Source organism: Zootoca vivipara, chromosome 6 (assembly GCF_963506605.1).
Source record: "Zootoca vivipara chromosome 6, rZooViv1.1, whole genome shotgun sequence".
Classification (NCBI taxonomy): domain Eukaryota; kingdom Metazoa; phylum Chordata; class Lepidosauria; order Squamata; family Lacertidae; genus Zootoca; species Zootoca vivipara.
The window spans coordinates 88141696-88384718 of NC_083281.1; the positions used below are offsets into that span (position 1 = coordinate 88141696).

Genomic DNA, 243023 nt, shown 5'->3' on the forward strand with positions numbered 1-243023 from the left:
ATTGAACTCAAAACAGAAAAGGAATCAGGTGTACCATGTTTTGGCAAAACAAAGATTGGACATAATATGCTTACAGGAGACACATGTCACAAGAGCTCATCGAAGAATTCTACAAAATAAAAAATTGGGAGAAGAATTTATCTCATCAGATGAAGTCAAGAAGCGAGGAGTAGTGATCTATGCAAAAGAGAAGTTAAGCCCTAAATTAATATTTAAAGATGAAGAGGGAAGATATGTTGCAATTGAAATAACACCGCAAGGCGAAAAAAAATTAATTCTGGGAATTTATGCACCAAATGAAGGAAAATCGGATTTAAAAAAAAAAAAAAACTGCATGAGAAACTCTTGGACTATTTGGATTACAAACTATGTTTGTTGGGAGACTTGAATGGAGTGGTCTCAACACTAATGGACAGATCACAAAGACAAAAATGCACCAAAGAAGAAATTCAAAATCGAAAGTACATTCCTTTAGCATGAATTTCTGTGGCCCAATTCTTATTAATTTAGCTGTTCAGATTTTTTATTTTCGGTACTCTCGGTACAGTCCCTTTTAGTTCCAAAATTAGGAAAAAAACAATCGCTGTTGCCTGGCAGGATCGCAGCTTCGTGCCTCCGAGATAGCTTTGTTCCGATGCACCGCATTTTGCTGCTACCCCCTGCTCTCTCGGCGCCCCAAAAACTAGGCAACCGATGGAGGGGGGGAGCACGCTCCTGGCGTCTGCCGGATCCATGCCCCCTAAATGTTCAATTAGGGTTTTTTTCTGGGTGGTTGCTGCACTGTAGCGGTCCCCCCTTGCCTCGAAGGCACCATGTCCTCATCAGCTGAGGAGAACAGCGCCTGCCATCGCCTCATGATCGGCTGGAAGTCCATTATTGAACTTTTTAAAGGGAAGTCAACAAAGTTGTTGAGCTTTTTGGGGGTGAGCCAGTGATCTACCAGTGATCTACCACAAACATCAAGTGATTTACTGCTAAATCACGATCTACCTGTTGGACGTGCCTATTCTAAATGAATGTATGGTCTCTAAGGAAATGGAGGACAGAGATTTTCAGTTTGTGTCCCAACCTACCTCATCTGTGCTTTCCTGATCAACACAAAAACATGAGTGGGTCTGATCCACTCCTCACATTTGGACGTTCCTGTTTCTCTTTTCTCATGGACAGGGAATTGATTTCGACGAGGATCAAATATCGGAAATCAGCCTAGAAGATGGGGAGGATCTTCCTCCAAGGTAATGCTATGCTAAACCCCCTCCCCCATAATCAATTGCTTTCAAAAGCCCCCCCCCCCGGCCAATTCTATGGTGGTGGTGCTTGGGGTCTTTGGAGGAGGGGCAATAAAACCTTTTTAGACAAGTGCTACTCCTCTCTCCTCTCAGCATCCCAACCACAGGTTCTCCGGATGCGGCTGATGTTCCTCCTGAAAGCTTCAGCGAGGACCAGCTGAAGGCCAGACTTACGGATGTCGTCACCACGATGAAGAGTGGGAAGAAGATGGTCCGAAGGGAGGCGCTCCGAGATCTTTCCGCCCTCCTGCAGAAGATCCAGGAATATGTGAGTTTCTGAAAGGAAGCATTGCAACCATGCAGGGCTGTCAAGGCCTTCAGGCTGCCCCTTCTAGCCCCACCCTTCTCTTATCAGTTCCTTCTCTGGGTTTCTTCTCAGCCATCGGTAGTGCTTCCTGCATCCTCCCTTGGCCAACTGGTGGCTATTTCCTGCCTGTGTGCCTTGGATCCAGACCCGGAGTGCAGGCAGCGGGCAGCAGAGGCCCTCTGCCATCTTCTGCCCATCCTGCGGCATAAAGAGGGTAAGACTGAAAGAATGCATCCCAGAATGGGGTGGGGTGAGCAAGACCCCAACTAACCCTTTGGCTTTCCTTTGCAGAGACGCTGGCATGAACATCAAGGAACCAAACACTCATCACCAGAGCTCAGAAGTTCCTCAATTCCACCGGAGGACCGGTTCCTGAAATGTTCGTCAATGACTGCTACTCTCTTGCCAGGATAAGTCGCTGTCACACAAGGCATAGCAGTCTCTCAAGCCACATGTTCTGGGTTCCGCAGAGAAAGCTTTCTGCTCCCCAGCCCTGCCCTGTGGGCACCTCTGACCTTCCTCTCTTGCTTCAGGTCTTTGGCGCCTTTCTCCCTGCGGAGCAACTCTTGGAAGCCATGTGCTTCCTGGCCAGCAACCTGGTTCTTGAGAGCAGATTCAACCCCTTAGACATCTCCCACCTACTGCAAGAGTTCATCAAGCAGTTTAGCGGCAAAGCAGTGGAGGTAAGGTGTCTGCAAAGGTAGGAGAGAAGAAGAATCTCCACCTTGATGTAGGGGAGGCAACCTCATGCCATTGAGTGGCCAGGACACATGTTTGTTGGGAGGGGCCTGGCAATGTCAGGACAAGAAGCTCAGCCAAGGGTCCTGAGAAACATGGGTTCAGGAATGGGGAATCCTCCTTCTGGGAGCAGCCTGGCAAGCTTCTTCTCTTGGCGCACAATGGAAAGGGAACTGGTTCCCTGGAGCTGCCTGGCTCCAATACTCCCAAGGACCCTGAGTGGTACCTTTGAAGGAAGATGGCTGTGGTGGCACAGGTCAAGGGTCCCTCTTTCTATGAGGGATGGAGGGATCCGCCTGCAGGCAGCCCCGCTTCCTTGTACTCTCCCAGCAACCTTCTCTTTTTCTCTGACAGGTGGAGGTGCTGCTGGAGGCCTTCTATAAGATCACCCAGGGGCCTACAGTGGAGGGCAGAAACATGGCCATCTTTGCTATCTCCGCCTTGACACACCAGCATCTGAAGAAAGTGGTTGGATATCTCCTCCAGTTTCCCTTCAGGTATGGAGCCCTCCAGGTTCTACTGGGCTAAGGGAAAGGTTGGCAAGCTGCAGGGCTTGCTCAGAAAGCCCTTCCTGCCATTTCCTCTCTCTGGGGCATGGCAGCTAGCAGAACACTTGAATCTGATCATTGCTCTTGTTTTTGCATTCACAGAGACTGTGAGAGAGTATGGAAGGAGGTTTTGACATTGGCCGACCAAGAACAACTGCTCCATCTCATGGCCGAGCAGCTTTACCAAAGCCCCTTGGCGGAATCTTCCACCCAAGTGGTAAGGACGAACCACCTGCTTTCTGGCTTCCTTCTTCCCAGGGGAATATTGAGGGGTTCCTGTATTCTGCAGAAAAGCAGGGAAAGTGACTTGCACCTCTCTCTCTTCCAGCAGCATCTCACCAGCCTGTTGCACGCCATCCTCAGGATGGAGGAATACAAGGCAGCTGTGCGCCATAACTTCCCGCAGCTGCTGATCGCTCTCCTGGGGATGGTTGTCAACTTCCACTATGACCAGGAATTCCTTGGGTGAGTAGCGTGTTGCAAAGGGGCCAATGGAGTCCTTTTCCCTTCAACCTCGGGGGGTTTCCAGTCCAACCTGGTTTTCTAAGGGAGGCTCTCCTTCAGGCGGCTGCTGGTGAGGAAGGATGGAGAAGGAATTTGAGTGGGTGGCAATGACCCTCCTGGTAAAACTGGCCTTGCTTTTGTTACAGAGGGGCTAAGGAAGTACTCCACCTCCTTCTTGGCATGGTGAGGTAAGAGGAAGAACCTTCCCCAATGGTCTGGCAAACAGAGCTGAAGGCATGGGATTGGACTGTGCCCCTGTTTGCTTCCTGCGGTGTCTTTCCGTTCCTTACCCAGACCTGGTTCTCCATTTCAGAGCTGTCGGAAAGCGACGTTGGTGGATCCATCCCATGGTGGAAAATATCACCGCTGCTCTCGGGGACCAGGAGTTTGCCGGAATGCCAGAAGTAGCGGCAGCTATCTACATCGAGGTGAGGGGGACTGACGCGGGAGGAAATGGGTGCAGCAAGGAGGCCCTGGCTTGGTTTCTGCCGAGTGTTGGGCTTTGTGTTCTTCGGCTCCCTTTGTGTCCTTGGTTCCCCAACCAGCCTCCATTAGAATCTGAACCTTGCAGCTGCCTTTACCTTCCATATTCTGTGGCTTTCCTCAAGGCTTCTTTGAGCCGAAGGACTGTTGCCTGTTTTAGTGCTCCTCAGAGTAGACCCAGTGGATTTGATGTACGTGACGAACTTTGGTCCATTCCCTTCAGTGGCTTTGCTCTGTGCAGAACTACAGGTGGTGGATAAAAGGAGAACCTGCCTCAACCTCTCATCACTGAAGACTTTCTTTCTCTTTGGGCCTCTTTAGCTGCTCAGCTGCCGTCTGCAGGTCCCCTGTCAGGATACATTGGAGCAGCTCCACACCTGGCTGTCACATGACCACCTGCAAGTCCAGAAGCTCAGCGCCCGAGGGATATCCCTGATTCTGGACTCTGACATGGCAAGTGATGCTCAGAGGGGTGAGGGGGGTACAGATCCCCTTTCTAATCATGGCCCAGCACTCTTTTGCTGGCAGAATCCTGAAGGGCCTGTGAAACAAAAAAGTGTGGAGCATAACAGACCTTTGAAATGATTCTCTCTTTTGTGTAGGACCCTTCGCTTCTGCGGCTGTCGCTGCCGAATTTCTTCCCTGATGCAGAGGCTGATGTCTTCCCAGAGATCTTAGAGCTGGTAGACCAAGCCTACATGAAGATGCTGGCGGCAACCTACTGTGGTATGGCTGCACATGTGAGTATTAGGGAACATCAGAGAGTATTAGGGAACATCACACAGGGTGGAGGAGGAATGCTTTGGAAGAGGAAGGGTGGTGTTTAGCCTGGCATGCAGCGGAGAGGAAACTGATCAGATGAGAAACACAAACACTGATCTTTTCTGCCTACAGGAGCAAGCCTCCGTCCGGGCAGAAGCCATCCAATATCTGGGTGCTGCTTCGGGGCTGGGCAAAAGACCAAAGGCTTCCCATAACAACAACTAAAGAAGAAGCCATTAATGAACTGGTCGTCGTCCTCATTCACCTCGAAGACGAGGATGAGGTGGCCAAGGTGAGGGCCAAGGAAATGGACTCATGCAGTAGGAGGGAGGGATTGTTCTCAGAAGCTTCCAGGATATATTTTTTTTACGGCAATTTGTAACCCTCTTCTCTTCTTGTGTTGCAGGCCGCAAGGAGGGCTCTTTCCCATCTAGCCCCACAAGTCAATTGGTCGGCGCATCCCAACAAATTTAGCTTCCACTTTGTTCTCCACCAGGCTGCCAAGCATCTGGTAAGGTCCCTCTGCTTCGTTGCCAGCTTTGCCCAGGGATGTCTTTGGGGGTGACAGGCTCTTCTCCCACACTCTCAAGCCTCTCTGATGCCACCTCTCCTTTGTCTTTGCCAACAGAGCAAGACCTTCAGCAAGAACATCCTTCGGAGTGCTGCCTTGGCATGTACGAAGCCATCTGCCAACAGGCTGCCAGCAGTCTCCAGGGTAGCAGCTCTGCTTCTGGGTAAGTTAAGCAACGTCCTTCCCTGGTAGGGATGGACAGAAACGTTTTGGTAACAATGGCAGGGAGGATGGGCATGTCCCCAGGCCACCTGCTAGGTAGGGCTCCATCTGCACCCAGATCTTGCTCTGAGTGCTCCCGAGAGGGTGGAGGCATCAGAGCATACCTGTCTTCCTGCAGAGCTGCCTCTGTCTCCACTTGCTTTGCACCGAGATGATGTCCCTTTTCTTGCCCTGTCTCTCTCTAGGTCATCTGGCTTTCCAGGATGCCGATTTCATCCACAGTCAAGACATGGCATCCTACAGCACATGTGAGACATACGGAGTGCTGGGAGGGATGCTTCTGCTGACAAAGGGCTTCAGGGGAAGGCAGGTTCCCAGGTGTATGTGCAGACAGAGGTGCCACAAGATGAACATGCAAAGAGGATTGGAATGTGACTTCATTGCTCTCTCTCACACACACAAATATTCCCGTCCCACACCCTGGTCCTGGGAGGAGCTCTGGTGGGGTGCATTGCAAGTTTTTGCCTTGTGAAAAGCTGATTCCTCCTCCCCAAGGGGAACAATCACTGTTTGTGTCCTGGTTGGGGTGGATACCCTGTGGACTCCTGCATCCGCCCCTACAAACAGCGCACCTCCCCTGGCCCGATTGCTGGGGCCACCTGACGGCTGTCTTAATATTTTTGATGGATGGCTCTTTTCCTGTGCATCTCCGCCTTGCTCAACCTTTCTCCCTTGCCACTCAGGGCTGGAAGAGATGCAGCAGCACGAGGAAGAAGGGCTCAGGCGGACAGGGAGGAGCTGCCTGAACATCATGCAGCGGGCCTATAAACATCGGCAGAAAGGCAGGGTCCGGCGCCTTGTGAGGAGGCTGCTCTGCTGTATTCACAGGGAACCTTACCCGCAGGACTTCCTGAGCTGCATGCCAGGTGTGAGGCATCTGGTGGGCTATTTGGACATCTGGTGGGCTGTTTGGAGGTGACATTTCTCAAGGAGCCCCTTTCTCCTCCTGACAGAACATCCGCAGTAGCGCCAGGCCAAGGCAACGTGAACATCAGAGTTGTGCTGCAGAGATACCATCTTCTGCTCTCCCTGGGATCCAGCCTGGATCAGCGCCAGGAACATCAAGGCCATCAGGATCGACCAAGACGAGTGGTGCTGCCCTCATGGCCCTCCTTACATAGTGGTAGGAAACCTTTTGTTGTTGTTGTCTTTTTTGTTGATGTTGGTTTTGATTGTTGATTGTTGATTTTATTGATTGATTTTGAATCTCAGGGTGGTTCACAACAGCAAGTTACAGTATACGAAGCACAAAATACATAATAAGAATAATCACTGCGCTAAAATCATCATAAAAATATCGGAACATAATATATATTAAAATAATAAAAACATAGTACTGTTAAAAATAGCCACAAGACTAATGTATGCACACTAATAAACAATACAGAAGCCTTTAAACAACCCTCCAGCCACCAAATTTAAAGCTCCATCTTTGTTAAAATAGTCATGTTAACACAAGGGGGCTGGCCCACAATCTGCTCTCGCCCCCTAAGTGTCGCCCCCAAAGGGAAAATCTTTCCTTTGTTGTTTTCCCTTTGTTGGGGGTCCCGCCCCCAAGATAGGCAGGCTTTATGGAGCTCCCCCATCGCTGGTGTACGCCCAGGGTCCAGTTCCTTGCAAGCTTCTCTGCCGTCCTCTTTTGTGGGGAGGCAGGCAACCCCCCAGCAGCAACTTTCTCCCATTTCTTTGTTTATTCACCAAGAGCGGGGATTGTTTGGGGAGGGGCAATAAAAGGGTCTAACCAAACAGCACCCACCCTAGTGAAAACCCCATCCGTGTTAAAACAGTCATGTTAACACAAGGGGGCTGGCCCACGATCTGGTCGCACCCCCTAAGTGCCGCCCGCAAAGGGACGATCTTTCCTTCGTTGTTAGGGGTCCCACCCCAGGATAGGCAGGCTTTATGGAGCTCCCCCAGTCACTGGGTCTGGTTCCTTGCTGGACTCTCTGCCGTCCTCTCGAGTGGGTGGGTAGGCAACTTTCTTCCATTTCTTGTTAGAAAACGCCTCCTCCTTTTTAAATTCTTTATTCACCAACAGCAGGGATTGTTGGGGTGGGGCAATAAAAGGGTCTAACATTCATGAGATTTAACACCCTTTCTAACAGAATCTGTTTTCTCTCTTTCCTAAATGGAACAAAACCACGATGGGAAACGGCGGCCTATCTGCTGGAGCCTGGGAGGAGACGTCCGGAGAAGAGAAGACCACCGCAAGATGTCATCAGCCGCGAAAGAAGCCGCCCTGAAGACGACACCTGCAACATCGACCCTCCACCTGGCAGTGAATTTCAGGACTGGACACTTTCTATTGACTCTTTCGGGACTTAAAACAGCAAGCAGGACTTTCTTTAGTAAGATAGGTTGAAATGGATGTATAGAATAGGATAGGCAAAACAGGGAGCATTCAAGGGTAGTTAACAGTATACTAGATAGGAGGGAAATTCGGACAGGTTTTATGGTATTTTTTTTGTAAATTTTTGATGTAAACAGGATGGTGCCCTCCCTCTTTGCAGCATGAGCTGGGGAGTTGCTCATGCAGCGCTGTCTCGAGAATAAACAACTTGTGGTGTTGCCTGATCTTAGTGTCAATATTCCCTTCTTCTCAAAGCAATTGGCTACCTCTGGGGAAGATTCCTGGGGCAAATTTATCCAACAGGGGACATTGAATCCCTTGGTGAGTGTTTGAGATGCAAAAGCTACCCCAAATTTGCATATAACGGTCATCAGCAGTGTGGGATGCAAGAAGGAATGGAGTGTTGCTAAATGGCCAATAGGTCCTGGAAAGGAGAACAGGACCAAAATGGCTGTCATCATGGTGGTCGTTTGATTTGGGGAATTGTTCACTGTTTCCCTCACGAATTTCCAGTATTCTCTTTTTTTCTGATTTTCCCTTTTACAATGCTGTGATTTTATTGCTATTTTGCTTTCTTCCTTTCAATCCCTTCAAAGGGAGCCAGGGATTTCTGAGGAAACCGCAATGCATTGTGGAGATGATTGGTCCTCCCAGTGAAAGGGACGCGACTGCGCACGCGCGGAAAATTAACGGCTTTCCATCTCGTTTCTGTGTCTTTTCCTTCGTTGTTGTTTTCTAAAAAGCCGCTCCCCTGCTCCTCGTGGCTACGTCACTGCCAGTTACCACGAGGTGGGTTGGGGGAGAGAAACCCCGCCTCGAAAAGTGGATGGAGCCAAGAAAAGGAAGCGATGGGGGAGGAGCAAGAGGGAGATCGATCATCGGCAGCCTCCGAAAGTAACCCCGTCCCCAACCGACGTAGCCAATCCCCGCGAAACTACGCCGCTCTTTCCCCATTCGTTGCGGCGTTGCGATGCGGTCGCGTCTGCGTCTGACGTCACAGCCCAGCGCCGAGGCGCGGCTAACAGCTTCCCCAGCATCCCGCCCTGCTTTGGGCCCTTCGTGTCGCTCAGGGAGAAGCCGGTTCCACTTCCTGGGGCGTCCAGTCCGCTTCCGCTTCCTGTTCGCCCTCCCTCCCTATCTCTTGCCTCTCTTTCCCCCCCCTTTCTCAGGGGTCGTGGCGCCGCGCCTGGGATGGCTCCTCGGCTGCAACTGGAGAAGGCGGCCTGGCGCTGGACGGAGACGGTGCCCCCCGAGGCCGTGACCCAGGAGCACATCGAGGCGGCCTACCGTGTCTGCCTGGAGCCCTGTCAGCGCGGAGCCTGCAGGTAAGCCTCAGGGGCCGGCAGGCTGGGCTTGGGCTAGGGCCCCGGGGGAACCACAGGGCGGCGTCGGCGTCGCCCTGGAAAGCAACCTTTTGTACTGCAAGTCAATGGCAGGGCACCTGCACTGCATGCAGGAGCCCCCAGGTTCAATACCCGCTGGCCGTATCTCTAGGTAAGACTAAAAAGAGGCTCCCTGACTAAAACCCTGGAGAGCCACTGCTGCCAGTCAGTGTAGGCAGTATTGAGGTAGGTGGACCAACGTGGCAACTCGAGAGAAGGCAGCTCCCTATGGCACACAAGCCCCACTTGTTCTCCCCCCCCACCGGTTTTAATTGTTTTTATTAAATTTATTAGTTGTTTCTTTTGCCGTGGCTACTCAAAGCAACTCACTGGGTATTCTGGAAGTTTTTAGGAAGGGCCGCGCAGCTCAGTGGTGGAACACCTGCTTTACACGTAGAAAGTTCTGGGTTCAGTTGCCACCCCAGTAGAATGTGGGAAAAGACGCTCTGTCTGAAACCCTGGGGAGCCATTGCAGCCAGTCACAGTAGGCAATACTGAGCTGTATAGTTCTCATTTCATGCTTCTTCAATGTCAGGGACCCTCACTGAGATTGTTGGTGTGTGAGGAACCCCAACAGTGTACATTTTCTGAACTCTTTTCTCTCCTCTAAACCCTCCTTTCCCCTGTTTTCAACTGTGAACTCAAGGGTTTGTTTTTTGTGTGAGAGTATGTGCACCATATAATTAAAAGCAGATGATCTATTAAGCATCAGGGTTAGATGGGAATGGAAGGAGGTACAGTTACACATGGTTTGTCTTTAACTTTCATTCTAATTTAAATCAAAAGGACAGGTCAGATGTTTATGGAAGGTTGTTAGGGGCTTGTTTGCCCGTAAACCTCTCTTTTGCCTGATACAAGTTAAGTGGTTTCATCTGAAACTGATATACTTGCAACTTCTGTGTTATTTAATACAGTGTGGTATAGTACTATGTCAAACTAAGACCTGAGGGATCAGGGTTCAAATCCCCACTCAGTCATGAAGCTCACCAGGTGGCCTTGGGGGCCAGTCCGTTCCTTTCAGCTTAACTTACCTCACAGGGTTGTTGTGGGGACTAAAGAAGATAGAACCATTTAAACCACTTTGAGTTCTCTGGAAAAAAGACATGATAGAAATGCAATTCTGGTTTTCAGCAAAAGCAGCACAGAAACTGACAGCTAGACAATGTGGGGAATGTGCAGAAGTTTCCCTTTTTGTTGAAATTTGTAGGGGGAAGGAGGAAACCTGTCAGGGAGCATCATCAACACTGGCACACTATCTGCAGTTACTTCAGGATTCCTCTGTGGTTGGTGGGGCTCATGAGCTGCACTTGCAACTAATTGCTGGAGAGGTGTGCTGGAAGTCACACAGGTGGCATCAGGACATAAGTGGTCTCGGTTGGCTTTAGATGATAGCGATGTGATGAGGTCAGGATATTGGATTCAGATCCTGCTGCTTTTTGCTTTTGCAGGCGAAACTGCCGAGGGAACCCAAACTGCCTGGTAGGAATTGGTGAGCACATCTGGCTGGGGGAGATAGATGAAAACACCTTTCACAATATTGACGATCCAAATTTCGAGAGGAGAAAAAAGGTAACACTACTATGGTCTCCTGGCACCCCAGGGTTCATATGCTGGCCCTGAAGCCTGTGTGAAGGAGGATTATTTTCCCTAAGATGCATCCTCAACTTGATTCTGGTTTATAGAATTGGAAGGCTTGAAATTTTCTTTGTGGTCCTGGCTGTTGTGTCAGAACTGATAGAGGTTTCTGAGTGGTAGCTGTAAAGTTCCTTTGCCAGTTCTGTGACAGTAGCTGTCAATAAGAGGGACCCAAGTACTGCAAGCAGAGCTTTATATGACTGTTTCATCTCAGTCTATTCTGTTGCAGAGGAAAATACCCTTGGATGAGCCCTCCCATGTACAGTACCAGAAAGCTTGTAAAAATATTTTTTTATTTGTTCCTCATTAGTTTTTTTTATAGCTACATTATTTGGATTTTATTGATTTTTCTTTTATTCTGCTATGTTTGTTTAAATGTCTCGGGCATTTTATGGAAAGTCAGGGGAGAAACATGTTAAAAATGTAATAGTTAAATAAAGAAGAACAATGAACCTCCCTGTAAACCAAGGTTGGGCAGGCTGTAGTAGTTGGACTCCCAACTCCAGTCATCTCTGACTATTGGCTATGTTACTGCTGCTGTTGGGGGACTACAGATGCTCCCCATTCCTGCTGTGAAGTCCTACAAATTCAACCCCCCAAACCAAGAACTATTACACAGGTCAAGTGCACTAAAGGCAGGATATATTGTCTTGAAAGGACCTCCCTCCCATCATCTTCTGGAGGCTCTTTGTTAACGTTGTGGAGGTAACCACTTGGTGGTTTGCCTGCTGGGCCCCGTCCAGATGTTTCGGACCACAACTCCCATTAACTCCAGCCAGTGTTGGCTGTGTGATGCTGGGACTGGCGGCACTTGGAGACCAAAACATCTGGAGGGCACCAGGTTGGCAAAGGGCTGCCCTTGTGACCTGCTTGGTCATACCTCTGTTGTGTGTTTCCCCTTCCCCTCACAGAATGCCTTTGTGGGCCTCACAAACCTGGGTGCCACCTGCTACGTCAACACTTTTCTGCAGATGTGGTTCTTGAATTTGGAGCTCCGCCAGGCGCTCTACTTGTGTCCAATTGCCCGTCCTGAGTACGTGACAGCAGAGGGCACCGTATCAAACAAAGGTAAGTTGGTCAGACTTTTCCCACTGCTCACTAGCACATGGGCAGGTGCTTTTGATTTGCTCTGACAAGGCTCCGTCTTCTTAGAGGTTGCTACTGTGTCCTGATGTTTCATCTCCTTATTTTGTGGTCCTATTATTCTAGCAGCACTGCCTGGGCACTTGTTCCCATTTTACAGATAAGGGATAGAGTTTGAGAGAGGAGAGTTTTGCTGGAGGTCATGCTGTACATCCTGAGCAGAGGCAGTGAATCAGCCTCTAGAGACCACAGTAGATTCTCATGGGCACCAGGGTATCTAAACAGAAGCAGAGTCACAAACAAACCTCGACAGAAAGGAAATCTAAATGAAGAGGAAACCTTCCCTTTCTGAAAGGGTTTGGTTTTTTAAATTGTTATTCAGAATGGCACATCTTGTTAGGTTTTCAGTTGCCAGCAGATGATATGCTGTGTATATCCGTCTCAATGTGGCAAAGGGGAGCAGGGGGAGGGAGAGGTCTTTTCTAACGGAGTGTGTGCAGAGGGGGGGGGTTGACCATTGTCAATATGAGTATATGCGTCATGGTGGGTAAATCTCCCTCTGAAGGAATCCTCTTGCCTTTTGATAGATTATGAGCCTCAGACCATTTGTGAGCACCTCCAGTACTTGTTTGCTTTGCTGCAGAACAGCAAGAGGCGCTATATCGATCCATCAGGGTTTGTTAAAGCGCTGGGTTTGGACACAGGTCAGCAACAGGTAACGTTCGGGTGCGTGCGTGTGAGTGCGTGTTTTTGCCTTGCTCTTTCTGCGGAAGCAGCTGCACATCAGTCCGCTTGCCCTCTGTAATGCTAAGCCACAGTTCCCTAAGCTGAGGTGAACCAGGGATGTTTTGCCACCGGAGAGGATGGCCCTATCCCATGTTTAATTTCCTTGTACATGGCTGAGGTGCAGTGCCATCGCCGAATCGATACAATGAGGGGTGGTGGTGGTTGCTTTGCCTCCTCTTTAAAAGAGCTATACCCTATAACAAAAGAGCTAAGCACCCTCTTCATTTATTTTGTTTGTTTGTTGATTTACCCATGTTATCAATGCTGCCTTTGCAACTGTACTGTTCTCCTAGGATGCTCAGGAGTTTTCCAAGCTGTTCATGTCCCTGTTGGAGGATACCCTAACCTCACAGAAAAACCCAGATGTGCGAGACATTGTCCAGAAGCAGTTTTGTGGAGAGTATGCCTATGTCACAGTGTAAGTTTCTCCTCCTCTTAGTCTTTTGTTGCTTTATAGCTTTGTGTATTCCCAATTCAAAGTGCTGATTTTGACCGAATAAATTCTTGTGTTGCTTAGGACCCCAATACCTCAAGGACCATCTCCCCACATATGAACCAACCAAGACCCCACTATCGTCTTCCTAGGCTCTTCTCCATGTGGCCCCTCCATGGGAGGTCCAGAGGGGGGCAACATGAGATCAGGTCTTTTTCAGTGGTGGCTCCCCATTTGTAGAATGCTTTCCCCAGGGAAGCTCGCCTGGCACCACCGTTTTAGGCTCCATGCAAAAACATTCCTTTTTAATCAGGCCTTTGGGTTTTAACAATATATATGGCAGGCCATATATATTGTTAAAACCCAAAGGCCTGATTAAAAAGGAATGTTTTTGCATTGTTTTTGTTTTAAATGTTGGTTTTAATGTTTGTGTGTGTGTTTGGCTTTTGCTTATAATACTGTAAGTTTATTTGAGCTGCCATGAGAGAACAGTGACCAATAAATTTAATAAATAATTATATCCGTGATTTCTGAAGAAGCAATTCTTCTTGAGGTAATCTTCAGTGGTGTTTTTTTCCTCTTCCCCAGCTGCAACCAGTGTGGCAGAGAGTCCAAACTTATATCAAAATTTTATGAGCTTGAGTTGAACATCCAGGGCCACAAGCAACTGTCGGACTGCATCACAGAGTTTCTGAAGGTATCAACTCTTCCTTGGGAGTTTTCTCCTTGTCACTTTCATCCTCCAGCCTATTATGGCTTGAGGCCAATTTCCTTTCGGTTCTCTTTGCTTTATCTCAAACTTAGTTTGGGTGGGATCTGAATAGAGGAGATTGGTCCTAGTTGGCCCTAATTTCTGCATGTGTCATTAAATTTGTTGGTCCTTCGGGGATTTTTGTGCCTATGGAGCTTTTATAAAAATTAATTCCAACAGGCTGCCTAGAAGGATAATCTTAAGTGTGGTGCCTGTCAAATTATTATTATTATTATTATTAATAAACTGATGTTTATTTTTTGTTTGAGGGTTTTTTAAATATATAAAAAGTTTATTTCATGAAATTTATACATTGCTTGGTTATTTTTAAAAAGCCTCAAAGTTGTATGCAAAGAGTATAAATTGATTAGGAATTTTCTGAAAAAGAAGATAAGAAGGGTCCTGCTTTGTTTATTCTCCCGAGATATAGGTTTGGTTTCAGCTTCTGTGTATCAAGCGGCAGTCCCCAAATTCCGGTCTCCTGCTGTAGAGGCTGTTTCCAGAATGGCACTGAAGGAAGACCCATAGGCAACATTGACACTCTTTCCATGCATGGATTCAGGAGCTAAAGAGTGGATTTGATGCCAAAGGGTCTGTTCCCACCTCGGTGAAATTCTAGCCTGCCTCAGAGGCATCCAGGTGACTTTTGCTCCATTTGTCTCTTGCTTGGCTAGGAAGAAAAGTTGGAAGGGGACAACCGCTACTTCTGTGAGACCTGCCAGAGCAAGCAGAACGCCACCCGCAGGATCCGTCTCCTCAGCCTCCCATGCACCCTCAACCTGCAGCTCATGCGCTTCGTGTTTGACAGGCAAGCATCTCTTCTTGTTCCAGTACCCCAGGGTTGGGAGCCTTTGGAGCTGCTGTGGTCAGATCCCTCCGTACTGGAAGGAGGCTGGCTTATGCTTACACACACACACACACACCAATTTATTTTATTTCACAAAATACAACAAGCATTTCAGAGCAATTTACATAAAGAGATAAAACAAATGAAATTACCAGTAAGAAAAATGTTATCAGTAAGAAAAATAACAAGGAAAATAGCAAGGGATTAAAATTTGCACCAGCTTTGTAAACATCTGGTTAGGCTTGCCTAAACAAAAATGGTTCCCGCAGTTGCTGAAAAGAGTACAGAAAAGGCTCCAGCCTGCTGTCAGTATAGGTGCTGCCACACGAAAAGATTGATTTCTTACCAATGGAATGGATATTAAGCGGCGCCTGTAACAGTGCCGCAGATCGAACTGAACGGGACGAGATCAGTGGATTTGTAGCTGGTTGATTGACTTAACCCGAAGACTACTCCCTAACGGTTCCTCGTCATCCTGGGGAAAGGTGACAAGTAGGGTGCTGCGAGTGTGTTGGGAGTTGCCCAACTCGGCTTTACCGTTTGCTCTTTCTTCTCTTGCTTCCTTAGGCAAACAGGCCACAAGAAGAAGCTGAACGCCTACATCGAGTTCTCAGAATTGCTGGACATGGAGCCCTACATGGAAGACAAAGGTGAGGTTATGATCTTATGTAGCCAAGTGGCAGCTTGTGATTGGGCATGAAGGGGTGGCAGTCGGGGCTGGTCCATTAAGGCAAACAGGGCACTGCCCCAGCAGTCTCACTGCCCTTCACCAGACCCTGCCTTGGCTGCCTTCTTACTTACAAGCAGCCCAGGTATGTGGCACTTGCTGTCAGCTTCCTCAGCCTCAGTGTTTCCCCATGTAGAACTCAAAAAGGAGGAGGGCAGAGGCAAAAGTAGTTCACTCCGGCACCACCATGCTGTTGAGCTCCCTGCTTTTCTATCCTGCCAATCCCAATGTACACCAGCCACGGCCCATGGGGGACAAAAAAGCCGATCTCTGCCTCCCTAAATATTACAATGACGAAGCGGGTAACGGCATAAACGCTGCAGGGGCTATTCTGTCTGCCATCCCTATGCATTGCAGGCGGTTGGACTAGATGACCCGTGGGTCCCTTCTAACACTACAGTTCTCTGATTCTGTGATCCACCTTCCAGCCAGCATCTTTGTCTATGAGCTCAGTGCTGTCCTCATCCACCGTGGCGTGAGTGCCTACTCCGGCCACTACATTGCCCACGTCAAGGACCCCCAGACGGGAGAGTGGTACCGGTTCAATGATGAAGAGATAGAGAAGATGGAGGGCAAGAAACTGCAGCTGGGGGCAGAAGAAGACCTAGGTAAGACCTCACCAAAAACACACAGAGGAGGCTCTGGCTCCTATAAGCAGTTAGGAGTCAAACCATTTGGAGCAGCCATGGTGGGAAGACACCCTCTTGTCCCTCCAAGTGTCCAAATCTGGCACTGTTGCCCTGACTGCCTCTATGTCAGGCATGTCCAACAGGTAGATCGTGATCTACCGGTAGATCACTGGACGTTTGCGGTAGATCACTGGTAGATCATTGACTCCCCCCAAAGAAGCTGAACAACTGTGGCTCCCCTAAAAAAAGGTCAACATTTTACCTCCTCCCTGAAAATGGGCCTTCGTCCTTCCTAAAAAAAGCTCATCAACAACTTTGATCTGAACACCCAAAAAGGGGGTAGATCACTGCCAGTTTTTAACTCTATGAGTAGATCGCAGTCTCTTGGGAGTTGGCCACCCCTGCTCTATGTTTTCAGGCTCGGTTCACCAAATTCCAGATTCAATCAATAAAGCACAGGACCTTGATGTCTGTGTCCTGGCTTGCATTTGCCTGGGTCCTGCGTTCATCGCCTGAGGCGCTTCTCCAAGCGTGGTTTGGAGGGTGTCAGCAAGGGACAGGGCCTTTTTAGTTACGGGCCCCTCTTTTGGTCTTTGGAATGCTCTCCCTAGTAAGGCCTGCCTTGTGCCCTCATTAATGTGATTTCAGCATATCTGCGCTCTGAGGTATTTGAGGGAACGTGATTATGTTTCTGTGTTATATCTTCTTTGGATATTATTTAATTAGACCCGATGGTCATTTTTAATGCCTAGAGGAATTTTTTATTAGACGAAGGATTTAATGACTCCCCAAGGCCAGGGAATTGAGAGAATCATAGCTCAGCACCATTCTAGAGGGCCACAGGATAGAGAAGACTGCCTGTCTCTGTCCTGTGAGCACTCCTGGATTGACACCCTTCGGATGTTGCTGAATTACAACTTGCATTATTCCTAGCTGTGCCGGCCAGGGCTGATGGGAGTTGTAGTTTCAGCAACATCCAAAGGGCCAAAAGCTGGATATGCCTGGTGTATTGGGACCAGCAAAGGGTTAACTACTCAGTTGCCGTTTCCACCAGCAATAAAACCTCTTGTGCCTTGGCATAATTATCCCCAGAAGAAATGGCTCCATTAACATGTTTACGCAACCCACGTTTGGCGAGGCTTGTGTGTGCTAAGGGGTGTGTATCTGATAGCTCCAAATTGCTGGCTCTCGTGAGGCCCTTTGGAAGTAACCACTTTCAGTCTTGGCTCCTTGCTCTGGGCTGTCTTCCTTCCTCATGTGCTTGGCAGGTGATGTGAATGGGACATCCCTTAAATAGTAAGTAGAAGTAAACATGCTAATGGGGGGCACATTGGGGACCCACCCAAATAAATTTGGCACTCTGGCAAAGCTGCACAAGTGGGGTGGGAGGGTCTGGCCAAAGGTTAGCTGCATTGAACCTGGCAGATGAAGCACTCTGGATGGGGTGAGATGCAGGGCAATGCCTCACTAGGGCGGAACGCTCAGCAACCCAGGACCCACCACTGAAAAGGCCCCATCACAGTGAGTTGAGAGGGAAGAGCCAGGGAGAAGAGCATTCCAGGTTCTGCTTCCTTGACAGGAGAGAGAGAGAGAGCAGGTGTCTCAGGGCTTCTCTTGTGCTTGGCTTCTCTCTCCCCACTAGAGCCTCCTAAATCTCAGACTCGGAAGCTCAAATGCGGGAAGGGGGTTTACCGCTCTCGGAACGCCTACATGCTGGTGTACAGGCTGCAGACACGGGAGAAATCGCTGAGTGTGGAAATTCCAGGTAAGGAGTTTTGTGTGAAAAGGGCTGTTATGAAACAATTTCTTGGGTCTGTATATAGTGGACGTTGCAGTAAGTAATGGCAAATGTCCTCTGCACATGGTTCTCCCCCAAGAGATGTTTTATATTGGTTGGGGAGGTGGCAAGTCTGCTTGGTGGTTTCATCAGAAACCTTACATGAGCTTAATCCTCCTTTGGCGGAGACCTGTAAATTACTCTCAAGAAAATGTTGGCTCAGGGGCTTCTCAGGTGGGGCCTTATTACATCCACTAATGGGGGCAAATTGCCTCTGAATGCCATTTGCACCTCCAGGTATAGGGCAGTGTATAAAATGAATAAATATAATAAATATAATAATAATAATAATAATAATAATAATAGAAATAATAGTAGAAATAATAGTAGAAATAATAAAAGAATAATACAGTAATAGAAATAACAACAACAACAACAATAATAATATAATATTGTGTTGGCCACTGCGCCAACAGGATGGTGGACTAGGTGGGTCCATTTTGGCTTGCTCCAGTTGCGGCCAGACTCTTCTGATACTCTTATTTTGGGGGTCTCCAAGCCCATATACACCCACTTGACTCCCTCGGTCGGCAGAACGGGTACTACTGCAGGTGCAACGTCATACCTGTTCTCCATTTATAAGAACTCAATATTATTATTATTTTTAAATATTTTATTGGTTTTACATAATACAAAAAAAAAAAGATAGAGAAAAACAACAACATACAAATACATATCATATTTCCCATCTTCCCCTGCTCTCCCAGGAGCCCCCTCCTCCCACAAGAGAATCCCCTGAGAGGTAGGCAGTCGAAGATGGTTCCTTTTATAATTAAATCTCTTCCCCCTTCCCCCTTCCAGTGTCTCCCCCTGCCACTGAGAGACTCCAGGAAAGTGAGGAGAGGGTCAGGCTGGTAACAACAACCACAAAAAAAAGAAAAAAGGAAAAAGGAAAAAAAACACACCAAGAAAGAACAATAAAAATAAAAATAAAAACAAAACCAAAAACAAAACCAAGACATTTAACATCAAAAATTTAAACCTTATCTATTTTCCTAGACATTGTCCTTTGGGCTTCCCCAAACCCCTCCCTTTATTGATTTTCATTTGCCAAATCCACCTTAACAGTTCTCATTTTTTACAAATCAATTTAATCTCGTTTAATTATACTTATCTAATTAGCTATTTACTCAAATTACCTATAAATTTTTATATTTCTATATCTCTTTCCATCCCCCCCTTCCCCCCCCACCCCAGAGCACTCCCTGCCACCGAGAACTTCCAGGGCGCAAAGGACAAGCAGGGGATGGTTCTTTTCCAGCTGGATCTCCCCCTCCCCCTGTCCTCCCCACTCCAACAGTCCCCCCCTGCCACCAGGGAACCCCAGAATGGAGACGACCACAGGGGAGGGCTAGAACATCCAGCTATCCTCCAATTCACTTTTTACCAGCTATACTAATAATCTCATTTCTAATCTAAAAAAAAAACCACTTCACTTCACAAATCTACTTTCCATCCCTTGCCTAAATTTTCCTGCAAGAACTTTCATAGTTTTATAATTTCTATATCTTATTCTCTTACTCCATTTTATATCTTTTCTTTCTAATTTAAACTATTCCCCCCCCTGTTCACAGCACATCCCTTCTCAGTTCAGCAGATTCCAAAATCCGTAACCAGTTTCAAACACCATTTTAGCCCACCTAAACTTAAATCCTTCCATTTACCCCACTCCCTTTCTGCAATATTTTACATGACCCAATTTTCCATTCCCTCCCTGTTGCCCTCTTCTCATTTGAAAGTTCCACTCAGTAAATTTAATCTCCTCCCCTCTTCTTTGTTCCTTATGGGAATTCAGAAATCCGAACATAGTTTGTGTTCCCCTTTCCATAGGGGGGCTATTTCTCTGGTACCCTTGCTCAGAAACCTTTTCCTCATTGACAACTTCCTCCTGTTCTTCTTTATTGCCTTCATCTGATATTTTTTGTCCTTTGTCCCCTTGGTGAAGTTGCTTCATCTCTCTTAATTGCAGATTGTCCTTATGCATTTCGATTGTAAGTTCCCATAAGAGTTTCAGAGTTTTTTGTTTGAATTCAGCTGAATAATCACATGTTGACATTTTGTACTCCTCTCAAGGACACAGTGTTGTTCCAAAGCACAGGAAGTGGTTACAATTCTTCATTCCATCGCCATTTTTCCCAGGCTGGTTACAGTATGTCCACCCATTAAACACGAAAAAAAAAAAACAGATACTTATTTCCAATTTATAATTATCCAGAGGGGATTTTCGTAAGTAAATCTTTAAATTGTCAGCATCACTTCAACTCTCCCTCCATTCACGAGTCTTGCTAAAACTGTCAGGGCTGCTGGTTCCAGCGGCAGGAATAGGTTCTCCTCTCTTATCCAAATTTGCAGGGGTTTTAATATATATCACAGTCCCCCCTTAGCCCTGCCACTAAAAGGGATCAATACAGTTCTTGTAGTTGCATAGCACATCGAATCCAAAATTATCCTGGCATCGGGTAAATCCTTTAACTGCTTCCTCCTTCAATCAAGAGAGAGAGGTTGGCTTCCGTTCTTTAAACCTCAATCCCGTTCCAATTCTTTCAATCCAATTAAAAATTAAGTCTTTTACTCACAGTCTCTTAAATTTCGAATCTTTCTTTGGAAGTATTCAGCGCTCTCCGCCTCCGGCACGGAGCTTCTCCTTGCGAGGGCAACGATAGCGCTCAAAGATGGCCCCCACGACTTCAACCCTTCTCGCTCCGGGGCTCTTATTAGAGCTTACCAGAGAGTTGGGGAGTCCAAAATGGGGCTCTGCTGAGCAAATTCGTCCCCGGGACGCTCTTCCCAGGGCTCTTTTGGGGCGCAGCGTCGCTCTCGCTGCTTTCCCCCCCCCCCCTCGCAAAGACGGGTGTCTCGCAGCTCGAGACAAACCCCGCCGATCGGCGCTGGCGCTGAACCGGAAGCCCCAAGAACTCAATATTTTAGTGTGGGAGCACATGGAACTCCCTGCCTATTGATATCGAGGAGCTGCCTTCACTGTACTATTTTGGCATCTGCAAAAAGCACTTTTGTTTAGAGAAAGCCTACCCAGAAGTTTAGAAAGCTGGTACAGGCTTTAATCTGTTTTTATTCTATAGTTCTGTGAACGTTTGTTCAAAAGTCTTCTGTTACTGTTGTTAATCCTTATTTATAGTTTGATTTTTTAAAAAATCTGTTTTGTTAAACTGTTTTGTTGGTTTCTTTTGCAATCAAGCAACATATGAATTTGATGAAATAAGATGTTTCTCCTGGGGTTAAGGGATGCCTGTGGAATGACTCTCAGTCAGGGCCTTTAGTGGTGTAGCAAAGGGCTTCTTCCTCTTTCTTTTGTGTTCTCAGTCCTAATTCTGTTGCTTGCCCCCCTCCCCCCAATTGGCCAGCTTTTTTGCAAGAGCTCGTAGAGAGGGACAACAGCAAGTTTGAGGAGTGGTGCACAGAGATGGCCGAGATGCGCAAACAGAGTGTGGCCAGGGGCAAGATCAAGCACGAGGAGGTGAAGGAGCTCTACCAGAAGTTGCCTGCCAAAGCTGGTCTGTAAGATCTTTTATTTGTCTTTTAAAAAATACATATTTCCAGTACTGCATGTTAAGGATAAGACTGTTGTAGGCGAGGTTTGGAGAGCAGGGTGGAGAGTAAGCATCCTGCGGCCCCGCCAAAGAGCCTTTCATCCCTGCCCCCCCACTCACACAGTGCAAGCAGAAATCAGTGGAAGCTTTGCAAGAATTTTCTTCCCAAATTCACATCAGCTGTGCTCTCTCTCTCTCAGGCATGTCTGAAAACATTTTAAAACAATTGGGCATCTAAACATGTGAAAGCATTTAAAATGTCTTGCATTCCCCCCGCCCCCAGTGTTTGGATCTCTAATGAAGCCTTGCTAATTGGAAATATTTCTATTATTTTTTATCAAATCCTGTGGCGTCTAGTTCCGGCCTGGAAAATGAAAGTTTGTTTCTGCATCTCTTGGTAAAGATAATCACTGCTGGCAACACGTAGAAGCAGTTGGCCAGCTGCCTTAGTCTTAAGTCCCAAGAGGAAATATTGGAACAACGTGTTGCATGGACATTGGGTGCCAGCCAAGTTTCCTTTTGGGGTTTTCCGGATAGTCTAATGTACAACTTAACTGTTGCTGGGCCCCAAGATATTTGTCTACCTGTTCTTCCGTCAACCTAGGGTGTTTTATGATCTGCAGTGACTTAATATTGTTCAGAAACATGGCCACTGCTCTGTTTACTGAAGTTTTTGCTGCTCTGGGCTGCTTTATCAGGAAGGGCAGGATGTAAAATAACTAAATAATTTTAGATTCAGGTGTTGGTCTGACGCAGTCGAAATAAATAAATAAAAAATAAAAAAATTGTCCAGTAGCACCTTACAGACCAACTAAGTTTGTTCTGGGTACAAGCTTTCGTGTGCATGCCACACGTCTTCAGATAATTTTACTTTATTGAGAGCCAGTGTGGTGTAGTGGTTAGAGTGTCAGAGTAGGACCTGGGAGAGACCAGGGTTCAAATCCCCGCCTCCTTCAGCCATGAAGCTCACTGGGTGCCTCTCAGCCCAGCCCTACCTTGAAGGGTTGTTGTGGGGAGAAAACGGAGAGGGGGAGAACTGTGTATTGCCACCTTGAGCTTCTGGGAGAGAAAGGTAGGCTATAAATGAAATGAGATAAATAATGACATGTGGCAGAATGAACTGTTCCAATGTGGGCAAGGCTGGGGTGCTGTTGGTGTCCTTTAACACTTCCCTTGTGCAAACGACTCTTAAAAAAACACAAACCAGAACCAAGTATATTAGAAAGAGTGTGTCTAGCCCAGGCATCCCCAAACTTCGGCCCTCCAGATGTTTTGGACTACAATTCCCATCATCCCTGACCACTGGTCCTGTTAGCTAGGGATCATGGGAGTTGTAGGCCAAAACATCTGGAGGGCCGCAGTTTGGGGATGCCTGGTCTAGCCCAACCTTCACTGTAATTGCACTAGTTTCCCACCTGCATGGTGTTACCTTACATTAAGGGAGCAGTCACACGCATGGCTTGCTCCTTCATGCATCCGTGGGCTGAGGTTGTTCATCCTCATTTTGGCTCAGTGCAGAGGAGAAAGTGAGCAGCTGAGGTGTGGGTGGGGAAGGCCGATGGAGCTTCTGTTTTGCTCTGGGAGTATGTGAGAGAGTGAGAGAGAGAGAGAGAGAGAGAACACACATCACCATGCAGCTACATTTTCAGTGCTCTAAGCCCCTTTCTTGGTTTACCCCACAAATAGCTGGAGGGCCTTCTGAGGGTGGGGTGCTGGAGTTATTTTCTGAAGTTCAGGTTGTTGTTATGCTTTCACAGTTAGCCCTAAGCAGAGTAGGCCCGTAGAAATTAACTGACAAGGCTAACTTGGGTCCACTAATTTCCAGAGCTGCCTGGTTGGTGCTGAGCCGCAATGTGGCCTTTTTAGTGGTGGTTCCCCAATTGTGCAACTCCCTCCCTAGCAAGGTGTGCCTGCTTCCTTCATTACTCCCTTCCAGGAGGAATTTTAAAACACTCCTGTTTACCCAGGTGTGTTCCGTGGCTGCATAATACTATTCCAGGCAACCCTAGGATCATTGGATGGAAGCATGTTCTTAACTGTTTCAAATTGCTTTTAGGATTTTTTAAAAACTAACTTTTTATAGATGTTATCTGTAATAGATTTTATGTTTTATTGTGTTTTCAAAGTGCTTGCTTCCCTTTTGTTTCAAGTGGTACATCTGTTTTCCACCCTAGACTACTTAGGGAGAGGGGGAGGGATATAAGTTAATAGACTCATAGAATTGTACAGTTGGAAAGGGACCCCAAGAGTCATCTAGTCCAACCCCCTCCAATGCAGGAATCACAACTATAAATTATTTCAACGGATCTACTCTTGAGTAGGGCAGACTTGGATACAACCCAGGTTGTTTGTTTCTTGCCAAGTTGAAGATTAGATTGTTTAGATTTTGAGTTTTGCTGGCCAGGGGGTGGAATGTATGATCACGAAGCCTCACCGGTCAAGGCAGACACTTTGGTGAGCCCAAGCAAACAGGGCTTGTGGTGCTGATGCCCCACCCCAGCCCTCCTGTCCTCCTCCTCCTCCTTCCAGGCTTCCCCTATGACTTCGTGTCTCTTGAATGGCTGCAGCAGTGGCTGGATGAGTCGACTCCCCCCAAGCCCATTGATAACACGGCCTTCCTGTGCTCTCACGGAAAGTTGCACCCGGACAAAATACCCACCGTCAAACGGGTCTCTGAGTATGTCGCTGACTACTTCTACAAGAGATATGGAGGAGGACCCAGGCTGACAGGTAAGCCAAGCCCCAGAAGGGAGCATGTTCCAGGAGCGCTTAGCTCAGGGGTCAGCAAACATTTTCAGCAGGGGGCCGGTCCACTGCCCCTCAGACCTTGTGGGGGGCCAGACTATATTGGGGGGAGGCGAACGAATTCCTATGCCCCACAAATAACCCAGAGATGCATTTTAAATAAAAGGACACATTCTACTCATGTAAAAACACCAGGCAGGCCCCACAAATAACCCAGAGATGCATTTTAAATAAAGGACACATTCTACTCATGCAAAAACACCAGGCAAGCCCCACAAATAACCCAGAGATGCATTTTAAATAAAAGGACACATTCTACTCATGTAAAAACACCAGGCAAGCCCCACAAATAACCCAGAGATGCATTTTAAATAAAAGGACACATTCTACTCATGTAAAAACACCAGGCAAGCCCCACAAATAACCCAGAGATGCATTTTAAATAAAAGGACACATTCTACTCATGTAAAAACACCAGGCAAGCCCCACAAATAACCCAGAGATGCATTTTAAATAAAAGGACACATTCTACCCATGTAAAAACACCAGGCAAGCCCCACAAATAACCCAGAGATGCATTTTAAATAAAAGGACACATTCTACTCATGTAAAAAACATGCTGATTCCCGGATCATCTGAGGGCCAGAATGAGAAGGCGATTGGGCCGGATCCGGCCCCTGGGCCTTAGTTTGCGTACCCATGGCTTAGCTCCTTGCAACCTTTGCCTCCTGCTTCATCTTGTGATGGTTGGACCACCCTGCCTTGTTAGAGGAGGTACAAGTCACGATGACTCTGCTCTGTCTTCATGGTTGGAGGCAGTAAATGCATCTCAGTGCCAGTTGCTGGAAGTTGCAGGAGGGGAGAATTGTTCTGCTTGCAGGTCTCCAATAAATGAGCACCTGGTTGAGAATAAGAGACTGGACTGGATGGGCCATTGGCTTCATCCAGCAGGGCTCTTACGCTCTTACTAGAGTTCCATAACCTTTGTTTGTATCCCACCATTTTCTCCAGGGAGCTCAAGGTGGCATTTAATCTCCACAACAGCCCTGTGAGGTAGGTTAGGCTGAGAGGCAGTGACTGGCCCCAAAGCTCACCCAGCAAGTTTCATGGTTGAAGGGGCGGGATTTGAACCCTCTCCTCTAAGGTCCTCCCATTCCCACAATTGAACCACTCCACACTCCACCGGCTGTTGCAATTTTCTTAGCTTAGCAGGCAGCTCCCAAGGAGCCCAGTGTTTCCTGGAAAGGACATGTGAGCAACGGGAGCCACTCGTTCGTTATGGAATCTGTAAGAGGAAGGGAGTACAGGGAGCAGCTCATCGACTAGTAGTCATGAGAGTGCAGACTCGGCAGAGGCAAGGCAGGAAATAGGAAGAGGGGACCAGGGCTCTGACAGCCTGGGAGAGCCTGAGCCCCACAGCCAGGAACGGAGGGAGAAGAGCAGGGGGGAAAGGGAAAACATGGAGCGCAGACCTTTACCCCCGGTTCCGGAATTAAGGAAAAGACGGAAAGGGAGGAGACTGTCCGCCCCGCGCCTTTTATGTTGGAAAAGGGGGCGCAGGGGGGCAGTGCCGGATTCTGCACCGGACTGAGAAGACATGTTTCCTGACACCACGTTACACTGTACATAGAGCGCACCAATAAAGATTGTTTAAAGACAAGCAGGTGCCGAGTCGTTACTCTAGAGTAGCCGCAACAACCCTTGACAGAATCTATCCTGTGGCTGGGGCAAAACAACAGTGTTTAAATAGGGCAATTAAACCAAGCAATTGGGGGTGTGTGATAAAATGTGCATACTATTTAGAAAGAGAGGAGGTGAAATGGACGGGTTAACAACAAAAACCACACACCCTTGAAACCTCCTCCTCTTGATACTGCCTTCCAAGTGGCAGAGTGCCAGCAAAATCTTATTTTGCAGCACATGTGTTAACCTCCAAACGCCAACGCCACGCTTTCTTCTGGTCCCATGCCTTTCTGCAGCTGGGAGAGCTCTTTGCTGCCCTGGCTGGTAAGCTCACCTTCCTCTCAATTATGCCTCTCCCCCTCCCAAGTTCGTGCCAGCTGCCAGCTTCCGTTCTCAGGGCTGAATCTCGAGATGAAAGCTGTTAAACCCAAGAGAAGCTGATTCGCAGAGGCTGAGAGTGAAGCCGACACTCTCAGACTGAGGTTTCCACTTTCCATAAAGCGCTTAGCTATCCCTCTCCCCCAGACAGGAATGTCTTTAATTGCCACTTAGTTATAATAGCATTTATAAGCTGCCAGCTCGTTTTTTTAAAAAATTGCATGTGTTAAAGCATCTCAAAGAGTTCTGTCCAGCGTTAGTCCTACTTTATGTAGAGCCACTGACATTAATGGCTACAGCTAAGTTAGGTGCATTCATTTCGATAGGTTTGCCTGGAGTAAAACTTAATTGGAGGTGCCCCAGAGATACAGAACAAATGACCCACGTAGAATCAGACTAACTCACTAATCACACTTGGCAACATATGCTTTGCAGCAAATGTCAAAATATCGATACGGTAGAGGTGCTTGCCTACAATGTTCCCAAGCGCTGGTGCCGCTGCGCTGAAAACCTTAGTTTGGGTAGTCATAAACAAAGTTCTCCTCTGTGGGATGTGGAAGGGGCACTGGTAGCTGTGAAGGGCCACAGCTCAGTGGTGGAGCATCTGCCGGGCAAGCAAAAGGCCCATGTTCAATCCCCATCTCTTGGTAGGGCTGGGAGAGACACTCTGCCAAAAGTCCTAGAGAGCCACTGCTGCCAGTCAGTGTAAACAGTACTGAACTAGATGGAGCAATGGTCTGGTTTGGTATAGGGCAGCTTCCTATGTCTCCCGTCCTACAGGCAGGAGAAAGGGTAACTGCTTGTCACAATCAGGGAAGTTTAAAGTGTCTGATGAACATGGCCCGGTGGCAGCCTAAAGAGGGGAAAGGAAGCTGGATGAAGCAGGTCTTTGGGTTTGGAGTGGAGGAGGCTGCGTCATATCAGCTGCTTTAGATCTAAGCCCTGCCCTATGGAAGGACACTTTGTCCAGAATGCACAGCTAGGGATATTGTACTGAGGATGATGGCGGTCTTTTCACTCGTCTCTTCCTCTTCAGTCAAAGCACTCTGCAGGGACTGTGTGGTGGAGAGGTGCCGTGTCCTGCGGCTGAAGAACCAGCTGAACGAGGACTACAAAACTGTCTCCAACTTGCTGAAGGTGACCGTCAAAGGGTAAGCAAGTCCCCTTTTCAAGTTTGCAGAGAGTGGCTGTCAGTGGGGGCGTGGCTTACTTTGCCGGAGACATTTTTGTAAAGAGAGCAAGTGGCTTTGAAATCAATAGCTGCATTTTATTGAAAAGCATTTCTAAGCTGTTTAATTTCTGGAGGGAATTATATGTCTTTGCAAAACCTCTGAAGCAACTAATAGATAATTTCTTCATGTGCAAGATTTGAACTCCAGTCCTTCCCAGTGGTGGTTTGGCATTCGAGCCATTGGTTCCATGCCAGACACACAGCCACAGAACCAGAAAGTCAAGTTATGATAAGTGGAATAAAAATGAAAGATGAGTTTGACTCGGTATGGCCTTGATTTATAGCGTTTGTTAACAATAGTACAGTAAACTCCCTTCCATCTCAGTCACAATGGGCACTGGATGGGAGCTCAATCTGTATTGTAAAAGATTTCCTAAGTCTGTTTTGGCGTCACATGGGTGACTGCATATGTGCTTGAACACTTTGTGCTTGGTAATTGTTTTAATTTTTTCAATGAAGTTTGTACTAAAGAAAAATAAACAGATCTGCACAGTGAGTTGCCTCTTTGTCTCCTTTCAGGAACGACGGGTTTTGGGTTGGGAAATCGTCATTGCGGAGTTGGCGCCAGCTGGCCCTGGAGCAGCTGGATGACCCAGACGAGGATGCCGATCAGAGCAACGGCAGGATGAACGGTGATGCCAAAAGCAAAGGTAGCCTCCTGTCTCTGCCTCCCCACTTCCCCTTATACATACACACACGTCTTTGCAGCCTCCCTGCCTAGCATTGGGGCAAAGTCCTGCCTGCCTTCCCATCGCAATGGGATGATGGCTGGACTCGGATGCTGTTAAATCCCGAGGAAAGGGTTTGCCTGAAGGGCCTCAGCGCACAATGGGCTCCACAGCTGATCCTGTACCCTTGAGCTGGTGAAATTTGGAATGTGGAACCCCTCAAAGACGAAGCATTATTATTATTGGTAGAGCATGAAACTCTAAATCACAGGGTCATGGGTTCAAGCCCCATTTTGGGTGGAAGATTCCTGAGCTACAGAGAGTTGGACTTAGATGATCCTCGTGGTCCTTTCCAACTTTGTAATTCTATGAATTATTATTTACACTAGGCCCACAAGTTAACACATATTCTTATTTTATTGCAACTTTGGGCAGATTGCAAATAAATAAATAGAAAGTGGAGACCCTTGCTTACTGGGCTCTGGAAGCTCTTGCGAGATCTTGCAGAGCCACCCCCCAAAGGATTTTCCTTTGCAAGAAGCAGCTTTTCAAGTCCTGCACCTTGCTTTACAGGGCTCTTGGACAATCGCACAAGGCCCTGCGATATGTTCCGGCAATATCTTGCAGAACAGTTAAGAAACCTCGCAAGATCTGAGGCCGCAGGGGCGGTTCCAGGGGTCATTCTGACTTTGCCTAATTTTTCCTTTGAGCACAGATCCCTAGAATGAAACCCCAGTGTAAGCTGTAGGCCTACTGTATTTATTTTATTGCATTTATATCCCACCCTTTTCTGTGAGGAGCTTCAAGGTGCCATACATGGTTCTCCCCACGCTGTCCTCATTTTATCCTCCCAGCAGCCCTGGGAGGTAAGTTAGGCTGAGTGGCAGCAAATGGCTCAAGGTCCCGCCCAGTGAGTTCCATGGCCAAGTTATGGATTTAAGTGTGGTCTCTCCCCTGGTCATAGTCCCAACACTCTAAGCATTGTTGTCCAGCAATTAGTTTTACTTAGTGCTTCCCCCCCTTTCTATGTGACAGAAGAGTTAAGATCAGCCTTTGAGAGAGGACTTTATTTTATTTTTCTCTCTTTGTTTTCATTTAGATCAGCCTTAAATAAATAAAAAAATCTACCTTTGAGAGAGGACTCTGTATATATTTTTTTCCTTCCTTCCTTTCGTCCCTCCTCTTTTTAATTTTTATTCAGTTTGGTTTTTTACAATGAAAAAGTTTCAGTAAAAATTTTATGGAAAGAAACAAAAACAAACTACGGTTCTTAGGCATGGCCTAAATAGGATTGTAAAGTCAGTTCCTTGATCGGTCCTCTGATGCGTATATCAAATCTCTTCACCTCTTTCACCAGACTGATAACAAACAAGTTGGTCCTCAGCATCACAAGTACACTCTAAAAGACACAGCACAAAAGGAGAAAGGGACAGGGAGGGAAAAGGGGAAATGCGCGAACCAGCGGCACCAAAACGGCGGTTCTTAAAATGACCAGCTGGAGTAGAGACAGTTCAGAGACAGGAGCAGTTGAGTGGCCAACCTGTGTCTTGGGAGTTGTGTGGCAAGTGCCTCTAAATGCCAGGAAGCAAACCCTGTTCACCTGATTCCATTCCTTGCACCTGAGGAGGCCGTTGGGAACACACAGTAATATAAACCTCAGCATCTCCTGTGGCTTGTTGTTGTTAATTAAATTTATATATTGCCCTTCATCTGAAGATCACAGGGCGATTTACAACATAAAAACACAAAATGCATAAGAATAATAAAAAACAGTAAAAAAACAAACCCAGCAATAAAAGGCCTTCAAACAGCCCGAAGGCATGTTTGAAGAGGGATGTTTTCACCTGGAAACTAAATATCTGTAATGAAGGAGGCAGGCAAACCTCTCTAGGAAAAGCATCCCACAAATGGAGCCATTGCAGAAGAGGCCTGTTTTTTCCCCCTTCTGTTCTCACTCTGTGGCATCCTCTCCTTGCTTTCCAGATGAATCTGTCTCCGAGAAGCGGGAGGAAGAAGACCTGAAGTTCAACGAGGACATCATCTGCCCCCATGGTGAGGGGTGGGGCCGGGGCTGCTTTTCCAATGTCTGTTTGACTAACTGATTCCATTTCTGTACTGCCCTTACTCTGATGGGAGCGCAGAGCAGTGGACAGCATGAAAATGCAATAAAAAAAACCCCACTTCTAAAATAAAAAATACAAAGCATGTTCCAGCTGCTGAAATTTCAGCAAACATATATGCCCCACTATGTACTGTATTTATTTCCTACCTTTCCTCGTTCTCCAGCCACCTCTTTGCAATGTTCTCATCACAACAGCCCTGCAAGGCAGGCGTGGTTGAAAGAAAGAGACTGCCCCAAGGAAACACAGTGAGCTTTCCTACGGCTAGGTGCAAACTTGAACCTTAGGCCCTTCCCTATTTCTAGCCCCACTGCTTGAACCGCTACACCCTACTTAGTCCAATACAACAACAGTTTCCAGCGGGGTAGGAAATCTCCAGGGCTTTCCTATAAGGGTAAAACAGGCCTCCCTAAAATACCCATGTGTTTCAGCAGGGTGGGGAGTGAGTGAGCCGATTCTTAGTGTTCAGAAAGGAGTGCAAGGACTTCCAGTTTGCATCCTGGGCTGCCCCCTCCCCCTGACACCAGGAATGCAGAAACCTGGATTCTACTGATAAGACCCAGATCGGATTAGACAGGTTCAAGGCCATGATGGCTCACCTCTGCTACCTTCGTTGGAGGCAGCAGTGCTCCTGTTGCTGTAGACCGCAGGAGGGGAGAGTGCTATTGCGCTCCAGTCTTGTGAGCTGGTTTCCCCGCAGGCAACTGGTTGGCCACTGCGAGAACAGGATGCTGGACTAGATGGGCCACTGGCCGGATCCAGAAGGCTCATGTTCTTTTGAGAGAAGGTGCTGCCCCCCAAGGATGCTAGCACCCAGGGAGGTTCGTGAGTGCCCAGGCCATTTTCTGTGGCTCTAAAATGAGAGAATCTCACACACAAAGGCCTCCTACTCCCTTACCGCTTTTATAGCTGGGTTGTGTTGAACAAGACATAACCTCAGTGCGAGTGTTTGTTCTGGAGGATACCCTTCAGAAAGGTAATTTGCTTAAGAAGTCAAGGCGCATGTGCTTGCCTCCGCATATGCCATTGCTTCTGGCAATTAGCGAACCCTAAGGAAGCCCTTAGTGTGCTCCTCTCCTGGATCTCAAGCAATTGCAGGTTCAGCGACTGCGTTGGCTCCCGTTTCCTGATGCTTAGGTCGCCCCTGGAGCAGGAGGTAAAACAAAAGCATATTCTCCTCCTCCGCCTTAATTGCCAGCTACGTCTCCCTAATTGCCCTGTAACCTTAGAGACTGCACAGAAAGGAGCTGTGCTGGAAAGTGGAAGGCCTTCTTGAGATGATGCGGCTCCTTACCAAGCACGTAGCAAATTATTAATGTGCAATGGGCCTTTTTTTTTTGCAGGCTCCCTGCTCTGCAACGGAGGCAGGAATAGGTGTGCTCTGCAAGGAGTCCTCAGTCCTGGGGGGCAGGAAGAGGGGGAGGCTGGTCCTGGCTTGCATCCAGCGGCTTCATGTGGTGGTTCCTTCCTCTGTGAGCCTCGGATGCTGATGTGTTTTCTGGTTAGAATAAGAGCAGGGTGGCAAGGGATACCTAGGAATAGGCTGGATCAGGCCAAAGGGGGGGGCATCTAGTCCAGCATCCTGTTCTCACGCAGTGGCCAAACAAATGCCCATTCTGGGAAGCTTACAAGCAGGACCCCTGAGCCACAAGAGCAACTCTCCCCTCCTGTGTGGTTTCCAGGAGCTGGCATTCAGAAGCATTGATGCCTCTGGCTGCAATGGGCAGAGCATAGCCCAGGCACCCCCAAACTCCCCTCCATATGTTTTGGGACTACAACTCCCATCATCCCTGACCAGTAGTCCTGTTAGCTAGGGATGATGGGAGTTGTAGTCCCAAAACATATGGAGGGCCCATTTGGGGATGGTTGGCAGCCATTGATAGCCCTATCCTCCATGAATTTGCCCGATCCTCTGATTTATAAGCCATCCAAGTTGGTGGCCATCATGGCATCTTGCGGCAGTGAGTTCCATAGTGAACTTACTTGGTGTGTGAGAAGGCCTTCCTTTCATCTGTCTTGAATGTCCTAAATCCCAACTTTGTTAGATGGCCCCGGCTTTCTGCTTTAGCGCTACTTTCCCTTAAAAACCACAAGGAGCAGCCTTATACTGAATCAGACCATTGGCCCATCTTAGCCGACTGTTGTCTACACAGACCGGCAGCAGCTTCTCATGGGTTTCAGGCAGGAAAGCTTTCCAAAGGAAGATTACAGTCCCCTGTGGTACTGAGAAAGGACTGGTTCTTAAAGGAGCAAAACAAGCTTTCTTTGTCTGTGCCAGTGTTCTCCAAACTTGGGTCTCCAGCTGTTTTTGGACAGCAGCTCCCCTCAGCCCCAGCTATCAGGGATGATGGGAATTGTAGTCTGGAAACAACTGGAAATCTGGGTTGGGAAACATTTGTCTACACTGACAGATAGCAGCTTCTCCAGGTTTTCAGACAGGGAATCTTTCTCAGGCCACCTGGAGTTGCTGCCATTGGGGATTGAACGTGGGGCCTTCTGCTCTCCTACTTGAACCCATGGTCCTTCTCCACAGAATGTTCCTCTCCTGCCCCACAACTATTCCTCCTCCTGGCAGACTTGTCAAAAAACGTGTGGGGAAGGGTTAATGCTTTGAAAACTGGTCTTCAGGGTGCTTGGTCTTTGAATGGAGCAATTTGGACCTGAAGTGTTCTCACCCACCCACCCCGGGATTTCCTGCCAGTTCCATGAGCCAGGAAGCATGCACCCGAAAGCTGCTCTAAAGGGAACCTCACAATTGTTCCAAAATAAAAAGCAACGTCCATTGGGGGACCATTTGGCTCCTTCGGACTCCCGTTTGGCGGCTGACTCAGGGGAGTTTAAAAGGGGGGGGGTTGAATTGAAATGTGCCTCTTTTTGCTCGAGTCAACTGCATTTCTCTGGCGGTTTTCTCCCCTCCCGCAGGCAACCTGTGCATATCGGAGAACGAGAGGAGGGTGGTCTCCGGAGAGGCCTGGGAGAAGCTGCAGCGCTACTTCCGGAATGCTCCTGAGTTCCCAAACAGCAAAGACTCCTGTTCTCAGTGCAAGGTGGCAGACTCCTCTTCGTTGGAGGTTTTTAAGGAGAGGCTGGACGGCCGGCCACCTGCCATGGATGCTTTAGTTGAGAGTCCAGCATTGCAGGGGGTTGGACTAGATGACCCTGGGGTCCCTGCCAACTTCACAATTCTGTGATTCTATAAGGTGTCTGGTTTCCTTTCCCCCGCCTCAGACAGAGTGTGATCTGTGTCTGAGAATGCCCCAGAAACCCAAACACTGGGACATTTTGCAGGCAAATGGGCCCTGGGGTGTGTGTGAGAGAGAGAGTGAGTGACAATGCCTGCAAGACAGTGCTGGGTCTGTTTGTGCTATGTAGGAAGCAGCCCTAACCAGACTCATTGGTTCATCTACCTCAGTATTGTCAACACTCACTGGCAGTATCCGGGGCTTTCGTCCCTGGAGATGCCAGGGACTGAACCTCAGGCCATCTGCAAGTGCTCTGCCACTAAACTATGGTGCTTAGAAATAAAGCAAGTGCTGATTTAGATGTGAGCATAAGAAACTAACTTAAACTGAGTCATTGACTCAACCTAGCTGAATATTTCCTAAGACTGCTCCAGAATCGCAGACACCGTTGCCACAACCCTTGACTTCAAAGCAGCGCTTCCCAAAGTGGGTAGTACCACCTCTTTGGGGGTGCTGGGATTTTCTAGGGGGTCAGCGAGAGGCAAGGGCGCAGCAAGGATATGTTGGCTATGAATATGACTATTGGACTGGTATCTCTGGAGCAAGTCCATCAGTTTTGTTGATTTCCTTAAACGAAATAGTTTTAACTGGATTTTGAAAGAATGTGCAATTACAGTAATTGTTCCTTAGCGGGTCGTGGCAACTGCTGTTCTGAGTAATGACTTTTTATAGGGTAGGTAGCACTGGGGATGAGTTTATGGAACTAGGGACCCCCCCCAAAAAAAGTTTGGGAGTCAATGATGTAAAGCAAAAACATAGCTCCCCCCCCTTTTTTTCGATCAGGATGGAGAGTGACTCCCATGTGTGTTTTTCTGCAGATTCTGGAACGGGAAGGGGAAGAGAATGAGGCCCTCCACAAAATGATGGCTGGCGAGCAGAAGGCATCTCTCCCAAACCTCTTCCAGGACAAAAACCGGCCTTGCCTCAGCAGCTGGCCAGAGGTAGGAAGACCAGGAATTCATGGTAGCAGGGTGGGGTGCTTGTGTGTCTCAAAATGAGTGCTCATAGTTGCAGGGGCAGAGGTTACTTATGGACGCCTTCTTGTCAATGTATGTGTGTACACATGTATATAGGGATGTGGGTAGCGCTGTGGTGTAAACCACTGAGCCGAGGGCTTGCCGATCGGAAGGTCAGCGGTTCGAATCCCCGCGACGGGGTGAGCTCCCATTGTTCGGTCCCAGCTTCTGCCAACCTAGCAGTTCGAAACCTAGCAGTTCAAAGTGCAAGTAGATAAATAGGTACCGCTCTGGTGGGAAGGTGAACGGCGTTTCCGTGCGCTGCTCTGGATTTGCCAGAAGCAGCTTAGTCATGCTGGCCACATGACCCGGAAAAACTGTCTGCGGACAAACGTCTGCTCCCTCGGCCAGTACTGTAAAGCGAGATGAGTGCCGCAACCCCTGAGTCGTTTGAGACTGGACTTAACTGTCAGGGGCCCTTTACCATTTACACACATATATATGTTGTATGTAGACTGCTTCATCATCAAAAGTCTCTTAAGTGCTTTCATGATGGCGACTGATAGATGATGGATTGTTTCTGTCGCCAGCCATACTCAGAGCAGACATATCAGCCCAGTCCTGTGGAACTCTCTGGCTCTAGAGAATCCAGCGGGTGCCTTCTGCCTCCTGTGTCCACTTTTAAACACCTGCTGAAACCACTTCTATCCTGCCAGGCCAATGCAGGCAATTAAGAAGTCATCCTTCCATAATGGTTAACTGAGTTCTGTTTTATAACGTGGTTTTTTTATTGTATGGTTTTGTTTTGTTTTTGTGCTGAAAGCCAAAAGCCAAACTACAGGCCGTGGTTACAAGTGATTGTTTACATCCTACTCAGGAAGTCTGATCAGTGATGCTTGGCTTTTTCTGAAAACTTTCCTCTGGGCAGCAACTTTTAACCAATGGTTTCGTGGGCAGAACTTTAAATCGGCGGGGGAAAGGCTGCTAGTGGAAGCAGCCCTTAAGTCTTCCTCTTTTCATGCACTCCACATAATGTTCTGCGGGGGAACAAGGAACTCTCTGAAAGTCTGAATTTCACAAAAGTTGGCAAACTGTCTTTCAGGAGGTAGATGAGCTGTACGTCGTCTCAAAGTTCTTCATGGAAGAATGGAGGAAATTCGTGAGGTGAGAAGGCAAAGGGAGAGTGAGTCTGGCTGCTGCCCTGGACCAAAGGCCCACATGGCCAGCCAGGTGCCATTATGACTAGTGGGTGAAACAGCTTCTGTTTCATAGCCCTGGATCTCCCTTCCTAGTCCTTGAAAACAGAGGCCTTCTGCATGCAAACAGGGGCTCTGCCACTAAGCTTAGAGACCCTTCCCCCTTTTATTAGAGTTGGAAGGCTACTCTGCTTCCACCTGACATGTTCTCCCTCTTTCTGGCCTGGTTAAAATAAATTGAAAGCAGCAAACCTACTTTCTTGCTTGTCAGAATGGCTTTTGATATGCAATGCCTGCCATCTCTGCCTCTTCTTCTGACCTTCAACCAGGCGGCCTACACGTTGCAGCCCCGTCTCCTCGGTCGGGAACCGGGATCTTCTCTGTCCACATGGCGGCCTGATGTTCACGTTTGCCTCCATGACCAAAGACGATTCTAAACTGTGAGTTGCTTCCGTTCAGTAGTTGCATCTTTTTCAGTTTTTTTTTTTTTTTGCGGGGGTGCAGGAAGCTGACATCTCTACCGAGTCACATCCCTTGGCCTGTCTAGCTTGGTATTCTCTGCACTGGCAGGCAGGGTTATCCAGGGTCTAAGGCAGGGACTTTCCTCCCCCAGCCCCTACATGCAGATGCTGCGTGGAATAGAACCTGGGACCTGCGAGGCAGGTTCTCTGCCGCCGATCTTAAGAACAAAGCAAGTTTCTAGTCCTTGTGATTCTGAATAAATTTAAATAGCAAGCAGCCACCTCTGGAATGAAGGCTCACGTGAGCAAGCAGCTTGCATTCATTCAACCAACTGGGGTGGTGTATGCTGAGGCTTTTCAAAAGCACTTCTTTAACTGGGATCCCCTTCTCTGCTGCTTTCAATGCACGTGGTCTGGAGTGTTGCGGGAAGAGGGAGGCCGCCCTCCCATTTCCAAGTTAGGCAGCATGTTCTCCTTCTTTGCACAGTATAGCTCTGATATGGCCCAGCGAGTGGGAGAAGATCCAAAAGCTGTTCGTGGTGGACTATGCCATTCGAGTCATCCGGAGGCAGCCCACGGACGCCAGCCCCGAAGCACCGCTCTTCATCACCGAACCTGGTGAGTAAGCAAGCAAGTTTCCTCTGTCTCCCCCACCTCCAAAAAGAAATCACTGGCTTGTGCAAACTCCACACTACGTTCTGCTCTCCCCACTCGGTGCTGGCATTTGCTTCTTTCTGCAGGTGGCTGCAAGCTCAGGTATTCCACTTTTATTTTTAGATGACCTGCAGACATGCCCGACTGCCTGGGCTGTGTTCCATGCTGAGGTTTTGCACAAGACTATTAACTTGCATTATGTGAGCGTTGGGCCAAAAATTATTTCAGGCAGCTGCTGTGCTTCAAAGATGACAGCTTCTCCCACCTAACCCCTGCGCTTTGGAGATGGAACAAAGACTTTTCTGTAGAGCCAGAGTATATATATTTTGCGGCTGGTTCCTATTTCGCATATAAGCTGCAAGCGGGGGTTTTTTTGGTAAAATTTCTAGCAGCTTTAGAATTTTATTTTTCATAGTGATTTTTCATTGAGCTTTGGGTGTGACTGAAAATACAAAAAGTATAATTAAAAGCAAATTCAGAATTGATGAAATACAGGATGGCAAGACACCATAAAGGGATTTCTGTACGTACCCAAAACCCATTTCAGATTTGAACCAGGTATATTATAATATGCTGGTTTCCTGTTATTGCAGCTATTTCGTTATTGGTTGTTTTTCTGCTTCCTTTATTAAAGGAATCAAATGGTAATGGATGATAATAATATGAATATGAATTTATAAAATCCAGAATATACTGTATGCTGTAGGATTTTGGCATTGCTCTGTGTTGTAAGCTATATTGAGGTAGCATTATTATCAACTCACGATGGAGTAGAAGGTTCTTAGGCTATGAAGGACTTGCTCACAAATTTATTGACACCTACACGAATTATGATAACCAGGAAGTGGAAGGGCAAGCTGAATATAAAATAGATGAATGGTATAAAGAGGTGTGGGATGTAGCTATTAATGATAAATTAGCATGTGCCATTAAGGTAAGATGGGGAATATGCAGGAGAAATTATGGAAGGTGTTTGTACTGTTAAAATGGAAAGGGGTCAAACCATGGTGTTGAAATTTTGGGAGGTTGGATAGTTACAATGGAATGGTCTCGGTGGTGGGGTGCACATTTTTATTCTTATTTATTTATGGTTATTACTTTATCAAAAGAAAAATAAAAGGAATTACATGAAGAAGAAATGAACATAACCTCTGAAAGATCTGTACTCTTTTTTTGTAAGTAAATAAAGGCTTATGGTTTTTCTTGGGTTAGTGACATTACCCAAAGTGCTTGGTCTTTGTAGAAACAGACCCCGCTGGTAGTTCATCAGCCTTTCTCCTTTCTTTGCTCCCTGACTTTTCAGAGCTGTGCTCAGAATGCAGAGAAGGGCTCTTGTGCCAGCAGCAGAGGGACCTGAGGGAGTATGCCCAGGCCACCATCTACGTGCGGAAAGTGGTGGACAACAAAAAGGTAGAGAGGCTCTGTCCACCAGACCCCTGCGTATTCTCCTGTGTGCTTTCTCTCTCTCTTTGCTTTCTAGTCAGTTCTGGCCTAATCCTCCCCTCCTTCTCTGACTTCAAAGAATCATAGAGTTGGAAGGGACCACAAGGATCCTCTAGTCTAGTCCAACCCCCTGACCCCCTGCAATGCAGAAACCTGAGATTAAGAGTCTCATGCATTACCAACTGAGATATCCCAGCCTTCATTGAGTTCTCTGTTACAGTGCAATCCTGTCAGGGCCACCAGCCTAAGGACTTCAAGAACTTCTTAGGTGAAACGTTGGGGAGGGACTGTTGAGCTGCAATGGAACCTCCATGGCCAATGGCAATATATCTCTGAACAGCTGAGCAGGGGAGCAGGGGGAAGGAAACGAAAGGTGCTTGTCAATATTGTGTGCTTCCCTGGTTGGAGATGGAGTCTCTAAGGTATAGGAACGTGGGAAGAGTTTTCTCTGGGGCCTTCTGCACGCAAAGCAGCTGCTCCTTCTCTCATAAACAAAGCCAGATTTCTAGTCCTCATGGTTCTGAGTAAAGGCCTGGTTTGAATAGGAAATTTCCTTATACCTTATGCTGAACCAGATCGTTGGGGTCATCTAGGTCATCATTGTCTACACTGACTGGCAGCAATGACTCCGGGGTCTTTCCCAGCCTCAGTGGGAGATTGAGATTAGAGATTGAACCTGGGACACTGAGCCTCAACCGTTTCCCAGCTTTATATGGTCCTGGGGGGAACTTCAGGGAGCTGCGGAAAGATGCCCACCCACCCCAGGAATTCATGATGGCTCTCCTCTGCTGACATATGTCCTGGTGTTTCCGCCAGGGTGCTGGGAACCAGCTGATCACAGCAGAATATTAAGTCCTAGTGTGGGAAGGTCACAAGATCCTGTTGAGCAGGTTTCTGGAGAGGCTGCATGCAGGATCCTCTTCCTCTGCAGCTGCTGCTGCTGTTGCAAAAGTCGTAAGGGCAGAGGGGTTTATTTGTGTCGGGGAACAGAGCATGTTGAAGGGCAGACTGCATCACCTTGGCCAGCATAACGGAATGGCTGCAATTGGGCTGGTTCTTGCCAAGGGTTGCTCTTGGCAGGGAAGATCCGATCTAGGCTTCCGTGCCGTTTGTGTCCTCTATTTTTGACACCTGGGGAGTGGCGAGAGAATTGAAAGACAGCGTCAGTGGACGCAATGGAGGGGAATAGCAAAGCAGTCAATTTGGGTAAACAGGCCATTGCTGGTGCACCTGTGGGGCTTTGGTGTTGCAAGATCTTATCTCAAAGCAAGTCCCCAAAGCTGATTAGGCTTCAAATTCTGTAGTCAAATACATACATCCTTTCTATTTCATTCAGACACACACACAGAGAGAGAGACTCAGACATATACTCAAATACACACACAGATTTCTCCCTGCCCAATCTCGAGGTAGAGACCAGCATCTACCAGCAGCCTTATGACACAACTCGCATGTTTTTGAGCCTTCTGTGGCTGCGGTGACCTCCTGACAACCTCTGACTTTGGGTGCCTTTTCCTTTTTTCTAAAGACGACTCACAGGTGTGCTGTTATCCTTTCCTTTGTTTCCCCCCTGCGTCTGATGTCATATCCAGGTCATGAAGGACGCCGCCCCAGATCTGAACATGAGCAGCTCCGAGGCAGAGGAGGAGCGAGAGGAGGCCCGTCTGGAAGGGGAACAGGATCCAGATTTTAACCAGGTATGTCCTTGGTCACCATTTTTTTGTTTTGAGATCATTTGTTTCTCCTCCTCTCCTCCTCCTCTTCCTGGGCCTCTGTGGATTGTGAACTCGCTCCTCATCTCTGCACCCTGGAACCGCTGAAAGCCAAGTGGTCAAAGCACACGATTTGAGGCCAGACTTAAAAGCCTGTGCTTAAGCTGCGGAACTCTCTCCCACAGGAGGCAGGGATGACCACCAACTTACGTGGCTTTAAAGAGAATTGGCTCTGCCCTGCCTCCACAGTCAAACCAGTTGCTGGAAACCACAGGATGGGAGAGGGCTCTTGTGCTTGGGTCCTGCTTCCCAGCTTCCCATAATGGGCACCTGGTTGGCAACTGTGAGAACAGGAGGCTGGACTAGCTGGGTCCGCTTTGTCCGGATCCAGCCGCAGGGCTCTTCAGTTCTTAAAAATGTGTGGCCAATTCTGGCTGGCTGAAGTCCGACAGAATCCCAAGGGTGAAACGCACAGGTTCCCCAGGTCTGGTATTGCAGTTCATTAGAGCCTCTTAGATAGGAACATGGGGGGGGTAGGGATTTTGTTTGCTAAGTCAAGAAACAAACCTGCCCCTCTGGCAGACGAGTCCAATGAGCCGCCTTCCTGCTTCCAGGCCAACAGCAACACGAAACGGCAAAAAATGGCGCACCCAAACTACATAGTTTACCAAAAGCAGGGGATCCGCCGGAGCACGCGGCACAGGAAGGTCCGCGGGGAGAAAGCCCTCCTGGTGTCGGCGAACCAGACGTTGAAAGACCTGAAAATTCAGGTGAGGCGGACTTTGCCCTGAGCCCTGGAGGTGGCTTGCCTGAGTCCTGGCGGTCGGTGTGGGGAGGCCTCCTTCCTCCCCCAAAGCTGTACTTGGGAATCTGTAGAATCATAGAACTGTAGAGTTGGAAGTGACCCCCAAGGGTCATCTCGTCCAACCCCCTGCAATGCAGGAATCCCAGCTAAAGCATCCCTGAAGAGAGAAAGGGTGATGCTCACCTTGCTGGTTCTCTGATCACTCTCTTAAGATCAGTGATCTTATTTTAAGATATTGTATCCTTCCCCCTTTGGATGTGGGTTGGGGCTGAAAGGGGCAAGAGAGGGAGAGAAGCGGAGGAAGCAGCATGCCTCAACTTTTTGCCGTGAGGAGAAGCACTTGGGTGTTGTATTTCTTAAAAGCCACCTGTGTTTGTTTTGCTGCCCGCAACGGTTGCGCATCCTGCACCTCATTTTGGCACACAGATCATGCACGCCTTCTCCGTTGCTCCTTTCGACCAGAACCTGTCGATTGATGGGGCGATCCTCACCGACGACTCGGCAACGCTTGGCAGCCTCGGAGTCACTCCGGAGTCCGTTGTTTTATTAAAGGTAAGCCAGGAGAGTGGCTTGCCAGTAGGTGTGGCTCTCCTTCCACCCAAGATATTTGTAGCAAGGCCAGTGGTTGTGTGCTGCAATGCAGTCTGGCTCTCTCTGTGCCAAAATTTCCAGCCTACCTACTTTTCACCAGGAAGTTCAGGGGCAGGGACCATATCAATGGCTACTATCCACAATAGCAATGCTCTGTCTCAACTGTCGGAGGCAGCAGTGCTTCAGAATATTAGTTACTGGGAATCACAGGAGGAGAGAGTTTCTGTTGCACTCGGGTTCTGCTTATATGGTTCCCATTGGGGCATCTGGTTGGCCATTGAGAGAACAGGAGACTGGGCAAAATGGACAATTGGCTTCATCCAGCAGGATTGTTTGTATGCTTTCATGTTGGCTGAGCAGGGGCTGATGGGACCAACAACACTTTGGGGGTCACCCCTTCCTGCATTCATCCATCCATCCCTGACTGGTCATAGTGCCTGCCTGAGCCCTTATTTTGGCCGGGGTTCAGATTCCCCCCTTCCCCTGCAAAAAGGAAGCCAAGAACACACTACCTTAACTCGTCATCCCCGCCGCCCGCCCCGGTCTGTAACTCATTTGGATCTTTGGGCTGCCTTGATCTCCTTCAACTTCAAGGCAAAAAAACAATGGTTGAAGAAGAGCCACTGAAAGTAAGTGCTGGTTTTGACTTCTGGGAGGAAAAGATGGCTGGCTGGTGGTCAACTTCTGCAACTCCCTTTGACAGAGATAATAAGCGGACCAGCCCCTTTCCTGTCTGAAGCTTTTGCAGACACTTTTGTAAAAAAAAGTCCATAGGGATCAGCTACCCTAAAGCCCTCATTGCCACAGCTGTGAACAGTTCAGGCCAGGTTCCCAAAAGGGGACAAACCATCATGTTTTTTTGTTTTTATTCTGGATCTGGAGTGTTTGGCCTGGAAATATCGTCTGGTGACATGGAGCAGGAGGCCTTGTCTCTCTTTTGAAAGCACATCAGCCAAATCGGCTTAACAGGGCTCCTCTTCTCATGTCTCCCCTTTTCCCTTCTTCCGACAGGCAGATGAACCAATTGTGGACTATGCAGCAATAGATGATGTTATGCAAGGTAAGGAGAAGTTTGCACACACACGCTTCTCTGGAATAATCCCTGGTTCTTCCTGTCCGGTCATTTTTACCTCTTGGAGCGGGGAGGCAGGAGGTGGTAACTGGAGCAAAGGGTCCAGTCTGAGGCTGACTCACATAGTTGTCAGGGGGTGGGGGTGGGAACGAGACCCTGGCTGCCGCCCCCCACCCACCTCCAAGTGCCAGGGAAAGCTGCCAAGAAGGCTTTGTTGAAGCTTGTGGGGAGCTGTAGCTCAGTAGAGCATCTGCTTGGCATGTCGAAGTACCCAGCATTCAGTCAGCATCTCCAGTTGGGACTGAGTCTCGCTGCCTGAAAAACTGGAGAGCCACTGTAAGCAGTATTGAACTAGAAGGGCCAAGGGTCTAACTCTGTACAAGGCAGCTTCCTCTGACCCTAACCTCCACACCTCAGAATGTGCCTTGACCTGCTTGCTTTCCTTTGCAGTCTGTATGCCCGAAGAGGGATTTAAAGGTAGGCTTTGTTTTCTCTTCCCTCCAGCCTTATTTTTACCTGCCACCAGGTTTTGCTCTCTTCTAAGCTTTCCCCCCCCCCAACCCTCCCCCTTCCATTTACTCTCCAGGTACCGGTCTCCTTGGACACTAATGTTTTTTCGACAACTGCGCCAGCAGCAGAAGTAACTGGGGTGTACGGAGATGAGTTTGGGCTCTGGCTGGGCATTCCAAGAAAGGTGGACTTCAAAAAGACCAGCCAGCCGTCTAGCCCCCTTCCTGGAGGTGGGACTCCATTCTGAAGGGCCTTGGGCCCCCACACACACTTGTGCTGCAGGAGAGAGAGAGAGAAAGAGCTGTTCTTCCAAGGAGAGCTTCCGGCGGCCTAGCGTTGAGCAGTTTCAAGGCTGCACCTCTCCGTTTCCCCCCTGCAGATGAAGAAGGGCCAGCTTGCTGCAGCACCAGACCTTCCCCACCTCCCCTCCTGCGACCTTCATTTCTGGATCTGCTCTTTCAGCGAGGCAGGTGTTCGGCTCCCTGGCAGAGGTCTTTTGGGAACTTGCAGGGTTTTCTGTTTCCAGTAGCCCTTGGCTTCCTCTGGCACTTTGTAGATAAGCCCCCCCAGGATTGAACAGCCTGCAAAATCCCTTCCTAAAAGCCTGAGGTTTTTGGGGTGGGAATGGGGAGAGAGGCACTTATTCAGTCTGTTATCAAAAAAAACAATGCCCTCCTGTTTTGTTTTGTTTTGCTTTTGTTTAAGACTTCACTTCCAACATATTAAGATGGGCCCCTGATAATTAATCATAGTGAATTATTCTCGGGAATAACTTGATTTATTTTGGACCACTTTCTCTGGTGGAAGGAAGCTCCAGTTTTCAGCCCTGTAGACTTCATGCCAGCTTGACCCAGTTGCCCAGGGGCTCAAGTGAGACTTTGGTGCGGGTGGAGGCAGAGTCTCCCCCCCCCCAAACTTGCCTGCCTTTTTTTTCAGGGTGGGGGGCAATGCACAAACACTTCCTTAGACCTTCTGACACATATCCAAAAGGGCTTTGAAAAATGATGGTGGTCCTGCACAACCGTTGGGGGAGCTTTAGCATTTCGAAAGGGTGTAGCAAGTTCATTTTCCCTTTTGTAACAGAGAGCTGCAAATTTGGCGGTCCTACTATGCTATCTCAATTTGCTGTTCCGGGGAAGGCAGGAGAGGGAGCCTGCAGAATTGGCAAGGTTTTCCAGCTTGGGGCCTATGGGAGTGGGGGGCGTTGAGGTTAGCTCTGGGTCTACCTTCGTGCTGGCTTTGGATCCAGTGAACAGCCCTGGGTCTTTCTTTTTAAGAGGCAAAACGTGGCGCTGAACAATCTTATTCTTTCCCAAGGTAAAGAGTTAACAGTAATAATTCAGTCTGCCGTTGTGAGTGCTTTATAGAGCAGCCTGCCTTTCTCCCCATCTCTATCTCCATCTCCTCCTCCTCCTTCCTTTCAGAAGCCAGGCCCAGAAGTGGTCTTAATTGTTCTAGATGGAAAGCAGCGATGCATGGACATCTAGCCCCTGGGAGTTCTGATATTTTTATTTTCCACTTACTTCCCTCACCACCTACCCACCCCCCCTTTCTGGGTTTCGTAATATTTCCTTGATGGGGGGGCGGGGCGGAGTGTGTCTTAATTCACAAGGAAGACCGATCGACCATGCTGTGTGCTTGTATATATGTGTGCATACTGAGTGAGTGAGAGAGAGAGAGAGATGGAGAATGACACACGAGTGATGCCTAAATTGTACCAAACCACCATTTCTGCCGGTCGCAGCTGAACAGGGGAAATGGGCTCAAGCCTCACTCCTCATGCTTGGGAGGGCCCTCTTCTTCGTCCACACTTGCAACATGTTTTTGGACTAGTTTTCAGAGCCTTATTAAAAGTGTGTCCACATGGTCAGTCTTACCTTATTTGTACTGTATTGCATATAAAGCGTGTGTGTTTTTTCCACTTGCTTGCTTGAGGTATTTTCTTTTATAGATTCCTTATCAACCAGTCATGACAACTTCTTTCTGTTTTTCTTTTAAAATTGAGGTTTAAGAGCCACACACACACACACACACACACACTGTTGATTGTGCTGGCTTGACTCGTATCTCACGTGAAGACACACCGGTGATGCTTAAGGTGAAGCTACAACTTCCCTGCTTGGTTTTTTCCCATTGTCATTGAATGCATTTATTACACACACACACACACACACACTACCAGAGGATTTATGAGGTAGCCTCAGGCATTGCTCGCTGACAGAATTTAGCACACTTAAGTTGTGGTTTTGTTAACATTGGAATAAAAGTCGCAAAGCCTAATAGTGAGTTAAGTGTGAGCTGCCTTCTCCAAGAAACGGCAGGCTAGCTTTTTGAAATAGTATATTGTTCAGAAAAGCGCACCCCAAATGGTCAAGGGAAGGGAGCGACAGCCCTAAGAGGAAAGGTTGCAACATTTTGGACCTTTTAGTTTAGAGAAAAGACGGAGTAAGAGGCAATATGATAGAAGTTTATAAAATTATGCACGGCCTAGAGAGAGAGAGAGTAGATAGAGAAAATAAAGTGGATAGATAAAGAGTTTTTCTCCCTCTCTCATAACATAATTCATGGACATCCAACAGAGCTGAATATTGAAGGATTCAGGACAGATAAAGTAACTGCCCACGCAGTGTAAACTATGGAACTCCCTGCCACAGGAAGCAGTGATGGCCACCAACCTAGATGACTTTAATGGCTATGCTCTGCCTCTGGTTGGAGACTACTTGCTGGAAGCCACAGGAGGAGAGCAGGCTCTTGTGCTCTGCATGCATGCATGTGCTCAGGTCCTGCGTACAGGGGTTCTCCCCATTGGGATATCGGGTCAGCCGCTGTGAGAAGATGGTGCTGGGCTAGATGGGCCACTTGCCTGATCCAGCTGCCTCTTATTATATGTCCCTGTATACCTATGATGCAACCAAGACTGCATTGCAAATATGTCTGCGAATGTGACAATGAAGTCTTGACAACATTAACTCCCCCGTATGAGAATCCCTTGCAGACGACTGCAGTGCTTGGAGACAGGCAGTTGGGTTGTGTATCCACAACTGAGTAGAGGAAGAATGACTCCTAGGAGGGGTGTAGAGAGAAGATAAGATAATCTTTATTGTCATTGCCCCCCTGCGGGAACAACGAAATTGCTCGGCTGCTCCATCTACTCCGATAAGGCCACTCCACATAAATTTAAAATAACTACAAAACATTAGTTAAACAATGCAATACGAAATGGCAAGTAAAAATAAGATGACTTCTAAGTCCAGACTTTCCATTTAAGGCCGAAATTGCTCTAGGGAAGAAACTGTTCTTGATACGGCTCGTTCTCGCCTTCGTTATTCTGTATCTCCATCCTGGTGGCAGGAGCTCGAAGAAGCGGTGACCAGGATGTGATGGATCTCTTGATATGTCTAGTGCTTTCCTGTGGCACCTGGTGATATAGATTTGTTCTAAGGTGGAGAGTGAGCAGCCAATACTCTCCGCTGTTTTAATAATTCTGCACAACCCTATCCTATCCTGGGAAGTACAGCTTCCATACCACACGCATAACCCATAAGTGAGCACGCTCTCAATGGCACAGTGATAGAAGGCAAGCAGCAGCTTTTGCGGAAGGTGTTTTTTCCTTAGAATTCTCTGCTGCACTTTCTTCACAAGCCCCCTTGTGTTGACACTCCAGGACACATCCTCCTGTAACTCAATGCAACTCAGGAATCTGAACGTTGTAACCCTCTCCACGCAGATTCCGTCAATCAAAAGTGGCTAGACATCGTTCTTTTGTCTCCTGAAGTCCACCACGAGCTCCTTTGTTTTCTTTGTATTTATGAGCAAGTTATTAACTCTGCACCACTCTTGTCAGCCGTCAGAAGAAATGCCATGGTGTACCCGTAGCAGCAAAATTCTCCCCACCTGCAATAAAATGGGTCTCCTGCATCAGTTTCTACAGCCACAGCAGCCGCTGTAACTCTCCCAATGGTTTGATTCCCCCCCCCCAAAGGTCCACTCCATTGTCTCTCGAGACAGATGGAGGTCAACAATGTCTGGGCCTGATGGGAGTTGTACTCTAACATTGAGGGAAAGCCTGGTTTCGTTTCTGCTTGTTGGTTGTAGGTGACAAGGAGACTTGCCTCCAGACAAGTCTTTTTAGACTCTCTTAATCACTCCATCCTAGTAGAAGATTGCATGCATCAAGCGTGGCTCCTGTGCTGCCGAGATGCTTAAGCAAAAATCAAAATGACACAACTTATTCTGTTGGCTGTTTTGCGATGCTGCTGTTGTACCTTGCCGATTGGAGTTAACTGGTTTGTGTTTCGTGCACTTTCCTGGAAAACGTTTTGGGTGTTGTAAGCAACATACATATACATACCCAAGGCAAAGATCACGCCTGAAAGGGGGAAAGAAGCAGCTTCTCTCATCCCTGTCGTCCTGCCTCAATGGTTTGTCAGCCTGAGTTACAAACTGCCATGTGTGGATGAAGCAAAAAAGCTGCCTCTTCTTCTACCGGTATGAATCCCTTTCCAAGCGTGAAGGTCACTTGCCCCCCTCTCTCTGATCCATCCATGGTAGCCACAAGTCAACAGCAAAGCCCTAGCGAGGGGTGGGGTGTTGTGTGGCCAGGATTTGGCACGGATTGGTAGGAGTAAATGCAAAAAAAGGTCATGCTGTCCCTTTTTAATAAACAGAATAACATCCAGCACCATTTTGCTGTCTGATGCTGAAAGATTCCAGCCTCTGGCGCCATTATTTCCTCTTGACATTTGCCCTTTCTAGATGGTACCTTCTCAGAGCCTGCTCTCTCCGTTTTTTTCCTCTCCTCTCCTGCAGTAAAATTCCACTGTGATAGGACTTCCACGGATGACCTGCATTATGTCTTTTGTTGCAGGGGCTGGTTTTTTTTTTTTTTTTTGGAGATTAAAAGGGGGATATTTGAAGCATTGTCTGTGTTTGCCTGCACAAAAGAAGCCCCCAGTATCAAGCTGAAAAAAAAAATTACAGTACTATTGACTGGCAGCAAGTGGTTCTCCGGGGTTTCAGACAGAAGGGTTTTTTTTTTCTCAGCCCTACCTGCAGGAAAAACAGGGACATGCTTAGATGCAGAGCAGGTGATCTGCTGAGCTGCAGCCCATCCTTTAAGACAGGAAATTTCCTCATACTGAATCAAGCCCACTGGTCTGTCTTCTACACTGTACTGTCTACACTGGCTGGCAGCTGCACCCCTGGGTTTCTGGCAAGGGCCATTTCCAGCCCTACCTGGTGATCTCAATAGGCCAGAAGTCTCTGCTTTTGCTGAAATGGTGCAGTGCTTAGCCTGTTAGACTAGGCCCTGGGAGGGCAGGGTTCAAATTCCCATGCAAGCGTGAAGCTCGCTGGGTGACCTTGGACCAGTTGCTGCCTTCTCTCAGCCTTGCCTACCTTGCAGGGGGGTTGTGGGAAGAGAGGATGGGGGAGCCATGTACACCACCTTGGAGGAAAAGTTAAGATCAAAATGCAATGGAATAAATAATTTGCATGCAGAAGGTTAAATCCCCACGAGCACAACCAGGTAGAGCTGGGAAAGTGCCCTGCAGGAAACCCTGGTGTGCAGTTGCTGCCAGCCAGCGATGACAGCACTGATCTAGATGGGCCACAGGTTTGCCTCGGTATAAGCAGCTTCCTGGGTTCATTCCCAAGTTGGCCGGCAGATGGTTCAGACGGGGAGCAGCTGGCTGTGTGCCGCAGGGGTGACATGTTCACCCACCGAGGGAGATGAAATGGAAACAGGTCCCTCCTCCTGTTGATTTGGCCCGGCAGCCTTTTTCTGCTTGCGGGTGCCGCAGCTTCCTTGCTTCGAGTGGGGGCTTGCCACCCCTTCAATGCAGCATATTGAGATCAGATGCTTTGGGTTGAAGCAGGAACGCCGCACAGCTGCCTTGGGAACAGTTGAAAGCGATCTGCCCGTGATTTGCATCTCATGAATAAACCAGTGCTCGTTTGCATGTCTCCTCTCCCACCTGACTGTCTCCCTTCCCTTCAAAAGGGCCCAGCATTCCCATTCTGAAAAGCTTTGAAGCTGTTTTTTTTCCCTCCTTAAGCCTGCCAAGTGCTCTCCGTGTGGTTTTGATGGAACATCCAGGCATCTTTGAAAAGACTGCCAGCGGGCTTAAGAGAGGCAGGAGGATATATTTGGCCCCAGCTGAGGCTTTGGTACAGGGTGGAGAGAGGAGGAGACAAATTGACCATTTGCTCAAGAGGAGCCCTTTGATCTGAGGCTGTGGATAGTTGCAAAGTGCGCATCTGCTTCTGAGAGCATCAGGAGTGCCTGGTTGCAACTGGGTCACATCAAATTGGATACCACTTAGCCCAACCTCCTGTTCTCACAGTGGCCAGCCAGATGCCCCAGTTGGAAATCCCCAAGCACGACCTGGGCATAGCAGCAGCAACACCCCATCTGGACCAAATGGCTGGGAGGTTGCCTGCTCTTGATAGGGATACACTCCCTCTGAAAGAGCAAGTGCACAGCTTGGGGGTCTTCTGGATCCTTGGCTGTCACTTGAGGTCCTGAAAGACCTACATGGGCTCCCAGTACGTTTCCGAGCACAATTCAAAGTGTCAGTGCTGACCTTTAAAGCCCTAAACGGCCTTGGCCCAGTATACCTAAAGGAGCATCTCCACCCCCATCATTCAGCCCAGACACTGAGGTCCAGTGCCAAGGGCCTTCTGGCAGTTCCCTCCCTGCGAGAAGTGAGGTTACAGGGAACCAGGCAATGGGCCTTTTCGGTGGTGGCATCCATGCTGTGGAACGCCCTCCCATCAGATGTCAAGGAAATAAACAACTATCTGACTTTAGAAGACATCTGAAGGCAGCCCTGTATAGGGAAAGTTTTAAATATTTGATTTTTTAATTGTGTTTTTTATATTTTGCTGGGAGCCACCCAGAGTCAATGGGGAAACCCAGCCAGATGGGCAGGGTATAAATAATAATAATAATAATAATAATAATAATAATAAGCCATTGTGTAGTAAGGTTAACGCTTACTGGGAAATGATGTACAATGAAATGAAAAGGTTGTTTAAAATAACCTTTGTAAAAACAAGCAAACCCAGAAGCTTTTCTTGTTTTCTTATAGGGACAGAACTTATAGGGACAGAACTACCCAAACTGTATAGAAACGTATTCATGTATGCTACTACAGCGGCAAGAACGTTACTTGCCTCAAAATGGAAAAGAAGCAGAAGTCCCAGCAAAGGAAGAATGGATACAAAAACTTATTGAATTATTGAAAATTATTGAAATGCATAAACCTGAAAAGTATAAATATTTTTTTATTATTAAAGAAAGAAAGAGGACAAATAGCTCAGTGGTGGACCTCAAAAAGTTCCAGGTTCAATACCTAGCACCTCCAAGGAAAACTGGGAAGGAGAGAGAGCTTCTGAAATGCTGGACAGCTCCTGACAGAGCTCAAGACCCAATAATGTGTGCTATGAGGTCGTTTATTCGCAGTGAGGGTTGATGACCACTAGAGCAGGGGTCAGCATCCTTTTTCAGCCATGGGCCTGTCCACCACCCCTCAGACCATGTGGTGGACCGGTCTATATTTTTTTGGGGGGGGGTGAACTCATTCCTATGCCTCACAAATAACCCAGAGATGCATTTTAAACAAAATCACACATTCTATTCATGTAAAAACACGCTGATTCCTGGACCGTCTGTGGGCCGGATTGAGAAGGCGATTGGACCACATCTGGCCCCCCAGGCCTTAGGTTGGTGACCCCTGCACTAGAGCTTGTGGGACTGTGGAAAGGGGCAGCTGAGGGTTGGGGGGCAGAGCTAGGAGGGGGTCACTTCAGTCAGAGTCTGCTTATTCGGGTTTTCTCCCCTTGAAAAACAAACAAACACACACACACACATCAATTCTCAGATCAAGAGGAGAGAAAGTGGATACGCAGAGACCTCTCGGGTATCTCGGAATCAGCATTGCAGGGGGTTAGACTGGATGTCCCTTGGGGTCCCCTCCAACTCTAGGATTCTAGGATAAATGCCTACACACACCTGTAGTTATTTGGTTACTGCTTATCTGAAAAGAGGTGGACAGGAAATGCCCCAACGAGTCTCAATATGACTCTGGGTCCATGTTGATTGGTGTCTTCAATGCTGACCTCTGGCAACCCTCCAAGACAGGCACACCCAAACTCTGCCCTCCAGATGGTTTGGGACTACAATTCCCATCATCCCTGACCACTGGTCCTGTTAGCTAGGGATGATGGGAGTTGTAGTCCCAAAATATCTGGAGGGCTGAGTTTGGGGGTGCCTGCTCCAAGATGTCGAGATGGGGAAGTCTTCCCAGCTCAACTGGCAGGTCCTGCAAGGTGTGTGGGTGTAACTGTGGAAACACAACCGGAGCAGGAATCAATAGCCCAGATGGTGCCTGTATAAAAAGCTTAATGGGGATCATTATGATTGTAAGGCGAGCTAGACTTTGTCCCCGTTATAAACCTGCCATGAAATGAAGGGGAAGGAAATCTGGGCAAAGGCCCATCTAAATGAACTGCAGGTTTTCCAGTGGTGGAAGCAAAACTATAAAATTCAGGGGAGGCTGGTCACGAGGACGTGGCTGGTCAGAGCCCCATGCTTGTTTCCTTCTGTCCCCTGCTACTTTTGGCACCCCTTTCTATCCCCAATGAAAGCCAGAAAAGTTCAGAGCCTTGGCAACTTGTTCATACTGATAGTATATGTGGTCCAATTCAACCGATGTCCGATGATGGGGAAGAGCAACAAAATGGAGAAACAGCTTTTCTGCTTGTATATGTTGCTAATATAAATTTGGTCATGGAGAACAAGCAAGATTGTACAAAACTTGTCGAATTTTTAAATGAGAAAGTTTAGAGAGTTTACATGCTGGATGAAAATTGGTTGATTCAAATTTGACACATTGAGAAGGGTATTGTAAGTAAAATACCCTCTTTTGAATAGTAGAGTGCTTGGGGCCGAGTGTCTCTTCTTGTTTCTTGCCTCAGGTTGCTGTATTTCAGGGGTCAGCAAACTTTTTCAGCAGGGGGCCGGTCCACTGTCCTTATGGGGGGACAGCAGACTATATTTTGGGGGAAAAAGAAAAGAACAAATTCCTGTTGTTGTTTAGTCGTTTAGTCGTGTCCAACTCTTCGTGACCCCATGGACCATAGCATGAATTCCTATGCCCCACAAATAACCCAGAGATGCATTTTAAATAAAAGCACACATTCTACTCATGTAAAAACACCAGGCAGGCCCCACAAATAACCCAGAGATGCATTTAAAATAAAAGGACACATTCTACTCATGTAAAAACACGCTGATTCCTGGACTGCCCATGGGCCGGATTTAGAAGGCGATTGGGCCAGCTCCGGCTCCCAGGCCTTAATTTGCCTACCCATCCTGTATTTCAGGCATCCCCAAACTGCGGCCCTCCAGATGTTTTGGCCTACAACTCCCATGATCCCTAGCTAACAGGACCAGTGGTCAGGGATGATGGGAATTGTAGTCCAAAACATCTGGAGGGCCGAAGTTTGGGGATGCCTACTGTATTTCGTTTATCTCATTATATTATTTTGTTACAGTTTTCTTTATTATTAAAGTCAAAGAAAAATTCATGAGTGGGCTGGCCTTGCCTGAGGTCAGCATGGGCACCTGTTTACCTGTAAGCACATACCTTTAGTTTATCTTTTTTAATAATAATAATAATAATACAATGCAAGTTTCTCAATCTACCAGCTTTGCAGAAAACAGCAGCCATGTGTCCCTGGGTGTGGGTGGGTATGTTGCTCCAAGTCAGGAAACCTGGAATCCATGGGTTCACATGTGCACATACACCTTTTGTGATCTACCATGCTTGCACAAAACAGCAGTCCAAAATAAAGGTACTGTAAGCGGTGCCTTACTTCAAGCTAGGCAAGGATGTGGAGTTGTTCACACGAAAGGCTACCTGTTGCTTCATTTCCTCCCCCTTTCCTCTAGCCATGGGCGCAGCCAAGGGGTGACAGGGGGTTCCACAAATCTTGTGGGAAAAGGCAGATTGCAGCCTTTCCCTTGGGCTGATGGAATCAAAATGGAAGTAAGGGGCATGGAGGGAGACAGCACCCACAAAACATCACCACAGGCAGGGATTTTTTTTCACCCTAACTCGCAGGTCGGGCACCTCTCAGGTGGGCACCATTGCCGTTGTAAGAGAACAAGGGAGGCGATTGTGGTGATTTCTGGTACCTCTTATTCTGGGAAAATAGCACTGACCACAGGTACATAAATATTTTTAAAAAACCAATAACTCACAAGCAGGAAGTACCCCAATCAAACAGCTCTTCCCCACAAAACACCCAACTTTCACAACATAGGGGTAGTGTGGGTGGGGGCTGGGTGCATCATATTGGAGACCCCAGGTGGGTGTAGTAGTAGGGGCAATCTCACATCCTTTACTTCCACACTGTAGCTCCAGACCAAATCATCTGTCAGGATATAGCTATGTGGCGGTCATGGTTTCACCAAAAAACCGACGCCGTCCGATTCACTCGAAAGCGGCGCCAAACACTTGCAAAAGACGACCCCTGGAAACATTTGGCAGTGAAAACCCCACGTTCCGCGGTTGTCCAAAAATGAGCCCCCAGCACCGTAACCCTCTGGGTCATGGTTTTGCCCCAAACCCGTCATCGTCCGATTCACTCGAAAACGGTGGCAAACACCTCCTGCAAATTGTCCCCTACAATGTTTGACGGTGCAAACCCTAACATGCTGGGCTCACGATTTCAACAAAAAACTGAAGTCGCCCGATTCGCTCCAAAACGGCGCCAAACATCGGCAAAAGCGGCCCCCGCAGAAACCTTTTGCGGCCCAAATGGTGCCAAACCAAAACGAGCCTCTGGCACCCTAATCCGCTGGGTCACGGTTTCACCGAAAACCTGATGTCGTTGGATTCACTACAAAGCAGCGTGAAAAACACGTGCAAAAGGACCCCTGCTGCATCATTTCACTGTGAAAACCCCACGTTTCCTGTCCCCTGTCCCCTGCCCCCCAAAATCCAGAATTAGAGCCCAGTCCTGTGCTGCTGCTGGAGGAGGGTTGGAACTCACGGGCAGAACACCTGCCTGGCATGCAGAAGGTCTCCGGCTCACCCGGAAAGCCATTGCTGCCAGGCACTAGGCAGAACTGAGCTCAGGTCCACAATAAAATATTTGAGGGGGCCGGATCCCCCAAAGTTGATGGGCGTTGTCATTCAAATGGTGTCCGTGCGCCCCGTCATGTGAACGATTGTGCAAGGCAGGGGTTACTCCCCCCCCCTCATATTTCATTCAAGTTGGCAGCCTACCTCGCAGGGCTGCTGTGGAGATTAAATGACGGGGGGAGGGGGAGGATCATCTACTCCACGTTGAGTTCCTTGGAGAAAAAAGGTGGGATATCAATGCAATACAATGCAACAAATGTGCGCGGCTGCTGCTGCTGCTAGAAAGTGCGCGCGGCGGGCGCGCATCTCCTGATTGCCGCCCGCGATCTGGGGATTTGCCTCCCCGCAGCGCAACACCGCCCTCCTTCCGCGGGCGGCCAATGGGAGCGGCGCACGGGCTGGTGGGCCACGTGACGCCTCGCCTCGTCTTGCCTCGCCCGGCGCTCACTCGGCTCGCCAGTGCGGCGGAGGCGAGCTGCAGGAAGGCGGAGAGGCGCCGCTCCGGTAAGCGCATCTCGGAGAGCGGGGGAGGCTCGGACGCCTGGGTCCTGCGGTCGAGGCGGCGGCTTGGGCGCCTGGGTCGCTGCGCACAGGTGGGCTGGGGGAGACCTTGCCGGAGAACGGGAGACACCCCTCACCAAGGTCTAGCTCTGTCGCTGTCAGCGTTCACACGTGCAGTCGCGAGCGCGTTCCGCAATCCCGTGTTTTCTGTGGCGAGCGGGGACTTGCAAGGGGCACCCCTCCCTCCCTGCGCTCTCTCATCTAGGGTGCTTCCCTACACGCCTCTCCTGGCCTTTGCCAGCGTCACGTCGGAACGTGCGGGCGCGGGGTGAGCGGGTCCGGTCAAGGAGACAAGCCCGTCGGCCTCTTCCCCCCTCCCCCGCTGCCTTTGAGCAGGGGGGAGGGATCCACTCTGCATCACGGGGCTCATCGTTCCAGGATGGGGTCGGAGGGGGAGTTGGGCGAGAGGGTTCCTGAGCTTGTGCCAACCGCCGCGGTTGGGAAGAGAGAGGACGGGGTTGCCTCTGTCCTCGAGGCCAGGGCTGGCAAGGGGTTGCATCCCCCTCCGAGTGGACCTGAGCGAGTCGTGGTCCATTCACTCCAATAGGTCTACTTTGAGTAGGGCAGGCGTCGGGTACCAGCCAGGGCCTCGCACCCCCCCCCCCTCGCTAGAGATGAGCTCTTGGCCGTTTTCCCATTTACAAATTGCCGAAAACCAGCTTAAGACAATGTCTTGTGTGCGGAAAGGTCTTCCCGAAGCTGGAAATGCGCCAAATGAATCAAATAGCTGGCTGTGACTATGGAGGGGTTGCTTGGAGGGAATGTTTCTATTATACCCCCCCAAAATCCTTCCTCATTTCTTTCTCTTTCTCTCTCTCTCTCTCTCTCTCTCTCTCTCCCCCCCCCCCACCTTCAAGTGGTCCTCAAAGTCTGTCAAATCTCATTAAGGCTGAGGGGAGGCCTTAAGAATGAAAGCTCCCCCCTCTTCACCCCCCCCCCCCGCCCAGCTCCTTCTAAGCTGCAGTCTCCTTGCTGCAGGGAAGGATGGAGAGAGCTGGGAGGGATGCATTTGGGGGGGGGGTGAGAAGCTGGCAAGCACTTCTCCATCCCCTATGGGGGTCCGGGGGGGGGCTTTGCCTGACCTTGATTTGCAGGCCGACCTGCCTTGCTTTCCAGACGTCTTTTGCTTGCAGTGGGGGGGGGTCGATGCTCAGGGGGAGATGGCTCCTTCTTGGACAGTAAAGCCCCCCAGCGTGACCTCCCTTTTGTGGGGGGCGGGCAGCTGGTGGACCGAATGGGGTCTGTGACCAGAGAATAATATTTGTTTTGAGGTGGACGTGTTGTTACTCGGTGGTGGAGCACCTGTCTTGCTTACAGTTTCAATCCCAGGTAGGGCTGGGAGAGACTCCCTTCCGGAAACCCCAGAGAGATGCTGCCAGTCAGTGTAAGCAGTATTAGAAGGACCCAGTGGCCTGACTCTGTATATGGTAGCTACCTGTGTTGTGATGATGATGGGGCAAATTGTATACGGTAGCTACCTGTGTTGTGATGATGATGGGGCAAATGTCAACAGATGTAGAAGCGGGAGGACATTAGTTGTGGTCTCTAGGTGACAACTTCTCCATTCTCTTCATTCTGCAAAGGACCCTCTTGCTAGTTTTTTAAAAAAATGTATCACATTTCTACCCACCTTTTTCTCTAAGGCAGCATACACTGTACTCTCCCTCCTTGTTCAAATCTACACAACAACCCTGCAAGGGAGGTTAGGCCGAGAGAGGCAGTGACTGGCCCAAGGTCACACACCCAGTGAGCTTTGTGACAGTGGGGGACTTGAATCCTGGTCTCCCCCAGGTCCTTGTCTGGCACTCTAACCACTATGCCGTCCTTCCCTTTAGCTCTTCCAGCTTCTGGTGGCTTTGGAAGGAGGCTGTTGGGTTGCGGAAGCGACGGCAGTGGCATGCAGGATTCTTGCTGGCTCATCGAAGCCACGTGTGGCTTCTGGTGGTAGCTGCTTCTCGTGAGCCTGTGCAGGCCGAAGTGGCAGAGAGGACAAGCGGGGCCAGCTGTACCATTAGGTCTCTCGCAGCTGATTCTTAGTGTCGTGACTGGGCAGCACAATCAATTCATTCTCATCATCGTTCGTTGAACTGGCTGCATGGGTGAGTCTCTCTAGGGCGCCAAGGGAACCTGTGGTGCTGTGCATTTTGAGGTGCATGTAGAATTGCCCAGGTTATTCCCCAAGGGCAGCATCTCTGTGCAGGGCTCCTGCATGAAACCCTGACGAGTCATTGCTGCCAGTCAGTGCAGACAATATTGAGCTTGATGGACCAATAGGAGGCAGATTCCTTTCCTCCCATTCTAAGCAGCCCGTTAAACAAGGATCTAGTCCTCAAGGTTCTGCACAAAGGGCTGGTTTTATTAGAAAGTTGGAAAGCTTATAGCAAGTTGTGCCGATAGCTTAGCATCGTCAGCAACAATCTGCAGTGTCTTTCTGAGGTTTGGGGAGGGGTTTTTTACCCCAGCCCTACCTGGGGGAGATGCTGCTGGCCCTGTTCACCCCGCACCCCTTCAGCAAAGGTCAGGACTGGATGCTTTCTGCTGCACGGTTCCCCAAAGAGAGCCATTTCCATACAGGTTAGGCTGGGAGCCGTATACGCCTCTCGTAACAGGCAGGTAAGGGGTTTTGCTACACGTGTGTGTGTGTCCCCATTGCATGCTGCAGGCAAGCACACGCCACGGGCATCAAAGCACGTACAGCCTATATTTGGCTGCATTGTTTGGCCTGGGAATGGCAAGAGTCCCCAGTGACTCATGTCTACGACGTGGGCAGGAGTGGGAGACTCAGGGAGGGGGCGGCGTGGTGTTTGTTCCAGCCGATGGCTATGGATGCGGGAGAGATGGCTCATGTGAAAGAGAACTGTGTCTTTCTCTCTCTGTGTGTGTGTCCCTCCATGCCTGGGTTTGCTCTGCCTTGTGCCACCACAATTTTCAAATCCCAGTTGAAACGGGGCTCTCTGCCTCCCCCACCTGCCCTCCTCCCTCATACCCCCCCCCCCGGGGAACATAAGAGGAGTCTGCTGGATAAGTCCCCTGTCTCCAACAACCCATAATGTGCCTCTCCAAGGGTTCAGCTCACTTTCAGGCCACTGGTTGGAAGGCACAGAGGGGAGGCTCAATAGGTTTGGGGGCTCCAGAGCTCAGACAAATGTCTGGGCAGAGACACCGTGCTCCATTTCTAAATGGGGGGAAAGACCCGGGGGTTCAGACCTGTGTCAAATCCAGGCAATTTGAGCCAGGGGCCTGATTCTTTAGTTTGCAACACCTTGGGAGGAGGAGGAGGAATTTTTTCAGCAGCAAGGGGGAATGCATTCTGCACATGCACGGAAGCCCTGCCATTTTTTACTAGGACATGTTGCAGGGGCTGATCTCGGTGCCGGAATAAGGTTCCCAAACAGGGGTGGGCTACATCTCTGTGTGTGTGCCTGAGGCCCGTTGGCAGTCATACAGGGGGCAGTGCTTGGTCATAAGAGTCATAGGATTCTAGAGCTGGAACCGACCCCCAGGGGTCATCTAGTCCAACCCCCTGCAATGCAGGAATCTCAACTGAAGCATCCATGACAGATGGCCATCCAACCTCTGCTTAAAAACATCCAATGAAGGGGAGTCCACAACCTCCCAAGGGAGACCATTCTGCAGTTGAGCAGCTCTGACTGGCAGAAAGTTCTTCCTAATGTTTAGCCGGAACCTGCTTTCTTGTAACTTGAAGTCATGGGTTTGAGTCCTGCCCTCCAGAACAGAAGAAAACAAGCATTTGCTCCATTCAATTTTGTCTAATGCTCTTTTAAAGCTGGACAAGTTGGTGGTCACTGGATCTGGTGGGAAGGAGTTCTATAGTTTAACTATGTCAAGAAGTTGCTCTCGGTGAGAGCAATGTTGCAGCCTCTTAAGAATATACCAAGCTGCTTTGGATCAATTCAGAGCCCTGGTCTTGCCATCTCAGTGTTGCCGCTTTTCCAGAGTTCCAGGCAAGGGAGCCTTTCCCAGACGTACCTGGAAATGTCAGTGCTGGAACCAAGGGCTTTTTGAATACTAAAGATGAGTCTTTCCTTTTAAAAATAAACCAAGATTCTAGTCCACATGTTTCTGAACAAAGTGCTGATTTAAAAAAGGAACAGGGAAGGTGTGTTAAATTGGGTCACACGACTGGCTCACCTAACACAGGGTTGTCTACTGCGATTGGCAGGGGTCATTTCCAGCCCAGCCAGTAGAGGTGCTCCCAGGGACTGAGCCTACAGCCTTCTGCATGCAAAGCAGGTGTCCTGCCACCAAGTCACAGTGGCACTTTCCTAAAATGTTTTGGCATTGTTGCCATTTGTAAGTATGTGCCAAGTCTACCTGCGTTGTCCCTGGCTCTTGGAAATGACTGATGTCGCAAGGCCCGTGGCTCAGACGTGGTGGCTGCCTTTTCCCTCGTGTGTGACTGGGTGGCTCGTTCATTGCAAATGACTTTTGCTGGAGGGTTGGCCACTCTACAGCATGACTTCATCCTGGCAGTCCATCTCCCCTGCCTCTCCGCTGTCTGTTTGTTTATTTCAGCTCTCGGGAGTTAGGTTTTTCTCCCCCTCTGAACTGCACATTGCAACAGCTGATGCTGTAATTAATGGCTGGATCCCTCGCTAGCTCCCAACTCTGCCAGATTCCAGAATCTGGCGTCCTCCCACCCACCATCCTGAGCATGGCAAGATCTCGTTGGCAGGTTTTCTTCTTTCGAGAAGCTGGGTGGAAGCTGAAATATCCGTGCAAAGGGAATTGATGTGGCACAGTTGCTCTGTTCTGCGCGAGCCGAGAATGAGTGGCATCTCTCTCTGCACCTCAGTTATTCTCATCTGTGATATGGGAGCGGCGATACTAGCCTCCTTTGCATCGCTGCTGTAAACGTGTGGAAGGGTCACGCCAGAGTATCTGGAGAGAGTGGCGATGCTGGTCTTGCATCACTTTGGTGATCCATGCAGACCAGGGGAAATGGTGCTGTGTTTGAGGAGGTTAGCAAGGGAATTAGGTTGAAACTGCTCTCTACCGTCTGACCAGAGAAACAGCTTGCTATCAGTCCCGGATAGGCTGTGCAAGCACAAATATATATCAAAAGTAGGGGGAGCGAGTGGGCAGCAATAAGCAAGGCCACCAGTAGCCAGGAAGGGGTGGGTTGACAGCAAGCCTTATTAGATTCAGGTAGGTAGCTGTGTTGGTCTGATGCAGTTGAAATATATGCTGCATATAAATTTAAAAAATTGTCCAGTAGCACCTTTGTTGTTGTTTAGTCGTGTCTGACTCTTCGTGACCCCATGGACCATAGCACGCCAGGCACTCCTGTCTTCCACTGCCTCCCACAGTTTGGTCAAACTCATGTCTGTAGTTTCAAGAACACTGTCCAACCATCTCGTCCTCTATTGTCCCCTTCTCCTTGTGCCCTCCATCTTTCCCAACATCAGGGTCTTTTCCAAGGATTCTTCTCTTCTCATGAGGTGGCCAAAGTATTGGAGCCTCAGCTTCAGGATCTGTCCTTCCAGTGAGCACTCGGGGCTGATTTCCTTCAGAATGGATAGGTTTGATCTTCTTGCAGTCCGTGGGACTCTCAAGAGTCTCCTCCAGCACCAAAATTCAAAAGCATCAATTCTTCGGCGATCAACCTTCTTCATGGTCCAGCTCTCACTTCCACACATCACTACTGGGAAAACCATAGCTTTAACTATATGGACCTTTGTAGGCAAGGTGATGTCTCTGCTTTTTAAGATGCTGTCTAGGTTTAGAGAAGTTATGTTTTGCCCAAATGTGATCCACCTGGAGAAGGAACCGGCAAGCCACTCCAGTATCCCTGCCAAGAAAACTCCATGGACAAAGTAGCACCTTAGAGACCAACTAAGTTTGTTCTGGGTATAAGCTTTTGTGTGCATGCACACTTCTTCAGATACACTGAAGCAGAAGTCAATACAGGATCTCAAAGCAGCTGTCTTATTACAAAGGAATTTCAGAAATAGACTTGAAAGAGAAGTTGCTGAATTACAACTTATCACTAAACTGAAAACTATGGAGAGACCTGGTCTTAATAGAGATATTGGATTCCTGTCTCATTACATATGCTGATCATCTGCATACTATCCCTTGCTTTTTCCTGTAGGACTAATTCCAGTCGTTAACAGTTGTCAACAGAATAAAAAAAATCCTTCCAGTAGCACCTTAGAGACCAACTAAGTTTGTTATTGGTATGAGCTTTCATGTGCATGCACACTTCTTCAACAGGTTTACCATACCCATTGAGTCCATCACCCATCTCCTACTACCCTCCTGAGAAAAACCCCACCCTCCCACTATAAAGAAGGGTCTGGTGACTTCTGTTTCAGTGTATCTGAAGAAGTGTGCATGCACACAAAAGCTTATACCCAGAACAAACGTAGTTGATCTCTAAGGTGCTAGTGGACATTTTTAAATATATTTCAAGCCTTGTTAGAGTATGTAATGCCCTTAGTATGCCAGCCTCTGCCCCTGGCCCTTCCTTCCCATCTGGCAATGGATTTAAAGAGTATGATGCCTTGGCCTGTGGTCTTGGATCAGACCCTCTTTCAAGAGAGCTGAGTTGTCTCTTGATGTTTCCCATACAACACACACGCTCTATTAACTTGCACAATACGCATACAAAGTTGCCCTGTTTTTCACAATGTAGTTCCCTACAGCCAGTGGTTCGAAATTAGCCAGGCGCCAGGCGCATTTTGGACCTGACTTGGACCGAATGAAGATGCCTGGGTGCCAGGATGGCGCCTGACATCCCCACCATCTGGGGATCATTGAATCTGGACCGTTTTCACATGCTAATACAGTATTCCATTCTTTAGAATTCTATCAGTTATATTTTATCAGAATGAATTTCTGGAACCAAAATGCCTTTTTTCTGTGCAACCTGAGCAGGAGCAATCGCCATTAGGAAAAAGATGTTGGAATATAGGTCAATAGATATGTGGACTGTCCCTGGATCAAGTGACTTTTCTTCTTTAGGTTCTCAAAACTCTTAACCTAGCTCAAGGCACTCATCAGAACTAGCCAGATGTTTAACTGAGAACCAATCACAGTCAGTTCATCATTTGAAAATTAAGACTTTAGAGCCATCTTGCCCCCAAATAGCAACTAGACATTCTGTTTTGGCAACTGTAACCTTGGTTTAAGGAGCCATTTGGAGCCTGGCTTATATATCTGAGTTTCTAACACTGCCTCCAGCCCAGCTGTGGTTGCATTTTGACTAATTAGCCTTCCATGAAATACTACTCATCTTTTTCTGCAAGGTCCTCCATCACAGCTGTTTGCTGGTGCTCTCCAGATATTTTGGACTACAGCTACCATCAATCCCAGCCTGTGTGGCGGGGAACTGTGGTCCATAACACTTGGAGGCATCTATCAGCGGCTATACAATGGTTTAGGCAATCATCTTTCCTTGTCTTTCCCCCAGAGATGTAGATGCTTGGACCTCCAGCATGCAAAGCACCTGTGCATCTGCTAAAAACACTCCTATGCTCTGCTGCATTAAACCTTTGAGTCCATTTGGCTCTGTGTTGTCAGCACTGATTGGCAGCAGCTGCCACTTTCCATTGTCTCAGGCAGGGTCTCTCTTCCCAGCCCTCTCTGGAGAAGCTGCCTTGGGGATTGAACCTGGGACTTCCTGCAATACAAGCAAGATCCATTCTCTTGAAGATACTGAGCCAGATGCCCGGTCCATTTACTCCAATATGGTCTACACTGACTGGCAGCAGCGGATCTTCAGGGTTTCAGGCAGGAGGTGTTGCCAGCCCTACCTGGAGTTGAAGCCAGCATTGAATCTGGGACTTTCTGTCTGCAGAAACAGATGCTCCAGCACTCGACCCTCCCTTACTAAGAATTCACCTCCTGGTGGCGCATAGCATTTGCCCATCTAGCCTGGCACTGCCTGCTTTGAGTGGCAGCAGCTGTCCAGCAGAGAGAGCCCTTCTCCGTCTCCTCCTACCTGAAATCCTTTTTATCTGGAAGTGCTGAGAATGGGACCCATGCATCCCCCTCCCCATTAAAAAAAAATGCTGCTTGCTTGGTTTCCTAGTCAACGCGGATGCAACTTGACCTTCCAATATTGGCAGTTGAGCAGATGGTTGCGTTTGCTTGCCTGTTCTTTTTTGTCTCTCTTCCCCCCCACCCCCCCCATCTCCAATCTCTGAGAAATGCCCAGAGTTGCGGCATCACTCATGGAGCCCACAGAATCTGAGAGGATGGCTGTGTGTTGGGGTGGTGGTGATTCTGTTGGCTTTGGTTGTACCGTGTTTCTCATATTATAAGACACGTCTTATATTTATTTTTTCCTCAAAAAAACACACTATGGCTTATTTTCAAGGGATGTCTTATTTTTTTCCTCTTCCTCCTGCCACGGCCGGCATTGCTGCTGCGCCTATCACTATGTCTTATTTTCGGGGTATGGCTTATATTCCTTGAATGCTTAAAAATCCTGCTATGGCTTATTTTATGGGTATGTCTTAAAATATGAGAAACAGGGTATGTGTCATTGCCTTGTGGTTTATTCCAGGAGGATCAGGCCGTGTGTATGTGTGATGTACCCCCAGCCATCTGAAAGGGTTGCCCCACCCCGATCCTTTTTTCTCAGTGGCCCCTCGGATGCCCCACTGGGAAGACCCCCCAAGCAGGACATGGGTGCAACCACAATACTCTCCCCTGAAGGATTCAAGTGACAAGGAAGGAGATTCCAACCAAAACATTAGGAATAGCTTTTCTGATAATAATTTTTATTAGTTTTCAATTACAATCCAATGATGTTGTTGTTGTTTAGTCGTTTAGATGTGTCCGACTCTTCGTGACCCCATGGACCATAGCACGCCAGGCGCTCCTGTCTTCCACTGCCTCCCACAGTTTGGTCAACCTCATGTTCATAGCTTCAAGAACACTGTCCAACCATCTCGTCCTCTGTTGTCCCCTTCTCCTTGTACCCTCAATCTTTCCCTACATCAGGGTCTTTTCCAGGGAGTCTTCTCTTCTCATGAGGTGGCCAAAGTATTGGAGCCTCAGCTTCACGATCTGTCCTTCCAGGGAGCACTCAGGGCTGATTTCCTTCAGAATGGATAGGTTTGATCTTCTTGCAGCCCATGGGACTCTCAAGAGTCTCCTCCAGCACCATAGTTCAAAAGCATCAATTCTTCGGCGATCAGCCTTCTTCATGGTCCAGCTCTCACTTCCATACATCACTACTGGGAAAACCAATAATAACCTCATTATAACAATACCAATTTGTAATACAATTATTAATACCAATAGCTCAAATAGCAAATTATATCATTTACAGAAGGTGGCCCCACACGTGCTAGAATAGGGGCCACCTTATCTAAATTATACTGTATAATTCGGTATTTGTACTATTGGTAGGAATAGCTTTTCTGAGTGTGAATGCCATTTGACAGTGGAACAGATCCCCTCAGAAGGTGGTGGACTCTCCTTCCTTGGAGATTTATTTTCTTTTAAAAAATGTTGGGTGGTCACCTGTCATTGATTTTTTTTTAAAGCTTTGACTCCTGCATCGCAGGGTGTTAGACTATAAGACCCTTGGAGTTCCTATCATTCTTGTGACACCCGCCCCAGCCACAGTGTGTGTGTTTTCCAATCCTAAATTGGGACACGTGTGGCGCTGTGGTCTACATCACTGGGCCTCTCTTGGGCTTGGCGATCGGAAGGTCGGTGGTTCCAATCCTTGCGACAGGGTGAGCTCCCGTTGCTCTGTCCCAGCTCCTGCCAACCTAGCAGTTTGAAAGCACACCAGCGCAAGTAGATAAATAGGTACTGCTGTGGCGGGAAGGCAAACAGCGTTTCCGTGCGCTCTGGTCTCCATCACGGTGTTTTGTTGTGCCAGAAGTGGTATAGTCATGCTGGCCACATGACCTGGAAAGCTGTCTGTGGACAAATGCTGGCCTGAAAGTGAGATGAGCACTGCAACCCCATAGTCGCATTTGACTTGACCGCCCAAGGGTCCTTTACCTTTACCTTTTTACAGTTCTGTCATTCTTGTGACACCCGCCCCAGCCACAATGGGCATAGTGTGTGTGTTTTGCAACCTTAAAAGGAGAACCCCCAGGATTGCTGTCCAGAGTGCTGAATGATTCCTACTGCCTCTTGCCCTGGCGACGTTCCTGCTGAATGCTGTCCAGTAGGGGGCGCTTTCTGACCATGGCTCAACCACCCTTCCTCTCCTGACAGACCTCTCTCACCCTCCTTGTAAATGAGCAACCAATCCAATAGGCAAAGCTACTTTGGAAATCAACCAGGTATCTCCAGGTGCTCATGTGTGTTTTGGTGCTCGTGTGTTTTGGGGCCGGATTGGACCACCATTGGTGCATGATGGCAGACATTCCTGGCTGTTCTCAAGGCTTGGAGATATCTCTGCTAGTCCACGATGAGCTCAATCCCAAGGAAGCTGGTGGCAATTCTGAGTGCCATCGCCTGTTGGGTTTGACTGATCTTTTTGGCTGCTCAGTCAAGCCGCAGGCTTGAACCAGGGCACCTGTTATTATCTCATTTTTGGGTGATGCTCAGAGTTGGTGGCAGGCCCTGATTTCCAGCAATAAGTGGCACAGGGGCTGCAGGCTGCTTAGAAGACATGCCGCCTGCCATTGTCTAGATGCACCTTGGCCAACACTGGGTGCTCTATATATACTTTGGACTGCAGCTGCTGTCAGTTTCAGCCAGCACATGAAGGGAGTTATAGAATCGTAGAATTGTAGAGTTGGAAGGGACCCCCGAGGGTCATCTAGTCCAACCCGCTGCGTTGAAGGAATCACAGTTGTTGTTGGTAGCCATTCAAGGACAAAGGAAACACACTTTGTGCATTCTCAGAAAACACCTGTGATCTTTCATATGCCTCGATTGAATCCTGGTAGTAAACATGAGCTCTTTGAGCAAAATCCTGATCTCCTCTGACTCCAATTAGGGCCTGTGGCGCTGTGGTCTAAACCACAGAGCCTAGGGCTTGCAAATCAGAAGGTCAGCGGTTTGAATCCCCACGAAGGGGTGAGCTCCCGTTGCTCGGTCCCAGCTCCTGCCCACCTAGCAGTTCAAAAGGACGTCAAAGTACAAGTAGATAAATAGGTACCGCTCCAGCGGGAAGGTAAACAGCGTTTCCATGCGCTGCTCTGGTTCACCAGAAGTGGCTTAGTCATGCTGGCCACATGACCCAGAAGCTGTCTGTGGACAAACGCCAGCTCCCTCTGCCTATAGAGTGAGATGAGCGTACAACCCCAGAGTTGTCTGCAACTGGACCAAACGGTCATGGGTACCTTTACCTTTACCGAATGTTGTTTTACTTATTTGTTTATTGCATTTGTATCCCATTTTTTATTTTTATTTTTATAATTTTCAGGTTTATGCATTTCAATAATTTTACAGTATTTTAACATTTCAAAACTTGACTTCCTTCCCCCTCTTTCTGCAGTTCCTTAAATTTATTTTTAATATCTTCTGCATATCCAAATTAACTTAATTTGATCATTTATTCTTCGAAGAACAACCCTGTGAGGTAGGTTTGGCCAAGAGTGAGCGATTGGCCCCATCCAACCACTGAGCTTCAGGGCCAAGTGGGGGATTTGAATCCTGGTCTCTCCCATGTCCTAGCCCCACACTCTCTAACCACTATGCAGCGCTGTCTCCTACTGGGAGTTAATAATAAACACAACTACATTACAAATTTATTAATAGTTTCCCTCCTCCCTGTTTTATCCTCCCAACAAGCCTGAGAGGCAGAATAGGCTGGGAGGCTGAGTGACTAGCCCAAGGCTGAGTGGGGTGATTTGAACCCGGGTCTCTCCCAGCTCCGAATCCGGCACTCTAACCCACTACACCACCACTGGCTCCTGCTAATTGCAATGAATATACTCTTGAGTAGAACTTAGTTCAGGGGTCAGCAAACTTTTTCAGCAGGGGTCCAGTCCACTGTCCCTCAGACCTTGTTGGGGGCCGGACTATATTTTTTGGGGGGGAAATGAATGAATTCCTATGCCCCACAAATAACCCAGAGATGCATTTTAAATAAAAGCACACATTCTACTCATGTAAAAACACACTTATTCCTGGACCATCCGCGGGCCAGAGTTAGAAGGCGATTGGGCTGGATCCGGCCCCCGGGCCTTAGTTTGCCTACTCATGGATCCACACCCCTCCTTTGCTCTGCACAGATTGCTTTTCAGGGGCGCAGAAGAGGCATGCCTTTGGTCCCCAAAAGGGGCATTTTGGAACATCTCCGTAAAGAGACTCTGCCTCGCTGTGCCCATCTGGCCGGCACCTGTTGGCACGCATTTGCAGGCTGGCACCGTGGCACTAACTAACCTGTCCCCGGGGCTGGCTCTGGCACCAGCACTGAGTCCTTCTCCTTGCACTGCCCTGCCGCCCTGCTGCCTGGCAGTCAATTTCCTGAGCGGCCCCGTGCCAGCTTGTGTGCCTTCAAGACCCACTCGGTTGCTGGGAGCTACCCAAGTGCCCTTCAGGGCCTGCTGGAGGAGTTTTAGCTCCAGCATGTGCTGGTTGGACAGGTTTGGTGGGGAGGAGGCGGGGAAAATGCAGGGCCCTTCCCTCTCTTCCTCCCTCCTTTTCTCCCCGGCCAGATTCTGCATGCTTTTTGCTCCAGCCAGGCAGTGCCGGGCATCTCTGTTTCTGCTCCATGGCTGGCCTGATCCTCTGACTTCCCCTGCCTTCTGTTGCTGCCATGGGTTCCAGGAAGCGGAGCTTCACCTTTGGGGCCTATGGAGGGTGAGTGAGTGGCTGGGGTGGGGTGGGGGCAGCCCTAAAGGCCAGTGGGAGGGAGCTGGGGGGCTGGGGGCCAGTGCCATAACTGGGAAAAGATTGGAGCAACATGGTGTGCAAAAGTGCATCTCAGTGTAACCTGCAGTTTCCTAATAGAATATATTTAAAGCAGATGAATAAATGAGCAATTTAAGTTAATTTGGATATGCAGAAGATATCAAAAATAAATTTAAGGAACCGCAGAAAGAGTGGGGAGGAAGTCAAGTTTTGAAATGTTAAAATGACTGTAAAATTATTGAAATGTATAAACCTGAAAATCATATATATATGTGCATCTCAGTGTGACATGATAGAAACTTGTAAAAAGATGCACAGTGGATAGAGGAAAGGTTTTTTTTCCTCCCTCTCTTTTAATACCAGAAACTCCCGCAAAGCTGAAGCTTGGGAGGTTCAGGATATTAATGCAGCCCAAACTGTGGAACTCCCTGCCTCAGGAGGCAAGGATGGCTTTCAAAGAGGATGGGGCAAATTCGCGGAGTAGGAGAAGGCTGTTGATGGCCACTAGTTGCAATGGCTGTGCTTTGCCACCGGCAGCCCCCTTGCTATCTCAGTCTCTAGCGACAGAATCGTAGAGTTGGGGGGTACTATGAGGGTCATCCAGTCAACCCCTACAATGCAGGAATGACAGCTCAATAATTCCTGACAGGCGTCCTTCTAACCTCTGTTTAAAATCCTCCAGTGAAGGAGAGTCCACCCTCTTCTGTTCCACTGTCAAACATACTCCTTCCTTTCTCAGCCTGGAGTGCAAAATTGCTCCAGGTTGCTGGACTAAAAAACCCCACTGTGCAACATGTCCATGTGGAGACTGGCCTTTTTTTTTTTTGCAGGATGCAGCAGGCGCTATGAATGGGGTAGGTGTGTGCTCAGGTGCAGCTGTGCTGGGGATTGAGTGCGAGTCATGACCTCCAGTGCCCATCTGCCTGTTCCTCTTTCCAACTGCCCTCCGTTTTGGGTGAAATGCAGGCTTGGCCGTGTGAACGAATGAAGACTGCCTTGCACTGAGTCCGTTGCTTTGGTCCAGTGGAAGGGAACCTGTAGCCCTGCCCAACACAGGTGTTAGGATCATGGAATTGTAGAGTTGGAAGGGACCCCCAACGGTCATCTAGTCCGGCCCTGGCAATGCAGGAGTAGAATAATTGAATATGTTGAACTCCAACTCCCAGAAGCCACCGTGGCTGGTCGTCAGGGGAGTTGTAGAGAGTCACAAGTTTTTCCCCCACCCCTTCTTTAAAAGAAGGCAGAGATTCCTACATTTCAGGGGGGTTGGACTAGATGACCCTTGGGGTTACCTTTGAACTCTATGATTTGGATTTGCTGATGAGAGTCAGAGCGGAGGGACTTGGATTGGCGGGGGGAGGGGTCCTGGGTTCTAATCCCTCCTCTTCAATGGTCTCCTTGTGGGACTTTAAGTGAGGTCTGCTCTCTCGCCTCCATCAGTAAAATAGACTCTCAGCTAACAGCTTCATCAAGGTGGTTAGGGTTTGTTCGGTTCTGTTGCCTTTAGCCTTGACCATGTCTTAGAAACCTGCTTTATACTGAATTAGGTTCTTGGTCCATTCATCCAATACTGTCTACTCTGACTGGCAGTAGGGACTCTCCAGGATTCCATGAAGGGAACGTTCTCAGCCCTACCTGGAAATGCTATTGGAAATTGAACCCGGAACCTTCTGTATGCCAAGCTGAGGCCCTTCTTCCTTTTTTTTAGGGCAGAGGGGCTACTAATTCTTTACTGTCACCTGTCCAAAGAACGTGTGTGTTAGAGCAGGAGCATCTGAATGCAACACACCCTTATTTAAAAATAGAATTTATAAACTGCTTGATTGTCAAAAAGAAAAATCAGAGTGGTTTCCAAAGAAGAAGAAGAAGAAATCGATGAAATAAATACAAAGAAAAAAATAACAGTATGCCTTGTAAAAAGTTAAAGTAGCAATAGACTAAAAACAAATTAAAACTCACACCGACCTGACTAAACATCTTTCTAAATGCCCCTCCCACAAGCCTTTAAAATTACAGAGAGAGAGAGATGCATTTTGCAAGCTGAAAGTCTGCATTATTCTCCATTCTGCCCACCCTACAAATCTCCCACCTCTGCTCAACTACATCATGGAAACATTCCCCTGTTTCTGCGGCTGCCTTGATCCTTCTGCCCACGGAGTGTGGGCTACACTCGGCTCCTCCTCTGTGCCCATGGACACTGCTTCCCTCCTGTGGCCGCAGTTGCCCCTCCAGGGCAGGGACAAGGCTGCTTCTGTCCCCCTGGCCTTTAGGCTCCCAGCTTAGGTATTTTCCTTGTGGGAGTAGGTTGTGACCTCCATGCTGCTGTGGCAGAGCTGGGAAGGAAAACCCCCACCGCCCGGGAACTGTGGATGTAGCCGTGTCCTGGGAAGGGGCCAGCTAGTCCCCTGTGGCTTCCTTCTGTTCTGCTGCCTCTCAGGGAGGGCCTTCTAATGATGGTGTGTCGGGCGCTTCTGCAGCAAAAATTCCTGCATCATGGGGGTTGGAGTACCTTTGGGGTCCCTTCCAGCTCTACAATTCGGTAGAGTTGTAGTGGTGTTGTAGCAGCAAAAGAGCACAGGAGGAAGGCAGGGTCTGCATATATAAGCAACAGCAACAAAGACAAAAGGCAGCCATGAAATGAGAGTGATTTATCGGCTGCCATCCAGGAAATAATTCCCTGGTTTCTGAAGAAGTACAGAGCGAGAGGAGATCCCAGAGATCTCGTCAATTATCATCGGTATTGTTTTGTAGAAAGGGGGCACAGCTTGGATAAATTCTGCACTCTGTGCATGTAGACCCCCATCTGTCCCCACGGATGTTTCAATCATCACTTTCATTGTCTCGCGACCTCACTTTGTCTCTCTGCAACTTAGACTTGCAGCAAAAAGTCTTCTCTCCTCCGAATGTCAAATTTTAATTCGTTTCTTGGTTGCATTTATATCCCACATCCCACCCAGCTGCAAGGAGTCAAGCTGCTGTGCACACAATTCTCCTCTTCCTCATTTAAACCCCACAACAACAATGAGATTCCTGCATTGCAAGGGGTTGCAGGACGCCTTCCTGGTCTACGCTTCTGTGATTCTACAAAGTGAGGCAGATGAGGCTGAGTGGCAGCGACCGGCCCCAGGCCACACAGTGAGCCTCATGGCCCAGTGAGGATTTGAAGCCTGGTCTCTCCCAGGTCCTAGTCGACGCTCTAACCACTACACCATCAGATCAGAGTTGGATCCACCCGTCACATGTGGCTCTCATTGCCTTCTCTGCATTTTAGATTTCCTTTCCAGAGAATTGCATGGGGAAGAGGGGTTTGTTTGTTTTTTAGCAGGGGCTGGAAAGAGTGCAGCAAAGGTGCCTGCCTGGTGTCAATAGGCAGGGAGTTCCCAAGATTGGGTGCCGCTGCACTAGAAGATCCATCTTGGAGATGCGCCACCACCGAATCCTTGACTTTCTCAATCTGCGTCGGATATCCGATGCCAGGCGGCATCTTGCCACCCTGCCATTGCGCTCGGCTCCGACTGCTAAAACTGCAGCAGGTGGGAAGCAGAAAGTAGAGTTGGACACGATCCCATTGAGTGTGTGTGTGCGTGTATGGGGGAGAGCTGGGCTCCTTCTGGGCTTCCATGGCCGCTCCTCCTCCCTTCTGCGAGGCTGTTTGTTTAGATGGAATAATTCAATTAGGGGCTGGGCAGGACGTGCCTGGCACCAGACTGGAGAGAGCCGGAGGAGGGGGGGGGGAGCCAGCTTCAGAGCAGCCCCAGCTCAGCTGCTTCCCAGCAAAACTCCCTTGAGAGTTGAGTCTTCCTCTCCTCTCCGCATCCCTCCTCTGTCTCTCTCCACCTTCTCCCCATCTTCCTCAACACTAGCAAGTGTTGCCCTGACCATCATTGCCCTCCCTTGACACTTGCCTTTTGCTGCATCCATCTTCCTCTGGAGGAAAGACGTAGGAGCCAGCTGTACCTCATCTGGCCTGTGTGACAGCTCTATGACCTTAAGCCGGGCTCCTCTAAGTGCTGGGAAAACCAAGGCTGAAACTTAATTTGCTCTGTGTTTGTGCGCTTAAGCCTAGATTGTTTTGGTTTTGTAAATATCGAATTTATTCTGCGATTGCCAAATGGTTGATATTTTTTTGGTCCTTTTTTGATTTGCTGACTGTCATGGGCCGGCTGGATGCATCAGGTGGGGAACCCCCAAAGGAAGAAGGTTCAGAGATGGGGGGGATTGGTGATGGGGCGATGATGAGTAGCCACAGGGAGAAGACTGGGGGGAGGAGGAGGTGTCAGAAGCTACAGAGGTAACAGGGTTTAGTGAGCAGGAAGAGGCTATGGCAGAGAGCAGTCCGGAGACAGAAGCAGTAGCAGAGGCTGGAGAGGAGGGGGACCATGAGGCAGGCTGCTGAAGAAGCCAGGGGGTCTCCCACCCCTGCTGCAACCAGCTCCGTTTCCCACTGGTCTCTCGGAACGTATAGAGAAACGAAGAGGGAGGAGCGAGGAGATACAAGGCTAAGGAGCCTGAGATTGCTTGGGAAGTACCCAAGGGAGTTGTGGTCTTGGAGAGCTGTGGGCAACAGCCTCATTGGGGCAAGATCTACTGTGCTCACTACGCCTGCACTGTTTTGCTTCCTTTGAATAAAGAGGTGACTTCACTGGCACTGGGTCTTTTATTGCTGACCTACTCCAGACTTCCGTTCCTGAAGCTGACTTCAAAGCTGGAATCAGCCGGTCTGGACGCTAAAAGGTCTCCCAAGCAATTGCAATTAAGAACATGGAACAAGCCATTGTTGGTTAAGCCAAAGAGGGTCCATTTATCCCCAGTCTCCTGTTTCCAGGAGTGGACAGCCAGTGGGGTGTGAAGACAACAGCCCTCCCCTGTTTTTCCCTCCCTGTCCCCTCGTGGCTGGCGTTTGGAGGTAGACTGCCTCCATTTGGAAGCTTCATGGCTAACCCAGGCATCTGAAAGGAAGACAGCTATACAATGCAATGATCTGCTCTACAGAAATATATTTTACACACTTTGAAAAAGCAGTTGTGGCATAGAGCGCTTCAGGACTAGGTAGACAGCCTCTGAACATGGAGCTTCCATCTCACTACCATAGGTTCCACAAATTTGTCCCTTTTCATAGGAACCGGGATGAATCAAGGCAAAAGTAAATAAATGCTGCAGCCACCCATCTCATTCAGGGAAGCTCGCAAGCAGGGGCCCCCAAGCTAGCAGCCCTCCCTCTCCCAGCAACCGAGAGGCCACCTGAGGGCCACCATCGCGCCCATCCTCCTGTTCACTGCAGACCAGGGGCTGCTGCCCCCTAGAAATGGCTGCATGAGGGCATAGGGGATGGGGGCCTCTTTTGTCCCCTGGAGGGCCTAGAAGAGCTGTGGGCAATGCTGGCTTGACCTCTCTCTCTCTGGTGATGAAGGGACCTGCTGCACAAGACAGGCCTGCCTTGTTTCAACCCCAAACACAGCAACCGGTTCCCCGGCCAGACAGACAGGTTTTGGACGGCACAGGGTGAATCCCCAAACAAGCCTTGTTTTTCAGTTGCCGCTCCTCACATTTGGCCCACTTTGGGGTTGTGGCTGTTTTTGGTGGTGGGGAGGGGGGAGTTGGAGGTGGGGAGAGGCTGGGGGCGCGCGCTAGGGGCAGAGTTGTAAACTGTAGGGCAGAGCTTTCCAATCTGTGTCTCTGTGCTCCTCTAGGGGCTGGAAAGGGGTACAGTTTGTTAGTAAAGCCGAATTACTGCATTGCGGAATGATGCATGTCGAAAAAGTGCATCACCAAAATTAAAAGTTTGGAAAGCTCTACTGCAGGGCTAGCTAACAGGGTGCCCTCTGACGAAGCTGAACGTCAGAAGATTCAGGACAGATAAGAGAAAGTCCTTCTTCGCTCAGCGAAGTTGAACTGTGGGACTCTTCCCCTTTTCTAAATAGACCTGTTCAGGTCTATTTAGAGTTGGAAGGGACCCTGAGGATCATCTAGTCCAGCCCCCTGCAATGCAGGAATATGCAGCTGTCCCGTGCGGGGATCGAACCTGCAGCCTTGGCGTTATCAGCATCGTGCTCTAACCAACTGAGCTCTCCTTGAAGCTCTCCCTCTCCAGGAGGCATTGATTGCCACCAACGTGGATGCCTTCGAAAGTGGATCAGGCAAATTCGTGAGGGGGGATAAGGCTCTCGGTTATGAAGGGCAACTAGCTACAGTTGCGGGGGGGGGGGGGGCGGGACGCAAGAGGGGAGAGGATTGCGATTCATTCATTCATTTTATTTGGTGCATTTACCACAAGGAGTTCAAGAGTGGTTCTCCCCCTCCTCATTTAATCCCCACAACAACCCTGTGAGGTAGGTGTGTAGCTGAGACTGAGAGGCAGTGACTGGCCCCCAAGATCACCCAGTGGAAGCTTCATGGCCGAGTGCGAGGATTTGAACCCCTGGTTTCTCCTGGGTCCTAATCTCATGCTCTAACCCATGGGTAGGCAAACTAAGGCCCGGGGGATGGATCCAGCCCAGTCGCCTTCTAAATCCGGTCCACGGACGGTCCAGGAATCAGCGTGTTTTTACATGAGTAGAATGTGTCCTTTTATTTAAAATGCATCTCTGGGTTATTTGTGGGGCATAGGAATTTGTTCATTCCCCCCCAAAAAAATATAGTCTGCCCCCCCCCAGGTCTGAGGGACAGTGGACTGGCCCTCTGCTCAAAAAGTTTGCTGACCCCTGGGTTAAATAAATGTTGGAAATGTAAAGAAAAAGAAGGTGCCTTTTATCATATGTGGTGGGAATGTAGAGAAGTTAAAAAAATTCTGGGAGATGATATACAATGAACTGAGAAAAACATTTGTAAAAAGAAACCAGAAGCATTTTTGTTAGGGATTTTAGGACAAGACCTGCCAAGGAAAACAAAGAGCGTATTCATATATGCTACAACAGCAGCAAGAGTCTTGCTAGCACAAGGATGAGGAAGTCCCAACGAAAGAACAATGGCAAGAAAAACTGATGAGCTATGCGGAATTGGCAAAGTTAACATACAAACTACGAGAAAAGGACAATCCTGACTTTAAAGAAGAATAGGAACTTTTTACAAACTATTTAAAAAGACAACAAAAGGACTTGGACTCCTTGGCAGGTTTTGAATAAACATCCACAATTTATTAGTAGAACATAGCACAGATAAGGCAAGGATACGTATAATTTTATAACATGCAGAGAATAACATGTGTAAACAAACCGGGGGGGTATAAAAAGGGGGGGATTAATTTGCTATATTGATTGATGGTATGTTGTTAAATTTGTTTAATAAAAACTTTTTTTAAAAAAAAGTTTGCTGACCGCTGCAGTACCACTATGCCACGCTGTCTCTCCAGGTGGTCCTGTGTGGATCAGGCACTTGGTGCTCATGCTGGACTAAGATGGGCTGCTTTTGGCCTGATCCAGCCACTGCTGAGCTCTTCTGGTATTCTCACCTGTTCACACACACACTGCATTTCCGCCCAATGAAGCCTAGGACTGCGTGCAGATGGGCAGAATAACTGGGGCGATCATATATCCCCTAACAACTTGGGACCAGTTTACCTACGATATCGCAGGTACCCCATTTTCACCCGCTCAGTTGCTTCAATAGGTGGAACTGGCCCTGTTCCAGGTGCCACAAAACACCCGCTCCACATTTGTAAGAACTCGACTGTTTGGAACTTTGGAACTCCCTGCCCATTGACATTCGCTGTGCTCTTTTGGGTGCCTGCTTAAAAATAATTATTATTACTTAGGTTAAGCCTGTCTAGATGCTTAGAAATTCTGAGGTGGTTTTTAATCTGGTTTTTAGTGTGTTGACCTTTGTGTGTTTTAAAGCATGGTTGTGATTGTTTCTTGATTTTTCTTTATCCGAGTCTCTTATTTTTGCATTCTAGTGATGCGTCCATTTTATGAAATTACATATACACATGCATATACACGCACACTTTCAGAAAGACAGCAGGCAGGAATCGTGTGGCCACCCAGCCCTGTCACCCTTCCCCGAAAGCTCTGACAGAGGCAAAACTGTCTTTAACTGTTGGTGACAAGGTGAGATGTGTCTGCCTGGTTACTAATCTGCCTGCATCTTTTCTGTTTCCCCCCCTCTTCTCTCCTCTCTCTGTCTGTCTCCAGGGTGGACAAGACAACCGTCTATCACCGGAGCCTGCGGTGAGTGCAAATTTTGCCTTTTGCCGGGCGGGGCGGGTTGGGAAGCTTGCCGGTGGAAAGCCACTGCCAGCCAGACAATGCAGAACTGCATGGTCTAACTTGGTCCAAGGCAGCTACCAACATCTTAAAGGCTGCAGCTCAGTGGCAGGGCACCTGCCTGGCATGCAGAAGGCCTTGGGTTTAGTCCCCTCTGCCTAGCACCTCCAGGTAGGGCTGGGGATAGACCCCTCTATCAGTCCTTACCCCATATAGTTGAACCAGTGGCAAGACTCATTACGTTTCTGGTTAAACATGAGGACTAGAATCTTAAGCTTTGATGAAGTTGTCGCAGGTCAGCAGTAGAGCACCTGTCTTGCATGTAGAAGGTCCCAGGTTCAGTCCCCGGCAGCAGCATCTCCCAGAATAGAATCAAAGAATTGTAGAGTTGGAAGGGGCCACCAAGGCTCATCTAGTCCCACCCCCCTGAAATGCAGGAATCGCAACAAAAGCATCCTTGGCAGATGTCCATCCAGCCTTTTGAATGGCACCTGTCTGAAATCCTGGAGAGCTGTTGCTGCCAGTCAGTGTTGGCAATAGAGAGCTAGGTGAACCATGAAGGTCCGACTCTGTATATAGCAGGTTTCCTGTGTGTTTCTGCCACCACCAGGCTGGTCTCTGGAACTGAGGACTCTGCCACCCTCCTTGGCACATGACTCCTGGGCAACCCGGCTGTGAAACAATAGGAGCCACTCAGAGTCCCTGCTGGCACAGCGCCCGCTTTGCTTGCCTCCGCCTGGTGTGCTTGCCAGTCCTGGTCTGAAAGGAGCGTTTGTTGGCATGCAGGGCCCTTGTGTCTGGAGGGCTCCCCGCCCTGCCCTCAAGGGCTCTTTCTCTCTCCCCGCACCCCAAACACTGCCCTGTATAAATAGCAAGGCAGCAATGCTCCTCCACATATTTAATTTTTGGCGGCACGATCCAGAATGCTGCTGTGAGAGACCCCCGCAAAGCCAAGGAGCTCCCGAGCGTCTCGGGGAAGGGGAAATGGGGAAGCTTCCAGGCGCAGGGGGACATTTCCTTCCCGATCACCTATTATAGAATTGTAAGGTTGTATTTCACCAGATCTTAAACTATTACAGTATTTGTAAGAATGGATTCCAAATACCGTCGAATTTGTCCACAGCAAGTCTGCGTTTATATGCAAGCTGTTCCTGTGTTGCGAGTTTGTATAAGTCAGGCACCCCCCCAAACTCGGCCCTCCATATGTTTTGGGACTACAATTCCCATCATCCCAGACCAGTGGTCCTGTTAACTAGGGATGATGGACATTGTAGTCCCAAAACATATGGAGGGCCGAGTTCGGGGGTGCCTGGTATAAGTCTTCTATCCACTTGTAGAAGGGAGCCGCATTTTTATTTTTCATCTTTTTGCTGTGGTAAGGGCACAGAGAGTCCGCTCATAGTGTCCTTTTGTAAGGTTCCATGTGCTAGGTATATAATTCAAGGTGAAGTACAATAACAACCTTGTGAAATAAACAGTGTTGGGTTTCTCCCCTCCCCCCTTTGTTTTCCCTCCTGCGGGGGTTCTGTTTCTCTCTTTCTCTTTTTTTTTTTCCGTCACACCATGTCTGGTGCACATATCATTATGTACTTTTCGAACTTTCAATAAAGATGTTAATCAAAAAACGCCACCACCAAGAAGGCCCTCTGCCTGGTTCCCTGTAACTTGGCTTCTCGCAGAGAGGGAACCGCCAGAAGGCCCTCGGCACTGGACCTCAGTGTCCGGGCAGAATGATGGGGGTGGAGATGCACCTTCAGGAATACTGGACAGAGGTATACTGGACTAATGCTAGAACTTGCCTGCAATGAAGCTGAGTGTTGGAAGATTCAGGACAGATAAAAAGACGTCCTTCTACACAGGACACATAGTCACATTATGGAACTTTTCCCCGCAGGAGGCAGGGATGGCCACTAACTTGGATGGTTTAAAATGAGGATTAGGCCAATTCATGGGGGAGGGCGGCTATTGATGGCCACAAGCCACAATGGCTATTCCCTGCCCCCAGAGTCTGAGGCAGCAATGCTTTGGAATACCAGTTGATGGAAATCTGGCAACATCTGGTTTTCAACAGTGTGATATATCACCAGCTAAACAGGGACATGCTGATGTATTACAGTGTCTGAAATAAGGATGGAGGCTGTGTAGAGGCAGTGGCTGGCTCTACTTTTTCTTTTCTTTTTTACGCCAGCACTTGCTCTTGTGATTTGGTGCTCCCTGCATGAGGCCGGGGGAGAGCTGAGCTCACGGGGGCTGCAGGAATCAATAGAAGCATTGGCTGGCTTCACGGTCCCCCCCCCATTGTGATAGCACACAAACACACACAATAATTCATGATATGTTGCCGGGTCAAAAAATTATGAAACCAATATCACGATATGGACTTCAAACTGGTTTGGGGTGATGTATCGATATATTGCCCAGCCCTACGGGTTGGCCAGTGTGAGAACAGGATGCTGGATTAGAGGGGTTGCTGGTCTGATCCACCAGCCCATTCTCATGTTAAAAAGTGGCCTGAATTAGGGGCTGGTTTGGGCTCCCCCTCCCCACATTTGCAAAAATGCACAATCATTGATGCGCCAGCTCAAGGCCTTTTTGCTAGTTGCCTTCCTGGCTTATGCTTCCTGCCTTTTTGATCAAAGCACCCGTGGCAATTATAACCTGAAACATCTCTCTGTGTGTGTGTTTGTGTGTGCGTGTGTGTGTGAGAGAGAGACTATCTCAGCTATACAGCAATCAAACCCACCTGCCAGGTGTCTCCAAAAGCAGCTTCTTCTCACGCGAAGGAACCTAGAAAGCTGCCGTATATCGAGACAGGTCACTGGCCCACCGAGCTCAGTAATGTCTACACTGACCGGCAGTCAGTGGCTGTCCAGGGCCTGAGACAGCATGGGTCACACCTGGAGATGATGCTGCAGGTTGAGCCTGGGACCTTCTGTGTGCAGGGGGGGGGATACTCTGCCACTGAGCGATGGCCCTCTAGAAATAAAATAAGTTCCTAGTCCTCATGGTTCTGAGTAAGGGACTGATTTAAATGGGCCTTCTAGCAGCTCAAAGGATCAGGCCAGCCAGCGGGTCCCAGAGAGAGAGATGCTGCCAGCCTGAGACCTTCTGCATGCCCAGATGGTGCTTGTATCTACTGAATGGACTCTTGCCCAAAGCTTCTCCACTTCCTGCTCCACCTTGGGCAGGTGCAAAGGAAATGACCTTGGGCAGGGAGGTGTGGGTGGGGTGTCAAATGCTACATTCAGAACCAAGGACAGCTCCTCTCCCAAGAGTTGCCTGTACAGCTCATGCAAACAGCATATACATAAATATATAAAATGTATTGCATTTCTATGCCACCTCTTTCTGCAAGGAGACCAAGGTGGCATACATGGTTCTTTCCCTCCTCATCTAATTTCCACAACAGCCCTGTGAGGTAGGTTAAGCCGAGAGATATAGTGTGGCTGGCCCAAGGTCAAACAGTGAGCGTTGTGGCAGAGTCGGGATTTGAACCCTGGCCTCCCAGGTCTTAGTCTGACACTCTAACCACTACACCATGCTGGTGGTTTAAAGTACAGTCGTACCTCGGGTTACAAACCGCTCGGGTTGCGAACAGTTCGGGTTATGAACTCCGCAAACCCGGAAGTGTTTTCGGCGCGCGCGCGTTCCGCACATGCGCAGAAGCTGGGCGAGCGCTTTGTGTATGTGCAAAGCGCGAAAAACGTGCTTTGCTCATGCGCAAAAATGGCGCTCGGTTTGCAACCTTTTCGAGTTACGAACTGCGACCCAGAACGGATCGAGTTCGTAACCCGAGGTACGACTGTATTTGGCACCCTTTTGCACATGTTACCTCCACAGTCCTGAAAACAACCCTGCAATGTAGGCCAGTGGTATTTATCTCCATGCTGCAGGCACAACTCTATGAAAGAAAGGTGGCCATGTTTGGGACTTTTTGGTTTAGAGAAAAGGCAAGGAAGAGGCGATGATAAAGGCCTGTAGAATTATACACATCGTGGAGAAAGTAAATAGTGGAAAGTTCCCTCCCTCTCATAACACTGGAACACGTGACAAAGCTGAATGTTGGAAGATTCAGGGCAGATTAAAGGAAGTCCTCCTTCACACAGTGCAGAGTTAAACTATAGAACTCACTGCTGCAGGACCTAGTGATGACTACCAATCTAGACTGCTTTAGAAGAGAATTGGACAAATTCATGGAAGAGGAGAGGGTTGGCAATGGCTATTGGCCAGGATGGGGAGAGTTGCTCATGTGCTTGGATCCTGCTTCCTGGTTTCCCGCAGGAAACTCTTTGGCTACTGCGAGAACCGGATACTGGGCTAGATAGGCTGCGGGCCTGATCCAGAAGGCTCTTCTTGCATTCTTAGGTGTGGCAGTTTGGGGGTCCACTTCTGCATCGGCAGCCAAGGAAAGCGTTTGTTGAGAGGCTCTCAGAAACCAGCTGTGTGGCGCATTGTGCCCTTTACGCATGAGGAGCGGTTGGGATTGTTTTCAGATCGGCTCAGTGGGTTCTTGGATGCCAACTTGCATTGTGACACTCTGCCTTCTCGCTCTTGCCAATGCGGGCAATTGGCCGTCCAAATCTCACTGCTGCACCGGCCACCGTGCGACAAAATTGGCTGCCCTCTCGTGCTGTTTTGCATTGCTGGCGCACTCAGGCGCACTGGAACTTGTGTATGTGGGCCAGCCCGCTTTGGCAATGCACAGGTGCCCTTTTGCTGTCGCTTCCGCTCCTGTGCGCATGTAGGGAGAAGCGGGGGGACGGACGGATGGACGGACCCTGTTGGTGCCCCAGTGGCAGCCTTGTGGCCAGGGCCCTGGGCTCGTGCGACCGAGTGGAAAAATTGGTGGCTTCTGCGCTTAGGAAACCGAGGCTCCCCGATGAATTATTCAATGCCAGCATAAATAATGGACGGCTACATGAGTCACTCGGTTTGTTTAATTTTGCAATTTGCTGCCTCGTCTTGGCTGGTTCCTCGACTGCAAGGTGCTCCGAGGCCCAGAACTTTGGCACCCGAGGGTGAGTTCGGAAGCGTGGAGAGTGGGTGCCTTTGCCCTGGGCAAAGCTGGCATAGAGGCCAGGGAGCACTCCAGGATGTGAGCTTAATTGGTTAAAAGAGGCCTCCTTGGCTGGGGGAGGACACCCCAGGAGCAATCTCTCCTGACCCCCTGTCCAAGCAGATGGGTAAGCATTGGGGTGAAGCCCCTGCCTGATCTTCCACAGGTCCTGGAATTGGAAGATTCACGCAGCACATAGTTAAAACCATGGAACACAGGAGGGGAGAGGGCTCTTGTGCTTGGATCCTGCTTGACAGTTTCCCATAATGGGCTTCTGGTTGACCGCTATGAGAACAGGTTGCTGGACTAGGTGGGCCATTGGCCTGATCCAGTAGGATCTTCTTATGTAGGTCACGAGTTCAGAAACACAAGCCCTGTTTTAGGTGCCGACTTTGACCTGCTATGGGTGCTGCTAGTGCAAAGGGTTTGACTTCACCCCCAGAGGCGCACTCCATTGTCTCTCGAGACAGATGCCAACAAGAGGGAGCTGGGTGGCTTAGGGAGTTGTCTCTCTGTGGGTGCATTCTGCCTGCACTTTGTTCAGGTTATCAAGCTCCAAGGGTCTCAGGTTATCAAGCTCCAAGGGCAGTTCCCTCCCTGTGAGAAGTGAGGTTGCAGGGAACCAGGCAGTGGGCCTTCTCGGTGGTGGCACCCACCCTGTGGAATGCCCTCCCATCCGATGCCAAGGAAATAAGCAACTATCTGACTTTTAGAAGACATCTGAAGGCAGCCCTATTCAGGGAAGTTTTTAATGTTTGAAGTTTTATTGTGTTTTTAATATTCTGTTGGGAGCTGCCCAGAGTGGCTGGGTAGAAATAAAATTATTATTATTATTATTATTATTATTATTATTATTATTATTATTTCCTCCTCATTTGGAAGCCACACTCACTTCACAAACTGGAACACTCACTTCCAGGTTTGTGGTGTTCGGGAACCAAAACGTTCATCTTGTAAGGCGTTCGACTTCCGAGGTACGACTGTATTAGTATAATATATTAGTTGTAGGACTAAAGACCTGGGTGCTGCATTTTGCAGACCCTTTGTGAAGACCAAAAGTCACCTTTATCAAGATCACTGGAAGAGGCCAATGATTCTTTTGAGCAGGACTGGTTGGAGGGTTTCCTGCTTTGGAGGGTAGGACTCGAACCCATGGCTTCAAGTTACAAGAAAGGAGATCCCGACTAAGGATCAGGAGGAACTTTCTTACAGTCAGAGCTTACAGTGGAATGGTCTCCCTCGGGAAGTGGTGGACTCTCCTTCCTTGGGTCGTCATCTGTCAGGGATGCTTTTAGCTGAGATTCCTGCATTGCAGGGGGTTGGACTAGATGACCCATGGGGGTCCCTTTCAACTCTACAATTGACCTTTGACCATGACCTTTTCTGGCTTAGCAATCTACAGGTAACCAGTACGTACATGAGACTGGTGTCAATTACCCAGGATTTATATACAATTACTGATTTATATAGCAAGTGATGGGTTTAAAAAAAAGAAAACAGAGGAAAAAGCAGGACATTAAAGAAAACATCTCCTCACATTAATAATACAGTGACAATCAATACATCCATCTCAGAGCAAACATATATAAATCGATACATATTGCCATGCGAAAAGTCCGGATAGGCGTTCAAAATAAATGGCCATCTGTAAGAAATGGGCTCAGACGAAGGAAGGGCAGCAAGTGTCCTTGATCTATGGGGTGAGAGAGCTTGGCGGTTTGTCCTTTGAGGTTCAAGGCAAAAGTCTTGGGGCCACCAGGAGGGCTTGCAGCCCCACCATTACCGTTGCCCAGCCCTCATCTCCCAGAACCGCAGGAATATAATTTGAAAAGATGACGATACTTGCAATTGTCGAGGATTTCTCTTAATGCAAGGATTTATCCCATAGTCTGGCCCCCACGACATCACCAGGGGCCGCCCCCAGGTCGCACGTCTGGGCCCTGAAAACTCGTGGCCTGGGACACTGCACCCTAGTGGTGAGGCCAGTCACTGCATCACAGCCTGACCTACCTCTCAGGGTTGTCGTGAGGATAAAATGGTGATGAGTACAGCCAGGTACACCACCTCTAGTTCCTTGGAGGGAAAAGTGGTGCATAAATGTAATCAATAAATAGTCCTTAGTTTTGGAAGTGTAGCAGCTTTCCATCTGCTGGTTACAAAGTTTTTTATGCTGTTTGCTTTGGTCTCCTTAATGTGGCTTATTACTCTTCCTCTCTTTTTATCATGAGGTTTCCAGAGAATGAAGGTTATTGGGCAGCCTGAATAACTGCAGCAGCAGTAAAACTATCAAGAAATTATTATTATTATTATTATTATTATTATTATTATTGTTATTATTATTATTATTACCACCATTACCATTTTCGTCAACTGCGCAGATACATTTTTAGGCACGCAAATCTTTTTGTCTGGAGTTGTGAGAGTGGAGACGGTGGGTAAAGGTAAAGGTAAAGGTACCCCTGACCATTAGGTCCAGTCACGGATGACTCTGGAGTTGCGTGCTCATCTCACTCTATAAGCCAAGGGAGCCGGCGTTTGTCCGCAGACAGCTTCCGGGTCATGTGGCCAGCATGACAAAGCTGCTTCTGGCGAACCAGAGCAGCGCACGGAAACGCCGTTTACCTTCCCGCCGGAGCAGTACCTATTTATCTACTTGTACTTTGACGTGCTTTCGAACTGCTAGGTGGGCAGGAGCAGGGACAGAACAGCAGGAGCTCACCCCGTCACGGGGATTCGAACCGCCAACCTTCTGATCGGCAAGCCCTAGGCTCTGTGGTTTAGACCACAGCGCCACCTGGGTCCCTCCTGACGACGGTGATATCATCTGATAAATTTAAAAGATGTCTTTGTTGGGTGTCCTCAGAGGGGGCTTCTGATGGAGGGGACAGTGACCCCCTCCTCACTGGCTCTCTCCAGGCTCCTGGCTCCCGAGAAGCGATTTCCACCCAAGTGAGGAAATATCTATCAGTTCTTTAATCGGGGGGAACAGATCTCTTCATTAGGCATTAGGCGCTGCTGCTAAGATGCTATAATATTTAGTCAGCAAACTGATGAGTTGGCTGCAGCGATGATAGGAAGGGGTTGAGAAGCTGTGTTTTGACTTACTCTTGGCTTCACAAACGTTTGAAAGATGCTGTGTGTTTGTGCACACACTTAAAAAAAGAAATCCTCGCAGGGCTAAGGTTTTTTGTTGGGTGGACTTGCTCTCTTGGCAAGATGGGGCTTAGGTCTTCTTCTTTGGCGATCACTCGTAGCCGAGGAAGATTGTCTTCCATGAACACAGTTTTAACAGCGAGTCCGTAAGTTACTGTGGAGGCCAATTCTGGATCCACATGTCCTTCCGCAGTGGAGACATAAGTTTCCAGGCAGGAGTTGATCATGGTGAGGGTTTGCCAAGCATGCCTTCCTCTTAGCACGTTTCTCCCTTTTGTCCTGAATTTGAGCATCTTCAAAGTCCATGACACCTTTGGTAAAGGCTGTTCTCCAACTGGAATGGTCGCAGTCCAGTGTTTCCCAGTTGTCGGTGTTTATCCTACTTTTTTAAGATTTACCTTGGGAGAGTCTTTAAACCTCCTTTATTGACTGCCAGCATTACGCTTTCCATGTTTAAGTTGGGAATAGAGTACAGTAGTTGCTTTGGAAGGCGATAATCAGGCACCCTCGCAACATGACCAGTCCAACAAAGTTGATGTTGAAGAATCATTGCTTCGACACTGGTAGCATACAGCAATGGTGGAGGGCAGCATGATACCCCCACAGATGTTGGGTGTAAGGGGAAGAGAGTATAGAGAACCTCCCCCTCTCATCAGAAGCAGCTCCTCCCCAAGCAGCGATGGCAGCGAGGATGCTGAGGAGACCAGTCAGGAAGTGGAGAGAGAGGGCCAGGGCTCTGGCAGCACGGGAGAGCCCCTGCTACACAGGAGGGAGGAAGAGAGAGAGGGGGGAAGGGGGGAGAAGGAAAACATGGAGCGTAGACCCTTTCCTCCGGTTCCAGAATTACGCAGGAGAAGGAGGGGAAGGAGGTTTGCTGTCCCAAGACTCTTATGTTGGAGGAAGTCACGGGGCGGTTCAATGCTGGATTCTGCATCGGAATAAGCAGACATGCTTTTACACACCTGTCTCACTGTAAATAGACTGCACTAATAAAAACTGTTTAAAAACCGGCATGCGGAACGTCGTTACTCTAGAGTACTCGCAAGAACCCCTGACATTGGGCTTCAAATCTGCCAGGCCAGGCCACTGGGGCTGATGGGAGTTAAAGGAGTCCGACAATATCTGGAGACCAGCAGGTTTCCCTGTGCTGAGCTTGACCATCACTTGCCTTTCCTTTGCTTCTCTTCCTCCATCACAACTCTGCCTTCTTTTAATGTATAAATGGGGAACCTGTGACTCTTCGGTTGTTGCTGGACTCAGGACTGCCACCATCATCATAATCACTGGCCAATAGCCATGCTGACTGCTGGGCATAGCTGCCAAGTTATCCCTTTTTTACAGGGATTTTCCCTTATGCTGAATAGGCTTCCTCGCGAGAAAAGTGAAAACTTGGCAGCTATGCTGCTGGGAGTTGAGACACTGGCTGGCAACTGCAGTAGCTCTTGGGAGGTTTTCGATGTGGAATCTCTCCCCAGTCCCTTCCTGGAGCTGCAGCTGTTGGGGATTGAACTTGGGGCCTTCTGCATGCCAAGCAGGTGTTCTGCCGCTGCGGCATGGCCCTTGCCCAGTGCAGGGCTATTTAAGGGCCTGGCTCTGCAGCTAATACATTTTTACCCCCCAACCCCAAATCATGCAGGCACACATGCTGCAAATCCACCCACCCACGAGATGCCCTCAACCTCTTCCCCAGCATAAAAGCACTAACTAACTTGGGAATAATATGGGAATAACACTAATTGGGCAATAAGGACCTGGGGGTTTTGGACCTCAGGATAAAGCCTTGTTTGTTTGTTGTGCTTTTTTAATCCCGCCTTTCCTCTGAGGAGCTCAAGGCAGTATGCATAGTTCTCTTCCTCCCTACTTAGTCTCACGACAACCCTGCGAGGTAGGTTAGGCTGAGTGACGGGCTCCCAAGGACACACCCAGCTGTGTGGCTGGATGGGGATTCGAACCCTGTTCTCTCCCATGCCTTGTCCGACACTCTAACCAATACACCACCGCTGCCTCTCTTAGGAATACACGCCAGGAGACACCCCTTCAGAGGGGGGCCCAAGCTTTGGTCTGTTCTTCTGGAGAAGTTACTTTTTTATCATTCAACTAACTTTTTCTCCCAAGAAACTCAGTGCGGCGTGCATGATTCTCTTCTCCCTGTTTCCCCGCTTTAATCTCACAACAACCCTGCGAGGAAGGTTAGGCTGAGTGACTCTGGCAGGCGTCAGGTCACCCACCAGGCCCTCACAGCTAAGCAGGGGATTTGAACCAGGGTGTCTCCCATGTCCCAGCCCAAGCCTCTCTTCCCACTATACAGCGCTACCTCTCCATACGCCAGCAGTGCCAACGCAGTGCCACATTGCTCTTCAGGAAGGGAGAAATCCGCTCCTGGCATTAAGCAGACGATAGATATATCTATCTATCTGCCTCGAAGAGAAGAACGGACTTTACTCTCGTTTCTGGGTAACGTTGGCCAAGAACTGATTTTTCCCCCTCCCCCTGTGGGCAAATGATGATGGTAATTATACAAGATCTGTAGCCATTTCCTGCCCCCCCACCTCTCTCTTACACACACACAGAGAGAGAGAGAGAGAGAGAGAGAGAGAGAGAGAGAGAGAGAGAGCGCAAGCAAGATTTTCTGAAGAAAGTAGGAATTGTGCAAGAAGGCTCCAGGCCTGGATTTGAGATGTTCTGACGGAGCCCATTAAGGCTCGCTGCTTCCGATCCACCGCACTTCCAAAATCCCATATAAATGCATTAAATGAGGAGAGGGGCTGTTGGTTGATTAATAAATAAGCCGTTAACTGTCTTGCTTTTCCAAAGGGTTTGCTTTCCAGGTCGTGATGGAGGTTCTCCCCCCAGAGGGAAGGGCCTTCTCTGAAGGTATCTGAGCGCCACAGCACACATCCTGCAATCCTGCAGTGAGTGGGTGGGGGGTAGGTCCCTCTTCACTCCCCTGTCCCTGGGTAAGGTGAAGCCTGGGAGCACATGGCCAATGCTGGCTGCTGGGAGTTTCTCAGAGCAGCCTGGCTGTTAATGCCAGAGGGTCCTGGTTTTATTTTGCTTTTGGCTGAGCAATTGCTGTTGACATTTTAGAATTATTTCCCCCAACCTTCAGGTTTGGGGTGGGACGCCACCTGGTGACCTCTTGTGGCTACTGCAGGGAGTGTTTTTCAGGAGCCGGAAGAGATTTTACAGCCGCTGAAGCTTTTGTGGAGTTTGCCGGTGTTTATCCTCAGTTCACACAAGCAGCTCTACTGGAGTGCAGGCCTTTCGACTGCTGCAAACTTGGCTCTTTCGCCACAGTCAGAAAGGCCCAGCAAGGCTTCCGATTATTAGTTGTTGGAAACTGCAGGAGGGGAGAGTTCCTCTTGTGTTCGAATCCTGCTTGCAGGCTTCCCATAGGCCTCTCGTGGGAGAGAGAGAGAGAGAAGGGATAAATATAAACCCTCACAGCCTCCTTGAAGGGCTGTGTCTTTCTGCTTCTCTTTCACTCCTGTCACCAGCAGTAACTAAATGCATCCATCTCCCCGCTTCTCTGCATCCAACATCCTCCTTACAAATTATAATTCCCCCTCCAGGATATCTCTCTCTCTCTCTCTCTCTCTCTCTCTCTCTCTCTCTCTCTCTCTCTCTCTCTCTCTCTCTCTCTCTCTCTCATGTATTTGAGGGAGCATGCCTGGTCAAGAGGTTGTAGCCACAGCTGTTTGGGGCCTTTGCAGAATTAGCTCCAAATTTGCATGAAATTTGAGTGAGTGAGTTTTATTTAATGCAGATTGAAACAGCAGCGGCTCCGACTCCATCAGGCCTTTTACTTGTTGGTCTTTCCAGGGGAGGGGAGACTTCACGATGGTTTCTGAACACATTTCCTACCCCTAAGTTCCTTTTTCTCCTCCACCCTGTGGATTTCTTCTTCTTCAAATCTCCACCACCATTTAAGAGCTCATTTCACCTTCAGTTTTATTAATATAGAATGATGGAATTGTTGGAAGGGATGCAATGCAGGAATAGAATAGAAAAGAGGATTAGAGAGATTCATGGAGGAGAGAGCTATTGATGGCTACTAACCACAATGGCTGTTCTCTGCCTTCACAGTTGCGTTGCTGGGAACCCCATGAAGGGAGAGTGGCCTTGTGTTCAAATCCTGCTTGTGGGTTTTCCTTTGGGGACCTGGTTGGCAACTGTGAGTAGATGGACCCAATAATCAAAAAACAAATTAAAACACAGGGTTTTCTCCAGCTAAGCTCTTGGGCTAGATGCCTTGAAATGAATGGACCTAAAGAAATCATGTCCATTAATTTCAGTGGGTCTACTCTGAGTGCAATTAACACAACCCACTGTCAATATAGTATTTTGGATGAACACCAGGGCCAGCTCTAGGTAGACCCCTGGTGGCGCAGGGCACCATGGCGCCGGCCTGCCAGGAGGGCACCGCGAGCTGCGTCCGCCGGTTCGACGTGCAGCTGCGCTCGCCCACCCGCCCACCGCGCTGGAAAACGGGGCGGGGGGGCGCCGGAGGGATCCGTTGTTCCACAGCGCCAGGGGCGCTTAAGACGGCCCTGATGAACACAGTAGCATGTATATATTTGTTCTGTGTTGTATTGTTTTAATTATGGCCTGATTTTATTTTCTTGCTAATGCAAATTGAACTGAAGCCTCCATCGGCTGTAGGAGGCGATGGGCAAAATTAATATTTGTTGGAAGCCAGGCAGATGGGCGGGTATAAATAAATAAATAAATAAATAAATAAATAAATAATAACCTTCCCAACTCAACACTCTTGCTGCCCAGAGATGCAGGCATTGTCAGAGTTGCGGGTCGCCTGGCCAGCAGGTTTAACTCTGAAGGTGTTCTCCCAATGAACATACACTTCTCCCCCTGAGATGAGAGAGGCTCTGGGTTCAAGAGGTGCCTTTGCTGTGCAGAAACTTTTTGCAGGCTTGGGGAGGGGCTGGATTGGGCCTGAATGAGCTCTGGGGCGGGGAAGCAATGTTACGGGGCGAGAGCCTGGCTCAAGGCGAGGGAAAATTGCCTCTTCCTCTCCTCAGGGTCTGTATATTTTGTCTGTCTGTCTGTCTGTCTGTCTCTCTCTCTCTGTGTGTGTGTGTGTGCCTGTGTGCCTGCGTGCCTGCATGTCTGTGTGTGTCACTGTGAGGCTTAAATCACATAATGTCATAACAGAGTGTCCCTGAGCACATGCGGATAACCTTTCGCTTGCAGTCGGAGTCTTTAAGCTGTGATTCCTGCATTGCAGGGGTTGGACTAAATCAGGGTTCCCCAAACTTGGGTCTCTGGCAGCTTTTGGACCACAACTCCCATCATCCCTAGTGGCCTAAGGATGATGGGAATCGTAGTCCAAAAACAGCCGGAGACCCAAGTTTGGGAACCCCTGGACTTAGATGATCCATTGGATTCCCTTCCGATTCCATGACTCTTTGGTTCTGTTGATCTGGGACTGGGTGGCAAGCTCACACAGCCTAGGGGCAAACTTTGACCCAGGCTGTGTACATTGAAAGCACAAGACCTTCGCTCCCGGAAGACTTCTGGGAACTGTAGCTTGCTGAGGAAACCGGACGCTGCACCTCTTGGGGTGTGTGTGTTAAACTACAGTTCCCAGCAGCCTGAACAAGTTTGCAGACGACACCAAATTGGGAGGGGTGGCTAATACCCCAGAGGACAGGATCACACTTCAAAATGACCTTAACAGATTAGACAACTGGGCCAAAGCAAACGAGATGAATTTTAACAAGGAGAAATGTAAAGTACTACACTTGGGCAAAAAAAATGAAAGGCACAAATACAGGATGGGAGACACCTGGCTTGAGAGCAGTACATGTGAAAAGGATCTAGGAGTCTTGGTAGACCACAAACTTGACATGAGTCAACAGTGTGATGCAGCAGCTAAAAAAGCCAATGCAATTCTGGGCTGCATCAATCGGAGTATAGCAACTAGATCAAGGGAAGTAATAGTACCACTGTATTCTGCTCTGGTCAGACCTCACCTGGAGTACTGTGTCCAGTTCTGGGCACCACAGTTCAAGAAGGATACTGACGAACTGGAACGTGTCCAGAGGAGGGCAATCAAAATGGTCAAAGGCCTGGAAACGATGCCTTATGAGGAACGGCTTAGGGAGCTGGGTATGTTTAGCCTGGAGAAGAGAAGGTTAAGGGGTGATATGATAGCCATGTTCAAATATATGAAATGATGTCATATGGAGGAAGGAGAAAGATTGTTTTCTGCTGCTCCAGAGAAGCGGACACGGAACAATGGATTCAAACTACAAGAAAGAAGATTCCACCTAAACATTAGGAAGAACTTCCTGACAGTAGGAGCTGTTCAACAGTGGAATTTGCTACCAAGAAGTGTGGTGGAGTCTCCTTCTTTGGAGGTCTTTAAGCAGAGGCTTGACAGGCATATGTCAAGAATGCTTTGATGATGTTTCCTGTTCGGCAGGGGGTTGGACTGGATGGCCCTTGTGGTCTCTTCCAACTCTATGATTCTATGATTGTGGGAAGCCATGTGCTTGGAAGGGACCTCTGCAATTACACAGCCATTTCCAGGAATTAAAGCAACAAGAGCAGCGACCCAGTGCGCAAGGATCTGTTTTGATCCGATGATGCTGAGTGCTTGAGCGAAAGGAGAAAAGGGAAAGGGCTTGGCCGCCTCCCCCTCCGCAGTTCATGATTCTTTGGGAGAAGACGGCACCATGATGGACATGAAGGCAGAAACCCAGGAGGCAGTTTTTAAAACAACAAATAAATGTTCCCCCCCCCCCAGGGGCACCCCTTTGCTCTGGCTGTCACTCTGCCACCCTGACAGTGTGAGCAAACAAACAAGGCTCCCCTGTCAAGCCCATCTGCATCTCCTGCATATGCAGAGCAGGCAGCTCTCCTGTTTTGCAAAAACAGAGGGGGGGGGTTGATGCTGGGGGGAGTCAGCAGAGGATGCTCTGAGCAGCCCCAGGAGGAGGGGAGAAGCCCAGCTGGTGAGAGGCAGGTCTCCTGCGAGCAAAAGAGGGAGGCAGCCTGGCTGGAGCCACACGCACAAAAATTTATGCATTCGCTCAAATGATTTTAACAAAAGATCGCAGCAATAATAATAATAATAGGACTCTAAATCAACAACAAGGGGACCCAGGTGGCGCTGTGGTTAAACCACAGAGCCTAGGGCTTGCTGATCAGAAGGTCGGCGGTTCGAATCCCCGCGACGGGGTGAGCTCCCGTTGCTCGGTCCCAGCTCCTGCCAACCTAGCAGTTCGAAAGCACGTCAAAATGCAAGTAGATAAATCGGAACCGCTACAGCGGGAAGGTAAACGGCGTTTCCATGTGCTGCTCTGCTTTGCCAGAAGCGGCTTTGTCATGCTGGCCACATGACCTGGAAGCTATACGCCGGCTCCCTCGGCCAATAATGCGAGATGAGCGCACAACCCCAGAGTCGGTCACGACTGGACCTGATGGTCAGGGGTCCCTTTACCTTTACCTTTACCTAAATCAACAACAGTCAAATTTGTGCAGGAGGAAGCTATCCGTGGCTACTAGTCAGAATGGCTGTGTTCTCCCTCTGTTGCCAGAGGCAGTGAATGCCAGTCGCTGGAAATCGGAAGCTGGGAGCGTGACCATTGCGTCCAGCGCCGCTTGTGGGCTCCTTCCCTTTGGGGGCATTGTGAGAACAGGATGCCAGACGAGATGGGCCAGTGGCCTCTGATCCAGCAGGATCTTAGTTTCTTTTGATTCCTAAATGGAGCCTCCATGGACAGAGTTTGTCTACCTTAGAATGGTGATCAAGAATGAGAGGTGGCTATTGTTTGGGAGCTTCCCAGAATGGACATCTGGTTGGCCACTGAGAACAGGATGCCTTGGATGATATAATAATAATACAGTAGTAGTAATAATAATAAGGGACCCAGGTGGCGCTGTGGGTTAATCCGCAGAGTCTAGGGCTTGCTGATCAGAAGGTCAGGGGTTCGAATCCCTGCAACGGGGTGAGCTCCTGTTGCTCGGTCCCAGCTCCTGCCAACCTAGCAGTTCGAAAGCACATCAAAGTGCAAGTAGATAAATAGGGACCGCTCCGGCGGGAAGGTAAACGGCGTTTCCATGTGCTGCTCTGGTTCGCCAGAAGCAGCTTTGTCATGCTGGCCACATGACCCGGAAGCTGTCTGCGGACAAACGCCGGCTCCCTCGGCCTATAGAGCGAGATGAGCGCTGCAACCCCAGAGTCGGACACGACTGGACCTGATGGTCAGGGGCCCCTTTACCTTTTTTAGTAATAATAATAATAGTTGTTGTTGTTGTGTGGACAAAACTCTGAGCTCACGTAACTGGGACAGGACAATGGTGGCTGCTTCTGTGCCAGCATAGGATTTTTGGATGTGTCAGATGCTGGTGACATCTGAGACCTGCAGGTTGGTTTATGCAACGGCACCTACTGCCTGCCCCTTGGTCTCTGAAGCCCGAGGCCTCTGCCTCCGGATAGGGCCGGCCCTGATGGTGGGCGACAGGAACAGCAGGCACCCAGAGCCTTTGGAGCGAGCGGAGGTTTGAGGGCTCCCCCTGGTGGACACAGGGAGAGCCTGGATTGCCAGGAGAGAGGATTCATATCACCTCCTCCCTCCTCTGTGCGGGAGGCGGGAGTTTGGAGCACGATTTGTCACCATAATTACCCGATTACCCGATGGTAATTGCCAATCAATTACTTGAGCCGCCGCCTCCTTGTCCCTCTCTCCCCAGCATCCCGTTGCCATGGAAACTCTTGAAGTAGCATCGTGTCTCTCTTCTGCCTCTCTCTGCCACGTAGGCCACAGTTGCTGCTGCAACGCCAGGGGCCTGCCATGGTTGAATCCTGAGCTTCAGAGGGAGGCAGGGAGGGAGGGAGGGAGGAAGAGAGAGAGAATGTGTGTGAGCTTCACATTATATCAGGCAGCCTCCGATGTCATGGGCTGGCTGGATGCAGAGGGGGGAGGCCTGGGATGCAACATGCACCCCACCACCCCCAAAATGAAAGAGTTTAGTGTGCATATTCCTGCCTTGCAGCGGGTTGGACTAGATGACCCTCAGGGTCCTTTCCAACTCTGCAATTCTATGATTCAATCTATGGCATGCAGCCTGAACTTTGAATTTCTCTATTGCTTGATGTTTATTGGTGCCACTGGGTGGCGTCCCTTTCCCAGTTAGGAATCTCTGATGAAAATCCAATTAACACAGGAGAAAACCAGTTGAGGTGAGGTGTTGTTGTTTTTCAGAACTGCAAGTGCTTCTTAGATACATGTCACAGAATCGTAGATTTGGAAGGGGGTCTCGAGGGTCATCTAGTCCAACCCCCTTCAATTCTAAAGATTTAAACCTTAAATCTTCTTTTTTACAATTTCAAATACTCATTTTACATCCTTAAAGTATCAGTGACTTCCCTTCTCTTTCCGTGGTTCATTTTACATGCCTTAAATCCCTGCATATTTTACAAAAACTATACCAAACGGTTTTCCATTATTGCGTCCATCAAAACCTAATTACACTGCTGAATTTATCTTAATGGAAAGAAGATAAAGTCCCGACCAGAGATGAAATGGCAGATTAAGTTGATGGATTATGCTGAAATGGCTAAAATGACTGGAAGAATCAGAAATCAGGAAGAGAAGATCAAAATTTTAATAAGGAATGGGGGAAATTTATAATCTTATCTAAAAAACCATTGTAAACAGCTAAAACCGTTAGTAGGATTGGAATAACACATGTAGTTTAATGGTGAATTTTGGACACAATGGAGAGGTAAAAGATTTGGATTATCATAAAAGATGAGGAGGAAATGATTAAGAGTAGGACCCACAAAGGGGAAGGGAAGTCCAAGAGATTCTTTGGCATCTTGTTTCTATGTTGTATGTTGGATATGTGATTGTAAAACTTTAATCTGAAAACCAAATAAATTTATCTTAATGTTGCCTGCGTATTCAGCTGTATACAGTTATTTCCCATATATTCCATAAACGTTTTCCAATCTTCTTTAAACGTATGCTCTTCTTGTTCTCTTATTCTATATGTTAATTTTGCAAGTTGTGCATATTGTGTCAATTTAAGTTGCCATCCTTCTTTGGTTTGGACTTCATAAAGATTTAAATCTTGGTGGGGTCACGTCTGTGTCCCTCCAGATGTTGCTGGATGCCCCGGCCGTCCCTGAGCATTGGCTGTGATGGCTGCTGTACATTGCAGAAGGGGGTCCCCCAACATCTGGAGTGCCATAAATGATCCCCAGCACTGATCTAAGACCTCGCCAAACTCCACACCGAGAGGCTGCTTCATGTTTTAAAGCCGGGGATGTCTGACCTGGCAATGGCAGCGCTCGCCTGAGCATATGCAGAGTGCCTTTTGCCGAACCCCTGTGAGCGCTCCTTCACTCTTCCCATAATCCTTTGCCCCAGCTGCAGGCAGGCTCCAGAGCAGCAGAAGTAGCTGCAAAGGATTCTGGGAATAATCTGATCGCCCAGCGGTCAGTGAGGTGGGGTTGGTCACATGGTTCCTCCCCCCCCTCCCCTCTTCCGTTTCCAAAAATTGGAAGCTGTTCTTGGTGGCCCACAAAACTCCTGATTCAGCTTTATAGCCGGGATGAGAAAAATAGGAAATAAAAATGGGCAGTGTCTCAATGAAGGGGAGAGGTGATTGGCCGATTGGGGTTGGGACGATTGAATTGTAGTTGAAAGGATTTTCAACTATGACGGCTGCAATTCTATGATTATGCTCCCTGCTGCCTTCCTCCTTGAGGTGCTTTTAGGAGCCAGGAAGCTTCAGAGGCTTGAAACCTCTGGAGAGCGGCTGCCAGCCAGTGTAGACAATAATGAGGCAGAAGAACCCACTGTCTTGGTAGAAAGCACCTTCCTGTGTTTTAAGGGAAGGGCCCTAGCTCAGTGGAAGAGCATCTGCTTGGCATGCAGAAGGTTCCAGGTTCAATCCCTGCCGGCAGCCTCTCCAGGTAAGGCTACCTATCTGAGATTCTGGAGAGCTGCTGCTGCCAGTCAGTGCAGACAGTACTGGGCTGGATGGGCCCAATGGTTTGACTTGATAGAAGGCAGCTTCCTAGGTTTCTATCCAAATCAGCCCTTGATTCAGAACCATGAGGACTGGGTTATTATTTTATTTTTAGAGGACAGAAGCTCATGTGCCTTTGCTTCTAGAAGGTTCCGGGTTCAATCTCTGGGGAAGAGACTCCTTGTCTGAAGCTGCTGCCAGTCATTGCAGGCAATACTGGGCTAGAGGAACCAATAGTCTGGCTGGGTGAAAGGTCCATCTTCCCCCAGGCTCGCCTCCACGCTCAGATCCTCTCCGGACAGCCTGGACGTTTTCCATCTCTTCTGAACTCGAACCCGCGACCCTTGGGCTCCTGGATTCTGTCCCCTCTTCTGACAGGACTTTCTCTCTTTCCCCAGCAAACACAGTGATGGGCCGGCCGGCATCTCCTTCAGCGGCCCCTTAGAACTGCCTCCTGTGGGCGCCAACCCCCCTCACGCTGCTCTCCACCACCCCAAGGTAAGAGACCCCATCACTTTTCATTTTCAGGGGGAATCGTAGAGTTGGGAGGGACCCCCTAGGTTCAATCCGCTGAAATGCAGGAATCTCTTTACCCAACGCGGTACTTGAACCCGCGACCCAGAGATTAAAGAGTCTCATGCTCTACCAGCGGAGCCATTTCACCAGCTCAGCGAAAGTGCCCAAGAGTAGCGGGGCTGCCAGTGGGTCTTGTTCTCTGCCACCAACCTGCCGCTTAGGCAACGAGCTGCAAGGAACAGATCGGCTTTATTTAAAGCCTCTGCCCCACCCTCAAAGTGTGGGGCGAGAAGATGGCTGGTCCTGCACCCAGGCATCCTCTCCCGTCCTGGGCAAGTGTCGCTTCCTGCCATGGGGCTGAAGGAGTTCCTTGTGCCCTAAGGGAGCTGTGGGGCCTGAACAGCAGAGGAAGGCAGGGAGGGTGGCGGGAAGGGAGGGGAGGACCAGGAGAGACCCCTATAGAATCATAGTTGTTCAGTCCCAGCTCCTGCCCACCTAGAAGTTCGAAAGCACGCAAAGTGCAAGTAAATAAATAGGTACTGCTCCGGCAGGAAGGTAAACAGTGTTTTCGTGCGCTGCTCTGGTTTCGCCAGAAGTGGCTTAGTCATGCTGTCCACATGATCCGGAAGCTGTCTGCAGACAAACGTCGGCTCCCTTGGCCAGTAAAGCGAGATGAGCGCCGCAACCCCAGAGTCGTCCGCGACTGGACCTGACGGCCAGGGGTACCTTTACCTAAGGGGTCCAGGTGGGTCATCTAGCCTAACCCCCTGCAACGCACTTCCAGTCAGCACAGAAGGCCCCCAGGTGCCATTCCCTGGCAGCATCTCCAGTCTTTCTCCTGCCAGTCCGTGTAGGCAATACAGAGCTAGGTAGTCTGACTCAGCATCAGGCCCCTAAGTATGATGATCAGCCCTTGACTCAAATCCATGAGGACTAGAATCTTGCATTATTTTGTGGGTGCTAAATCTGGAGTGCTGTAGGTGGGCACCAAGCAGCTTCTGGTTATGAAGCAACCCCTTGAGGCCCAGAGTACCCACCCACCCTGCTCCCTTCTCCACAAAGCAGGGTTTCCTGCTTGGCAAGGGGGTTGGACTGGATGGCCCTTGTGGTCTCTTCCAGCTCTATGATTCTATTCTAAGCTGAGTAATGCCAAGGGAGACCTCTCTCTCTCTCACCCAGCAGGGCAACCTGGAGAAGGTGCCTGCTACCTCCACCTGCCTCTGGTTGCATAAGCTGAAGTTCTGCCCCCTCCCTCCCTCCCTCCCTCCAGCTCACCCCCCTTCTCCTCCCCTAAGGTGGGGGTCTTGTTACCAGGCAGGTGGGGGAAGGGGCTTGCTGATTTGTGAGGCTTGCAATGCTTTGAGTCCTCCTCCATACGCAACTCACACCCACCCACCCCCCCGCCCGCCCCGTGTGTGATGCATAGCTCCCGCTTGTGGGTGGTCCCCATGGCAACCGAGGCGCCCCCGCAGGTCTCTGGGGTGAGGAGAGCCTGAATCATTAGGGCTCCGGAGGAGGAGGAGGAGGAGGAGGAGGCCGTGCCCTTGGCCCAGTGAGGGGCCACTTTGGCATTCGGGGCAGGATTCCTGCTTGCCCTCGGCCGCCTTGCTGCCTGGCAGCGATGGGCACCGTCTCTCCTCCGTTGTTCGAGGCAGATGAGCTCGTGGGCACCCCGTGGAACTGAATGGGACGGAGGAAGAAAGGGGTTTCTGCACACAGCGCAGACTTGAACTGTGGAACTCCCTCCTGCAGGAGGCAGGGATGGCTGCCAAACCCAGAGAATTGCCCAAACCCACATAAGGCTGTCAGTGGCTACTGGGAGGTACTAATGTTGACTGTTGCTGTTGCCCTCAAGGGCCTGCTTGCGGGTTTGGGCAATTCGCAGGGTTTGGCCCCTGTGAAAACATGAGCATGGACCAGATGGGCCATTGGCCTGATCCAGCAGGTTCCTCTGACATTCTTAGCATCTTTTCTTCCATGCACTTGGAATTTATCCTCCAAGGGTGGTGGGGAGTGCAGAGCAGGAAATTCATAGAACCGTAGAGTTGGAAGATTACCCCCAAGGGTCATCTAGTCCAACCCCCTGCGATGCAGGAATCTCAACTAAAGCAGCCATGGCAGGTGGCCATCCGACCTCTGCTTAAAAATCTCCAAGGAAGGAGAGTCCACTACCTTCCAGGGGAGAAAGTTTTTCCGTATATTTAGTTGGAATCTCCTTTCTTGTAACTAGAAGCCATTGGTTTGAGTCCTACCCTCCAGAGCTGGAGAAAACAACCCTGTAGATATTTGAAGATGGCTATCATATCTCCTCTCAGCCTCCTCTTTTCCAGACTAAACATACCTAGCACCTTCAACCATTCCTCACAAAGCTTGGTTTCCAGACCCTTGATCATCTTGGTCTCCCTCCTCTGCACACATTCCAGCTCGTCAACTTCTTTCTTAATTTGTGGCACCCTGAACTGGACGCAGTATTCCAGGTGTGGTCTGACCAAGGCAGAATAGAGTGGTGCTATTACTTCCCTTGATCCAGAATCTGGACACTAGAATAGCTTTCTTTCTTTCTTTAGCTGCTGTATCACTCTGTTGCCTCATGTTAAGCTTGTGGTCCACTAAAACCCCTAAATCTTTTTCACATGTACTACTAGTAAGCCAGGTGTCCCCCGTCTTACATTTGTGTGTCTGGTTCTTCTTGCTGAAGAGCAGAACCTTACATTTGTCCCTATTGAAATTCATTTTGAAATTCATTTTGAATCCCGATTCTGTCTTTTGCTACCCCTTCCCGTTTGGTGTCATCTGAAAATTTGATGAGCACCCCCTCAATTCCTTCAAACAAGTCATTTCTAAAGACATTGAACAACAACGGGCCCAGGACAGAAGCCTGCTAACTTTTTTTCCAGGATGATGAGGAACCATTAATGAGTATTCTTTGTGTTCAGTCAGTCAACCAGCTACAAATCCACCTAATAGTTATCTCACCCGGTCCATATTTTATCAGCTTCTCTGCAATAATACCATGGGGGACTTTGTCAAACACCTTACTGAAATCAAGATACACTATGTCCGCAGCATTCCCCTGATCCACCAAGCTTGTAACTCTGTCAAATAAAGAAATGAGATTCATCTGGCATGTCTTCTCTTTGAGAAACCCAAATTATAATGTAAAAAACACTGTGTGTCCTTGAGGGTGTACCACTTCAGGGCCTGCCTGCCTGCCTGCCGAGGCTGTTGCTTCTCATGCCCATCTCCAAATCCTTGTTTTAGACCAGGGGTCAGCAACCTTTTTCACCCGTGGGCCGGTCCACTGTTCCTCAGACCATGTGGTGGGCCAGACTATATTTTGGGGGGGAAAGAAGAAGAACGAATTCCTATGCCCCACAAATAACCCAGAGATGCATTTTAAATAAAAGGACACATTCTACTCATGTAAAAACACGCTGATTCCCAGACCTTCCGCAGGCCAGATTCAGAAGGCGATTGGGCCAGATCTGGCCCCCGGGCCTTAGGTTGCCTACCCCAGTTTTAGACTCAGTTTCCCTCCTTTTCGAAATGGCGAGAGAGTGCTGGTCAGCCAGTGCTCCATCCCTGCGAGGAGGAAGAGCAGGAGCAGGAGGCAGCTTCTGCAGAGACCCAAAGGCTTGCTTCTCTTCTCCCTCCCTCCCTCCCTCCCGCCCCTGAGATGCAAATGAGGCACACAGAGAGGTGAAAGGGCTCCTTGTTTGCGGCTGCCAATGTCAATGGAGCAGAGTCCTTCAGCAAAGGAAGTGCCTGCCTGCCCCCCTCCACCTTCCTCCTCTGGGAGAGTGCGAGGGGGGGGGGCTCATGTGAAAACCACCAGCAGAAATGCAGGGAGGAATCCCAGCCCCAGCCCATGCCGCCTTAGCGAAGTGACTTCACAAGCCTGGACAGTGTGACTCTGGAGGTCCTGGGCTGCCCAGACAACAGGACTCACTGATGGGGTGCAAAAGAAAGCAGAGCAATATGTTTGGTACCATCGTGGCAGCAGGAGTTGCTGGAAGGAGGCATGCAGAGCACCATAAAACCACCTTAGGGACCCCACTCCAGATTTGTGTGGGTTTTACTCCCGAGCCTTCTTTTCTCTCAAAGATACCGCGTAAGGCAGCGGAGGTTTTTATTTATTTTTTATTTTTATAGATTTCTTTATTGGGTTTTTCAAATTAAAGTTTTACAATCACAAACATCCACCATACAACATAAAAAACAAGATTCCGAAGAATCTCCTGGACTTCCCTCCTCTCCTTTGTGGGTCCTACTGTGTTAGTCATTTCCTCCTGCATCTTTTATAATAATCCAAATCTTTTACATCGCCATTATATCCAAAATTCACCATTAAAACTACAAGTGTCATCCCAATCCTACTAACGATTTTAACTGTTTACAATGGTTTTTTTAGGTAAATTATAAATCTTCCCCATTCCTTGTTGACATTTTGGTTTTCCCAATTTCTAATTCTTCCGGTCATTTTTGACATTTCGGCATAATCCATCCACTTGATCTGCCATTCTCAGGGCCGGCCCTACATGCAGGCTGGGTGGCGCAGGGCACTATGACACCGGCCCGCCAGGGGCACCACCCGCACCACGGCACCAGGGGCGCTTAAGATGGCCCTGTTTCTTATCTGGTCGGGTCTTTGTCCTCTTTCCATCTCTGGGCTAGCGGAGGTTTAGGGTCAGAATTTTCCTTCTCCTAGATGGGCTACCTTCTCCGGTGGATGAGCCCACCTGCCCCTCACTTCCTTCTATGGCATGTGCAGAAACTGCCTTCTGACAGCTTCTAGGAGCCACAGGTGAGTGCTGAGTGCAGGGTGGGGACAAAAAAATGGACCAACTACCCCATAAGGGGGATGACATGTCGCTTGCCAGAGGTAACACCCTTCCCCTAACACCCCGTACACCTTCCCCAGGATTTGAATCTGTGTTTCCTTAGAAACCAGCTTGCCTTTCTTCCAAGCTGGGGAGAGCTCAGAGCAGCTGCTTGGCATGCAGAAGGCCCCGGGCTCAATCCCCAGGTAGGGCTGGGAGAGACTCCCCAACTTGAAATCTTGGAGAGCCTTTGCTGCCGGTCTGTGTAGGCAGCACTGAGCTAGATGGACCTATCTCCTGTCTCAGTCTAAGGCAGCTTCCTGTTTAAGACAGCCCTTCAGAACCGTGAGGTCTGGGATTTTGATTCATTTTTTAAGAGAAGGACCGCATCTGCATGGTGGAGCCCCTGCTGGGCCTGCAGAAGGAAGGTCCCAGGTTCAGTCCCCTACTGGCAGCATCTCCTGCCTAAATCCCCGGAGGGCCATTGCCGGTGTGGGGCAAGACCTGCCACTGGGCATTGGCCTAATCAACACTGGCACGACACCGACATCTCCGTGAAACAGAAGATTTAAGAAATGAGTCCTCAAATGCATGCTTGTTTGGGCTCAAAGAAAGGTGGAAGACTCCTAGTATTTAAGACAATATTGCCCTGGTCTCTGCACAAAACACCTTCCTATGTTTGTCTCTGGAGGGCGGCTTTGCTTGCTGGTGGTGAGGGAGGCACTCGGCGCATGCTCAGAGGGCCATGCCAATCATGGCTCCGTTTGGGCCGGGCTTAAGAATCCCAAGATTTGAAAGAGATTCTGGCCCTGGTGTGTGAGAGAATCAACTCCACTCTGAGAAGAGGGGGAAATGAGGGAGGGGTGGTGCGTGGTGGTCTTGGGGGTATCATGAGACACCCCTCCCCCCTGGGCTTCAAGGACCTGAGAGTCTATTGAGCATCTGCTGTCCTCACTTTCCCCATATCAATTAAAGGATCAATTAACTGGTTAAAAGAGCACACTTAATTCTCTCTAATTAACTTGCTTTGGTAGCCTTAATTGCAAATACAGACGAGGTGGTTGGGGGCGAGGGGAGGGGGAGAGAAGGAGAGGATTATTATTATTTCCTCAGTTCTGCTTTCACAGAGTTATGGCTGGAGGGTGTGTGTGTGTGTGTGTGTGTGTGTGTGTGTGTGTGTGTGTGTGCGCCCCCCCCTCCCCCTGTGTAACTGAGAGATCTTGGATTCCTTAAGAGAGAATGAAGGTCTGTACGTACCTTTAAGAATCATAGAATAGCACCATTATTACTGATAAAACAGAAACAGCTTAAAACATGGGGGGAAGGCAGGCATTAGAAAGCAATCCTAATAAAATCAAAGCACACAAACATATATCATACTTATTTTAAAAGTATAGATAATCACAATAAAAACACCACAGCCTTCCTTTAAAACACAGTTGTAGAGTTGGAAAGGGGACCCATTGGATTATCTGGTCCAACCTTATTGTCATTTTAGGCCTTTATGCCAAGCATAAAGGAGCCAGTGTGGTGTAGTGGTTAAGAGCGGTAGACTCGTAATCTGGGGAACCGGGTTCGTGTCTCCGCTCCTCCACACTGTTGAATTTATCTTAATGGAAAGAAGGTAAAAGTCCCTACCAGAGAAGAATGGCAGATGAAGTTGATGGATTATGCCAAAATGGCTAAAATGACCAAAAGAATCAGAAATCAGGCAGACCAAAATTTTAATAAGGAATGGGGGAAATTTATTATCTTTAAAAAACACTGCAAACAGTTAAAATCGTTAGTAGCATTGGAATAACACTTGTAGATTAATGGTGAATTTTGGATATACAGTGGTACCTCTACTTACGAATAACTGTACTTACGAATGTTTCTACTTACGAATAGAGCTCCGTCCGCCATCTTGGATGCTGTTTAGATAGGATTTTTTCTACTTACAAATTTTTAGATAGGATTTTTTCTACTTACAAATTTTTTTCTCCCAATGCATTCCTATGGGATTTGATTTACAATTTTTTTCTACTTACAAATGTGCGTTCGGAACGCATTAAATTCGTGAGTAGAGGTACCACTGTAATGGAGATGTAAAAGGTTTGGATGTTTATAAAAGATGCAGGAGGAAATGATTAACAATAGGACCCACAAAGGGGAGGAGGAAAGTCCACGAGATTCCTTGGAATCTTGTTTTTATGTTGTATGCTGGATATGTGATTGTAAAACTTTGATTTGAAAAAGCAAATAAATTTAATAATAATAATAATAATAATAATAATAAAAGACCCCCAAAATATAAGCACTTAAGTAAAACAATTTCTTAATGCCAAATGATAAATTTTTAGAAATGATGTGAGATGCTCTTCCTTCTCCTCCTCCACCTTCTTCTTCGCTGCTTGTGAAACTTTCCTTTCTCCAGATGTGAGTCCTGGAGAGAGAAGCTCTTTTTCCTGTTTGGAGGTGAGGGGAATCCTAGCAGCGATGCGCCTCCCTCCCCCCCCCCGCGCACCTTCCAGACTCCCTCTCTCCTCCCATTCATCCCCCTCAAGTGTAGGCCAGTTGCTATGGCGACCCCAGTGGTCCAGGCCCCAGCCAGCCAGCTTCCCTCCCTGCCTCCCTCCTCCCATCTCTCTCTCTCTCTCACACACACACACACACCCGGGAAGGGTTGCATCCGGCTGCAGGGACCTGCCTCTCCTCCGGCAGCACCTGGCTCCACGCCCAAAGAGTACACACAGCGCAGCAGATCCCCGCAGATCCGCCAGGCAGGCAGGGGAGAGCCCCTCGGAGGCTGCCGAGCTGGCTTCCCTCCTCTCCCCGGACTCCTGCGAGCAAGGAGGCGGAAGGGAGCTTTCGCCATGGAAGCTGCCCATCCCGCGGCAGAGGCACAGAGCCTCCAGCGCCCCGGGCCGGGTGTGGGCAGGATCTGAACCCGAGACCCACGAAACAGCAGCAGCAGCAGCAGCAGGAGGAGGAAGGCTGATGGCCGAGTGGCAAACCCTCCCGGGGACTCCCGGGCTGCCTCCTCTTCCTCCTCCTCCTCGGAGGGAATCCGTAGGGGATGGCTGGAGCGTGAGTTAACCCCTCTATGGGGGGCTGTGTCTTGGCTTTAGGGGGTGGCGGCTGCCACAGCCTCTGGGGGGTGGTGTCTGGGGGTCCCTGCTCCTGACGACCCTTGACTAAGGGGAGCAAAGAGAGCAGGCCAGAAAGGTGGGTGGGTGGGAGCTGGTGGAAGGGGGTGGGGAGGCAGGAAACATACAGGAGTTTGGTGGTGGTAGAGGGGGGGGCTCTATCTGGTGTTGGTCCTACCCAGAGTAGACCTACAGGGCTTCCCACTGGGTGGCCGCAGTGAGGGCTGGGCTAGAGGGGCTTCCGGCTCTTCATGCACTTTCATGGATCCGGCTCTTCATGCACTTTCATGGAACCTCCAGGTCCAGAAGCAGTCTATCGAGATTCCTAGGTTCTTAGGGGTATTTGGCGAGAACGCTGGACTAGATGAGTCGCTGGCTGTTTTCACTCATTCAAGTGGATTATGTAGGGCCATTGATTTCAGTGGGTCTACTCTGAGTAGCCAGGTCTTAGGCAGGCGGGCCCAAGTGGCGAATTCAGAAAGCAGAGTTGTCTTCCCGGGTCCCTCTCTCTCTCTTCCTCCCCTGCCAAGCTCTGACCTCCTTCCAAGATAAAGTCATCAAGCCAGCTTTGTGAGGAGAGGGCCTGTTAACCCTTTGTGCGCTGCACTTCTGGGCTCTCTCACCTGCTGCTGCTTTGTGCAAGGGGGGGGGCAGGGCGACACTGAGCTTCTCCTGGGTCCTGGTGAAGCAGCCATGTTTGTGGGGCACGGGGTATGCCCGGGACCCTACAGATTTGACAGCTGGGGAGGGGTGAACGAGATGCGGCTGTGGATTCGCTACATAGACCCTCTCTCAGACTCAGTGCCACCTCTGTGAAATGGGAAGAAGGCCAGCCCACCCCGCAGGGTTGTTGTAAAGGACCGTTAACTACCATTATTGCCAGGGTTGCTGTTAGGGGGTGGTTTGAACCCTTGGGGTGTTTTTCTGGTTGGCGGACGTTGGCTGGGCCCAGATCCACTAACCCTCTGACCCCCAGTGATGCTCAGACGCGCACCCCACCACCTTAAAATTTTCCTGGGTGACCAGTCACTGCCTCTCTCAGCCTAACCTACCTCGGAGGGTTGTTGTGGGAAATTGCCCACAGTCTTTTGAATATCCCTGATTCTTGCAGAGTTTTCAGGTGCCTGTTTAAGAGTGGATCTTGCCAACTCGCAGGCTGTATTTAAAGCCTCTTTTGGGGGGGGGGAGGACAGTTTTTTTTTTGGGGGGGTGACCCCCCCCATGCAGCCAACCATCACACATTACTTCCTTTCTCCCTGATTTCTTGCAGAACACAGAGCTGTTTGAAATGATTGAGAAGATGCAGGTGAGTCAAATTTATCTGGCAAGACCTGCCTGGACTTGCACCCGGGTCTGACAGAGGTAGACCGGAGGTTGACCAGACACTCGGGGCAGTCTAGGGAAAATGTGGGCAGGACAGGGGATAAAGGTGCTTTTAGGACAGGGAGATCTTTGGGCTGGAAGCAAGGAAGGCAGGGTAGGGAGAGGCAGCTTTCGAGAATGGCCTTCCTCAATTTGGCGGGGTTTGTGTGTGTCTGTTTTGTACTCCAACTCTCAGCAGACAACGCAGGATATGGTCAGGACTCTGCACTTGTAGAGTCGGAAGGGCCCCCTAATGGTCATCTAGTCCAACCCCCTGCAATGCAGGAATCCCAGCTCAAGAATCCCTGACAGGTGGCCGCCCAACCTCTGCTTAAAAACCTCCAAGGAAGGAGAGCCCACCGCCTCCCGAGGGAGTCCGTTCCACTGGAGGGACATGCGCAAAAAGGCATCTCTTTGTGCGACGTGATGCAAATTTATACAATTAGTCATAGCACGAAGATGGTGGATCCACCATCTTCAGTGCTATGACTTAATGTATAAATTTGATTCAAGACAGATGAGAGTCCTCCTTCGTGCAGTGCACAGTTAAACTGTGGAACTCCCTCCCACAGGAGGCAGCGATGGCTGCCAACCTGGATGGCTTTAAAAAGGAGAATTAGACAGATTCACTAGCCTTGACGGCTATGCTCTGCCTCCACAGTTGAACCCCAGTTGCTGGAAACCACAGGAGGGAAGAGTGCTGGGATGCTCAGATCCTGCTTACAGGATCCCCGTAATATGCACCAGGTTGGCCGCTGTGGGAATAGGATGCTGAACCAGATGAGCCGCCCCCTTCGGCCTGATCCGGGAGCCTCTTCTTACATTCTCAAGCTGGCAGAAGCTGCTCTGGGAAATTCTTTCACAATAAAACGCCGAATGACTCACAGGAGCCTGGCTGGTTGTGGGGCAGGACAGGGTGGGGGGCCGGGTGGGAGACGACTTTGGTATTGCTCAGTAAATAGAAGAAAGGACCCCAGATCTGTGCATTTGTGAGAGAGAATCAACAGTTGCAAAGGGAACAGACCTCTCATTTTCTCTGCCTCCACCCGCCACCTTTTCAGGGATTTAATCTGCAGGAAAAGGTGGTTTTGGAGGATTCCTGGCCGCCTTGAAATCGCAGCTTCCTGGAAATGGTAGCTGAGGCTGTGGCATGCTCTGTGTACGGTCAGAGGGGGTGCCCTCCAGGGGTTTTTCAGAGAGGGGCTGCCCCAACTGAGAGAGAGGTGATCCTTGATGTCAATTCTAGGCCTGAAATGTGGAGTAGCTTTGACCTGAACTCCCCCCCCCAAAAAAATGCCACAAACCTGGCTGTTTTTAAAAGCAGGGAAATGGACAAGCGGCTTTAATTCCACGTACAGAAGCATCCTCTCAGAGGGCGCATTTCAGAGCCGCCTCTCTGTCAACATACTCCTTTGTCCTGCAAACATCATTGTCCCTTCCCGCCTTGCCTGTCCTTGTGCCAAGCAGGATGTGTTGTCCTCCTCCTCCTCCTCCTCCCACCTTCCCCTGCCTGTTCTCCAAAGCAAAGGTGCTCTTGGCTGGCATCCCCGGGGGGGGGGGGGTGGGCATGGCCAGGGGTTGGCTCTGACCCTCCCATATCTCTTGCAGGGCAGCAGGATGGATGAACAGAGATGCTCCTTCCCTCCTCCGCTGAAGGTATGTCCCTCCTTTCCTCCTCCTCTCGGGTACCTGTTGAGTATTGGGGAGGAGAGGGCAGCCCCAGGCAACCCGGGCCTTCCCGAGCGCTGCCCCCCATCTGCTGGGAAATGGGGCCTTGCAGCCTAGAATGGGTGGGCGTTTCTGCAGTGGGTCTCCTTTAATAGGCCAGCCTTCCTTTTCGCTCAGGTTTTGGGGGCTCCACAGCTGGCAGAGGCCCCTCTGTCCCCCTTCCCCTGCTCACCTCTGGGAGGTCCCTCCAGCCAGGAAATGCAGGGATGATTGCAAGCCGCTATGTGGGGCTATCACCCGGTGAGAGAGATCTGTCTTGCCTCAGATACTTCCAAGGAGTGGGGCTGGGGTTGTATCGCCTTCAGGCTTAGAGCCACTGCTTAAGGTCCCGGGCTCGATCCCCCACTGGCAGCATCTTCAGGTAGGGCTGCTTGAAATCCTGGAGTGCTGCTGCCGGTCAAGGTTGGCAACACTGAGCCATATGGCCTAGTGGTCATAAGGCACTTCCTTATTTAAATCAGAAACATGAGGACTAGAATCTTACTTTAATTTGTGGGGACAGATGCATTGGGGGGGGGACAGATACATTTAATTTGCGGGGCCAGTGTTGGCATTGCTGAGCTAGATGGACCCAAGGGTCTGTCTTGGCATTAAGGCAGCTGCTTACGTTCTGGCATCCTGTTCTCCCCACCCCTGCAACACACACACACACACACACACAGAGCCTGCGACCTTTAGGTAGAGCACAGCTGGTACCTCATTCTGCCTCGTTTCACCTCCAGATCCTTGTGGCAAACCCATGTGGCACAAGTCAAGGTGCCCATGTGGCTGGCAGCCTTTGAGGCTTCCTTCAAATCATGCAAGGAGCCGAATTTTTACACAGACGCGCCCTCCCTGTTTCTCCTGTCCCACAAGTTGGTTGACCCGACTCCACTTTGTGTTTTGCAGACTGAAGAGGACTACATCCCCTATCCCAGCGTCCATGAGGTGAGGAGCAGGCCATGTTGCAGGGAGAGGGGGAGGTTTGTTTTCTGTGGGCTGTGGTGGCTCTTCCACAGGCAGGAGCAGTCTACCTCTGGAAGGGCAGTTGCTTGGAGCAAACAGAAATAAGTGGGCAGGTGGAAGCCGTCGCCGTCGCACCCGGAAGCGTCGAGTTGGAGTTGGCTTCTTCTGGAGAGTGATGGGTTCTACCCAGCTCAGTTTGGCTCACGGAGTAGATTTGGAAGGAACGGCCCTATGCTAGTGATGGCCCTCGAGTCTGCTCTGAGTCATACTGGTGCGGGATGCTGCCCAGTAAGTGGGGCATTGGTCTGAAGCAACGGTAGCTCGCTGTGACTTGTTTGCTAAGCATTTTGAGGATAAAATCGCTTGCATCCACCGGGATCCTGACTCGGGATCTAGTCTAGTCCTGTTGTGTTGGATGAGTTTCAGTTGGATCAGGCCTGAGGATGTGGACAAGGGCCTCGGATCGGACAGGGTGACCACTTGTGCCCTGGGCCCTTGCCTCTCTTCTTGGTAACGGTTGATAAAAACTAACAGGGAGGGAACAGCTGGCTGGGCCAGGGAGGTGATTAATCCCTCCTTGCGAGAGGAAGTGGTCAAGGAACCCGTCCACCAGCTTCGGCTGGTGGCCCAGTTGTGCCCCTATCTGGACAGGGGTAGCCTAACTTTCTAGGTTAGATTACTGCAAGGTGTTAGACATGGCGCTGCCTCTGAACACTGGAAACTTCAGCTGGTGCAGAAATCAGTGGCCATTTGGCTCACCAGGGCAAGAGAGTTTGGCAGTATAAGCAACTGCACTAGCTGCCAATTAGTTTCTGGTCCCAATTCAAAGTGCTTTAAATGGCTCCGGACTGCAACACCTCTCTCCATATGAACCAACCCAGCCCCTGCAATCAGCATCTTTGTGTGTTCCTTCCATGAGAGGCCCAGATGGTGGAAACACAAGAACAGGGCTTTTTCTGTGGTGGCTCCCGTTTGCAGAATGCTCTCCCCAGGGAGGCCTGCCTGGCGCCTTCATTGCATATCTTTATGTGCCAGGCAAAAAATGGTCCTCTTCCCCTTTGGCTAATGAAACAAACCTTAAAACTGTGGGGAGGGGTATTGTTTTCATTTGTTACTATGGCATGCATTTTTGTGTTGGAAACTGCCCTGTGATCCTCAGATGAAAGGTGCTACAGAAAATTAATTTTTTAAAAACTAAAAATTAAATAAAGAACGAGGCACTTGAGAGGCAAACCCCCAGTGGACCATTCCTGGTTATCTACAGGCACTTCGGTCTTCTCTCACCCCTCTTCCAGGTTCTGGGCCGAGAGGGCCCCTTCCCCCTCATCTTGCTGCCCCAGTTTGGGGGCTACTGGATCGAAGGGACCAACCACGAGCTGTCGAGCATCCCTGAGACAGAGCTTCTCCAGTCCCCGACCTGCAAGGTGAAGTTGGAGAGCAACCACACAGCCCGGCTGTATCGGAAGCACTTTCTGGGCAAGGCAAGTCTGTGCCCCCTCTCCAGGTGACGACACCCTCCCTAACTCTTTACGGCTCCCACCCGCTTCCTTGACAAAACACCTGAGCAGTTCCGATTGGCCAGTTTCCATTCAGTTCTAAGCTGCAGACACACCATGCATTTGAAGCATGTGATTCCCCACTCCCTGACCATCAAAAAATCATAATCGTCATCGTAATAATAATAATAATAATAATAATAATAATAATAATAATAATAATAAATTACTTATACCCGCCCATCTGGCCGGGCCTCCCCGGCCACTCTGGGCAGCTTCCAACAGAATATTAAAAGCACAATAGAACATCAAACATTAAAAACTTCCCTAAACAGGGCTGCCTTCAGATGTCTTCTAAAAGTCAGATAGTTGTTTATATCCTTGACACCTGATGGGAGGGCGTTCCACAGGGCTGGCGCCACTACCAAGAAGGCCCTCTGCCTAGTTTCCTCACAGCAAGGGAACTTCCAGAAGGCCTTTGGAGCTGGACCTCAGTGTCTGGGCTGAACGATGGGAGTGGAGACGCTCCTTCAGGTACACAGGGCCGAGGCCATTTAGGGCTTTCAAGGTCAGCACCAACACTTTGAATTGTGCTTGGAAATCATATTGTTAAAAATGCTAGGAATTGTAGCCTGATGAGGGGGTGAACTACAGAACCCAAGGTTTTTATTTATTTTGCTTCGCTTATTGCCACAATTCACCCTAAGGTCCCAGGGCGGGTTTAATACAATATGAAAAACAATTCAAAGCAACTTGCAATTATAAAACAGAGGGGGGCCCCAAATACGATTTGATTGTAAAACAATAATAATTCAAAGCAGTTTACAAAGAAAATAAAACATTGAAAATTTCAGTAGGAACAATTAAAAACGATTTAAAACATTCTCAAAAAATAAAGTCAGCAGTACATTAAAAACAGATTAAAGCACACATCAACATTCTACGTGCCTGGGCAGGCTTTGCCTAAACTAATATGTTTTTAGCTTCCTGATGTCAATAGGCAGGGAGTTCCAAAGTTTTTGCACTGTCATACCGAAAGATTGATTCCGACTTGCAAGCTTCTGTCAGGTCACGTGGTCCACAGCACGTTTGTGGATTTGTGTCCAAAGACAAGGAGACGGCACATCCTTTGCATTAAATTATATTGATTTTTAATTGCATTTTCATTGCTGCCTTTAGTTTTAGTGTATTTTGTTTTGTTGCAACTTAAATTCTGGAATTCAAAATGTGAAATGCAATATATAAGAAATCAAAGGGGCCGTTAAAAGCACAAATAGAAATCCTACAAGATCCGGCTCAACTGGTTACAGTTGCTATGACAGGCAGCCAAGACCCTTCATGATTTCCACATGGTCCATGGCCCCTTGGTGTGTGTCCCCAAAGCAGGCAGCGATAGGTGCACATAGCAATTGGTTAATCTGTGGGAAAAATAAACAATCCAAGCTAAAAAATTCATATCGGGGAAAGATAGCCAGTAACAGAATAAAATAAATTCTTTGATAACCTCTGTACGAACAGCCTGACAGCCGGGCGATTGATAAGCGTCAAGGCGGGGAATGTTTAGCGCCGAATGAATAAGTTAATGCAAGACATAAACCTTTCTATAAATAGACCAAAGTCAAGCGGGGAGATTAGGTGCAGAGTCCCACCTGAGGGCCAAAACTAGCTGGGTTGTTTTTTTTGGGGGGGGGCAGGAGGAGGACACCTCAACTTGGCATCTGGAGCCTTCAGCTAAGGCAGGTGTGGGGAAGCTTTGCTGCTCTGGATATTTCCGGACTACAGCTCCCATCATCCTTGACCACTGCCTGGGCTTCCTCAGGCTGATGGGAGTATGTCTGGAGGGCCACAGGTTTCCCCATCCCTGAAATAGACCCATCACTCGCGTTCACTGCCCCGGTTACCTTCCTCGGCACTGTGCCTTCTCCTAATGCTCGGGTGGACAGCCTGTGACCCTCAGATGGTGCTAGACTCCAGCCCCCATCATCCCTGTAAGCCATACACCTGGAGGATCAAAAGTTGCCCATGTCGGAGGTGAGGCTTCCCTTCCTGTTCCGGTCCACTTTCCATGTTCTGTTTGCCAACAAATTGTTTTGGAGGGCTTTCAAGGGCTGCGGCACCCAGCTGGCAGGCTGGCCGGGGTCACCTTCCTGGTCCAGCAGGTCCGCGGCAACATGGGGGTGAGCTTGTGAGGATTGCCCTCCTCCTCTGGGCATCACCAAAGTCCTCTGAGCAGGCTAATTGCATTCCAACCTGTTGTTTTCCTTCTTTTCTCTTTGCCGTCTTCGCCAAGCGGGAACTGCTCCTTGTGTGCCAAGGGCGGGGCTCCGGGCTGTGCCAGGGACGGCCTGGGCAGCTTTGTGCCACCCTGGGAGTGCAGAGTGTTTATCGCTCCAATTTCCCCCTTTCCTCCAGCAAACATAGGTCCCAAAGTTTGAGGCTGATTAGAAAATGCCCACGCTGTCAGAGGCAGTAAATACTCCTGGATATCACTTGCTGGAAACCACAGGAGGGGAGGGGGCTCTGGCGGGTTCCCTTTGGGGGCAACCTGGTTGGCCAATTTGAAAACAGGACGTGGTGGGACTTGGTTGCACCCCCCTTTGACCCGGAAAAAGTTTGATAATAAAAAAGTTTTATTAACACTTTTCACAGTGCAACAAAGGCCAAGCTAATTGCACAAGAAATAAAAAAAAATATATATTTTAAAGAAGGGAATAAAAGAAGAAAGTAAAGGTAGAAGAGAGGGGAAATTCAGGGTCCTCTCTCACAAATACATCTTAACTTTTCTCCCATACAGGAAAGGGTGTGTCCTCCCGGTTCTCGCCTGGGGGGCAGCCCCTCTCATCTCACCCTGAGGGATTTCCTCTTCCCTGTCTCTCATACAGGGACCTGTTCCTTCTGTTCAGCTGCTTCATTTGCATGCCGTTAAATAAAGCGAGATAAAATATTAAGAGAAACGATAATAGAATACTGAGAGAAAGAGAAGGGTAATAACAACATGGAAACCTTCCCTGGTCCGACTAGATGAACCTTGGAGATCCCTTCCAACTTAATGGTTCTATCGCTCTCTCTTTTCCTCTCACAAAAAACATATGCGGCTTAGGACCCTCGTACCTACGGGACCGCCTCTCCCGGTATGACCCACAGAGGACATTACGGTCCACAAATAATAACATATTGGAGATCCCGAGTCACAAGGTGGCTAGGCTGGCCTCGACCAGGACCAGGGCCTTCTCAGTACTGGCCCCGACCTGGTGGAACGCTCTGTCCCTGGAGACTAGGGCCCTGCGGGATTTGTCATCTTTTCGTAGGGCCTGCAAGACAGAGCTGTTCCGTTTGGCATTCGGACTGACGCAGTCCGACCCCACGGTTACCCTCCCCTAAGGTTTTATTTTATAATGGTTTTATCTTATTCGTAGATTTTTAATTTAAAATTGAATTTTAACATTGTATTAATCTGTGTTTTAACTGAATTTTTTCTTTTATATTTGTGCTGATATTATTTGTTGTTAGCCGCCCTGAGCCCGGTCTTGACTGGGAAGGGCGGGGTATAAATAAAAATTATTATTATTATTATTATTATTATTATTATTATTATTATTATTATATCTTTCCTCCCTGCCTTGCACCCCTCCTCCAGCTTGCCTTTACACAAATCTTTGTGCTGTTCTTTAGTAGTAGTAGTAGTTATTGAATTTCTGGCTGGGGCCTTGTCCGTGAAAGCGTAATGGAGAGATGGAAAACTGAAACAATAGAGGGGGACCTTCCCCCCCCCCCCCCGGAGGAAAGTTTGCAGTTTTCAGAGCTTGTAAGATTAGGGGGAAAGGTGGGGGGGCATGAAAGGGTGTTTATAACATGTGTATTTTTAGGAGCCACCTTATTTCTGTGATGGCAACGTTTTTTAAAAAAGGTGTTTTGCATTTTAATTGCGGCGATCGTTATCGTTACACACGGGGTGGAGAAAGTCCCCCTCTCAAAGTACCAGGACCCCGTGGCCCCATTAACTGAGACTGGAAGCTGGAAGGTGCTGGGTAGACCAAAAGAGGAAGTCCTCTTTTTGTGCTGCTTTTGAACTGTGGAACTTGGAGCCACAGGACAAGTGCCAACTCTGGGCAGACAAATTCCAGGGAGAAAAATTTGCCTCTCGTGCTTTGAGCCTCCAGGTTCAGGAGCAGTCTACCAGCTGTTAAGGGGAAATATGATGATGATGATGATGATGATGATGATTTATTACTTATACTCCGCCCATCTGGCTGGGTCTCCCCAGCCACTCTGGGCGGCTTCCAACAGAAGATTTAAAATACATTAAAACATCAGTCATTAAAAAATTTCCCTAAACAGGGCTGCCTTCAGTCGTCTTCTAAACGTCAGATAGTTGTTTCTTCCTTTGACATCTGATGGGAGGGCGTTCCACAGGGCGGGAGCCACTACCAAGAAGGCCCCCTGCCTGGTTCCCTGTAACTTTGCTTCTCGCACTGAGGGAACCGCCAGAAGGTCCTCGGTGCTGGACCTCAGTGTCTAGGCCAGGCATCCCCAAACTGTGGCCCTCCAGATGTTTTGGCCTACAACTCCCATGATCATGGGCGTACCCAGGATCAAAACTAGGGGGGGGCAAGGGGAGGGGCCAAGGCACGGAAGGGGAGGGGCCACAAAGTGGGCGGGAACAGCGAACTCGCGCTCCGCCGGGCTGTGCCCCTCCCTAGAAGCAGGGCTGGTGGGCGGAGGCGGAGCCCAGCCCAGCGGAGCGCGAGTTCAGCGTTCCTGCCCGCCGCGCCGCGCTCTCTGGTTCCCCGCCGCGCTTGGCCTTGCCAGAGGGCGCGACGGGGAGCTGGAGGGAGGGTGCGGCGCGGTGCGGCGGGAATGGCGAACTCGCGCTCCGCCGGGCTGTGCTCCGCCTCTGCCCACCAGCTCTGCTTCTAGAGTAGGGCAGCTGCCCTAACTTGCCGCATGGTGGGTACGCCCTTGCCCATGATCCCTAGCTAAGAGGACCAGTGGTCAGGGATGATGGGAACTGTAGTCCAAAACATCTGGAGGGCCGAAGTTTGGGGGTGCCTGGTCTAGGCCAAACAATGGGGGTGGAGACGCTCCTTCAGGTATACTGGGCTGAGGCCGTTTAGGGCTTTAAAGGACTTTAAAGGAAAGACAGCAAAGGGCGGCTTCCTGCTTTGTCAGCTTTCCCAGAGAGCACCTGGCTGGCCAGTCACGGAGCTGGGAGCCTGCATGGCGGGGTTTTTCCTCCATTCTTATAGTCACCTTTTCCCTCCCCACCACCAACCCAGGAGCACTTTAACTACTACTCTGTGGACGCGGCGTTGGGGCACCTCGTCTTCTCCCTCAAGTACGACGTGATCGGAGATCAGGAGCATCTGCGCTTGCTCCTGCGGTGAGTGGGAATAGAGGGGGAGCTGCGAGGGCAGGGCGGGAACAGACTGGTCATGCGCCCGAAGGTCTCCAGTTCAATCCTCCTAGCCAGGAAAGACTCCTGCTTGGAACCCAGGGCAGCTGCTGCTGCCAGTCAGAACTGAGCTCAATGGACCAAGGGCCTGACTCAGTGCCCGACAGCTCCCTGTTTAACTCAGAACTTCATTCTGAATCATGAGGACTAGAACTTTTTTTTAAAGTGTGTTATCTTTCTTTCTTTCTTTCTTTCTTTCTTTCTTTCTTTCTTTCTTTCTTTCTTTCTTTCTTTCTTTCTTTCTTTCTTTCTTTCTTTCTTTCTTGTGAAACTTACCGGGAAAATAAGAAATCAAGATAACAAACTTTTTTTTTTATAAAAGAACGGAAATGGTTTATTTAACAAACAGGTTGTAAACAGATAAGAACATTGGCAGGATTATTGTAATAACCTGCAGCTTTTCATAAGAGTATACATTTAAAGCAGATGGATAAATGAGCAAATTAAGTTAGGCAGCTGCGGAAGATAATTAAAAATAAATGGAAGGAACCGCAGAAAGAGGGGGGAAGGTAGTCAGGTTTTGAAATGTTAAAATGATTGTAAAATTAGTGAAATGTATAAACTTGAAAAGTATAAATAAATGAATGAAATGAAATGAAAGTAATAATAAAAAATCCCCGACTGGCCACTTCGCCTGGTAGGCCTGGGAATTTCCTCTACCTGAAATACGATGCTATTAGCCACAATGGCTTCTGAAATCCCATTTCTCAAACTTGGGTCTCCAGCTGCTTTGGGACTTCCCATTAATGCTGGGGTGAGGGGGAATTCCCTCTCTCTTCCCTTGATTTTTTCTCTGGGGTGGGGGGATCTTCTGCTTGGCTTCCTCCCATCTCCTCTGCCCTCTTCCCCCACAGGACGAAATGTCGGACTTACCACGACGTCATCCCCATCTCCTGCCTGACCGAATTCCCCAATGTTGTCCAGATGGCAAAGGCAAGTATTTGGGGGTAGGGGTGGAAAGGGTGCAATGGGAGGGAGAGAGGTGCCCTCGGACCCTTGCCTTGCTAAAACACTGATGGTGTGACCCTTGGGTAGGCAAACTAAGCTCCGCGGGCCAGATCAGGCCCAATTACCTTTGGATCCGGCCCAGGGATGGTCCGGGAATTGCCACTTGGATTGCCAGCGTAGGCGTTCTTTCCTCCTCCCTCCCTCTCCCTAACACGCTGGCAGTGGCAGTGCCTGTGCCTCCTCCTCCCTCCCTCCTCCTGGCTCCTCCTTGCCCTGCCTAGAGGAGGAAGGGGGCTGGGCTTTGTTGGTGCCAGCAGCAGCAGTGCTTGAGCGGCCACCATTTTAAGCAGCCCCTCTCTGGAGCCCTTTCGTGCGCTGCTAATCATCCTTCTGCCGCCGCCAGCCCCTGCCACTCGCAAGACACAGGTAAGCAGCCACCAGGACTTGTGGTGCTCTTGAATCTCCCCCCCTTCAAAATATAGACCAGCCCCCCACAGGGTTTGACAGTGGACTGGCCCCCTGCTGAAAAAGTTTGCTTACCCCTGCGGCACCACGATGGCAGAAGCTGCAGCTGTTGCCCCAGAAAGGAAAATGGCTGTTGGATTGGATGGAAATTCCTCTTGTGCCAGTTCCTTTTGTGATCTTAGCATCTTAGTATCTTAATGTCTTAGCGAGCTTCTCTGTCTCTCTTGGCCGCAGTTGGTGTGCGAGGATGTCAATGTTGATCGCTTTTACCCCGTGCTGTACCCAAAGGTAGGAGTGGGGAGGAAACTCACTGAAACATAGGCATTTATTTGTTTTCTTGGACGCCTTCTCCTGAAAATCAGTCTTGAGGTGATGCTCAACAACCTGGATGCAGTCTTAAGGGAAGGCTCTTTGGCTGCCTCAGAGTTAATTTATAATAAATGGCTCAGGACTGCAATACCTCAAGGACCACCTCTCTCCATATGAACCAACTCAGACCCTGAGATCAAGAGGTCCGGAGGGTGGCAGCACAAGAACGGGGCCTTTTCTGTGGTAGCTCCGCATTTGTGTAATGCTCTTCCCAGGGAGGCTCTCCTGGCGCCTTCATTATACACCTTTAGGCGCCTGGCAAAATCATTCCTCTTTAACAAGGCCTTTGGCTGATTGACATCTAATGCCCTTTTAAAATGTGTTTTGGAAGGGGGGGTAATGGATTTTCTTTGTTTTTATTGTGTATTTTGTACCATGGCTCACAATCTTTCCATCTGTGTGTTTCAATGTTTTTATCGCTTGAGCATTTGCCATCCTGGGCTCATTTGGAAGATATTATTATTATTACCTACCAGTTTGTTCTTGGTCAGGGGACCTTATTTTCCTCCCATGCCACAGAACCAGAAATATATATATATATATATGCAGAAAATATTTAAAAATTTAAAAATAAATTTAAGGAACCACAGAAAGAGGGGGAAGGAAGTCAAGTTTTGCAATGTTAAAATGACTGTAAAATTATTGAAATGTATAAAACTGAAAAACAGAATTTTAAATTTGCCTTCTCCTTTCATATATATGAAAAGCAGTTTGTTGTTGTTTAGTCGTGTCCGACTCTTCGTGACCCCATGGACCATAGCACACCAGGCACTCCTGTCTTGCACTGCCTCCCGCAATTTGGTCAAACTCATGTTCGTAGCTTCGAGAACACTGTCCAACCATCTTGTCCTCTGTCGTCCCCTTCTCCTAGTGCCCTCAATCTTTCGAAAAGCAGTTTATTCTTACCTAATAAAATACTTCAGCCAGCTTTTCTGAAGCTGCAGAGCAGGAAGGAGAGAGGAGAAGGCAAATTTAAAAGAAACACAAAGGAATTTTTGGTGGGGGGTGGGATGTGTCGGGAGCCAGAGGAAACAGGGTTTCCTGTGGCTCCCATGTCTAAGGCAGGATCTGGGGGAAACTCTAGTTCCCAGGGAATTTTTGCACCAGGTAGTTGTGGTTGATGCCTGAGGCTCCACTCACTTAACTCACCAGTTTTCCCCCCCCCCAATCCGCTCCGCCCCACCTCCAGGCCTCTCGACTCATCGTGACCTTTGATGAACACGTCATCAGCAATAACTTCAAGTTCGGTGTCATCTACCAGAAGCTGGGCCAGGTGAGTGGGTGGGCTTCTTGCCAGGGACGCAGGTGAGATCTGGGGTGGCGGAGGCGGGGGGAGAGAAATACCCAGGAGGTCCTGGATCCAGAGGAAGGCACCTTCTCTTAGGAGGAAGCAGTGGCAGGAAGACACCAGAACAGGCCTGCAGCTGAATCATTCCAAAGGGGACCCTTATACTGTAGTTTAGCATCTTTTCCCCGTGGTGGCTGGCCAGATGCCGCAAAGGGAATCCCGCAAGGATGACCCGAGCGCAGCAGCCCTCTCCCCTCCTGTGGCTTTCAGCAACTAGCATTCAGAAGCATCGCTGCAGAGCATAGTCCTTTACTGCAATTTTACTTTCTTTTGTTTGGAAGTCCCTACAGCTTAGTGGCAGAGCATCCGTCCTGCCTGCAGAAGGTCTCAGGTTTGATCCTGCGATCCCTGCTTTGCATGGGGTCAGACTAGACAGCTCCTAAGGGTCCCTTCTCTCCCTCTCTTTTTTAAAAAGGTGTTTTGGTTTTTTTACTCCTTTTCAGGACGTTCGACTTCCGAAACGTTTGAATTCCAAGGCACAGCTTCCGATTGGTTGACAGTTAGGCTTTTGTTGCAGATCGGAAGCCGCATTGGACGTTTGGGTTTCGAGGAACGTTTGAAAACCGGAACACTTACTTCCGGGTTCTCGACGTTCCGGAGCCAAAACGTTCGGGAACGGAGCGGTTCGAGAACCGAGGTTCCACTGTATGTGGACTGCCCTGCCTGTTGGGTTTGCTGGCTGGAGGGAGTCGCTCTGCCCCAGCATTGGAGGACCCCCCCTTCTTCTCCCCCTGAACAAACGGCAATACCTCTGTGATGCCGGATTCCTCCCCATCCACCTCCCCCCCCCTTCACACCTGAGCAATCAGCTCGGAGAAGGGGAGGGGTACCCCCTCCCCAGAGGCAGCACGCAGCCGCCTTCCCCCTCTAGAGCATGCAGGAGGGCCTTTTCTTAAAAAGCTGAGCTAAACTGAGTGCTCCGTGCCTCCTGCGCAGCTTTTATCTTGAGGAAGTCATGAAAAAGGAGCAGTCAATTGTCAAGTGATTCTCAGGGGATGAAAAGGGAAAGTTGGGGGGGGGGAAGAGACACCATGATCCAGCTTTCACAAAGCCACCCACCAGCCTCTCTATTTAAAATGTTTGCATTTTTTAAAAGCCTGTTAAATGTATGATTTTGCCAGGTGCTGGGAGCTCCATCTAGCGGCCCAGGTTGGGATCGTGACCTCTTGAAATTAATGGACTGAAACCGTTCCCCCTGATATAGACACACGCTTTTGCAAGACATCGCCCTCCCCCATGCGTTTTTGGATGTTGTTTTTCCACTGGCACATGCATTTTATGTCCACTTTCTCCTAATATCCTACTGTATATTTTTCACGCCCAACAATTTTATCCCCACCCCTCTTGGAGAGCTGCATTGCAAAATTTAGAGAAGTGCGAGCTTCAAAGGATAGCTGAGTTTGGCATTATTCTTTCAGAGCGTAAACTGCCCCTGCTTGGTCTAGAGATTATTTGACCTCTCAGCACCCCTCAAAAGGGTGCAGCACCCACAGATTCAAACCCAATGAATTGCAACCGGCATGACTTCAGGTTTGTGGGGATTTTCCTGCAACCGTGAGACCTTCCAACCTGGAAATGAAATGAAATGACAGTGTGTCCTGTACAATCTGGGCGTGGGTTTTTTGTTTGCCATTCCAGAGCAGAACTTGAACTGGTCGTTCTTTCGCACTTGCAGGCTGCATTCTTCATCTCAGCACCCCGGTTTGAAACTTGTAAGCATGGTGGGGGTGGAGAAGGAGACTAGTGTTGCTGTTGCGACCCACTTGGGAGCCTGTGATAATTGCCCTCCTGCAGATCCCGCAAGGTCTACCAGTTGATTCTGATCTACTTTCTGCCCACTCCTGAATTTGGACTTAAGAGATTGCTGCCTGATACTTTTCTCATTAATATATCTCAGGGTCAGCAAACTTTTTCAGCAGGGGGCCGGTCCACTGTCCCTCAGACCTTGGGTGGGGGAGGGCGGACTATATTTTTTTGGGGGGGGATGAACAAATTCCTGTGCCCCACAAATAACCCAGAGATGCATTTTAAATACAGTGGTGCCTCGCTAGACGAAATTAATTCGTTCCACGGGTCTTTTCTTATAGCGAAAAATTCGTCTAGCGAATCCCATAGGAATGCACTGAATTTTTTTGACTTTTTTTTGCCCATAGGAACGCATTAATTGAATTTCAATGCATTCCTATGGGAAACCGCGATTCGCTAGATGAATTTTTCGTAAAGCGCATTCGTCTAGCGAGGCAACCTCCGCTCGAAAAATCCTTTCGTTAAGCGGAAATTTTGTTAAGCAGGGCATTCGTTAAGCGAGGCACCACTGTAAAAGGACGCATTCTACTCATGTAAAAACACCAAGCAGGCCCCACAAATAACCCAGAGATGCATTTTAAATAAAAGGGCACATTTTACTCATGCAAAAACACGCTGATTCCCGGACCATCCGCGGGCCAGATTTAGAAGGCGATTGGGCCAGATCCGGCCCCTGGGCCTTAGTTTGCCTACCCATGGTCTATATCATCCCTCTCTCTCTCTTTCTCTCTCTCTCTCTCTCAACTAAACTACCCTAAACTAAAACTGAAGCACATCCTTCTCCTTATAAGCAAAAATGGTTCCCCCCCCGCCACCTTTCTAAAGGAGTGCAGAGGTAATCCCCCCCAATATGGATTGTTTTAGAAGACGATTGGACAAATTCATGGAGGGGTGAGGGCTATTGCTGGCTGCTAGCCACAGTGGCTGTCGTCTGCCTCCACGGCCGGATGCAGCAATGCTTCTGAATGCCACTTGCTGCTGGAAACCACAGGAGGGGAGAGAGCTCTTGTGCTTGGGTCCCATTTCAGTAGCTGCTTGACCACCTTGAGGACAGGATGCTGGAGCCCCCATTGGCTGAATCCAACTAGTGCAGGAGTCTCTTAAGATAATTGGGATGCTAACGGGAGAGGGCTGTAAGCTCTTAGTCTGGCCGGTCCTTTCCCCTTCAAGGTGGTCCTCCGGGTTAGGGATGCACAGAGACCTCCCCACCTCCCACCGTGGCTGTAAGCCAAGCCCTCTCTTTGAGCATCAACACACATAACTCTGCCTCTTCTCTGCAGACTTCAGAAGAGGAGCTCTTCAGCACCACGGAGGAGAGCCCAGCATTCGTGGAATTCCTTGAATTCTTGGGCCAGAAAGTCAAGTTGCAGGACTTCAAGGGGTGAGTAGAGTCGGGACAGAGGGAGAACAGGGGCCTCCTTTACGTCTGCTCCCCCCCCCCAAGACTCATCTGCATGCCGGGAGGAGGGCACAGTTGTTGTTTTTCACTCCTGAAAATGCTCAAAGCTGTTGGCAGCACAGACCTCAAACTGGTCTCAGGCCTGTGTCTTTCTGTGGGGGGGGGGCAGGTTTCGAGGTGGCCTCGATGTGACCCACGGGCAGACGGGGACAGAGTCGGTCTACTACAACTTCCGAAACAAGGAGATCATGTTCCACGTCTCCACCAAGCTGCCCTACACGGAGGGGGATGCCCAGCAGGTAGGGACGCGGCTGCGATGGCGGAGGAAAGCGCAGCCAGGAGGGCAGAGGAAAGCCATAGCCGGCAGTGCACTGGTGGAAGCACCGCCTTACGAGCTGCTGGATCTCACAGCTTGCCTGGACTTGTTGCCTCCTGGCCTGAAACCCCCTTTGTGTGTGTGTGTGTTTTTCCCCTCTTCCCTCACCTCCCGGGTAAGCAAAAGCTAGTGGGACTGAAACAATGACCCTCTCCTCTCTCTTCTCCTGCTCATAGCTGCAGAGGAAACGGCACATCGGGAACGACATCGTGGCCATCATCTTCCAGGACGAGAACACGCCCTTCGTCCCGGACATGATCGCCTCCAACTTCCTGCACGCCTACATTGTAGTGCAGGCCGAGAATCCCTGTATGGAGAACACTCTCTACAAGGTGGCTGGGCTTTTCTTGGTGGAGTCATTTTTCTCCGGGTGCCGGAACCTGGAATGGTGATGGGTAGTTGGGGGGACTTTACTATTATTACCATTAGAATTATTGATTCAATTGATTACCCACCTTTCACCAGCAGGTAATGGGCAGGAATTAAAAAACTGAAAACAGTTTAAGCAGGCTACAGTCTCAGAAAGAGGGTGGGCCCTAAAAACACCCAGGGCTGTCAGAGGCCAGGGGGAAACGGTGTGTTGTACTACAGTGAAGGTGCCCGGCGGACCTCTCTGGGGTGGGAGTTCCACAACTTAGAGGGTGCCGGCTTAGAGAAGGCCCGCCACCACCCAAACATAAGAGGGATGTGGAGTGACAAAGGGGGACCCCCTCTGCTGATACTTCACACCCCGGAGGGTCCGTAAAGAAGAGCTACCGGGCACTCAGTGTTGCTGTTAAGCACAGAATTATAGAATTGTTGAGTTGGAAGGAGCCCCCCCCCCGGGCTCATCTAGTCCAACCTCCTCTGCAATGCAACTAAAGAACCCCTGACAGGTTCAACCTCTGCTTTAAAATCTCCAACGAAAGAGGGACACCTGCCCCCTTGCAAAGGAGTCCGTCCCACCGTCGTACAGCACTTATGGCTGGAAGTTCTTACTAATATTTTGTCGGAATCTCCTTTTTCCGCCATCTTAATCCACTTGAGTTCTCTGCTCGGCTCTCAAAAAGGAGAGGGACAAATGCATTTAAAAAATAAATTTATTTCTTAAATCAATTTATTCATTTGGCTTTTCAAATTAAAGTCTTACAGAGATATATCAAACATAAATCGTAAAAACAGGATTCCAAGGCATCTCCTGGACTTCCCTCCTCCCCTTTGTGGGTCCTATTATTAATCATTTCCTCCCGCATCTTTTATGGTGATCCAAATCTTTTACATCTCCATTGTTTCCAAAATTCGCCCTTAAACTACAAGCGATATTTCAATCCTACTAACCATTTTAGCTGTTTAAATGGTCTTTAAGATAAGTTATAAATTTTCCCATTCCTTGTTAAAATTTTGGTCCTCCTGATTTCTGACTCTTCCGGTCGTTTTAGCCATTTCGGCATTGTCCATCAACTTCATCTGCCATTCTTCTCTGGTAGGAACTTTATCTTCTTTTCATCTCTGGATAACTTCTAGGCAGCTTCTGGAGCTTCTTGGTTGCATCTCTCTCTCCCCCCCCCTCCTCCCCCTCTTTCTCTCCAGGTCTCTGTCACTGCCCGGGACGATGTGCCTTTCTTCGGACCCCCGTTGCCCAACCCGGCTGTTTTCCGAAAGGTGAGTTTTCCTGCAGCCGATCAGCAGGGCTTCGGCCCTCCTTCCTCCTTCACCTCTAAGCTGTCCTGGTGCACAACTGGGTCTCTGCAGACCTCCCCCCCCCCAAAAAAATAGCAAACCTTGTGAGAGGAATCATGTGCAACCCCGGCTCATGTACTGAGCCTGGTGCATTCATGACAATACCCTCTTTAGTTTGAGATTGTAATTTAATTACCACATGCAAAATTTGACCCAGGTTAATTTTATCCGGAGTTAACAGGAGTTGCTTGCGACTTAAAACCTAGGCAGAGAGAGAGAGAGGTGTTATGTCTGAATCAGGCCAGAGTGTTTTCCTGCGCAGTGTTTTCCAGTTTAGTATTTTCTATCCAGGGGATTGCCATCAGGGAAGGGGCCATGGCTTGGTTGCAGGAACACTTCCTTTGCCTTTGCAGAATGTCTATGGGTTCAGTCAGGGGTGGCGGGAGTTGCGTTCCGTTTCCCATCTTCCCATTTTCCTTGCTCAGGGCCCCGACTTCCAAGAATTCCTCCTGACGAAGCTGATCAACGCCGAGTACGCCTGCTACAAGGCGGAGAAGTTTGCCAAACTGGAGGTGAGGAGATGTTCGGCTGGCAGCAGTTCTACTGCTTTCTGCCAACTTGCGGGCGGGCGGGCGGGGGGGGAATCAGACTAGTCTGGACCTCCCCGCCCACCTCTCCTCCAAGCTTTCCCCGTCCCTCTCTCCGATCAGCCCTAAACCCCACCCCACCCCGGTTCCCTCCTGGCTGCAGGAGCGCACGCGGACAGCTCTGTTGGAGACCCTCTACGAGGAGCTGCACTTGAACAGCCAGTCCATGATGGGCCTCGGGGGAGATGAGGACAAGATGGAGAACGGCAGCGGGACCAGCGGGGGCTTCTTTGAGTCCTTCAAGGTGGGTGCGTGTGAGCAGGGGCCGTCCCTAAGGTAGATGCCTCAGGTGGCGGAATCCAAGGGGTGGCTCTGTACCCCCCCCCCAAAAAAAAATCTCCGGAGAAGAAGTGGCTGCATCAGCTTCTGTGTCTGGCAAGATGTCACAGAGGTCTCCGCTCTAGTGAAATCTTGCCGGAAGCCGCAGCTAAATGAAGCTCAGCGGAGGCGGCAAGGGGTCTGTGCATGGCACACGCACAAAGCAGCACTTTCCCGTGTTGCCCCAAGCTGTGAGACAGGATGCGCCACCCCCATCTGTGCGAGAGAGGTGTGGGGAGCAGGTGATGTCACCAAGGGCTGAGAGGCACCTCCCCCCCCAATGCCTCGTTTGGGGCATGGGGATTTCTGCACATGGTCGCTGGCTTTGGCCGGCGGTTCCCAAACTTTTGGGGGCCCCACTGCCGCCTTGGTTCCATAAGTACATCCCTATAACCTCCTACCCCATCAGAAGCATCACGATAAAATCCAATACAGTACCAATACAGTACCGAGTACCTCGGCTCCCGAATGCCTTGGGAGTCGAACGTTTCGGCTCCCGAATGATCGAAAACCGGAAGTGAACGTTCCAGTTTTCAAATGTTCTCTTGGAAGCCAGGCATCCGACGGGGCTTCTGATTGGCCGCAGGAACTTCTTGCTGCCAATCAGAAGCCGCGCTTTGGAAGTCGACCGTTTCAGAAGTCAAACAGACTTCCCGGAACGGATTTTGTTCGACTTCCAAGGGACGACTGTACAGTGATGGTCGATCGCATGCGTATTCCTAATCCAACTATTTGATTTGATTAATTCAGCGCTGGTTGGTCAGCTGGTTCCCGCCATACTAGATATTGCACAAAAATATTTTTGTGCGTTCTTGCTAACCCAAACAAAAGGGCGAAAGAAATTCGGGGCATGAAATGATTTCTAAGTAAGCTGCAGAAGCTTTTCCCTGCCACAGATGTATGGCAACTACTTTGCAATAAAATCAGTAGCTGTTTCCAGTCTTCTCACCACTCTGAATCCTTAACAGCCTCTTTAGTTAGGGCCAGGGATGTCCCCTACCTGAAACTCTGGCGGGGAGTCATTACAATCCTGAACTAGATAGACCCAAGGAGGCTGGCGCCATACGAAGCAGCGTCCTCTATATAGCTGCCTTTTTCGGGGGGGGGGCTGCAGCTCGGTGTCAGAGCACCTGCTTTGCATGCAGAAGGCTCCAGGTTCAATCCTCAAGGGCAGCATCTCCAACTAGGACTGCCTCTAAAACCCCGGACAGCCGTTGCTGCCGGTCAGTGTAGGCAATTGCTGAGCTTCATGGGCATTCCCTGTAAAGCAGCTTTGTAGGCTGAGTCACATTGAATTTCATCATAGGATCATAGCACTGTAGAGTTGGTGGGAATCCCCAAGGGTCATTTAGGGCCCCCCCCACACCCCCGAAGGGCAGCAGCTAAAGAATTACGAAGTTTCGGCGGGCGGGAGGGAATATCTGCCTCTGGGCAAAGGCCTCCCTCTCCCCCAGCCCGACCCCTCTCAGTTCCCTGCACCATTGCCCCAAGGGCTGTAGGGCCAGGAGCCTGGCTGCGAGGGTGAAGAGGGAGGGGCTCCGGTGACACGAATCCCTTTCCCCCCTTTGCAGAGGGTGATCCGCAGCCGCAGCCAGTCGATGGATGCCATGGGGCTCAGTGGCAAGAGGCAGAACACTGTCTCCACCAGCCACAGCGGGAGTTTTGGCCACAACAACCCTGACATCGCCAAAGCCGCAGGCATAGTGAGTGGTGCCCCCCTCCCCAAACCCCCTGGTTCCCTCCCAAGTCCCTGTATTCCCCACCCCACCCTTCTCCCCTCCCGCCACATCTCCTCCCTAGTAACTCCCGCCCCTTCTTGACCTAGCCGCTCTGAACACCTCATTCCTCCCCCTCCTTATCTGTGCCCCCCTAATTAAAAGCCATTTCCCGGGTTGACCTTCCTGTCCCCTTGCTTCCTGCGCCGAGCTCTCTCAAAACGAGTTCATTCATAACTGGCGAAGTTTGCCAGCTCCTCACTCATTCAGCAACGCATCACCACCTTGGGGAGTGAAATTGACTGGACCAGATTGCAAACAGGGTTTTCTCCCCACCCTTCCCCTCCCGGAAGTGAAATTGACTGGACCAGGAGCTCCTGGTTATCCGGTCCAGTCAATTTCATTCTTGAAGCGGGAGGAGTTGCTTAGGATGTGGCCCAGTCAATTTCACATGTGTACACCCTTATTTGACCTTTATGGACTTCTGTAAGGGGCTTGGCTCGGTACTAATGCTATCCTGGAGCCATAGAATCATAGAATGTAGAGTTGGAAAGGACCATAAGGGTCATCTAGTTCAACCCCCTGCAATGCAGAATTTTTTTGCCCAACGTGGGGCTCGAACCCTTGACCCCGAGATTAAGAGCCTTGTGCTCTACCGACTGAGCTACTTGCTTTGTGTGCAGAAGGCCCCCAGGTTCAATCCCCTGCAAGCATCTTTAGGTAGGCCTAGAAAGCTGCTGTCAGTTAGAGCAGACAGTACTGAGCGAGGTGGACCCCAAAAGCCTGGCTCAGTACAAGGCCGTTTCCTATGCAAAGAGCAGCCGTTAAGAATGAAGTGGGAGGGGAAGGGACAGACTGAATGTGCTTCTCCTCCAAGCAACCCCTGCACTGAGGTTTCCATAAATCCTTTTGTCTCTCCCAAGCAGCCGGTTCATATTGGGGCTGGCGGCAAAGTCATTGCCAAGAGCAGGCACAGTTTGGGTGCCACGCTTGCGAGTGGCCAGTAGGTGGCGCTCGCACTCCAGAGCTGGAGCAAAGTTAAGAAATGAAAACAGCTGGGAGTCACCAAGCAAAGACCATGATATTTCCCATGCGCCTCCACCCCCACCCCCCACCCCAAAAATGAGCAGGAGGGGATGGCCTGTTTGGTTCTTATTTTATTTCCGGAGACCTTGCACGTTCCGTTCTGTTGCTCTGTTGCTCTGAGCTGACCGGCACGAGATAACCTTAGGCACACGCGGCCCCCCCCCTCCCTTTCATGTACTTGCAATTGTTAACTCAAGTGCGTGTACCTCCGAAAGGGTGCAAAAGTCCAATTATTCCACCTCCCGTCTGGGTTGCAAGGCCTGCTATTGCGTGGTGAGGGTGGGGGGGTGGGCCTGGAGCAAGGCGATCACCGCCACTTTCCTGCCCTAGCTGCAGAAGAGGTGGGATGCAGGGGGGGGGGGGAGAGAGAGAGAGCTTTGACCCTCCAGATGCTGCAGAGCTCCAACTCCCATCATCCCTTGCGGTGGCTCCTCTTCTGTTAGTAAAGTGTGGGTGTTCCAGCTGCCTCTGGGTGCCCCACTCCTGTCACATTGCAGCGGGGCTGGACTCTTATTCTTATTCGTCTTTGGCGATCCCTCGTAGCTAAGAAAGTCTTCCATAAATACGGTTTTAACAGTGAGTCCGTCAGTGACTGTGGAGGCCAATTCTGGATCCACATGTCCCTCTACAGTGGGGACAGAGGTTTCCGGGCGGGAGTTGATCACGGTGAGGGTTTGCCAAGCGTGCCTTCCTCTTAGCGCATTTCTCACTTCCGTCCTGAGTCCGAGTGTCTTCAAAGCCCAAGACACCTTTGGTAAAGGCTGTTCTCCAATTGGAGCCCTCTCAGGCCAGTGTTTCCAGTTGTCGGTGTTTATCCTATTTTTTTTTTAGATTTGCCTTGAGAGGGCCTTTAAACTCCTCAACTCTACAATCCTATGATTTATGACCCCTGGCCAGGGACCATGTTGTTTGGAGCTCATGGGAGCTGGGAGTCCAACCTGGAGGGCATAATCTTCCCTGTCCCTCGACTAGACTGTTACTTGCCTTCACTGCCCAGACCAATTTCCATCCCAACTCTACCTTCCTCTAATATAGGGATGCAGAACCTGTGGCTTTTCAGCCGAGCTTTGGCTCCCCCAACTGGTGGCAGGGGCTGATGCGAGATGTACCGGTGGTTCAGCAGCCTCTGGGGGGCCCGAGATTCCCGGCCTTTTTTTCCCTAGTGGGTTGGGTGGGTGGGTAGCCCAGCTTAGCAGCGGACCAGAGTCCTACGGAGGCACCATGAACAAGGGCGCTGGGGTCAGGCAGAAGGCTGGCCGGACACAGATCAGGACGAGGAGCTTGGCGTATGGGGCAGAGAAAAGGGGTCCCTGCTGCCCTATTCCAGACAAGACCCGCAGCTGCTCCCCATTGCAGACCGTGGGGGAAATCCAACCAACGCAACACACACCCCCCAAAAAAGAATTGCTATTCATTCCCCAAACTGACCTGCTGTGACCCAACACGGGGTCCCCCCCAAATTGCAGCATTTTGCTCCCTGCTTTCTACCCGTGCCATGGCCGATTCCATGCCCACCCCCTCCATCCGGGGACCCTGGCCCGCCTTTTAGCTTTAGCCATTGTTATGATGACCTGGCAACATTTTGTTTTGCATGACCTCTCTCTCTCTCTTTCTTTCTCTTTCTCTCTCATTCCTTTGTTCCCCCTCCCTTTCCTCTCCCTGTCCTTTTTTTATTTCTGCGCTCTCTCTGCCCGCTTACCACAGTCATTGCTTGTCCCCGGAAAAACGCCAACTAGGTACGGACGACGAGGCAGTGCCATAGGCATAGGAACCATAGAAGAGGTGGCTAGTCTTTTTTCTCTCTTTCTCTCTCTCTCGGTGTATCTCTCACTGCCTCTTGCCCTGTGGCTGCCCCCTACCCCCCCTGCATGTTGGAGGGGCACCCCCCACCCCTGGTACTCCCCACCGTCCCTCTAGACCTCAGATGGGGGGCTGGGGTGCAGGAGGGAAGACCCAGGTTAATAATTCTCGCTCCCTCCTGCAAAAGTATTTTGGTGAAATTGAAAGCTTGCTCACTACAGGGTAGCTTTTCAGGCGGTCCTAATAAAGGAGCGCTGCTACCACTGCTGTTTTGGTTTTACTTATGTTTTAATCAGCTTTCGGGGGGGAAGCAATTAACAACGATTTCTCAAAACAGGATGACAGTACTATTGTTATTGTTGTTGTTGCCATACCATAATTATTCCGCCCTCCTTCTGAATAAGATAAGGGGAACCTTCTCGGGAGGGCCTTCTTGGTCGTGGCGCCCACCCTGTGGAACGCCCTCCCATCAGATGTCAAGGAAATAAACAACTATCAGACTTTTTTAGAAGACATCTGAAGGCAACCCTGTATCGTGAAATTATTACTGTAATGTCTAATGTTTTGCCATTTTTTATGTGCTGTAAGCCACCCCGAGGGGTATAAAAATGTTGTTGTTGTTGTTAGTTGTTATTGTTGAACTACAGTTCCCATAGGGATTGCCCACCCTCTGCTAGCAATGGAGGGAGCTGTAGTTCAGCAACATCAGGGCAAACCAAAGGTTCTCCACGCCACCCAGTCTCCCAAGTTTTTCTTGTTAATAATAAATAACTAAATAAAAGGATTGTGTGAGCTGGTGGTGGCATGAGGAGGATGCCAGCCCCACAGAGCACACTTGTGTCCACCTTGCCATTCTTTTCCATTCACTTGAGCCACACACACACACACACACACACACACACACACACACACACACCATCCTGCCTGACCCTCACCCTTCCTCTTTTCCGCAACCGGGGAGTTCCCCGTTGTAAAAGGAGGCACTCTGCTGTGCACCGTCAAAGTGAATTCTGGGTCCATCTTGCATGACTCCCGGTTTCCCCACCTCAAAAGTGTCGCGGAGGGTGCTAAAAAAATTGTAGCTGTCTTCGCATATCCTTCCCCGTATATTCTGCACCGAGCTTTACCCATATGCCTTTACTCAAGGATGTTGGGTTGCAGGGACCTTCCTTGGCCTCGGACTGGCTGAAGAAGACATAGACAGCCATCTACATTGCAGCCTTAAACAGGTTAAAACTACAGTGGTACCTTGGTTCCCAAACTTAATCCTTTCCAGAAGTCTGTTCCAAGACCAAGGCGCGCTTTCCCATAGTAAGTAATGCAAACCGGATTAATCCGTTCCAGACTTTTAAATTAACAACAACCCCTAAAGCAGCCATTTAACATGAATTTTACTATCTAACGAGACCGTTCATACATAAAATGAAAGCAATAATCAATATACTGTACTATAAAATAAATAAGACAGTATTGTAGATAATATTTTTTAAAAATTAAATTGTTTTTACCTGCACTGGTAATAGTTATTGTTTGGATGGGGGGCTTGTATTCATTTCCGCAGTCACACAATCAATCAATCGGTAGTTGAACTGGGTTCCACACGGTCACAAAAACAAATGAACCGAAAAAGCCTCAAAATACGAAAAAGCAAAATAAATAGCAAGAACGAAAGCGCCAAACTTAATCCGTTCCGGAAGTCCGTTTGACTTCCGAAATGTTCGAAAACCAAGGCGCAGCTTCTGATTGGTGCAGGCGCCCCAGAAACAATAGCCGACAGCCACATCAGATGTTCAGCTTCCGAAAAACGTTCGAAAACCGGAACACTTACTTCTGGGTTTTCGGCATTTGAGAACCAAGGTACCACTATAGTTCCCATGGCTCCCACGCCAGAGAGCCATGGGAACTGCAGTTCTGGGAGAATACCATTTTGGGGTCCCTGCTGGGAAAGATGGTGGTAGTTATCCCTACCTATGACTCTAGCATAGAAACACCTGCAAAGGCCCAGAGTGGTGGCACCTTCTTGCCCATGAGCTCAGACTCTACGGCAGCCACTTTGTGGTGGCCCACTCAGTCCCGGTCGCTTTCCCTTTTTGCACCCTTCTCTGCCAGCGCTCTGCTTCCCTCCTCTTACAAGCGCATTGCCAAGTTTCTCTTTCTCTTTGCCTGATGGGCTTGCCTCTCTTCCAGTCCCTGATAGTCCCTGGAAAGAGCCCGACACGGAAGAAATCGGGGCCCTTCAGCTCCCGGCGGAGCAGCGCCATCGGGATTGAGAACATCCAGGAGGTGCAGGAGAAAAGGTGGGGCGCAGGGAGGCCAAGTGAGGTGGAAGGGGTGGAGGTGGGCAGTTTTGCTGCTGCTTCTATTTTACTAACAGATTCTTCTCGTCTTGTCATTTTCTTAACTATTTTTCAATCTAAACCTTCTGATTCTTTTTGTGTGTGCAAAAGTTCATTCAGGTTGCACTTTCCAAAGCAATACAAGAACTGGAACACAAAACCAACATTTAAAATTTAGTTGAGATTCCTATATTGCAGGGGGTTGGACTAGATGACCCTCCAAGTCCCTTCCAACTCTGCAAATCTATGAAATCCTCAATTCTCCACATTTTGCCAAGGCAGTTCTCCAGCCAAGTAATGTGTACGGATATATTCTGTATATATTCAGAGAACATAGCAGACAAAATTCATTGCATTAGGAGACATCACTTTGGAAAAAGGTGTATATTGGGCACAATTGTGTACAAACGTGTATATTTTTGGAGAAATTCACAGTAACTGCTGTGCCAACTTTTAAATGCCCGATGAAAGCCTTTCTATTCTATACAGTCATACCTCCAGTTGCGAATGTGATCCGTGCAGGAGGCACGTTCGCAACCCACAGCGTTTGTAGCCTGAAGCGCCACGTCTGCGCACACATGTGACGTGATTCGGCGGTTTGGCCCATGTGCGCCACATCATTTTGTGCTTCTGCGCATGTGCGACTGCTGAAACCCGGAAGTAACCCGTTCCGGTACTTCCAGGTTCGGCGCGGTCTGCAACCCGAAAACATGCAACCCGCAGCATTTGCGTGGAACCTCGGTTTTTGAACGTAATCCATTCCGGAAGACTGTTTCGAGTTCCGAAACGTTCGGAAACCGAGGCACAAAGGGCGGCCTGCAAATTCAATAGAGAAAATGGAAAAACACTCAGCAGAAGCTGTTCGACTTCCAAGGCGTGTTCGAAAATGGAAGCAATTACTTCCAGGTTTTCGGCGTCCAGCTCCCGAAACGTTCGGCTTCCAAGACGCTTGAAAACTGAGGTTCCGCTGCACATCCTTCTGCAATATTTAAATTATGCCTTTTTTAAAAAAAACAAAAACTTTTTAATACTTTTTTATTGCAGTTTTATGATTTACTGCTGTAAACTGCTATGGTGCTTTTTAATGACGTAGCGGTATATAAATATATTTTTTATTTTTAATACCCCCACAACTTTTCGAAATAATAAAAATTCCCAAACGTGGAGAACTGACCTTAAGAGTGCAAAAAAACGAGAAAGCGAGGAGGGGTCCCAAAATTGACAGTGACTGTTTGCCTACTTCCAACTCCAGCCATGCTCCCATCATCGCCCCCCCCCCCAGCATCACATGATCGTGGCAACCAAGCCCTCCTCCCCACTCCCAAATTCTTTTGACTTGACCAGCAAAGCCATCTCTATGTGCCCCACAGGGAAAGCCCCACTGGGACCCAGAAGACTCCGGACAGCGGCCATGTATCTCAGGAACCCAAGTCTGAGAACTCATCCAATCAGAGCTCACCAGAGATGCCCACCACCAAGAACAGGTTGGCATATTTCTCTTGGCATAAGTTTGGCTTGTTGGGGACGACAGGAGGGGAGCGTTTCTCCTGTGCTTGGGTCTCGCTTGCGGGCTTCCAGTCGGGGCATCTGGTTGGCCACTGCGAGAACAGGATGCTAGACTGGGTGGGTCATTGGCCTGACCCAGACAGAAGGCTCTTCTGCTGTCCTTAGGTTCTTCATGCAGTGGGACACGGGTGGCGCTATGGTCTAAACCACTGAGCCTCTTGGGCTTGCTGTTCAGAAGGTCGGCGGTTCGAATCCCCGCGACGGGGTGAGCTCCCGTTGCTCTGCCCCAGCTCCTGCCAACCTAGCAGTTTGAAAGCACGCCAGTGAATGAATGGATCTTTATTTGTGTCAGCCATCGGCCATAGCAATAAAACGACAGTGCAATATACAAAGAATAGAAATAATTCAATTATATAAAATGCGGTACATTTTAGGGTTTTGAATCAATAGTCAAATAGTGGGTCTTTTTCTGATTGCCCCAGCTAAAAACCTTGCAACCTTCGCTGTCACCTGCTCATCTTGATTTGCCAAGAGAAAGGACACTGTGGCAGTGGTTGGGCGACCCGGAACGGACAATAAAAGAGGGGTGATAATCTCATTCCTCAAGTCTTCATAAAGAGTGCAAGCCAGAAGGGCATGCGCCACTGATTCGGGACTGCCATCTCCACAGGGACACAAGCGTTTTCCGTGTGGAATCTGTTGGAATCGCCCTCAAGTACAGCCGAGGGCAATACATTCAATCTTGCGAGATTAAAAGCGCGTCTATGTTTTTGAATTGCTAGGTTATGCAGATAGGGTGCTAGAGAGTCGAAATGGGAAGGTGGAAAAGAGTCATACCATGGGTAAAATTTCCTTATTGTGGCCAAGTTGTTCTAATGCTCGATTTCATTTAGGCACTGACAAATTATTCTGTTTGCTTTACTAAAACCCAAAGTGAGTAGCTGTTGTGGTAATAAACCACAAGAGTAAAGATTTTGATAGACAATTTTAGTCCAGGCACTCTTGTGACAATCTTGCAGCACTAGGGATATTAGACCGGGAGCAGCAATAATAATAATAATAATAATAATAATAATAATAATAATATATATTATTTATACACCACTCATCTGGCTGAGTGTCCCCAGTCACTCTGGGCGGCTCCCAACCAAGTGTTAAAAACAATACAGCATTAAATATTAAAAACGTCCCTAAACAGGGCTGCCTTCAGATGTCTTTTAAAAATAGGATAGCTGCTTATTTCTTTGACATCTGCTGGGAGGGCGTTCCACAGGGCAGGCGCCACTACCGATAAGGCCCTCTGTCTGGTTCCCGTAACCTCAGTTCTCGCAATGAGGGAACCACCAGAAGGCCCTCAGAACTGGATCTCAGTGGAGGATTTGAGTTTAGGCGAAGCCAATACTGTACTTAAGTGTCCTGCGCCAGATCCGTAATTATTCCAAGGGAAGATTAATCTCTAGGCACAATGATGCGTTTGGGACACAGAGAAAATGGGCCTTCTTTCACTCTCTCCTTGCAGACCAGATCCTGTAGCCCCCAAACCAGACATCCTGCGCGATTTCTCACGTTCCTCCTCCAGCGCTAGCAGCTTTGGCAGCGTGGCAGAAGAGCACGAGGGGGGCCGCGACGAAGACACCGGCATGGTAAGAGGGTCTCTGTACATGCGGGGAAGCTGCGACGGTGCCCACAGCTGTTAAGGCTCAGCAAAGCCCCGCTGCCCCTCCGGCTCACGAGGAGACCCTCCTTGGAGCCCGAAGAGGATGTCCTTTTCAGATTCTGGGGTGGGTCTCCTCACAAGCCACTAGGACTCTCCAGGTGGCTCCCCATCTCCAGGTTCCACTTCTGGGTTCCCGGCATTGCGTGGTATGCGCGGTTGTGCACAAATGCATAATGCATAAATGGGGAGTTGCTTGGTTTTAAGCACTGTGTGCTTGTCAAGTTGTCAGTAAGCCCTTGATTTACCGTATTGGCCTGAATATAAGCTGCACTCTTTTTTCCCAAATTCGGACCGTGAAAAGTTAAAAGCGTGGCTTAAATCCGTGACCTTACGAAAATTTGCTTTTATGATGCCACTGCTGAAACAGACATGCAGTAAAACGGAACAAAAAAATGTTTTATTGCCGATTTGCGAGCTTGAGACTGTTCATTTGCCATTTACGGGTTTGAGTGCCTGCGGAATTGTAGCAACTGAATAGCGATTTGCGATTTTAGCGATTGTAGGGTAACTTTTGCGGGCTTGAGAGAGCAAAGGCTTAAATTGGCTCAGAGTTACAATTCTACCAACCGCAGCGATTTTCAGCCTGCAACCCAATTTTAAGGGAGCGGCTTATATTGGGTAGTGTCTCCCCACTCCACCCCGAATCCTCAAGGTGCAGCTTATTTGTGAGTGTGGCTTATATTCAGACCAATACGGTATATTGTTTATTAAGAATAGTGCAGCAATTTCCCTTCTGTCTCCGGTCAAAGCAGCCGCTATGGAGAAACTATCTTAACACTCTAGACCAGTGGTGGCCAACTTCCAAGAGACTGCAATCTACTCACAGAGTTAAAAACTGGCAGTGATCTACCCCCTTTTGGGGGGTTCAGGTCAAAGTTGTTGAGCTTCTTTAGGGAAGAGGAAAGTGTTGTTGAGCTTTTTTAGGAAGGAAATCCCTGTTTTTGGTGGTTCAGGTCATTTTAGGGGTGCAGGGCAAAAATGTTGAGCTTTTCGTAGGGCAGACAAAGTTTTTTAGCTTCTTTGGGGGAGCCACTGATCTACTGGTGATCTACCACAGATGTCCAGTGATCTACCGTAGATCACGATCTACCTGTTGGACATGCCTGCTCTAGACTGAGGTATACCCTGTGGTATACCTCATTTTTATATAATAACATTTTTCAAGTCTGTTTTGCTGCCATGTGGATAACTGCAGACAAGGCTTAACATCTGTTCATGCATTTGTCCTGGAAGACAACACTTTGCGATGGGTAATTGTTTTAAACGTTCATAATAAATTAATAAAAAAGTAAGCACTGAGATCACAAGGAAATGAACTGGCGAACACACAGGAGGACGTTTGCGGAATAAATGTCATCAATTACAGGTGATAAAATGATCAGCTTGGCAATGCTTCTCAGGGCCGTCTTAGGGACCTTTGGCGCCCTGGTGCCGTGGTGCGGCGGATCCCTCCGCCGCCCCTGCCGCCCCGTTTTCCAGCGCGACGGGCGGGCGGGCTCAGCGCGCAGCACGACCGCCGAGGGCGCTGCTGCGCGGCGGGCGGGCGGGCTTGGCACGCAGCGCTTAGTGCTGCGCGGCGGAGCGGGCGGTGGGCGGGAGCAGTTGCGTGGCACCCCCCCCCCCTGGCGGGCCGGCACCGTGGCGCCCTGCGCCACCCAGGCTGGCCGTAGAGCCGGCACTGATGCTTCTCTCTCTCTCCCGTGCCAAGGAAAACCCGGCCCCCTTCTCCCCCACCCACCAACACTGTGTCTTCCTTTTTGTGTCTGCCCCCCCCCTCCAGGAGAGCCAGTCCTCATCAGGCACCCCCCACAAGCGGGACTCCTTCATCTACAGTACCTGGCTGGACGACAGCCTCAGCAACACCAGCGAGGGCAGCTCACCAGGTACCAGATTCCATTTTAAAACACCCTTCTCCGTTCTGCCCCATGCAGTCCTTGCCTTGTCCACTGCAACACCCCTGCAAGGTGGGCCATGCGACCCCCATTTTGCATGCGTCGATCAGTATTAATCACCACTTAATTATCTCTGTTGACAGAGTCTCGACAGAGACGACTAACCAGCCATGGTGCCTCCCTGGAAGTCCTTAGTGCTCATATCTCCTAATATACACATTTTTGGCAAGCTAATTTTTAGCCCAACCCTTTCTCTCAGCCTAGCCTACCTCATAGGATTACTGTGCGGATTAACTGAGCTTTTTCTCCAAGGTGGGATATAAGTGCAATAATTAAAACAAATAGATGAAATTTATGTTGGATGGTAGTCCTACTCAAAGGAGACCCATTGAAAGTGATGGACGTGGCTGACTTTGATTCATTAATTTCAGGGTGTCTGCTCCGAGTAGGACTTATTTGAATGAATTTCCATATGATACATTCATTAATGTCTGTATACGGATGCCCATTTCCCCCAATATATCTTGATTTATTCTTTGCATTCATGTCTCACCTTTCCCTCCCCCTCCCCCACAAAGGAGCTCGTTATTTAATCCCTACAACGACCCTGTGGTATAGGTTAGGCTGAGAGGCAATGGCTGGCCCCCAAAGTCACTGAGTGAGCTTTATGGCTGTGTGGGCAATTCGAACCCGGCTCTCCCAGGTCCTTCATTTCACCGGCTCTTTGTACACATTGTCTGGCTGGAGAGCTGAATTTGGAGAAGAGCAAAACCCAGAGAATAGCCGTGTTTTCCTTTCACGCATTGTTGAATTTGGTAGGCTCGTTCGTAAAATGCAAACCAGACCGAATTTCTCCACTGCTCCCATCCGGGTTTAATTAATCAACACTAACGAAAAGGAAGCCTTAACGAAAAAGAAGCCTACAGGTCTCTCTGTGTGTTATGTGTTACAACCAGATGTTAATGGGTCCTGATGCTGCTGTGGTTGCCTAAGGCACTGAGCTCATTGCGCTTCCTCTCCCAGGGATGGGGGAAGATGTTCTGCTCACAAATAAAAGCATCCTTTGCCTGCCTCTTGCTCTCCTCTTTGCCTCTTATTCTGGAGGATCAATGTCAACTGACCGTGAGCTGGTTCTGCTCTGCTGTAAAACTTTAAGGCAGTGAAGCTTCTGAATACCCGCAGCTGGAAAATGCAGGGGAAGGGAGTTGCTCTTGCACTCGGGTCCTCTGTGCAGACTTCCTGTAGGGCAGAAGTCTTCAACCTTTTTGAGTCCATGGCTCCCTTGACCAACTACATCCTTTCTGTGGCACCCCACTGGGGCTCAGGAGCCCAGTTACGTCACACCTTGCCTGCCGAGTTGGCAGCCTCTCGCCCTTTTTTCAAACACCTTCCCTCGTGGAGTGTCCCCTCGGCCTCCTCTCCTCTCCCCTCTCCTTGGGAGTCATCCAGGCAGCCGCCACAGCCGTCCCTGGTCTCTGAGCCACCTCAGCTCCTGGCAGCCAGCTCTTCTCTCTCTTTGGCAATCCCTTGTAGCCAAGTAAGATTGTCTTCCATAAACATGGTTTTAACAGTGAGTCCGTCAGTGACTGTGTAAGTCAATTCTGGATCCACACGTCCTTCCACAGTGGGTGTGGAAGTTAGAGTTGATCACTCCGGGTTAGAGTTGATCACGTTGAGGGTTTGCCAAGCGTCCCTTCCTCTTAGCACGTTTCTCCCTTTCATCCTGAGTTCAAGTGTTTTCAAAGCCCAGGACACCTTTGGTAAAGGCTGTTCTCCAACTGGAGCACTCGCAGGTCAGTGTTCCCCAGTTGTTGGTGTTTATCCTACTATTTTTAGATTTGCCTTGAGACGGTCTTTAAAACTCTTTTGTTGACCACCAGCATTACGCTTTCCATTTTTAAGTTCGGAATAGAGCAGTTGTTTTGGAAGGCGATAATCTGGCATCCACACAACATGACCAGTCCAACGAAGTTGATGCTGAAGAATCATTGCTTTGACCCCTGGCTAGCCCCAGAGGAACCACTTGCCTGCGGAGCTTGAAGCTGGGTCTGCTGCAACAAACAGCCGTGCAAGCCTTTGGGAGGCAGAGACGCAAGAGGGCATCCGAGAAGAGAGGGAAGGAAAGAGGGACAGAGGCCAGTGTTGCCCGCGGCATCCCTGACCATCATTCAAGGCATGCAACATGGCACACTGGTTAAAAATCACTGCTGCAGGGGAATCCGGTTGGCCACTGTGAGAGCACAATGGGTCCCCATTTATATTGTTCCTGGTAAAGGCTATACAGTACTTAAGTTATGTTATGTATTCTGCTCTGGTCAGACCTCACCTGGAGTACTGTGTCCAGTTCTGGGCACCACAGTTCAAGAAGGATACTGACAAACTGGAACGTGTCCAGAGCCATGTTCAAATATATGAAAGGATGTCATATGGAGGAAGGAGAAAGATTCGTTTTCTGCTGCTCCAGAGAAGCGGACACGGAGCAATGGATTCAAACTTCAAGAAAGAAGATTCCACCTAAACATTAGGAAGAACTTCCTGACAGTAAGAGCTGTTCGGCAGTGGAATTTGCTACCAAGGAGTGTGGTGGAGTCTCCTTCTTTGGAGGTCTTTAAGCAGAGGCTTGACAGGCATATGTCAAGAATGCTTTGATGGTGTTTCCTGCTTGGCAGGGGGTTGGACTGGATGGCCCTTGTGGTCTCTTCCAACTCTATGATTCTATGATTCTATGTCCATCCCCCACCCCTCACCCCTGTCCCATTCTCCATCTTTCCAGGCCCTTCTCGTTCTCCGCAGCCAGACCCCAGGAAATCTACGGACCCCTCTTGTCCAGAAATAAAAATCCAGCTGGAACAGTCCGAGCGGCAACCGCCCCACCTGGTAAGTGTGAGAGAGGGCCACGTTTTGCCACAAACACATTCTTCCGGATGCAGGGCAGAGGAGGCCACCTGCGAGTGTCCGAAGCCGGGATATGGGTGGAGGCGAGAGGAGGCAGTGGCATAAGGTGGGGGGGGGGTGGATTATTTTCCTGTGGGTGCATTAGGAAAAGCGCACCCTTCTGGTGTCTGTGGGACAGGGACAGATTAAAGCAGTGGCTGACACAAGCAACACAGAATTCAACTACGGAACTCCCTCCCACTGGAGGCAGTGGTGGCCACCAACTTGAATGGCTTTAAAACAGGATTAGACAAATTCAAGAGCTATCGGTGGCTACCAGACACAATGGCTCTGCTCTGTCTCCACAGTCGGGGGGAGCAGTGCTTCTGAATCCCAGTTGCTGGAAACCACAGGAGGGGAGAGTGTTGCTCTTGCACTGGAATCCCTGCTTGCTGGTATTGCATAACGGGCAACTCTTCAACCACTTTGGGAACAGGATGCTGGACTAGTTGGGCTATTAGCCTGATCCAGCAGCCGGGCTTTTTTATGTTCTTATGCAGGCATCCCCAAACTTCGGCCCTCCAGATGTTTTGGACTACAATTCCCATCTTCCCCGACCACTGGTCCTGTTAGCTAGGGATCATGGGAGTTGTAGGCCAAAACATCTGGAGGGCCGCAGTTTGGGGATGCCTGTTCTTATGGAACCTCCAGTTTCAGAGACAGTCTATCTAGATTTCTAGCTTCTTAGGGTTATTTGGCCACTGTAGCAACAGGATGCCAGACCGAATGGACCGTTGGCCTGATCCAGCAGGACAGTTCATGTAATAATAATAATAAATTATTATTTATACCCTGCCCATCTGGCCGGGTCTCCCCAGCCACTCTGGGCGACTTCCAACAGAAAGATAAAACACAATAATCTATTAAACATTAAAAGCCTCCCTAAACAGGGCTGCCTTCAGATGTCCTCTAAAAGTCAGATAGTTGTTTATTTCCTTGACATCTGATGGGAGGGCGTTCCACAGGGCAGGCGCCACCACCGAGAAGGCCCTCTGCCTAGTTCCCTGCAACTTGGCTTCTCGCAACGAGGGAACTGCCAGAAGGCCCTCGGTGCTGGACCTCGGTGTCCGGGCAGAATGATGGAGGTGGAGACGCTCCTTCAGGTATACTGGACCGAGGCCATTTAGGGCTTTAAAGGTCAGCAGCAACACTTTGAATTGTGCTTGGAAACGTACTGGGAGCCAATGTAGATCTTTCAAGACCGGTGTTATGTGGTCTCGGCGGCCGCTCCCAGTCACCAGTCTAGCTGCTGCATTCTGGATTAGTTGTAGTTTCCGAGTCCCCTTCAAAGGTAGCCCCACGTAGAGCGCATATGTTCCTAAGCAAGAATTGATAGCACTTGCACCCATGGAAAAGTGTGTCAGTGGGCAGAAGGCACGAGGATTGGGGCAGGCTGGGAGGAGGCTGTGGGGCTCTGCCACCGAGGTTCCCCCCTTGCACGAGCTGATCCATTCCGTGGATTCCCTCGACTCCCCTTGCATGTGGCCTTAATGTTCTCTTCCTTTCTGTGTGTCCCCCGCAGAGCTGCTAGCCCTCCCTGCCCAGCCTCCATGGATGCCTCTCCCCACAAGGTCAGACCTTCTTTTGGTTCTCGGGGTTCACCCTGGCTCCCAGGGCAGTGAGCAAGCCAGCAGACTTTAGGCAAGTCTTCCTGGCCCCTCTCAGAGCAAGGGGAGAGGGGCACCCCCCCTCCTTGACCTATATTGCTCCAAGTCGTAAAAAGGGGAGGGCTGCTTCCTCCCTTCCACTTCCTGCCTTAGTGGGGCTGGCATTTCCTGCCCCGAAGTACCCTGCCCCTCCCCAGGGGCACCCCATAAACATCCTTGTGCCACCCCCTTGTGGTGCCATTCTCTGCTGGACCATGTGCACGTAAGGCATGCTCTCCAACTTTAACCATTTCCTCCTTCATGTTTCCTGCCCCTCACCCCACCCCACCCAAAATAGCTCCAAATAGCTCACTGGTATTTAAGCAGAGGTTGGATGGCCACCTGCCAGGGACTTTTAGCTGTGGCCACTGCATGGCGGGTGTGTGTGTGTGGGTGGGTCAGACTAGATGTCCCTTGGAGCCTCTTCCATTTCTACAGCTCTATGATTATGTTACCCTATTCCTTGTGGTCCCCACCCCTCTGCAATTTACCCCCCCCCCAATCTTCCAATCCCGTTCCCCGTCCTAAAAGGGTGAGGATGCCTTTAGGGGGACAAGTACTGCATTTCCCGTCTTTCCCAAACTGACTTCCTCCTCTTCCTTGTCCGCCCTCCCCCCCCCCCCGCCACAGCACACGGCGAAGAAGTACAAGCTGAAGGAATTACGGAAGGCCGCCATCTTCGTCACAGCACAAGACTACTGCCCAGCCGGCAAAGTTGACCTGCCCAAGCCGCCGTCTTAAGCAAGCAGCAGCCTCCCCCTCCTGTCTCTTTTGGCAGGGCAGCAAGGCATGCTGGGACTGGCCAGGCCTTGAGAAGAGGCTCTCAAGGTCCCTGCCTAATCCCCGTCCCCTCCATGAGCTGTGCTCGACACCCCCTTGTCCCCCACCCCATTATAAGCTCTGGCCCTCCATGGACGATGTCTTGCAGCCAGCAATGATGGCTGCCAGGCCCAAATGTGAAGCCAAACTGAGGACGTGGTGCTCTTTGAATCAAAACATGGACAATCACCCACCCACACACCCAGATCCCCCCGGCCCTTTTCTGCGGCGGAGGTGTCTCTTTTGCTTGTCTCTAGAAGCAAGGGCCAACAGGGTGGCTCTGCGGCTCTCGCTTCGCCATCAAACTACCTTGGGAGAGGGAAACCAGCGCAGAAAACGAACCAAGAGCTTGGCAGTCTGGGTGCTTCGAGGGCACGTAAGGGAAACCTTGGGAAGAACTTTCCAACGGGGAGCGCCATTTGACAGTGGAGCAGACTCCCTCGGAAGGCGTCGGGTGGTTTAGCTGGGATTCCTGCATTGCCGGGGGTTGGACTAGATGAGCCCTGGGGGTACCGTCCAGCTCTGCAGTTCTTCGATTCTATGACTTCCGCTCACTGCCGTGCCAATTCTCCAGCATTTTGGCGCACCGGGGGAGCGGAACCGGAGACCCTGTTCCGGAAGCGCTGTGGCCACGGAGTCTAAGCCGTTTTGTGGCTCACTAGAGGCTGGGACAGATCAACCACAACTCTCTCCCTTTGTAAAACAGCCATGCTCCCCGTTCGTCCTTCTGTGTATATATCCTGCCATCAGCTGCTCTCCATCAGAAGTGGCACTGTGAATCACACATACACCCTACCCCTAAGCCTTGCTGCTGTGCTCATCCACACAGTCCGAAATCCTTTCTTTCCCAGTGGCACATCTGGCAATAATGGGAGCCAGGGCAGAATCAGAGGCGGCGTCTGGGTAACTTCGCATAACGGTTCCCAAATATACAAACCCCCATAACGGGGTGGATTGGCAGGGTTTGGGGGAAACCCTCATCCTCCCAGGCAACAGTGTGACTCTCTCTCTTTCTTTTACTCGAAGTTTATCCCAAAGAATAATTGACAATTGACTCATTTATTTTTTGTTGCCGCGGGACAGCCAGCATCCGAGGCACTTAGAACAGCAGCCAGTGAACTGCTTCCGTCCCATTTATCTCTCTTTTTGGTGGGGGGGGAGCCGCCCGTTCCACAACAACACCCTCCTCCTCCTTGCATGCTGTGTGTCCTCTCTTCATCAAGAAAAACCAGATAGAGCCAGACAGAGGCTGCCCTGAACAAAGGGGGAAAGTCGGGATACGGGATAGGGGTTGCCTCGCCATATTCCCGAACGGGAGTTTATTGCTCGTGGCAGGACCCCCCCCCCAGCTGCCTTTGGATTGCTCCCTCCAAACTACGGCCGGCCTGCATCCATGCTGTACAGTTTTTCGGGGTGGGGGGGTGGGGATGCATTGTGACTTTGCAACCCCCTTTCCTGGCTCTCTTCTCCTGAACTTGCCAATGTGCAGGACCAAGGAAGAACATGTGCCCAGATCCCACAGTACTCAATTTCAACCTGCCTTCTTGTGACTAGATAAATCCTGTGAACGTCTGGGCCCATTTGCCATCTGTGTCACGTGTGTGTGTCCTGCCGTCCTCTGTTTTCGTTACTTTATTTTTAAAAGATGCACAAAAATCCATGAATTAATGTTCAGGAACTAAGGTTTCCCCCCCCCCCTCTCTCTTAATTTTTAAGCTCCAAGGTTGTGTTGGTGTTTCCAGTGACCTATGTATAAAAAAGACAAAAATGAAAAATCTATTTATCGCTATTGTAAGAAGACTCTATTTGTAAAATGCTTTTTAAGATATACAGGCTGTAAAATAAAATGAGAAATCCGTGCATTTCAATCGCTGACAGAGCTGGTGGGGCCTTGTGCATTGTGTGTGTTTGTGGGGAGAGGGCAGGTGTGGGGAGGGAAACATACTTATTTATTTTATTTCACCAAAAATAATAATAATAACATACTGCTTGTTAGTAAATAAAAATAAATAAAAAACAAAAGTCCTGAAAGTGGTTAACAAAAAAAGAATAAAAACTATGAACTTATCAGTTAAAAACAAGGGCAAGCTAAAAAAAAACATATTAAAACACATGCCAACATTCTACATTGTTTGGATGTGTGTTTGCCTAAGCAAAATTGTTTTTAGCCGACCCTAAAAGCACAGCAAAGGCTAATTGCCTAATGTCAATAGGCAGGGAGTTCCAAAATGAGGCTGCTCCCACACTAAAAGGATTGGTTCCTTACAAAGGCAGAATGGGCATTTCATGGCAACTTTAACAGGGCTTGTTCTGCAATTCCAAAGGGTTTGATGAGATTGTGCTGGGTTGCCACAAAGAGAGCTTGTCACTACAAACCCAAAACCCCGCTCAGTCAAGCAGCCACCCCTGGAAGTCCAAAGGGGAAGCTGGGGGTGGTCATCATCCCCCGTGGTTTGTCTTTTGGGGCTAATAATAATAATTTATACTCTGCCCATCTGGCTGGGTTTCCCCAGCCACTCTAGGCGGCTCCGAACAGAATATTAAAAACAGAATAAAACACCAAACATTAAAAACTTCCCTAACCAGGGCTGCCTTCAGATGTCTTCTAAAAGTCAGATAGTTGTTTATTTCCTTTACATCTGACGGGAGGGTGTTCCGCAGGGCGGGCACCACTACTGAGAAGGCCCTCGGTAGTAATCTCACTTCTCACAGGGAGGGAACCACCTGAAGGCCCTCGGAGCTGGACCTCAGTGTCCAGGCTGGACAATGGGGGTGGAGATGCTCCTTCAGATATATTGGACCGAAGCCATTTAGGGCTTTAAAGGTCGCACCAACACTTTGAATTGTGTTCAGAAACAAACTGGGAGCCAATGTAGATCTTTCAAGACTGGTGTTATATGGTCTCGGCCGCTCCCAACCACCAGTCTAGCTGCTGCATTCTGGATTAGTTGCAGTTTCCGGGTCACCTTCAAAGGTAGCCCCACGTAGAGCACATTGCAGTAGTCTAAGTGGGAGATACCGGTAACTAGAGTGTGCACCACTCTGACGAGACAGTCTGCAGGCAGGTAGAAAGAGTGCCTCTGAGCATATGAAGTGTGTGACTTTCCACTGCACTGGATAATCGCACATGTCTTTAGTATGTATTTATGTATTTATTTACTACACATTCATACGTAAGACATTACAGTAATGTTCCCTGAACTTGGGTCCTCTTGCACCATCAGGGGGTACAATTATCCTTCGTGTCCCTTCCAAGATATTGCCAGCCCTAGCTGGGGCAGTTGTATTCACCTGGGCTGAAGGTGCAAATTGTAGTCCCCAAACATCTGGATGGCAAAGGCTGGTTTGGGAGAGACCAGTTAGCCTTAAGGCAGCAGGAGGTGGGGAGAGACGCCTTCGGCTTCCCCCAGGACTGAATCTCAACCAGCCAAGGTGCAAAAAAGCAGACAGAGCCTGCAGAAACTTTCAAACCTTGACAACAAAGCAAGCAATCGAAAGGCATCGCTCAGGTAAGCAATGAGCCCAGCGGTGGGGAACTTTTTTCAGACTGAGGGGCTACATTCCCACCTGGGCAGCCTTGGGGCCGCATGCCCATAGTGGGTGGGATTTTACCTGTGCAAAGTAGGGTAGTTTATACAGACATCCATCCCAATCTAACCTCAAAGGAAGGGGCACAATCAGAGTTCAGAGGCATGCCCCACTCAGGAAAAAATCATTTTATTTTATTTTATTTGAATTTTAAAGTCAGTTTATTTGTAAAACATACCATCGATACTGATTTATGAATTCTGCACATAACTGAAGGTGCTCAGTTTTTTCTTTTTAATTTTAATTTTGACAAAGTAATAATCACAAATAAATAAGAATAAAAATGTGCACCCCACCCCTGAGACCATGGGTTGGCAAGCTAAGACCCCGGGGGCCGGATCCGGCCCAATTGCCTTTTGGATCCAGCCCACAGACGGTCTGGGAATCGCCGCATGGATCGGCGTGGGGATTCTGATCATTCGGGCTGCACCATTCCCCCCCTCCCTCACACACACACCACAGTGGCGCCTCCTCCCTCCCTCCTCCTGGGTTCTCCCTGCCCTGCCTAGAGGAGGAAGGGGGCTGGGCTTTGTTGAGCCACGGTTGGCTGAGTGCCATTTTAAACAGCCCCTCTCCAGAGCCAGCCCTTTCGCGCCGCTCATCATCCCGCCGCCGCCAGCCCCTGCCACTCGCAAGGCACAGGTAAACAGCCACCGGGGCTTGTCTAGTGCTGTGGAGAAGGGAGGGGAGAGTCGTGGGGGGGGGGGGTTTCACCTGTCCCCATCCAAGCTGGTTGCGGAGGGAGCCCCGCTGGACTAGTGGAATTGCTGGCTCCTGTTCATGCAGCTATTTAGTTGAATTCAGCCCTTACTTGAGGCTATGACTAGGGAGGCATACAGGGAGTCCCCAAAGGACTGGGCTGGGGAGTGCATTTGGCCCCTTTCCCCAAAACCTTAGGTTCCCCTCCTAAACTTTGGAACTCCCTGCCTATTGAGATCAAGGAAACGCCTTTTGTGGATGCTATAAAAATTCTTGGTTAGACGAGCCTCTCTAGATGCTTAGAAAGTTTATGAGAGTTTTGTAGAATCATAATAATTTTTAAAAGTTGTTTAGTAGTTCAACTTTTTTGTACATTTTAAACTACTGATGCGTTTTTTCCTTTGCGGTGATTTTATTTTATCTCTTTCATAAACAGCTTTGAGGGCGTCCCCCCCTGCAGTATACCTTTTATGAACTGATGAATAAATAAATTTCAGCTGGAATTTCAGCCACCCCCACCACTGCTTTTACTCAGACATGCACAGGAGCCCATGAGCTTCCTTAACCAAGATGAAGCAAGACAGGACCTCAAGGGGCTTGCCGTTTAATAAGATCGCAAAAGGGTCTTGTGACCACTTCCAAGAAGTTCTATGTGTGTGTTATAAGAATTTTGAGGTCATATATATATATATAATAATTGTTCATAAAACATGTACATGAATGTACAGTACAGGCACATGTCTGAAGCAGCACAGGAAGACAGGCCTTTCTGACACCATTTTGACTCTCTCAGACCTGGCGTTCCTCTGCAAGGAAGAAGGGGGGGGGAACCTTCTCATTGTCTCAGGAATTAAAGTGATAATCCCTGGCATCCTGATACCTGGGTGCCAGACAAAAGGGTGTGATTAACTTGGCTGGGAAACAGGGAAATGTAAATATCTCTTTTTTGTTGATTAGGTTTTGGGGGCAGGGTCCAGGATGCTCAGATTACTGCCACCAGACCTCCCCTTTCATGATGTACCTATGATGAATCTAGGGAGGGCGGTCTTGGGCTACACCCCTTCTGTGACATATGGATGATGCTTCTGGGGGGTGGGCTGAAACCAATTTCAAATTTCTTTTTAAGGGCAAGACACCTTTGCTTGGGGTCCCTTCCTTGTTCTCCTGCGTGAGAGGAAGGACCCTGTTGCAACAGTGAAAATAAAAGTGCCTTGCTTCGTACGTCCTGGTTTGGTCTCTGTTATTTGGTGGGCAGGAGACGCTTAAATTCGTCTGCTTGCCTGGATCCTTGGGCTCTCCCTGGGTCAGGATCCATTTCTCTGGGTTCATAGGAACCAGCTTAAATTTTACTTCAAGTGTTTAACTGTTGCTGCAAAATCGCGGGCATGGGAAGCTTTTGTGATCCGATGAACTAAATGCTGGCATTGAGAGTTCTGTGGTTTTTGCTGCAGGAGGCAATACTTCTGCTGCTCTGGAAATTCTTAACAATTTATGATAACAGGAGAGAACAATAGAAAGAGGAAGAAACACAGATAGGGTGGGGGGGGGACGTGACGTTCTTTCCTATGATGACTTCTGCCCCTGCTCTTCCTCTGCTATTTTCCAGGTTAAACATTTTGGCACAAGATTCTCCTTGGGAGTGGACGCACAGAGCACTTGTCAAAAACTTTGGTGTGCATAGAATAACAGCAGTGCTATTTTTCTAGAAAAGGACGTGCCAGACCGGCTCACCATGAACTTCTCCCTTGTTCTCTTAGAATGGCAATGGCATCCGCCTGAGAAGTGCCGGGGGTGAGCTCCGGTGAGCTCCAGCTGGGAGGGAGGGAGGGAGGGAGGGAGGGAGGGAGGGAGGGAGGGAGAAAGAAAGAAAGAAAGAAAGAAAGAAAGAAAGAAAGAAAGAAAGAAAGAAAGAAAGAAAGAAAGAAAGAGAGCCCTGATTAATCGGATCATAGAACCATTCATGCGTCCTCCCTCAGCAGTACCTGTGTATAAGACGAGCCTAAATTTTGAACCTCATTTTTGGGTCAAAAAAGCTCGTCTTATACACAGAAAAATACGGTAATAAGTTGGTTGACTGGCTCTTCCGTTGGTCAAGAAACCTAGCACTGGATGTAAATAAGAGGTGGCCGTGGTATTTTCTTTTAATGTAGCAAACTGATCTGCAAACCAGTTGCAAATCATCAGCTGTAGAAAAAAGGCCTTCCTTGCAAACCTTTCCAGAGCTGGTACTGGGAAATTGGGGGGCCTATTAGGCATTGTTTTGAAAGGGGGTGGTGGCATGGATTTGCATAACATTTGCAAGTGCTAATCTCTGTGAAAATCAAATTCATAAATAATTGTCGCTGTTTAAATAGAAGCACATACTGTACATCTCTTCCCCCCCAGCAGGGAACAAATCTACCAGGTGAGCTAAATGTCTGTTGAATGATTTGCGATCCAGGTGCTCATGTTTGGTGGTTGGTTGGTCTCTCTTGTGACTGGTCTCTCTCTTAGGGACTTTCCCTGGACAGGTGCCTTCAAATGGAAGCTGCATCAAATAAGACTCTCCTTTGACATTCTCTCAAACAGGACTGCCCTCTGTTTACCCTATTAAAGCTAGTGTGTGCAAGGTTTTTGTTTTTTAAAAGCAATAACATTATACATACCCTCCAAGTGCCCCTATTTTCCAGGTACTGTCCCAGAATTATGAAAGCCTGCCCGAATGGCTGCCTCTACCTTCCCCCCACCCTTTCTGGCTTGCGTGAGGCTTCTTGACCCTCAGCTGAGTGGTTTAAGAAAGCCCCCCTCTGGCTCACAAGATCAGCCGAGGGGCACAGGAAGCTGCCCGCCCCTCAGCTGTCCAAGCCCCCATACCGTTCTTGGTCATGCAAGCCAGAGCGGTATGGAGCTGGGTGATGGATCTCGACTGCTTCATCCTCCCTTAAGGTGGGGAAGCAGCCAAGATGCATTTCAGACATCGTCATGTATCTGTGGGGGATGCGGGTGGCACTGTGGTCTAAACCACTGAGCCTCTTGGGCTTGCCGACCGGAAGGTCGGAGGTTCGAATCCCCGCGATGGGGTGAGCTCCCGTTGATCGGTCCCTGCTCCTGCCAACCTAGCAGTTTGAAAGCACGTCAAAGTGCAAGTAGATAAATAAGTACTGCTCCAAGGTAAACAACGTTTCCATGCGCTGCTCTGGTTTCTCCAGAAGCGGCTTAGTCATGCTGGCCACACGACCCGGAAGAACTGTCCGTGGACAAACGTCAGCTCCCTCAGCCAGTAAAGCGAGATGAGTGCCGCAACCCCAGAGTCGTTCATGACTGGACTTAACTGTCAGGGGTCCTTTACATAGTATATCAGTGAATCACTGTATTTAGCTCCTGATATATCACAATGTTAAAAACAAAACAAAACAGAAATTGCCCAGCCCTAGTGGCATCTGCAGATTTGATAAGCACCCCCTCAATTCCTTCATCTGACTCATTGATAAAGAGGTTGAACAACAATGGGCCCAGGACAGACGAACCCTGCAGCAGTTTCCTGTGCGCCAGTGAAGCTATAATCCCCGTACTAGGCGTTTTTCTGTCCTCTATAGTTTCCCACACACACCTCAGGATCCAGGGGCTTCTGTGGCATTAGCTCCCCATAACCTCCCAGTTTTGTCTGATCTGCAAATTGGATGAGCATCCCCCAATTCCCTCATCCTAATTTTTTATAAAGGTGTTGGGACCAAACAGAAACAGCTGAACCCTACTTTTAAAAAGGAATATTTAAAAAATTAAACAATAGTAGAATTATTATCTATTTATTGCTATATCTAAACAGGGCATGATTTTTAAACTGTAATTACTTATTGTTTTATGTTAGGTTTTCTGGGCGTTGCTGGACTTGGTTTGAGAAAATAACAATACTTAATACGTGCCTTTTGCCATAAAGTCCCAGTGTAGGTGACACAACTATTTAAAATACATTATGCTGCTGTTTTAGTTTTATTTATTTCCATGGGCACAGTGGCACATTATTTTGTGAGCTACCTTGAGAGGGCTCTTTCCCTGCTCCAAAATGTGAGGTAAAAGGTAAAGGGGCCCCTGACCATTAGGTCCAGTCGTGACCGACTCTGGGGTTGCGCGCTCATCTCGCATTATTGGCCGAGGGAGCCGGCGTATAGCTTCCAGGTCATGTGGCCAGCATGACAAAGCCGCTTCTGGCAAACCAGAGCAGCACATGGAAACGCCGTTTACCTTCCCGCTGTAGCGGTTCCTATTTATCTGCTTGCATTTTGACGTGCTTTCGAACTGCTAGGTTGGCAGGAGCTGAGACCAAGCAACGGGAGCTCACCCCGTCACAGGGATTCGAACAGCCAACCTTCTGATCAGCAAGCCCTAGGCTCAGTGGTTTAGCCCACAGCGCCACCTGAGGTAAAAATACTGAAATGAATAAATACTTTGGATTTTTGGGCACACAAAATTCATTCTTGCTGTTTCTCTCAAACACATACTTTATGTGAGCTGCCTTGAGGCATTCCCGAAAAGGCAGCATAAAAAACACCAAGAGGCAGCATTAAAAAGCACCAAAATAAATAAAAGTACACACACACACACACACACACACACACATATTTTGGGCACACAAAATTTGCTGTTTCACATTATCCATGACTGGGTTCTAATAGGTAACTTCAGATTTGAGAAACACCCTGGTTTTAGACACAGCTGGGACTAGTTTTCGGCATGTGGTAACGAGGCTCTCTCACTACTGTATTCAAATTTTATGCATTTTTAGCACTTAAACCTTGTTGAGAATGTCTTTTCATCCAAAAGTAATGTTATAGATTGTTTTTGACATATTGGGAGCCACTTTGCAGGGGGTGGGTTTGGGACCCTGAAAGGTGTGGACTATAAATTCAGAAAATAAATAAGTATGCTTGTTGGGGGGGGGGGGGACTTTCCTGACTAAAGTGTAGAAACTCTGGTAATGATTTCTCCTCAGACACTTTTTCACATCCATCCGAGCTTAGCCTGAGGGGAGTGAAAAGAGGCTGATAGAGTGTGGGTTTGAGATGTTGTATGTAGAGGACAGGCTGAAGCAAGGGTTTGCTCAGTTTTCAAAATGGAAGAAGAAGAAGAAGAAGAAGAAGAAGAAGAAGAAGAAGAAGAAGAAGAAGAAGAAGAAGAAGAAGAAGAAGAAGAAGAAGAAGAAGAAGAAGAAGAAGAAGAAGAAGAAGAAGAAAGAAGAAGAAAGAAGAAGAAGAAGAAGAAGAAGAAGAAGAAGAGGAGGAGGAGGAGGAGGAGGAGGAGGAGGAGGAGGAGGAGGAGGAGGAGGAGGAGGAGGAGGAGGAGTTTGGATTTGATATCCTGCTTTATCACTACCCTAAGGAGTCTCAAAGCGGCTAACAATCTCCTTTCCCCTCCTCCCCCACAACAAACACTCTGTGAGGTGAGTGGGGCTGAGAGACTTCAGAGAAGTGAGACTAGCCCAAGGTCACCCAGCAGCTGCATGTGGAGGAGCGGAGACGCGAACCCGGTTCCCCAGATTACGAGTCTGCCGCTCTTAACCACTACACCACACTGGCTAAAAGTTGCAGGGTGGAAGATATGAGAAAGTTTCTGCTTCTCTCTCTCTGAACCCCACAAATAAATCAACTATAATGCAAAGTAAAGTCAATCTTCTATGGCAGGCACGTCCAACAGGTAGATCGCGATCTACTGGTAGATTGTGGGGTGTTCCTGGTAGATCCCTGGCCCCTCAGTGATCTACTCCCTCCCAAAAAAACTCAATAACTTTGGCTTCCCCAAGAAAGCTCAAGAACTTTGCCTTTCCTAAAAAAATAAAAAATAAAAAGCTCTAGAACTTTGGCTTTCCAAAGAAAAGCTCAACAACTTTGGTTTCCTAACAAAAAGCTCACCAACTTTTGCTTCCTAGCAAAAAAGTGGGGCATCAGATTAAGTTCCACTATTTAACTGGGGATTCAGGACCCTCAACTGTGTTTTATATACAGTGGAACCTCGGTTTATGAACACCTCGGTTTACGAATTTTCGGTTTATGAATGCCGCAGACCCATCTGGAATGGATTAATTCACTTTCCATTACTTTCAATGGGAAAGTTCACCTCAGTTTATGAGCACTTCAGTTTATGAACAGACTTCCGGAACCAATTGTGTTCATATACCGAGGTACCACTGTAATCAACTTTTGATTATGTTCTGTGTATATCGCAATGCTCATTCAGTTCCATTCATTCATATACAGTATTCAGTTCCATTCATTCATTTGCTCCCTTAAAAAAAGCCCAACCACCTTGGCTTCCCCAAAAAAGCTCAACAATTTTGATCCATGGGTAGATCATTGCCAGTCAGGGCCGGCCCTACGGCCAGGCTGGGTGGCGCAGGGCACCACGGCGCCGGCTCGCCAGGAGGGCGCCGTGAGCTGCGCCCGCCCGCTGGCCGGCTGGTTCGCCGTGCAGCTGTGCCCATGGCAACCGCGCTGTGCCTGCCCGCCCGCCGCGCAGCAGCGCCTGTGGCAGCCGCACTGGGAAATGGGGCGGGGGGGCACCGGAGCAATCCGTCGCTCCACGGCGCCAGGGGCGCTTAAGACGGCCCTGTTGCCAGTTGTTTTTTACACTGTGAGTAGATCACAGTCTATTGGGAGTTGGACGTCCCTGTTCTATGGTATTTGCCAGGCAAATCAGTGACAAGAAAGAAAAGACAGGAATTTTGGGAATACCCGTGGTTTAGTGCTGGAATACCTGCTGGAACCTAGCAGTTCGAAAGCACGTCAAAATGCAAGTAGATAAATAGGAACCGCTACAGCGGGAAGGTAAACGGCGTTTCCATGTGCTGCTCTGGTTTGCCAGAAGCAGCTTTGTCATGCTGGCCACATGACCTGGAAGCTATACGCCGGCTCCCTCGGCCAATAATGAGAGATGAGCGCTGCAACCCCAGAGTTGATCACGACTGGACCTAATGGTCAGGTGTCCCTTTACCTTTACCTTTACCTGCTTGGCATGCAGAAGGCCTAAGGTTTAATCCCCAGCAACATCTCCAGTGAGGGCTCAGAAAAGACTCCTTGACTGAAACCCTGGAGAAGCTCCTTCCAGTCAGTGCAAACACTACTGGACTTTCCTCCTATTCAAAGCAGCCCTTTCTCAGTGCCATGAGGCCTCAAATCTTCCTTTATTTTTAGTGGGAGGCGGTAATTCTGAGTAAGAGCATTTCCTTTGCATGCAAAAAGTCCCAGGTTCAATCCCTGTCGTCTCCAGGTAGATCTGGGCAAAGACTTCCTGCTTGAAACGTCGGAGAAGGTGCTGCCAGCCAGTGCGGACAAAGCTGAGTTAGACAGACCAATGGTCTGTATCAGGCACTTCAGTACAGTGCAACAATGTACTGCAGTCACACAATCAATCAGTAGGTGAACTGGGTTCCACACAGTCACACACAAAAACCCGCAAAAATGCAAAATAAAGTATGAGGCTTGGGATGCTTTGCTGTGAGATAAGTGGCTTTCTGAGAGAATTGTCATCGTTCCCCAGAAGAGAGGGTAACCAATGGGGATGGGGAGCCCTTGAGATCCTATAGACTCTTGTCTCATGTGTGCTTCACGGGGGTTGGCTGCAAGTCAAGATTTAACTGGAATAGCATAGAAATTGAATGAGGTTTCTAGATTCCTGGCCAGAATCAGCAACAGCTGCAAGCTGAACTGAAGAAGGAATTTCTTAAAATGTTCCATTTAATCTCTTCCCAAGGTTTAGGTCTCTCTGAAGCGCAGGGCTCCTTGCCCTCTGACTTCCAGACTCATCAATTGTCTTGTGGACATTCCTTCCAGCTACATGAGCAACACACTGGGCAGAAAGCAGCCTTTTCCGGGCACATGGAGTGGAGAAAATGTGGAAGCAGCATTTTCTCCTAACCACAATTGCTAATTCCCTGAAGCAAAAAATTCCAAAGGAGCCAAATCCAGGAGAGAAAAAGAGGGGGGGGGGCGTTATCCCATCTCTTGAAGGTTCTTCCTGCCCACCCACCAAGGCTCCAAGACTTTCCTTCCTTTAATCTAGTTATTTTGCTCATGTTCTGATTAAGCCCACCGGCCACGGGGGAAACCAAAGAGTGTTTGGATTCCACCAAATCTTCAAAGCTATCTCACATCCGTTCGAATGAGGCTACCGTCGCTGAGTTGTCAGGGGCCTTTATTTTAGAACCTTAAAATGTAATGAATGTTTTAGAAGAGTTTTGTCACTTTTCCCAGAACATCAACTCTACAGCTCCAGATTTTATTTTATTTTATTTCTACAAAGTTTATATCCTATAATTCCAAAGTGCATGTCTTTGCATTGTTGTTGTTGTTTAGTTGTGTCCGACTCTTCGTGACCCCATGGACCAGAGCACACCAGGCACTCCTGTCTTCCACTGCCTCCCTCAGTTTGGTCAAACTCATGTTTGTAGCTTTGAGAACACTGTCCAACCATCTCGTCCTCTGTCGTCCCCTTCTCCTTGTGCCCTCCATCTTTCCCAACATCAGGGTCTTTTCCAGAGAGTCTTCTCTTCTCATGAGGTGGCCAAAGTATTGGAGCCTCAGCTTCAGGATCTGTCCTTCCAGTGAGGTACTCGGATAGGTTGCTACTGACCTTAAAAGCCCTAAATGGCCTCGGTCCTGTATACCTGAAGGAGTCTCTCCACACCCACCATTCAGCCCGGCACTGAGATCCAGCACCGAGGGCCTTCTGGCGGTTCCCTCATTGCGAGAAGTGAGGTTACAGGGAACCAGACAGAGGGCCTTCTTGGTAGTGGCACCCGCCCTGTGGAACGCCCTCCCAGCAGATGTCAAAGCAATAAGTAACTATTTTACTTTTAGAAGACAACTGAAGGCGGCCCTGTTTAGGGAAGTTTTTAATGTTTGATGCTGTACTGTTTTTAATATTTGGTTGGAAGCCGCACAGAGTGGCTGGGGAAACCCAGCCAGATGGGCGGGGTATAAATAATAATAAGTATTATTATATATTCTTGCAGTCCATGGGACTCTCAAGAGTCTCCTCCAGCACCATAATTCAAAAGCATCAATTCTTCGGTGATCAGCGTTCTTTATAGTCCAGCTCTCACTTCCATACATCACTACTGGGAAAACCATAGCTTTAACTATAGGGACCTTTGTCGGCAAGGTGATTTCTCTGCTTTTTAAGATGTTGTCAAGGTTTGTCATTGCTTTTCTCCCAAGAAGCAGGCGTCTTTTAATTTCGTGACTGCTGTCACCATCTGCAGTGATCATGGAGCCCAAGAAAGTAAAATCTCTCACTGCCTCCATTTCTTCCCCTTCTATTTGCCAGGAGGTAATGGGACCAGTGGCCATGATCTTGGTTTTTTTGATGTTGAGCTTCAGACCATATTTTGCGCTCTCCTCTTTCACCCTCATTAAAAGGTTTTAATTGCATTGGCAATGGTCTAAATTCTGGCGCAGATTTCACCCCATCATTTTTATTAATGATCAGTGAAAAATGCATTCTAAGCGCACTGTGCAGGCTGGATCATAAACCAAAAGAGATCTGTGACTTTCTCAGGGGACTGTGGCTTTGATATTCTATACGTTTCCTTTCCCACCTTCCATCCTTCGGGGCTTTTGATTTTCTGAATAATGCAAATGGGGCGTATGCTTGGAAGCTCAAAATTCCCACCCTTATGCCCTGTGATCATTCAGTGCAGCTGGAGGTTCATAGATGTTGCTGTGACGCGGACCCAAAGCATCTCTTAATCTCCCTCTTGGGCTCCAACATGATGTCCAAACTTCCAAGGCCATTCCACATAGATACACTCCACTCTCTCACGACAAATGAATTGCATTTCTTCTTTCACAAGACACAGTTGGGAGGGCTGGAGACAAAAAGCTGCATTATCACCTGGCCACGATGATGTGGGCTTTTTGCAATCCTTATACAGGGACTTTAAAATTAAAATCTGTAACACTGCATGGGTGATGTCGGATAGCGCCTGAGGGAGCACTGGATTCCGATTAGCTTCTGCCTCTCCTTTCTCCGCAACCATCTGAGTATTTGATGAGGCAATTTTCCCTGCCATCATAACCTTGTGCACCATTTATTTCTTATTTATTTTGTCGCATCTATATCACACCTTTTTCTCCCAGGAGCTCAAAGTGTCATTGCGTGGTTCTTCCCCCCCCCCCCTCCTCAGTTAATTCTGTCAACAACCCTGTGAGGCAGGGTAGGCAGAGAGGCAGTGACTGGTGCAACCCTGCTCTCCTGGGTCCTAAACTCTCTAACCACTACACCGCACTGCCAGGCCTCTGAAAGCTAAGGTGCGGAAAACGCTAGCCATGGGACTGCTGTCAGGGCAAACTGTTTTAATGCTGGTTTAAAATAGGACCAGTGCCCCTCAGGGCACCCAACTAAGCCTTGCAGCAAAGTAGCATTTTGAACTAGGGTCTCCCAGGTTGTAGTCTGACACTCTAACCACTACACCACCAGACCCTCCAGATGTCCCTGGGACAGTCCCAGATTTACAGAAGCTGACCCGGTTTCTGATTTGATCCCGGAATGTCCCGCTTTCCCGTTTTTTCATCAGAGAAATGTTGGAAGGTATGCCCCACACTGGTTCTCATTATCATCCTGAGTTTGGGCAAATGTTGGGGACAAGACCATACTGCTAAAACAATTTATAAATCTGAAATGGAAAAGTGGTGGTGCTTCATTCTGCGTGTGAGAGCAGAGAGTGGACCTTGATTCAGCTACGCATTAATCTAAAATCCCTGTAAACTGGGGAGCAGAAGAGTGTTAGACTCTGTGCTGTGACAGAGTTCTAGACTGTAGACTTTTGCAGCTGCCCGCTTCTTTGGTCTCATTGCTTTTCGGTGCCTGTGTGTTGTTGCCGCTGCCGTTTATTTATTATGATCAGTGCTGGATTTACATATAAGCTAAACAAGTTATAGCTTAGGGCCCCACTCTCTTGGGGGTCCCCAAAAAATTTAAAGGGGAAAAAACGGGATGTACATTTCCAAAATATAAGATAAAAACGAATAAAATAAAACTTACATATAGCAACAGTGTTTGGTGTTGTTTAGGCTCCTATGATGTAAGTAGTGGGTCCCGCCTGCTCCCTAAAACATCACTGGTTTGCTCATTTCTATATATAGGGTGCCTACATTCTACATGGACTGGTTTCATAGCAACATGTGCAAATGGCTTTAGATACCTATTAGGTCCATCAATTACCACAGAGCATATATTCAACACAAAAAACAGCGACTATTTGTTGTTGACAAAGTTACAGAGGTAGGTAGCCGTGTTGGTCTGATGTAGTCAAAACAATAAAAAAATTCCTTCCAGTAGCACCTTAGAGACCAACTAAATTTGTCATAAGTATGAGCTTTCATGTGCATGCACATTTCTTCAGATACCACAAAATAATATTATATTATATATCCAGCTGTCCTTTTGTTGACAAAGGACAGTTGGATATATTAAGGGCCCCATTACCTTCAGTAGCTTAAAGGTAAAGGGACCCCTGACCATTAGGTCCAGTCATGTCCAACTCTGGGGTTGCGGCGCTCATCTCACGTTATTGGCCGAGGGAGCCGGCGTATAGCTTCCAGGTCATGTGGCCAGCATGACAAAGCCACTTCTGGAGAACCAGAGCAGCACACGGAAATGCCATTTACCTTCCTGCTGCAGTGGTACCTATTTATCTACTTGCACTTTGATATGCTTTCGAACTGCTAGGTTGGTAGGAGCTGGGACTGAGCAACGGGAGCTCACCCCGTTGCGGGGATTCGAACTGCCGACCTTCTGATCGGCAAGCCCCTAGGCTCTGTGGTTTAACTCACAGCGCCACCCGCATCCCAGTAGGTAAGGGCCTCATCAAACCTAAATCCTGCCCCAATTATGATTTATTGCATACATGGATATACAACTTAAGAGTCTCTAAGCCGTTGGCAAAATAACAAATACGATACAGATACGTAACATACAATGAAATTAAGAAACTGCATGTTAAAGGAAAGCTGCACTGCAATGCAAGAAAGCAAGAAAATTCTAAAAATGAACCAGCTTCCCTCTTGCCAAGGCATATCCTGACTCACTGCCACAAACACATAGACATCACACCCAATTTCTGCCATTGCATGTACACAATACTTAGTACTACTCATTCAACACCAGTCATCCAATTCCACTCTTACACCTTGCAAACACCCACCAATATGCACAAAACACATACTGGGTTTAAATCCCACTCCGTTTTGGAAAACGTTCAGGGAAGCCATAAATTCATCTCTGCTTTTTCTCCTTAATGAAAGTTTTCATGTAAGCACATTTTAATGCGGCTTTGGAACAGTTTGCTTCCTCTATAGAGAAATTGATCTCCTTACTTTGTCGTTTTATTATCGGGGTGTGTGCAGAACATTCTCTTTCCCTAGTATAGGAGTGGTTTTAATCACAGTGAAAAAGCACATTTCAGTTTCACTGTGGAAGAACCCAATTGCTTTTGGCAAATCCCAGGCATATTGCACTGTCCGAGAACCATATATTTATTGGAATAAAGTAGGTTTTTTTAAAAAAACAAAACAAAAACAAATATTAAATAGAAAGCAGCTGGTTTGGGAGGCTGGGCCTTCTTGCTCAGGGTGACTTCATAGGTCAGCCTGGGACAGGCAAGTGGTTGGTCCAAGCCCATTGTGGTTGATCTGTGGCTTCTCAAGCATACAAAGAGCTTTGCTCCTGTGCTTTGAAGTGGGGGGGGGGACCTCAGCTTTGCCCGCTATTTGCAAGTTCTGTGTGCAAATGGATAAAATAGACTCGGGAGAGTTGAAAACAACTTTTGGAATCGATGCTCAGCGTTCTTCTTGCCAACCCCACCCAGAGAACCTAAGAAGAGGTTGCTGGATCAGGCCAAAGGCCCATCTCATGCGGCATCTTGTCCTCACGGCAGCCAACCATGGGGGGGACCTGAGCGAAAGAGCCCTCTTCCCACCTGTGGTCTCCAGCTGTGGTCTTCAGTCGCATCACCATTTCCAAACGTGGAGGCAGAGCAGAGCCACGGGGGTTGGTACCCACAGATAGCCTAGCCATTGAGCACCATTCACCCTGCAATCCAGCTTCTTCCTCCTCCTGCACCCTTTCCCAGATGATTTATTTGCCCAGTGTCATTAAGATATGAGCAGTTGTTTTGCTCATTTTGTTGTATGGGATGCTAGGGAGAAAAACGGTAAAGGTGGTGTTTCTGCTACATGAATAGCACATTCTCTTTTTGTTGGTTTTCATGTACAGTGGTGCCTCGCTAGACGAAATTAATTCGTTCCACGGGTCTTTTCTTATAGTGAAAAATTCGTCTAGCGAATCCCATAGGAACGCATTGAATTTTTTTTTGCCCATAGGAACACATTAATTGAATTTCAATGCATTCCTATGGGAAACCACGATTCGCTAGACGAATTTTTCGTAAAACGCATTCGTCTAGAGAGGTAACCTCCGCTCAAAAAATCCTTTCGTTAAGCGGAAATTTCGTTAAGCAGGGCATTCGTTAAGCGAGGCACCACTGTATTTTTATTTTGAACTTTTCAAGTTTATACATTTATACATTTCACTAATTCTACAATCATTTTGACATTTCAGAACTTTACTTCCTTGCCCCTCTTTTTGAGGTTCCTTGAATTTGTTTTTAATATCTTCTGCGTATCCAAATAAACTTCATTTGCTCATCTATTCATCTTCCTTAAATATATACTCTTACAAAAACTGCAGGTTATTACAATAATCCTGCCAATATTTTTATCTGTTTATAATTTATCTTAAATATTCAATAAAACATTTCCATTCTTTTATTTAAAAAATGTCGTGTGATTTCTTATTTCTGCGTATTCCACAAGTTTTTGTATCCATTCTTCCTTTGCTGGGACTTCTGCTTCTTTCCATTTGGGGGCAAGTAACATTCTTTCTGCTGTAGTCGCATACATGAATAAATTTCTATACATTTTAGGTAGCTCTGTCCCTATAATTCCCAAAAGAAAAGCTTCTGGTGGTTTTTGTTTTTTACAAAGGTTATTTTAAACATCCTTTTCATTTTGTCATATATCATTTCCCAGTAAGCTTTAGACAAGACCACCACATATGACAGAAAGAACCTTCTTTCTCTTTACATTTCCAAACCACTGGGGGGGGGGTGACAAAATGCCGAGGCGATAACCCCCTTCCAGTTCTAACAATTATTTTACTTTTTTCTATCTGAGTTGCAGTTCCAAACCAGCAGCAACAACAACAAAAGTCCACTTCCTTGCCGCATCTGATCTCCATTCAACCTCTCGGCTGCAGAAGACTCCTGTTCAGCTGCTCCCAAATCTGCAACGGGGGGGTGGTTTAACCTCCACAGTGGGTTTTTATTTACTCACTTGCAGCTATTCAGAATTGGCTCAAACAGGGGCAGACACTTAACCGGTTTGGGCAAAAAAAATCGCCTGGACAAATAAAAACAACAACATCTCGTTTTGTGCATCATCCAGATTCAACAACTTCCCGAGCCCATCAGCCAAAAACGGCTAGGAACTTTTCAGCTCCCACCTAGGTCTCCGAAATGTGACATCAGCTTTGTTACCAGAGCTGCTGAAAAGGAGCGAAGAAGCGGTGGGGAGCGTTGAAGAGAGGAAGAGAGGGTTTCTTGTTTATTCGATTTTAGAGGATGATCTGGCTGGAGGAAGGGCTGGCAGAGCCCCTGGCACGACCTTGCTCTAGGCCTGAATCTCGGTGTCCTTAAGATGTCTCATGTGTTTCCTTTGCGGGGTGGAGGGAGGCTAGCCTCATGCCTCTCTCTGCTCACTCAACTCACAGTAACAAGCAATATTCCTAATCAATGTCAGAAGGGAGATTCGGACACGGCAAATGTCCAGATCTGACTGTGATAGGACTGCTGATTATTATTTTAAGATTTGAGAAGGCTTTTCAACAGGGCTGGAGAATGGATGCTGGATGCAGCCCTCCAAGTCTCTCTATCTGGCCCTGAGTGCTATGAGCAAGAATCCCATATACAATTCTGTGATTCTGCGATTCACACTTGCCTAGATGAAGAATCAGAGAGGGGGTGTAGAAATCAGCCTACTGTTTATAGCATGCTGTGCGTTGAAGGAGAACTATATGAAAACGATGTATTGGTGGTATTTAACAGCTACAAAAATAGCTAAGATGTATAGAACTGCTTCAAATGTATGTTGGAAATGTAAGGAGAAGGAAGGCACATTCTATCACATGTGGTGGACATGCAAGATAACAAAAGCATTCTGGGGGATGATACATAATGAGTTGGGGGGGGGGATTAAAACATTTGAAAAAAACCAGAGGCTTTTTTACTAGGAATTTTAGGTGTGGAGATACCAAAGGAGCAGAGACTATTATTTATGTACGCGATGACAGTAGTACATAAATAATAGTCTCTGCTCCTTTGTACTACTGGCCCAGAGATGGAAGGAAGATAAAGTCCTGACCAGAGACGAATGGCTGATGAAGATGATGGATTATGCCGAAATGGTGAAATTGACCAGGAAAATCAGAAACCAGGAAGAGAAGAACTTTAAGAAGGAATGGGAAAAATTTACATTGTACTTAAGAGAACACTGCAAACAACTAAAAACTCTGGCAGGATTCGAGTAATGTTTGTCATGTACTAAAAACTAAGTAAAATTGGATTATATAAGAAAAATAGAGAAAATAAGTGAAGCAGTGGAAGAGGAATGAAAATGGAAACCATAGAAGGGTGGAGGGGAGTCAAAGGATTCAGGAAATGGTGATGATGATGTTTATTGTTTGAATTAAAATTTGAAATGTACCATAAAATAAAAAAGATATTTTTTAATAAAGAAAAGAAACCAGCCTATTGTATAAATGTAAAATTGGCCGACATTTGCCTCTGGCCCAACATACCACTGGCATATGGTCCTCAGAAGGTTGGATGAAAATAGTCCATCTGCCTTGGGAACCACTGGGGAACTCACTATGGCAGAGCAATCAGACTTTGGAGGGATGGCAGTGTTGGTTTAAAAGCTGCCGCGGGGCTGGGGATGAACAGGCATGTTGTTCCACAGCTCCTGACAGTGAAGTTATCCAATCCTTTCCCACCTCAAGTCTGTTATTATCAGATAAGGGGCAGGCGGAAGCGAGGATGCGAAGGAAGAGGACAGCGCTTAAGGAAAGTAGCAGAACAAAAGGGTTTCTGCGGTGGCAGCTGTTGTGTCTCCTGGTGAATTACATGTCCACATGCTATGATAATCTGCAGCCAAAGTACCCATTAGTTGCAAACTTGATCCATTCGAAGTCAGTCAAAACAATCTCAGGCGGCAGAGAGGGATGCGTGGAGGCAGAACAGCCTTCGACTCTCAGGCTGTGAAGAGAAGATTCTTCTGGTGGGATTATATCTGGTGGGAAAATGCTTTTGAGGAGGAATGAGGTGTGCTGATGTTTTTGAATTTCTGCTGCTGCTGGCTTTATTTGTAATGGGATGTCTGCCTTTTGCGTTGATTTAATTTTATTGTTAATTTTGGTTCAGACCGTGCATTAATCCCATCCTGAGACCTTTGAATGAAGAGTGGATTACAAATGCTTCCAGTAAATATTGCGGCTGTCTTAGTTATCCGCAGAACTGGGAGGGACTTCTCTAGCCCTCCAAGATATGGAGAGGCCTTGTTTTGATTCCTAGAATTATTATTACTATCATTATCTTTTTTGCTGATTTGAATTTTTGTGGCTGATCTGTGGTGGGCGATGTCCGGAGAACGACAGCCAAGGACCAGCCAAAGTTGCTGTTCCCCAGCCAGATGCGACCTGCTCTTAAAATGTCAATTTTCTGGTTCAGTGGCGAGTGGCTCACAGCATCATCGCCCTGCCTCAGTCCTGCTCTGTCTGGCTAAGCACTTTGAAACTTAATCTGAATGTTTTTGAATTAAGTTTTTTCTTTTTTTCCTGGTGGATGTAAAGTATGCAGCAAGCGACTAGAAGCATAAGAACTGACTCCTTTGGGACGAAATCATCGCCCAGACCCTTTATACCTGAAGGAGCGTCTCCACCTCCATCATTCTGCCCGGACACTGAGGTCCAGCACCGAGGGCCTTCTGGCGGTTCCCTAGTTGCGAGAAGCCAAGTTGCAGGGAACTAGGCAGAGGGCCTTCTCGGTGGTGGCGCCTACCCTGTGGAACGCCCTCCCAACAGATGTCAAAAAGGAAAACAACTACCAGACTTTTAGAAGACATCTGAAGGCAGCCCTGTTCAGGGAGGCTTTTAATGTTTAATAGATCATTGTGTTTTATTCTTCTGTTGGAAGCCGCCCAGAGTGGCTGGGGAGACCCGGCCAGATGGGCGGGGTATAAATAAATTATTATTATTATTAAAATATTATTGAAACTTTTACTTGCAGAACTCTTCAAAAACAGAATTAAAACATCAAATATACATCCAAAACATCCATACACATGGCTTGTGCTGTCCAGCAAGGCTCAGCATATTAGAAATAAAAGATAACTCCAAAATCATGTCTCTCTCCCCCCATCCCATCCCAGCCAGCCTGTCCAAGGTTATGCAGTTCTCAGAGAGCCATGACCACATGCTTTTGTTCTCTGTCTCATTCAGAGAAAGACTAACAGCCGCCACCCTTTCGAGACGGCGAATTTGTAACTCAATACCTTTGTCACCTGATCTAAGGTTACAACATTCACATGTTACCTAGCCAAAAACAAGAATGAGTGAATTATCAACTCAGCAAGAGCTCAGAGTCCACTTAGAAAACTACTGTGGAATCACACACACACCCCAATGTTAGCGATACACATTTACCGGTTTTCCATTTTAAACCTCCATCAATACACAGGCATTTTCATTTCAGTGTCAATCATATCAATTATATTTAACACAGACCTCTCCTCCATGAATTTATTGAATCTTATTTTAAAATCCTGAATCCAGTGGCTGAAAAACACAGGAAGGGAGATTATTCTTGTGCCACAAGCATCTGTTTAGCCACTGTGAGAACAGGATGCTGGACCAGATGGGCCACTGGCCTGGACCAGCAGGCTCTTCTTGCATATTTTGGATATTGTCTGCATTAATGAGCGCCACATCTCTTTCCACTGGCAAAGAGGCCATCCTGACTTGGCCTTCGGGAGGGGATTGATTTCTCCATCCTCTGGGAGTGCTGGTTGGAAATTCTGGTTTTAATAGAGCCAAATTCTGTTTTCTTTTCTTTCAGGATAATGGCACTTCTGGGAAATTCCTTCTGCCCTGCTCCAAATTTGTGAGTCATTACCAAAGGAGACGGGAAAGGCATGGTACCTTGGAGGTATCGACGTTTCGCACAAGGCTCTCCAACTCGTAACTCATCCTCACTAAATAAAGGGATATAATCTCCATTATTAAATCTCTAATGCCTCCCCTCCCGCTAGGCCGCCCTGTTGCTCCCTCCCATCCCGTTCCCCCACCATGTTAAAGGAGAGGCTTTAATTTGCTACCGGACCACGATCTAGCAAGCGGTGTGCGTTGTTGTTGTTTTTAGCTGTTTGCATGGCTATTATGGGATGAAAGAAAACAAGCCTGCTCTCTGTTTTTTCGCATCCTCGGACAAGGTTAGGTCACCCGAAGTGAGATCAATACCTCTTGCTGTGCTGCCAGGGGTGGAAAAAAGACCAAGAAGGAAAGGTGGAAGAGGAATAAAAAACCACCCAGCTGAGCCCTGATGCTTGCGAGTGTGTGTGCTCCACACACCACAGCAGGAATTAAGACAGAGCTCACATTTGGCTCAGAGGAGTGCAGAGAAGGAACTGAAGTGTTTTGTAAAAATCTTTCCCATCTCCTGCCTGGGGTTGCTATTCTTAGCACACAGAGCTGCCTCAGGACAGCCGCACAGGGGAGCGAGGACATCCACCTCACAGATCCTTCCTGTGAACAGGCTCCTGCCAAGACTCCAAAACAGAGAGGATTAGGTGTTGCACACAAGCCCCTCTCTATACAGATCTCTCTTTTTTTGGAAGCAGCAGCAGTTTTCCCCTCTGGCTCTGGTCCACTGGCTAGATAACAATACAGCGGTACCTTGGTTCTCAGACTTAATCCGTTCCGGAAGTCCGTTCCAAAACCAAAGCATTCCAAAACCAAGGCGCGCTTTCCCATAGGAAGAAATGCAAAACGGATTAATCCGTTCCAGACTTTTAAAAACAACCTCTTTTAACATGAATTTTACTATCTAACGAGACCATTGGTCCATAAAATGAAAGCAATAATCCATGTAAAGGTAAAGGGACCCCTGACCATTAGGTCCAGTCGTGACCGACTCTGGGGTTGCGCGCTCATCTCGCATTATTGGCCGAGGGAGCCGGTGTATAGCTTCCAGGTAATGTGGCCAGCATGACAAAGCCGCTTCTGGCAAACCAGAGCAGCACATGGAAACGCCGTTTACCTTCCCGCCAGAGCGGTCCCTATTTATCTACTTGCATTTTGACGTGCTTTCGAACTGCTAGGTTGGCAGGAGCTGGGACCAAGCAACGGGAGCTCACCCCGTCACAGGGATTCGAACCGCCGACCTTCTGATGAGCAAGCCCTAGGCTCAGTGGTTTAACCACAGCGCCACCTGGGTCCCTAATAATCCATGTACTGCAGTGTAAAATAAATAAGACAGTAATTTTTTTCTTACCTGCACTGATGATAGCGATTGTTTGGATGCAGGACTTCTATCCATTTCTGCAGTCACACAATCAATCAGTTCAATAGCCGAACTGGGTTCCACACAGTCACAAAAACAAATGAACCAAAAAAAAAAAGCCTCAAAAATGAAAATACAAAATAAATAGCAAAAGAATAAGTGCCAAACTTAATCTGTTCTGGAAGTCCTCTGCACACTGTCACGGTCCTGGCTGCTTACGAGCGAAGTCCCAGCAAGGAGCGTCAGGACTGGGGGGGCAAGATGGTAGCCACGAATGTCCGGAGAGCAGAGGTCCAAGGGTCAAGAAGCACAAGGGAAAAAGTCACAGTCTGAAGGTCAAAGCAGATAGTCACAGTCTGAGGGTCAAAGCACAAAGTCACAGTCAAAAGGTAAGGCAGCACATTGCGAGGCAGAGAGTGTGTTGCTGTGGCAAAGAGCTGAGGGGAAATGCTGGCCTTATATCCCCTGCTGGTTCTTGCCACCAGGTGCAGCAAATACCAAGTGGCCTCACCTGTGCGGCCGGGCCCTGCCTCTCCAGAACAAGCTGAAGAGGACCCCAGTCCTGCAAAGCCCTGCTGGTCCCAGGGCCCGGCTTCTGCACAAACTCCTGACACACACATTCCAGCTTGTCAAGGTCCTCCTTATGTTTATTTTACAGTTTAATATTGTTTTATTTTAAATTATGTACCGGGGGGGGTGTCAACATAATATTTTTAGTGCTTGGGGCTTCTGAAGGTCTTAATGCAGCCCTGGCAGGCATCACAAAATTGTGTTCTGTATTCTCATCTTTCCATCCTTTTCCACATTCCTGCAATTAAAAAAAAAAATACTGTGATTTGGAAGGAAAAGATGAAGATGAGGACTGTGATGATTCAACACAAAATGAAGCACACCACGAAAAAAATGATGACTTTACTCTACAAAAAGTTGGATGGAGTGCCCTGCCTTTGAGGGGGGCACGATTGGTATTACTGGAACTCCAGAACGCCCACAGGGAAGAAGGAAAAAATATGCAGAGAAGAGAAGAAATTCAGGGGTCCCGTATGGTGGCCTGGATGGCAAAGGACTGTAAACAGGGGGTGGGGTGAAGGGAAAGTGATGTTGTGATTATAAGGATGGATTAACAGGTTTATAACTGGTCTGCTGATTATGGAATTTGCTGGATTGGGGGGGTGGAGCCGGTAATCGGGGATGTAAGGTTAAATTGAGAATAGTTATAGTTTTAAAAGTGAATGGATTTTGGAAAAATGTGAAAATATGGAGGCTTATAGAGGGAGTAAAAATTAGGCACGGGAAGATAAAATGGGAGTTTGATTTTTCAGTGATTTGAATATTAGATGAAAATGTTAACAATTGATTTATAAGTTGTATAAGATACAAAGGTGTATTTTTATAAAGTAAGAAACTGTTGCAGATGATAAAAAAGGGATGAAAACCGGGGAAGGGGGGGGAGGGGAAGCCCACAAAATATGGTTTTACAATTATGAATGTAAGAAAAAATTTTCTGTTTTGTATTGTTTTTTTCTCTTTTTTTGCCCTTTCTTTTTTCTCTTTTTTCCTATTTCTATTTTTCTCTCTTTTTTGGTATGACAATAGATGGTTGGATGGATGGCCTCCTGCGTACTGCCCTGGTTTGCTGGAGCTCCCTGGTGGCAGGGGGGGGCTTTGGGGTCAGGGGAGGGGGAGGAGGACAGAAATCCAAGCATAAAATGGACCATCTCTGACTGTTCACATACATGGGATACTTCTGTGGCAGGGGAGGACCCATGTGGGTGGGTAGGAAGGAGGTGGAAAAGGTGTTTATGTATGTACCGTGTTTTTTTTGTATTTTGTAAAATTAATAAAAAGTATGTTTAAAAAAAAAATGCTTTCATGAAAATCCGTCAGCGTTATCAGTGCAAATTTCTCCTAATGCACGTGTTTGTATGCAGTTCTGCTGAACATAGACATTTTTCAGACATTTCCCCCTAATATATTGTATTTTTGTATACAGGTAGGTAGCCGTGTTGGTCTGAGTCGAAACAAAATAAAAAAATTCCTTCAGTAGCACCTTAAAGACCAACTAAGTTTTAATTTTGGTATGAGCTTTCGTGTGCATGCACACTTCATCAGATACACTGAAACAGAAGAAACCAGACCCTTATGTATATTCAGAGGGTGGGGGGTGGGGGTGATGGGAATGGGTGATGGGCTGATAGGAGTGGTAAACCTGTAGATGACTGTTAACGACTGTTAATGATTGCAATTGGTCTTGCAGGGGGGGAGCACCAATGCATGCATTCTTATGCAAAGCTTTTGTGTGTGTGTGTGTGTGTGTGCACATGCGTGCGTGCGTGCATGCGCAATACTTGGCTGGAGAACTGCAACATTTGGAGAAGTGTGGATGTGTTTTGGTTCTCCTATTGTTTGAGGAATCACAAGCTAAGTTCGATTTAAATTCAAACTGGGCCTTAAATTCAAGCTACCCTTGTCATCACCCAATAGCGACACAGATTTTCTCAGCATTGTCTGTTTTTAAAACGCATGTGTCCTTTGCTCAAGAAACACTGGATTCTACCAGCTTGATGAAATTATGCAGAGCAACGAACAGTGTGACTATATTTTCTTAGTCTGCTCCGCACATTTCATCACCCTGCTTTTACGAGCCATAAGGAAACTTACAGATCACAGGAACTCTCATCCGAGTCACCACCGAAAAATTGCCGCTTCAATCTCTACCCCTCTCTCATCACTGTTGGCTTCCAACAAACCGCAACTATCGCACATGCTCCCCTGCAAAGAAATGTTAATCCAAATCCATCTACTTAACCTCTAAATTGAACTTCTGCAATGTGCTCTATGTTTGAGGCTGCCATCAAAGTTTGGCTGGAAGCTGCAGCTACTGCAAAAAAAAAGTGGCGGCTCAATTGGTCGCTGTAGGACAGGATATTGCCACCGCATTAGCCTGCTGCTAGAAGAAAGTTTGCACTGACAACACCAACAAAAAAAGAATGGCAAGAAAAATTATTTGATGACATTGAATTGGCTAGATGCAGTCAAGGGTCAGTCTAAACAAAAATTTCAACAACAATAATAATAACAATAACAATAACAATAACAATAATAATAATAATAATAATAATAATTTATTTATACCCCGCCCATCTGGCTGGGTTTCCCCAGCCACTCTGGGTGGCTTCCAACAGAAATGTTGTTGTTGTTTAGTCGTTTAGTCGTGTCCGACTCTTCGTGACCCCATGGACCATAGCACGCCAGACACTCCCTTCATGGATCAATGCCTTGTCGTGGTGAAGGGGCTTGAATAACTCAGAGAAGCTATGAGCTATGCCATGCAGGGCCACCCAAGATGGGCAGGTCATAGTGGAGAGTTTTGACTAAACGTGATCCACCTGGAGAAGGAACTGGCAAGCCACTCCAGTATCCCTGCCAAGAAAACTCCATGGACAAAGACAACAGAAATATTAGAATACACTAATTTCTTAAAGATTCAAAGCTTCCCTAAACAGGGTTGTCTTTTTGCTTTTGTTTTCTTTTATACAAAGAATAATTGTTGAAATTAAAATTGTAAAATCAATAAAAAATTATTTGCAAAAATAAAAATAAAAATGTGCTTTGAATGCGCAGCGTGGAACTCTGTGGTTCCCCAAGTGAGCATTGTAGGTGTAAATGACTAGCGGACTTTGAAAAGCTGGATCAAGTTCATTCGTTTTGCTGGATTCATTAAACTACATACTGTAGCTTTAACTGGACTTTGAACAAATGTACAATTAATCAATACCGTTTGGCAGTGTTATTATCTTCCTTAGTAGGTCATGCAAGCCACTATTTTGAATAATGCTTCTTGTAGGCTAGAGGGCACTGAGCAGTGTTCTCCCCCCCCCCCCAAAATAAAAAAAAAAAATTGGGAACTGCTGGTGTACACAATCCCCCGCTACATACTGGTTTTGTTTCGTTTTTTAGAAACATCTTTATTGAAAGTTCAAATTAACATAATTATATGTGCACTAAACATGGCGAGATGTAAATAAAAGAGAGGAAAATAAAGGGGGGAGGGGGGAACCCCAAACTGTATACAGTACTTTACAAGGTTGTTATTATACTTCACCAGATCTTAACCTATTACAGTATTTGTAAGAATGGGTTCTAAATATCATTCAATTTGTCCATGGCAAGTCCGTGTATATATGCAAGTTGTTCATACCGGTATGTTGCGAGTTTATATGTCTTCAATTCAACCGTAGAAGGGAGCTGCATTTTTATTTTTCCAATTCATCATCATCGGTCTTTTTGCTATGGTAAGGGCACAAGCAGTCCACTCGTGTTGTCCTTTTGTAAGGTTCCATGTGCTGGGCATATAATTCAAGAGGATATTTTGCTCTGTAAATGTAAGGTTGTTCCATACAGTTCTGTTGATAGTTTCAGTTACCTTCTGCCAAAAATATTTCAATATAGGACAATGAATAAACATGCATCTCCAACAGTTTGATACCTTAGATCAGGGGTCAGCAACCTAAGGCCCATGGGCCAGAAGCGGCCCATGGAGGTCGTTTGACTGGCCTACGAGCCACCCCCGAATCGAGCCGCCCGCTCGCACACAGCGCAGAGACTCACTTCCACGGCGGTGAAAATCGTGTCTGCGCAGACGCTGAAAATTGGGGGTGCGCATGCTCTCACACACATGCGATCCGGGCCACAGAGGGATCTCCATGGGACCAATCCGGCCAGGCAATATAAACCTTGCTGACCCCCTGCCTTAGATAGCCCTTTTTTAAACAAACGTAATGGGGTGCTATGGGTTAAACCACAGAGCCTAGGGCTTGCCGCTAAGAAGGTTGGCGGTTCAAATCCTGTTGCTCGATCCCAGCTTCTGCCAACCTAGCAGTTCGAAAGCATGTCAAAGTGCAAGTAGATAAATAGGTACCACTCCGATGGGAAGGTAAATGGCATTTCCATGCGCTTCTTGGGTTCATCAGAACCAGCTTAGTCATGCTGGCCGCATGACCCGGAAGCTGTACGCTGGCTTCCTCGGCCAGTAAAGCGAGATAAGCACCGCAACCCTAGAGTCGTCCGCGACTGGACCTAACGGTCAGGGGTCCCTTTACCTTTAATGGGATCCAGTATATTCTAAGTATTGTTTTTTTGTTGTATGAGCCTCAATTTAAGGTCCAGAGACACCCTTGTTATAGGAGTTAAAACAGTTTTTCCACTGTGTGGTCGGAACTGAGATCTCCAATTCTTTATTCCAATTCTCCCTTTACAGTATTCCACCCCCCACCCCCACCCCGCCCACATACTGTAAAAGAACATAAAGAGACATGGTGTGAAGTTGTACAGCCACCGTGAGACGATGATACTGGACTAGAAATCCCATTGGCCTGATCCAGCAAGCTCTTCTTAGGTTCTTAAAGAGAAGAGAGTGTTTGTGGAAAGGGTCTCTTTCGCCTCACTGATGAATGGGCACCTGAGAGGGTGGCTAACATCAGGGCCGTCTTAAGTATATCCGGCGCCGTGGTGCAAAGATTCCTCCGGTGGCCCGCCCCCCATTTTTCAGAGTTGTTGCCGAACTTTTTACGGCACTGCTGGCAGCTTTGCGGGGCTGGAGGAGGCAGGCAGCAGCTGGAGGGCGGCTCCTCCGGCAGTGAAGAGGCAGAGGCTCCAGCATACCTGCCAAGTTGCTGTCAGAGAAATAAGGGACCAGGCCGGAAATAGCAGACCGGAAGTAGCGCTGCCGCCATTTTGGAACTGGGTGGAGCATGCTCAGAAGTGACTTTTGATGCTGCTTTGCCCAGTTCCAAAATGGCTGCCGCGCCAGAAGTCGCACTGCAGCCATTTTGGAACTGAACAGAGCAGCATCAAAAGTCGCTTCTGAGCATGCTCCGCCCGGTTCCAAAATGGCTGCCGTGCCAGAATAAACCGGGGGGGAACAAAAAAATTCCATTTTTTTCAGCTAGCAACAGCTGGAAAAACGGGGATTTCCCAAGGAAAACGGGAGACTTGACAGCTATGGGCTCCAGGCGCAGCGCTGCTTCAGCGAGGCGGGCAAGAGCGGCGAGCTGATGCTGGGAGACGCCGTGCCGCGCCCAGCCTCTGCCTCTTCTCTGGCACCCTCCAGAATTTGGCGCCCTGGCGCCCAGCACCACTTGCCTCTATGGGCAAGATGCCCCTGTCTGACATCCCCAAGCAATTGACTGCTCCATTGCAGCTCTCAATGCCATACAGAAGCTTAACCCCACTAACAAAGACCCCAAGCTAAAATTTTATGCCCTGGTGAAGAAGAGAGAGAGAGAGAGACTGTGACTCTGAGCTTTGGGCTAAATATGGCAGGATGTTTGCTGAGAAGATACTTCAAGTGAGTTCATGTCAGTAGAGTTCGGTATTTTTAAAAGCCGGGCTGCATAAATAAAACGAGGGCTGAAGGCTCCTGCTGGCCGCCGGCCGCCTCTGGCTCCCTTGCTGCTTGGCGTTCTCCTCTGTGGCTTCCCATGTTTATTCTCAATGTATTCCTAGTATCGTGTGTGTCCCCCCCACTCTCTCTGCCACTCCCCCCAAACAGAAAGCTGCTTCATGTCCTGCTGCCTGCCCGGCCAGTCTGGAACCCTCGCTGGGAGACCGCAAGAGCCACAAGGAATTCCATCCAGGGGCCAGGCTGTTTCAAAGATAGCTCAGCCGCCGGGAAGACCCGTCGTTCAGGGTGGCCTGTGGCACGGCGGAGAGGAAGGGGGGCCTCTGGGTAATGGGCCGCTGGAGTCCACAGCAAGCTGGCCAGGAGGAGGAGGAGAAGGTGTCCACAGAGACTTGCTTCCCAGCTGCACAGGGCTGGCTCACCAGAGAGATCTGTGGAAGTCATTTCTGAAACCGAGGAAGCAGGAAAGGAAGGCGTGGACATTAACAACTTGGCCTTGTGCCGTTCTGCTGTTGCGGTTGCTGTTTTAAATTAACTCCCTTTGTAACTCCAGAGGCATTAAAAGGAACATGAAAGGAGACACATACCCTCCACGTTAATAGAACCAGGGCTTTTTTCCCCCTCTTAAAAAACGTTCAGGGGTACTCTCATTTTCCTGTTGTTGTTGTTGTTGTTTAGTCGTTTAGTCGTGTCCGACTCTTCGTGACCCCATGGACCATAGCACGCCAGGCACTCCTGTCTTGCACTGCCTCCCGCAGTTTGGTCAAACTCATGTTCGTAGCTTCGAGAACACTGTCCAACCATCTTGTCCTCTGTCGTCCCCTTCTCCTAGTGCCCTCAATCTTTCCCAACATCAGGGTCTTTTCCAAGGATTCTTCTCTTCTCATGAGGTGGCCAAAGTATTGGAGCCTCAGCTTCACGATCTGTCCTTCCAGGGAGCACTCAGGGCTGATTTCCTTAAGAATGGATAGGTTTGATCTTCTTGCAGTCCATGGGACTCTCAAGAGTCTCCTCCAGCACCATAATTCAAAAGCATCAATTCTTCGGCGATCAGCCTTCTTTATGGTCCAGCTCTCACTTCCATACATCACTACTGGGAAAACCATAGCTTTAACTATACGGACCTTTGTCGGCAAGGTGATGTCTCTGCTTTTTAAGATGCTGTCTAGGGTTGTCATTGCTTTTCTCCCAAGAAGCAGGCGTCTTTTAATTTCGTGACTGCTGTCACCATCTGCAGTGATCAAGGAGCCCAAGAAAGTAAAATCTCTCACTGCCTCCATTTCTTCCCCTTCTATTTGCCAGGAGGTGATGGGACCAGTGGCCATGATCTTGGTTTTTTTGATGTTGAGCTTCAGACCATATTTTGCGCTCTCCTCTTTCACCCTCATTAAAAGGTTCTTTAATTCCTCCTCACTTTCTGCCATCAAGGTTGTGTCATCTGCATATCTGAGGTTGTTGATATTTCTTCCGGCAATCTTAATTCCGGCTTGGGATTCATCTAGTCCAGCCTTTCGCATGATGAATTCTGCATATAAGTTAAATAAGCAGGGAGACAATATACAACCTTGTCGTGCTCCTTTCCCAATTTTGAACCACTCAGTTGTTCCATATCCAGTTCTAACTGTAGCTTCTTGTCCCACATAGAGATTTCTCAGGAGACAGATGAGGTGATCAGGCACTCCCATTTCTTTAAGAACTTGCCATAGTTTGCTGTGGTCGACACTGTCAAAGGCTTTTGCATAGTCAATGAAGCAGAAGTAGACGTTTTTCTGGAACTCTCTAGCTTTCTCCATAATCCAGCGCATGTTTGCTATTTGGTCTCTGGTTCCTCTGCCCTTTCGAAATCCAGCTTGCACTTCTGGGAGTTCTCGGTCCACATACTGCCTAAGCCTGCCTTGTAGAATTTTAAGCATAACCTTGCTAGCGTGTGAAATGAGCGCAATTGTGCGGTAGTTGGAGCATTCTTTGGCACTGCCCTTCTTTGGAATTGGGATGTAGACTGATCTTCTCCAATCCTCTGGCCATTGCTGAGTTTTCCAAACTCTCATTTTCCTACTCATGTTGAAATCCTGCCCCCCCCCCCATGAGGCCAAACTTAGATCCACAAAATGTTTAGGGGTGTGCATACCCCTGCGTTCCCCCAGAAAAAAAGCACTGGACTCGCCTTGTTTTTGTAGTTTTTAAAGTCACTTTAAATGGTTTTTTTAAATACTGCGTACTAAGTGTTGCATTTTAATTGGTGCCAACCTGCCCTGCAATCTTAAGCTGGATAAGAAACTGACAATAGTAACATCAACATTCCTCTGATGAAAACAGGGACATCCTACCATACCCTACAACATTTCTCCGATGAAAATAAGGACGTCCTAAGGAAACAGCGACTCTATGTGGGACAAGAAGCTACAGTTAGAATTGGATATGGAACAACTGATTGGTTCAAAATTGGCAAAGGAGTACGACAAGGTTGTATATTGTCCCCCTGCTTATTTAACTTATATGCAGAATTCATCATGCGAAAGGCTGGACTAGATGAATCCCAAGCCGGAATTAAGATTGCCGGAAGAAATATCAACAACTTCAGATATGCAGATGACACAACCTTGATGGCAGAAAGTGAGGAAGAATTAAAGAACCTTTTAATGAGGGTGAAAGAGGAGAGCGCAAAATGTGGTCTGAAACTCAACATCAAAAAAACCAAGATCATGGCCACTGGTCCCATCACCTCCTGGCAAATAGAAGGGGAAGAAATGGAGGCAGTGAGAGATTTTACTTTCTTGGGCTCCTTGATCACTGCAGATGGTGACAGCAGTCACGAAATTAAAAGACGCCTGCTTCTTGGGAGAAAAGCAATGACAAAAAAGCAGAGACATCAACTTGCCTACAAAGGTCCGTATTGTAAGCTATGGTTTTCCCAGTAGTGATGTATGGAAGTGAGAGCTGGACCATAAAGAAGGCTGATCGCCGAAGAATGGATGCTTTTGAATTATGGTGCTGGGGGAGACTCTTGAGAGTCCCATGGACTGCAAGAAGATCAAACCTATCCATTCTGAAGGAAATCAGCCCTGAGTGCTCACTGGAAGGACAGATCCTGAAGCTGAGGCTCCAATACTTTGGCCACCTCATGAGAAGAGAAGACTCCATGGAAAAGACCCTGATGTTGGGAAAGATTGAGGGCACAAGGAGAAGGGGACGACAGAGGACGAGATGGTTGGACAGTGTTCTCGAAGCTACGAACATGAGTTTGACCAAACTGCGAGAGGCAGTGGAAGACAGGAGTGCCTGGCCATGGTCCATGGTCCATGGGGTTACGAAGAGTCGGACACGACTAAACGACTAAACAACAACAAGGAAACAGCGCCACGTGCATCCCTAAGGAAAAGCAGGGCATTCTGGGAGCAAATCAGAAACCAGGAGGGCTTCAGTAAATCCGGGGCTGTCCCGGGAAAATAGGGACACGTGGAAGGTCTGGATAGAGTTAGAATGCACCCCTAAAGGCAATCTAATCCAACCCTCTGCGATGCAGGAATCACAGCTAAAGAATCCCTGGCAAGATTATCCTCAACCTCTGTTGACAAACCTGCAACGAAGGAGAGCCCACTGCCTTGCAAGGGAGACCATTCCTCTGCCAAACAGCTCTTGCTGCCAGCATCTTCTTCCGGACGTTTAGTCGGAATCTCCTCTCTTGCCATTTGAATCCAGTTAGATGGTTCGCGTGAAGGTTTCTGAGCAGGGATGCGGAAGGAGACCTCTAAGAAGCGCCCCAAAGCTCGCCTGTTTCTAAGCACCCCTGGCAGCCCAGTCTGGCCTTGGCTGCACAGGTTGGGTGGGATTAAGACAGTGTTGCAGAGCAAGGTCTGTGAGAAGGGGTGACCTGGGGAGAATTCCAAGGGCCAGACAGAAAGGCCCTTAGGGCCACATTCATGGCTTTGGAGCTTAGGTTCTACAGACTCTGGGAGATGCCCACAACCACTGCACCACAGTGCCGAGGAGGATGTGTTACTGGGGGTTGGGCTAGATTGCCTTTGGGGGTCCCTTCCGACTACACAGTTCAATGCAGGACTATGCAGCTGCCCCATACGGGGATTGAACCTGCAACCTTGGCATTATCAACACCATGCTATAACCAACTGAGCTATCCAGGCTGAGATAATGATGAAGGATAAGATGGAGAGCCTGCTGGGATGCTTGAATACTCCGGGGGCTTTACTCTTGCCCAACCCCACCACTAAGCTGCTCTTTCTAAAATGCAAAGCACACGCTCCACTCTAGAGAGTTGGCCCCTGCCCCTATATAAGTGAAGGAACACTGCCCACCGCTCCCAGAGTTGAACCCACCACAGATCTTGAAGTCATGACCTTGTTAGCAAATCCCTCCCTTAAACTGGACTGACAGGAACAGAGAGGTTTCAGCTTTAAAAAAAAAAGTTCAGGCCTTGTACATAGCAGGGAGGCCCCCAGCCAAATATGCAGAAGAAAACTCCCTCAGAACTAAACAGCCACCCAGGGCACAGTGTTAATCTCTCATGCCACTCTGGCTGGTTGCTAAGCAACCCCTCTACCTGCCTGCCCCCATCTTGTCCAGCTGACTTAACCCTTGAGTTACAAACTTGAATGATCTCTGCTCTTGCCCTCCCAGTAGACCCAAGGCATAAGCATTCTGCTGCCACCGATTCAGCCTGCGTGCCACAGAATACCTGGCAAACATTTTGTATGCTTTGCTGCAGCTCATGCGTCTCTGCCGCTGGCGTACCACAGAGGCTTCGTCTCAATCAATCAGACTTTCTCTAGCCAAAGGAGGAGATTGATTTGAGCAGCAGGCGCTGCGATGTGCCACCAGGCACGTTTGCTTCCTGTCCCACCCCCTTCTCCCTAAGGCACCCGGCTGATGGGCCAGATTGATTGTATTAACTGGCAGGAAATTAATAGACTCACATGGCGAGCAGACAAAATGTCTGAAGCTGCTACTCCTGGGAAAATTGGGGGGAGGGGTCCAGCGGTGGAAGAGACAGGCAAGAACATCTGAAAACCCTTCAGCAATTTGCTGGTACATTTATTTCCCAGTCTCCTAATTAAAAATCAAAGCACTTAAGCCTGAAGGATGAACTGACCTAGAACAGTGTGTGTGCTCTCTCGAGGGAACCGGACTTTGTGCATTTCTCGTGCAGCTTTTCGTTGCAAGAGTCCCTCTTCTGAATGCTGGAAGATTCAGGGCGCTCAAACGGAAGGGCTTCTTTACTTGGCAAATTGTTAATCTACGGAACTCCCTCCCACAGGAGGCAGTGATGGCCACCAAGTTGGGTGGCTTTAAAAGAGGATCAGGCAAATTTGTGGAGAGGTCTTTCAAGGGGCTACCAGTCATGAGGGCTGTGCTCTGTCTCTACGGTCAGAGACTGAAATGCTTCTGAATGCCGGTTGCTAGAAACGGTTTGAGGGCCGAGGGCTTCGTGGGCTCTGAGATCTTTGGAGCACTTGGTGGGGACATGGGAGAGAGCCTTCTCAGTGGCTTCTCCTATACATCTTTGGAATCATCGCTTTGGAATCATTGCAATAATTCTTCAACTTCGTTGGATTGGTCATGTTGTGTGGATGCCTGATTATCGTCTTCCAAAGCAACTGCTCTATTCCAAACTTAAAAATGGAAAGTGTAATGCTGGTGGTCAACAAAAGAGGTTTAAAGACCCTCACAAGGCAAATCTTTAAAAATGTAGGATAAACACCAACAACTGGGAAACACTGGCCTGCAAGCGCTCCAACTGGCGAACAGCCTTTACCAAAGGTGTCCTGGGCTTTGAAGACACTCGAACTCAGGATGCAAGGGAGAAACGTGCAAAGAGGAAGGCACACTTGGCAAACCCTCACCGTGATCAACTCCCGCCCGGAAACCAATGTCCCCACTGTGGAAGGACGTGTGGATTCAGAACTGGCCTCCACAGTCACTGACAGACTCATTGTTAAAACCGTGTTTATGGAAGACAATCTTACTTGGCTATGAGTGGTTACCAAAGAAGAAGAAGAAAACACCTTTGGAACTCCCTGCCTAGAGGAGCTAGACTCTCCCTCAGGAGGTGGCGGCCTCTCCTTCCTTGGAGGTTTTTAAGCAGATGTTGGATGGCCATCTGCCATGGATGCTTCAGCTGAGATTCCCACATTGCAGAGGGTTGGACTAGATGACTCTTGGGGTCCCTTTCCAACTCTACAAATCTGCAATTCTATGACTGGCTCCTTCCTTGCTGTCCTTTCCACCAGAAGGTGAAGGTTTTCTTCTTCCAACAGGCTTTTGGAAACTGACTGCTATAGGGCTGGCGCTGTGCTGCTTTTATTGTAATTATCTGGTATGTTTTTAATAAATCTTGTATGTAGCTAGCTAGCTAGGTGATAGTTTTAATTCATTAACGTTAAATCGTTTTAAATGGGAACCCCCCCTCCCCATTTTTAGCTGTTCCTATTTTATCTGTACGTCTCTTTGAGTCACTATTGAGGTAGCAGGAAGTATATCAGAAATATATAATATAATACTGTAATTATAGTAATACTCTGGTTAGCCATTGTGAGAACAGGGAGGGACACAGGTGGCGCTGTGGGTTAAACCACAGAGCCTAGGGCTTGCCAATCAGAAGGTCGGCGGTTCGAATCCCCGCAACGGGGTGAGCTCCTGTTGCTCGGTCCCAGCTCCTGCCAACCTAACAGTTCGAAAGCACGTCAAAGTGCAAGTAGATAAATAGGAACCGCTACAGCGGGAAGGTAAAAAGCGTTTCCGTGTGCTGCTCTGGTTCACCAGAAGCGGCGTTGTCATGCTGGCCACATGACCTGGAAGCTATACGCCGGCTCCCTTGGCCAATAATGCGAGATGAGCGCGCAACCCCAGAGTCGGTCACGACTGGACCTAATGGTCAGGGGTCCCTTTACCTTTACCTATTTTATCTGTACGTCTCTTTGAGTCCCTATCGAGGTAGCAGGAAGGATATCAGAAATATATAATACTGTAATTATAGTAATACTCTGGTTAGCCATTGCGAGAACAGAGTGCTGGCTTGATGAAGCGGGGGCCCTGGACTCTCACAACAAAAAGGACACAACAGCTCTCAGTCACTTTTCTGAGCAACTATGTTCCCAAAGTCAGGTCTGTGGTTCTGGAACACCTGCATGATGTCGTCCCTGTTTCCTTCAAAACAGTCAGTTCTCCAGCTGTTCAAAAATAATTTTATTTCAAATTTTTTAAAAAAGTTATGCCAAAGGACAACAAGAAAATCAATCAACAGGGACTCTGATTTATAAAACACACACACAGCAGCAGCAGCAACAACTCTCTCTTTCAGCATGGTTTGATGCCAGCATCTCTGAAAATCCTTTGCTTTGGCAACAAGCGTTTAATTCCACAAGTGGGCACCAGCCAAGCTCGGATCTTCCTTCTGTCTGCAGGTGAAAGGGGGACAACTCTTTGTTCAGTCTACCTGGCCCCTGCAGGAGTGGCCAGGGGTGGCGACTGAAAGGAGGTTTCTCCCTGTTCAGTGACAAACATGCTCAGGCAATGCGTCTCCATTCGAGATGGGCAAATCTGAATCCACTTCCACTCCTCTCCGATCTTCTAAACCTCTCCGATCTTCAGTCCAGCCCTTCACATTTCCACATCAGTTTGCAGTTTGTTTGTTTTTAAAATCTCTTCCGCCTTTTAGTGCCAGCTCCCCCTAATGTAGATAGATCTCCACTTTCGTGTATTTAACATGTGTGGTTTCAACTTTACGTGGTTATTAAACGTGCTAAAGGAGAGTAGCTAAAAAGCTCCTTACGAGGTACATTTTCGCAGCACGAAAAGAGCTTTTAAGCTCTCCCCCATGCTTGCTGGACTGGTTAAGTGCTGGACTGTGTTTCTTGTGAGCTATTTTCCCTTTTTTAAAAGTGCTGCTTTGGCGATACACTATTTTGGCTGAGGGGCTTCTTAGTAGTGATGTCCTCCCTGTGGAAGCCCCCCCCCCCAAGATGTCAAGGAGATAAGTAACTAGACAACCTTTAGAAGACATCTGAAGGCAGCCCACTATCAGGAAATTTTTAATGTTTAATGTTTCCTTGTGTTTTTGAATATGCTGGAAGCTGCCTAGAGTGGCTGCGGCAAACCAGTCAGATGGGCAAGGTACAAACAATAAAAATATTATTATTATTTACATGCTATCCCTGGAATGTAACTGCCACAAAAGATGCGGCTTACCAGTATGCACATTTTCGCATGCAATTTTCTCTAAAACCCACCCTTTTGCAAAGCAGTTTCCCCAATGCCACGCATTTGCATACGTTATTATATGCAATTTAATCCACGCTTTGCCCTAGCACGTGCATTTTTGCACCCCGTGACTTGGCTGGAGGACCGCATTGCAAAATTCAGAGGCGGGCGGATTGCAAGGCTGGCTGTGCTTTCATTCGCACCTGGTTTTGGAAAGAGAAAATTAGGTAGGTTTGGACTTTAAGTGTGAACTATTCTCCTGCGTCCTTCCATCCCCAGCTGCCTCCCTCCCCCACCCCAACTGGTGTTCTAATAGGCAAAACTAGACTGAACTGATATAAACACGTAAGACAGGCCTGAGGAGGAGCCTGTGTCCCTCCAAATTGTGTTGGACTCCCAACAGCCTCAGTCCTGGCAGCAACTGGTAGCATTCAGTGGCAGATTTTATTTAGACACATACCCTCCAACATTTTTCTGATGAAAATAGGGATGTCCTAATCCAGGCACGTCCAACAGGTAGCTTGTGATCTACTGGTAGATCACTGGACATCTGTGGTAGATCACTGGTTCCCCCTGTTAGTGGGGCCAGCGACAAAGGGCCGCATTCCAGGCAGTCAAGGACTTGCTCGTCTCGAACTCGGTCTTAGCACACTTCGACGAGAGGCTGCCAGTGGTGCTGGCATGCGACGCCTCTCCCTATGGCATCGGCGCTGTCCTGGGACACCAACTCCCGGATGGAAGAGAGGTGCCGGTGGCATACTTCTCCCAGACGCTTGCTGCAGCCGAACGAAACTACTCACAGATTGACAAGGAGGGTCTGGCAATCGTGAAGGGCGTAAAAAAATTCCATGATTTCTTGTACGGGCGGCCCTTTACCATAGTGACTGACCACAAGCCGTTGCTTGGCCTGTTTGCCCCTGAGAAGCAGACCCCCCAAGTGTTGTCTCCACGTGTCCTCAGGTGGTCAATTTTCCTTGCCGGCTACCAGTATGCACTAATCCACCGCCCTGGGAAGGCGATGGGCCACGCAGACGCCCTCAGCAGGCTACCACTACCAGAAACAGGCCCCGACCCAGCGCCTGCGCAAGAGGTTATGACCCTGGAGCTGCTTCCCGACCGACCCATTCAGGCACAAGAAGTTGCGCACCATTCCACAAAAGATAGGGTCATCTCCCGGGTCCTGGACTGGGTGTGGCGAGGATGGCCCAGCAGCAGCCCCGGGCCAGAATTCGCTGGCTACACAAACCGCAAACATGAACTGTCGGCCCACAAGGGGTGCCTGTTATGGGGAAGCAGGGTTGTTGTTCCCCAGCCCCTCCGCAAAAGGGTCCTCACAGCCCTACACGAGACACACCCAGGGGTAGTGAGGATGAAGGCCCTTGCCAGGAGTTATGTGTGGTGGCCGGGGATTGACAGAGAGATAGAGGCCTGGGTCCAACACTGCCAGACCTGCCAAGAATCCCGCCCGGATCCCCCAAGGGCCCCAGTCCAGCCCTGGGAGTCCGCCCGACATCCATGGTCACGCTTGCACGTGGACTTCGCTGGCCCCTTCCAGGGAAAAACATTCTTCATAGTGGTGGATTCCTACACCAAATGGCTGGAGGTCGCACTGGTACCATCCACTTCTACGGCGGCAGCCATCCGGGTACTACGTAAGCTGTTTGCGACCCACGGGCTCCCTGACACCCTCGTCTCGGACAATGGAACCGCATTCACGTCAGAGGAGTTCCAGACCTTCACAGCGCAGAACGCCATCCGCCACATCCGCTCAGCACCATTCCACCCTGCCACCAATGGCCAAGCGGAGCGCATGGTGCGGACCACCAAGGACAGCCTCCGCCGCATGACACAAGGGGACTGGGAATACCGCCTTGCCGCATTTCTTCTAGCACAGCACAGCACCCCAAGCACAACGACGGGCCGGAGCCCAGCTGAATTACTAATGGGCCGGCGCCTTGCAACTAGACTGGACCGACTTCACCCCGACAGAGCTCAGGATGAGGTAGTGGTGGGGAAAGGCAGGAACCCCCGGACATTTGTGGCCCAGGACCCAGTGTATGCAAAGAATTTTGGGGCAGGCCCAGCATGGGTACCCGCCACAGTCACCAAGGTGACCGGTCCCGTGTCGTACGAGGTGCTAACGGAAGGGGGGCAATGTTGGCGCCGCCACTGCGACCAGCTACGACGACGATTCCCAGGAGGAACCCGGGAGGAGAGCGGGACAGAGGGGTCCCAAGGGGACAGCAGGGCAGTGAGGCCTGTAGAGCGAGAGGGGTGGGCAGGGGAAGCAGAAGCAGTAGGCACAGAGGGGCGCCCCGAGGCTGGAAGGACACCGGAACCAGAGCTACAACCTAGTGGTTCAGTGGCGCCAGACCAGACAGCCCTGGCACAGCCAGCAGCCTCGGAACACGAGCCAGAACCAGAACCCCTGACCAAGGAACACCCCAGGCCACAACGCACACGGAGGCGGCCAGCAGACCTTGGGGACTACGAATGCAACTTCCCGGGCAGGACTGGAACTTAGAGGGGAGGGGTGTTATGTACTGAGCTGAATCCTAGAACAATAGGATTCAGAATCAGCGGGAGCTATCCAATCCAACTCCAGGTGGAAGTGAATCCGCAACCTGATTGGTCTGCTGGAGCAGCCAATCAGGCGGCTGGCAGAAGTGAATCTGCTACCTGATTGGCCTGTAGGAGCAGCCAATCAGGCTGCAGGCAGAAGTCAATCCATAATATAATTGGCCCACAGGTGTAGCCCTGAAGTAGCCAATCACGCAAGGCCCATTGTGTAAATAATGTATATAAGCAGATGGTTTGGGGAAAAGAGCGATTCGTCTTCTCTTCTCCTCCTTGATGACTATGAGCTGAATAAAGAGCATGAAATTCACTCTTGACTCCGAGTATATTTCACCCCCCAAAGAAGCTCAACAACTTTGGCTTCCCTAAAAAAAAAGCTCAACATTTTTGCCTTGCACCCCCAAAAAGCAGGGATTTCCTCCTCCGTCAAACAAGCTCAACATCTTTGACCTGAACCCCTAAAAATGGTCCCTCCTCCTTCCTAAAAGAAGCTCAAAAACTTTGACCTGAACCCTCCAAAACAGGGCTTTCCTCCCTTGAAAAAAGCCCCCCCAAAACAGGGTTTTCCTCCCTTGAAAAAAGCTTAACAACTTTGACCTGAATCCCCCAAAAGGGGGTAGATCACTGCCAGTTTTTAACTCTGTGAGTAGTCTCTTGGGAGTTGGCCACGCCTGACCTAATCCATAATAACTGCCTTGCCCCAGCCACTCTGGGAAGCTTCCAACATATAGAAAAACATAATACATAAAGATTTTTTTTAATAAAAAAACTTCCCTATACAGGGCTGCCTTCAGATGTCTTCTAAAGGTTGTCTAGTGACTTACCCCCTTGGCTCGGAGGTCGCATAACTCCATACCCTCCAACATTTCTCCAATGAAAAGCGGGACATTCTGGGATCAAATCAGGAACTGGGGTGGCTTCTGTAAGTCTGGGACTGTCCCTGGAAAAGAGGGGCACTTGGAGGGTCTAAGCCCACCTTGGCAAGCCAGTCTGGGTCCCTCCCCACCCTGCCCCTGCAGTCGTGCCACTCACTGGTACATGAAGTGCATCAATATGGGCAAGGGGGCAGCCGTGGGGATGGGACTATTTTTCTGTAGCACCAAAATGTTCCAGGCCAGCCATATCATCACCTGCCACCCCCACCCCTCAAAGCCATTGGCACTCCCTAGAACTTGGTGGTGATGAAGCCTGCAAATTATGCATAATACAAAAAAGGGGCTTTTTTGTTTTGGCCTGAACTTGCTTCCAACCAGTTACAGGTAGGTAGCCGTGTTGGTCTGAGTCGAAACAAAATAAAAAAAAATTCCTTCAGTAGCACCTTAAAGACCAACTAAGTTTTTATTTTGGTATGAGCTTTCGTGTGCATGCACACTTTGCTTCCAACCAAACGTTGAGCCGCCCCTAAGTTCAAGTATTATGAGGAACAGGGAATAATTCGTTCTGGTTAATTAGAATTGGGCTGTAGGCCCAGCTCGAGGCATTCTGCTGCCTGAGAGAAGGGACAAGATGGCGCCACTTTGAACGGACAGAAGCTGACTTAGGCAACTGGCTTTCAGTTGACTGGTTTGGGACCCACGGCTGGGTCGCTGGCTGGTCAAAGGCAGGTGTCACAACAGCACAGCCACCATGCAAATATGCAGGGAACAATGAATAAATGTGCCCCCAAAGGAGTGCTTGGGTTGAAGGTGGGTCGCTTGGAGACTACTGAACTAGGCTGATAACTAGGCTGAACTAGGAAATCAGGGAGCTGCCTTTTACAGAGTCAGACCATGGGCCCAACCGGGTGATTGGCAGCAGTGCGTCGCCAGGGTTTTCTCCCAGCCCTACCCAGGGGTGCCACTGGCGATTGAACCAGGGACCTTCTGCTTGCAAGGCAGATACCCTACCACTGAACTACAGCCTTTCCCCAATCCTCTCCTGGAGCTGATTTTAAGGAGAGATGGAGATTCTGCTAGTGCTCATCCCTTGCGCTGGATTCTGCCCGCTGTCCACTGAGGCAGCAGGCTATTTGGGGTGGCCAGGAGAGGGTGCTCAGTATACACAGCTCTGTCCTCCAGCAGATGTGGAAGGGGGTGGCTGTGTGTGCGTGAGCACATGCATGCATGCAGGGGCTTAGAAAGCCAGGGTCTGCTGCCTTCAGCATCTGCCACCTGAGGCACTGTCTCCTCTTTTTGCACAATGGCAGGGCCGGGCCTGCATACATGGCACTGCCTTTAACCTCCTTGAGCCGCCAGAGGAGTCTTGAGCTAATGGTTGACTCTGTGATTGCTCCAGTGGTACGGAGCAAGCCCAGAGTTTGAATCTGAGTGTCACGGTCCGGTCGGCAGGCAATCGAAGCCCTGACTGAGGACGTCAGGACCAGAGGCAGGAACAGGTGCAGGGCTGAGGGTCCAGCAGCAGGCAGTCACAGGGTCAAGGAGCAAGGCAGAGGTGAAGGTCTGGGAGTCAAGGATCAAGGCGTCGGCAAGGCAAAGGTCCAAGGGTCGAGGATCAAGGCGTCGGCAAGGCAAGGGTCCAAGGGTTGAGGATCAAGGCGTCGGCAAGGCAAGGGTCCAAGGGTCGAGGATCAAGGCATCGGCAAGGCAAGGGTCCAAGGAGCGAGAGGCCAGAGGCAACCAGGCAGGGATAGCGTTGCTGTGGCAAAGAGCTGAAGGGAAATGCTGAGCTTTTATCCCTCCCAGCTCCTGCCACCAGGTGCAGTGAGGTATCAAGTGGCCTCACCTGAGTGGCCACTCCTTGCTTCTCCAGCACAAACTGAGGCAGTCCTGCAAAGCACTACAGGCCCCAGAGCCTGACTCCTGCCCATACTCCTGACACTGAGCCTCCTCTGGGGACTTGCTTTGCAGCACCTTTGTTTGGCATCTGCGTGTGGATGATGCAAAGCCATTCGAAAAAGGGTTTCGAAGGCTGCGGGGTTTGTGATGCAGGCTGCTGGCTTAAGACACCCTCCAGCTGCCTCCCTGCATTGCAGTTCCAGCAACTATCTAATTCCCTCCAGGGACTAAGTTGGAGAAGCAAAGGCGGTGGAACTTTCTTTGTTGCTCACACAAAGATCAAGGCTGTCCCTTGTGCGCCATGCAGATGTTGCAGGGTTTGCCGCCGCCCTATCAGCCCTAACCGCTGGCTGGAGGCTAACAACATCTGGAGGGCTAAAGATGCTTCCCCAGAACTGAAACAGGTCGGAAGGGATTGCGCATGGCTGGCTAACGTTGCAAGCTGTGTGCAGATATAGAACCAGAGAGGAGAGCCAGCCCTTTCCCCAGCCCCAGCACCACAGCACAACACATGAGCATGGCTCGCGCCACATCAAGCAGAGCCCCTCATCCTCTCAGCACCACTTGAAAAAACAAAAACTTTGGAGTTTGTTTCTTTAAACATACAATCAAAAGTTCGCTCGTTGCCTTAAACAAAAGCGTAGGATTTCAAACGCTGCAGAACTTGTAATATTACAACCAATGACTGCTTTAAAACACACCCACCCCACCTGGTTTATCATTCCGGCATGATTTTGTTGGGTGGATACATGTGACCAGTGCTTTTTTTTTTCTTAAAAAATGTTTAGGGGCACTCTCATTTTCCTACTCATATTGAAATACTGCCCCTCCATGAGGCCAAACTTAGATTCACAAAATGTTTAGGGGTGTGCATACCCCCGTATCCCCCCATTAAAAAAAACACTGCATGTGACCAAATCAAGCTGTATGCCCCCCGTTGGGTTATTTGTTTGTTTGTTTTTGTTTTTTGTTTTGTTAACTGTTTTACTTCATACACACCCACACCCCAAAAGGGCTCCCAGAGCAATTTACAAAAAGCACTAATAAAATACGTGTGAAAAGAAGAAAGGGGGACTGAGACAGAGGAGGGGGGAAACAAACTAGTCGCAGAAGTCCTTGGAATGAAGGAATGGAAAGAGGTTCAAGGAGAGGGGGGCCCCAAAAGTCTCCCAGCTGAGCCAAAGGAGAGTCCTGGTGTGGCCCACTGTCTCTCTTTCTGCTATGTAGTCGGATGGAATCAGCTGCACGATGGCCCCACAGAATCATCGTTGGGAAAGAGGAACAACAAAGTTTGGAGGCCTGTGGGGTAGGGGAACCATAACCCTCTGCTTCTTTGAACTTAAATTTCATGGCAGGTTTTGAGCTGGTTGATTGGCGGAAGAACCTCCCACTGCTCACAGTATAAATCAGGAAAAATGGACTGAGAAGGAAGTTTGTTTGTTTGTTTATCTTTTAGGGGTGCTTGGCTTTCCAAAAAGAAGGAAGGTGACAAGCCTTTAAGACAGCAGGTGGTTAAAACGTTCTGGTGAAGTAAGAGACACTTCAGCAAAGAGAAGGAAAAAACGAAAAACTCAGAGCATGCCCTTCCCATGCAACGGAGCCCTACGGCTTCCTTATCTTCTCGAGGAAGTTTCCGGAGAAAACAACTTGGAATGTCAGGTTGGCATTGCTCCTAGAACATCCAAAACAAACAGTGATGTTTGACCCAGTGCCCCGGTGCCTTCGAGCCTGGAATGGAAATTCCTAGCAGTTGGTCAGTCGCAGCAAAGAGGTGCGCTCCGTCGCTGAAACCTGAACCCCATTTCCAGAGGCAGGTTGGACGTAGGAAGTGGAGTCCCGGAGGCTGTGCGGTCGGGCTCAACCAGCAGAGGAGCGCTCCGAAGGCAAGCCTTTAGAACAGCAGCCTGAGCAGAGCGAGGGAGAAGAGCATCGGGGTGGCGGCGAGGGATCCAGACGGGCTCCTTGGGGGCGCTCCGGAGCGGCAGTGGCCCGTGTTCTCGCCAATGCAGGCGGCGTAGGCCATGACGTGGGGTATGTAATTCTGCTCATGGACTCCGTGGAGGAGGTGCGCCATGGGCCCCTTGGCGAAGATGGCCACGTCTTCCCCTCCATGCGTCTCCATGCGCATGGGGACGGCGGACTGAGCCTGGTAGTTGGCATCCGCTAGAGTGGGGGGCGGGGAAATGGAGGAAAGACTTATCAGGGTGCATTTGGTGGGATGTGATCCATGAGAGGCAGTCAAGTACAACATACCTTGTAATGCTAGAGAAGACATGCGAAGGGATGTTTGGTCCAGCCACTCGAAACTTCCTGTTCCTCCTGGCTGGAGCATCCTTCCTTTTGCATGTGATAGAAGGTGGGCGTGACCTTACCTGTCCAGGTAACACAGCACCCCTTCCTATCTTTTGACCCCTTCCACCATTTAACCAGCTTCTAGCTAGGACTGCTCTGCTAGCTCTCAACTAGCAGCAGCACTGGGATTATTCCCCCATATGGGGTAGATCCACATGCACATATTTGTAACTAAGTCTGCCTTCAGGAATCCAACTGTGAACTGATGTGAGTAAACTTCTTTTACTGACTTTGAATAAGATTGTCGTGTCTTTATTCTTTTAAGAGGGATTCAAGGGAGTTTACAATGAACTTTCAATTCAATCTGAGACAGACTGCATTGTGTAATAGTGAGAGGCTCACACGAGCCTGCAACCAGCTATCTGCTGTGCATATAAAAAAGGAGAATGTAACTCTGCTACATAAAGGAGCTTCTCTTTATTACAGTTACAGTGGTACCTCTACTTACGAATAACTCTACTTACGAATTTTTCTACTTACGAATGGAGCTCCGTCCGCCATCTTGGATGCGGTTTAGATAGGATTTTTTCTACTTACGAATTTTTAGATAGGGTTGCTTCAACTTACGAATTTTTTCTCCCAATGCATTCTTATGGGATTCGACTTACAATTTTTTTTGACTTACAAATGTGCGTTCGGAACGCATTAAATTCGTAAGTAGAGGTACCACTGTATTAGACTTCTTAGCTGCTTTGCACAAGGAAAAAGTCTCTAAGCGACTTAGCGGTACGAAACACAACCTGATAGAACCAGTGCAGAGTTAGAACCCGTCTTAAAACTTAGAGCACTGCCCCCCCGCCCCCGCTTAGAATTACCACCACCGTTATGGCAGAGTAGAAGTGGAGGGAGGGGGGTGTAGGCAGGGGTGACTGGGGTGGGGGTGTCCCCTATAGGCCTGGAACTCACTGAAGTTCACTGTGGACACATTCTCTCTCTCTCCATCAATGACTCTGTACCCGGGTCCATTCCCATAGAGGATGGAAGTGAAAGGTTTCTTGTCCACGTCACTCTGCATCGGGGCCAGACCTAAGTTAAGGGGAAAAGAAGAAATGAAGCACTAGGCAGACCTTATGCACTCACTAAAATATTTATCACCATCATCATCATTATTGTTATTATCATCGTCATCATAGTTTAACAAATGTGAATTTGTCAAATCCTATTTTTTAAAGTCACCCAGGGTGGTGGCCGTCGCTACCTGTGATCTGTCATGGATGCTTTAGTTGAGATCCCTGCATCGCAGGGGGTTGGACTAGACGGGGGTTCCTTCCACCTCTACGATTCTATGATTCTACCTCCTGTGGGAAGGAGTTCCGCAGTTTAACTATGTGCTTGCTTGCATGAAGAAGGACTTTCTTTCCTGAATCCTCCCAACGTTCAGCTTCATTGAACGCCCATGAGATCCAGTGCTAGAGGAGAGGGAGAAAAGCTTTTCCCTGTTCACTTTCTCCAGGTCATGTAGGGCTTTAAAGGTCAGCACCAAACTTTGAATTGTGCTCGGAAATTTACTGTGCGCCAGTGAAGATCCTTTGAGACCGAGGTTATATGGTCCGCTCCCAGTCACGAGTCTAGCTGCCACATTCTGGATTAGTTGTAGTTTCCGAGTCACCTTCAAAGGTAGCCCCACGTAGAGCGCATTGCTGGTACAGCCAGAGCATGTACCACTCTGATGAGACAGTTTGTGGGCAACAATTAACCGTTCTGTGCTGAATTTCATTGCACGCAGCAGTGTTTGCATTCCTCTGCAGTTTGGCTTCTGCCAAAAAGTTATTAGTTTTGCTGTCTTCTGTGGCAAGAGTATGTAACGTCCTCAATTTATGTAATTAATTAGATAAATTACATTGTTATTACATTATTCCACACCATTTATTTCAATGCAAAGGAAACAATGTAAATGGGGCAAAACAATGTAATCCATTTTGTATTGTTTGCAGACTGAAAGCAACAGCAGCGGCAGGGAACGCCTACCGTACTTCATTTCTGCTACATTGGTTTCTGTAAGTGAACCTCGGTAATTTCCACTCCTGTTTCTGATTTCATGTGAATTTTCTGACATCCCTGATAATCAGCAGGGGCCCTGTTTTGTTGCAGGAAAGCTGAATGAATCTGAAGTGTGCATGAAGTAATTTAAAACAAAAAACAAAAAACACCATGCCTGCCTACTAGAAGTTTGTAACTCTGCTCTGGGAAATATTCCAAAACACTGTAAACGTTAACCACAAATGTTTCTTTGAAAATTAGAGTGGAGAATGCTCCGGCAAACCCCCAGGGGGTGCATCTGTAATTATCTTTACAGAGAATAAGTATGTGGACAGACCCACAACACCCACATAGGACACCTATGTGGGTCGGTCATCTCCAAGAACAAGGCTGGTTGATGTGAAAGCAGAAGGATGTCTGGAGAGCACCTGAAACTCTTTGCTGTGTCCGGAATTTCCTGGACATAGCTGGGAATCGGCCGTCGGAAACAGTGCCCGGGTGTCAGAGGCCAGGCTGAGGAGGAATGGTGGGGACCGCTCCCCCTTCTCCTGAACCTTCCTGAGAACAGGAGGACAGTATAGATTTAGAACAGTGGTTTGCAGAAGGGCATAGCTCAGAGGCTGCAGAGGGGAAATATTGGGATAGGAACAGCAGGAAGAAGAAGTGCCAGGGGAGAGGCAGCTGAAAGACTCAGTGTCTTTGGGAAGCATTCCTGATCCCACCCCCTCTCCCAGGACCAGGCGGGCATTGTGAGTAGTAGAACAGAAAGCTCAGAGGCAGAAAGCACAGATCAGCCGAAGCAGGGATGACATAGAATAGGAGAGACAGAGGGGGTGGGACTTTACTCGGAGCGACGCCATTATATAAGGGAGACTGCATTCCTTCTTCTCCCTCTGTGAACATTGAATAAATTACTTGGTAAGACCTCTTCTTGTTTATCTGCTTCTTGGCTGCTACCGTGGGAAGGGTAGGATTCCCTGAAGCCTGACACTGGGTGAAAATCATTGAAATGTCTGGGAAAATCCGGACATATGGCAACCCACGTCGGCAGTGTTGTTTTGGGTGATTTTCCTTAAAAATAGCTCAAAAACTTCTTTCTTAGATTTTTTTTGGGGGGGGCTCGAGAACGTTGGGCAAAAATTTAAGAAAGCTCAACAACTTTGGCCACCTGAGGCAAAGCAGGTGCCTTCCCCTCCATTCCAATGACAGAAACTGACCAGCTTGGTAGCTGAATCATACTTCGGCACTGCATCTTTCTCTATATTAAAACAACAACAAACAACTCCACATTTTCTAGCTGCAATGAAGTGGAAAAAGACGGTGGGAACAGGGGGGGATATGAAAAGACTACTGCGACTCTTAAATGTCAAGAATGGCCACTCCGGGCGATTGCAAACTGCGACCATAGGGCATGTTTAACCTCTCATCTACGCCATGGATGTCAGCTTGTGTGTGTGTCAACATACCAAAAATGGGATTGCCACGGGGCGTATACCCTCCAAAAGTGAAGACGTGGGAATGGTCTGCAGTAACCACGGTCAGGGTATCCTCAGAAGAGGTCATGATATCAGCCCGGCCAATTGCCCGATCCATCTCCACAGCTTCATGCAAAGCCTGCTTTGCTTTTCCCTCGTGGTGTCCATGGTCAATCCTGCCTCCTGCGGAAGGAATTATTAGAATCAGGAAACTGTAAGGGGCGCCCCAATTGTCCTCTAGTCCCAACCCCTACAATGCAGGGATTGCAGCTGAAGAATCCCTGGCAGATGGCCATCCAATCTCTGCTTAAATATCTCCAGCGAAGGAGAGCCCACCAACACTCAAATATTATCATTATTATCATCATTGCTAAAATTGAATTTGTACTCTGCCCTTCAGAATTTGGATTCTGAAATTCCCAGGGCAGTACATAACAATATGTTAGGATACACAAATTCATACAAACATCTTCCATAAAACAAGCAATATAAAACAAATATAAGAAAATGAGCCACCAGAAACCAAAATCAGAGACAACCAGTTCTTAACCTGTTTCATATGTTGTTGTTTTACCGCCAACAGACCACGGTCAGAATCCAGTTTGTTTCAACCATGGTTTGGTGTTATGTGTGAACTTGGCCACGGTTTGCTTGGCAACCCCACCCCAGACGCTCACCGAGCTACAAAGGCACGAGGGCAAGAGCAGCTGGAAAGCAAACCATACTTTGAAGAAGCAAACCATGGTTTGTTTGTCTGTGGGGCAACTCATGGCTTGCTAAACCAACGATGGCTTAAAAGAAACCACGGTGTTGTGTTGTATATGAACCAGGGGTTTCTTTATTCCTTTGGTGCTTTAAGAACATAAGAAGGGCCTGCTGGATCAGGCCAATGGCCCATCTAGTTCCAGAGTTCTGCTGTTATCCTCCACAATTGCTGCGTAACTGGCCTTTGAATCAGCACGCAGGAAAGACGCCCCCCCCTCCCTTGCCTTCTCCACACCTTCTTCCTCCTTTCACCTTCTACTAGAAGGAAGAACCCAAGAGGGTTCTTCTGGAGGATTTTGAGGGCCACCTCCACCATTTCCGTCAGGGAAGGGTCTGTCTCGTTGTTCCTGTTCAGCTCGTACACCAGGTCAATTGGCTCAAAGAGGCCTGCGGACGAAAGCCAGAGATGTGAGTGACAGCCTCGTTAACGCTCATGCTCCATTCGAGTCCTTGATCTCACTTAAATACAGTAATGTTTTTGTCTGTGTATTACATGTTTGCATTTCTCCACAACGCTGGCATAGCATGCAGCCGTCCTAGTCAGGGCCGGCTCTAACGTTGGGCAGAGTCAGCTGGCTGCTTCAGGTAGCAGGTGCTAAGGGTGTTTGAGGCACACATGTTGCCTAATATAATTTTTTATTAAATTTGTATACCACCCTTCATCTGTGGATCTCAGGGTGATTCACATCATAAAAAAACACACAAGACATAATAAAAATAAGAACGAAAACAGACCAATAATCTCCCCTTCCCACAACACATGTAAAAGGGCATTGGCTGTTAATCAGCCAAAGGCCTGGTTGAAGAGGAACGTTTTTGCCTGGCCCCTAAAAGTGTATAATGAAGGTGCCAGGTGAGCTTCCTTGGGGAGAGCATTCCACAGACGGGGAGCCACTGCAGAGAAGGCCCTGTTCTCGTGTTGCCACCCTCTGGACCTCTCGAGGAGGAGGCACCTCAGAAGATGATCTCAGGGTCTGGGTAGGTTAATATGGGGTGAGGAAGTCTCTGAGGTATTGCAGTCCTGAGCCGTTTAAGGGCTTATAGGTAAAAACCAGCACTTTGAATTGGGTCCAGAAACTAATTGGCAGCCAATACGATACGCTCAAACTGCCTTGCCATGGCGTGCAACCCAGCCGCCAAATTCTGCACCAGCTGAAGTTTCTGAGCCATCTTCAGAGGCAGCCCCATGTATTGCAGTAATCTAACCTAGGACACATAGAGACAACAGTAGTTAGGTTGTCTCTGTCCAGATAGGAGTGCAGCTGGGCCACCAGCCCAAGCTGATGGAAGGCACTCGGGGCCACTGAGGCCACCTGAGCCTCTAGCGACAGCAAAGAATCCAGGAGGACCCCCAAGCTACATATCCGCTCCTTCAGAGGAAGTGTAACTCCCTCAAGAGCAGGCAACCTCCCATCTACTTGGCCTAGGGAACCACCACTAAGACTGCCTCTGTCTTATCTGGATTGAGCTCCAGTTTGTTGGCTCTCATCCAGTCCAATACTGAGGCAAGGCAAGGGTCCAGCACTTCCATTGCCTCGCCTGCAGATGTAAAGGATAAATAGAGCTGAGTGCCATCAGCCTATTGCTGACAACATATTCCAAACTTCTGGATCAGCCTTCATGAACTAGAAACTCACCCATTAAATAGTCCACCTTGTTCAGGTCAAGCTTCATCAGTTCCATCCGATTCCACACATAAAAGGCGTTCTGGGGGAAGAGAGAGAGAGAGAGAGAGAGAGAGAGAGAGAGAGAGAGAGAGAGAGAGAGAATCAATTTGCCATAGAGGAGCACCTTTGGTGGTGGGGTGCGTTGATGAGGTGCAATAGCAGTACCACCTCCAAGGGGTTGTCTGGATCAGGCCCCTCTCATCAAGGCCACTGTGCTTGTTTTCATGACTCTAGTAGAGTGTGAGGATGACCAAGGATCATTGACAAGGAGGATAACTGGGACCAAACAGATCCCCAACTGGGATTGTCATCATTGTTTTGGGTTTGGGGGGATCAGTCTGGGTGATGCCCCCAGTCCTTTCCAGTTCTTGGGGTCCTATAAAAGGTAAAAAAGGTGAAGGACCCCTGGACTGTTAAGTCCAGTCAAAGGCAACTATGGCGTTGCGGCACTCAAATCTTGCTTTTCAGGCCGAGGGAGCCGGCGTTTGTCCACAGAGAGCTTTCTGGGTCATGTGGTCAGCATGACCAAACTGCTTCTGGTGCAACAGAACACCGTGACGGAAACCAGAGCAAACGGAAATGCCATTTACCTTCCTGCCACAGTGGTGACTATTTATCTACTCGCACTGGCATGCTTTCGAAATGCTAGGTTGGCAGGAGCTGGGACAGAGCAACAGGAGCTCACCCCGTCACAGGGATTTGAACTGCCGACCTTCTGATTGGCGAGCCCAAGAGGCTCAGTGGTTTAGATCACAGCGCCACCTGCACCCCATGGGGTCCTATACCCAGTGAAGGTTAGGATCTAAGAGAGGATTCTGTTGCTGAACCGGTTGGACAGGTTTCTTTGTAAGACATTGACCTTAGCTGGCCATATAAGTGCCCTCATCAACATCCCAAAAGAATGAGCCAGGCTACAAGAGCTATAACTGAGGGATGGTTCCCTCCAGGCTCATGAACCCCACTCTCCTTGCTGCTAGGTAGGAGAACAAGACCCAGAGACCTGCTTGCTCTGTGCTGGACCCAAACCGGTGACTGATGGAGACGCAAGATCTGTTGGGGTGTCAATGCCGTGAGCATCTCATGCTCAGGTAGGATATTTGTGTGAATCAAACCGTATATTCTAAAGACACCGCAGCCTCTGCCAACCTTCATCCCGAGGAAATCAAACTCTGGGAAAGCCCCTGGCTGCCCGGAGACTGGGGTGGGGTGGAACATCATTACGGTCATAATCGCCACCCCAGACTTCACCGGGAGGGTTGCAAAAATGTCCCAATTACCTTATCCTTTGGTTTTGTCTTCCTCCATGCCTCAATGAGGTTCCTGCCATCCAGCCGAGTCCCCCTGAACTTCTCCTCGTTCGGATATTCCACATCGCTGGTGTTCTTGGGGAACATGTACTTCCGACCCCCTCCCATAATCACCTGAGCAGGAGGCAAGGAAAGGAGTCTGTTTCTACATGGCATGCAATTTTTCCAGGCAACTGCCCCCACTCCTTGATCCCATGAACTCACCCCAGTGCCCCCTACCCAACCCTGCAAAAAGCATTATCCGGAATAGCAGTTTGTGCAACCCACAGAGGAAAAGAGTAGCACTGTGAAATTCAAAATGGTAACAATTAATGACACATTTATTCAAAATCCAATTACAGTCGTACCTCAGCTCCCGAACGTCTTGGGAATTGAACGTTCCGGCTCCCGAACAATCGGAAACCGGAAGCAATTGTTCTGGTTTTCAAACGTTCTTTTGGAAGCCAAACGTTCTGATGGGGCTTCCGTGGCTTCTGGTTGGCTGCAGGAGCTTCCTGCAGCCAATCAGAAGCCGCGCTTTGGAAGTCAAACGCTTCAGAAGTCGAACGGATTTCCGGAACTATGGATTCTGTTCGATTTCTGAGATACGACTGTACAGCTTTTTTTAGTTTTGACATAACAGATGAACTTGATCCAGCGAGAGCAGCTTTTCAAAGTCTGGCGGTCATTTATACCTCCATTACGCCCCTTTCCTCTTACCAACCCCCCACTGCCCCCCAAGGGGTTGTACCACTCGCTTTGGGAACCACTGGTTTAGATCGTTAGGCATTTTCAGAGCTCCAAGAAGTGTTGGCACTCAAGAAAGCTAGAGGCATTAAAAAAAATTTTAAGTGTATTTATATCTCGCCTTTCCGTAATCATACAGAAAGCAACCTAAGCTAGTCACTACTTTGTCTGAGCTCTGTGCAGCCCTGGCCATTCTGGGATAAATAACGAAAATGGATTGATTTCAATTTCATCTCATTTCAAATGAAGAGACTTTTCAAGTACAGTGGTGCCTCGCTTAACGAATGCCCTGCTTAACGAAATTTCCGCTTAACGAAAGGTTTTTTCTAGCGGAGGTTGCCTCACTAGACGAATGCGTTTTACAAAAAATTCGTCTAGCGAATCGCGGTTTCCCATAGGAATGCATTGAAATTCAATTAATGCGTTCCTATGGGCAAAAAAAAATTCAAAAAAATTCAATGCATTCCTATGGGATTTGCTAGACGAATTTTTCGCTATAAGAAAAGACCCGTGGAACGAATTAAATTCATCTAGCGAGGCACCACTGTATGTGACTACTGCTGCCCGGACACTATTAGCCCACAGATGGAAACAAGGCACAGTCCATACCAGAGAAGAATGGCAGATTAAACTGATGGACTATGCAGTAATGGCAAAGATGACCGTAAGAATTACTGTAGGAATCAGGAAGACCAAAGTTTCAATAAAGAATGGGGTAAATATATAATTTACCTAAAAACCATTGTAAACAATTAAAATTACCAGAATGACGCTAGCAGTTAAATGTTGGACTATGGTTTTATGGCAGATTAAATAGAATTGGATTAACAGAGAAGATGCAGGAGGAAAAAGTTAACATAAGGACCCTCAAAGGGGAGGGGGGAAGTCCAAGGGAACTTATGGAAATTCTTTTATTTGTTTGCTTGATGATTATTTGAAAATTTGAAAAATTAATTTTTTTATAAAAAAGAAAGAAAAAGAAACCACACACACACACACACACACACACACACACACACACAAACAGAAATGGAAATGGAAAAGAGATCCTAGAGGGCATTACTCTGGCCTGCATTAATGGATCACCAATGCATGGGCAATGCCTACCATATTTTGAAAGATAGACTTGGGAAATTGCACATGGACTGGCAAGTATGGCTCGTTGCCTCCTCTTCCCCCTCCCCCTCTGCTCCAAAAAGCAGAAAAGAAAAGCATAGGCAGATTTAATAATTTAATTAAATGCAAATTCTCGTGGCACAATTTACATAGGATACAGAAGTCATTTTTCCTTAGTTGATGGTGATTGTTGTTATCTGCACAAAGTATATACAATTCAGATTATAAATGCTCCTGGACTTCTTTAAAGGGGCATCTTTTTGTCCCACTCCGATCTCTCTATATATATTCCGTATATACACACACATACCAAACACCCCAACAACCCTGCAAAGTAGGTTTGGCTAAGCATAGAAGAACACATCGCTGATAACTGTGGGGAGGGGCTGTGGTTTTCGTTTGTGATTATGCCACGCAGTGCTTTTTTTTCTGGGAAAAGGGTACTCTCATTTTCCTACTCATCTTGAAATCTTGCCCCTCAGTGAGGCCAAACTTAGATTCACAAATTGTTTAGGGGTATGTGTCCCCCTGCGCGCCCCCCCCCCCCAGAAAAAAAGCACGGATGCTATGTATTTTTTGTGGCATATAAATTCAATAAATAACAATAAAGTAATCTGTGATTCTTTTGCATATACTTCCCCCCCCCCTTGACACAATAGGTTATTCAGTTCCATATCACAGTATCGCTTCGATTGAAAAGATTTTGAGAGCAGCTTGCAAAGATTGAGGCTGCACTCGCAAGGGGACGATGTGTTCGCTTGTCTCCTTTCTCAGCTGAGAAAAAGATACCAGTGGCTGAGCCAAGGCCATCCTGCCTCCCGACTGGGCACGGCTTTGGTGCAGCAGGGCTACAGGCCAGTGGTGAGACACGTACTTCTCAGCCAGGAAAGCCTCAGTTACAGAGCAGGTAAAACAAGAAGAGGTAAAGGACCCCTGGATGGTTAAGTCCAGTCAAAGGCGACTATGGGGCTGCGGCACTCATCTCGCTTTCAGGCAGAGGGAGCCGGCGTTTGTCCACAGACAGCTTTCTGGGTCATGCGGCCAGCATGACTAAACTGCTTCTGGCGCAACGGGGCACTGTGATGGAAACCAGAGCCCACAGAAACACCATTTAGCTTCCCGCCACAGCGGTACCTATTTATCTACTTGCACTGGTGTGCTTTCGAACTGCTTGGCAGGAGCTGGGACAGAGCAACAGAGGAGCTCTCTCCGTCACGGGGATTTGAACCGCCCACCTTCTGATCGGCAAGCCCAAGAGGCTCGGTGGTTGAGACCACAGCGCCAAAGCAGGCTGGCTGGAAGTGCCGCTTCTCTGCCCAAGACCCTGCAGAGCTGCTGCCGGCCAGAGCAGCAGGTAGCTGAGCCTGATGGGCAACAAAGCAGCTTAGGGCATCTGCGTCCTGCCCAGGTCTGGCACTGTGTGTACTGCAGCGCCCGATGGGCTCCTACGCTAAGGCAGGAAAGCAACTAGGGATACGAGTCAAGCCGGACAGTTTGTTCCAGTGTAAACAGAACACTGTCTGACTCAGCAGGCTGGATCTAAGAACCTTTCCATGTTCTGGACATTTTATCGTCCCACTTTGGCTCTGGGGATACAAGGCAAACGGGAATAACTCAGCTCCTGTTTTGTGGGGCAGCTGCAGGAATTGTGGTTGTAAGGCCTGGATAAACACTGCGGGACCCAGGAGGGCTCCCGAAACGAGGTTTGGAAGTCTCTCATTCTGCTCGGGTTCCCTCTTTGCACCGGTTCAGACAGAAATTAAAAAGGGGGGGGCTGGGGGGGTTAAGTGCTGAGCAGGCACTAGAGACATTTTGAAAGGGAAGGAAAAGTCCTACGTCTGGTTCATAAACCTCTGCAGGTTTTCAAAGAGATGCTTCCCGACCGTCTCTCTTCCTGCAATCCGTCCTTTGCAGGTTCTCTGCCCAGCCCAATAGGAGCTTAATTCAGCTGGGCTGCCTCTGAGAAGGCCTGCGACGGAGAGCCTGTTTATTTGACCACAATTACGTTTCTTTGCTGACACTCCAACCTCCTCCTCCGATGTAGGGTCTTAGAAGGTGAATCATCCAATGCAGCAGAACTGGGCCAGATTGTGGGGCGGGGGGGGGGGTAGAGAGGGAGAGATTTGAAGGGGAACATTTAATTACACACCCAACAGAATTGGCTCACCCAACATGTAATTATTGCAGAACAAAGTTAAAATTATTATCATTTTTTAAAAATGGACATATTAAGCTGCTTAAATAACAGATTCGCCTTTTTGCTTTATTTTTGCCGTGGGTTTATTTGAAGTAGAGAGACCCACCCACCCCTATTTATTTACCCCGGGGGAAATGCGGTGCCGGGTTCCATCGGACGATGCGAGTGGTGAAAGGAGTCCGGAGACTGACCTCTGCCGCTCAAACCGCGGGGTGGCTGGGGCCGTTGTGGCCGCCTGTTTGCACTGCCACGGCTGCTGCAACCAAGCTAACATTTCCCCTGGCATCGCCGGCCGCTCCTGGGCCAGTGCTGTTTGGAGGGCACCCAGCAGCGCTCCAGGTGCCCGCAGGCAGCAGGAATGCGAGGTCAAGCCTGGCTTAGCCTTGTGGTGGTGGAAGAGCATTCTGTGAGGTTTGTGGCAGGGTGGGGCTGGCACCAGGTCCCTGCCCCTGCCTTTGCCCAATCTTCTGGGCCCCAACATCTCCCTTGCATGAATCTATGGTTCGCACTTGTGCCTCGCAGCTGCTCTTCCTCCTCCTCCGCCAGCCGCACGGGAACCCAGCGCCTTCCGCAACCTGCCTGCAGAGCGCACGGTTTTGCCCGGTGAGAAATCTAATTCCATGGCAAGGCCTCAGAAAACTGGGAGTGGGAAGCCCACTGAGTTGCTGAGCTCCCTGGCTCAGCTTCCTCTGGGCAACCTCTGTGCTTGCATAACATTAGTGGCTTCTTATAACTGGCTTCCTTTGCCTGCCCACTGCAAAACGCCTCTTCACACAGAGGAATGAATGCCAGAGCGAGCGGCCAGAGCCACATCCCCCCCCCCCAACTCTCTCCCTTTCTCTCTCTCATTTTCTCTCCTGCTTCAGCTGGAAATTTTTCACCCTGGGGGTATATATTTCATTCTGCGTCTGTTAGATTAAAGTCCTCTGAGGAGCATGGAAAAATCCCTGTTCCTTCATCCGGAAAATGCCATGCCGCCAGATTCATGGGCACTAGGAAGATCCTGATTGTATATTGATTACAGTGGTACCTCGGGTTAAGAACTTAATTCATTTTGGAGGTCCGTTCTTAACCTGAAACTGCTCTTAACCCGAGGTACCACTTTAGCTAATGGGGGTCTCCCGCTGCCTCCGCCACACAATTTCTATTCTCATCCTGAAGCAAAGTCCTTAACCCGAGGTACTGCTTCTGGGTTAGCGGAGTCTGTAACCTGAAGCGTCTGTAACCCGAGGTACCACTGTACTTTTAAAGGCTGAAGAGGAGTTTAAAAATGCCAGAAGACTCTGCGTTATACTGAGTCAGACCCAGGCAGCACAGCAATGTGGGAACGTGGGGAGCGCTGCGCTCCGGGCGCCATGCCTAAGGAGGGTGACAAAATCCCCCTGGGCTGATCGGCATGGTGGTCCTCGCACCACCAGCGGGCATATTTGCGCGGTGGCGCTTTCACCCCCCGGCAGGTGTCGCCCAATGGCACCCCTGGGAGGATTGCCCCGCCCCCTGGGCAGATCACCGCACCTCCATGGGTGGATTGCCCCACCCCTGGGTGCACATCATATTTGCTTCTCTGGGTGCTCCAGCGGCTTCCTCTGCCACTGGTCAGATCCTTGCTCTGTCTAGCTCAATGTTGTCTACACTGACTGGCAGCAGTGGATCCCCAGGTTTCAGGCAGGAAAGTTAAGACAAATGTTTGTGCCTTTAAAAGATGTCTGGCGGTTGCTTCATCAGGTATGTCAGAAGGAAAGGGCTAGCTAGAGACAGAGTACCTCTGAATTAAAGGGTAAAGGTAAAGACCCCTGGATGATTAAGTCCAGTCAAAGGCGACTATGGGGTTGCGGCGCTTGTCTCGCTTTCAGGCCAAGGGAAACGCCGTTTGTCCACAGACAGCTTTCCAAGTCATGTGGCCAGCATCACCAAACTGCTTCTGGCACAACGGGACACCATGACAGAAACCAGAGCGCACAGAAACATCATTTACCTTCCCGCTGCAGCGGTACCTAGTTATCTACTTGCACTGGTATGCTTTCGAACTGCTAGGCTGGCAGGAGCTGGGACAGGGCAACAGAAGCTCACCCCATCATGGGGATTCAAACCACCGACCTTCCGATCAGCAAGCTCAAGAGGCTCAGTGGTTTGGACCCCAGCGCTACCCGCATCCCTGAAACCTCTGAATTAAGAGCTGTTGGGGAGCACAAGTTTAGAGAAAAGGCAAGTCAGAGGCAACAGGAAAGTTTATACAATTATGAGCGGCACAGAGAACAGCACTAGAACTCGTGGCTATCCAAAGAAGCTGGATGCTGGAAGACTGAAGACCAATAAAAGAAAGGACTTCTTCAAGTAGTGCATGGCTGAACTATGGAACTCCCTCCTGCAGGAAGCAGGGATGGCCACCACTAGGATGACTTAAAAAGAGGATTAGACAGATTCATGGAGAAAGAGAAGGCCTTTGACAATGGCAGAGCTTGAGGTCTCAAATTTCAGCGGCGCCCTGGGCAATGCCAAAATTTGGCACCCCCACCCTCCCTCAAGCCTTCCATTCTACATCATAGTTGCAGCGCCCCAAAGGCTCCACACCCAGGGCAACTCAAACTGGTCGCGTTCCCCTAAATTAACCTATTGATGACTACGCTCTACCTTTCAAGGGCTGCCACGTGGAAGAGGGAACAAACTCGTTTTCTCCTGCTCTGGAGGATAGGACTCAAACTAATGGCTCCAAGTTACAAGAAAGGAGACTCTGACTAAGCATACGGCAAAATGTTCTGATAGTAAGAGCTGTTTGGCAGTGGGAACGGTCTTCCTCGGGAGGTTGTGGGCTCTCCGTCCTTGGAGATTTTTAAGATAGCCGTCTATCATGGACACTTAAGTTAAGATTCCTGCATTGCAGATCAGACCAGCCACACAAGGCACCAAATGGGTGCCAGCTACATCCTGTCATCCATCGTCTCCATTGCTGCCCGCAGAACCTCCTGTGTGAACATCGGCCCACAGAGACATCAGCATCGCCTCTAGGCGCTGCTGGCATCATTCCACCACCAGGGGGAGCTGTGACCTCTCCTGCCGTACCCACTGCCTGCCTGAGACAATAGGCATTGATCGTGCTTTTGGGCAAGCGGTGCCAGCTGGCATTGGGTGCCCTGCTGTGACGATGCAAACCGATGCGCTCTGCTACAATGGCCCAGATAAAAGATTAACGCACGACACCACGGCGCATCTTCCAAGCTTCTCTTCGCCCTGGACGTGGAATGCATCTGCCCTCTGGCCTCCTGGCACACTCTCGCCCTTGCCAGCTTCCTGCGTTTGGGGGAAATGGGCCGGGGAGGTGGGGGCTGCTGGCTGGGTCCTCGAGAGAGTGGGCCTGAATAGCAACAGGGGCTCGTTGCCCAAGTGCCAGGTGCAGGCAGTGGCTGGGGAGAGGCCACCCTGCTCGCTCGCTTTCTCTCCCCTCTTTGGGTTGCAAGGACGAGGACGAGAACAGCTGTTGTGGGAAACAGAGACACAATTCAGGCTCTCTGGTCCGGCATGAAGAAGGAGGAGGAAGGGTCTGCGTTGCCGGAGACTTTCTTGGGTTGCATTCTCAAGGGCCTCCCCACTCGCCCCCCTCAGAGCTGGCAATTCACACAACTTTTCCACTCTGAAAGCTTTCTTTGAGCTGATCTGCATAGTTAAATCAGCTGCTTGGAAAACACCAAAAGCTTCTAACCCCGGCCTATCCTCAGCCAGTCAAGAGCCTGGCTGTTGTTCCAGGCGAGGGATAGATGAAGTCGCCCATTTGGGGGGTTTTCTCGTTTTTCCAATCTCCACTTCTCCACATTCTCACACCGCTTTGCCATTTTTCGTTAATGTCCCCAGGAAATTTTGCCAGTATCCGAAAGCAAATTTTTCCTAGGCTACACTCCCGCCCCCCCATGCAATTACCCCTAATGTTTGCCAGCAGATTTTGGTATGTCCTTTCCACTAAGGCATTTCCCTTCAATATAAACTTTTATCCATCAGCACCGTTTGGAATTGCAAAATTCAGAGAAGTGGGGGTTTTGAAGAGTAGCTGCAATTAGGTGTGTTTATTCTTTCTGGAAGTACAGATCCCAAACCAAATTCCTTTCCCATCCCCCTACCTTCCAGATGAATTATCTGTGCAACTGATAAAACATAGGGCTGTCATCTGATTCCTCAACTTTTGTAGAGCCCCCCCACCCCTCTCTGTTCAGCCATCTGGGTTAGAGATTTTAGCTTCCAATAAAAGGGAGCCAAATCAGGACACCAAGAGCAGGGTTCAAGGGCAGAGAGATTATTCTTTATGCACAACCAAGGAAACATCGTGACTCTTGGTTTAACTTCCAAGATTTGAAAAGAAAATTGCAATGCAAGGCCTTCAGATTACCACCCGTTTTTTAGCTCATTGCAAGACAGACAGACAGACAGACAGACAGACAGAGAGGTTTTTCTCCCAAGACACCCAGCCAAGTCATTAGATGGTAATTCACCCCACAATCTCTAATTTAAGGTGTTTCCTTTTTAAAAAGAAATATTTTTGTTGTTGCTGTAGGAGTCCTCATGCTTTAGCCAATTTTAATTTGTACATGTTTTATGCACCATGAAGCGTTGAAAGAAAGAAGGCAGGGAGCAGCTTTTCCCAGCCAACCCCCAAATGAAAGATCTGAGGGGAGCTGGGGGGCAGGGATTAAATAATCTGTCAATTTTCCAATTCCCTGGCTTTCTAAATTTTCCAGTCTTAAATTCAGATCTCCACATCTCCACAGTGATTTGAGCTGTTGTTGTTTCGATCTTTGTGAAAATTCATCAGTACAATCATAATAATAATAAAAAAAAACACGGTTATAAACACACGAGCAATTTCCCCAGAATATGATGCATTTTGATTGTTATTTTTCCCCCCAATACAGCCATCATTGTACATATTGTTTGGTTGTAGAAGTGCATTGCAAAATCTGGAGAAGTGTGAATTCTGAAGGACTGCTGTGCTTCAAATATTGCTTCGAGAAGTACGCATTAGGGTACTCATCCATGTACAAACCAAAAAGGATGCAAATGACAGTGCAAATGCAAGATTCACATCTATTGCTCCACCCACTTTTGCACCACTGTCATGTGACCCTGGAAAGGTTTCCCACAAGGTCATGTGACCCCTGAACGCAGCCTAGCATACCCCACAAAGTTAGCCTGAGGATCACATGGGGTTAGGGAGGCCATTTTCGGTCGCCCTGATCTCCTTGGAGCAGGACTGAAAATGCAATAAATCAACCCAGAGCTTGATCCTCCCCTTTTTGTCCCTCCCGAACCCACCCACCTTGCTCTCCGAAATAACAGCTTGCTGCCGAAACCAGAGAGCGAGAGTAACGCCCGAGGAAGGGCTGTGGTGTTCCATGCATGGCACAGCACATTTTGCACAAAGTAGAATAATTATTAGGCTTGTGGCAGAGCCCGAGCCGTTCTGCAGTCCCAGGAGACAGTGCTGGGAGCTAAATGGGCCACTCATCTCAGGGGTGGGGAGCCCTGGGAAGACCATTGAGGGGTGGGCCCTGGGGACAGGGCTGGGGAAACCCAGCCAGATGGGTGGGGTAAAGATATATTATTATTATTATTATTATCATTATTATTATTACAGCCATCCTGCAAGGTAGGTTAGGCTTAGGCTGAGAGGCAGGGACTGGCCTAAGGTCACACCCAGGGAGCTCCACGTCTGAGGGGGAAGAGGAGGGCGATCAGGATAATGGAGGGTCCAGAAACCAATCCTTATGAGGAACGTTTGAGGGAGATGGATATGTTTAGCCTGGAGAAGAAGAGACTGAGAGGAGGTAGGAGAGCCATCTTCAAATATTTGACAGGTTGTCACATGGAGCAAGTTTGTTGTCTCCTGCTCTGGAGGGTAGGACTCGAACCAGTGGCTTCAAGTTACAAGAAAGGATCAACTTCCTGACATTAAGAGCCGTTTGACAGTGGCATGGCCTCCCTCGGAAGGTGATGGACTCTTTTTCCTTGGAAGTTTTTTAAGCGTAGGTTGGATGGCCATCTGCCATGGATGCTGTAGCTGAGATTCCTGCATTGCAGGGGTTGGACTAGATGACCCCTGGGGGTACCATCAAACTCGACAATTCTAGGATTCTGTGGCTCTAACCACTACATTGGCTCATCAAAGAGAGATAACATCACCCAAAACATCACCCAAAATACGCTGTGATTTCATTTATATTCCCCACCTTTGGTATCCGTAGAACCCTGAGGATCAGTGCTTTTTTTCTATTTTTTTAAAAAATGTTTAGGGCTACTCTCATATTCCTACTCATATCGAAATACTGCCCCTCAATGAGGCCGAACTTAGACTCACAAATTGCTTAGGGGTATGCGTACCCCCATGTCCCCCCCCAAAAGCACTTCTAAGGAACATCTCGCCTAACCCCCTGCAATGCAGGAATACAGGTGAAACTCGGAAAATTAGAATATCGTCGAAAAGTGCATTCATTTCAGTAACGCGACTTAAAAGGTGAAACCAATATATGAGATCGATGCATGACATGCAAAGCAGCCTTTATTTGTTGTAATTGTAATTATTTGTTGTTAGGTGGGTCAATTATAAATGGAATGTAATTAATGAAATGTAATAGTGATGTTTATTTTTGTATTATTGTAACTATTTGTTTTATTACTGTGGAATTTCCAAAAGAAAGTATTTGTAAAAATTAAAAGGAAATTTAAAAAAAATAGTAAGTTGCATTACTGAAATAAATGCACTTTTCGACGATATTCTAATTTTCCGAGTTTCACCTGTATGCAGGTCTCCCATGTGGGGATCAAACCTGCAACCTTGGAGTTATCAGAACCATGCTCTAACCCAGTGTTTCCCAACCTTTGGTCTCCAGCTGTTTCAGACTACAATTCCCATCATCCCTGACCACTGGTCTTGCTAGCTAGTGATGATGGGAGTTGTAGTCCAAAAACAGCTGGAGACCAAAGGTTGGGAGACACTGCTCTAACCAATGGAGCTATGGTGCCCTCCCCACTCTGTCCAATCTTCATTGCCCTTCTTCCCCTCTTATATTAAAAACCAGCCCCGCAAGTGTCCTCGGCTGACCCGCGCTCACCTCAATGTCTGGGATGTTTTCGAAAAGCTGGTGTGCGATGTCTTTGCAGCCCTGCTCGATGGCCTCAGGGGGCATCTCGTTGTCCGAGTACCAGTCCCGGTCGGCAGAGTGCGCATAGGCCGCGCTCGGCGTGGCATGGTTGACCCGCGTTGTCGTGACGATGCCCACGGATTTGCCTGGGACCAGAGAAGCCAAGGAGGCAAAGATGCGCTCTTCATTCATCCCGGAGGCCTGGAGGCCGAGGCTTTCCAGGGCCGACGACTGCATGAACTTTGGCAAAACTCAGCGGGCACAGAAGCTGCGTGACCTGAGTCCGCTGGGCGATGCTTTAGAGAGCCAAGCGCAAAAAAAAAAACCACCCTTCCGGGCGAGACGCCACCACCAAACTCCCTCCCCTCTTCTCCCAAGCTAAATGACCCCTCTCACATCTTGGGCATGCAACGGGGTCAAACCGTGCTGCTGAAAACACATTATTCTGTCTATCGACACAGCCGGTTAAACATTGTTCCGCTCTGCGGAGTTAATCATCTCGCCGAGAGTGATTTTTGGCTCTCCTCCCCTGTCCCTCGGAGCCCACGGAGAACAAGCAGAACAACTGCGCTCTGTGTCTCCTCCAGATCATCCCTTTGCTTTTCGCACTTCCTTCCTTCTCCCCCCCAACCCACCGTCTCTCTGCACAAGCCCCATGGGGGCACCATGGATAAAGGCAAGGCCAGGCACAAGCCTCCTTTTGTAATTGGAGCTGGGGGGACACACACCCCTTCAAGGGAGAATCCGAGGGTTTATTTTTAATCGTGGTTTCCAACTGATCCATGGAAAGAGGCGCTCTGTTTGGCATTGCTTTATATAAAAGAGAAAGAGAGGGCAGAGAGGTTTCGAGTGTGGGCACCTGCAAATGCCAGGCTTTGATCTGGTTTCGTTCCAGCGCACACCCCAAAAATCACAGTGTGACCACCGAGGCCATTCAGACCAGCTGGCCCATGAAAGGACAGCGATCAAACAGGTTCTTCTTCAGACATTTAACTATGGACTCGTGTCCAAAAAGTTTGATTGGTTTTTTTTAGCATCAACAGAATGCATTTTTCAAAAGCAATGTTTTCTTGGCACTTTCCATCTGTTTATTCATTTAAAAAAACAACAACAACAGGAAGGATCAGAGCCTTTGGCTCCTGCAAAACATTTCAGTGGCGACGATAAAGAGGGCCGCTTCTTTGAGCAGCGTGACTTAGTGCTTCCCGTTTTATAAATACCCAGGCGGAATTCTTCTCATGTATATATAATCACACGAATTTTCTATCAGGAACAGATGTAATGCGGAGGTTGCAGGTTCGATCCCCGTAAGGGACAGCTGTCTATTCCTACATTGCAGGGGGTGGACTAGAATTCAGCGTTTCCCAAACTTGGGTCTCCACCAGCTGTGTTTTTCTTGGACTACAACTCCCATCATTCCTATCTAGCAAGACCACTGGTCAGGGATGATGGGAATTGTAGTCCGAAAACAGCTGGAGACCCAAATTTGGGAAACGCTGATAGATGGTTGTCAGGGTCCCTTCCAACTCTATGATTCTATGTTCAGACATTGTGCTATGCTCATTTCAGGCAGGAGATGTTCCCAGCCTCACCTGGAGAGACCATGCGTCGATCCAGGGCCCTCCTGTATCTCCTCCTGGTACTTACCAGGGGGGGGCGCAATCCAGGGGCACTGGAAGCTGCCTTAGACTGTTAAGAGTGTAAGGAGAGCCTGGGTGCTGGATCTAGCCAATGGCTCATGTAGTCCAGCGTGCTGATCCCAGAGGGGTCACCCAGATGTCCCAAGGAGAAACCAACAAGCAGGACCCAACTGAGCACAAGCGCCCTCTCCCCCCCCCTGTGGTTTCCAGCAGAAACTGGTATTTGGAAGCACAGCTGCCTCCAACCACGAAGGCAGAGCTTAGCCACCCTGGTTAGTAGCCACTGGATAGCCGTTCCCAGCCCTATCAAGCAATTCTAGGGATTAAACCAGGGACCTTCCACATGCAAATCGATGTGCTCTGCCACTGGGCTTCTTATACAGCCCTTCTCTCCAATGCTGGGAAACCTTGGACACTAAGATTCTGTTTTGCCTGAGTATCAAACCAGTCTCAAGTCCAGCTCCTGTCCCGGACAATGCAGTTATTGTGGTTAAAGTATTCTGACACCCTTCCAGAAAGTTATCTGCGATCTGCTACTAAGTGAAGTTTTAAGAGGAAACTTTTGCTTGGCGGTTAAAAAGCCCACCTATTTTCACACGAGAATGAGAGCAAAACCCAACGCTCAACTCTGGATCTGGAACGACCCGCAAATAAAAATGCTCCCCCCATGTAGGGGAGAAAAGTGGAAAATTCCAGCACCTTTTCGCTGAAGCCCCATATTGAACAAATGGATTTTTTTTAAAAAAAAAAGTATTGCTAAAAGCTAGGCCTTGTATGAAAAGTGCAGATAACAGGCCGAGTGCTGGAGAGCCTAAGCTACCAGCTTCTGCACCCTCGGGAAAAAGCTGGATTTAATTTGGAGGGACTTGCTTTTGATTATGCTGTTAATGGAATAATAAGCAAGCATTTATCTCTCAAAGCCCACGATTTTCAAAATGCCTTATCAACCAGCGAGCTTTACACTTGCAATCTGTTTCAAAGCTGCTGCATTTTGAATTGTTGTGACCTGCCCTGGGGCCTTAGGGTGAAGGATGAGTAATAAACCAAATTTATTATTAGGATATCATCAGGGGTGGGGAAGCCTTAGATCAGGCATCCCCAAACTTCGGCCCTCCAGATCTTTTGGACTACAATTCCCATCATCCCTGACCACTGGTCCTGTTAGCTAGGGATCATGGGAGTTGTAGGCCAAAACATCTGGAGGGCCGCAGTTTGGGGATGCCTGCCTTAGATCACCAGATGTGATCTTCCAGGCCTCTTTATGTAGACTGTGGACTGTGCCCCTCCTCCTACTGAGCTATGGTCCTTGCTTTAAAAAATAATAATCAAAATTCTACTCCTCATGGTTCAGAAGGAAGGGCTGGCTTAAAGAGGAACACATAACCTCCAACATTTCTCCGATCAAAATAGGAATATCCTATGCCGTAATAACAATAATATTTATACGTCATCCATCTAACTGGGTTGCCCCAGCCACTCTGGGAGGCTTCCAACATATGTTAAAACATGATAAAACTTCAAACATTAAAAAAAACTTCCCTATACAGGGCTGTCTTCTGAAAGTTGTACAGTCGTACCTTGGTTGACAAACACCTTGTGACTCGAACATTTTGGCTCCCGAACACATGTCTGGTTTGTGAACGTTCTTTGGAACCTGAATGTCTGACACGGCTTCTAATTGGCTGCAGGAGCTTCCTGCAGCCAATCAGAAGCCACGCCTTGGTTTGCGAACGTTTTGGAAGTAGAACGGACTTCCAGAACGGATTCCGTTCGACTTCCAAGGTACCACTGTCCCCGGGGGTCGCATAACTCCATACCCGCCAACATTTCTCTGATGAAAATAGGGGCGTCCTAAGGAAAAGTGGAACATTCCAGGATCAAATTAGAAACCGGGACGGCTTCTGTAAATCTGGGACTGTCCCTGGAAAATCCCAGACTTGGAGAGTCTGGGAACATAGGAAGCTGCCTTGGATCAAGTCAGGCCACTGACTCAGCTAGATCAGTTTCCCTGACATTGCCCCCCCGCGATTGAACCTGCAACCTTCTGCATGCAAAACAGAGGCTCTGCCCTTGAGCTACATCCCTGCCCCCAGAAAAGCACCAGTAACTTTTCACTTTTGCATTCAGAGGGCACACAAACAAGGTTGCTTCCAAACAGCAACAGTGAGTTTAAAAGATTTTTTTTTAAAAAAACACCTTTTTGCCCAACTCTGGCAGTAAAGGTTATCTGTTGGAATGAGTCACTGGACATCCCAGATTTTGGACCCCTTGTCCCACTCACCTGCCGCCTTCGCCCATTTGAGGATAGAGGTCACCTCGTTCCCCGCCGTGGTGTTGCACTGGGACCTTGTCACAGCCGCGCTGACACCCAACGTCCCCTCATTGGCCTTCACTCCACACAGGTAAGCCGTGGCTGTGCCCGCACTATCTGGTACCTGAGCGTTGGTGTTGTACGTCTGCGGGGAGCAATGGCAGAAGGGGCGAGAGGGCTTAGGCTGCGTTGTGTTGTCGTTGAGCCTCAGCAACTCATTCATTTGCTCGCTTCATTAAAATAATAATACAATAATAATTTATTCTTTATACCCCGCCCATCTGGCTGGGTTTCCCCAGCCACTCTGGGTGGCTCCCAACAGAATATTAAAAACACGATAAAACATCAAACATTTAAACCTTTGCTAAACAGGGCTGCCTTCAGGTGTCTTCTAAAAGTCAGATGGTTTTTTATTTCCTTGACATCTGACGGGAGGGCGTTCCACAGGGCAGGCACCACCACTGAGAAGGCCCTCTGCCTGGTTCCCTGCAACCTCTCTTCTCGCAGGGAGGGAACTGCCAGAAGGCCCTCGGAGCTGGACCTCCAGGCTGCACGATGGGGGTGGAGATGCTCCATCAGGTATACCAGGTATAAAAAGAATTATGGGGCAGGATGAGCCCCATAGGTGGCAGCTGGGGAACCGTTCCTGCTGCCAACAGCCCTTCCCCATCGCAGAGCAGTAAAGCCCACCCACATCCTTGAGCTTCTGTCAATATTATTATTATTATTATTATTATTATTATTATTATTATTATTATTATTATCTTTTACATCCTGACTTTTTCCCTGACAGGAACTCAAGGTGGCTGACAGCTAAAAAGTAGAGACAGCTAAAACATTGAGGTGGGGAGAGAGCACTCATTTAAAAAAAACCAATTAAACATAAATAGAATTAAACATATAGAATTAATAATTATGTTTGTTTGTTTGTACCCTGCCCATCTGACTGGGTTGCCCCAGCCACTCTGGGCGGCTTCCAACATATATAAAACATCACACACGAGTTAAACATACATTATAACTCACTAACACATTACAAACAAAAAACAAAAAACTAGCATGACCACTGTCTATAGAGGGCAAAGGACCAATTTCTTAGGAGAAAAGACCAAAAAAACACAATTGAATAGCATGCAGGTCGGATGTTTGTTGCCTCAGTCCTCACACTGGCGGCAGCCCAGTTAAAAACGTCCCAGCGCAAATTAAAAATACTCGAGGAATTGAAGCAACCTCGGCTGCGGTTGGCACAGGGCTCGCTTGCTGGGCTGAGGACGTGCCAAGTTGCCTAGAGTCTTGCAGGAGGGGGAGGGTGGAATATGGGTGCAAACAAGCTCTATAGGCAGGGGGGCTGGAGAAAGGGGATCCTGGACTGCCTTTTGCAGCTGGGAGGAGCAGTGCGTACGGGGGAGGGGGCGCGGAGTGAGAGGTTGCAGGCTCGGGCACCTCCCTTCCTGAAAACGGGTGGGTTGTTTATATATTTCCAACTACTCATACAATATGCTTGTCAACAATTTCTCAGTTTAGTTTTTCTCCCCCTTTCTGTTCGCTGTAACTTGCCTTGCTAGTTCTAGCCTTGATGGGGGAAACTGCTATTGCTGCTTCCTGTCCTCGTCCCGTCCCCCGTCCCCCATCTGTCCACTATTAACTCTGGGCATGGTTATGGGAACTGGGCAGCCGTATGCATTTGGTTTGGAGTCAGACCACTGTAGCCTGCAGGGGGGCTGATATATGCATGAACATGCATAGAGGGTTGACCCCAATATTAATTTGGGGACATTATAGGTTGGTGGGGGAATGTATGGAATTGCTTTCCCTCTTTTGTTGCAGTTAAATACATATTGTCAAGAGTGAAGCTGTGTTCTTCTCTGACAAGGGAGCTATTCAAGAGTATAAAGGTAAAGGGACCCCTGACCATTAGGTCCAGTTGTGACCGACTCTGGGGTTGCGCGCTCATCTCGCATTATTGGCCGAGGGAGCCGGCATAAAGCTTCCAGGTCATGTGGCCAGCATGACAAAGCCGCTTCTGGCAAACCAGAGCAGCACATGGAAACGCCGTTTACCTTCCCACTGTAGCGGTTCCTATTTATCTACTTGCATTTTGATGTGCTTTCGAACTGCTAGGTTGGCAGGAGCTGGGACCGAGCAACGGGAGCTCACCCCGTCACAGGGATTCGAACCGCCGACCTTCTGATCAGCAAGCCCTAGGCTCAGTGGTTTAGCCCACAGCACCACCTGGGCTGTGTAATCTTATTACACATATGTAATCTTAAAACATCTAGATGCAAGTTTTATGGAAAACCCATATCTCAAAATCATACATGATGTAATAGTTGCAAGTAAGTCCTGAAAGCCTAGCTGTTCATGGAAATGTTATTTAATATGCAGTGTGCAGTTGACACCATAAGATTCTAAAACAAGTGTGTACAGTACTGTATATTCAAAACTAAATACCGGTAGTTGTCATCTTTTTTAAGTGTTTCGAGGTGAGAGTGAGCTCCAGAAATAAGCCTGTGATGAAGCATTTTAAACACTTTAAGATGAAAATGATCCTTAATGCAGCTTGTCAGGGCTCCAAAATACAAAACCCCAAGAGTTCTCTGTGTATAGCAAGTTCTGCTTGTCACACTACTAGTCATGTTTTAAGAGAAGGAAATGATTAAGTGGAAGGGGTAAGATTGCAGAACAACTCTGCATATGGCAACTTTGGAAGGTTGCACAAAGCTTTTGCATAACAGTTTAAAGGGAACTTCTCCTGGTATGATCTTCTTTCCATAGGGTTCAGTGAACGAGGTTACATTGTTGACATGGTTGGTTTTCGTATTTCGTGACCGCTTCTCAGTATGTATTATCATGTAGTACCATGCATGTTGCTTTAAAACAAAGATTAAGTAGTTGCAGGTATGTTTATATGAAATGCTTAGTGGAAGTGGTCAATTATCTGACTTGGTCCTGCTTAAAACTATTGACTGTAAAAGGTCTGGAATTCAGATTTAATCCTAATTTCTTGTTTAATTATTTCTCCAGTAAATTAATGAAATACATTTGTGAATCCAAACTGATAGGTGTTTTTCAGCCAAATCACAGTTACAAGTATTGCTTGCTTTGTAAAGCTGTGGGAGAGGGCATACGTTACAGCAAAAGAATTTGATCAAGTTAATGTGTTTTAATCAGCTATTGACAAACCAAATCATGTCTTCAAAAAGCAACTGAGTTTTATAAATCACTTTATATTTCAAAAATAAAAAGTTCCCTCTCTCTCTCTCTCTCTCTCTCTCTCTCTCTCTCTCTCTCTATATATATATATATATATATTTCCCTCTCACCCCTCCTCCCTCCCTCCCACCCTTCTCTGTCTCTTCCTTCCCTCTCCCTCCCCCCTCTCCTTCCTTCCTTCCTTCCTTCCTTCCTTCCTTCCTTCCTTCTCTCTCTCTTCCCCCTCCCTCCCCACCCTGCACTATTATTCTGTGGTAGCAGGACTGCCACTGCTTTGGAACATGTAGCAGAGATCATGGTTACAAGGAACAGGTTGGATGTGAAATACATCTGTGTTTGAAATATGATTGGGGGTGGGGGCGCCAGAAGGTGATCTCGCCTAGGGCGCAAAAAACCCTAGCACCGGCCCTGAGAGGGGAGCAGACAAAAGGGAGAGAAAAGGAGTAGCCCCATTCATTTTTTTGCTTTGGCCTTGCCCTTCACTAGCTTTGGACTTTCCCCCACTTGGCCCAGAGCAGGCGGGGGAAATGACAAAAACAAGTTGACCGGATGGAGCATCTTACTTGGGCCTTTTTAAGCTTCCCAAATAAGAAAACAAAGATAACTGGTGATGGTCGGGGGGGGGGCTGGGGGCTGGGGAAATAAGCAGAGTTTCTTGAGTTTGGGAGGAAGAATGCCGTTCGGCCCCTCAGAACACTGGAACTCAGCGTCCGTCCAGGAAAACATATTGACTCTGGGTCTGTGCAAACAGAATGTTTTCTTGATGCAGCCCACAATTTGCTGAAGGGGATCCTTGCTGCAGGCGGTTGGGACAGTCCCTTAGCAGGGGGCTGTGAAAGGGGCCCGATTGTGAGATCCTGGGCACGTTTGCTCAGAAGTAGGTCCTGTTGTGATCCACGGGGCTTGGTCCCTAACAAGCGTGTTTTAGGGGAGCAAACAAACCGCTTGCCTGCATCTAGCTGCCGGCACTGGTACTTTAGCTTACTTTGGAAGCTGACTGGTCAATCTAGCTCAGTATTGCCTGCACTGACTGGCAGGGGTTATATATCCCGACCTTGTTTTCTTCTTTAATGCTCACAAATGACTTGAGAATCCCATTAAGACCGCAAGAAGAGCCTGGAATAGCACTGGCGCAGGGAATCCTGTGCAATTCGTTTTTGTGTTTCTTCCTTCTTCTTTTTAAGAAGAACTCACGGCCGGTTGACCCAGAGTCACCCCACCAGGGCACAAGGGGTGGTCTACCAAACATGTGAATGCATCCGCCACAAGATGAGCCAAAACAGAAGGTGCCTTGCGCTGGCAGATTCCAAGCCAGGGCTGGGAGGAATTTGCTATGTTTGCTTTTGTCACAGGGAGGCAGTTAAGGAGTTGCCCTTGCTCTGGAAAGGGCCAGCTTCCAGACGCCGTCTGGGGGGGGGGAGCTGTCCGGGGGCTGGACCCACTAGCAGGATTTGAACAATGAGCAACAGAAGGGATTAAATATTATAGTAGTTTTGTTAAGGTTCAGAGGGAGAAAAATAGAAACACCATGGAAAAGGGGCTGGGAAGTCGGGGGGGGGAGTTTTTATTATGTGTGAAATTTTGGAAAACTTAATAAAAACAACTTCAGGAAAAAAGGAAATCGCTGCCTCCCTACATCCCTAGAAATGGGGCAGGGGGGACAACCACGGCTAGGACCTTATTAGCCCAAAAATGGAAAACTCAGGATTTACCGACAATTGAAGAGTGGCAGACAAAAATGATAGACTATGCGGAACTAGCAAGACTGATTAGCAGGATCCGGAACCGGGGGGAGACAAGGTTCCAAAAGGATTGGAGTAAATTTGTGGACTATATGGAAAAGAACTGTAGAAGTTTAAAGACACTTGCAGGACTGAAATAAATCCTACGAAATGACTTTAAATAAGGAATAAGGAACTTCGAGACAAGAGTTGGAAAGAAAACCAAATGAGGGGAGGGAGGGAAGTCAAAGCTCGGCAGAGCACTGGGAACTAGAGTTTTGGGAAGAATTGACAAAAAAAAATATTGTGTGTGTTGTGTTTGTTTTTGAATGTTTGTTTTGTTTAATGTGTTTATTGTGTTTATTTGGAAAATTTAATAAATTGCCTTTTTAAAAAAAGAAATGGGGCAGGGGGAGAATGCGCCACACTGTTCTTGCCATGTGAATCTGCTCTGCGTACAAGTTTGCCAGCCTGCAGCAAGCACTGGATTCAGGCTGCACCCAAGCTCAGCAAGTTCTGTGAATTTTGTTTTACAATATCCCCATTGGTATGTCTCTTGGCATCACAGCCCCACTTAAAGGACTGCTTCCCCCAAGCAAACCGGCTTGATCCTTTAAATCAGTCTCAGCCCACCTGGCACCCTCCTCAGCGATGGAGCAACTGCTTTGCATGTCCCAGGTTCAGACCTCAACAGGTAGGACTGGGCGAAGCCTCTCTGCTTGAAACCCTGGAGAGAGCTGCTGCCAGTCAGTGTAGGCATGGCTGAGCTAGATGGACCAAGGGTCTTGTTTTTGTTCCTAGATTTCCTGCAGAAGTCGGTCAGCATTCCATGGCCACGGAGCACTTCCATTCATCACTGGGATGCTTTGGGTGTTTCCTTCCATCATTTAATATATTTTGGTGCCGAAATCCAGCGTTCTCCCAGTTGCAGTGCAGAGTGTTTGAGGACTGGGACATTTGCAGGGAAACCAAAATGCTTGTTTACAACCTTACTGTAGGCTTTTGAAACATGGACCACTTATAAACACCATCTCCAACTCCTTGAAAGATTCCGTCAACAGTGACTCCGATAATTTGTACACATCACTTGGGAAGATAGTCTATAGATGAACTAATGCAAAAATCACCAGTGTTGAAGCAATGGTTCTTCAACATCAACTTCTTTGGACTGGTCATGTTGTGCAGATGCCTGATTATTGTCTTCCAAAGCAACTACTGTACTCTATTCCAAACTTAAAAATGGAAAGTGTAATACTGGTGCTCAACAAAAGAGGTTTAAAGCCCCTCTCAAGGCAAACCTTTTAAAATGTAGGATGTTGTTTAGTCATTTAGTCGTGTCCGACTCTTCATGACCCCATGGACCAGAGCACGCTAGGCACTTCTGTCTTGCACTGCCTCCCGCAGTTTGGTCAAACTCATATTCGTAGCTTCGAGAACACTGTCCAACCATCTCATCCTCTGTCGCCCCCTTCTCCTAGTGCCCTCAATCTTTCCCCAACATCAGGGTCTTTTCCAAGGATTCTTCTCTTCTCATGAGGTGGCCAAAGTATTGGAGCCTCAGTTTCACGATCTGTCCTTCCAGTGAGCACTCAGGGCTGATTTCCTTAAGAATGGAGAGGTTTGATCTTCTTGCAGTCCATGGGACTCTCAAGAGTCTCCTCCAGCACCATAAATGTAGGATAAACACCAACAATTGGGAAAGACTTGCCTGCAAGTGCTCCAATTGGAGAACAGTCTTTACCAAAGGGGTCGTGGACTTTGAAGACGCTCGAACTCAGGGCAAAAGAGAGAAACGCCCTAAGAGGAAGGCACCCTTGGCAAACCCTCACCGTGACCAACTCCCGCCCAGAAACCTATGTCCCCACTGTGGAAGGACGTGTGGATCCAGAACTGGCCTCCACCGTCACTTACGGACTCGCTGTTAAAACCGTGCTCATGGAAGACAATACTCTGCTACAAGGGATCACCAAAGAAGAAGAAGAAGAAGAAGAAGAAGAAGAAGAAGAAATTTTGGTGTTGTTTTATAAACTTCGAGGTTTGTTCACTCTTGAGCAGTGGGCGTTGCCATGTTGGCAGCTTGAAACAACAGCACTTAAAGCAACTCGAACATCAGTAGTCAATGATGGGACGTACCTCTGAGTAAATGCGCAGAGATTAGGCGTGCATTAATCTGTTAACTACGAGTTTCCACATACGTTTGCTGAAATCGAAGGGCGAGGCTCCACATGTTTTAAAGAAAGGGGTTTTTATTAAAACAAAAACAAAACAAGCATCACAGGATGGCAGACCTTCTGTCTTATCTTCACCCCAAGCAAAGAAGGACCACAGCCTTTGTGATGCCCAGCAAAAAGCAGAGAATGGGTGTGGAGGCAGCGCTGAAGAGGTCTCCTTACCTTGGACAAAGCCACAAAGGGAAACCGGTCCATTTCCAAGACTGTCTCTTCCCCACTGTTGTTGCTCAGCTGCCCCTTCAGGATGCGAGCCGCTGTCACCGTGGGGACTCCCATGCCTACAGTCAAAAGAACCACACGTGAGAAAGGCTTGGAAAGGCATGTAAAGTTCGCATGTAAAGTTGAACCTGCCTAAAACCAAAACATAGCTGCCCTTGGGAATTCACACTTTTCTGAATTTTGCAGTGCAGTTCCCCAGCCCAGAAATGTGTGCGGAAATTAATATACCGGAATGTTAAGCGTGCATATAAACACATATAATAGGTGAAAAGGAACATATCAAAAGGAAACTGCATTAGTGGAAACTGCTTTGCAAAAAAAAGTGCATATCAGGGAGAAAGGGAGACTGTACCATGTTTCTCATATTATAAGACATGTCTTATATTTATTTTTTCCCTCAAAAAAACACACTATGGCTTATTTTCAAGGGATATCTTATTTTTTTCCTCCTCCTCCTGCCGCGGCCGGCATTGCTGCTGCGCCTATCACTATGTCTTATTTTCGGGGTATGGCTTATATTCCTTGAATGCTTAAAAATCCTGCTATGGCTTATTTTATGGGTATGTCTTAAAATATGAGAAACAGGGTATATGTAAAACTGATGTGGAAATGTGGAGGGCTGAACTCAGAACCAGGCAGAACGGAAAAATGAGAAACTCAGAAAAACCAAGCTAGATGGATTCACCCCTGTGCCAACTGTGGGGAAAGTCCCTGTTTCACCCGGTGCCAGCTAATGACAGACAATCTGGCCCCAAATAGGGACAGGGAGAGCAAAAAAAAGCTGACTCAAGCTTTCCATTCTCATGATTCATGTAAGAATAAAAGGGATGAACTAGGGATCAGGGCGGGGAGGCCCTACCCAACTCACACTTTCCTGAACAAAATATGAACCGAAGGAGATTTATCCTTCCACATTTGAACCGCCAAAAGGCCCTCGGAACTGGAGGTCAGTGTCCGGGGGTGGAGACACTACTTCAGGTATATGGACCCCAGCAACAAGTATGTGGAGGGGAAATATATCTGGGTCTAACAGGGAGCAGCAGTCTGGGGAGACCTCAAGTCCTGCCCTCCTCCTTTGTGTCTGAAGCCCTCTATTGTCCCCTTTCCCATCCCACAGACTTCCACCGCCCCACCCCGTGCCCCAGATCTCACCGTCCCCGAGGAAGAGGATGACATTCTTGGCCACATTTGTGTTGAGCTCCTGCAAGCTCAGAGCCCTCCGCAGCGTCTCCTGGGCCTGCTCTCTCCAGAACCGGGGGTTCTTCTCCTTCTCTGCAATTGGGAGGAAAGAAGAGGAGGGTGGCTGGAGGCCGATGGACACCCTGTCACCTCCAGGGCTTGCCTAAAGATTGCAGGCGGAATCCACATTCGTCCTCAGGAGCTCTGCACCACAAATCAAGAGGGGCTGTGTGCACACCGCACATTTAAAGCGCACAACCTAGTTCCCCATATAATCCTGGGAACTGTAGTTTTTAAAGGTGACTGGGTGCCATAGCCCTGTGGTGAGTAAACTACAGTTCCTGGAATTCTTTGTGGTGGGGAAAGTCATGCGCTTTACATGTGCGGCCTGCATGCAGCTGGCGTGTGTAGCCTGGCATGCTCACAAGAGTTGCTCACAACTGTTTTCTCAGTCAATGCCTGCTGTCTGTTTGCTTTGCACGTGGTCTTGCTTGCAGGAACCGGCTGATTGCTGGGCTGCTGTGCCAGTAAGATGTGCCTCTCCAAATCTTTCCAGGTGCATTTTAAACCCCCCCACCCCCCGGGTGGTCCAAATAATTTCCCCTCCCCCCATACAATTTGTGAGAGAAGGACTAATCCCTGAGCTAATCTGTCCCGGATGAAGGCGGTGAGCTAACCACTCATAACGAAATTACTATGTGTGCCAATAATAGACATGCCAATGTGTGGCCTAGTATTAAAAACAGTATTCTTATAATGGCAGCACTCAGTCGCCGGCACTTTTTAAAAGTCCTCTTCCAAAGCTCTGCCTGGTGTTGAAGTCTTTCCTCCTCACCTGTGTGTTTACAAATGCTCCTGCCCAGCCAAGGACCTGGGTGGGGGGAACAGCTGCCAGGCAGGAACTGAGCAAGCATTTATCATAGAATTGTAGCGTTGGAAGGGGACCCCCCCCAGCATCATCTAGTCCAAGTCCCTGCAATGCAGGAATATGCAGCTGTCCCATGCAGGTACTGAACCCGCGACCTTCTGAAGTTCCTTAGGAAGACCCCCCAAACTGCTCAGAGCGGTGCAGTTCTTGCACGCAAGGATGGGTCCGTTGGCTTCGCTCCAAACTCACTTACCTGGAACCAAAGAGGAGAGGGACGCTTCGATCAGGAAGGCGAAAAGCAGCACTCTCATAGTGACGTCGTCCTCGGTGGCGGGAGGCGGGGGGGCACGTCGAAGACCAGCAGGCAGCGTCCGTGGGCTATGCACCAGAGGAAGTTTGGGTTACTGCGTAAACAGGGGAGTGGGGGGAGAGAAGAAGAGCAAGCATGAAAACTCAACCAAGAGCTGGGTTTTTCCAACTGTGACAACACAAAATTGTGATGCAGGAAACCAGGGGCAGTAAGGGCAAGCGATGGTCTACTTCAGAGATGGGGAACCATTGGTCCTCCAGGTATTGCTGAACTTCCAGGTCCCATCAGTCTCACTCAGCATGGCCAGTGGTCAGGGAAGATGAGGTATGTAGTACAGCAACACCTGGAGGACCACACATTATCCATCCATTAAAAGGAGGCACAGTTTCATTGGCAGTAGCTGGAGGGCAGTAGAGGCAAGTGATGGTCTAGTCTCTAGTGTTCATCTTTGAACTAGACCCATCACTTGCCTTTACTGTCCCTTAACTACTTTCATAGCAACTCTGCCTCCTTTTAATGCGTGGCGGGGTAATCTACAGCTCACAACTTATTTTCTCCGCCCGTTGCCTCCGTCGCACGTGGCCTGGGTGGCAAGCCTGGATTCTCGTCGGGCTGCTGTGCAAACAGGGCTTGGACGGGCAGGATCTTAGGGCAGCCCACTGCAACCTGCCCAGTCCACAACTTCATCGCCACAACTGACTCCAAACGCTGCTGTAGCCTGTAACAGCAGCAGCAGCAGCTTTAAGGATAAGCCTCTGGGCTGTAGCTAATTCTCTGGGATTACTCCCGCTGAGCGCAAGCGATACCGGCAAATGTTCTTAAGAGAGACGCACGGAGCCTTGGCAGGGGCCCAGCCAACCGGCAGCTTGGCCAAAAGCCACCAGGTAGATGCCGGTCCGGGGGGGGGGGGAGGAGAAGGAAAGAGCTGGACAGAGGGATTTTCCAAGAAAGCCTAGCATGCTCAGTTGGCCGCAGAGACCGCAGCACCCTGGCCTTGCCCAAGGACTCCATTGCACAGGTAGTGCACATGGGGCACAAAGAAGCACCGGCTGCCAGGGCCGGCGCAAGACATTTTGGCACCTGAAGAGTGAAGATCTACATTGCAAACAAGGGTGGGAGGAGACCAGTGGTGCCTCCTGTTTTCCAAGAGGCCACTGTAGAAGTGGCAAGGGTGGGGCTTCCGGTTTCCGCCGGCAGGAATGGCGGACCTGTTTTCCATCCCTCTGACCTTCGTAAGGAATTTGGCGGTTGCTAGGGGAGTAAATGGCAACCCCCTACCCTCTCCGGGGGTTACGGAGAGGGGCCGCTGGCCCGCGATGCCCCCAGACCCACTCCGACTGTTTATGGAGTGGGGGGAGCTTGGGCTGAAAAGCACTTACGAGGGCCAGGACTCCCGGACGCTAATCTGCATGGCGGGGATTTCCATGGTTAAAGAAGATAATTAGGCTTAAATCTATGGACATACTTCAGAAGGAGGGGAAGAAGCGCTGTTTACTGCTGAGAAATTTATGCTGCTGAGGGAGAGGAGTCAAAGGCTGTATTTCATCTGGAAGAAGGATTGATGGGGACGGAGCGATAAGGGAAGTGAGTTTTTTTTTTATTTTTCTTCATATGAGTTACTTCGTACCTTCCCAGACGCGATGTCCTGGCTTGTTTGGAGTGAAAGAGAAGCAAAAGACTGTGTGAGTTGAACTTTATAAACTGTTGTTATTGAGCATATTTTTTAAAGATGTGGAGTTGCCGATGAGAAAAGCCCCCCCCCCTAGTCGGACGGAAGGAGTCCTGGACGCGTTCGGAGGATTTATGAGCTGTGACGCACTTTGAATTGGAGCAGCGACCTGAAGCTAAGTTCAGCTATAGGGCAAGGAGATCCATTAATTTACCAAGAGTTTATGGTTTGATGTTTGGGTCTTCTGCCTGGAAAAGCTGTAAATTTTATAAAGATCGTTAATCTACATGGCTATGAGAGAAAACGAAAGTGATTTGAGCTTTTTAAGATGGCGCTGCTTCGACGCAACAGGGAGCTCCAGACTAAGAAGATTTATGGGGAGGCTGGACTGATTAACCCACACAGGAGAAAGAACATCTGTGAAACCTTGTTTGATATTTATCTCAGCAGCTGGGAAACAATCGGTTGAAAGTGGAAAACATCTATGTGACTGTAAGGGGAAGATCTGGATTATTATGAACTTGGAGAGACGATTTGAACTTTAGAAAAAAGACGGCAGTGGACGGTTGCGAGGAATCCCCAATTTCTTGAAGCATGGGAACCCCAAAAAAAATTCTCTAGATGATTTGGCATAACATTCGGTTTGATTGATATATATATGTGTATAATTTGAAATAATGAATGTGATATAATTGGTTTTAATTGGAAAATTAATAAAAATATATTTTTTTAAAAAAAAGAAGTGGCAAGGGTGGGTGTGCCGAGGAGGCGCTAGATCTGGCCTCCAGGGAGCTCACCACAGCTGTTGCTGTCCTGCCACTGCAGCAGCGGGCGATACATTCCTTGTCAGCCGGGTCTGCTGCCCCTGGGGATCTCGTCACCTGAGGCAGGTCGCCTCCCCTTGCCTCATGGGTTGGCCAACCCTGTGGATGTGGGCCAAGAACAGGGGGTTAAGAACAGTGAATAGCTTGCTGGATCAGGCCCATGGTCCATCTTCTAGCAGACCCTCCAAGTGTCCAGGGCCAGTCCTGGAATCCTGGATTGACATAAGCCGTCCCGGTTTCCCATTTGATCCCGGAATGTCCCGCCTTTCCTGAGGACATCCCTATTTTCATCGGAGAAATGTTGGAAGGTATGCTCTCACTCCAGAAACCTACTCTCACAGGGGCCCACCGGGTGTCTCTGGAAACCAGCTAGCAGGACCCGGGCACAAGAGGGCTCTTCCTGCCTGTGGTTTCTGGCAAACGGCTGCTATGATAGTTGCAGTTTGAGGCAGCAAGGCTCCTGAATCCTGGAAGCCACAGGAGGGCAGAGTCCGCTCCTGTGCTCAGGTTCCGCTTGTGGGTTTCCCGTAAGGGGCATCTGGTTGGCCCCTGTGAGAAGAGGGTGCTAGATGGGCTGCTGGCCTGATCCAACAGGCTCTGCTGATGTTCTTATGATCCCGTTTCTTATGATCTCTCTCTCTCTTTACCGCCCGAGATACCAGCTGTTGGGCATCGCATGACTTGTGTCCAGGTCTTGCTTGCAGAAGAGGCATCGGGTTAGCCAAAGAGAGGACAAGATGCTGAACTGAGATGGACATTTGGCCTGATCTACCCACAGCCTGGCTCTTCTGAAGTTCTTAAACACAATCTACAGCACTGGAAAGCTCAGCTGGTTAGAGCCGATAACCAAGGTGGCAGGTTCGATCCCTGCTTGGGACAGCGGCATATTCCTGCCTTGCAGGGGGTTGGGCTAGATCAGGCTTCCTCAACCTCTGCCCTCCAGATGTTTTGAGACTACAATGCCCATCATCCCTGACCACTGGTCCTGCTAGCTAGGGATCATGGGAGTTGTAGGCCAAAAAACATCTGGAGGGCTGAGGTTGAGGAAGCCTGGACTAGATGGTCCTCAGGGTCCCTTCCGACTCTACAATTCTATGATCTACTGCTATGGGGAACAGATAGAGCCTCCCTTTCCAAAGGAAGTATACCTGCAAATCCCAGTTACTGGGACTCCCAAGTGGGCAGAGTTCTGCTTGTGGGCTTCCCTTGGGGGCATCTGGTTGGCCCAGGTGAGGATGGACTCAATGGGCCCCTGTTGGCTCTTCTCATTTTTTAAAAAATGCATCCTTCTTTCCCTCACAAAGAACACAAGCTCACCAAAATCAAATGCAGAGGAAGAAGGTGAAAAAAGGTAAAGGACTCCTTTCAAAGGCGACTAGGGTGTTGCGGGGCTCATCTTGTTTTCAGGCTGAGGGAGCCGGCGTTTGTCCACAGACAGCTTTCCAGATCATGTGGCCAACAGGACTAAACCACTTCTGGCGCAACGGGACACCATGACGGAAACCAGAGCGCACGGAAACGCCGTTTACCTTCCTGCCTCAGCGGTACCTATTTATCTACTTGCACTGGCGTGCTTTTGAACTGCTAGGTTGGCCGACCTTCTGATCGGCAAGCCCAAGAGGCTCAGGGGTTTAGACCACAGCACCACCCGCGTCCCCACCTTTAAGGAAGAAACTTCAGCCAACTGAGGAATGCAAAAGAGCGACCGTGATGGCTCCTCCGAATGTTGAGAAGACCCGAGGTGAGGAACAGGTTGAACGTTCAGTGCCAAGAACTTGTTTGAGAAGGCTCAAGGCCCAGCATTGTTCTTACGACAGGAAAACGCTCAACTGTCTTGTGTTGAAACAATTTAACAGAAAAACTGACTAATGACTTCTGGCAACGGCGATACGGTTTTCGAAAGGAAGGAAGAAAGTCTCGGGAGCCACAGAGCATGAAAATACAGAACCTGTATTTGGGCCATTTAAAATGCAGAGTGCAAGCTTTCGGGTCACAAAAGCCCCTTAACCTTTTTGAAACTGTACATCCCTTTGTTCTTAAGGGGCCTGCTCTAACATACATTGCTTTGCTGACCTGAGAGGACAGGTCAAGCTTCCAGTGCCAGGGACCACTTTTATAAAAGGCTTGGGCCCCAGGATTCTCCTTTGGACTTAGAGGGATCATTGTTCTTGCCTGGACCTAAGGGAATAACTCATGCACATTAAAAAAATTATAATAATAACGCATGCATTTTAACTTCCACTTTTGCAGAACTTAAAGCTGATCTGCTTTGGGTGAGATAGACCATGATGAAAGCCAAACCCGACAAAAAATAGTGCCTTAAAGACTACGTAAGTTTTTTTTATGGTAGAAGGTGGAAGGGAGCAGGAGAGAGGGGGCGATTGACGTTTTAATGTGCCCCATGTTAACGAAGCTGTCTGTGCCTGTTATCGTCTTCCAAAGCAACGGCTCTATTCCAAACTTAAAAATGGAAAGCGTAATGCTGGTGGTCAACAAAAGAGGTTTAAAGACTCTCTCAAGGCAAATATTTTTAAAATGTAGTATAAACACTGACAACTGGGAAACACTGGCCTGCGAGCGCTCCAATTGGAGAACAGCCTTTACCAAAGGTGTTGTGGGCTTTGAAGACACTCGAACTCAGGACGCAAGGAAGAAACTTGCTAAGAGGAAGGCACACTTGGCAAATCCTCACCGTGATCAACTCCCGCCCGGAAACCAATGTCCCCACTGTGGAAGGATGTGTGGATCCAGAATTGGCCTCCACAGTCACTTACGGACTCACTGTTAAAACCGGGTTTATGGAAGACAATCTTACTCAGCTACGAGTGATCGCCAAAGAAGAAGACAACTTTACATAAGAACATGAGCAGAGCCTTCAGCTGGATCAAGCTAGTTAGTCCAGCATCCTGTCCACACATTGGCCCCAAAGTGTAACCCAAAGTACAAGGAGGATTTGAGAACCAGAATCCTCTCTTCTCCTGCATCTTCCATCAACTGGGATTCAGAAGCATTGCTGCCTCCAGCTGTGGCAGCAGGGCATAGCTGTTATAGCTAGCAGTCATCTATAGTCCTCTCCTCCATCAATTTGTCCAATCCTCTTTTAGGACCCAGCTGCAAATACGTTTTAAGTGTGTTTTAAGTGCATTATACAAATGTGACACTAGATGGCGCTGATGAGCTAATGGCAAATTCCACATATATTTTACAACTTTTTTTAAAAAAAGCATTTTCACAGTGGTGGGTGTTTTTTAAAAAAACATCTGTGTAGATTCAGCCTTAGAGGTCTGTGGCTTTCTGCAGTGATACTGGGTACTGCAAAGTTTTGTAAAGTTTTGTTAGCACTCACAGAGCATTAGCAAATCCAGGGTGCCCTCACCCCAAGGTGCCACACCTGTTTACCACAGTGCCCATTTCCCACCCATTTATTTCCTTTTGTTGCATCCTGTCTTCTTCTTCAGAAGCAGCTGCCTGAGCAGGGGGCGGGGGTATTTGGGCGTTTGTCTCACACTTTAGTGTGGGGGGGGGAGGCAGCAAGGAACTAGCAATTGTGAATCAAGTTCCTTTGAGGCTTTTCCTCAAAATATCTTGCCAGAAACGCTTCTGGCAAGAAACACTTTTGTTGGGGGTAGGCAGCAAACTCTCATTTGTTTGTAATTATATTTTACCTTTGGCATCTGGTCTGTCTGGATCCTAGGAAGTTGCCTTGTACTGCTTGTACTGAACCAGACCATTGGTCCCTCTAGCGCAACATTGTCTACACTGGCTGGCAGCATCTCTGCAGAGCTTCAGGCAGGGAGGGTCACGCAAACATACCAGGGACCTTCGGCATGCAAGGCAGGGCCTCTGTCATTGAGCTACAGCCCATTATTCCTGGCTTCACAGGCATTTTAAAATTGCTTTAATGGGCTGCCTCAGTAATAGCTGTAAAATGGGCAGAAGGGCCCCATCCTCTCAATGCAGCTCCTTCTCCCTTGCCTTGAAGGCTGCTTTTTGTTCTCTCCTTTCTCCTTTTGGCTGGAAAAGTTCACTCCCAACTTTTCCTCCTCCGAGCAGCTCAGAGCTTGGCAGTGCCTGGGCTAATATTATCTTATCTTCTTCACAACGAGCCTGTGGAGCGGGTCAGGCGGTGCCACGGCGACTGAGCCAAAGTTATTCCTGAGTGACCCGGGGTCTGAAGCCAAGTCTCTCTTACATTCTTGCTATCGCTCTGCACTGGTTCTCAGGTTCCTTGGCATCTCCTCAGCAGATCTTCCCCCCTCCAAAAAAACAACAACCTCAACAACAATTATGACCTCCCCAAACTGGTGCCCTTTAGAAGTTTTGGATTACAACTCCTAGGACAGCACAACTGTATGAATCTTAACTCTCTCTCCTTGTTTTTTTAGTGTAACATCTCCTGCACTTCGGAACTCCCTGCCCATTGAACTTCACTGTATTCTTTTTGCTAAAATCTTTTCTGCCTAGGCAGATGCGTAGGAGTTGATGTCTTTTAATCGGTACTTCCCCCAGGAAATAATTTACCGGTATGTGCTTAGCTTTTTTTTCAGGCGCCTTTAACTTTGATTCTTATTGACAGCTTCAAGGTATGTTTTACATTCTTTGCAAACCGCTTAGAGAGGAAATGGGTTTGTTACGCAATGAGTAGACTCATTGAAGTGAATGGGCATGGCTAACGTAGGCCTGTCAATTTCGATGGGCCTACTCTGAGTAGGACTCAGTTGCGCACAGCCCGTTGCTTACAATTAAGGCGCATGGACATTTTGTTTGAAGAAACACAAAATTCCATTGAGGCTGATGGGAGTTGTAGTCCAAAAAACATCTGGAAGGCATCAGGTCAGGGAAAGGCCAGTCATAAGATCCTAAGAAGAGCCTGGCTGCTGGATCCAGCCTCCTGTTCTCACCCTGACCAACCAGATGCCTCAATGGGGAGCCCACAAGTAGGACCCAGCCATGTGAGCAACTCTTCTCTCCAGCAGCTTCTGGCAACTGGCATTCAGAAGCATTGCTGACTCTGACTGCGGAGACTTAAGAGCTTCGTCGTCTTCTCCTCCTTCTCCTTCTCCTTCTCCTTCTCCTTCTCCTTCTTCTTCTTCTTCTTCTTCTTCTTCTTCTGCGATCCCTCGTAGCCAAGTAAGATCGTCTTCCATAAACCTCGGCCCTCCAGATCTTTTGAGACTACAATTCCCATCATCCCTGACCACTGGTCCTGCTAGCTAGGGATCATGGGAGTTGTGGGATGGACCACTGGGGCAGACAAGTCACAACAGTTCCTAGAGTGTCCACTAACAGGAACTTACCTGGGGAACACCTGACTAAGTTCCTGTTCCCCCAGATATGCAGATGAGATGGATTAGCTGGCAGAAAAGCCCCTGGCCAGCAGCCATTCTCTCTCTTAGCCTTTTTTCCTCCGATGGGAACACATCTCCAGAGAATCTACAGTTAGGATGGTTCTCCCTCTTGGCCTGCTGCCAAGAGTGAGACCAGATGGAGCCTCACTTTACTAAGTAGTCTCCATATGTATATACTTATAACTTTTCTACATAAACCTGCCTTTCTGAGATTATGCTGTTAACTCAGGATGAAATTTACAGTTTCATCCTGAGTTATCAGCATAATCTCTCTTATTTTATAAACACTGTATTGTGTACTTCTTTTAAGAGGGACAAAGGGGACTTTGCCAGGAAGTATATTATTGAAGTATAAAGTATAATATTATTGTACAGGTTTTAGCAAACCTGAATGCACTCGCTTTGCTGCACACAAAAGGGGAATGTCACTCTGTTGATATTGGAAGCTTGCTAACACAAGCTTGGATAGGATCCAAGAGGAGGATTAAGCTAAGGTTACCAGGCACCCCCGTTTTATAGAATCATAGAATCATAGAGTTGGAAGAGACCACAAGGGCCATCCATTCCAACCCCCTGCCAAGCAAGAAACACCATCAAAGCATTCTTGACATATGCCTGTCAAGCTTCTGCTTAAAGACCTCCAAAGAAGGAGACTCCACCACACTCCTTGGTAGCAAATTCCACTGCCGAACAGCTCTTACTGTCAGGAAGTTCTTCCTAATGTTTAGGTGGAAGCTTCTTTCTTGAAGTTTGAATCCATTGCTCCGTGTCCGCTTCTCTGGAGCAGCAGAAAACAACCTTTCTCCCTCCTCTATATGACATCCTTTTATATATTTGAACATGGCTATCATATCACCCCTTAACCTTCTCTTCTCCAGGCTAAACATACCCAGCTCTCTAAGCCGTTCCTCATAAGGCATCGTTTCCAGGCCTTTGACCATTTTCGTTGCCCTCTTCTGGACACGTTCTAGCTTGTCAGTATCCTTCCTGAACTGTGGTGCCCAGAACTGGACACAGTACTCCAGGTGAGGTCTGACCAGAGCAGAATACAGTGGTACTATTACTTCCCTAGATCTAGATGCTATACTCCTATTGATGCAGCCCAGAATTGCATTGGCTTTTTTAGCTGCTGCATCACACTGCTGACTCATGTCAAGTTTGTGGTCTACCAAGACTCCTAGATCCTTTTCACATGTACTGCTCTCAAGCCAGGTGTCACCCATCCTGTTTTGTGCCTTCCATTTTTTTGCCCAAGTGTAGTACCTTACATTTCTCCTTGTTAAAATTCATCTTGTTTGCTTTGGCCCAGTTGTCTAATTTGTTAAGGTCATTTTGAAGTGTGATCCTGTCCTCTGGGGTATTAGCCACCCCTCCCAATTTGGTGTCGTCTCCTGGGGACACTCCCCGGATTTACAAATCAGTCCCGATACAAAATCAATTGAAGTTGAAAAGTGTCCCTGGATCCATTGACAAAAAAAATCTGGTAACCTTAGAGATTAAGCAGAACTTCCCCATTCCACAAATGGCTGCTTCTGCCCTTGAATGCAGAAGCCCAAGGAAGCCATGGCCTTCTTCTCTTGCCCGAGGTTTTCCCCCCGTGATGCACACTCATCGCCCCACCTCTGTGGACAACCCTGGTGACGGCCTGTGAAAGAACCAGGAAAGCCCAGAGAGGTTTCCCGCAAGCTCTGAGCAGGGCCTCCACCCTCCAATGCCTAGAACAGTGCCAAGCTCACTTGGCACTGGCTGTGCCCCTTGAGGAGGGCGTGGATGGACGGCAAACCTCATTATTGACTTGGCAAGTTGCTCGTGAACTTGGGCAGGTCGGAGAGAAATGATATCATTCTCTCTCTCTCTTTTGAAGGACATCTGGTGCCTCTTTCGCATTTTTTCACTGGCACATATTCGTGCAATTTCTCTCACAGTCAGAGAGTTCCTCATAGTTCTGATCCTTTTGTCTCACGGGACAGCCCTATGAGAAGGGTTGGGCTGAGAGAGAAACTGGGCTGAACTCATATATTCTGGGGAATATGCAAGAACGGATATTCCCTGGTTTGCTCATAAGGCTGAAGTTGTTTCTGAAAGTTCATTACAGTGGTACCTCTGGGTTAAGAGCTTAATTCGTTCTGGAGGTCCGTTCTTAACCTGAAACTGTTTTTAACCTGAGGCACCACTTTAGCTAATGGGGCCTCCTGCTGCTGCCGCGTCACCAGAGCAAAATTTCTGTTCTTATCCTGAAGCAAAGTTCTTAACCCAAGGTACTATTTCTGGGTTAGCTGAGTCTGTAACCTGAAGCATCTGTAACCCAAGGTACCACTGTATTTAATACAGAAGTGGGGTGGGTGAGTAGCCTGAATAAGGAGGCAAGGTGCACATGCCTTTCCATCCCCAAATAATTATTAATAATTATTATTGATTAAATTTCTATACCAGCCTTCAACTGAAGACCAGAAGGTGGTTTACAATATGAAAACGCATGGCATAATCACAAATGAAAACAATAACATCCCCCCTAAACACAGGCATACACGGTTTAAAAGGCTGTAGATTGTTGAATCAGCCAAAGGAATGCTTTTGCCTGGTGCCTAAAGATATTCAAGGGAGAGCCTCCCTGGGGAGAGCATTCCACAAATGGGGAGCCACCACAGAAAAGGCCCATTCTCATGCTGCTACTGTCCAAACCTCTCAGAGGTACACAAGGAAGGGCTTCAAATGAAAGTTGCAAGGTCTGGGTCAGTTCATTTGGGGAGAGGCAGGCAGCCCTTGAGGCATCGCGGTCCTGAGCCATTTAAGGCTTTATAGTGAGAGCTGGACCATAAAGAAGGCTGATCGCCGAAGAATTGATGCTTTTGAGTTATGGTGCTGGAGGAGACTCTTGAGAGTCCCATGGACTGCAAGAAGATCAAACCTATCCATTCTTAAGGAAATCAGCCCTGAGTGCTCACTGGAAGGACAGATCCTGAAGCTGAGGCTCCAATACTTTGGTCACCTCATGAGAAGAGAAGAATCCTTGGAAAAGACCCTGATGTTGGGAAAGATGGAGGGCACTAGGAGAAGGGGACGACAGAGGACGAGATGGTGTTCTCGAAGCTACGAACATGAGTTTGACCAAACTGCGGGAGGCAGTGCAAGACAGGAGTGCCTGGCGTGCTCTGGTCCATGGGGTCACGAAGAGTCGGACACGACTAAACAACAACAAAGGTCAAAACCTAGCACTTTGAATTGGGCACAGAAACTAATTGGCAGGCCCGAACAGTTGGGCCAGGTTGATGTCATATTCTCAAACTGTCTTGCCTTGGTGTGCAACCCGGCTGCCGAATTCTGCACCAGCTGAAGTTTCTGAGCCATCTTCAGAGGCAGCCCCGTGTATAACACATTGCAGTAATCTAACTTAGAGGTTACCAGAGCTTAGACAACAGTAGTTACAGTAGGTTGTCTCTGTCCAGATAGGGGTACAGCTGGGCCACCAGCCTTCGCACGAGTCCACCTGAGCCTCTAGCGACAGCAAAGAATCCAGGAGGACCCCCCCAAGCTACATACCCGCTCCTTCAGAGGAAGTGTAACTCCCTCAAGAGCAGGCAACCTCCCATTTATTTGGCCTAGGGAACCACCACTAAGACTGCCTCTGTCTTATCTGGATTGAGCTTCAGTTTGTTGGCTCTCATCCAGTCCATTACTGAGGCAAGGCAAGGGTCCAGCACTTCCACTGCCTCACCTGCCGATGTAAAGGAGGAGTAGAGCCATAGCTGCCAAGTTTTCCCTTTTCTCGCGAGGAAGCCTATTCAGCATAAGGGAAAATCCCTTAAAATAAGGGATAACTTGGCAGCTATGAGTAGAGCGGAGTGCCATCAGCCTACTGCTGACAATGTACTCCAGACTTCTGGATTACTCCACTCAGCAGTTTCATGTGGATGCTAAACAGCATGGGAGATAAAAATGAGACCCTGAGGAGCCCCTCATTGAAGGCTCTACGGGGCTGAAAAGCTCTCCCCAAACATCACCCTCCGGGGATGACCAACAGAGTAGGAAAAGAACCGCTGCAAAGCAGTGCCACCCACCCCAACTCGGATAGATGCTCCAGGATACCATGGTTGATTTGGGACCCAGGTGGCGCTGTGGTTAAACCACTGAGCCTCGGGCTTGCTGATCAGAAGGTCGGCGGTTCGAATCCCTGCGACGGGGTGAGCTCCCGTTGCTCGGTCCCAGCTCCTGCCAACCTAGCAGTTCGAAAGCACGTCAAAATGCAAGTAGATAAATAGGAACCGCTACAGCGGGAAGGTAAATAAATAGGAACTGCTACAGCGGGAAGGTAAACGGCATTTCCATGTGCTGCTCTGGTTTGCCAGAAGTGGCTTTGTCATGCTGGCCACATGACCTGGAAGCTATACGCCAGCTCCCTCGGCCAATAATGCGAGATGAGCGCGCAACCCCAGAGTCGGTCACAACTGGACCTAATGGTCAAGGGTCCCTTTACCTTTACTTTACCATGGCTGATTATACTGAAAGTCGCTGAGAGGTTGAGGAGAATTAACAGGGACACATTTTCCCTGTCTCTCTCTCCCCATGGAGGTCAACATACAGGGTGACCAAAGCAGTTCCTGTGCCCAAACTGGGCCTAAACCCTGATTGAAATGCATCCAGAAAACCCATTTCCCCCAAGAGCACCCGGACCTTGGCCAAACCATTTGCTCAAGAACCTTGCCCAAGAAGGGGAGCATGGGAAAATAAGCTTCAGACTCCCCTGTATCACACAACTCCATGGGGTCTCAAGGCACCCCCAGTGGTGTGTGCATGTCGTTTTGGGTGGACCAAATCTGCTTGCCAAAAAAGGTGTTTGTTAGTCAACACTGCATAGGAACAAAATTGTGGTTTAGGAGGAGAAATTCACATTAAAATGCCGATTAATTTTTCTGGAAGGTTTTTTTTTTAAGCCATTCACAAACGGTTGTGGAAACATGGAGAACAGGCTATAAGCTTGCGGAAAACGAGAAACCAGAGGACTAGGCATGGGAGCTAATAGCTGATGGATCCACCCTCTGATTTGCTGGGGGGGGGGTTGGAAATCATGAGGAAGACAGCCAGATTAATTCCCCACCCCACCAATGCAGGATCTACGGTTGCTATATGTCCGGAACTTCGCAGACATTGCTGGGATTATGGGTGGAATTAGCGTAAATGTCCAGGAAAATCCAGATGTATGGCAACCCATGCCGGTTTTTTTGCCAAATTTCCTTTAAAAATAGCTCAAAAACTTCTCTCTCTCTCTCTCTCTCTTTTGGGGGTGGGAGATTTTTTTTGGGGGGGGGAACCAGCTCCTAAACTCTGGGCAAAACTTTAAAAAAGCTCTTACAGCTTTGGCCCCAAAAAGCTCAAACATGGCAACCTTACTTCACACACCCATAACCAGGTTAAAGGAGACACACGTGCATATAGATATGCACACACCATATCTAGGCTTAAGAGGAAAGGTTCCCATGACTAGAGGGGCAGGAGGACATTTGATCCAGTTCTCGTTTAAAGGCAGGCCTCCCTAAGTTGCACTGTCCGAAAGAATGCAAGAAATTTTCACTTCTCTGAATATTGCAATGTGCTTCTCCAGTTGGTGTGTATCCCCCCCCCAAAAAAATGCACTGATGTGAAGTGTGCATAAAGATGCACATCTTAATGATTATATTTAGAGGAATCGCTTTGGGGAAAATGTGTACAGTCAAACCTCGGTTGTCTGACGTAATCCGTTCTGGAAGCCCATTCAGCTTCTGAAATGTTCGACAACCGAGGCGCGGCTTCCGATTGGCTGCAGGAGCTTCCTGCACTCAAGCGGAAGCCGCGTCGGACGTCCGGCTTCCGAAAAATGTTTGAAAACTAGAGCCTTTACTTCCGGGTTTTCGACGTCTGGGAGCCGAAACATTCCAAAACAGGCGTTCAGGAGCCGAGGTTTGACTGTATACTGTATTGGGGGGAATACCTGTATATTGCGTGTATATTAGGGGAAAATGTGTATTAGGATGAATTTTAATTTGGACTTTTTTTTGTAACCGATGTGGATGTGTGGAGAACTGGGTTTGACTGGAAAAATGAGAACTGGAAAGAAACCGAAATTGATAAGTGTTGCCCAGCTCCTCTCTCTTTTTCTTTTTCTTTTTAAATCCATAATCACTGGAAGAGGCCCCTGGAGGCATCGGCAGACTCACTCAGTGCCAAAGACGTCACTGAGTGCCAAAGGGGTGAAGGAGTGACAGAGGGCAGCCTGAATAATTCTTGCACGCAAGAGCAACCCCGCCCCCCTTTAACATTTTAATTACATTGCATTGATCAGGAGAGTGCACTGCAAGCCATCCATGTGCCCTCCCCGGGTCTCTCGCTCTCTCGTTCACCGATCTGGCACCAAAAGGACATAGAAGGAATCCCAACATGTTTCAGCTATGATCGCTGCAGCTGAGTCACAGCCCAACCCAATCCGTATTGACTTAGAAGTAAGCCCCATGCATTGGGGCTGCAGCCTTAACTTTGAGCATGGGAGAATCAGGGCCGGCCCAAGACATTTTGCTGACTGAGGCAAAAGGGCAAGATTTTCACCAACTCCCAATTCCACAGGCAGAATCCAACCGGATGGACAGTTGAATCTTAGGGCAGCGCTGGGAATGGGGGCGAGATTCTCCACCATCCCTGAAGGCAACATGAGGCTAGCTTAGGAGGAAGTGGGTGCGAGACTGAGCTTGGAAAGAGGACTCCCCCCCTCCCAACATTGTGCTCTGTGAGAAAGGGCCTCTGGCTCATCTCATATCTTAAAGGATAAGGTAAAAAGGTAAAGGACCCCTGGACGGTTAAGTCCAGTCAAAAGCGACTATGGGGTTACAGTGCTCATCTCGCTTTCAGGCTGAGGGAGCTGCCGTTTGTCCACAGACAGCTTTCTGGGTCATGTGGCCAGCAGGACTAAACCGCTTCTGGCGCAACGGAACACCATGACATTTACTTTCCCATTGCAGCAATACCTATTTATCTACTTGCACTGGCATGCTTTCGAACTGCTAGGCATCCCTATTCCACTGAGAAGAGAATTATAATGGGATATAGAACTCTCAGTACAATATGTGAAATGGTTAACTCTAAGGAGGGGGGGGGGCTGTGGTCTAAACCATAGAGCCTAGGGCTTGCCGATCAGAAGGTCGGCGGTTCGAATCCTCGTGACGGGGTGAGCTCCCGTTGTTCGGTCCCTGGTCCTGCCAACCTAGCAGTTCGAAAGCACGTTAAAGTGCAAGTAGATAAATAGGTACTGCTACAGCGGGAAGGTAAACGGCGTTTCCATGTGCTGCTCTGGTTCGCCAGAAGCAGCTTAGTCATGCTGGCCACATGTAGGCTGGCTCCCTTGGCCAGTAAAGCAAGATGAGCACCGCAACCCCAGAGTCGTCCGCGACTGGACCTAACGGTCAGGGGTCCCTTTACCTCTACTTTTTAAGAATCATGAAAGTTCAGAGAAGCATAAAATCATAGAAATGTAGAGTTGGCAGGGACCCCCTTGCAATGCAGGAATCACAGCTAAAGGACCCCTGACAGATGGCCACTCAACCACCATCCCCCAAGGGAGTCCGCTCAACGGTCGAACAGCTTTTGCTGTCACAAAGTTTAGTTGGAATCTTTTATTGTCCTTTTAATCTATTGGCTTGAGTCCTATCCTGTCGAGCAGCAGAAAACAAGCTCTTCCACGGGACAGCCCTTCCTACTACCAAGTTCAACAAAACATGCAATAACATAGCTGCGTGATCGCCTGTCAAGGGGATGGGATTACGAAGATAATGCCACCATCAAGTATAAAAGTCGAGACCACCTGAAAATCAGCACAGGTGTTGGGCATGGGGAGAGAGAAATCTGGCGTATCTAAAGCCTTGCAATAACCTCATCCTGCTCCTTAATATGCAAAAGAAGAAAGGTTTAGCTCCGTGAAGTGTATACACTGTGGGGAAACTGCTGCTGGCTTCTCACCAGAGCCACTGCTACCCACCATACGAGGGATTTGAAGGTATGAAGTGAGGAGTTATAGTATAAATTGGCTGCATGCACACACACCATGCAACAACTAAGGACACCGCTTCCCCCAAATAATTCCCAGAACTGTAGTTCACCCCTCTTGGACTTACAATTCCTAAATAACAGTGCCCAGGGTTCTTTGTGGGAAGCTATGCGCTTTAAGGCTGTAAGGCAGGGCATGGGTGGATGACAGAGCAGAAATGTTATATCAAGTCCAGGCAGCTGAGCTGAGATATAATATCAAGGGGTCTGCAGTGTAATGAAATCATGAAGGCAAGGGATGCTCACAAAACTACAAGGCACAGATAAGCCTGAACATATTGGCAAGGAGTCTAGAGTAAAATCCTGTTTTTAAAACCCTGTAATCACACGGCATCATCAGGCAACTCCTGGCTTGCTAAGAATATTATTATTATTATTAACCTTCCCTGCTCCCTGGCCTGATTGCCCAAGTAAAGCCTATGCCGCCTCGGAATCATATAGCACAGCTTAGCTCAGCTGGTTAGAGCTGGTTAGAGCATGATGCCAATAACACCAAGGTTGTGGGTTTGATCCCTGTATGGGGCAGCTGCGTGTTACTGCATCGCAGGGGGTTAGACTAGATCAGGGCTCGGGCAAACTATGGCCCAGGGGCAGATGCGGCCCACCAGAGTTGTAAATCCGGCCCGTGGACCCTGCTGCCCACTCGGTCAGTCCCCATGCTGAGCTAAACTGGCACAGCGTGGCGTTTCCATGAAAAGAAGCCGCAGGCACCTCGCTGTGTGGGGACTGACTTCCACGGCGCTGGCACGGCTTTGGGTTGGCTGCAGGAAGCTCCTGCAGCCAATCTGAAGCCACAGATTGCAGGGCTGAAGCCACAGTTGCAGGGCTTCAGCCGGAGCTTGGCGGGCCTGCTGGCCCCACGCCTGGTGCCCGGCTCGGCGCTGCTACTGGAGGTGCACTCGGCAGCCGCGCTGGAAGGCGAGCTGCACGCTGCCTGCCCAGCAGTCCGCGTGTGCGGCTTGCCCACCAACCTGGCCTCGGACGATGGGCCGCAGCGCATGATGCACGGCGCCTGGGAGCTCCGTGGGGACAAGCCAGTGGAGCAGCTGCTGCTCATCATCAACACAGGTGAGCGGGTGGCGCCAAGACGTGCTCATGAGTGTGTGCAAGGTGCGTTCCTCCTCCAGGTACGGAGGCAGCTGTGGGACCAGCTTGCAGGGCATTTATATTTTTCAAAATATAGTCCGCCCCCCCCCCACAAGGGTCCCTTCCAACTCTACAATTTTAAGACCTCTTATTTGCTTCGAGTGCTAGACGATATTAGAAGGGGACACGCGTGTGCATTGAAATTATTTTAACATATCGGGAAGGATCAGAGCTGTGTGGCAGAGGGCCCTGCCTTGCAGGCAGGAAGATCTCACGTTCAGTTGCCCAATGGCATCTCCAGGCTGGGAGAGACCCCTGAATCTGAACCTCCAGGGTGCTGCTGCCAGTCAGTGTAGGCAACCCTGAGCTAGATGGACCCGTTGGTCTGACTCGGAATAAGAGAAGCTTCCTGTGTCCCTACATGCGGGTTGCAGCGACCAAGAAAAGAGCGAATTTAAGCACTTGGGAACTGCATCCCATGCCTGACACCTCCTGGGTTTATAAGGCTAGTGGCAACTGCCAGATGAAACACACTCCGTCAGGCACTCCAGTTGCAAAGGTCTTATGAGATCTGGGGAAATGGAGAATTAGCCATCAATAACCTGATTGGCCAAAAGGGACCCAGGTGGTGCTGTGGTTAAACCACTGAGCCTAGGGCTTGCTGATTAGAAGGTCGGCGGTTCGAATCCCTGTGACGGGGTGAGCTCCCGTTGCTTGGTCCCAGCTCCTGCCAACCTAGCAGTTCGAAAGCACATCAAAATCCAAGTAGATAAATAGGAACCGCTATAGCGGGAAGGTAAACGCCGTTTTCATGTGCTGCTCTGGTTTGCCAGAAGCGGCTTTGTCATGCTGGCCACATGACCTCGAAGCTATACGCCGGCTCCCTCGGCCAATAATGCGAGACGAGCGTGCAACCCCAGAGTCGGTCACGACTGGACCTAATGGTCAGGGGTCCCTTTACCTTTACCTTAACCTGATTGGCCAACAGAGGCAGCTGCCTCATTCTGCCTGCTTTCTTTTGTGACTTTGAATTCATTATGTGTTTGCTAAATTGCTGGGTTCCCCCCCCCCCCATTTGAATTTGACACATTTTGTAAATGGGCTTCTCCCCCTGCCTCCCCCGTCCTGCCGCCACCAATTCTTCAGTCTTGCCCACACACCACATCTAAGGACAGGCTGTGGGGGCTGTGGTTATAATTATTCCCAGCAACTGGGATTCAAAAGCATTCCTGCCTCCAGCTATGGAGGCAGAGCAAAGCCATCCCAGCTAGTAGCCAGCTATAGCCCTCTCCTCCCTGGACATTTGCCCAATCTTCTTTTAAAGCCATCCACCTTGGCGGTCATCACTGCCTCCTGCAGCAGTGAGTTCCATAGTTCAACTATGTGCTGAGTGAAGGACTCTCTTTCATCTGTCTTGAATGTTCAAACATTCCATTGGAGTTCTTTAGTCTCAAGGAGACAGAGAGGAAAACTTTGCTCCCTTCACTTTCTCCACGGCGTCCTGAACTTTATACACTTCTGTTCACAGAATAATCTTAGAGTTGGAAGGGCTCCCCAAGGGCCATCTAGTCCAACCCCCTGCAATGCAGAAATTTCAGCTCAGAAATAAACGATAAATTGCAAGTACTCAGGCCAAAAGAAGATGGATTTCGAATAAATCTTCACAAGGTTTTATTGATGTGATGCGGAGTTTAAATGGGAATCAATCCCAATGTTGAAGGCAAATAAAGGTAAATTCCAGTAAAAATCAGGACAAGGCCCTGTTTCGACTATTCTTCGTCAGCAAAGATTCACAGGTCAAAGTGTACCAAATATAGACTTTGCCAAGAACTCCAATTTCTACTGGAATTTCAGCTCAAGCATCCATGACAGACGGCTAAACTGAAAAGCGTGTTTGAGGATGTTCTTCCCTGTTGTAAGTCCCTCATTATTATTTTTCCAGTTTATGGGCCATTTTTCACCTTGTTTCATGTTCACAGCATGCTTTACTCTTTTGTTTTGCATGTCTTCTATTTTTGAATCTCTCACCTCTCTTCCTCTCACAGTGAGACCTGGATTCAAGCCTTGCTGCCTGGCCTGGGTTATAAGGTCACCTGACAGAGCCCCTTGCAAGGAAACTCCTGCAAAGAATGGGGAGTCAAAAAAAAAAAAACTCAACAACAACCGTACCCCAAACAGCTGAGGCAATGAAATTGCCACCACGAAGGATACGCTACCTTTGCAAAAACCTTTCCAGTCGCTCTTGGAAACCACATTGGTGGGTGTAGATGGTCTTGAAAGCCAAAAATGCAGTACAGTAATATTGTGGAAGGCAATGTCTGGTGCAGGAATAAATTTCCTAATGCATCGCAGATGGGGAGGGGGTGGGGGAACGGTTGCTGCCTTTGGGGGAATGGTGGAGGGAGGAAGCAGCCGCTGCCTTTCCTAGCTGGATGCAAACGACCTGTTGAAGGAACTGAAGGAGCAGCCACCATGCCAGAAATCTTTTTGCCCCACAGAGGCACTTGGGGAGAAAGGGGGTGCGGCAAGGAGGCTGTGGCCCAGCGGCAGATACCCAGCTTTCTTTGCACACACACACCCCGTTCAATCCTAAAAGCCATCTCCAGTTAGGGCTGAGAGGGGCCATTGCCCGAGAGCCGCTGCCAGCCAGTGTAGACGACACTGAATCTGCACCAAGCAGCTCCCTGTGCTCCTCTTCAAATTCCTTTGGAACCATGAGGACTAGAATCTTTTTAGAAGGAGCGTAGTAGCCCAATGGGAGAGCACCAGCGTCGCAGGAAGGAGGTCCCAGGCGCGATGAAAAAAGACATCTTCACCTGAAGCAGACCGTGTGGAAGGAATCTTCTCCACTCCACCGGACCCCCTGGAGAACTGCAGCCCAGCAGAGCAAAGACCCCCGGGGAGCGGGGCTGGCTGGGCTCACCCGGAGCTCCCTTCAGAAGAAAAGGCGTTGCGGCTGTGTTCTGATCTCCCTGAAAGCTGCCTCCTTGTAATTTATTTATTTTTGCCGGGGAAAGAAGCCAACCCGCCCCCTCCGCGCTGCAGCCCCCCCACAAGTGTTGCCCCCCACCCCAGCCCTTTGCTGTGCGCCCCTTTCTTTCGGGTCCGTTTCAGAAACTCCCATCCCAGCTGGCAGCAAGAGGAGGCCAAAGGGGGGCTTGGGTCACCCCCGTTGCCAACCTGTCTCCACCGAGGACCACCCCTTGCGGGGAAGCGAAAGATCATCTCTCCTCCCTCCCCTCCCCTCCCCTCATCTCCCGGCGCGCTGAAACCAGGGAGTCCGCAGCTAAGGCATTCTGCACATGGGCAGGGGTGGGCTCTGGTCAGGAAAAGGAGCTCGGGAAAGGAGCACCTCTGCTGCTTCCCAGGAAAGAAAGAAAGAAAGAAAGAAAGAAAGAAAGAAAGAAAGAAAGAAAGAAAGAAAGAAAGAAAGAAAGAAAGAAAGAAAGAAAGAAAGAAAGAAAGAAAGAAAGAAAGAAAGAAAGAAAGAAAGAAAGAAAGAAAGAAAGAAAGAAAAGGGAGGGAGGGAGGGAGGGAGAGGAAAGGGGTGGAGAAAAGCGTCCCCTTGTCCGGAGGAGGAATAAGGGGGCCGGAGGAGGGGGAATCCCTGGAGGTGTTGCCCGTGGGGGTGCGCCTGTCCCCAGAGGGACCCGGGAGCCTCACCTCTAGATCTGATGCGCGTCGCCTCTTCCTCCTCCGCCAGCCGCTGCCCTCGTTCACTGCGCCGGCACCATCTGCCTGCAGCGTGGGCATCGCCGGACTCCCCGCGGGCCTTTTTAAAGGGGGAGAGGGAGGGAGGGGGACAGGGAGTGTCAGTCACTGACCCCCCCCCCTCCCTCTTGGCTGGGAAGGAAAAGGGACTGGCTGCTGCCCCATCCCAAGAGCCAGGCGGGACTCTGCTGCCCTCTGCCGGGCGGGAACGAAAAGGCAGCTCCCTTCCTCTGTCTCCAGCGGGCGGCGGGGGTTGAGCGTCGGAGCAGCTGCTTGGCATGCAGAAGGCACCGACCTCAATCCCGAAAGGCAGCCTCCCCAGGCCCCGACAGTGTGTTGGTGCTGTTGGTGTTTCTTCCCCCGTCTTCGTTTTAGATCTCGTTGTGATTCATGTGGGAATTGTCATTTAGTCCAACCCCTCTGCCATGCAGGATTCTAGGCTAAACCATCCCTGACAGGTGGGCCATTCAGCCTCTGCTTAAAAACCTCCATGGAAGGAGACTCCACCACCTCCCAATAATTAGATAGTGTTCATTTATTGTTTGTGATTATCTTTGTTATATTGTAGTTGTGTGTGTGTTTTTCATGTTGCAAGCTGCCTTGAGCATGGTTTGAACTGTAGCAATGCAGCATACATATAAAATCGTGTGTGTGTTTCATTATTTCAAAAGAGAGGGGATGAGAACTGATGTGCTGATATACATAGGATATATTTTATTTATTTATTCATCTCATAAACATTTATGTGCACTACTTGACTGTAACAAACAAGCAAACAAACAAACCTCAAAGTGGTTTACAAATAAAAGATAAAATGACAAAAATTCTCAATAAGAAAAACCAACAGCAATAATTTGGTTTTGTCATTAAACTGACAAATACTGAACCATGCTGTATTCCAAATGTACATTTGTTTAGCATGAATACAAAAAAGGCAATGGCTATTTGATTCAATTTTAGTTCCTCACCTTTGATAAGTTAAATACAACAATACTCTTTTTAAAAAATGGTATACATATTTCTCAATCACTGTACCACTTCTGATTTTGCCTATTTCATTCACAGACTTGTTAAATGAGGGGGGGGGAGCTCTACAGGATTGGTGGGTGTGCCTCCAATCACAGGTGACCTGAGAAAGCGCTCTGTGTGTGTACACCTGTGGGCATCAAGAACTTGAGAGATGCACTCTTCGCATAAAACAGGTCGTAACCAGTCCAGCAGAATGCGTTTTATATCTACAAAGAGGGTCAGACAAAGAATTCCATGTCATCTTTATCTGAAACAATTATATCCCAGCCTTTTCCATTTTTTTTTAAGTTCAAGGCATAACCAAGCAGCATTACTAATGAATCAAAAAGTTGGGATGAAACATTAAGTTAGATAAACCTTAAGCAGATAAACGTTTTAAAAAACGGCAACCGAGTAACTAATTAACAGAGTACCTCCACAGCTTGCTCCCTGCCGGCAAGAAGGCACAAGGAATTTTAGTACCGAAGAAAACAGCAGCAGTTTCTCATGGTGAGAAAAATATAATAATTAGCAGAGTTGCTGAGACATTAGCCGATTCATCCGTTGTTTGACTTTAAAAGATTTCCAACAGTTCACCAGGCAACAGTTTTAATTTTAATTTTTATGTGAGGAATTCTAAAAACTGCAGATGTCGAGGGACAACACACACAACACAACACAACCACACAGCTTCTGCTGGGCGCTCTCTCTCTCTCTCTCTCTCTCTCTCTCTCTCTCTCTCTCTCTCTCTCTCTCTCTCTCTCTCTCTCTCTTGCAGTTCCAAGCATTGGCCAGCAGGCTGCAGACTTGGCAAATAAACGTCCCCCCACCTCCTCCTAGCGCTGTCGGTCTCTTCTCTCAGAGAGCAGCTCTGGGGCTGCTGCTGGGGCTGCAAAAGAAATATTTTTAAAAAATAGGGAGGAGGTGGCTGAGGTGCCATGATAATATAATAAGAGCCCTTCTGGATCAGGCCAATTGCCTATCCAGTTCAGCATCCTCACAGTGGTGACTGGGCACATGGCAGTGAGGAATTTGGAAGGGCCATCCAAAATGCACGCCATCCAAAATGACACCCCTAGGTTCCTGACACAAAAAGGTTGGCCTCCACTGCTACCCAGGCCCCAGAGAAGCGACGGCCCTGCCAATAGCCAGAGTGAGGTATCCACCCCAGGCAACAGATCTGAGGGCGTGATGGAGGGGACAGCAACCGCAACCCCCCGTTGTTCATCCTGAACCCTCCAGCCATGTCCCTCTCCTGGGTCCCCTAAAGTGCTCTTTTGGGTGCGTTCATCACCAGCGTTGAATGGCGGCACCCTTTCTCCATTTCCCTCAGGCAGCAAGATATACCCTGGTACTGCTGGCCCCGTCCCAGAGCAGTACCAGGGTGGTACTTGCAAACAACTCTGGATCACTCGCGCCAGTGAGCCAAGCTGCATGCAATGCAGGAAACGCACACCTATGTTTACTGAGTGTGAAATTATACGGGGGTGTCATTTTAAAACTCCCTGGGCTGCTTCCATAACCACCCTTTAAAAGACAGGGCAAGCCGATTCTGCTTGAAAAGCCCAAAGCCCATCTCCTGATCTGCCCTGCGCCTAGAAATCTCCAATGAGCAACATTTTCCTGCTCCAGATCTGCCCTCCAAAGGTTTTGGACTACAATTCCCATCAGCCTCAGCCAGTACGGTGCAAAGGACCACCGGAGGCAGCCCTGCTGTACCTTGTTTTCTACCTATTTGGGTGCAGATTTTGGGTGGGGGGGGGAGCATTCCATAGGGGCTGCCGAGAGGAGTTTGGAGAGAAAACAGCTGGAGTTGGATGCAGCTGCTGCAAATGACCCTTGAAAATGCCCCAGATACTTCTATAGCAGTTGCCCTTTTATCCACAGAACAACCTTGGGAGGTAGGCTAGGCTGAAAGACAGTAACTGGCCCAAGGCCACCCAGTGAACTC

At 48.7% G+C, this 243023-nt stretch overlaps 5 protein-coding genes across 11 annotated transcripts; 4 read left to right on the top strand and 1 right to left on the bottom strand.

Annotated features, from left to right (window-relative positions):
- Positions 1-1914: 1914 nt before the first annotated feature.
- LOC118086849 (uncharacterized) lies at positions 1915-3578 on the top strand. Its single transcript, XM_035118846.2, has 5 exons — positions 1915-2279; positions 2689-2831; positions 2985-3099; positions 3211-3347; positions 3533-3578. Exons 1-5 carry the CDS (start codon positions 1974-1976, stop codon positions 3576-3578), a joined length of 747 nt encoding a protein of 248 aa, XP_034974737.2. The 5' UTR covers positions 1915-1973.
- An 896-nt stretch (positions 3579-4474) lies between these two features.
- LOC118086616 (uncharacterized) lies at positions 4475-6833 on the top strand. The gene is made up of 7 exons (XM_060276289.1): positions 4475-4609; positions 4764-4923; positions 5038-5142; positions 5260-5365; positions 5610-5672; positions 6108-6290; positions 6378-6833. Coding segments are annotated over exons 1-7 (633 nt in total). The 5' UTR covers positions 4475-4607; the 3' UTR covers positions 6392-6833.
- Positions 6834-8772: 1939 nt separating this feature from the next.
- Positions 8773-44820, top strand: USP48 (ubiquitin specific peptidase 48). Of its 3 annotated transcripts, XM_035118456.2 has the most exons (27): positions 8773-9099; positions 10605-10725; positions 11703-11859; positions 12462-12589; positions 12954-13078; positions 13682-13790; positions 14519-14652; positions 15259-15341; positions 15847-16026; positions 17690-17812; positions 21247-21396; positions 23962-24162; positions 27275-27389; positions 27989-28119; positions 30121-30189; positions 33180-33304; positions 34318-34440; positions 35558-35619; positions 35981-36091; positions 36600-36730; positions 38070-38176; positions 39802-39906; positions 40536-40691; positions 41153-41278; positions 42329-42377; positions 42840-42866; positions 42976-44820. In XM_035118456.2, exons 1-27 carry the CDS (start codon positions 8966-8968, stop codon positions 42996-42998), a joined length of 3105 nt encoding a protein of 1034 aa, XP_034974347.1. In that variant the 5' UTR covers positions 8773-8965; the 3' UTR covers positions 42999-44820. The 3 variants fall into 3 exon arrangements, 2 of the variants coding, with proteins under 2 accessions (XP_034974347.1, XP_034974349.1); XM_035118458.2 differs by lacking the exons at positions 8773-9099; positions 10605-10725; positions 11703-11859 and having other exon boundaries at positions 12501-12600; XR_004692764.2 differs by lacking the exons at positions 40536-40691; positions 41153-41278; positions 42329-42377; positions 42840-42866; positions 42976-44820 and having other exon boundaries at positions 8774-9099; positions 36605-36730; positions 39802-39835.
- Positions 44821-67237: 22417 nt separating this feature from the next.
- On the top strand, positions 67238-142931 carry RAP1GAP (RAP1 GTPase activating protein). 4 transcript variants are annotated; one of them, XM_060276292.1, is made up of 26 exons: positions 67238-67363; positions 75544-75579; positions 95227-95326; positions 104563-104598; positions 106263-106310; positions 107271-107309; positions 108623-108808; positions 114100-114203; positions 115130-115208; positions 115923-115976; positions 117247-117330; positions 120492-120592; positions 120780-120909; positions 121163-121318; positions 122556-122627; positions 123131-123217; positions 123396-123536; positions 125182-125313; positions 128116-128193; positions 130399-130508; positions 131918-132031; positions 133573-133696; positions 135551-135653; positions 138436-138539; positions 140119-140167; positions 140873-142931. In XM_060276292.1, exons 1-25 carry the CDS (start codon positions 67320-67322, stop codon positions 140125-140127), a joined length of 2271 nt encoding a protein of 756 aa, XP_060132275.1. In that variant the 5' UTR covers positions 67238-67319; the 3' UTR covers positions 140128-140167; positions 140873-142931. The 4 variants fall into 4 exon arrangements, with proteins under 4 accessions (XP_060132275.1, XP_034976138.2, XP_060132274.1 ...); XM_035120247.2 differs by lacking the exon at positions 128116-128193; XM_060276291.1 differs by lacking the exons at positions 125182-125313; positions 128116-128193.
- A 42741-nt stretch (positions 142932-185672) lies between these two features.
- On the bottom strand, positions 185673-240097 carry ALPL (alkaline phosphatase, biomineralization associated). 2 transcript variants are annotated; one of them, XM_035119891.2, is made up of 12 exons: positions 240017-240097; positions 219303-219453; positions 218155-218274; positions 216946-217061; positions 209589-209763; positions 205638-205813; positions 194475-194618; positions 193168-193237; positions 191783-191917; positions 190757-190948; positions 188217-188336; positions 185673-187121 (listed from the first exon to the last, which is right to left on the bottom strand). In XM_035119891.2, the coding sequence occupies exons 2-12, from the start codon at positions 219358-219360 to the stop codon at positions 186850-186852; spliced, it is 1578 nt and encodes a 525-aa protein (XP_034975782.1). In that variant the 5' UTR covers positions 219361-219453; positions 240017-240097; the 3' UTR covers positions 185673-186849. The 2 variants fall into 2 exon arrangements, with proteins under 2 accessions (XP_034975782.1, XP_060132276.1); XM_060276293.1 differs by lacking the exon at positions 240017-240097 and adding an exon at positions 238382-238452.
- Between the last annotated feature and the right edge of the window lie 2926 nt (positions 240098-243023).

Coding starts and splice junctions, on each gene's coding strand:
- LOC118086849 (XM_035118846.2), top strand. CDS start 1,974: ATGTTCGTCAATGACTGCTACTCTCTTGCCAGGATAAGTCGCTGTCAC. Junction 2,280..2,688: donor TTAGCGGCAAAGCAGTGGAG/GTAAGGTGTCTG, acceptor TTTCTCTGACAG/GTGGAGGTGCTGCTGGAGGC. Junction 3,348..3,532: donor TATGACCAGGAATTCCTTGG/GTGAGTAGCGTG, acceptor CTTTTGTTACAG/AGGGGCTAAGGAAGTACTCC.
- LOC118086616 (XM_060276289.1), top strand. Junction 4,924..5,037: donor ACGAGGATGAGGTGGCCAAG/GTGAGGGCCAAG, acceptor CTTGTGTTGCAG/GCCGCAAGGAGGGCTCTTTC. Junction 5,366..5,609: donor GGTAGCAGCTCTGCTTCTGG/GTAAGTTAAGCA, acceptor GTCTCTCTCTAG/GTCATCTGGCTTTCCAGGAT.
- USP48 (XM_035118456.2), top strand. CDS start 8,966: ATGGCTCCTCGGCTGCAACTGGAGAAGGCGGCCTGGCGCTGGACGGAG. Junction 21,397..23,961: donor GAAGTTGCCTGCCAAAGCTG/GTCTGTAAGATC, acceptor TCCTCCTTCCAG/GCTTCCCCTATGACTTCGTG. Junction 38,177..39,801: donor AAGTGGTGGACAACAAAAAG/GTAGAGAGGCTC, acceptor TGTCATATCCAG/GTCATGAAGGACGCCGCCCC.
- RAP1GAP (XM_060276292.1), top strand. CDS start 67,320: ATGGGTTCCAGGAAGCGGAGCTTCACCTTTGGGGCCTATGGAGG. Junction 104,599..106,262: donor AAATGATTGAGAAGATGCAG/GTGAGTCAAATT, acceptor TATCTCTTGCAG/GGCAGCAGGATGGATGAACA. Junction 120,593..120,779: donor AAGTTGCAGGACTTCAAGGG/GTGAGTAGAGTC, acceptor GGGGGGGGGCAG/GTTTCGAGGTGGCCTCGATG.
- ALPL (XM_035119891.2), bottom strand. CDS start 219,360: ATGAGAGTGCTGCTTTTCGCCTTCCTGATCGAAGCGTCCCTCTCCTCT. Junction 217,062..218,154: donor CATCCTCTTCCTCGGGGACG/GTGAGATCTGGG, acceptor TTTTGACTGTAG/GCATGGGAGTCCCCACGGTG. Junction 209,764..216,945: donor CCTTTGTGGCTTTGTCCAAG/GTAAGGAGACCT, acceptor TGCTCCCCGCAG/ACGTACAACACCAACGCTCA.